At 51.0% G+C, this 286,114-nt stretch overlaps 3 protein-coding genes and 4 non-coding genes across 7 annotated transcripts; 4 read left to right on the top strand and 3 right to left on the bottom strand.

Moving 5' to 3' along the window:
* Positions 1-109,584: 109,584 nt before the first annotated feature.
* Positions 109,585-109,722, bottom strand: LOC114810451. The gene has a single exon (XR_003758150.1). It is a non-coding gene; the product is annotated as a small nucleolar RNA SNORA7 (small nucleolar RNA).
* Positions 109,723-116,895: 7,173 nt separating this feature from the next.
* On the top strand, positions 116,896-252,221 carry DENND2B (DENN domain containing 2B). Its single transcript, XM_039911378.1, is given in 23 exon segments — positions 116,896-116,976; positions 154,383-154,487; positions 180,010-181,218; positions 184,515-184,651; positions 207,446-207,594; positions 210,564-210,779; positions 214,348-214,444; positions 214,993-215,037; positions 221,391-221,575; positions 224,125-224,234; positions 225,176-225,245; positions 231,429-231,506; positions 232,958-233,098; positions 235,443-235,475; positions 235,477-235,509; positions 235,511-235,570; positions 235,573-235,595; positions 242,573-242,750; positions 243,208-243,249; positions 244,567-244,678; positions 246,587-246,826; positions 248,202-248,288; positions 251,601-252,221. Coding segments are annotated over 22 exon segments (3,360 nt in total). The 5' UTR covers positions 116,896-116,976; positions 154,383-154,407; the 3' UTR covers positions 251,636-252,221.
* Positions 252,222-268,275: 16,054 nt separating this feature from the next.
* On the top strand, positions 268,276-272,653 carry RPL27A (ribosomal protein L27a). The gene is made up of 5 exons (XM_029059042.1): positions 268,276-268,380; positions 268,521-268,584; positions 270,021-270,096; positions 271,893-272,067; positions 272,479-272,653. Exons 1-5 carry the CDS (start codon positions 268,378-268,380, stop codon positions 272,605-272,607), a joined length of 447 nt encoding a protein of 148 aa, XP_028914875.1. The 5' UTR covers positions 268,276-268,377; the 3' UTR covers positions 272,608-272,653.
* On the top strand, positions 271,163-271,295 carry LOC114810541. Its single transcript, XR_003758237.1, has one exon. It is a non-coding gene; the product is annotated as a small nucleolar RNA SNORA3/SNORA45 family (small nucleolar RNA).
* Positions 272,151-272,285, top strand: LOC114810540. Its single transcript, XR_003758236.1, has one exon. It is a non-coding gene; the product is annotated as a small nucleolar RNA SNORA3/SNORA45 family (small nucleolar RNA).
* An 8,383-nt stretch (positions 272,654-281,036) lies between the features above and the next one.
* On the bottom strand, positions 281,037-281,900 carry LOC100089589 (60S ribosomal protein L27a). Its single transcript, XM_007661168.2, has 2 exons — positions 281,703-281,900; positions 281,037-281,192 (listed from the first exon to the last, which is right to left on the bottom strand). The coding sequence occupies exons 1-2, from the start codon at positions 281,880-281,882 to the stop codon at positions 281,037-281,039; spliced, it is 336 nt and encodes a 111-aa protein (XP_007659358.2). The 5' UTR covers positions 281,883-281,900.
* LOC114810542 lies at positions 281,512-281,624 on the bottom strand. Its single transcript, XR_003758238.1, has one exon. It is a non-coding gene; the product is annotated as a small nucleolar RNA SNORA3/SNORA45 family (small nucleolar RNA).
* Positions 281,901-286,114: the final 4,214 nt, after the last annotated feature.

The raw sequence follows: 286,114 nt of genomic DNA, 5'->3' as shown, positions 1-286,114 counted from the left end.
TGTGTTCTGCATGTTAAGGAAAAGACTCACAGGCTTGTTTGTGTAATTAGATGACTCAAACCTGGTTTATTTTAAATTTATAAGGTTATGTATCTGTAGGTGTCTCTGAAGTATGTGCCCTTCCCAAGTCTAGAAAAATAGAGTTGAAAAAAAAAAGGATCTGAGGTAGAAAATTTACTGCTGCCCAGGTGCGTCGGTTGATTTTTCTCTCACTTTTTCTCAGTCGGAGGACTTGGTTTGATGTTCACACAATCAATCAATCTCTCTTATTTATTGAGTGCATACTCTGTGCAGAGCACTGTACTAAGCACTTGGGAGAGCACAATACAATAGAATTAGCAGGTATGTTCCCTGCCCACATCAAGCTTATGGTCTAGAAAGGGAGTCAGTCAAATGCCCTCTGTCCTTTTTACCTTTAACTCAGTAGCACACTTTGCATTTATTTGAACATGCAGCACTAAGGTGAGTGATATGGATATTTGTGTTTTTCTGAATGTCTGTGTTTCATAGCATCACTTAAAGATGCAGTATTTCACAGGTCCCTTTTTTTTTTAAGAAACTTGGAAAAATTGTGTTTACACCCCTTAAAGCTTGAGCCCTCTTAGTTCTGAAAGTCAGGAAATACAGATGATAGTTTCCCCAGCAACCACTGTACAAGCTACACTAGACTCCATGTATCTGACTGGTAAGGCTATTGCCACTTATGTCGAATAATTCATATTTGTATGGGAGCTCAAAATTCAGGAAATTCAAAGTGATGGCTCCCCAGCAACTGTAACTTGGCCTTTTTGAATTCCTGAGCACCTTAGCCCTTCAAGTCTGGATTAATCAAAAGTGGATTGGTGAATGCTTGGGGCTGGGGGGCTGGGGGTGGGGGGCGGGGAGAGTCGAGACATGAACGCTCTCCTAGTTAGGCCAGGGAAAAAAAGGAAAATAAAGACAGATGTGAGCACTGGAAGGGCCTGCCAGGTTCTGGAGAAGGGGTTTACTTGCCTCTCTGCCCCTTTATGCTAATCTTTCTATTTAATAATAATAATGATAATAATTGTGGTATCTGTTAAGTACTTACTATGTGCCAGGCACTGTATTAAGTGCAGGGGGTTGGAGGGAGAAAGGAGGAATACAAGTAAATTGGGTTGGACATAGTCCCTGTCCCACATGGGGCTTTTAGTCTTAATCCCCATTTTACAGATGAGATAACTAAGGCACAGAGAAGTGAAGTGACTTGCCTAACATCACACAGCAGATAAGTGGCAGAGCCAGGATTAGAACCCATGACCTTCTGACTCCCAGGCCTGTGTTCTACCTGCTACACCATGCTGTACTTCCACTAGATTGTAAGGTCCTTGATGGAGGGGATCACATCTACCAACTCTATTGTCTTGTCCTCTCCCAAGCACTTAATACTGTAATCTGCACACGGTAAATGCTCAGTAAATGCCACTGACTGATTATTACCGCTACTACAAATAATAATGATGGTATTTCTTAAGCACTTACTATATCCCAGACACTTTCCTGAGCATTGGAGAGGATACAAGCAAATGAATTTGGACAGAGTCCCTGGCCCCTGTGGGGCTCACAGTCTCAAGCCCCATTTTACAGATGAGGTAACTGAAGCACAGAGAAGAGAAGTGACTTGCCCAAGGTCACAGCAGAGAAGAGGCCAGAACCAGCATTTGAACCCATGACCTTCTGACTCCCAGGCCCGGGCTCTATCTGCTACGCCACGTTGTTTCTCCGATTAGTCCCCGATGGTTCTCCCCAACTGTCTTCAACTCCACAGCATGGGAGTTGAGCGTCAAGGAAGTTCTACTTTACTGTAGACTAGTGTACTTACCCATAACTTGTGTATTTATATTCATTTTTTAATCCTTTGCTAGAATGTAGGCCCGTTGTGGGCAGGGAACATGTCTACCAACTCTGTGTTACTGTACTCTTCCAAGTGCTTAGCACAGTGATGATTGTATTTGTTAAGTGCTTACTTTATGCCAGGCACTGTATTAAGGGCTGGCAGGTGGGGAATACAAGTAAATCGGGTTGGACACAGTCCCTATCCCACACTGGGCTAACAGTCTTAATCCCCATTTTACAGATGAAGTAATTGAGGCACAGAGAAGTGAAGTGACTTCCCCTGGGAAACAGCATGGCATAGTGGAGACAGCACGGCCCCGGAAGTCAAAAGTTCATGGGTTCTAATCTTAGCTCCACCTCTTGTCTGCTGTGTGACTTTGGGCAAGTCATTTCACTTCTCTGGGCCTCAGTTCCCTCATCTGTAAAATGGGGATTGAGACTGTAAGCCCACGTGGGACAGGGATGGATTCCGACCCGATTTGCTTGTATACACCCCAGCGCTTAGTACAGAGCCTGGCATGTAGTAAGCACTTAACAAATGCCATAACTATTATTATTACTTTCCTAAAGTCACACAGCAGTGATTGTGGTGGAGCTGAGATTAGAACCCAGGTCCTTCTGACGCCCAGGCGTGTGGTCTAGCCACTAGAACATGCTGCTTCCCCACACGGCTCTGCACAACAGTAACTGCTCAAAATACATTTGATTGATTGTTTAATGGAAAAGGAGACTAGGCTTTGAAAAGCTTTGTCTTGACGGTTTTTATGGTCAACAAGGTAATCTTGTCATGATCCCCTGCCTCAGAAGAAAGCCTTTAGAATGGTCTCATTTAATCTCGATGGGAATAACTTCCTTTCTGATCATCTGTTTATTTGATAAGATATACCAAATATTTCAGCCTGAGAGCTTGAACACTACAAATGGACATTTATTGTTAATCTATCCCAAATAAATCATTCATTCATTCATTCAGTGGTACTTATTAAGCATTTACTGTGTGCAGGACACTGTACTAAGCGCTTGGGAAAGTACAGTATAGCAATAAAGAGTGACAATCCCTGCCCATAATGAGCTCAAGGTCTAGAGTGTGTTAGGAGTTAGGAGATTTTGAATTCTCAGAATATAGCTGATGGGATTTTTGTAAGTTTTCAGTAATTCTCACTCCAGCAGCAGCAGTTTATTTTGTAAAACCAAACAGATTCTTTGGTTAAAAAGCTGGAGGAGAGTGAGCACCTCTAGTTCATGTTCTGATTGGTCCCCTCTGCCTGATTATATAGTTCATTAGACATCCACTTGTGGAGGCGAAATTAGGCTTTCCCACTCCATAAAAAGTATACGCTATGGGGTAAACGATCCTGTATAATACACATTTATAGATCCAATAAATGGTTTTTATTGGACTGATAAAGGATTGATGTAATGCCTTATTAGTGAAGTAACCAGATGTCCCCGGTTAGGCAGGAGAGTTAGAGAATTCCCTCCCTGACCCACATGGTAAGGTGTCAGGAACACATTCCATAATGCACATTTTGTCTTAGACTCCCAAAGGGCTTCGATCCAGTCTCCAAGATCTACTGAGAGGTGAGAATCCAAGGCCTCCGGCGGTTTTTGGGAAGAATGCAGTCATTACAAGAGCCTGCACTGAAGTGAGACCTTCTCCTTACCCTCTGGAGAGAGCATCTTGGGGGGCTGGATTGGGACAGCTGAACGAGTTTGAGGACAGAACAAGAGAGCCTCATAATAATAATGATAATAATGATGGTATTTGTTAAGCGCTTACTATGTGCCAATCACTGTTCTAAGCGCTGGGGTAGATAAAAGGTAAGCAGGCTTTCCCACATGGGGCTCACAGTCTTAATCCCCATTTTACCGATGAGGTAAGTGAGGCCCAGAGAAGTTAAGTGGCTTGCCCAAGGTCACACAGCAGACAAGTGGCAGGGCCGGGATTAGAACCCACAACCTCTGACTCCCAAACCTGGGCTCTTTCCACTAATAATAACAATGTTGCTATTTGTTAAGTGCTTACTATGTGCAGAGCTGGGGTAGATACAGGGTAATCAGGTTGTCCCACGTGAGGCTCACAGTTAATCCCCATTTTACAGATGAGGTAACTGAGGCACAGTTACCCACAGTTGCCCACAGTCAAACGGCTGACAAGTGGCAGAGCCGGCATTCGAACCCATGACCTCATGTCTCACAAAGGGATCACAGTCTTCTCCCCTTCTAGACCATAAGCTCATTGTGTGCAGAGGACGTGTTTACCAACACCATTATATTGTACTCTCTCAAGCACTTAGAAGAGTGCTCTGCACATACTAAGTGCTCAACAAATACCATTTTACAGATGAGGTAACTCAAGCACAGAGAAGTTAAGTGACTTGCCCACAGTCACACAGCTGACAAGTGGCAGAGCCGGAAGTCGAACCCATGACCTCTGACTCCGAAGTTCAGGCTCCTTCCACTGAGCCACGCTGCTTCCCGTAAGCCACGCTGTGCAGCAGGGTCAGAGGCTGGGATGTTCTGAACACTGATCTTGCTGGAAAAAGATGGAATTGAGAAGCAGTGTGGTCTAATGGATAGAACATGGGCCTGAGATAATAATAACTGTGGTATTTGTTAAGCGCTTCCTGTGTGCCACACATTGTAGCACCGTGGGAGAACGGAAGCAAATCAGGTTGGACACAGTCCCTATCCCACATGGGGCTCACAGACTTAATCTCCATTTCATAGACAGGGTAACTGAGACACAGAGAAGTGACTGGGAGACAGAAGGTCCTGGGTTTTAATCCCGGCTCTGCCGTTTGTTCGTGTGTGACCTTGGGCAAGTCACTTCACTTCTCTGTGCTTGAGTTACCTCATCTGTAAAATGGTATTTGTTGAGCCCTTAGTATGTGCAGAGCACTCTTCTAAGTGCTTGAGAGAGTACAATATAATGGTGTTGGTAAACACGTCCTCTGCACACAATGAGCTTATGGTCTAGAGGGGGAGAAGACTGTGATCCCTTTGTGAGACATGAGGTCATGGGTTCGAATGCCGGCTCTGCCACTTGTCAGCCATTTGACTGTGGGCAAGTCACTTAACTTTTCTGTGCCTCAGTTACCTCATCTGTAAAATGGGGATTAAGGCATCACGTGAGACAACCTGACCCTGTATCTACCCCAGCGCTTAGAATAGTGTTCTGCTCATGGTAAGCGCTTAACAAATACCAACATTATTATTATTAGCTTGCATCTACCCCAGCACGTAGTACAGTGTCTTGCACATAGTAAATCTGACACATAGTAAGAGCTTAACAAATATAAAATTAAATGGGAGCTGGAAAAGGGACCAGTCTCCTAACTACTACTGATGGTATGGATGGAGGCATTTAGGTGGGGTTTTTTTTGTCATAATAACGATGGTATTTATTAAAACACAGGTGCTAAACAGTGAGTTAAGGGCTGGGGTAGATACAAGATGACCAGATCAGCCCCTTGTCCCACTCTGGGCTCGCAGTCTAAGGGGTAATTTATTGTCATTTTACAGATAAGAAAACTGAGGCCCAGAAAGATTTAGTGACTTGCCTAAGGACTCACAGCAGGCCTTTTGGCATAGCTGAGATTAAAACCTGGGTGTACTGACTCTCAAACCCGAGTTTGCTGCATTAGACTATGATGCCTATTCAATTATCACTCTCTCATGATCTAGTGTTAAAATTCTTAGTCTTCTGGCTAAGGGAAACAGGGTGGTTTCCCTGAGGTAGATGGGAGTTAGAAGACATGGGTTTTATCTCCAGATCTGCCAGTTGCCTGCTGTATGACCACTGGAAGTGTGGAACTGGGATTAGAATTCAGGGCCTCTGACTCCCAGGCCCATGGTTTATCCACTAGCTCAGGCTGCTGTAGTCACAGGGTGGCCCTGAAGAAGGAGTACAAAAAGGCTTTTGGCTAGGAGCAATGTTTCCACTTTTTTTTTTTTACCTTGACAGTTTCAGAATTAAGCAATATCTGATGGGGAAAAAATTTTGAAAAAAACATTTGTTCTTAATTTATCAATCTAAAAGACATTCATTTCTTTTCTGGAGGCAGATTTTTTTCAGTTCTCTATAAATATTGTTCCTCTCTCCTTGCACCCCGCAAAAAAAAACCAACAAACCTCTTTTAATTAAAAAAAGAGAATAAAGATTATCGAGAGGGACTCGAACTAGTCAAAAGCAGTAAACGAGTAAGGGGTCATTCATCATGAGCCCCTTGTGCGACAGGGACTGCATCCAACCTGATTACCTTGTATCTACCCCAGTGCTAGAGGTGGGTGCCTAGGGCAATGAAACAGTAATTAATTAATGAGTGTATTTGTTAAGTTTTTACTGTGTGTCAAGCACCCTTCTAAGTGCTGGGATAGATACAAGTTAATCAGGTTGGGCGCAGTCTCTGTTCTACAAGGGGCTCACAGTCTTAAGTAATAGTGAAAATGGGTATCAAACCTCCATTTTGCAGTTAAGGAAACAGGCACAGAGAAATTAAGCGACTTGCCCAAGAGCACACAGCAGACAATAATATTAATTATGGTATTTGTTAAGCGCTGATTATCAAGCACTGTTCTAAGCGCTGAGGTAGATACAGGGTAATCAGCTTGTCCCATGTGGGGCTCACAGTTTAAATCCCCATTTTACAGATGAGGTAACTGAGGCACAGAGAAGTGAAGTGGCTTGCCCAAGGTCACACAGCAGACAAGTGGCAGAGGCGGGATTAGAACCCACTTGTGTATATTTGTACATATTTATTACTCTATTTTATCAATGATGTGTATATATCTATAATTCTATTTATCCATTTTTGATGCTATTGATGCCTGTCTACTTGTTTTGTTTTCTGTCTCCCCCTTCTAGACTGTGAGCCCGTTGTTGGGCAGGGATTGTCTCTATCTGTTGCCGAATTGTACTTTCCAAATGCTTAGTACAGGGCTCTGCACACAGTAAGCACTCAATAAATATGATTGAATGAATGAATGAATGAATGAATAGTGCTTGGCACATAGTAAGCGCTTAACAAATACCATTATCATTATCATCATCGCCATCATTCATTTCTTCAGGATCCTCGGGGACACAAAGCACTAGATGGCAGTTGAGGAAAGTGCAATGAAAGCCAGTAGAAGGGAGATTACAATCTAAAGAGAGCTCAGAGAGGGAGGAGCAATAATGCCCGCAAACAAAATTTCCCTCAGAAGGAGGGACAAAACTTAAAGGGATACAGTTACGACAAGGGAAGAAAATTCCAAACAATCTTCCCCGGCCAAGTGGCAGCGCTTCAGAATTAACCTGTTTCTTTACAACATTTGAAGGTGGTGTGAAGGAGGGTCTTTTTCCTAAGAACTTTGGCTGTGGGGCCTTGGTCATCATTCATCCAGTAGTATTTATTGAGCGCTTACTGTGTGCAGGGCACTGTACTAAGCGCTTGGAAAGTACAATTCAGCAACAGATAGAGACAATCCCTACCCAACAACAGGCTCACAGTCTAGAAGGGGAAAACAGACAACAAAACAAAACAAAACAAAACACTCCTCAGATGGTGATGAGAGGGAGAACAGAGCCCTAGCCAGGACACTTCATAATAATGATGGCATTTTATTATTGTTATTTTGTACCAAAGGCTGGACTAGATACAAAATAAATGATTCATGTTGTATATGGGGCTCAGAGTCTAAGAGGGAGGTAGAACACATATTTGAATCTCATTTTACAGATGGGGAAACTGAGTCACAGAAAAGGTAAGTGAATTGCCTGAGATCATAGAGCAGGAAAGTGGCGAAGCCAGGATTAGAACCTGGATGCCCTCAATCCCCATCCCTGAAGCAGCGTGGCTTAGTGGAAAAAGCACGGGCCTGTGAGTCAGAGGTCGTGGGTTCGAATCTAGCTCTGCCTCTTATCAGTTCTGTGACTTTGGGCAAGTCACTTAACTTCTCTGGGCTTCAGTTACCTCATTTTTAAAATGGGGATTAAGACTGTGAGCCCCACGTGGGACAACCTGATAACCTTGTATCTACCCCAGCGCTTAAAACAGTGCTTGGCACATAGTAAGCCCTTAACAAATACCATCATTATTATTATTATTATTTGATTTCCACCAGGCCAAGCTACCACTTCTACTACAGCCCAAATGATGAAGCATCCCCAGGCTGCAGGGTGTAGTTTTCTTCACTCCCTCCTAGAACTTCTCAAGTCACTGTTTTGGAAATCAGGAACTTTAATTAGACCAAAGGAAGATAAAGCGGGGAGGAAGCAGCTGGGGGACTATGAGAAAGAGAGCGAAATAAACAGAATCTAAACTAACTCAAACCTACTCAAGTTGTTTATTTTCTTGAGTTCTGTTTTGGATCTGCAACGTTGAGGGTACAGAAATGAAGGAGAAGGAGGAAAAAAAAATTGTATTCCTCAATTTGACACAATTCAATTTGTGCTCAATCCATATAGAGTCCAGTGCTGAAAGTATTTGTATTCTAGCTATCTGTGATAATAATAATAATAGTATTTGTTAAGATTCCCCTCTCAGGGTCACTCTTGGAGACTTTCCAGTACTCTACCAGTCTCAACTACTGGAGGGAGAGTCAAGCAGAGACCTACCCATTCCAATCCTAGCTTGGGCAGCGGCTAGCCAGTGGAAGGCAATCTGCTGTAAATCAAAACTCCCCCATTTTTGGGGGGCAGCGGCACGGGAGAGAGTCAAGGGCGGAGACTCAAGTTTACTGCACAGAAGGAGGCAATAGTAAACCACTTCTGGATTTTTACCCAGAAAACTCTAAAGACCCACTACCAGAACGACTGTAGATGGAGATATGGAGATGGGGTATTCTGGGAGAGATGTGCCTGTGGCGTCGCTATGGGTCAGAGATGACTCCATAGCATAAGGTGAGACAATTTGTTAAGCGCTTACTCTGTGCCAGGCACTGTACTAAGCGCTGGGGTGGATACAAAGAAGCAGCGTGGCTCAGTGGAAAGAGCACGGGCTTTGGAGTCAGGGCTCATGAGTTTGAATCCCAGCTCTGCCACTTGTCGGCTGTGTGACTGTGGGCAAGTCACTTAACTTCTCTGTGCCTCAGTTCCCTCATCTGTAAAATGGGGATTAAGACTGTGAGCCCCACGTGGGACAACCTGATTCCGCTATGTCTACCCCAGCGCTTAGAACAGTGCTCGGCTTAACAAATACCAACATTATTATTACAAGCAAATCAGGTTGGACACAACCTCATCCCAAATAGGGCTCACAGTCTCAATCCCTCCTTTACAGATGAGGTAATTGAGGCACAGAGAAGTAAAGTGACTTGCCCAAGGTCCCATGGCAGACAAGTGGTGGAGCCAAGATTAGTACCCATGACCTTCTGACTCCCAGGCCAGTGCTCTATCCACTAGGACATGGAAGAAGGGGAGAAGGGAGCGGTGGGGAGGAGGAAGGTCATGCGCTTAGTCAAGTGCTTAGTACAGTGCTCTGCACATAGTAAGCGCTCAATAAATACGATTGAATGCATGAATGAATGTGGAAATGTGGGCCTACTCCTGGCCAAAGCCACATCCAGCTCTTTATGGCATTTAATCCATCGTATTTATTGAGCGCTTACTGTGTGCAGAGCATCAGTCTATCCTCTATTTTACCTTTTTCAGTCCCTCTATCTCTCTCTACCTAACGACACACCCCACTCTCATCCCACAGTACATATCTACAGATTATTTATTTATATTAATGTGTCTCCCCTCTAGACTGTAAGCTCATTGTGAGCAGGGACCGCTTCTGCCAACTCTGTTGTACTCTTCCCAAGCGTTTAGTACAGTGCTCTGCACGGAGTAATCACACAATAAATGCAATTGATTGATTGATTAGTCTGAGATTCTTAAAATGTTTGATTCATAACGATCTTGCCAAACCTCAAAAAAGGCCTCTGTTTCTTCACCTTCTATTATTCCTGGGCTCTTACAATTCCCTCAGTGACTGTTAAAGTTGAATCAGCAGCGGGAGATTAAAACAATCAGTGGTAAGCCTTTCTAGGTGTGGGGTGCCTGGGTTCAGGAAGGAGACGGCTGTAACGCAGTAATAGAACAGGCTTGATTTGGGGAGTGGGAGTCTCGGGGAGGGGTTGTCTGGGATTGCAGGTGAGTCATTTATTCATTCAGTCGTAGTTAATGAGCACCTATCGTGTGCAGAGCACTGTACTAAGTGCTTGGGAGAGTGCAGTACAACAGTAAACAGACACATTCCCTGCCCACAGTGAGAGGGCTGTGAGGTTCCATGTTTGGGTTCAGAGAAGTGTCTTATGCTCCAGGTTTTCCATTTTGATGTGGGCCAGAATCATAATTTTGAGAGCGGACAGGGTTTATTCAAACCTTAGGGCAGGTTCAAGGAAAGTTCACCCAAAACTTGGCCCGGGTCCCCTGAAGGGTTCATGCACTTCAGTGAAATGTTAGCTGGAACCGGGTCTTGAGATTTTAGTATGGAGTAATATTCAAGCTGGTCCAAGTTAGCCTGGTTTCAAATTGTTTCCAAAGTTTTGATAGTTTCTTGGGTCATCCTTGTTTTCTTAGAAACTGAACTAAGGCATTAGAGGCTGGATCTTCATTAGCCAGTCATCTAGACACTTAAACATTTAAAATATGCCCTGTTCTCAATCACCCAGATATTTCAAACCAAAAAGAGATCCCTTCACCTAATAATAACTGGGATACTTGTTAAGCTCTTACTGTGTGCCAAGCACTGTACCAAGCACTGGGGCAGACACAAACGTAATCAGGTCGGACATAGTCGTCCCATAGGCTCACGGGGAGGGAGAATAGGGATCGAATCCCTATGTGACAGATGGGGAAACTGCGGCACAGAGAAGTCAAAGACTTGCCCAAGGTCAGGCAGCTGGCAAGTTGCAGATGCAGGATTAGAATCTAGGTCCTCTGACTCTGAGATCCACGCTTTTCCCACTAAGCCACACTGCTTCCCTAGAGTACTGCTTCTTTAAACTGCTTCTTCCCTAAAGATTGGGCTAAAAATGGTCAGAGAGTATTTTTAACCTTAAATGATCTGGGTGGTTTGCTTGCATCATATCTTCCTCGAAAGACCTTCTGCTTCAAGGGGCAGAGTAGTACATGGTTTAAGATAAGAGGTAAATGCTAAAAATATTTCTCCAATGTTCTCTATTTGGTAAGGGAAAAGATTAAATCAGCTTTTCCTGCCACTATTCATATTTGATCACGAGTTAGTTAAATGATTTCCAGTATAATGTAGCTTAACCTCATCATTTTTGCCCCTTGCTCTGCAGCTGAATAAATACTTCTTCAGGAAATCTGACAATTGAATTGGCTTTGCTCTTTGAAACTCATCCTGGCCTCAGATCCTGCGAATGTTCATTCCCTCTATATTTGTTTCTCGAAATGAAGCTAAATTTGTGAAGTTTGACCATGCTCATTAGAACATAGAAGCTTTGTGTGCAAGCTTTATTAGCAACGACCTGGGGGGATGGGGTGGGGGTGGGGGTGGCGAAGAGCAGCCTGTCTTCTTGGCCCAGAACGTACCACCCAGGGAATGTTTATCACTTCGTTTTTGTTGGTTTGCATTATCACTTGCCAACTGTGTCATAATACCCCGTCCAACGCGGCTTCCAACAGAATTCCAACAATAAATCACAGGCTAACTCTGCGGACTCCCGGTTCTGCATTGTGGATTTGGAAAATAAAACGGTTTCTTAGGGCCTGGTTTGGAGAAATCGTGGAAGAATAAGATAAAACTCAAAGTACCCTCCGGCCATTCGGGATAAGTCAGGGGTCACCGCTGGGTCCCTGCAACCCGGCTAGGCCTGGCAGCTCTCGTGTGCTTTCTGAACCATCTGCCAACCCAGAATATTTATTGCCATCTCTCCCGCCCCTTTCCCTTTCCCTGGACAGGGCTGGCGTCGTCCCTCGGACAGTGGCCACCTTTTGAAGGGAAGAAGGTGTTTGGGATGCAGGGTGTTTGGAAGGCAGAGAGGGGTTGCCCGGCCAGCTTTGCCCCGCCTGTGGGCTCTGGCTTTTCATGCATCCCAGCAGGGCTGCTTTTTCCCTCCAGTGATTGAAAACATCTGGACCGCATGGGGGTCACGTGCGCGTGCTTGTATGTGTGTGTGTGTATGTGTGTATGTATGTATGTATGTATGTAAACGACATAAAGTTTCAATTCCTCACCTTCCCTCCCGTTTCCAAGCCCACACCGACCTGGCTCTGGCCTCTCTGGGGTGAGGAAGGGAAGGGATGGGATGGGACAGGTGAAAAAGAAAAGAAAGGAAGGGAAGGAAAGGGAAGGAAAGGAAAAGGAGAAAAAAAGGACGGGGAGAAAAAAAGGAGGGGAAGGAAAAAGAAGGGAAAAATAAAGGAAGGGAAGGAAAAGAAAGAGAAGGAAAGAAAAGGAAGGGAAGAGAAAGAAAAGGAAGGGAAGGAAAAGAAAGGAAGGGAAGAGAAAGAAAAGGAAGGGAAGGAAAAGAAAGGAAGGGAAGAGAAAGAAGAGGGAAGGAAAAGAAAGGAAGGGAAGGAAAAGAAAGGAAGGGAAGAGAAAAAAAGGAGGGAAAGAGAAGAAAAGGAAGGGAAGGGAAAGAAAAGGAGGGAAGGAAAAGAGGAAGGGAAGGGAACGGAAGGGAAGAGAAGGAAAGGGTCGGTCAAGAGTCAGCAAGGGAAGGGAAGGGAAGGAAAGGCTCGGTCCAGCGTCGGAAGGGGAAGGGCAGGGAAGGAAAAGGAGGGGAAAAAAGGAAGGTGAGGTAAGGAAAAGGAGGAGGAAAAAAGGAAGGGGGGGAAATAGGAAGGGAAAAAATAAAGGAAGAGAAGAAAAGGAAACAAAGGGAAGGAAAGGAAAGAAAAGGAAGGAAAGGAAAAGAGGGGGAAGGAAAGGAAACGAAAGAAGGGGAAGGAAAGGAAAAGAGGGGGAAGGAAAGGAAACGAAAGAAGGGGAAGGAAAGATAAGGAAGGAAAAGAAAGAAAGGGAAGGAAAGAAAAGGAAGGAGGGAAGGAAAAGAAAGAAAAGGAGGGAAGGGAAGGGTCGGTCCAGAGTTGGCAAGGGAAGGCAAGGTAAAGGAGGGGGTAAAAAGGAAGGAAGAAAAAAGAGAGAAAGGGAAGAAAAGGAAGGGAAGGGAAGAAAAGGAGGGGAGGGAAGGAAAAGAAAGGGAAGGAGGGAAGGGAAGGAAAAGAAGGGAAAGGGGGTGGGCCCAGACTGAGCCCACCCACCCGCCTCTCTCTCCGCGTCTCGGCCCGCCCGCTGCCCGCTGCCCGCTGCCCAACGCCCGCCGGCTGATGCCTCCGGGACCCCCGCCACCCCGCCACCCCCAGGACCTTCCTTCCTTCCTTCCCGCCCGGTGCCGGGGCCGGTGCTGGGGCCAGAGGTAAAGGTTGGCGGGTGGGGTCGGGGGTCTCCGCCGGGCCCCTCGGGCTGCTCGGGCTGCCCGCCCCCCTCCTCCCCTCCCCGCCCCCCGGGCCCGCAGCGGTTAGTGCAGGGGGCTCCCCCGGCCACCTCGGCCTGCAGCCCCGGACCTCCGCCCCCCGGGGTGGCCCTGTCCCTGCCCCTGCCCCTGTCCTTGTTCCTGCCCCGTCCCTATTCCTGCCCCTGCCCCTGCCCCGTCCCTGTTCCTGCCCCATCCCCTGCTCCTGCCCCTGCCCCGTCCTTGTTCCTGCCCCGTCCCTATTCCTGCCCCTGTCCCCGCCCCTGTTCCTGCCCCATCCCCTGCCCCTGTTCCTGCCCCATCCCCTGCCCCTGTTCCTGCCCCGTCCCTGCTCCCGTCCCCGTCCCTGCTCCCGTCTCTGTTCCTGTCCCGTCCCTGTTCCTGCCCCATCCCCTGCCCCATCCCCTGCCCCATCCCCTGTTCCTGCCCCTGTTCCTGCCCCTGCCCCGGTTCCTGCCCCTGTCCATGCCCCTGCCACTGCCTCTCCCTCGTCTCTGCCCCTGCTCCTGCTTCGTGCCGGGTATGGGGCCGGACCCCTGCCGGGGTCCCAGTCGGCCTCACCATCCTCCCACCCTAGGCCGAGGAGGAGGAAGAGGAGGTTGAGAATTTATTCAATAGTATTTTATAGTATTTATTGAGCGCTGACTATGTGCAGAGCACTGCACTGAGCGCTTGGAATGTACTATTCGGCAACGGAGAGAGATCATCCCTGCCCAGTGACGGGCTCACAGTCTAAACGAATGATGATGAAGCTCTCTGTAAGCGCTTACTATGTGTCCAGCACTGTTCTCAGAGCTGGGGCAAAGGAGGAGGAGGTGGCTGGGGTACCAGGCTTCCCATCCACTCAGTCCACTACCCTAGTCCAGGCTACCCATCCTGGAGAAACAGTGTGGCTCAGTGACAAAAGCCTGGGCTTGGGAGTCAGAGGTTGTGGGTTCTAATCCCGGCTCCACCACTTGTCTGCTGGGTGACCTTGGGCAAGTCATTTCCCTTCCCTGGGCCTCAGTGACCTCATCTATAAAATGGGGATGAAGACTGTGAGTCCCACGTGGGACAACCTGATGACCTTGTGTCTCCCCCAGCGCTTAGAACAGTGCTTGGCACATAGTAAGCATTTAACAAATGCCAACATTATTATTATTAGTGATGGGAGAATTCTCAAGTCACTCCCCCCCCCCCCCCTTTTTTTTTTTCAAACGAATAGCTCTCTCCCCTTCTAGACTGTGAGCCCATTGTTGGGTAGGGATTGTCTCTATTTGTTGCCCAATTTTTTTTTTAAGTGCCTAACAAATACCATAAAAAAACAAGGGTAGGGAGTGACTTGAGAATTCTCCCAATTAGTAAGGTGTCGGGGTGGATACAGTCCGTGACCCACATGGGGCTCACGGTATTAATCCCCATTCATCGGATGTGGTACCTGAGGCCCAGAGAAGTTAAGTGACTTGCCCAGGGTCACGCAGCAGCCAAGCGGCCGAGCCGGGGGTAGATCCCGTGTCCTTCCGACTCCCGGGCCAGCGCCGGGCTGCTTCTCGACACCGTTGCAAGTATAGACACAGCTGCCCCGGACTTTGGCAGGACCTCTTGGGTTAGGAACGCTCATCTCTAAGAGATCATCTTTTCGATCCATTTCCACTGACGATGCTGTCCTCCAAAAGTGCAGGAGCCGAGGGGGATTGCTGCAGAGGGTATAGCAGTAGTCCTCTAGACTATAAGATCACCGTGGGCAGGAAATGTGTCTACCGACTCGGTTGTATTGTCATATCGTAATAATAATAATTATGGCATTTGTTAAGCGCTTACGATGTGCCAGACACTGTACTAAGTGATGGAGAGCAAGCTCCGCACACAGTATGCCCTCACTACATATGTATTCTTCAATACATAAATATAATAGATAAAGTATTCATTAATCAATCAGTGGTATTTAATGAGCGCTTACTATGTGCAGAGAACTGTACATTAAGTATTTACTCTGTGTGGAACACTGTACTAACAAAACCTCCTCACCCTTGGCTTCAAAGCTCTCCATCCCCTTGCCCCCTCCTACCTCTCCTCCCTTCTCTCTTTCTATCGCCCACCCCGCACGCTCCGCTCCTCTGCCGCTCACCTCCTCACCGACCCCTGTTCTCTCCTGACCCTCCGTCGACCCCTGGCCCACGTCCTCCCGCTGTCCTGGAATGCCCTCCCTCCTCACCTCCGCCAAACTAACTCTCTTCTCCTCTTCAAAGCCCTATTGAGAGCTCACCTCCTCCAGGAGGCCTTCCCAGACTGAACCCCCCTTTCCCTCTGCTCCTCCTCCCCTCCCCAACCCCCCCCACCCTCTGCTCTTCCCCCTTCCCCTCTCCTCAGCACTGTGCACATTTGTATATATTATTTATTACCCTATTTATTTTGTTAATGATGTGTATATCTCCATGATTCTATTTATCTTGATGTTGTTTTGTTTTGTTCTGTTTTGCTTTGCTTTCTGTCTCCCCCGTTTAGGCCGTGAGCCCGTCACTGGGGGCAGGGGGAGATTGTCTCTATCTGTTGCCGAATTGTACATTCCAAGCGCTTAGTACAGTGCTCTGCACATAGTAAGTGCTCAATAAATACTATTGAATGCATGAACAATAAATATTCATTAATCAATCAATCAATGGTATTTATTGAGCGCTTACAATGTGCAGAACACTGTATGTCATGCATTTACTGTGTGTGGAATACTGTACTAAGCGCCTGGAAAGAATAAACACATAGGAATTTAGATAGGGTTCCTATACCTCTGGAGTGGGGGAGGTTGGGGAGGGAGGGTACAGAATCTAAATCAGGAAACCCAGTGGCGGCTTACTTTTCATTCATTCAATAGTATTTATTGAGCGCTTACTATGTGCAGAGCACTGTACTAAGCGATTGGAATGTACAATTCGGCAACAGATAGAGACAATCCCTGCCCATTGACGGGCTTGCAGTTTTCATGGTTCTGAGAAATCCTCCCGGGAGGGTTAATTAATCTGAAATTAATCTGAAAGGCAGTCAGTCAGTAGTACCCTCAATCTGTGCAGACCACCGTACTAACCGTTTGGAAGCGTAGAATAGAATTGGTAGATGCCGTCCTTGCCCTCACGTGACCTCCTCTGTGGCTGGGAAATTTTTAGCAGTGGAGGATGTTACTCCTGGGATTTGGAACTCTGGAAACGTGTAGGGGAAACGGTGCCTATTTTAGAGCTCAAGCATGGGAAGAGTCGTTCAATCGTATTTATTGAACGTTGACTGTGGGCAGAGCACTGTACTGGGCGTTTGGAAAAGTACAATACGGCAATAAACAGTGACATTCCCTGCCCACGACGAGCTCTCAGTCTAGAGAGCAGTAACTGTTTTTTGAACAGTGTCCAGTGTGCTGAGGACTGCATTTTGCAGCAGCCACGTGGAGTTTCTTCTGTCATGCAAAACTAAAGTCTTTCAGTCAAAACTTCATTCCCAGTTTGAGGTTTTCTCGACGTGAGATGAGGCAGATAATTTCCAATGCTGTCAATCGTCACGGTTACTGAAAACTCAAGTGGTGATTCCTGAAAATCCTTTCCGACAAATTATTGCCAGTTTAATTCCAAATGGCTGAGAGAACCACCAAAATTCTTTTAAAGAAACACCACCACACAATTCAAAAACCTAAATTAAATTGTAAACATAGTCGATCTCGGACCAAACACATCATCATCTTTGGTTTTAGGAGGAGGACTGAGTCTGGGCCTGGGACTTAGGGTTGGTTTACGATTCCGGAAGTAGCGTGAGTGATTCTCGGCATGTCAGTTATTTAACTTTCTGTGGTTTGATGAGTCCATCCTTGACTGTTCAGTGTGTGATTTTATTTTCTTTCTCAATGTGTTGTCCTCCTGGCTGAACATTTACCTTTTTAAATGATAGGCACTGTACCAAGATCGGAGGTAGATACGAGCTAGTCAGGTTGGACATAGCCCATAATCACACAAGGGGTTCACAGTCTTAATCTCCGTTTTACAGATGATGTAACTGAGGCACAAAGAAGCGAAGTGACTTCCCCGAGGTCACACAGCAGACAAGTGGTGGAGCCGGGATTAGAACCCATGACCTTCCAACTCCCAGGCCCGTGCTTTATCCGCTAGGCTCTGATGCTTCTCCACATTCCACGGTAAAGATGTGCATTTAGGAATGTTAAATGGTAGCCAAAAAACTAGGTACTAGAAACGAAATGAGTTTCCAATAGAAATGCGTCTAGTTCCTGTTCAAACATTTAGGATTATGCCATTCAGTTTTGGAATTTTACATATAATTACAGTCTACAGATGAATAGTACTCCCCCCCTTCTAGACTGCGAGTCCTTTGTTGGGTAGGGATTGTCTCTACTTGTTGCCGAAATGTTCTTTCCAAGAGCTTAGCACAGTGCTCTGCACACAGTAAGTGCTCAATAAATACGATTGAATGAATGAATAGTATGCGAGGTGTGTTCAGTAACTTTTAACAGTTCAGTAACTTGGCAAGCATCAGAGGCTCCAGAGATAAAATAATAACTGTGTGTTCGTTGAGCGCTTACTATGTGCCAGGCCCTGTTCTAAGCACTAGGGTAGCTACAAGATAATCAGGTTGGACATAGTCCCACAGAGGGCTCACAGTCTTAAATCCCCATTTTACAGGTGAGGGAACTGAGGCCCAGAGAAGCCAAGTCCCTTGCCCAAGGTCACACAGCAGACAAGAGGCAGAGTCGGGATTAGAACCCAGGTCCTTCTGACTCCCAGGCCCAAGCTCTACCCACTAGACCACGCTGCACCTCTTCAAGCTTTTTTAGAATCCCACTGGTTTTTTAGCCCAGTCTCTGAGCAAGAGTTGGTGATGCTGACCAGGAAATGGGGACCTGGATTTGGCCAGGTGAGGCCTGAAGTGGAGCATATGCATTGGAATTGTACTTTCCAAGCACTTAGAACAGTGCTCTGCACACAGTAAGCGCTCAATAAATCCGATTGAATGACTATGCATTCATTCATTGTTGAGTGCTTACTGTGTGCAAAACACTGAACTAAGTGCTTGGGAGAGTACAATATCACAACAAACAGACACATTCCCTGCCCATGACCATCTCACAGTCTAGAGGGGGAGAGAGACATTAATATAAATAAATAAATCACAGACCTATACAGATCTTTCCATATGTGCTGTGGGGTTGGGAGGAAGGATGAATGAAGGAGTAAGAGCGGCAAAGAAGGGAGTGGGAAGAAGTGGAGAGGAGGGCTTAGTCAGGGAAGGCTTCTTGGAAGAGGTGTGCCTTCAGTAAGCCTTTGAAGTCGGGGAGAGCCGTATGCAGGGACAAGCGTCGGGCAAATCGATATTTACAGTAGATGGTGGCAGAAGGTTCCACCGTCATCTCAATCAGTGGTATTTATTGAGCACTTACTATGTGCACAGCACTGTGTTAAGCGCTTGGGCGAGTACACTATAGCAGAGTTTGTAGACTTGTTCCCTGCCCACAGTGAGCTTAGAGCCTAGAAGGGGGATGCAGACATTAATATAAATAATTTACAGCCACGCCAATCTAGCTGCTTGGGTGAGCTTGGAACGTTGGGACTTATTTATTTTATAAATAAATAAATTTATTTTATTGACAGAAAAGTTTAGCTGCAGAGTGGTGTTCAAAACTGATAAGGGCTGAGTTGAAAACTTGGCCTTTTCACTTGGAAGATAATAATAATACTGGTATTTAAGCATTTACTACACGCCAAGCACTAAGGGCTAAGGTAGGTAAGGGATAATCACGATGGGGCTCACAGCCTCAATCCCCATTTTCCAGGTGAGGTAACTGAGCCCCAGAGAAGTGAAATGATTCGCCCAAGGTCACACAGCAGACATGTGGCGGAGCCGGATTTAGAATCCATGACCTTCTGACTCCCAGGCCAGTGCTCTATCCACTACGCCATGCTGCTTCTCAGAACAGGGATCGAGTCTCCATTTTACAGATGAGGAAACTTGAGGCCCAGAGAAGTGAAGGGACTCGTCGAAGGTCCCTCAGCAGGCAAGTGGCGGAGCCGGGATTAGGATTTCGGACTTCCAGGCCCATCATCTTTTCACTAGGCAAATGCTGCTTCTCCACTCTGTTTGTGAATGCTTTGGCAGGTGTATGCAAAAAGATCTGCTATAAAAAAAGACGAGATGTCTTTGTCGAGATTAACTATTGTAAGCAAGAAACTATACGAGATGGGTAGTGACTTAAATATTGATTTCTAAGATTATATTTCTGATTATATAATATTTATACATTATATGGATGTCTCCCCCTCTAGACTGTAATCTCGCTGTGGGCAGGGAACATGTCTACCAACTCTGTTGTATTTTACCCTTCCCGAGTGCTTAGCACAGTGCCCTGCATACAGTAGACACTCAGTAAATGCCATTGATGATGAAACATGGGAGAGAGCTGGTCTACATCAACACTGCTGATATCGGGTATTAGCAATCTATATCGTATCTACCAGTCTGTTGTAATGGACTTTCCCAAGCACTTAATTCAGAGACCCTGCCCATAGTAGTAATAATGGTATTTGTTAAGTGCTTACTATGTGCCAAGCACTGTTCTAAACACTGGGGTAGATACAAGGTCATCAGGTTGTCCCAAGTGGGGCTTACAGTCTTAATCCCCATTTTACAGATGAGGTAACTGAGATGCAGAGAAGTGAAGTCGCACAGCTGAGAAGTGGTGGAGTCGAGATTGGAACCCACGACCTCTGACTCCCCAGCCTGGGCTCCTTCCACTAAGCCACGCTGCTTCTTAAATAAATACCAATAAATGCCTTAAGTAAATAAGTACTCGGTAAATGCCATTGATTGATTACTAGCAGCTCTATATCCCATTCTTTTGTGATATGTTTTCATTCCCTAATTTGTATATAACATGATGGAAAAATCAGGGAACATTATTCCTATAGCGTGCATCGGTTCTGGTATAGCGCGGTCCACCAGCGAGTAGAATGCACGGGGCACTGATAAAGGAGCCTTGTTGCTGCACCACCCACCTTCCCCCGCTGCCTTAGTGTCCCCAGCGGTGCAGAGTGCTTTGTGTCCTTTGTGTTTTTGCAACTTTACAGTGAGTGGAAAGGGTGAAAATACAGCATGGCCTAATGGAGAAATCGCAGGCCTGGGAGTCAGAAGGACCTGAGTTCTAGTCCCAGCTCTGCCAATTGCTTGCCGTGTGACCTTGGGCAAATGGCTTAACCTCTTTGTGCCTCAGTTTCTTCAACTGTAAAGTGGGATACTTGTTCTCCCTCCTGCTTAGACTTGTGAGCCCCATGTGGGACCGGGACTGTGCCTGACCTGATTAACTTGTAATAATAATGTTGGTATTTGTTAAGCACTTACTATGTGCAGAGCACTGTTCTAAGTGATGGGGTAGATGCAGGTTCATCAGGTTGTCCCATGTGAGGCTCACAGTCTTAATCCCCATTTTACAGATGAGGTAACTGAGGCACAGAGAAGTTAAGTGACTTGCCCACAGTCACACAGCTGACAAGTGGCAGAACCGGTATTTGAACCCATGACCTCTGATTCCCAAGTCTGTGCTCTTTCCACTGAGCCACGCTGCTTCTCTAACCTACCCCAGGGCTTAAAACAGTGTCTAACATATAGTAAGTACTTAACAAATACAGTCTTTTTTTTAAAAAAAGGTGTAAAGCTTTTGGGGGTAAAAGCTAGTAGTATTAGGAGTGCTCCAGTGGGTCATGGGGCAAACGGTGTGCCAGCTGCGGAATCGGAGTGCCCTAGTGGATAGAGCACAGGCCTGGGAGTCAGAAGGATCTGGGTTCTAATCCTGGCTCCCCCACGGGTCTGCTGCGTGACCTTGAGCAAGTCACTTAACTTCCCTGTGCCTCAGTTACCTCATCTGTAAAATGGGGATAAAGATTGGGAGCCCCATGTGAAACAAAAACTGTGTCCAACTTGATATGCTCGTATCCACTCCGGTGCTTAGAACAGCGCTGAACATAATATCGTAATTATTAATACCAACAAAGGAGAGCACCGAGCCGGCTGCCGAATATCCGGGACAGACTATTTGATCGTCTCTGGTGGAACTGGTGTGGTCCCTTCAGTAATGCCCCATTTCCCAAGCTGGTCAGCGATCACAGTGACCATAACTATAACCAAGGCCTCTGTATAGGAAAAATGTGAAGAGTGGTGGTATTTTCAACCAATCTTGCCTCTAACTCATTATAATTCCCCATGAATCGGTGACTCTTTCATTTGGGAAAATCATAACGTTGACGTTCTTTGGGAACACGACCCCCAAGTTGCAGGAGACCTCCTCACGCCCGGTCTTCTCTGAAGTTTGGGAGTCACTGTAATTCTCTTTCTCCCCATGTCCCCTTTCTGCCTGTGTTTATCTCACAATGTTTCTTCTCCGTCTGTCTTTCTGGCTGGGGGTTGCTTCTTCACACTCTCTGCCTCTTGTGTAGATGGGTGGGGGGGATGCAGAGATCGATATATAATAGTAATAATAATGTTGGTATTTGTTAAGCGCTTACTATGTGCAGAGCACTGTTCTAAGCGCTGGGGTAGATACAGGGTCATCAGATTGTCCCACGTGAGGCTCACGGTTAATCCCCATTTTACGGATGAGGTAACTGAGGCACAGAGAAGTGAAGTGACTTGCCCACAGTCATACAGCTGACAAGTGGCAGAGTCGGGAGTCGAACTCATGACCTCTGACTCCGAAGCCCAGGCTCTTTCCACTGAGCCACGCTGCTTCCCCATATGTGTGTGGAGATGTGGCGATATATGTAATAGTGATAGTATTAAATGTATACTACATGCCAAGCACTGGGGTAGGTAATCTGTCGTATTTGTTGAGCACCTACTGTGTACAGAGCACTGAACTAAGCGCTTTGGAGAATACAACAATAAGCAGACACACTCCCTGCCCACTAGTTGACAGCCTAGAGGAAGAGTCAGACATGGGGATGAAGACTGTGAGCCTCACGTGGGACAACCTGATTGCCCTGTATCTACCCCAGTGCTTAGAACAGTGCTCTGCACGTAGTAAGCGCTTAACAAATACCAACATTATTATTAATATAAACAAATTACAAAATACTCAGATTCTCTACCGCCTGTCTCCCTGGTAGAGCTCACACTAGAAGGAACCAAGAGCAGGTATTTTTCTCCAATTCGCAGATGAGGAAATTGAACTTAGAACCGGGGCTGGAGCCCGAGTCTTCTGTCTCAGTCGAGAGAGAGTGTGCATGTGTTTCACACTTACGTGAGTGGATTTGGATATTTAGCAATGGTATTTATTGAGCACTTATTATATGCAGAGCACTGTACTAAGCGCCTGAGAGAGTCCAATACAACAGAATTAGTGGACGCAATCTTTCCCTTGTATATGGAGGTGTGTGCCATCCATATGCGATAAATGAGGTGACAAATCGGGGGCATTAAGCGGTGCGAGTGAAGAGTCCTTGTAAGTGTGAGATATTTATTCTACCACTTGTCTGCTGTGTGACCTTGGGCAAGCCACTTCACTTCTCTCTGTTACCTCATCTGTAAAATGGGGATGGAGACTGTGAACCCCACCTGGGACAGGGACTGTGTCCAACCCAATTTGCTTGTAACAATAAGAATTATGGCATTTAAGGGCTTACAACATAAGTTCCAGAGTGGATGCAATATAATCAGGTTGTCCCATGTGGAGCTCACAGTCTTAATCCCATTTTACAGACGAGGTCACTGAGGCGCAGAAAAGTTAAAAGACTTGTCCAAGGCCACACAGCAGACAGGCGGCAGAGCCGGGATTAGAGCCCACGTCCTCTGACTCCCAAGTCCGTGCTCTTGCCACTAGGCCATGCTGCTTGTCTCCAATCCAGTGCTCAGTACAGTGCCTGGCACATAGTAAGCGCTTAACAAATACCACAATTATCATTATCTGTGTATGAAAGATATGAGTAGGAATAAGTATGTATTTCATTCATTCAATAGTATTTATTGAGCGCTTACTATGTGCAGAGCACTGTACTAAACGCTTGGAATGTACAAATCGGCAACAGATAGAGACAGTCCCTGCCCTTTGACAGGCTCACAGTCTAATCGGGGGAGACAGGCAAACAAGAACAATGGCAATAAATAGAGTCAAGGGGAAGAACATCTCATAAAAATAATGGCAACTAAATAGAATCGGGGTGATGTACATCTCATTGAACAAAATAAAATAAATAGGGTGATAAAGATATATACAGTCGAGCGGACGAGTACAGTGCTGAGGGGGTGGGACGGGAGAGGGGAGGAGCAGAGGGAAAGGGGGGAGAAGAGGGTTTAGCTGTGGAGAGGTGAAGGGGGGGTAGAGGGAGCAGAGGGAAAAAGGGGGGAGCTCAGTCTGGGAAGGCCTCTTGGAGGAGGTGAACTTTAAGTAGGGATTTGAAGAGGGGAAGAGAATTAGATTGTCGGAGGTGAGGAGGGAGGGTGTTCCAGGACCGTGGCCCAGGAGTCGACGGCGGGATAGGCGAGACCGAGGGACGGTGAGGAGGTGGGCGGCAGAGGAGCGGAGCGTGCGGGGTGGGCGGTGGAAAGAGAGAAGGGAGGAGAGGTAGGAAGGGGCAAGGTGATGGAGAGCCTCGAAGCCTAGAGTGAGGAGTTTTTGTTTGGAGCGGAGGTCGATAGGCAACCACTGGAGGTGTTTAAGAAGGGGAGTGACAGGCCCAGATCGTTTCTGCAGGAAGATGAGCCGGGCAGCGGAGTGAAGAATAGAGTGAGCCAATGCGGTGGTGGTTAGGGTGTTGGGCGCCTTTACATGCGGGAGGGAGTTGGGGGACGTGGTAGACTGCTTGTTTGTTTATTTGTGGGCATTTTCTTTGGGGCGGGATTTTTTTGAGGAGGTGAGGAGGGTTTTGTGCGGCGAAGGAGGGAATGGATGAGTGAGCTCCTTTCTGGCTTTGTTTGGCGGGGTAAGGGGAGGTATGATTGTATGTGTCTGTGCGTGCAGATATGTTTGCGAGGTTGGGGAGAGAAGGACTAGTTGTGTGGCCGTTTGGGGAAGTAGGGAAAAGTAGTAGGAATGGAATTTGTTGCACTGAGTGCAAAGTACTGTCCTATATGCTTGGGAAATAGTATAGAAGCAGAAGGCTAGTTCTCTGCCCACAAGGAGCCTACAGTCTAATGAGGCTCAGATAATCACAAACAGAATACAAGAATGGAATACACTTATGTATACAAGTGTGAGGATGTTATAGGTAAATACGAAACAGCATGGTTTAGTGGAAAGAGGACAGCCTTGGGATTCAGAGGACCGGATTCTTATTCTGGTTCGACCGATTGCTCGCTGCAGAGAAGCAGCGTGGCTCAGTGGCAAGAGCCCGGGCTTGGGAGTCAGAGGTCATGGGTTCGAATCCCAGCTCCACCGCTTGTCAGCTGTGTGACTGTGGGCAAGTTACTTCATTTCTCTGTGCCTCAGTTATCTCATCTATAAAATGAGGATGAAGACTGTAAGCCTCATGTGGGGCAACCTGATGACCCTGTATCTACCCCAGCGCTTAGTGCTGTGCACATAGTAAGAGCTTAACAAATATCAACATTATTATTATTAACCCCTCTGTGCCTCAGTTTCCTGAACTATAAAATGGGGATTAAGAACCGTTCTCCCTCCTGCTTCCACTGTGAGCCTCACATGGGAGAGGGACTGTATCCAACCTGATTAACTTGCATTCAGTCATATTTACTGAGCACTTACTGTGTGCAGAGCGCTGTACTAAGCTCTCGGAAAGTACAATTCGGCAACAGATAGAGACAATCCCTACCCAACAACGGGCTCACAGTCTAGAAGACTTGTCTCTACCCCAGCCCTTCACATAGAGCAGTGTTTGACACAGTAAGTACTTAACAAATATGATAATATAATAATAATAATAATGATGATGATGATGATGTAAGTGCTAGAGGTGGCCATTGGGTTGCTGTGACTTGGGGTTTGGGAAATTAATCCGGGAAGGCATGTCGGAAGAACCAGTTGGGATTGAGGGGGAGGTTGCGGTCTAGTGGATTTGGGGGAAGATGGAGTTCTGAGCTGGGGAGCGGTGTGAGCGAAGAGCGGTGTGGAGATTAGCTGGGGAGGAACAAAGACAACGAGAAGGGGAGTAGCCGGCGAAAGAGTGGATGTGTCGAGTGGGATGAGTCGGCGGAGAGCCTCGAAGAGGACGGGCGAGTGTTTGCTTCACGCGGAGAGGCGCAGGAAGCCAGTGGAGGGTACTGAGGAGCCGAGAAAAAGGAGGGCAGTGTTTCGGGAAGGCGATCCGCGCGGCAGGGTGGTGTGTGGAATGGAGTGGGGAGAGGCTGGAGGCAGGGAGGCCGACGAGGAGGCCAATATAGTAGTCTAGGGGTGGCCAAGCTCCAGGGCCCAAGCCACTGTGGCTCTTCTCTGCCCAGGTGGCTTGCAGTGCGCGCAGGCTTTAGGTGGTTGTGTTGGACACGAGTGCTTTGGGTTGTTGCCTTGGTCACGTGTGCTTTAGGTTGTTGTGTCAGTGTGACAGCGGGCTGCAGTGTGCCTTTGTTTCAGGTCTTTTGGACGTGGTGGAAGCAAATTCTCCGGCCTCCCCAATCTCCCACCCCAGCTGTCTCTTGTTCACTCCATCCCCCCACCCCACCCCAAGAATGAGAAGCGGTGTGGTCTAGTGGAAAGAACCGGGCCTGGGAGCCAGAGGACCTGGGTTCTGATCCCGCCTCCGCCACTTGTCTGTTTTGTGATCTAGGGCAAACCACTTAACTTCTCTGTGCCTCATCTTGAAAACGGGGATTAAGACTGTGAGCCCTACGTGGGATGATCTGCTTACCTTGTATCTACCCCAGCGCTTAGAACAGTGCTTGGCATGTGGTAAGTGCTTAAGAAATACCATCATTATTATTATTATTACCTGCCTGCTATAGGACCTTAGGCAAGCCACTTCGACTCCCGGCTCTGCCACTTGTCAGCTGTGTGACTGTGGGCAAGTCACTTAACTTCTCTGTGCCTCAGTTACCTCATCTGTAAAAATGGGGATTAACTGTGAGCCTCACGTGGGACGACCTGATTACCCTGTATCTCCCCCAGCGCTTAGAACAGTGCTTTGCACTTAGTAAGTGCTTAACAAAAAGCAACATTATTATTATTATAGCTTCTCTGTGCCTCAGTGTCGTCATCTGTGCAAAGGGACTTTATTCTTTGTTCAGTCGGTGGTGTTTATTGAGCTCTTACTGTGTGCAGAGGATCGTACTAAGCGCTTGGGAGAGTCCAGTATAACAGAGTTAGTAGACACGGTGCTTGCCCACAAACAGCTTACAGTCTAGTTCTCCCTTTTACTTAGACTGTTAGCTGTACATGGGTTCCAAACACTGTCCTAAGCACTGGGGTAGATACATGATAGTCCCTGTCCCACAGGGGGCTCTCAGTCAGTCAGTTGTATTTATTGAGCACCTACAGTGTGCGGAGCACTGTATTAAGTGCTTGGGAGAGTACAGTACAACAGTAAGCAGACAGCCGAAGGTGGAGGGAGAATGTTTTCTGCAGGTGAGGAAGCCGAAGTGGTCTACGTGGGACAGAGACTGTGCCGCACCGAGTTAGCTTGGATCCACCCCAGTGCTTGGTACAGTGCTTGGCACATAGTAAGCGCTCAACAAATCCCACCATTTGTTATTAGGAATGCCTGTTCTCTGCTGCGCACTGCTGCCCTTCCCCCTCTTCCCTCCCACCAGGAGCGCCTGTGAGCCTCTCTGGTTAAAGGAATGTTCTTTGATGTGTCGCTCTGAGCCTTATTATGTTTTTCATTTGCCGCTCTTTGGTTCGTGAGGCTTGGCCACCCCAACAATCGTCTGACCGCACTATGACGAGCATATGGTTGTGAGGGTGGTTAGGGGGTCTTGCCGGCAGAGACTGGCGCAGAAATATGGCTGTGATATTTCCGTCTTTTTTTTTTATGGTCTTCATTAAGCACTTTCTATGTGCCATTCATTCATTCAATAGTATTTACTGAGCGCTTGCTTTGTGCAGAGCACTGTACTAAGTGCTTGGAATGGAAATTCGGCAACAGAGACAATCCCTGCCCAGTGATGGGCTCACAATCTAATCAGGCACTGTAATACACAGTAGGGTAGGTACAAGCTAATCAAGTTGGATACGGCCCCTGCCCCGCATGGGGCTCACAGTCTTAATCCTCATTTTACAGATGAGGGAACCAAGGCACAGAGAAATGAAGGGACTTGCACAAGGTGACACAGCAGACAAATGGCAGAGCCAGAATTAGAACTCAGGTCCTTCTGACTCCCAGGCCCGGTTTCTATCCACTAGGCCACGCTCCAGTCTGGGTCTTGCCTTATGCCGTCGAGTCGTTCCCGACCCATAGCGACCTATGAGTTTCCCCTTTTCCCTCTGCTCCCTCTGCTCCCCCTCCGCCCTCTGTTCCCTTCCCCCCTTCACCACCCCTCAGCTAAGGCCCCTTTCCCTCTGCTTCTCCCCCCTCTCTTCCCCTCCCCTCAGCACTGTGCTCATTTGTATATACTTTTATGACCCTATTTATTTTGTTAATGAGGTGTACATCCCCTTGATTCTATTTATCGTGATTATGTTGTCTTGTTTTTGTCCGTCTGTCTCCCCCGATTAGACTGTGAGCCCGTCTTTGGGCAGGGATGGTCTCTGTTGCCGAATTGTACATTCCAAGAGCTTAGTACAGTGCTGTGCACATAGTAAGCTCTCAATAAATACTGTTGAATGAATAAATGAATAACGACACCACGGACACATCTCTCCCAGAAGGCCCCGCTCTCCATCTGCGATCGTTCCGATAGTGGATCCAGAGAGTTTTCTTGGTCAAAATCCAGAACTGGTTGACCATTGCCTCCTTCCACGCGGTAAACTCGAGTCTCTGCCCTCGACTCTCTCCCGTGCCGCTGCTGCCCAGCACGGGTGAGTTTGGCCTTGTAACAGATGGCCTTCTACTCACTAGCCACTGGCCAAGCTAGGAAGGGAATGGACAGGCCTCTGCTTGACTCTCCCTGCCCTAGTTGAGACTGGTAGAGGACTGGAAACTCTCCGGGTGTCACCCCGAGAGGCAGCAGTCTGGGTAGCACCTGCCAATTCCTCCCCCTGTTCCCTGTGGTGGATGCCGGTGGTGGTAGCCAAAACTACCTGCCATCTCAGCGGTCGTGAGTTTGGTCGCCAGGCCTCCGGGAGGGGAGGGGAAGAGTCAGTCAGATAGTTGTATTGGTTGAGAGCTTATTGTATGCCGAGCACTGTACAGCGTGGCTCAGTGGAAAGAGCACGGGCTTGGGAGTCAGAGGTCATGGGTTCGACTCCCGGCTCTGCCACTTGTCAGCCGTGTGACTGTGGGCAAGTCACTTAACTTCTCTGGGCCTCAGTGACCTAATCTGTAAAATGGGGATTAACTGTGAGCCTCACGTGGAACAACCTGATTACGCTGTATCTACCCTAGCGCTTAGAACAGTGCTCTGCACATAGTAAGCGCTTAACAAATACCAACATTATTATTATCACTAAGCGCTTGAGAGAGAACACTATAATGGACACGTACAGTCAAGAGGGGGGAACAGCTCCTCCTGCTCCTGCCCTCGGGACCCCAGCCGTTACCACTCAGCGTCAGAGCATTGTGCCACCCTGGGCTTTTTCGAGGGCAGAGAGGGCACGTGGGCAACTCGGGCTGGCTCGGCACCGGGGGTCCGGGCCGGTTGGTGTGGGCTGGGTCTATCCGGCGCTGTTCTCACCCCCGAGCTCTTCCCGTCTGGTAGCGAACGTGTCTCTTATATTGTTATATTGTATTCTCCCAAGCGCTTAGTACAATGCTCTGCACACAGGGAAGCAGCGTGGCCTGATTAGACCGTAAGCCCGTCAAAGGGCAGGGACTGTCTCGATCTGTTACCCATTTGTACGTTCCAAGCGCTTAGTACAGTGCTCTGCACATAGTAAGCGCTCAATAAATACTATTGAATGAATAGCGGGTAGAGCACAGACCTGGGAGTCAGATGGAGTTGGGTTCTAATCCCAGCTCTGCCCCTTATCTTCCGTGTGACCTTGGGAAAGTCTTTTCACTTCTGTGCTTCGGTTCCCTCTTCTGTAAAATGGGGATTAAGACCGTGAGCCCACAGGGACTGTTTCCAACTTGAATGTCTTGTATCTGCCCCAGCGCTTAGTACAGTGCCTGGCACATAGTAAGTGCTTAACAAATACCACAATTATTATTAATCAATACGATTGACTAGGGGGAGGGGATAGAAGGCGGGAGAGAGGTCACCTTGTTCGTGGGACCAGTGTCCATTCTCAGAGCGTGACCCGCAGCGGACTGCATGCACACCTACCGTTTAATCAATCAATAGTATTTATTGAGCGCTTACTGTATGGGCAGAGCTCAGAAGAGTACAATACAACAGAATTAGCAGACAAGTTCCAGCCAATACGAGGCCAGGGACCAGCATGGGAGTCTTACCAACCAGTCATTCATTCATTCAATCGTATTTATTGAGTGCTCATTGTATGCAGAGCACTGTGCTAAGAGCTTGGAAAGTACAATTCAGCAGTAAAGAAGGACAGTCCCTGCCCACAACGGGCTTACAGTTGGGAGATAGGAGTCCACAACCCAGATAATAATAATAATAGTAATAATGATGGTATTTGCTAAGCGCTTACTATGTGCCAAGCACTGTTCTAAGCAATGGGGTAGATACAAGGTAACTAGGTTGTCCCACGTAGGGCTCACAGCCTTAATCCTCATTTGACAGATGAGGTAACTGAGGCACAGAAAAGTTAAGTGACTTGCCCAAAGTCACACAGCTAAGTGGCGGAAGCAGAATTAGAACCCATGACCTCTGACTCCCAAGCCTGTGCTCTTTCCACTAAGCCACACTGCTTCTCCTGGATGGGTTTAATATTATAGATAATAGTAATAATGTTGGTATTTGTTAAATGCTTACTATGTGCAGAGCACTGTTCTAAACACTGGGAGGATACAAGGTAATCAGGTTGTCCCACGTGAGGCTCACAGTCTTCATCCCCATTTTATAGATGAGGTGACTGAGGCACAGAGAAGTTAAGTGACTTGCCCACAGTAACACAGCTGACAAGCGGTGGAGCCGGGATTCGAACCCATGACCTCTGACGCCAAAGCCCGTGCTCTTTCACTGAGCCACACTGCGTGCCAGGATTTCAGTCACCTATTAGTTCGGAGTGTGGCGTGTACGGATCTGGGAGTCAGAAGGTCATGGGTTCTCATCCCGACTCCGCCGCTTCTCTGCTGTGTGACCTTGAGCAAGTCACTTCACTTCCCTGGGCCTCAGGTACATCATCTGTAAAATGGAGACTGAGACAGTGAGCCCCACCTGGCTCAGGGACTGTGTCAACCTGATTTGCTTCTGTCCACCTCAGCGCTTAGTATAGTGCCTGCCACAATAGTAAGTGCTCAACAAATACTATAATTTATTATTATTATTATTATTAGTGAGGGTATTTGAATTTCCCACCCTAGAAGAAGCTCCCCACCTTCTCTCCTGCCTTCCCGTTCCAGGTCCCGGGATAAGGGTGGGAGTGGGGTGGGAGGGACAGCTGACAGCTGCTCAGAAGGATCGCTGTGATCCGGGACACGCTTCCCCTCAGACAAAGTCCCCGGCTCTTCCTTTCGCGGCCAAACAGCAACCTCTCTCTGCACTGGCAGTGTGGTCTAATGGAAAGAGCCCAGGATTGTGACTCAGGAGGCCTGGCTTCACCTCCTTCCCGCCGAGTGACTGTAGCAAGTCACTGAACGTCGCCACGTGCCTCAGTTTCCATATCTGTAAAATGAGGATTAAAGACCTTTTCTGTTTCTCGCCCTTAGAGTGCAAACCCCATGTAGGGCAGGAACTCTATCGGATCGGATTGTATCGTCTCTATCCCGTCGCTAGGCACACAGTGAGTACTTATCAAATGCCACAATTTTCATTATTAGTATTATTGATCAGCCTCCTGGGGGATCCCCAGGGCTCTAGAGGGTGGGGGAGATGGGGTGCCTATGGTGAGACCCCTGGCTGTCCTTCATTCATACAGTCGTATTTATTGAGCGCTCCCTGTGTCCTTTCTTTGTGACTGTGGGAAGAGGAGCGACTTAAAGACAGTTTGGGTTTCCTTTTTGGTTTTCTACACGTCCTCCCTCACAGAACGCAGTTTCTGCCCCTCCGACCAGACTAACCCGAGACCGAGCGTCGGCCGTGGGTCCGTGGGTGGGGAGGGGGCTGGCTTGGCTTTTCCTTTAAGAGCCTCCGTCCAAGCAAGCGGGAAGTCTGGGCCGCTCCATCTCGGGCCCCGATCGGACTTGTCCCGGGGCGAGGGGGGCTGGGGCAGCCGCTGGATGGGCCTGGGTGGCCGCCAACAACGCCGCTTCCGGCCAGGGATGGCCCGTGGCCCGGGGAGCTGGCCCCTGACCTCTGGAACTGCTGAGGGCCGGGCATCGGTATGTAGCGTCGGCTCTGGAGCCGCGCCTTGCTGCTCCTGAGAGAGAGGCCGTCTGAGGAGGCCCCACAGTGGCCTCTGGTCCTCCCGCCCGCGGGAAACCGCTCGGATTGCTTCCGGGAGCTGGTGACCAACGCCGGGCCGGTCTGGGGAAGGCCGACAGGCCGTTGGAAAGCGGCGAGGTCCAGTGGAGAGGGCCTGATAGTCAGGGGACTTTGGGTTCTAATGCAGGCTCTGCCTCTTGCCTGCTGTGTGACTTTGGGCAAGTCATTTCACTCTGATATAATAATAATAGCATTTCATTCATTCAATCGTATTTGAGCGCTTACTGTGTGCAGAGCACTGTACTAAGCACTTGGAAGGTACAATTCAGCAAAAGAGACAATCCCTGCCCACAACAAACTCACAGTCTAGAAAGGGGGAGACGGGCGTCAAAACAAGTAAACACACTTACTAAATGCCAAGTGCCGGAGTAGCGTGGCTCAGTGGAAAGAGCACGGGCTTTGGAGTCAGAGGTCATGAGTTTGAATCCCAGCTCTGCCACTTGTCAGCTGTGTGACTGTGGGCAAGTCACTTAACTTCTCTGTGCCTGTTACCTCATCTGTAAAATGGGGATTAAGACTGTGAGCCCCACGTGGGACATCCTGATTCCCCTGTGTCTACCCCAGCGCTTAGAATAGTGCTCAGCACAATAGTAAGCGCTTAACAAATACCAACATTATTATTATTAGATACAAGGTAATCATGTTGTCCCACGTGGGGCTCACAATCTTAATCCCCATTTTTCAGATCAGGCAACTGAGGCACAGAGAAGTTAAATGGCTTGCCCAAGGTCACACAGGAGACAAGAGGATTCGATACCTCATTTCCCTTCTACATAAATTGTGGGACAGAGGTTGTCTGACCTGGTTATCTACTATCTACTCTGGATTGTAAGCTCTTTGTGGGTAGGGAACGTGTCTACCGACTCAGTTGTATTGTGCTCTCCCAAGCTCTTAGTATAGTGCTCTGCACACAGTAAGCACTCAATAAATACCATCCATCGACTGACCCTCCTCCTGCCTCGTCTCAGCCATCAGTCTGTATCGAGAACCCGATGAAGTAGACTCTAAAACCGTAAGCTCACTGTGGACAGGGAATGTATCTACTGACTCTGTTAAGTTGTGCTCTTCCAAGGGCTTAGTACAGTGCTCTGCACACAGTAAGTGCTCAGTAAATACCATCGATTGATTGTACCCCAGTGTTTAGTAAAGTTGGGCACATAGTAAGCGCTTAATACATGTCAAGTGAGGGTCAAGTCATCCCCTGCAAGACTGCGCTGCATTTTTCAGTGAGACCCCAGACCCCTAATCAAAAGTGTTGCCAGAAATGTTTGGTTGGGGTTTTTTCTTTTTTTCTCCCTGCTGCTTACCCACAGTTTATGTATTCGACTTTCTTGAAGATTCGTCACTTGTGTACTCTTTAGAGGGACGACTTTGATATATTTTTCTAAAATGTCTCCTGTTGGAGAGAAATAGAACCAGAAGGGACCATTAGCGGCTCCCTGCCGCAATGGGGGAGAGTGGGGAGGCAAACCAATTCCGAAGCACCTTCTCTGAGGACGGTCCAGTCCTTTTTTAAAAATGGTATTTGTTAAGCGCTTACTAGGTGCCGGGCGCTGTACTAAGCACTGGAGTAGATGCAAGCTAATCAGGTTGGACACAGCCCCTATCTCCCATAGGGCTCACAGTCTTAATCTCCATTTTACAGATGAGGTCAATGGGGTCCGGAGGAAAAAAAAAGGTGGTATTTAAGCGTTTACTTTGTGCAAAGCACTGTTCTAAGCGCTGGTGGATACAAGGTGATCAGATTGTCCCACGTGGGACTCACAGTGTGAATCCCATTTTACAGATGAGGTAACTGAGGCACAGAGAAGTTAAGTGACTTGCCCCAAGTCACACAGCTGGCAAGCATCAGAGCAGGGATTAGAAGTAAAGAGACTAGCCCAAGGTCACATAGCAGACAAGTGACAGAGCCAGGATTTGAACGCTGGTCCTCTGACTCCCAGGCCAGTGATCTTTCCACTAGGTCATGCTGCCTCTGGGCTTTTCTGACTAAGTCTTGGTGCCACCTTTTTCCTCTCAGGGACCAGTGAGCATAAAAGCATAATTAATAATGATGGCATTTGTTAAGCCCTTACCATGTGCCAAACACTGTTCTAAGCGCTGGGGTAGGTACAAGGAAGTCAGGTTGTCCCACGTGGGGCTCACAGTCTTAATCCTCATTTTACAGAGGAAGTAACTGAGACCCAGAGATGTGAAGTGATGAAGTGACTTGCTCAAAGTCACACAGCAGACGAGTGGCAGAGCCGGGATTAGACCCACGACCTCTGACTCCCAAGCCCGGGCTCTTTTCCCCCCTTCCTCCCAAAGCCTCTTTTACAAATGTGTAAACTGTCTCCCACCCTCCCCCTCCCATAATAAGCTTGGCTTTTCCAGTTTCTTTTCCTGGGTCATGCTTCCAAGACCTCTGATTATTCCTGTTGCTCTGTGTTTATGTTTTATGCAGGAAGTTAGATATGCTGGCAATTAATTTTAGGAATGAAGGGGGCATTTTGGAATGAAATGAGTTTTGTTTTTTTAAAATGCAAGTAATAGAGGAATACGTCATACCGCGGTTCGGGGGGTTTTCGACTTTGCCACCAAACAGGCTTTGCAATTTAGATGCCCATGACTTTTAGGACATTAAAAAAAGACTCCAACTTGCCTGAACTTGAGTTTTGAAAGGAAAAGCCAGTCCAGTCAAACTGTAAGTTGAGCTCCCTTAGAGACTCTAGACCAGAAAGTTAGGAATTGGTATTTTCTTTTTTTGGGTAGTTTCCCCACATTTTGTTCCAGTTGCTACTTGTGAGTTTTTGAGTTGGAAAGTTAAAATTGTTTTACTTTGGTTTGATACTGGGATTTATATTGGCAGTTCAGGGGCTCGGATCTTGAAAGTAATTCATTTAGTGAGCCCTGGAGATTGACCTCTCCCAGGCCTCCACTCCCCTGCCGCCCCCCACCCCACCCCATCCCTGCCCCCTTATTGCTTTCCTCTCGAGTTGGAAATAATAATATGATAAATGTGGTATTTGTTAAATGCTTACTATGTACCGGGCACTGTACTAAGCGCTGGAGTGGATACAAGCAAATCAGTTTGGACAGAGTCCCTGTCCCACATGGGGCTCACAGTCTTAATCCCCATTTTACATTTGAGGAAACTGAATAGTGGGAGAAGTGGAAAGGAGGACTTAAACGGGGAAGACCTCTTGGAGGAGATGGGCCTTCGATAAGGTTTTGAAGGGGAGGAGAGTAATTGCCTGCCGGATACGAAGAGCTCCCATCGCACCCCACTCTCTGATTCCTTGGGAACGTGGTCTTCCTGGGGGCTAGTGAGGAAATGGCCTTCCTACTGGGTCCTGGCCCAAGAGGGTGGGCAACTTCCCCTGCTCCGGCTCTGACCCTTCATCTACTTGCTGCTGGCCAAACCCCCAGGGAAGCCTGGGCTCCCTGGGTCAGTCAATTGGCCAATCAATCGGTGTTATGTATTAAGTGTGTTGCCTTGACTTGCTTCCTTTATTCATCCCCCCATCCCAGCCCCACAGCACTTATGTACATATTTGTATTTTTATATATATATATATATATATACACACATATATATGTACATGTCTGTCTCTCCCTCTAGACTGTAAGCTCATTGTGAGGCCGGGAATTTGTCTGTTGATTATTATATTGTACTCTCCCAAGCGCTCAGTACAGTGTTCTGCACACTGTAAGTGCTCAATAAATACGTTGACTGAGTACTTGGGAAAGAAAGATACGTTCCCTTCTTACATCAATAGTAATAACTGTGGTGTTTGTAAAGCACTTACTGTGTGCCAGGCACTGTACTGAACACTGGGGTGGATACAAACAAATGAGGTTGGACAAAGTTCGTGTCCCATGTGGAGTTCACCGTCTCAATCCCCATTTTACAGATGAGGTGACTGAGGCCCAGAGAAGTGAAGTGACTTGCCCAAGGCCACACAACAGATGAGTGGAGGAGCCAGGATTAGAATCCATAACCTTCTGACTCCCAGACCCGTGCTCTATCCACTGCACCATACTGTTTCCCAAGAAACTGCCAGTGTAGAGGTCACTGCTGCAAAAAATGGAAGTTGACAGGGTCCGTCATGCTGAAATTGGTGGGAAGGGGAGGCCAGACGGTTCTGGGAGCTGGATTCAGATCCAGCCAACAGACCTAGGAGCTACAAGTGCTGTTCTCATTCATTCAGTCTTATTGAGTGCTTACTGTGTGCAGAGCGATGTACTAAGTGCTTGGAAGAGTACAAAGTAAGGGTTGGTAGACATGTTTCCTGCCCACAAAGAGATTACAATCTACAGCTCCCAATTCTCACAGGAGCTGGCTTCAGTGGAGGGGAATGAGGTCAGCGTCCTCCTGGGCGGACTGGCAACGCTGAAGGAAGTAACTTGGTGGAAGGGACCCGATGGGAGATGGGGGTCTCCCCCTCCTGCCCCCCCCAGCTCCGGGCTGACCAGACCGAAAGCGATTTTTCTAATACTCTTCTGGAGAACTGCAACCAGGGTCGGAGCTCTCTATTGTCCTCTCGCAAACTCTTGGTCGAGTGCTCTGCACCCATTGAGCCCTCAATAAATACGATTGACTGACCCTGGTGGAGGAAAGTGGAGCTTGAGGGAGAGTGATATTTTCTGGGTCATAATGAAGAGGGTTGGGTCCCTTCAAAAGCTGGCAAACAGCATGGCCTAGTGGAATGAGCACGGGTCTGGGAGTCAGAAAGACCTGAGTTCTAATCCCGGCTCTGCCACTTGTCAGCTGTGTGATCTTGAGCAAGTCACTTTGCTTCTCTGGGCCTCAGTTCCCTCATCTGGAAAATGGGGATTAAGACTGTGAGCCCCACGTGGGATAGGGACTGTGTCCAGCTTGATTAGCTTTTATCTTCCCTAGGGCTTAGTACAGTGCCTGGCACATAGAAGCACTTAACAAATACCATTAAAAAAAAACGCTGAGATATCGAGAAGCCTGATGTGTGAATATCCAATGTTGGGGAGGGTGAGCAGAATTAACTCAGGAAACCGGGGCTAAATAGGACCATTTAGCAAGATTCCTTAACTCCCATGTTATCCAAAGGGAGGGTCACAGTGCTATGTTTCACGTTCGTGTTTTGACAGGGTCACTGCTCCGAATTGGAAGTGGGCGTTTAAGACAAAAATGTTGTTTGCATCGAGCATTTCAAAGTCGTGGGAGACAGATGGAGGCCTTGCTGTATCTTATTAGCTCTTTCCTGTTCTGTCTGGACCGTCCTTGAATTCCCCTGCAATAGCTCATTGGTCAGAGGCCTGCAGTGAGAAGCAGAGCCTGATTAAAAGTACACCCAGTTCTCCTAGAACGTGGGCATTGTGATCTTGCAGAACCCCACGTTAAGAAAAACTTGCCCCATTTAATCCCATGTCCACTGAGCCCACGTGGGCAACCACTTCTTCTGATACGGTGTCGAGCCACATCCAGACAGACAGCGGCACGGCTTAGTGGAAAGAGCACGAGACTAGGAGTCAGAGGACCTGGGTTCCAGTCCCGGCTTTGCCGCTTGCCTGCTGTGAGACCTCGGGCAAGTCACTTCACTTCCCTACACCTCAGCTTCCTCATCTGTTAAATGGGGATTCGATACCTGTTCTTCCTCCTACTCAGACTGTGAGCACCATGTGGAACATGCTTATCTTATATCCTCCCCAGGGTTTAGCACAGTGCTTGGCACATCACTTAATGCTACAATTGTTATTATTAGACACGCACATGCAAAAGAACGGCCCCTCACGTTGTATCCCAAAACGTGTAGAATTGAGTGTCCTGGTGGAACATTGTCTTTGCCTGGCACTGGGCCGGTCTCGTGAAAGGAGCTGGAACCGGTTGTCTCTGCTCTTTTGCACCTGGAGAGGAGAGGGGGAGAGGGAAGGAGAGAGAGAGAGAGAGAGAGTCTCTCAGAGTTCAGACTTGTATGCTATGTAAATTCAGGAAGTCACAGCTGGGATTAGCTGCCAAAATTCCCCGCGTCCGTCTGGGAGATGGAAAACTGCACCCAGAGGAGAGGACGGATGCGGTGTTGGGACTCGGTTGATGCTGGATAAGCAGTTGTCCCTCCCTGTTTTGAGATCACCATTGCTTTTTGGCTTTTTTTTTAATAGTGTTAAGAGCTTACTGTGTGCCTGGCAAGATATAAGATAGATACAAGGTTGCATGAGGTTCAAAGTTTTTTTTTAATGGTATTTGTTAAGTACCTCTATTTGACAGACACTATAATAATAAATAATGATGGTATTTGTTAAGCGCTTACTATGTGCAAAGTGCTGTTCTAAGTGCTGGAGGGCTACAAGGTGATCAGATTGTCCCACATGGGGCTCACAGTCTTAATCCCCCTTTTACAGATGAGGTAACTGAGGCACGGAGAAGTGAAGTGACCTGCCCAAAGTCACACAGCTGACGGGTGGCAGAGCCGGGATTCGAACCCATGACCTCTGACTCCCAAGCCCGGGCTCTTTCCACTGAGCCATGCTGCTTCTCTACTAAGCACTGGGGTAGATACAAGACAATCAGGCTGGACACAATATCCATCCCACGAGGGGCGTCACAGTCTTAATCCACATTTTATAGACGAGGGAACTGAGGCCAAGAGAAATGAAGTGACCTGCCCAGTATCACACAGAAAACAAGGGGAAGAACCGGGATTAGAATCGAGGTCCTTCTGACTCCCAGGCCTGTGCTCTTTCCACTCGGCCACAACCCCCATTTAACAGATGAGGTAACTGAGGCCCAGATATGTGAAGTGCCCTGCCCAAGGTCACGCAGCAGACACGTGGAGCAACCGGGATTAGAACCCATGACCTTCCGACTCCCAGGCCCGAGCTCTATCCACTAGGCCACGCTGCTTCTCCATGGGAGCCCAGCGTAAGCTTTTTCAGAGGACGAGCCGTTCCTCGGAGCTACGGCAGAGAGGATGAAAAGGGGTCAGATTTTTTTCCCTTTGGCTCGAACCTTTGTTCTGGCGGAAACTCTTATCGCCCAAGGTCACTTTATAAATACCCGGAGTGGCCAGCCCCCGGCAATGTGACTTGTCCCCTCGGAGCCGGGAAGAACGCCCAACCGGCTGCTCGGGGCATTCGCCTCCCGGTTGCGCGTCTCAACGTTCCCAGCGAACCGTCGCCTCCCGTTGGCTTCCCCCGTCACCGGGATGGCGCCGTGCCCGTGACCTGCCGGCCCTCGCTGATGGCAGAGGCCTGGCCTAGCGCGGTGACCGCCCCTGCTTGACTCGCTTGGGTCCCGACTCCTTCAGGAGACGGGAGGTTTGCGGTATTCCAGCGGGAAGAAAGTTGGGCTTCTGGTCACCTAAGAAGGAAGAAAAGGTAGGCACAAAGAGAAAAAGTTATGGCGTGCACGGAGGACTTGATCCTCGTCTCGGAGGGCCGGCGGAGAAGCCACAGGAGCTTCGAGCGTTTCTGAAACTCCGTGTCCCGTTGCTGGGATGTTATTTATTATAATGCAAAATTTCAAAATAATTCTATAATGGCATGTTGAATATAATATGTAATTCTTACAGTACATTCTAAGCTACTTATTTGTATTAATGCCTGTCTTCCCTCTGGACTGTAAACTCGTCATGGACAGGGAATGGGTCTGCTCATTCTGTTATACTCTCCCAAGCGTTTAGAACAGTGGTCTGCACTCAGTAACTGCTCAGTAAATACCACTGTTTGCTGGTTCACAGCTTCTGCTTGCGGTGCATGGGAATCTCTCCAGAAGCAAGATTTATGTGCACATTCTTATAGAGAGAAGCGTGGTGGCCTAGTGCATAGAGTACAGGCCTGGGAGTCAGAGGACTTGGGTTCTAATTCCCGCTCCACCACCTATCTGCAGTGTGACCTTAGGCAAGTCACTTCACTTCTCCGGGCCTCAGTCATCTCATCTGAAAATGGGAATTGAGACTGTAAGCCTCATGGGGGACAGCATGGCGTAGTGGATAGAGCACGGGCCTGGGAGTCAGAAGGTCATGCTTTCTAATCCCGGCTCCGCCACTTGTCTGCTGTGAGGCCTTGGGGAAGTCATTTAACTTCTCTGTGCCTCACTTACCTCATCTTAGACTGTGAGCCCGTTGTGGGCAGAGATTGTCTCTATTATTGCTGAATCGTACTTTCCAAGCGCTTCGTACAGTGCTCTGCACACAGCAAGCGCTCAATAAATAACTGAATGAATGACAGGGACTGCGTTCAACCCGATTGTATTAAACCCCAGCTTAGTAGAGTGTCCGGCACATAGTAAGAGCTTAACAAATACCATAATTATTATTAAGATTATTTTTCTTTAATGAGAGAACACAGGTCATTTGCCTTTTCTTCTGATCTGCCGAGATGAAATTTACAGGGAGAGAATAATTTTGGCTGGAGGAGGTGGAGAGTTACTAGCCAGCGGTGGCTCTGGTTTTGGAACCTCTGTTACTGTAGCTTGGAAAAGAGGGGGGGAAACAATCTACCCCCAAACTGGAAGGCTGCAGCTCTGACTCATAGGTCCAGTGGTTTCTGTACTGGGAAGACTGGGTAATGTCATGGGGAGAGGGAACGTCGGCCTGGGAGTCAGGAGTCTGGTCTGACACTCCGACAATGACTCGTTCACTCTGTGTGTGTGTGTGTGTGTGTGTCTGTGCTTGGGGGGGGCCGGGGAATGTTTGCTTTTGAACGAATAACTGACAATTATTGAGCACTTACTGTGTGCAGAGCACTATATGTTTTCTCTTTTTCATAATAATAATAATTACGATAGGGAAGCAGCATGGCTTAATGGAAAGAGCCCGGGTTTGGAAGTCAGAGGTCGTAGGTTCTAATCCCGGCTCCGCCGCTTATCAGCTGTGTGACTTTGGGCAAGTCACTTCACTTCTCTGGGCCTCAGTTACCTCATCTGGAAAATGGGGATTAAGACTGTGAGCCCCACATGGGACAACCTGATTACCTTTTATCTACCCCAGGGTTTAGAACAGTGCTTGACATATAGTAAGCGCTTAACGGATACCATCATCATTATTAGAGAAGCAGTGTGGCTCAGTGGAAAAAGCAAGGACTTGGGAGTCAGAGGTCATGGGTTCTAATTCCGCCTCCACCACTTGTCAACTATGTGACTTTGGGTGAGTCACTTAACTTCTCTGTGCCTCAGTTACCTCATCTGTAAAGTGAGGATTAAGACTGGGAGCCCACGTGGGACAATCTGATCACCTTGTATCCCCCCCCAGCACTTAGAACAGTGCTTTGCACAAAGCAAGTGCTTAACAAATACCACTATTATTATTATTGTTATTATTTGTTAAGTGCTTACTATGTGCCAAGCACTGCACTGAGCCCTGAAAGACATACAAGGTAATCAGATTGTCCCATGTGGGGCTCACAGTCTTAATCTCCATTTTTACAGATGAGGTAACTGAGGCACAGAGAAGTGGCTTGGTCAAGGTTACGGTATTTGTTAAGCACCTACCACGTGTCAAACACTGAGGTAGGTGCAAGTTGAGTAGGTCCGACACAGTCCCTGTCCCAGATGAAGCCACAGTCTAAATAGGAAGTAGACCAGGTTTCCTCATTTTTCAGTTGAGGAAACTGAGGCACAGAGAATAATAATAATTATGGTACTTTTAAGCACTTACTATATGTCAAGCAATGTTCTAAGCTCTGGGTTAGATACAAGGTAGTCAGGTCGGACACAGTCCCTGCCCAATAGAGGGCTCATGCTCTTAATCCCCATTTTACAGATGAAGTAACCGAGGCCCAGAGAAGTAAAGTGACTTCCCCAAAGTCACACAGCAAACAATTGGTGGAGCTGGCATTAGAACCCAGGTCCTTCTGACTCCCGGGCCCTTGCTCCTTCCAGTAGGCCATGCTGCTTCTTCAGTATTAAGTGCTTGAGAGGGCTCAGAGTTAGAAGATATAACCTCTGCCTTCAGGGAATTTACAGTCTAACAGGGGAGACTGACATTAAATTAAATTACCCTCGGGAGAAGCGGTGGAGGGTAAAGATATGTACCTCAGGGCAGTTGGGGTGGGTAGCAAAGAATATAATAATAATAATAATTATGGCATTTTTTAAGTACTTACTATGTCCCAAGCACTGTTCTAGGCACTGGGGTAGATTCAAGGTAAACAGGTTGCCCCCCCCCATAGGGCTCACAGTCTTAATCCCCATTTTACAGATGAGGTCACTGAGGCCCAGAGAAGTGAAGTGACTTGCCCAAGATCACACAGCTGACAAGTGGCAGAGCAGGGATTAGAACCCAGGACCTCTGACTCCCAATCTGGGCCCTTTCCACTAAGCCATGATGGTGAAGTTCACCAGTGAGCGCATGAAAAAGATACTGCGGATATATGGTGCACACAAAAAGGTTCCGACTTATTTGATGTTTGATGTTTGCAGCGCCTGGTACAGTGCTCTGCACACAGTAAGCGCTCAATAAATATGATTAAGTGAATGAATGGTACTGTTGTCTCCTTGTCTCTCATCCCTTAATAATGATGGTATTTGTTAAGCGCTTACTAAGTGTCAAGCGCTGTTTTAGGCACTGGGGTAGATAGAAGCTAATCAGGTTGGACACTGTCCCTGTCCAGCATGGGGCTCACAGTCTTAATCCTCATTTGGATGAGGTAACTGGGGTACAGAGAAGTGACTTGCCCAGAGGATTAGTGGCGGAGCCGGGATTAGAACCCAGGTCCTTCTGACTCCTAGGCCCGTGCTCTATCCACTAGGCCATGCTGCTGCTTTCGCTCACAAAGAGCCCCTCTTGAACTTCTTGGGTGACCTTGGGCAGTCACTTATGATTATGGTATTTGTTAAGCTCTTATTAAGTGACAAGTCCTGCTGTAAGAGTTCCAAGATCCCTGCCTCAGTTTCCCCCCACTTGGCGGCAGCCTCACCTGACCTCAGTAGCCGAGGGGTTAAATCTGTGTGTGCTGAGGACTTTAGAGGCTGTGCAGGGCTGCTGGAAGGGGCCAGCCTTTCCCAGGATAGCTCCTGACCTTGATCTGCTTTCTAGTTGGGAATTCTAATAATAATAATAATAATAATAATAATGTTGGTATTTGTTAAGCGCTTACTATGTGCAGAGCACTGTTCTAAGCGCTGGAGTAGATACAGGGTAATCAGGTTGTCCCACGCGGGGCTCACAGTCTTCATCCCCATTTGACAGATGAGGTAACTGAGGCCCAGAGAAGTGAAGCGACTTACCTAAGGTGACAGAGCTGACAAGTGGTGGAGCCGGAATTAGAACCCACAACCTCTGCCTGCCAAGCCCGGGGTCTTTCCACTAAGCCACAGATTCTAGTTGAGAAGCAGTGGGATCTAGTGGATAGAGCACGGATCTGGGAGACAGAAAGACTTGGGTGCTAATCCCAGCTCTGCCACTTGTCTGCTACTGTGTTACCTGGGGCAAGTCACCTAACTTCTCTGTGCCTCAGTTCCCTCATTTGTAAAATGGGGATTGAGACTGTGAGCTCCATGTGGGACATGGACTGTGTCCAACCTAATTGTCTTGAGTCTACCCCAGTCCTTAGTTCAGTGCCTGGCACTTAGTAAGTGCTTAACAAATGTGATTTAAAAAAACAAAGCAAAACAAAGCACAATGAAGAACTTGATGGAGAATCAGGAGAGTCAGAGGACCTGGGTTCTAATCCATTCTGCCACCTGTCTTCTATATAATCTTGGGTAAGTGACCTAACTTCTCTGTGCCTCAGTTACCTCATCGATAACATGACGATTAAGACTGTGAGCCCCACATGGGACATCGACTGCATCCAACTTGATTAACTTGGGTCTACCTCGTCGCTTAGTACAGTGTGCGGCACATAGTCAGTGCATAACAAATACCATTAAAAAAAATGGCGGAGGAAATATTGGGTTTTTAGGTGGGTGCTGGAGAGGATGTGTCCAGAAAAGCTGGGCTTTAGGGAGTGGCTGGATCATATCTGATGGTGTTGTATTGTACTCTCCCAAGTGCTTAGTACAGCGCTCTGCGTACAGAAAGCGCTCAGTAAATACAGTTGACTGACTGATTTTCTTTAGCTGACTGACCAACACCAAAGTCAGAAGCACCCTCCGGGGGTGCTGAGGGATATGGGATATTGGGGGAGACCCTCAGGCAAACAAAAAGTTTACATCTTGCCTTAAAGAAATCTAATCAGATTGCTGCTGGCAGAATGTAGCGTGGCTTACTGGAAAGATCTCGGAGCTGAGTTCTAATTCTTGCTCTGGCGTTTGCCTGCTGTGTGACCTTGGGCAAGTCATTTAACACCTCTGTGCCTCAATTTCCTCATCTGACTGTAAGATGCATCTGGGACAGGACTGAGTCAGACTTGATTATCTCATATTTACCCCAGGGCTTAGTATAGTGCTTGACACATAGTGAGCACTTAGCACATCATTCAATCGGTGATATTTATTGAGTGCTTACTGTGTGTAGAGCACTGTACTAAACGCTTGGGAGAGTTCAGAGTTGGTAGACGCGTTCACTTCCCACAAGTAGCTTACAATCACAGCACATATGTATATATCTGTATATATCTATTAATTTATATTATTGTATGTGTCCCCCTCTAGACTGTGTGAGATTGTTGCCGGCAGAGATGTTTCTATTTGTTGCTTATACTGTACTCTCCCAAGTGCTTAGTACAGTGTTTTGCACACACTAAGCATTCAATAAATACGATTGAATGAATGAATCTATTTGTGGAACTGTTATTATCAAGAGGAGAAATAATAATAGTAATAGTATTAAGCGCTTTCTATGTGCCACGCACTGTTCTGAGCGCTGAGGTAGATACAGTGTGGTTTAGTGGAAAGATCCCGGGCTTGGGAGTCAGATGTCGTGGGTTCTAATCCTGATTCAACTACTCGTCAGCAGTGTGACCTTGGGCAAGTCACTTCACCTCTCTGGGCGTCAGTTACCTCATCTGTAAAATGAGGATCAAGACTGTGAGCCCCATGTGGGACAACCTGATTACCTTGTGTCTATCCCAGCGCTTAGAACAGTGCTTGGCACATAATAAGTGCTTAACCAATACCATCATTATTATAGAAGGTAATCAGGTTGTCTCACATGGGACTCACAGTCTTAATCCCCATTTTAAGATGAGGTAACTGAGGCACAGAGAAGTGAAGTGACTTGCCCAAGGTCACACAGCAGACAAGTGGCGGAAGCAGGATTAGAATCCACGTCCTCTGGCTCCCAAGCCCGTGCTCTTGCCAGTAGGCCACGCTGCGGGGCTGTTGAGGGTAGAGTAGGCTGGTGCAGGTTCTAGGGGGGCCCAGAAGGCCAAAGGGGCTACCAGAAGACGTATTCATGCAGACATGCCTCTCTACCTTCTGCCCTGCCCTACCCTTTTAAGTCATTTTCAAAGAGGGCAGGCCGTATGGTCGGTGGTAGCCGTGCTGATGGATCGGAGCCAAAGTCCCACCGAGGGCCCCTAAGTCCCACCAAGGGCCCCTGAGTCCCTTGCCCCGGTAAGTCTGGGCAAAAGCTCCCTTTCCCCAGTGGGTGAAGCGGTTCCGGGAGGAGGGGAGAGACGGTGAGGGGGACGGGGACCCAGGTGCGAGTGTCCGGAGAGAGGCGGGGAGATGGTTCTCCAGTTGCATTTTGAAGGCAACCCTGCACCGAGCCAGGGCAGCATCCCCCTGGGCTTCAGGGGCTTGGCCCTCTCCGGAGGGAATCTCTTTCCACTGCCCAGCCCGCACGCTCCGCTCCTCTGCCGCCCACCTCCTCACCGTCCCCCGTTTTCGCCTATCCCGCCGTCGACCCCCGGGCCACGTCCTCCCGCGGTCCTGGAATCCCCTCCCTCCTCACCTCCGCCAAACTCATTCTCTTCCCCTCTTCAAAACCCTACTTAAAACTCACCTCCTCCAAGAGGCCTTCCCACACTGAGCTCCCCTTTTCCCTCTGCTCTCTCTACCCCTCCCTTCACCTCTCCTCAGCTAAGCCCTCTTTTCCCCTCCTTCCCTCTGCTCCTCCCCTTCTCCTTTCCCATCCCGTCAGCACTGTACTCGTCCGCTCAACTGTATATACTTTCATTACCCTGTTTATTTTGTTAATGAGATGTACATCACCTTGATTCTATTTATTTGCTATTGTTTTAATGAGATGTTCATCCCCTCGATCCTATTTATTGCTATTGTTCTTGTCTGTCTCCCCCGATTAGACTGTAAGCCCATCAAAGGGCAGGGACTTTCTCTATCTGTTACCAATTTGTACATTCTAAGCGCTTAGTTCAGTGCTCTGCACATAGTAAGCACTCAGTAAATACTATTGAATGAATGAATGAATCTTGTGGGGAGCAGACTGCCCTTTCTGGAGGAACTGGGTCCCGAGCCGGGCCGAGGGCGCTTTTCAAGGGCGGGGTGCCAGGCTAAGGATGGGCTGTGCCACTATGAGCAATGGGATTGGAAATTAACACTGAGTCAGGAACTGGAGCCAAGCGGATGGGTTCTGCCCAGCCCCCCGCCAGCTGACGGAGTGCCGGGAAATGGGGGACAAAGGGGAGCCGAAAGGCACACCCCGTTGCTCGCAATGATGGCTAAACTTTTGGAATACAAAATGTTATTTTTTGGGTGGGGGCTTTGGTATTTAGGTGCTTACTATGCGCCAGACACTGTACTAAGCGTTGGGGTAGATACAAGCTTATCAAATTGGACAGTCTCTGTCCCACATGTGGCTCACCATCTTAATCCCCATTTTATAGATGAGATAATTTTTTGATCTGCCCAAGCTCACACAACAGATGAATAGCAGAGGCGGAATTAGAACCCAGGACCTCTGGCTGCCAGGCCCGTGCTTTTTCCACTGGACCACACTGCTTCTCCAGTGCGTTTTTTTTCCTTTTTTTCCCTTAAATGCATTTGTTTAGCACTTACTATGTGCCAAGCGCTATACTAAACCCTGGGATAGATATAAGTTTATCAGATTGGACACCGTCCAAGTCCCACATGGGGCTAAAATCCCCATTTTAGAGGTGAGGTAACTGAGGCACAGAGAAGTGAAGTGGCCTTGTCACAACAGACAGAGCCAGGATTAGAACCCAAGTCCTTCTGACTCCCAGGCCCCTGCTCTGTCCACTAGGCCAAGCTGCTTCTGATCTTTGTTAAGAATTTGTTAAGCATTTACTATGAACCAAGTACCCGGCTCTGCCACTTGTCTGCTGTGTGACCTTGGGCAAATCACTTCGCTTCTCTGTGCCTCAGTTACCTCATCTGTAAAACGGGGATTGAGACTGTGAACTCCACATGGGACGGGGACTGTGACCAACCCAATTGGCTTGTATCCACCTCAGTGCTTAGAACAATGCCTGGAACGTAGTAAGCGCTTAACAAATACCAAATACAAATACCATCATTATTATTATTATCACTGCTGTAAGCACTGGGGTACACAGTCTCTGTCCCACACGGGACTCAAAGTCTAGGATGGAGAACAGGCACTGAATCTGCATTTTATAGGTGAGGAAATTGAGGCACAGAGAAGTTAAATAACTTGTCCAAGGCCACACAGGCAAGTGGTAGACTCAGGATTAGAACTCTTTGGATCTGCTGATTCCCAGGCCTGGGCTGTTCACATTGCTTCCAGTTGAGCTCGCTGTGGGCAAGGAATGTGTCAGTTTCTTGTCAGTTTCTCCCAAACACTTAATACAGTGCTCTGCGCACAGTAAGTGCTCAATAAATACGAATGAATTGAATGAAATGCCTGTGAGTTTGGCCCCCCATTCCACTGCTGGATATTTCTGTTCCTGCTAAGGAGCTCTTCTATTGAGTCTATTGTACTCTTCTCAGGTGCGAACTCCAGCGCTCTGCATGCAATAAGTGCTCAATAAGCACTGTTATATTGATAGATTGATCATTGATCATAGTCACATGAGAGAAAACTGTTAAAGGACCAGATAGAATAATGTTCATTCTTTGTTGCCATTTCGTCAGAGGTCGTGGGTTCTAATTCTGGTTCTGCCACTATCAGCTGTGTAAATTGGGGCAAGTCACTTCACTTCTCTGTGCCGCAGATCGCTCATCTGTAAAATGGGGTTTAAGACTGCGAGCCCCACGTGGGACAACCTGATTACCTTGTATCTACCCCAGTGCTTAGAACAGTGCTTGGCACATAGTAAGTGCTTAACAAGTACCATCATTATTATTTCTTTGTGGGGGGGGTATTTTTTTTTCTGTATTTGTTAAGCGCTAAGTACTAAGAACGTAGCATTAGGGCAGATATAGGCTAATCAGTTTGGACACAGTCCATGACCCACATTGGGCTCACAATCTAGTTATCCATTTTACAGACAAGGTAACCGAGGCCCAGAGAAGTGACATGATTTGCTCAAGGTCACAAAGCAGACAAGCGGCAGAGTAAAGATTAGAACCCAGATCCTTCTGACTCCCAGGCCTGTGCTCTAATCACTAAGCTGCGCTGCTTTGCAAGGGAGGCGCTAACTCGGCCCTGATTCCATTTGGAAAGCGAAGCGTGGGCTTTTTTTGGAGCATTCGGACAGTCGGTCCTCCCGCTCTGAAAACGGAGTGTTCTGTGGTTTGGGTCGGTAGCAGTCAGAGACACGCGATGCTGGGGTGAGCGTTTTTTCCCCATTTTCAATACTTTCCAGGATGCGGTGCCAAACTGAAAATCTTCTCTTTCCCAGAGCATCGAGCCCAACCGTCTGTCCTCTGCCGGAGCTGAACTGTGCGGCGTGGGGGTGTTGGGGCGGATGGTGTGAATGGATGTGAGGCGGTGGTAGTCTGGGGAAACAGCCTCAGGAGCGCGGATGGATGTGAGGTGATGGTGGTCTGGAGAAACAGCCTCAGGAGCGTGGAGGGATGTAAAGTGGTAGTGGTGGTCTGGGGAAATAGCCTCAAGAGTGTGGATGGATGCGAGACTGTTGTGGTGGTGGTCCAGGGAAACAGCTTCAGGAGCGTGAATGGATGTAAGGTGGTGGTGGTCTGGAGAAACAACCTCAGGAGTGTGGATGGATGCGAAACTTGTGGTGGTGGTTGAGGGAAACAGCTTCAAGAGCGTGGATGGATGTAAAGTGATAGTGGTGGTCAGGGGAAACAGCCTCAGGAGCGCGGATGGATGTAAGGTGGCGGTGGTCTGGAGAAACAGCCTCAGGAGTGTGGATGGATGTGAGACTGTTGTGGTGGTGGTTGAGGGAAACAGCTTCAGGAGCTTGGATGGATGTAAGGTGGTGGTGGTCCGGAGAAACAGCCTCAGGAGTGCGGACGGATGTGAGGTGGTGGTGGTCCGGGGAAACAGCCTCTGAAGCACGGAAAGATGTAAGGTGGTGGTGGTCTGGGGAAGCAGCCTCAGGAGTGTGGATGGATGTAAAGTGGAAGTGGTGGTCAGGGGAGACAGCCTCAGGAGTGCAGATGGATGCAAGGCTGTCGTGGTGGTGGTCAAGGAAAACAGCTTCAGGAGTGTGGATGGATGTAAGGTGGTGGTGGTCAGGGGAAACAGCCTCAGGAGCGTGGATGGATGTAAAGCGGTAGCGGTGGTCAGGGGAAACAGCCTCAGGAGCGTGGATGGATGTAAGGTGGTGGTGGTCAAGGAAAACAGCTTCAGGAGCGGGGATGGATGTAAGGTGGTGGTGGTCCGGGGAAACAGTCTCAGGAGCGTGGATGGATGTAAGGTGGTGGTGGTCCGGGGAAACAGCCTCAGGAGTGTGGATGGATGTAAGGTGGTGGTGGTCTGGGGAAACAGCCTCAGTGTGGATGGATGTGAGGCTGTTGTGGTGGTGGTCCAGGGAAACAGCTTCAGAAGTGTGAATGGATGTGAAGTGGTGGTGGTCTGAGGAAACAGCCTCAGGAGCGTGGATAGATGTGAGGTGGTGGTGGTGGTCCGGGGAAACGGCGTCAGGGGCACGGATGGATGCTAGGCTGTTGTGGTGGTGGTCCAGGTAAATAGCCTCAGGAGTAGATCCACTTCAGTCAATCGGTAGTATTCATTAAGCGCCTATTGAGTACAGAATGCTGTACTAAGCTTACTATGGAAACAGTATGGCCTAGTGGATAGGGCACGGGCCTGGGAGTGAGAAGGACCTGGGTTCTGATTCCAACTCTGCCACTTGTCTGTTGTGAGACCTTGGGCAAGTCACTTAACTTCTCTGGGCCTCAGTTACCTCATCTGTAAAATGGGAATTAAGACTGTGAGCCCCATGTGGGACAGGGAGGGTGGCCAACCTAATTTGCTTGTATTCACTGTAGCACTTAGTACGGTGCCTGGCACAAAGTTAGCACGTAAAAATTGCCAGAGTTATTATCGTTACTAAGTGCTTGGGGGAACACAGTGGAATTAACAGAAGCAGCATGGCCTAGTGGAAAGAGCAGAGGTATGGGAGTCAGAGAACCTGTATTCTAATGCCAGCTCTGCCAGATGCTTGTAGTATGACCCTGGACAAGTAACAAGTCGTCTGTGCCTCAGTTCTCCTTTTTTCTCTCCTACCTAGATTGCGAGCCACATGTGGAACAGGGACTGCGACCAACGTAATAACTTGAATCTACCCCAGAGTTTAGAACAGTGCTAGACGCATAATAAACATTAAACAAATACCATAAAAAAGTTAACTGTGGTATTTAAGCGCTTACTATGTGCTAGGCTCTGTACTAAACACTGGGGTGGATACAAGGTAATCAGGTTGGGCACAGTCCCTGTCCCACATAGGGCTCATGGTCTTAATCCCCATTTCACAGATGAGTAAATTAGTAGAGATGATCTCCGATCTTAAGACGTTTCCAATCTAGTGTGGGGGTCAGATGCTGTTATACTATACTTTCCCAAGTGCTTAGTGCAGTGCGATGCACGCAGTAAGCACTCAGTAAATAACGATATGGAGGCGAGTGAGTGCTTAAGTAATAAGGAATGTGGATGGAAGTGAGGTGGTGGTCATCTGGGGAAAATAAGTAATAAGGAACAGAAATTGACGTGTACAGAAGTGCAGCAACAGAGCAACTAACTTGCTCCGTCTGTCTCTTGCTCCGTTTCTCTCTCCGTCTGTCTCTTGCTCCGTCTCTCGCTCTGTCTCTTGCTCCATCTGTCTCTTGCTCCATCTATTTCACTCCCTCTGTCTCTCGCTCTCTCTGTCTGTCTTCATCTGTCCAAAGAAACAGGGCACATATCAGACTGGCCCACAGTGCGCCTTATGCTTCCCTTTGGTTTGGCTAAACCTCTGTCACCTATTTTCCTAAAACTCCCAAAGGCCAGAGAACATATGCTATGCTTCTGGAACCCTGGATGAATATTCAGGGAAGCAGCGTGGCTTTGTGATAAGAGCATGGGCTTGGGACTCAGAGGCTGTGGATTCTAATTCCGCCTCCACCACTTGTCTGTTGTGTGACCATGGGCAAGCCATTTCACTCTCTGGGCCTCAGTTACCTCATCTGTCAAATGGGGGTTAAGACTGTGAGCCCCATGTGGGTCAATTTGTTTACCTTTTATCTTCCCAAGCGCTTAGAACAGTGCTTGGCACATAGTAAGTGTTTAACAAATACCTTCATCATCATCACCATCATCGTCATCTTAGGCTGGGTTGGATTGGCAATGAATGGGGTCTGTTGGTTCTTGAGTCTGTCCAAAGACAAGGAGCTGGAATTTCTTCCCTCTTGACTGGAAGCTCCTGGGCAGGGAACGTATCTGCTAATTCTGTCGTACTCTCCCAGGTGCTTAGTACAGTGCTCTGCACACAGTAAGTGCTCAATAAATATCAATGATGGATTGATTCTTCAAGGTTTCCTGGGAGGGTGCACAGAGGGAGACGGGAGATCCATGTCATTGGCCAGCTCCCTAGGTTTTAACTAAATGGGGCTCAAGAGTGGGGTTGCGAGCAACCTCAACAGTACTGAGGAGTAACCAGGTGCCTTGCATTTCCCCTCCCTCAGCCCTGGGCAGACAATTCATTCATTCATTCAATAGTATTTATTGAGCACTTACTAGGTGCAGAGCACTGTACTAAGCGCTTGGAATATACAGTTCTGCAGCAGAGACACAATGAGAAGCAGCATTGCCTAGTGGTTAGAGCACGGGCCTGGGAGCCTGAGAACCTGGGGTCTTAGCCTGGTTAGGCCAATTGCTTGCTGTGTGGCTTTGGGCAAGACACTTCACTTGTCTGTGCCTCAGTTCTCCTGTTCTCCCCTCTACTTAGACTGTGAGTCCCATGCAGGACAGGGACTATGTCTAATCTAACTAACTTGAATCTACCCCAGCGCTTAGAAAAGTGTCATGTGTAAGTGCTCAACAAATGCCATAAGAATGCATAGAACTCCACTTTAAAATATTTTTAAGATATTTTCAGGACCTTTCTGTCAATAGATTCATCTTAGATGAGGGGCTTGTGCCCTGAATGTTCCAGAACATTAGAGATCCTCAAAATCCACCAGTGACTACTAGAGAAGCAGTGTGGCTCAGTGGAAAGAGCCTGGGCTTGGGAGTCAGAGGTCATTGGTTTGAATCCCGGTTCTATCCTTGTCAGCTGTGTGCCTGTGGGCAAGTCACTTCACTTCCCTGTGCCTCAGTTCCCTCATTTGTAAAATGGGGATTAAGACTGTGAGCCTCAGGTGGGACAACCTGATTACCCTGTACCTACCCCAGCGCTTAGAACAGTGCTCTGCACATAGTAAGCACTTAACAAATACCAACATTTATTATTATTATTACCTATTTCTCTCTGCAAACAAATCTGACCATTGGCTTCAAGGTGTTTTCTCTCTCTGTCACGCATGCACACACGCTTTCTCTCTTTCTCTCTCCCCTTTTTTTTAATGCTATTTAAGCACTTACTATGTGCCAGGCTCTATACTAAGCACTGGAGTGAATACAAGGTTGGACACAGTCCATGTCCCACATGGGGCTCACAGTCTTAAATCCCCATTTTACAGAGAAGATGGCTTCTCAATACTCCAGGCACTTTTTCTTGTCCTTTCCCCATTCCGGTGAATAAACCTGGGCCTTGGAGGGCTTGTAAGTTATGTCTGAGTAGTACAGAGGAATGTTCTCGTCATCTCATCGAGGAACAGGGGACATCAATTTGGAAACAGCCAAGAAAGTCCTGGGAACACTGATGCGTATGTGTCTGTGTGTGTGTGTATATATGTATTGTGGTGTGGAAAGCCTCTGAAGGTTTGTTCCTGCTTCCAGGGGAAGTTCAGCCCTTCGTGTCTTCAGGCTAGTAGTAACTTTTTCTTTCTGGGTATAAATTCTTGCTCCCCCGATCACCATCTTTCTCAGTGGTATTTATGGAGCACCTACTAAGTGCAAAGCACTGTACTAAGGGCTTGGGAAAGTGAAACAGAAGGAAGACACGTTATCACCGCTCTCCAGGAGCCTCGTGGCTCAGTGGAAAGAGCATGGGCTTGCGAGTCAGAGGTCATGGGTTCGAATTCCGGCTCGGCCACTCGTCAGCTGTGTGACTTTGGGCAAGTCACTTGACTTCTCGGTGCCTCAGTTACCTCATCTGTAAAATGGGGATTAAGACTGTGAGCCCCACGTGGGACAACTTGATTACCCTGTGTCTACCCCAGCGCTTAGAACAGTGCTCGGCACATAGTAAGCGCTTAAGAAATACCAACATTATTATTATTATTATTAAAACCCCCCGAGGTTGTCAGGCAGACACAACTTAATGACCAGTAGCAGGAGCAGGAAGAAGAAAAGGGAGATAACTGGAAGTGGAACAAATGTGCAAGGGTGAAATAGCTAAATAAATAAATGTACAAACAAAAATACACAGAGGTATATTTTTTCATATCTGTATTTACTTGTAATCAGTTCTCCTATCTGTAAGCTATTTAAATCTCTCCCCATACTATAAATTCCTTGAGGGCAGGGATCATGTCATATCACTCGACTCAGTCGTACTTTCCAAAGTGCTTAGTACAGTGCTCTGCATGCAGTAAGGGTTTTTTTAAAGTGGTATTTAAATGCTTACTATGTACCAGACACTGTGCTAAGAGCTGAGATAGATATAAATAAGGTAATCAGGTTGGGCAGAGTACCTGTCCAACATAGCGCTCACAGTCTTAATCCCCCTTTTATGGATGAGATAACTGAGGCCCAGAGAAGTAAATTGACTTGCCCAAGGTCATACAGCAGGCAAGTGGTGGAGCCAGGATTGGAACCCAGGGTCCTCTGATTCCCAGGCCTGTGCTCTTTTCACAGGGCCACACTGCTTCTCAGTAAGTGTGATTGATGAATACATATCTGCTTAGATTAGGAAAGAAAAAGCTAAGTGCTTAGGTCGGGGTGGGTTGATGTGTTGGGAATGTTTGGGATCGATTAGGGAAGATTTCCCTGTCTATAGATATTTTGTCTGTGGAATGAACATCAGTTTCCAGAAGGGAGAAGCACTCTCCCAACTTTCTGCTCTTAAGGTCCTGGTCTGCCCAACCATCCTTATAAATCTCATTTTCCCTGGGGGCTCATGGCATCATCATTCAGGTATTTATTGAGCACTTTCTGTGGTCTTTGGAAGGCCAAATACCTAAACTTAGATTAGCAAATTTTGGACACGTAATCAGGAGAACTAATTCTCTGGAGAAGACACTAACGCTAGGAAAAGTCCAGGGAAAACATGGAAGAGGGAGACCGGCAGCTAGATGGATAGAGACCATAACAATAAGGGAAGAACCGTTAGAAAGGTTGCGGATTATGGCCGAGGACAGGATGTTCTGCAGCAAGTATATCCATAGAGTCACTGTGAATCGGAAATGGCTTGACGGCACTTAATAGAAATAATAATAATAATGCTGTGTGGAGAGCACTGTAATAATAATAGTAACAATAATGTTGGTATTCGTTAAGCACTTACTATGTGCAGAGCACTGTTCTAAGGGCTGGGGTAGATACAGGGTCATCAGGTTGTCCCATGTGAGGCTCACAGTTGATCCCCATTTTACAGATGAGGTAACTGAGGCACAGAGAAGTGAAGTGACTTGCCCACAGTCACCCATCTGACAAGTGGCAGAGCCGGGAGTCGAACCCATCACCTCTGACTCCGAAGCCCGGGCTCTTTCCACTGAGCCACGCTGCACTAAACTGTACTGTACTGTACTAAACGCTTTGGAGAGTACAGTAGAAAAGAATCAGTAGACACGTTCCCTGCCCACAAGGAGTTTACAGTTTTCTTTGTTTTTTTCTTTTTTTCCCCCCTTCATCTGCTGGATCAGGTTGCTGGTGCTCTCACAGAAACTGCATGACCTAGTGGGAAGAACACAGACCTGGGAGTCAGGAGATGTAGGTCCTAATCCCAATCAATCAATCCATCAATTAATCAGTGGTATTTAGTGAGCACTTACTATGTGTAGAGCTAAGCGCTTGGGAGAGTACAACAGAATTAGTGGACATATTCCCTGCCCATAACGAGTTTACAGTCTACAGGGGGAGAAAAGATGTTAATATAAAAATATAATTTAAAGATATGTACATCCCAGCTCTGCCACCGCCTTGCTGTAACTTGTATAGCCTCTTCGAGCCTCGCTTTCCTCATCTATGAAATGGGGTTAAAATATCTGTTTTCCCTCATGAACATACTGTGAGAGAGAGGGAATGAGACCAATCTGATGATCTTTTATCGACCACCAGTTCTTAGCCCGGTGCTTTTCCCACAAAGAAAGTGCTTAGTAAACACCCCCGTTATTCTAAATTGGCTTGGAAAATTCAGCTCCCAGGGTGTATTCCTGAACAATAATGAGCTGTGGGCTGTGGGCTGGAGCTGTGTGGGGCCTGGCCTGGCCTCTGACTTGGTGTTGAGGGCATCTGACCGTTACTGCGTAGCTGACATTTGTTTCTTGGTCCTCTCCTTCCGTGTTTCTTCTCTAATGCCCCTGTTGGCTCTCTTTCTCCTTCTCTCTCTTTCTCTCTTTGTTCTTTCTTTCTCTCTCTCTCTTTTTCTCTCTTTCTTTCTCTCTTTCTCTCTCCCTCTCGCTTTTTCCCTCCTTTCCCTCTCTCTCCCTCTCACTCTTTCTTTCCCTCTTGCTCTTTCTCTCTCACTCTTCTACACTCCCACCCAGCACTAACCCATCATCTCACCAGCAGTAGAAATGAGAGATGTCACCAATGGTTGCCCACCCTCTGGCTTGTGTTTTGTATTCTTTAATTATTTTTTTTTACAGTTGAGGAAAGAGAAACAGGGAAGCAGCATGGCCTTGTGGAAAGAGCAAAGGCTTGGAAATAAGAAGCCCTAAATTCTAATCCCGGCTCTACCACTTGTCTGCTGCGTGATCTTGCCCAAGTCACTTTGCTTCTCTGGGCCTCAGGTCCCTAAACTGCAGAATGGGGACTCAATACCTGTTCTCCGTCCTACATACTGTGAGCCCCATGTGGGACCTGGTTTTCTGTGTCTTCTCCAGCACTTAGTACAGTTCTCGGCACACAGTAAGAACTTAATGAATACAATAATTATTATTATTATTATTAGAGGGAGGCTGTGTGTTTGGAGTGTCTTGGCTCTTTCTCTGCTTCTGCCCTGAAGACTGTCTCAATTAGTAGCATTTAATGAGTGCTTACTGTGTACAGAGCACTGTTCCAAGTGCTTGATAGAGCACGATTCAACAGAATTCTTGGACATGTTCCCTGCCCATAATGAGCTTACAGTCTTGAGATGAGCATATAGTCTTGAGACGAGCTTACAGTCTCGAGATGACCTTACAGTCCGCCTCAGTTGGTTTTTCATCCAAATGTTCAATTTGGCCCTACAGGCCCGTTGAGATTTGCTTCGTGGAGGGTGCTCCTCTTCTTGCTTCCCAAGGCATTTTTGTCTTTGGCGATTAGCTCAGCTCTATTATTTTTCAAACTCTGTGGTTCGGGGTGGTGTGCGCCAACAGATTATTATTTTTATTATTTTTAATTTTTTTTAATTTTTGTTCTCCTCTCATCCCCGTCTCTTCCCAGAGTGTTTCCAAACCTCACTGAGATTTGCTGAGCCTTAGTATCGTCTCTGTCTGTATCTCTTGGGTTCTTTCCATGCTTCCTTTGTGTTGTTCTTTGTTAGTGTTTCTCTTTCTCCATCCCACCCACACTTTCCCCTCACTCTCCTATCTTCCCGCCCTAGTTCTTAGTGGACTTTCCCCTATAAAGCTGTTCCCCGCAGCTTATGTTTCTCGAAGTTCTTCTCGACGGCTCTTTATAGGTTGATATTTAACCTCTGGCCCTTAGGATGGACTTTCAAACCGTGCTTTCATTCAGACCTTGGTTCGGGTATGTGCCCTTGCTTTCTTCATTGTTTTTGCTCGTGTTGTACCCAGATGTCCCAGGACTGCCGCTCCCGGGACTCCCTCCTCCTCTTTCTCCCCGACCGCTACCTCCGCCACCTTCCTCTTGCTCTGAGACTTTAGCTTGACTTCCTCTCTTATCTCCACGACCTTCCTTTTATTCTCTCTCCTCCTCCCCAGCCTGGCAGTATCTCCTCTGCTGATGAAGATTTGTTTCTCCCCGAGCTCCTCTCCACCCATCTGCCGACTATATGCATCGATCGGTTTCCCTTGCCTCCTTTTTTTTTTTTTTGATTTCCCTCTGTACTATGCCTCCGCCTCTCCTCCCTGCTCCTTTATGGGTCACGGGAAATATTTCAGTTGTCTCGGCCAAATGTTTTGGCGTTTTTTGTTTTTGAAAGAGGCAGAGTGTGCACTCTCGTGCAAGCCCTCACTTGTGGATTGTCGTGCGCTCACACAAACTCTTTCAATTCTTTCATCTCTGATTAGGAAAAAGCACCCCCCTACACACTAGGCTCATAATAATTATTATGGTACTTATTAAGCATTTTCAATGTACCAAGCACAGTTCTAAGCGATCGAGTAGATACAAGTTAATCAGGTTGGATACAGTCCCCATTACTCCATGGGGCTCACAGTCTAAATCCCCATTGTACAGATGAAGCAGCATGGCGTAGTGGAAAGAGCATGGGCTTCGGAGTCATAGGTCATGGGTTCTAATCCCAGCTCCGCCACTTAGCTGTGTGCCTTTGGGCAAGTCACTTAACTTCTCTGTGCCTCAGTTACCTCATCTGTGAAATGGGGATTAAGATTGTGAGCCACATGGGGCAATGTGACAACCTTGTATCTACCCAGTGCTTAGAACAGTGCTTATTATTATGAGGTAACTGAGGCTTAGGGAAGTGAAGTGGCTTGCCCAAATTCACACAGAAGACACGTGACGGAGCCGGGATTAGAACCCAGATTCTTCTGTCTTCCAGGTCTGTGCTCTATCCACTAAGCTACTTCTCATCACAGATGCCATGGCTCTGAAGCCAGTTGACTCCCCCCGTTTTTTTTTTTTATTATGACGACTATCACGAATGCTTCAGTTGGATCTTTGGTTCACACCTGTTCTCAGCTCCAGGCCTCAGGGGGATGGAGGCTGGGTCCTGAGGAGTAGAATTCCAGCATTCTTTCTTCCTATTAAAGTAGAAGGAAGTGAAATCAGCCCAAAGCCTTCCTCAGTCAGATGGCCGCAGTGAATTGGAATCTTTTTTTTAATGGTATTTAAGTGCGTATTTATATGCCAGGCACTGTGCTAAATGCTGGAGTAGACACAAGCAAATCAAGTTCAACACAGTCCATGTCCCACGTGGCACTCACAGTCTTAATCCCCATTTTTCAGATGGATGAGGTAACTGAGTCCCAGAGAAGTGAAATGACTCGCCCAAGCTCACACAGCAGATGAGTGGTGGGCCAGGATTAGAATAATAATAATAATAGTGATATTTGTTAAGCGCTTATTATATGCCAGGCCCCATACTAAGTGCTGGGGTAGATACAAGTAGATTGAGTTGGACATAGTCCCTGTCCCACATGGGGCTCCCAGTCTCAATCCCCCTTTTACAGATGAGGCAACTGAGGCCCAGAGAAGTGCAGTGACTCACCCAAGGTCACACAATAGACAAGTGGCAGAGTCGGGATTAGAACCCACGACCTTCTGACTCCCAGGCCTGTGCTCTATCCATTACACCATGCTGCTTCTCAGTCTTCTTCTTTGAGAAGCTCTGCTGTTGGGACCAGTGGAAAGACCATGCTCTGGGAATCAGGAGACCTGGGTTCCAGTTCCTGTTGTTTGCTAAAATGAGGAAAGACCATAAGTGCAAGTCTCAGCATGCTGCCCCCCTCATTCATTCATTCGATCATATTTATTAAGCGCTTCCTGTGTGGAGAGTACTGTTCTAAGTTCTTGGGAAAGAACAATAAAACAATAAACAGTGACAAACCCTGCCCACAACGAGCTCAGAGTCTAGAGGCGAGGGAATAATAATAATTATGGTATTTGTTAAGCATTTACCATGTGCCAGTCACTGTACTAAGTGCCGGGGTGGATGCACACACAGCGGGTTTGACGCAGTCCCTGTCCCGCATGGGGCTCACAGTCTTAATCCCCATTTTACAGATAAGGGAACTGAGGCCCAGAGAAGTGAAGTGTCTTGCACAAGGCCACACAGCAGACAAGTGGCAGAGCTGGGTTTGGAGAACCATGACTTTCTGACTCCCAGATCTGTGCTCTATCTACTATGCCATGCTGCTTTTGTCAGTTGTTGCACTCGGGGTCCTAGCGGGAATACAAACGGCAGCAACGAGAGCAGCCATTAGGGGAATTCTTCCATATAGGTTGTCAGTATGGAAGTCTCGGAGCTGAGGCCCATCTGGGGTTCCTGATAGGAGACGCTCACCCACTTCTCGGTTCCTCATCTCACAAGACTGGAAGTAAAAAGAATGAGGCGGGAGTTGGCGGCTCCCCTCGGGGACAGAGTATTTGTTGCTTCTTAGACTTCTTGTTCTAATAGTGATTTGAGATGCACTCTCAGAAGGGAGGGTGAAAATGAGCCTCCTTTCTCTTTGTGTTTTCACCCAACCCTTTGAGAACACTTCAGCACGACCTTGGACAAGTCACTTAATCATAATTATGGAATTTGTTAAGCACTTACTTTGTGTCAAACACCATTCTGAGCACTGGGGTAGATATGGGGTAATCAGGTTGTCCCACATGGGGCTCACAATTTGAATCCCCATTTTACAGATGAGGTAACTGAGGTACACAGACTTACCCAAGGTCACACAGCAGACAAGTAGCAGATCCAGGATAGAACCCACATCCTCTGACTCCCAAGCCCATGCTCTTTCCACTAAGCCATGCTACTTCTCATATCACTTCACTCATATCCTGTCACATCACTTCAGCACCTCATTTTCCACATCTACAGAAAATTTTCTTCCTCCTTCTTAGACTATGTCTGTTTATTGTTGTATTGTGCTCTCCCAAGTGCTTAGTACAGTGCTCTGTTCACTGTAAACGCTCAATAAATACGATTGACTGAATACAATTGACTATGAACCCCCCAGAGGGACAGGGATTATCATATATCTACCCCAGCGTTTAGTACAGTGTTTGAAACATAGAAGCACTTAAAACTCCCCCCAAATTATTAGTATGGTTAACCCATTTCCCAGCCTTTCTCTCTGTGCTGTCCAAAGTAATCCCGACAGCCACTGATATCCCTCCTGATAGACTCCAGGAATGGGGAAATACATTTTTCTCTTCTTTTCTCTTTTTTCCTTTTTCCTTTCCTATTTCCTTTTTTCTTTTTTTCTTTTCTCTCAACTTTTTTCATTTCTTTTTTTTTCCCTCTTTTCCTTGTCCTCCCATCACCTTGCCCCTTATTTGACTCAGTAAGAGGAAGCAGACATTTTCAGGTTTCTAGGAACTAATCACACCAGGAGTCAGCGGAGTTTTGAAAAGCAGGGACTGTGAGCCAGTGAGCCTGTGACCCAGTGGCAAACCAGGAAGCTTGGGGCGAGGGAGGATTGGTGTGGTGTGAATGTTCACAGCCTGTGGACCCCTGCAGATGCTTCCCTGGCAGAGCCCTGGTGGGTTTGGTTTGGCTTGGCTGGAACCTCAAATGAAGAAATAAATCATTTGGATTTTCCTCAGGCCCCAGGGTTGTGATAAAGGGCAGAATTTGGTGTGGCAGGCATCTGTGTGTTTTACTGTCTATCCTTGGTACTTGAAGAAAACATTACAGATGGTTAAATTCACCTGCAGCCAGATTATCTCCCCCCGGCCTTCCCATCTTCAAACCTTCTCAAAAAAATCTCAGTTCCTCGAGGAATCATGCCCTGATTAATTCATAACCGCTTAGTCACAACCACCCAACACCCGCCCTTATAATTTAGATAAATTATTTTTATTTTTCGGGACTTTAGCTCACATGCCTATTTTTGTTTATGGGTATATTAGAATACTGAAACTTTTATCCTGAGATGTCTGTACTACTTTCTGCTGTGTCCTTGTTCCCCACCCCACTTCCAGTGTTTGTAAAATGTTTCTCCCCCCCTCCCCTTTTATATCGTAAAGTCTCTGAGGACAGGGAATTTGTAATGTATTTGCTGAGCACTTACTATGTGTCAAGCACTGTTATAGATGCATGCCAATCAGGTTGGAGACAGTCGCTGTCTCACATGGGGCTCACAGCCTTAATCCTCATTTTACAGATGAGATCACTTGGGCACAGAGAAGTGCAGTGATTTGTCCAAGGTCACACAGCAGACAAGTGGTGGGGCCGGGATTAGAGCTGTGAGATATCTCAGGATTCCAGTCTTAATCCCCATTTTCAGATGAGGTCAAAGAGGCCTGGGGAAGTGAAGTGACTTGCCCAAGATCCCACAACATAAAAGTGGCAGAGCCAGAGATTAGAACTCAGGTCCTTCTGACCTCCAGGCCCGGGTTCTATCCATTAGGCTACACTGCTTCTGTTGTTCCTTTACTTCCCCTTGATTGACCATAGCTCCTACTTCCCCAGCCTGAAATAGATTTGCGCTCCGAGGGTGGAATGAATATTATGTTAGAACCCCGGCTTTCCGACGTTCAGCTCAGTATTCCGTTTCGTTGTCACGAACGGGGACCACTTTTAAGGAATGATTTTTGGAGCCCGATTAGCTTAAAACATAGAGCGGGTTTATTTTTACTGAAACCACCATCCCGTCACCAAGGCCTTGCATTCTTTGTGCCTGTTGTTTAATTGAATTACCTTCCTCCCTCTTCTGAGTAGGAAATAATAAATTCTTGTTGTGATAGAGTATCGGGGCCGAAATAGAAAGCTTCACGTCTGAAGCCTAGTGCATTTCCCGTAGGGGACATCTGCTGTTGATTTATGCAGAATTTAGATGTTTCCTAGCTCTCTGGCTGAGCTGCACCATTCCTTAAAGGAATGAAACCTCCTGGGAAATGTGGCCCCCTGGGCTCCCCCAAAGGGAGTCGCTAGCCGGGACTCAGCTTTTGTGTAAAATACACAATTAATACAATACATAGTTAATACACATAGTTGGAAACCCCATTTCTCTCCTTGCTGTTTTTTTGAAATTGGCATTTAAGTGCTTAAGTGTGCCAGACACTGTACTAAGCGCTGGAGTAGATACAAATTAAGCAGGTTGGACCCAGTCTGTGTCCCCTGAGGGGCTCCCAGTCTTAATCCTCATTTCAGGGATGAGTGAACTGAGGCATAGAGAAGTGAAGTGACTTATGCAAGGTCACACAGCAGACAAATGGTGGAACTGGGATTAGAATCCAGGTCCTTCTGACTCCCATGCTCTATCTACTAGGCCACGCTACTTTTTCCAAAATTTGTTTCTTCCTTTTGAAATTTCCCTGTTTAGACTCCCATCTGCAAGGGGAACATTTCATCCTCTATACCGATTGACATTATTTATTGAGCACCTCTGTGTGCAGGGCAGTGTACTAAGTGCTACGGAGAGCAGAGTAGGGTTAGAAGATATGATCCCTGCCCTCTAGGACTTATGAATTTTTTAGGGGAGGCAAACAGAAAAGATTTTACAGATAGGGAGAAGAAGAGAATGGAAAGATGGATAGTTGAATGAGTGAGTGTTGTATTGTCCTCTCCCAAGAGCTTAGTCCAGTGCTCTGCACCCACTAAGCACTCATTAAATACCTTTGATTGAGGGATTGAACAGTAGAGTTTGTGGGAATGGCTTGGAGGAGACAGGGGAAGCTGATATGGAATCAGTCAATCGTATTAATTAATAATAATAATAATGTTGGTATTTGTTAAGCATTTACTATGTGCAGAGCGCTGTTCTAAGCACTGGGGTAGATACAGGGTAATCAGGTTGTCCCACGTGAGGCTCACAGTTAATCCCCATTTTACAGATGAGGTAACCTGAGGCACAGAGAAGTTAAGTGACTTGCCCACAGTCACACAGCTGACATGTGGCAGAGCTGGGATTCGAACCCATGACCTCTGACTGCCACGCCCGGACTCTTTCCACTGAGCCATGCTGCTTCTCTGAGCACTTATTGAGACCACTGTACTAAGTGCTTGGGAAGTACAATATAACAGACCCATTCCCTGCTTCCAGTGAGTTTACAGTCTAGCGGGGGAGACTGACATTAATATAAATAAATTAGGGAAGTGCCGTGGGGCTCGGAGCGGGATGATTAAAGGGAGCAAGTCAGGGCGATACAGAAGGGAGTGGGAGTAAAGGAAAAGAGGGCTTAGTCAGGGAAGGCCTCTTGGAGGAGATGTGCCTTCGGTAAGACTTTGAAGCGGGGGAAGAGTAATTGTGTGTCGGATATGAGGAAGGAAGGTGGTCCAGACCAGAGGCAGGATGTGGGTGAGGGGTTGGCAGCGAGATAGATGAGATGGAGGGACGGTGAGAAGGTTGGCATTAGAGGAGCAAAGTGTGAGGGCTGGGTTGTAGTAGGAAGTTCAGGAGGTGATGTAGGAGAGGACAAGGCGAATGAGTGCTTGAAGGCCACTGGTGAGGAGTTTCTGTTTGTTGCAGAGGTAGATGGCCACCCTGAACCAGCCCAGCCCAGCAGTCAGCCCTGTTTGTGCCGGGTTTCCTCCTGCTCTGCCTTCGGAGCCCACATCGGGCCCAGGCCTGCAGCTGCCGGCTTGACTCGTTGCCGTATTGGCTGTTCATCTCTTGAGCCCCTTCTGTCACGGTGTAGACTATGTGGATTCAAATCCCGGCTCTGCTATGTGCCTGCTCTGTGACCTTGGGCAAATCACTGGACTTCCCTGGGCCTCAGTTACTTCATCTGTAAAATGGGGACTAAATCCTACTCCCTCCTCCTTCAACGGTGAGCCCCATATGGGACAGGGACTGTGTCCAACCTGATTATCTTGGATCTTCCCCAGTGCTGGGTATATAGTAAAACCTTAACAATAATAATAATAATAATGATAATGTTGGTATTTGTTAAGCACTGACTACGTGCAGAGCACTGTTCTAGGTGCTGGGGTAGATAAAGGGGAATGAGGTTGTCCTACGTGAGGCTCACAGTCTTCATCCCTATTTTACAGATGAGGGAACTGAGGCACAGAGAAGTGAAGTGACTTGCCCACAGTCACAAAGCTGACAAGGGGCAGAGTCGGAATTCGAACCCATGACCTCTGACTCCCAAGCCCGGGCTCTTTCCTTGTTATCTGTGTCCTTTGGGCACTTGGTATTCACCCCACCCGGTGCCCTCAATATAAACGTATGTATCCATAACCTATGTATTGTCTATCTCCCCCTCTAGACTGTAAGCTCCCTGTGGACAGGGAACATGTCTACCAAATCTGTTTTACTTTCAAGTGCTTAGTACAGAGAAGCAGTGTGGCTCGGTGGAAAGACCCTGGGCTTGGGAGTCAGAGGTCATGGGTTCGAATCCCAGCTCTGCCACATGTCAGCTATGTGACTGTGGGCAAGTCATTTAACTTTGCTGTGCCTCAGTTACCTCATCTGCAAAATGGGGATGAAGACTGTGAGCCTCATGTGGGACAACTTGATGACTTTGTATCTACCCCAGGGCTTATAACAGTGCTCTGCACATAGCAAGTGCTTAACGAATACATTATTATTATTATTATTACAGTGCTCTGCACACAATAGTCATTTAATAAGTATGATTGATTGGAACTGAAGAGGATGGGAAGAAGACAAAGGGATGGGGAACAGGAGAGGCAAAAGATAAATCTGGAGGGTGATCAGAGTGGGGGAAAAATTTTCCTCTTTGCCCCCACAGGGGCAGTGGAGGGTGAGGCAAATGTAATAATTGATAATAATTGTATCTGTTAATGCTAAGCATCATTCATGAATGATGAATGTATATGTTCTGGGTTGGTTTCATGGGTTTTAATTGTCAGGGTACAAAAATGTTCTAGGTTACGGTAACCTGGGGCTTTAGTGGCTAGTGGTCATATGTTTTGGCTTTGTGCATCCAAGCATCTCCATTTTTTACACCCTCACTCTCTCACCCTCTCCCATTTAAGTCTCCCCTCTCCCTTCCCCCCTTTCTTTGTCTCTCCCCCCCTTTTGGTCTCTCTTTCCCTTCCTCCCCACCCATCTGCCTTTTCCCCCTTTCTTTCATCCTCCTTCTCCTGCTCCCTCTCCCTCAATAAGATCCTGGATTTTCTGATCTTGGCATACTTCCTCCATCTCAAAGGTGCAGCGTGGCTCAGTGGAAAGAGCACGGGCTTGGGAGTCAGAGGTCATGGGTTCGAATCCCAGCTCCGCCACTTGTCAGCTGTGTGACTGTGGGCAAGTCACTTAACTTCTCGGTGCCTCAGTTACCTCACCTGTAAAATGGGGATTAAGTCTGTGAGCCTCATGTGGGACAACCTGATTACCCTGTGTCTACCCCAGCGCTTAGAATAGTGCTCTGCACATAGTAAGCGCTTAACAAATACCAACATTATCATTATTATTATTAAATGGCAAGGCCTTCTGCAAGTGAGCCACAGAGAGTTATTCCAGGTCTGGCTCCCAATTACAGTGGGATAGAGCCAACTAGAGTCACCCCAGTGATTTATGTTTAAAAAAAAAAGAAAAGCACTCAATTCCATGAACTCTCCCCTTGCCCAATCCCAGGGAAATATCCTGCCCTCCCCACAATAAGTGGTTGGATCCCATGTGAAGAAGGAAAAGGGGGTGCAGGGTGTTCTTCAGTGAGACTTCGGAAAGGTAAGCAGGTCGCAAATGCAGCATCATGTAGTGGCTAGAGCTCGGGCCTGGGAGTCAGATGGTCATGGTTTCTAATCCTGCCTCCACCACATGTCTGCTGTGTGACCTTGGGCAAGTCACTTCATTTCTCTGGGCCTCAGCTACCTCATCTGGAAAAGGGGGATCGATACTGTGAACCCCACATGGGTCAGGAACCGTGTCCAAGCTGATTTGCTTGTATCCACTCCATTGCTTAGTACACGTCCTGGCACACAGGAAGTGCTTAACAAGTACCACAATTATTTTTATTTTTAAAGATAACTCGGTGTCCTCTTGGGAGACCCAAGATCGATCTGATTTTATCACATCTTCCCCATCGCTTAGGTTGGGGGTTGGCACATAGCAAGCACTCAGCAAATACCATTCATATTTATTGAGCGTTTTCTGTGTGCAGAACACTAAACTAAGTGCTTGATGCCACAGCTGTTATTAGGACATCTCTCCCAGTATAGGGGCAAAAACATATAATAATAACAAGGTTGGTATTTGTTAAGCGGTTACAATGTGCAGAGCACTGTTCTAAGCGCTGGGGGAGACACAGGGGAATCAAGTTGTCCCACGTGGGGCTCACAGTCTTAATCCCCATTTTACAGATGAGGTAACTGAGGCACAGAGAAGTTAAGTGATTTGCCCACAGTCACACGGCTGACACGTGGCGGAGCCGGGATTCGAACCCACGACCTCTGACTCCAAAGCCCGTGCTCTTTCCACTGTCCCACGCTGCTTCTCCATGAGAAGCATATCTTCCTTCCCTCCATGAGAAGAGTCACAGCTGGGACTCAGAGCCCCATTAACAGGTGGACTCTGCTGCCCAGATCCACCCCCATCGGAGTTGAGGCATTGGTTCCGCTTTGAGGAAGCTTGTGGAGACAACTTTATTAATGCGCTTTTAAAAACGGAATTAAACACTCCCACCCCAAGGCACCACCGACTTCTAAAGGACCACCTTTTCCCCCACCTAGATCCCCACACTTTCCCCACAAATTTGCAACTTTGTTGGCGGAGGGCGGTTGTTAATGGGTAGGATCCCCTAGTCTCTTCATTCGGAGAGAAATCCTCGGAGCCCACGACTTCGAACGGAAACAGATGATTTAATAAGCGGCTGTAAATCTCACGGGAGTGTACAGACACAGTCCAGCCTTCCCTGCCTGCCAAATTTTTCTCTGACTAGACTTCCAGCTGATGATTCAGAGCCTGGCCTGATCCAGGCCCTACCTCTCCCGGCAGAGGTGCTTGGGTTTCCCCATTTGCAGATGTTGTCACCCTCGAAGATGAGGGAACTAGTTCTTTCATCCCCAAGGTCGTTTTCTGGGTGTTGACTTTCCCTATCTGAGTGTGAGGGTGAGAGAGAGTGTGTTCGTGTGTGTATCTTGGGCCCTGTCTGGGGTTCTGTAGCCTAGAATGAAATGCCAATTATGACTGGGTCTATACTAGGGAACCCCTCTCAGAGTCGCACCTGGAGAGTTTCCAGTAGTCTGCCAGTCTCGGCTATGGGAGGGAGAGCCTAGCTTGGCCAGTGGCTGGTGAGTGGAAGGCAATCTGCTACAAATCAAAACTCTCCCTTGCTGGGCAGCAGAGGCATGGGAGAGAGTCGAGAGTGGAGACTCGAGTTTACTGCATGGAAGGGGGTGATGGTAAACCACTTCTGGATTTTTACCAAGAAAACTCTCTGGATCCACTACCAGGACGATTGCAGATGGAGAGTGGGACCTTCTGGGAGAGATGTGTCTACCCCAGTGCTTAGAACAATGCTCTGCATATAGTAAGTGCTTAACAAATTCCAACATTATTATTATTATTATTGCACAGAGTAAGCACTCAATAAGCAGTGTGGTCTAATGGGTAGAGCCCAGCCCTAGGAGTCAGAAGGTCATGGGTTCTAATCCCGCCTCCGCCATTTGTCGGCTGTGTGACCATGGGCATGTGGCTTCACTTCTCTGGGCCCCAGTTCCTCACCTGTCAAATGGGGATGAAGACTGTGAGCCCCATGTGAGACAGGGACTGCGTTCAACCAAATTACCTTGAATCTTCCCCAGCGGTTAGAACAGTGCTTGGCACATAGTAAGCACTAAACAGATGCAATTATTAGGGAGCGCTCGGTAAATACCATTCATGGATTTGCATTGGCATTTGACTGATGGGCTGGGCAGCCAGCCTCGCCCCTTCTCCATGAGGTTCTGGGATGGGAGAGTGGCCTTAGAGGTGGCTTGGGGCCTGGGCAGGCAGCGTGGGAGGGCTCCATCCTGGGTTCCTGCCCACCCGCTACCTGGGTGGCCCCGGGTAGCACTGAACTCCACCCTGGGACCCGCTTATCTCCTCTGCCAAGTGGGGATGAGGACAGGATTTCCCCAGCTCTGGGGATTAGCTCATTAATGATGGTGAAGAGAGTTGAATGTCGTAACAGGCGGTAAACCCTGGGATGATGAGGTAGTGCGGGGGGATCGCCGACATCCTGGTGGGCTTTTAAAAAAATGATATTTTTTATGTGCTTATTATGTGCCAGGCACTGTACTAAGCGCTGGAGTAGTTGCAGTGTGGTGTAGTGGATACAGGACGGGCCTGGGAGGCAGAAGTTCATGGGTTCTAATCCCAGAACTGCCACTTTGCTGTGTGACCTTGGGCAAGTCACATAACTTCCCTGAGCCTCAGTTACCTCAACTGTAAAATGGGGATTGAGACTGTGAGTCCCACCTGGGAGAGGGACTGGGTCCAACCTGATTTGCTTGTATCCACCCCAGTGCTTAGAGCAGCGCCTGGCACATAGTAAGCACATAACAAATATTTTTTAAAAAGCCCACCAGGATGTCGGCAATTCCCCCGCACTACCTCATTAACAGATACCATCATTATCATAACTGAGGTAACTGAGGCACAGCTGGGAGATCCCTGTCTTCCAGTCGAGATAACTGAAGCGCAGAGGAGGTGAAATGACTTGCTCAAGGTCACACAGCAAGCAGTTGGCAGAGCAGGGACTAGAACCCAGGTCCTTCTGATTCCCAGGCCCTTATTCTCTCCATTAGGCCAAGTTATCTTGCAAGATCGTAATTCTCTTCTTGTTCGAGTCAGACAAAACCACCTGGGAGACCATCACCTCTGATTCTCTTCCCCGCCTCCCACCCCATCCCCCCGGCTCCACCCCCGTCCCACCCCCCATCTCTCTCCCCATGAGCCTAAAGCTGCAAACCTGCGGAACAGCATGACCTTGTGGAACAAATATGGGCCGGGGAGTCAGAAGGCCCTGGGTTCTAATGTCAGCGAGGCCACTTGCCTGCTGTGTGACCTTGGGCAAGTCACTTCACCTCTGTGTCCCTCATTTACCTCATCTGAAAAATGAGGATTAAGACTGTGAGACCCATGTGGGACAGGGACTGTGTCCAATCTGATTAGCTTGTATCTACCCCAGCACTTAGTGCTGTTCCTGGTGCACAGCAAGTGCTTTATAGATACCATTTAAAAAAAAAATTCCCATACTCCCTCCTACTTAGAATGTGAGCCCCGTCTAGGACCTGATTTCGTTGTATCTATCCCGGCGCTTAGTACGGTGCTTGAGTAAGTGCTTAATACTATTATCATTATAACAATAATAATAAAGTCCTATGGTCTCGCTGTGCTTGGAGACCGGAGGCAGGGAGTATGTTTGAGCAGGAGCTGGAGGTCGTCCCTCTGGTAGCCTCTGGGACGGAGTTGGTCCGTCTCCCAGGAGTCACGGTTGATGGGATTTAGGCTTCACTTTCCAAAGGTGCAGTGGGTTCAGTGATCAGGCCCATAGTGATCAGGTTCACAATGGGACCTCCCCCAGGGGCAGCGGCTTCGGGGCACCATGCTGTCATGATCCAAACTCCTAGGCAGTGACGGAGACCAGAGACACTTGGATCATAGTGGTGTTTCAGGGCTCCGCGGTTTCTTTCTTCCCACCTGAACGAGAGATCTCGGGCAGAGGAGCCACCAGGCCGCCGTCCGAGGGGGCCGGCGAGCGGAGGGGAGAGATCAGTGGAGCATCAGATGTGCTGTGGGGAATGAGGCCCTGGACATCGAACTGGAGACCGCAATCCGAGCTCAAGTTCCCACCACCTCCCAGCTGGGCAACTCTATCAGCCTCTTTATCGTTCTCCAAGCCTCCAGCCTCTCTCTTCTTTGGTCTGTCTCCTGTGCACCGCACCTATCGTTTTGCAGAAACTAATCTGAGTGCTCAACCCCCTGTCCCGTCGCAGAGATCACTAAGATCCCCTCTTCTCCCTCCAATGCTTCGTGCAAACAACCAATTCCTAACCAGCAGCTTCTAAAGGTCTCCATCATCTAGCTGCTTCTTTCTTCTCTACTCTGTTCTTTTTTGTCTGTTTTTATTTTATGGTATTTCTTAAGTGCATACTGTGTTCCAGGCCCTGTACTAAGCCCTGGGGTAGATAGAAGCTAATCCGGTTGGACACAGTACATGTCCCACATGGGGCTCACAGTCTTCATCCCCATTTTATAGATGAGAGAATCGAGTCACGGAAAAGTGAAGTTACTTGCCTAAGATCACACAAGAGATGAAAGGTGGAGCCAGGATTAGAGCCAGATCCTTCTGACACCCAAACTCGGCTCATTCATTCATTCATTCATTCATTCATTCATTCATTCATTCATTCAAAAGTATTTGTTGAGTGCTTACTATGTGCAGAGTACCGTACTAAGCCCTTGGAATGTACAGTTCGGCAACAGAGACGATCCCTGCCCAGTGACAGGCTTACAGTCTAATTGGGGGAGACAGACAAAAACAAGACAACATAATCATGATAAATAGAATCAACTTTCCACTAAGTCACAGTGCTTCTCATTCTCCCAGCTCATGTTCTTCATCACTCCCGAGCACACCTTCTAACTGAGCTTGTTCCCAACTCCTAGCCCTACCTATTGCCCTGGGGCAAATACCTTTCCTCTTCTGAGACCTCATGGAAAGCATTGAGTGTAATCCCTGTGGTTCGGCAGGCCTGGGGCCACCGTCACTCTCAGCACCGTCTTGAAGATCAGAAGTGGGTTCCTCTGGGGATTTAGCCTTGTGGCTTGCGATTCCCATTAACGGTCATAATTGTGGTCTTTCTTAAGCACTTTCTATTTGTGAAGTGCTGTACTGAGCAGTGGGGTAAATGCCAAATAATCAGGTCAGACACAGTCCTATTGGAAGGGCTGTTGAGAGGTCAACTAGTCCAACCCCCTTACTTCAGGCGTGATTATCCTTAAACCATTCCAGATGGATGAGAATCTAGTTTGGCTGAGAAGATCTCCCAGCCTCCTTCAGGGCCCCAAGTCAGTGTCTCAGTAATAATAATAATAACAATAATAGTAAAAATAATAAGCAACATGGCCTTCTGGTTAGATCATGGACCTGGGAGTCAAAAAGACCTGGGTTCTAATCCTGACCCAGCCACTTACTTGTCTTCTGTGTGACCTTGGGCAAATCATGTCAATAATAATAATAATAATAATGTTGGTATTTGTTAAGCGCTTACTATGTGCAGAGCACTGTTCTAAGCGCAGGGGTAGATACAGGGTGATCAGATTGTCCCATGTGAGGCTCACAGTTAATCCCCATTTTACAGATGAGGGAACTGAGTCACAAAGAAGTTAAGTGACTTGCCCACAGTCACACAGCTGAAAAGTGGCAGAGCTGGGATTCGAACTTATGACCTCTGACTCCAAAGCCCGTGTTCTTTCCACTGAGCCATGTTGCTTCACTTCTCTGTGCCTCTGTTCTGTCATCTGTAAAATGGGGATTAAGACTGTGAGCCCCAAGTGGGACATGAACCTTATCCAACCAGATGAACTTGTGTCAACCTCAGTGCTTAGAGCAGTGCCTGGCACATAGTATGCACTTAACAAATATCATCATAATTGTAATATTTGTTTTACACTTACTCTGTATCTCGGGCTGGGGTAGATACAAGATCGTCAGATCCCACACGGGGCTCACAGTTTAGGAGGGAGCACAGCTAATGAATCCCCATTTTGATGATGAGGTAACTGAGGCACAGAGAAGTGAAGTGACTTGTCCAAGATCACACAGAAAGTAAGTGGCAGAGCTGGGAATAATAATAATAATAGTAATAATGATGATGGTATTTGTTAAGTGCTTACTATAAGCCAAGCACTGTTCTAAGCACTGGGGGAGAAGCATAGTAATCAGGTCGTCCCTTGTGGGGCTCACAGTCTTAATCCCCATTTTACAGATGAGGTAACTGAGGCACTGAGAATTTAAGTGATGTGCCCAAAATCACAGAGCTGACAAGTGGCAGAGCAGGGATTAGAACCCATGACCTCTGACTCCCAAGCCCATGCTCTTTCCACGGAGCCACGCTGCTTCTTTCAGCCAACATAGGCAGGAAGTTTTCTGTTAGAGCTAACTGATTCATTCATGCTGCAGCTTAAGCCGGTTTCTTCTCATCTGCTGTCTTCTGGGCAAGTTGTGGGTCTCATTTCCCTGAGAAAGCCTTAGTCTTTCAGAAGCTTGGATGCTCTGTTTAGATGGACTCTCTGCTTTCTTTTCTTCAGATTGAATAGAAAAGATGGGTCATGATCACACCCATTTCATCTACAAACTCAGCTACTTTGGTCAGGATTATTGATTTTTGAAATCAGGATGTGATTGATCAGTAGTATTTAAGTGTTTACTCTGCGGAGAGCACTGTACTAAGCACTTGAGAGAGTTCAACAGTGTTAATAAACATGATCCCTATGCTGAAGGAGCTTACAGTTCATTTTTTCAAATGTTTTTATTAAGCTCTTACTATGTGCAGAACACTGAACTAGACGCTTGGGAAAGTGAAGTACAACAATAAACAGTGACATTCCCTGCCCACGACAAGCTCATAGCCCAGAGGCGGGGAGACAGACGTCAGTACAAATAAATAAAATGAATATACACGTAAGTGCTGTGGGGCTGGGAAGGAGGGAACGAGCGAAAGGAGCGAGTCAGGGTGACGCAGAAGGAAGTGGGAGATGAGGAAAAGTGGGCTTTAGTCTGGGAAGGCCTCTTGGAGGAGGTGTGCCTTTAATAAGGCTTTGAGGGGAGGAGAGTAATTGTCGGATTTGAAGAGGGAGGGCATTTGAGGCCAGAGGCAGGACGAGGGCCAGGGGTCGGCTGCTAGACAGGCGAGATCGAGGAGCAGTGGGAAAGTTAGCACTCGAGGAGCTAAGTATGTGGGCTAGGTTGGAGAAGGAGAGAAGGTGAGGTAGGAGGGGCCAAGGTGGTGGACTGCTTTAAAGCCAATGGCGAGGAGTTTTTGTTTGATACAGAGGTGGTTGGGCAACCCCTGGAGATTTCTGAGGAGGTGGATGACGTGTCCTGAACGTTTCTGAAGATGATCTGGGTATCAATCTAGCGGCAGAGTTAGACAGTAAAATAAATTAAAGCTAGGGGATTCACTGTCAATGAATGACATTTAGTAAGCTCTTACTATGTGCAGAACACTGTATTAAGCATTTGGGAGAGTACAATAGGATAGGAACAAACAATCCCTGCCCTTGAGAAACTGACAATCTAGTAGGGGAGACGGACTTTAAAATAAATTTCAGGGAGGGAAGAAACAGAGTTCAAAGATGCATAGGTGCTGTGAGGCTAAGCTCGTTGTGGGCGGGGAACTTATCTACCAGTTCTCTTATAGGGTACTCTCCCAAGCGCTTAGTACAGTACTCTGCTTTCAGTGGGTGCTCAATAAATACGACTGATCGAGTGGGATGTGTGCCGTAGTGCTTAGTGGACAAGGACTCAAATGAGTAGGTGACAGACTGGGGTCGAAGTGGCACTAGCGGGAGTGACGGGGAGGGTGTTTAGGGAGATGAGAGATTAACTAGGGAAGGCCTCCTGGAGAAGATGTGATTTTGGAAGGGTCTTAAAGTTGGGGAGACCAGTGGTCAGTCGGATAGGAATGGGGAGGGATTTGCAGCAGGAGGGTATGAGCAGGAGGTCATGATGGGAGACAACAAGATCATAGACACCTTGAAAGGGATGTTCCAACTCTCAGATTCACTATTTCCCATCCAGGAAATAACAGCCTTAAATTGGGCATCCATCAAATTTTCCTCACCACAATTCTGAAATGGTTCTTAACCTGTCTCTGAGCCCGTTTCTAGACCATGAGCCCATTGTTGGGTAAGGATTGTCTCTATTTGTTGACGAATTGCACTTTCCAAGCGCTTAGTACAGTGCTCTGCACACAGTAAGTGCTCAATAAATAGGATTGAATGTCTGAATGAGATGAAGGAGAAGATCTTATGCAGGTTGAAGGGCCCCAAGATAACCCTGTTTTTAATATTCTTCTTGCCATATCTGATTTTTAGCTTTTAATTTCTTGGGACAAAGGGCTCATGCTCCTTTGCTGTCAGAAGCTGCCAAGTTCTCTCTCTCCAACCCCTCCACCCCCCAGCAATCAGGCTGCTAATAAGTATAGGGCAGTTTTACAATTAGCGCTGTAATGATGCCACATCATCAAAAGGCATCGTAGCCTATTAATTGTATTTTTTTAGCTCTTATTCTGTGCAGGGCACTGTACTTAGCTCTTGAGAGAGTACATCACAACAATATAACAGACACATTCTCTGTCCACAACGAGCTTACATTTTATAGGATGAGCTTACAGTCTACATAGTCTAAAACCTAGTGCAAAGAACACAGAATTGGGATTGAAGAGACCCAAATTTTAGCACCTATTCTGCCACTTGCCTCAATTTTCTGATCTGTAAAATGAGAATTTTTAAAGATGTGAAAGAGGGAGGAGGGCCAAAGCCCCGGCCTTTGAGTTTAGGAGCTGTGGTTGATGCTTAACCCGTGCAAGGACCTCAACATTGAGGAAAGCACAGGTGGCCATCTTCGTTGTTTTTTTTTAAATGGTATTTGTAACGTGCTTGTAACGTGCCAGGCACTGTAGTAGATACAAGCTGATCGGCTTGGACCAAGCATGTCCCACATGGGGCTTATAGTCTTAATCCCCATTTTACAGATGAGGGACCTGAGGCACAGGAGAAGTGAAGTGGCTTGCCCAAGGTCACACAGCAGACAGATGGCGGAGCCAGGATTGGAATGCAAGTCCTCTGACTCCCAGGCCCGTGCCCTTCCCACTAGGTCATGCTGCTTTCCACTAGACCTTGCTGCTTTGCTTCTGAGGCGGTACTGCCCAGAGACAGGGGAATGGGTTAGATGGCCTCTCTCGACCCGAAAGATCATTCATTCCATCATTCAGTCGTATTTATTGAGCGCTTACTGTGTGAAGAGCACTGTACTAATCTTGGAAAGTACACATGGCTTAGTGGAACGAGCACGGGCTTGGGAGTCAGAGGTTGTGGGTTCTAATCCTGCCTCCACCACTTCATTCATTCAATAGTATTTATTGAGCGCTTACTATGTGCACAGCACTGTACTAAGCACTAGTCTGTTGTGCCTCAGTGACCTCATCTGTAAAATAGGGATTGGGCCTGTGAGGGACAGGGACAACCTGATTATCTTGTAGATACGCCAGCGCTTAGAACAGTGCTTGGCACATAGTAAGCTTTTAACAAATACCCTAATTATTATTACTGTTATTAATTCAGCCATAAAAAGAGGTCGTCCCTGGCCACACCGGGTTTACAGTCGAGATCGATGTCACTGCACAGGTCCAGGTTTCTCAGTTTTCTGGGAAAGCCGTCCAGATGGCCATGCGGTACCCTACTACCCCGCTAGAGGGAGTATGAACTACGTTCTGCCTGTCAGGCTGGAAGAATTTTTTTTAATGGCAATAATAATAATGTTGGTATTTGTTAAGGGCTTACTATGTGCAGGGCACTGTTCTAAGCGCTGGAGTAGATACAGGGTCATCAGGTCGTTTTACAGATGAGGTAACTGAGGCACAGAGAAGTGAAGTGACTTGCCCACAGTCACCCAGCTGACAAGCGGCAGAGCCGGGAGTCGAACCCGTGACCTCGGACTCCGAAGCCTGGGCTCTTTCCACTGAGCCACGCTAATTAATAATGTTGGTATTTGTTAAGCGCTTACTATGTGCAGAGGACTGTTCTAAGCGCTGGGGGAGATACAGGGTAATCAGGTTGTCCCATATAGGGGCTCACAGTTAATCCCCATTTTACAGATGAGGTAACTGGGGCCCAGAGAAGTGAAGTGATTTGCCCACAGTCACACAGCTGACAAATGGCAGAGCTGGGATTTGAACCCATGACCTCTGACTCCTAAGCCTGGGCTCTTACCACTGAGCCACGTTGCTTCTCTGGTAATGGTAATTAAGTGCTTACTATGTGCCAGACACTGTACTAAACCCTCGGGCAGATACAAGATCATCAGGTTGAACAGGGTCCCTGCCCCATGTGGGGCTCACAGTCTTAATCCCCATTTTACAGGTGAGGTAACTGAGGCACAGAGAATGATAATGATAATTACGGTATTCATTCAACGCTTACTAAGGCCTTACTGTGTGCTTACTAGTACTTTCATAGTACTGTGAACTATGCGCTTACTAAGCGCTGGGGTGGATACAAGCAAATTAGGTAGGGCCCAGTCCCTGTCCCACGTGAGGCTCACAGTCTCGCTCCCCATTTTATAGATGAGGTAACTGAGGCACAGAGCAGGGAAGTGACTTGCCCAGGATCACACAGCCTATAAATGACAGAGCCAGTATTAGAACCTAGGTCCTTCTGACTCCTAGGCCTGTGGTCTATCCAGTAGGGCATGGAGTTTCTTTAACAATTTGGTTGAGTTTGTTACACTTTGGAGTTGGGTTCACCCCCAGAGCCTATAGAAAAAACCTTCCTCTCCCCTCCTTGCCTTGTTAGTTCCAGGGAGGACGTTTAATCCAGGATCGTGTGGTCTAGTGGAAAGAGCACGAGCTTGGGAGTCACAGGGCCTGGGTTCTAATTCCATCTCTGCCACTTGCCTGCAGTGTGACCTTTGGCAACTCCCTTAACTTCTCTGTGCCTCAGTTCCCTCATTGTCAAAATGGGGATTCGATACCCGTGTTCTCTCCTTCTTGGGCACTACAACTGTTTATTGTTGTAGTGTACTGTCCCAGGCACTTAGTACGATGTTCTACGCACAGTAAGCACTCAGTAAATGTGATTTGAATGAATGAATACTTAGACTCTGAGCTCAGTGTGGGATCTGTTGATTTTGTACCTAGCCAAGAGCTTAGTACAGTGCTTGGCATGTAATAAGTGCTTAACAAAAACCTCAATTATTATAATCGTATTAAATCCGGGTGTGAGTGGGAGATTGGATTTAAGATGCTGGGAGGTGGTGGCTTTGGCTAGGTCACTGATCACCAGCGGGTTTTCAAAAAGCTTTAGTGAGAATTAAAATTTGGTTTGACCCCTTTGATGGCATAAGGGAGTAGTACAAATGGAATTTAAGTGCTTACTGTACGCAAGACACTGTACTAAGCACTGGGAGAGAATACACGGAGGGAATTAGGTATGGTACCTGTCCCTTGAGGGGGTTAGGAGAGGTATTTTTGGGGGTATTAAGCGCTTACTATGTGCCAGGCACTATACTGAGTGCCACGTTTGATTCAAGCAAATCAGGTTGGACACAATCCCCATCCCACATGGGGCTCACAGCGTTAATCCCCATTTTACAGATGGGGGAACTAAGGCGGAGAAAAGTTAAGTGACCGGCCCTCGGTCACACAGCAGGCAGGTGGCGGAGCAGGGATTAGAACCCGGGCCCTTCTGACTCCCAGGCCCCTGCTCTATTCCCTAAACTTCTACCCTGCCACGGCAAAAAGAAGAAATGCACTGTAGTCTGCTTTTCGTGCTTGAGACTGATGATTTTGTGTGTGGGTAATCCAGACCCCTCCCTCCTCCCTCCTCCCTCCTCCTCCTTCCTTCTTTTGAACATTTTGCTGTTTCCCCGGTCATTAGCCCCTCTCCCATTGGACGAAAGTCTGATCAGACCACTTCGCGTCTCTAAACTGATTTTTTTTGTGGGGGGTTGGGGTAAAAAGAAGTGTACATTTTTGACTAATACAATGCTTTGGGATGGTTTCTACACTTCTTGCTACAGATCATCTAGAGCAGGCTTGAATGTCAGGTGGACACAGCCAGGTTAAGAACCATTTCAGAACTGTGGGGAGGGAAATTTGATGGATGCCCAATTTAAGGCTATTTCCTAGATGGGAAATAGTGAATCTGGGGGGAGGAACATCCCTTGCAAGGTGTTCATAATCTTGTGACCAATTAGCTCATCCCTCCCAGATAACTGGGCATCTGGTTCTGGATCCCTGGACTACTTGCCTTGGTCTCTCAGGGACTCCCATGTGATGGTACAGTGCTCTGCACACAGTAAGAGCGCAATAAAAGATAGAATGAATGTAGTCTCTCTCCCCTATTTAGGGATCGAACTGAATTCCTACCACATGGGAGGCTCCGTCTCGCCTCACCTTCCGCTCTCCTCTTTAAGACCCCGAGCTGTATGAAAGCAATCGTAGCTCCATCGTGAAATAATAATAATGATTAGTATTTATGGTATTTGTTAAGCGCTTACTATATGCCAGGCACTGTGCTAAGCGCTGTGGTGGATACAAGCAAATCGGGTTGGACATAGTCCCTGCCCCATGTGGGGCTCACAGTCTCAAACTCCATTTCACAGATGAGGTAACTGAGCATGAGGAATGAAGGGACTTGTCCAAGGTCACAGAGCCGGCAAGTGGCAGAGCTGGAATTAGAACCCATGACCTTCTGCCGAAGCAGCGTGGCTCAGGGGAAAGAGCCTGGGCTTCGGAGTCAGAGGTCATGGGTTCGACTCCTGGCTCTGCCACTTGTCAGCTGTGTGACTGTGGGCAAGTCACTTCACTTCTCTATGCCTCAGTTACCTCATCTGTAAAATGGGGATTAACTGTGAGCCCCTACATGGGACAACCTGATTACCCTGTATCTCCCCCAGCACTTAGAACAGTGCTCTGCACATAGTAAGCGCTTAACAAATACCAACATTATTATTATTATTACTATGCCATGACGGGACATTTTCAAGGGCTGGTTTCACTGTCTCCTTTAGGTCTAGGTCACGGACCCGGATCTGCTAGGTTGTAGGCTCCTTGAAGGTAGGAAATCATGTCTGCTGAATCCGTTCTACTCTCCCAAGTGCTTAGTACAGTGCTTGGTGCAAAGAGGCTCTCAGTAAACACTATTTATTGATAGTCCCACATCCAATACCCTGCCTCTGGTCATGACTGCCTTCCAGACAGAGGCTCCAAGCCATCCGATAAGCCATTCGTGTGTCTCTTATCTGGAGAGGAAGGAGAAGCAGCGTGGCCTAGTGGATAGAGCACGGGCCTGGGAGTCAGAAGGAGCCGGGTTCTAACCTCGGCTCTGGCACTTGTCTGGTGTGTGGCCTTGGGCAAGTCACTTGATGTCTCTGAGCCTCAGTGACCTCATCTGTAAAATGAAGATTAAGACTGTGAGCCCCACGTGGGACAACCTGATTACCCCAGCGCTTAGAATAGTGCTTGACACATAGTAAGCACTTAACAAATACCATCATTATTATTATTTTTACTCTCTGAGCAGGGAACGTGTCTACGAACTCTGTTTTACTGTAATCTCCCAAGTGCTTAGTACAGTGTCCTGTACATAGTAAGTGCCCATTAAAAACTATCGATTGACTGAGTGAAGTTCTTCCTTATGGGGTTGGGGCTGATTTTGTCACTTCAAGCTCAGTGGTTGGCAGCGCGTTCATGAGACTGGAAAGGAGAAAGAAGAACAAGAAAAAACCATCTGGGAGTGAAGGCTCTCGTGGAGTGTGGGCCCCCGATTGAGACGATGGTTCTGACGGAAGGATTTTTCTTCTTCATCACAGGACGATGAGAGAATCTCGGAAATCCCTGTCCACCGCTATGAATTCCCAGGCTAACTGAAGCTGTCGACGCGGGCCTGGATACAAAGCAAGGTGAGTGCAGAAGCTGGGGCAGATAGGTAATTAATTGTAGCCTGAGCCTTGGCTCAGGTTCGACACATCCAGAACTCAAGGAAAAGCAAGTCCACCAGGCTGTAAGCTCCTTGGAGCACATCTTCCAACTCCTTAGTATTGTTCTCTCCCAAGTGCTTAGATACAGTGCTCTGTTCACAGTAAGCTCTCTATAAATACCGTCGATCGCTTGATTGATTGAAGACATCTTCTCCTCCCTGTGTGATTCAGAAGGCAAGTCTGGCTTTTGCATCTTTACAAAACAGCTCCTCCTCCCCACCACCTCCAAATTGGAAAAAAAAATGAGACTGTGGGGAAACGAAATAGCCTAATGGAAAGAGCTCGGGTCTGGCAATCAGATGACTTGGGTTCCAATCCCAGCTCTTCCACTCGTCTGTTACGTGACCTTGGGAGAGTTGCTTCACTGTTCTGTGCCTCAGTTACCTCATCTGGAAAATGGGGTTTAAATCCTACTCCCTCCCACTTGAGTGGTGAGCCCCAAGTGGAACAGGAAACTGTGTCCAAGCTATTTTGCATCTACCCCAGCGGTCAGTACAGTGCTCGACGCATCTTAAGCGCTTAACAAATACCAAAAAATAAAAAAAACGAGAAATTGGAGGGGAGGGAACAATCTCCCTCTTGCTGAAAGCTATTAGATTAATCTCCCAGGAACAGAACAGCCCAAGTCCCCTTTTTTGTCTGGAAGGGGAGTTGGAGGGGGGTGGAATGTATGGAAAGCTTAGTGGATGAAAAGACAGCGTCTCCCGGCTGCCTCCCAGAATTGAGACTGTTTCCGCCTCTCTCTCTGTGTGTGTGTGTGTGTGTGTGTGAGAGAAAATTGTTGGGGGGAGGGAGTTGGGGTAATAGAGCGAGAATGAGAACAGGAGAGCGAGAACAGGGTCTCCATGACAACCGGCCTGGCCAGCCCGGGCGCTGTGCGATCATTTGAGCTGGAAGGAGCGCAGAGAGAGGTCAGAGGCAGGAGTCGTGTGTGCGGTCCCCTCACCCCTCCCCAACCCTGCGCCCCCACCCCATCCCCACCCCCGGCGGGCATCGCACCCCCAAATCGGCCGGCCGGCTGACCGGCCGGACGCCCTTCGGTCTGGGAATTACCGAGCTGAGCATGGAGTGGGAAGGACGGCCTTGGGAGTTGCAGGTAAAGTCATCCTTCCCCCAACTCTTCCCCATTCCCCCAGCCCGATTTGCTCCATGGGGTCGGTTCTCTTCCCACCCCCCACTCCGGCCTTCCTTCTCTCCTGGCGAGTTTGCGGTGCTGTTTACTTGTCGGCGAGCGTCTGAGCTCTCCGGTCGGGGTTTCGGGCTCTGGGGAGTGATGTCATAGGCTCCAACAGTTGGATTCTATTAGGCGAAGAGAGAGGAGGAAACAGCAAACTTTGGGGGACTTGCAGATCTGTTGGATCTTTCTGAATCTGCTTCTTTTTGTCAGGCCCGGGGCATCTGGCTTAACAGGGATCCTCCTTTCCATCGCCGTAACGAGTTCGGGGCAAGGCTGAAGGCATGGGAAGTGGTCTTTCGGTACGAAGTTTCTTTATGTTCAAGAAGAAACCATTACCCCTCCCCCATCCGGAGCTGGGGATTCTTGTTTTAAAAAAAAAAAATCCAGTCCCTCTGTCCATAGTGAAATAAGGCTCGTGCTTGCTGACTGCATTCCTCCTGTCTCTGGCGCGCTGCTTTTCCGGGCATGTAATTAAAAAATGAAAGCTAATTAAGCTCAATGAGAAGGCAGCCCCGGATTCCACTCCCCTTTGTAGTAGTTCTGAGAGCGGGGAATGGGCTGGGATCGTCTCTGAGATCGCCTTTTTTTTCCCTAGGGTCCCCCCTGCCTGGCACCCTGACCTAGGGATTCCAAGGTGGGCAGGGTTTCATTCATTCAGTCGTATTTATTGAGCGCTTCCTGTGTGCAGAACACTGTACTAAGCACTTCCTCCAAGTGCCTCCAACCTTTTAAAAACCCAAACTGATTAGAGGGCTTCAACAGAGGCTTTATTTCCCCGCACCCTGTGCCCTTCGTAGAGGGAACTGGGAGGGGTGGTTGCCAAGGGGCAGAGAGCTTGACTAGGCATGAATGACTTTTGTTTGAACGAGTGGATTTCTGGTGTTACTATATTCAGCCGAGTATCTTATGCAGTGCTTCAGCGGGCAGGGAGCAAAGAGAGTCCCCGCCGGCCTCCTATACTCTGGCTACCTGGTACCAATAATAAATAATAATAGTAATAATGTGAGCCAGTCATTGGGCAGGGATTGTCTCTATCTGTTGCCGAATTGTACATTCCAAGCGCTTAGTACAGTGGTCTGCACATAGTAAGCGCTCAATAAATACTATTGAATGAGTAATAATAATAATAATAAGTGGTTATAAGACTTGCTGTGTGCCAGGCACTGTACTAAGCGCTGGGTTGGATACAAGCAAATTGGGTGGGACACAGTCCCTGTGCAGCATGGGGCTCCCAGCCTCAATCCCCATTTTATAGATGAGGTAACTGAGGCCCAGAGAAGCGAAGTGACCTGTCCAAGATTACACGGCAGACAAGTGGTGGAGCCTGGTGTTTTGAGAAAACCAGCTCTGGCCCAAGACAGACTCTGCGTATAATACCGTCTCTGCCGCTTTGACCTCTCAAGGCTAGAGACAGACGTTTGGCCAACTCAGAACAATAATAATGATCATATTTATTAAAGACTTACTGTGTGTCAAGCACTGTTCTATGCACTGGGGTAGATTCAAGGTAATCAGATTGGACACAGTCCCTGTCCCACCTGGGGCTCATAGTCTTAATCCCCATTTTACAGGTGAGGTAACTGAGGCCCAGAGAAGCGTAGTGACTTGCCCGAGGTCACACAGAAGAAAGATGGCTTGTGTGAGGGGGAGAAGAATGATAGTTATTCATCTCATCACATCCATCCCTGCTCACATAGTGACCCCAGAGCGGCCAGCTGCTTTGGAGGACGCCCGCAGGCCGACAGGGCTGCAGGCCGTGGAATTGTGGCCGGCGAAGCCTCTTCGACTTCCTCTTGGAAGATGGTCGGGTTTCTCGGGCCCGCTCCCTCTGGGGCCAGCCCCCCACCCGCCCCGCCAACTTGCCCTGGCTCTTGAGTTCTCCTTCTTGAACTTTCCGAACAGAGCGGCTTTTGTGTTCTGTCAAACAATGAGAGAGGCTCCCGATTGGCTTAGGGTCAGGCTGCCAGCGCCAGCCACCGGCTGTGCTGCCCATTTCCGCTTACTATTTTGTGGATCCTGGATAGGAGGGGGTGCGTGTGTATGTGTATGTGAGCATGCACACGCAGACAAATTCACTCATCCTCAGGGAGCAGCCGGCTCGGGCCGGACGGGTGTGTGCGCGGAATTAATTGAACTTGGACTCTGATGCCTTCGATTCCTGAAGCCACTGCTCCAGCTGCGACTCTTCTCCAATCCCTCCCGGGCTTTACCGTCTGCTTCAGGAAAGGGAGGCTGCGGGGCCGGCCGGCCCGCTCGGAGAGAGTCGGGAGCGAGGACTAGCGTGCGGTATAGAGCAGTAGTGGAAAGAGCCCGGGTTTGGGAGTCAGAGGTCGTGGGTTCTAATCCCGGTTCCGCCACTTATCAGCTGTGTGGCTTTAGGCAAGTCATTTCACTTCTCTGTGCCTCAGTTACCTCATCTGCAAAATGGGGATTAAAACTGTGAGCCCCACGTGGGGCAACCTGATTACCCCGTGCCTACCCCAGTGCTTAGAACAGTGCTTGGCACAGAGTATTATTATTATTGTTATTATATTGCAGTGAGGAAGCGTGACTGGGCATGTGCAGGAACTGGATGTGTCCTTCCCTGTGCCACAGTGAAGGGGACCGGACATCTTGGGCCTCTTCCTGTAAGCTTTGTGGCCTGGCCTGCAGGCCCGATTGGGGTCACCTGGGACCGCATAGGGCCCTCAGAAGCAATGTGGCCTAGTGGATAGAGGCAGAAGGACTGAGCTCTAATCCCGGCTCCACCGCCTGTCTGCGGTGTGACCTTGGGCAAGTCACTTCACTTCTCTGGGCCTCAGTTACCTTATCTGTAGAATAGGGACTAAGAGAATGTGAGCCCCATGTGGGACAGGAAGGGACTGTGTCTAACCTGATTAACGTGTCCAGTGCTTAGAACAGTGCCCAGCACTTAGAACAGTGCTTGGCACATAGGAAGCGCTTAGCAAATACCATCATCATTATTATTATTATTTTGTGTTTGCCCCACTGCTTAGAACAGTGCTTGGCACATAGTTAGGACTTAATAATAATAACGTTGGTATGTAAGCGCTTACTATGTGCCGGGTACTGTTCTAAGCGCTGGGGTAGATACGGGGTAATCAGGTTGTCCCACGTGAGGCTCACAGTTAATCCCCATTTTACAGATGATAATAATAATAATGTTGGTATTTGTTAAGCGCTTACTATGTGCCGAGCACTGTTCTAAGCGCTGGGGTAGACATAGGGGAATCAGGTTGTCCCACGTGGGGCTCACAGTCTTAATCCCCATTTTACAGATGAGGGAACTGAGGCACAAAGAAGTTAAGTGACTTGCCCACAGTCACACAGCCGACAAGTGGCAGAGCTGGGATTCGAACTCATGAGCCCTGACTCCAAAGCCCGTGCTCTTTCCACTGAGCCACGCTGCTTCAGATGAGGTAACTGAGGCCCAGAGAAGTGAAGTGACTTGCCCACAGTCACACAGCTGACTAGTGGCAGAGCCGGGAGTCGAACCCATGACCTCTGACTCCGAAGCCCAGGCTCTTTCCACTGAGTCACGCTGCTTCTACTCTTAACAAGTATCTTATTTATTATTAGGTTGCCTCTGGCTTACTATGGGAACTTGGGCAAATCAGTTAACTCTCTGAATTGCACTGTGCTTGGTTCTGCATCTGAACAACGGGCATCATTTTCTCCTCCTCCTCCTCTCCTGCCCCTCACCCCAACCCACCGTGAGGATGAATGGAAAAATGCTTTTAAGATGTTAGAGAAAAAGGTATCTTGGAAATACAAGTTGTTCTTGTATGGTGTGGAAGTAGAACAAGAATCAACGGTCACATCGTGCTCGATTGCTTCCTGGATGTTCTCGTGAGTGACGCTTTCACTGTGCCAGTCTGAATCCTGACCTTTGTGGTCCCTTCAGTTCTGAAAAGCGAGATGAGGATTCAGAAGTTCAGAGAGGATGAACTATTTGTTGCTGACTTGTACTTTCCAAGAGGTTGGTAGGGTGCTCTGCACACAGTAAGCACTCAATAAATACGATTGAATGAATGAAATGAGGCACTGAGGTCACACGGCCTAGCAGTCTCAGATCCCCAGATGATCAGGTATTACGGGAGCTAAGTGGAGGGCGTGGGCCCCTCTCTTTCCATGTCCATCCAAGAAGGAAGATTGGAGTGGTCTCACTCATCACCCCCTTCTGTGATTTCCTTAGGGGTGCTGCCCCTTTCTACTGGAGAATGGCTAGTCCCCCACAGAGAGTTTGGGGATTCAAAGTTTCCTCTGTAGGGCTTGGAACAACTGTAGCTTTTGAAAGAAACAAGTTGGCTGTATCAGAGGAGGGACACTGGAGAGGCACTGGCACGTGGCGCAGAAACATCAAGATGGTCCGAGGAGATGGGCAGCGAGATGCCCTGGTGGAGCAGAAGGAGAACCATCAACATCCTGATCATTTTCTTCCTCAAGCGTAGGGGTCTGGGGCATTCAGAACCAGGGCAGATAGAACAGGCGAGGAGGCATGCAGCTTTCCCTTATTTCGGAACAACCTGCCCCACCATGCACCAGGACGGCACCCAGACCAATAAAACCAAGCCCTTTGCCCAAGTTGGCTTGGCACCCGACTTTTCCTACAATCTGTAGACAGGAAGGGGAATTTGTCCCCAGCTTGGGGGACACTGCAGGGATTCCCAGCTCAGCCCTTCAGATGAGGATGTCATAAATCAAGTGAAGGGGTTGGTGGCTCTCCCTTCCTCAGCAGGCCCCCGCCCCTGCCGCCCAACCCCCACCGTTGGAATTGGTGCCCAAGAGAAGAGTTCCCAAATGGGGAAATGCCCCTCTTCCCCCTTGAGGCTGGAAACAGGAAGAACCTCTGGCTCCGTGCCCCTGACCTACAGTCTTCCCCCCCTCGAGGAGAAAGCCCGTTGCTATCCCCCAAGAGGAAGAAGTGGCCGATAAGCTCCTTACCCTTGGCTTTAAAGCACTCGGTCAGCTCCCCGCTCCAGTATGGAATGTGTCTGTTTATTATTACATTGTACTCTCCCAAGTGCTTAGTACAGTGCTCTACACACAGTAAGCCCTCAATAAATACGATTGAATGAATGAAGACTGGGGGCCCCCCCTTCTAGACTGTGAGCCCTTTGTGGGCAGGGATTGCCTCTGTTGCTGAATTGTACTTCTCAAGCTTTAAGTACAGTCATCTGCACACAGTAAGCGCTCAACAGATACGATTGAATGAATGAACCGTTTTCCTACCACAACCATCCTGTCCACGTTTCTCCTCCCTACCAACTTACTCATGATCCCTCCATCTCGTCTATCTCACTGCCAACCACTTGCCTGTAATTTTCCCTCTGGTCTGGAACTCCCTCTCCCTCTATAAACCACAGGCCACCACTTTTCTCACCTACAAAGCCTTATTAAAGTCTCATCCCCTCCAAGAGGCCTTCCCAGATTAAGCCCTCCTTTTCCTTACCCCCTATCCCTTCTGCATAATCTGTACACTTGGATCTGTACCCTTTTAGGCAATTTGATATTCACCCCACCCTCAGCCCCACAGCACTGAAGTATATATACATATTTGATTTATTATATTAATCTCTGCCCACCCTCCACTGTAAGCTCCTTGAGGACAGGGATTGTGTGTACCAAATCTGTTGTATTGTACTCTTCCAAGTCCTTAGGATAATGCTCTGCGCACAGTAAGCGCTTAAAAAATATTACAGATTGTTGATAAGTGGGCCAGAGTAGGAGGGTATTTTTCTTGGGCCGGACGTCGTGACTCAACCAAGAGGGACCCTGGCCCTGCATCACAGCTCTCCCTTTGGGGAGCCCTTGGTGAGATCCAGCGCTTAGAACAGTGCTCGGCACATAGTAAGCGCTTAACAGATGCCATGGTCGTCATCAAAGGCAGGCCCAGGCTGAGGTATCTGGTCTGGAAAGTGACCGGTGACCTGAATCCCCTATGGTCCTCTGAAGCTGTCTCCCCACTGCCTCTCGTTGGAAGGCCGGGGGTGACCTCTGGGAAAGAGCTTGGGGAGGGAGAAGGGGGAATGTTTTGCTTCGGTTTGTTGTCGCCTTTCCCTGACATCTGAATTGGCAGTCCATCAATCATATTTATTGAGCACTTACTGTGTGCAGAGCACTGTAATAAGCACTTCAGAGAGTACAATATAACATTCATTCATTCATTCAATAGTATTTATTGAGCGCTTCCTATGTGCAGAGCACTGTACTAAGCGCTGGGAATGTACAATTTGGCAACAGAGAGAGACAAACCCTGCCCAGTGTCGGGCTCATAGTCTAATCGGGGGAGACGGATGGAAAAAAACAAGACAACATAATCATGATAAATAGAATCAAGGGGATGTACACCTCATTAACAAAATAAATAGGGTAATAAAAAATATATACAAATGAGCACAGTGCTGAGGGGAAGGGGAAGAGGAAGGGGGAGGAGCAGAGGGAAAGGGGGCTTAACTGAGGGGAGGTGAAGGGGGGAAAGGGTGGAAGGGGAGTAGAGAGGAAGCAGAGTTGGTAGATATGTTCCCTGCCCACAGTGAACTTCTAGTCTAGAGGGGAAGACAAACATTAATAGAGCATGGGCCTGGGAATCAGAAGACATGGGTTCTAATCCTGCTTTGCCACTTGTCTGCTGTTTGACCACAGGCAAGTCATTTTACTTCTTTGGGCCTCAGTTTCCTCATCTGTCAAATGGGCATTGAGACTGTGAGCCCCACTTGGGACAGGGACTGTGACCAACTTGATTTGCTTGTATCCACCCCGACACTTAGTACAGTGCCTGGCATATAGTAAGTACTTAATAAATACCAGAGTTGTTTTATTAATTATTATACATAAATTATGGATATGTACATAAATGCAGTGGGGCTGAGGGAGGGGACAAATAAAAGGAGCAAAGGGCGTTGCAGAAAGGAGTGGGAGAAGAGAAAATGAGGGCTGAGTCAGAGAAGGCTTCTTGGAGGAGATGTGCCTTCAACAAGGCTTTAAAGATGGGGAGAGTCATTGTCTGGCAGATATGAAGAGGGAGGGCTTTCCTGCAGACTCCCGATTCCTGCTTTTGAGCGAAAGAGAGACTGTTTTCACAAAGCTGGGCAAAGCCAATTAGGACTAGCTCAGGATATAAGGGGAGTGGGGCATCGGACGCAACCGAAGCCAGGCAGAATACCGTAAGACAGTGGAAACAGTTCTGCCCTTCCACTGCAGCTGTCTGGGTTTGATATTTCCCAGGGCTCCGTCTCGGGGTGGTGGTAGGTCGGGGGGAACGGATGGACAGACTGTATTTGCTGCAGGCTGAGGTTTTGATTCTGGGCGACGAGAAGGAGGGGAGACGGTACCTAAGAACGTGGCAGGAAGGGGCACGGGGAACGGTGGGTTTGGCCAGTGTGGATCTTTATTATGATATTCGATTATGGTATTTATAAAGTGCTTACTGTGTGCCAGGCACTGTTCTAAGCTCTAGGTAGATACAAGTTAATCGGGTCAGAAACAGTCCCTGTCCCACGTGGGGCTCACACTGTTAGTAGGAGGGAGGACAGGTATCGAAACCCCATTTTACAGTTGAGGAAACTGAGGCACAGAGAAGTGAAGTGACTTGCTCCGGGCCTCACAGCACAGCAAGCAAATGGCAGAGTCGGGTTTAGAACCCAGGTCCTCTGATTTCCAGGCCCGTGCTTGGCCACGCTGCTTCCCAATGGCCAGTTGTTCCAATTTTGTGAAGTGTGTGTGTGTATGTATGTGTGTTTGTATTTTTTAACCCTTGGCTCAGTGGAAAGAGCATGGGCTTGGGACTCAGAGGTCATGGGTTCGAATCCCAGCTCTGCCGCTTGTCAGCTGTGTGACTGTGGGCAAGTCACTTAACTTCTCTGGGCCTCAGTTCCCTCATCTGTAAAATGGGGATTAAGACTGTGAGACTCATGTGGGACAACCCGATTACCCTGTATCTACCCCAGCGCTTAGAACAGTGCTCTGCCCATAGTAAGCGCTTAACAAATACCAACATTATTATTAATACCGTCCCTCTGATTGGTGCTTGGATCTAATTCTGGAGAATGCAGGTGAGGGGAACCCTGGGCCTTGCATGTCGGTGAAATGGAGGAGAAGAGTGACCGGCTCGGGTCTGGAGGAGAGTCCTCGGCCTCTGGAGCCTGAAGCCCTGCGCCTCCGGGAAAGAAAACGGCCGTTGGGAGACCCTGAGGGATGGCCTTGATTTCAGGCCGGTCCACTCCCCCTTCGCCTTCCCCTCCCGCCCCCGGCCCCAGCTGCTATGATATCACCAGGAGCTGCTGCTGCCCAAGAGCCCGGCTTTTCCCATTGAAAAGTCTAGAAAGACTCGGGCCTAGGCCCCTTGCTGAAATCTCTTGCTTCCTGAACTGCGGACACATCGTTATGCACAGTACGTTATATACAGGTAACATAATATTATAACACAATATCTTACAGCCCATTCTGCACATGCTGGGAATTAGTGTGGCCTAGTGGATGAAGCACCGACCCGGGCCTCAGAGGACTTGGATTCTCATTCCGCCTCTGCCACTTGCCTGCTGTGTGACCTTGGGCAAGTCTCTTCCCTTCTCTAGGCCTCAGTGCCTTCATCTGCCAAATGGGGATTCAGTACCTGCCCATTCATTCAGTCGTATTTATTGAGTGCTTACTGTGCGCAGAGCGCCGTTCTAATTGCTTGAGCAAGTACAATCCAAAAATAGTGACATTCCCTGCCCACAACGAGCTCACAATACCGGTCCTCCCGCCTCTTTGGACTGTGAAACCCGTGAGGGACATGATGATCTTGGAGCTCCCTCAGTGCTTAGTACAGAGAAGCAGCGTGGATCAACGGAAAGAGCCCGGGTTTGGGAGTCAGAGATCGTGGGTTCTAATTCCGCCTCCGCCACTGAGCAGCTCTGTGATTTTGGGCAAGTCTCTTGTCTTCTCTGCGCCTCAGTTACCTCATCTGTAAAATGGGGATTAAGACTGTGAGCCCCACTTGGAACAATCTAATTGCCTTGTGTCTACCCCAGCGCTAAGAACAGTGCTTGGCACATAGTAAGTGCTTAACAGATACCGTCATTATTATTATTATTATAGTGCTTGGTTCATAGGAAAGGCTTAACATATACCACTATTATTATCGTTAATGCTATTAATAATAATGAAAGTCCCCATGTGACAGCAGAGTGGCCTCTTTTACAGAGAACCTGTTGGCGGCTGCCTCTTAGCAGCCTCCCCTGTGGGCTCACCTGACTCTTTACACCGATGTTTTAACAGCAGTCTCCCTCGAGGGCCTGAAGGAATCCCCGGCCGGACACTTTGCTGCTTTGAAAAGCCAACTTCTCAGCTGAGGATTGCCCCGGCCTGAGAATATAGGTCTATGTTTGTGTGTGTATATATATATATATATATATTTATAGACGTGAAAGCAGCATGGCTGAGTGGAAAGAGCCTGGGCTTTGGAGTCAGAGGTCATGGGTTCGACTCCCAGCTCTGCCACTTGTCAGCTGTGTGACTGTGGGCAAATCACTTCACTTCTCTGTGCCTCAGTTACCTCATTTGTAATATGGGGATTAACTGTGAGCCTCACACGGGACAACCTAATTTCCCTGTATCTACCCCAGTGCTTAGAACAGTGCTCTGCACATAGTAAGTGCTTAACAAATACCAACATTATTATCATTATTATTATATATATTTTAATGGTATTTGTTAAGTGCTTACTCTGTGCCAGGCACTGTACTAAACAATGGGGTAGATACAGGATGAAGCCTGCCTGGGACAAAAACAGCCAAGGAGGGAAAGTTCTGGCAAGGGGACATGTCTACTGACTCTGTTTTATTGTACTCTCCCAAGAGAGTACAGTGAGAAACAGGATGGCCTAGTGAATAGAGCACAGGCCTGGGAGTCCAAAGGACCTGGGTTTGAATTCTGACTCCTCCACCTGTGTGCTTTGTGACCGTGGGCAAGTCATTTCTTTGGGCCAAGTTTCTTCATCTGTAAAATGGGGATTAAGATTGTGAGCTCCATGTGGGACAGGGACTGTGTTCGACCTGATTAGCTTTTATCTACCTCAGCGCTTAGTACAGTCTTTGGCCCATGGTAAGTACTTAACAAATACCCCAATTATTACTATTGTTAGTGTATTATTAGAACCTAAGTCTTTCTGACTTCCAGGCCATGTTCTATCCACTAGGCAATGCTGCTTCTCTCTTTACAGGCAGGGAACACAAGAAGCAGCTTGGCCTAGTGGCAAGAGCCCGGGCTCGGGAGTCATAGGACGTGGGTTCTAATTCTGGCTCTGCCACTTGTCTGCTGTGTGTCCTTGGGCAAGTCACTTAACTTCTCTGAGCCTGTTACCTCATCTGTAAAATGGGGATTAAAACTGTGAGTCCCACGTGGGACAGGGATTGCATCCAATCTGATCAACCTGTCACTACCCCAGCACTTAATACAGTGCCTGGAACATAGTGAGCGCTTAACAAATACCTTAAAACCCCCCACAAAGTTTACAGTCTAGATAGAACCCCTGGGTTTGTACTTATGAGGCAGGGTGTGTGAGAAAAGGAGTTACAGATGATGAAAGGGGAGACATGTGGCCGCGTGATCCCTCTGCCGTGGTTTGGATGGCTCCTGACAGATCCAAAAAATAATTCTTTTTATTGGAGCATCAAGTAGGCCGTTCCCAGGAGGGAGGGGATGGTGGCGGTGAGTGCTGGCGGAAAGCCTGAAGATCTCGGGGGCAGAGGCAGGGCTGGGCACTGTACCGCTCCCTGTATGAGGACTTCACCCCCAGCAAGGGTGAAATAGTGCATAGGAAAGTATCTAATAATAATAATAATAATAATAATGATAATTGTGGTATTTGTTGAGAGCTTACAGTGTGCCAGGCGCTGTTCTAAGCGGTGGGATGGATAGAGAAGCAGCGTGGCTCAGTGGAAAGAGCACGGGCTTTGGAGTCAGAGGTCATGAGTTCGAATCCCAGCTCTGCCACTTGTCAGCTGTGTGACTGTGGGCAATCACTTCACTTCTCTGTGCCTCAGTTACCTCATCTGGAAAATGGGGATTGACTGTGAGCCCCACGTGGGACATCCTGATTCCCCTGTGTCTACCCCAGCGCTTAGAACAGTGCTCGGCACATAGTAAGTGCTTAACAAATACCAAAATTATTATTATTATTACCGGCAAATCAGGTTGGACACAGTCCCTGCCCCGTATGGGGCTCACGGTCTCAATCCCATTGTACAGATAAGGTAACTGAGGCCCAGACAGTAATAATAATTGTGGTATTTGTTAAGCACTTACTATGTGCCAGGCACTGCACTAAGCACTGGGGTGGGTACAAGCAAATCCGGTTGGACACAGTCCCCGTCCCACCTGGGGCTAACAGTCTCAGTCCCCATTTTACAGATGAGGTAACTGAGGCCCAGAGAAGTGAAGTGACTTACCCAAGGCCACACAGCAGACAAGTGGCAGAGCCGGGATTAGAATCCAGGCATGTGCTCTATCCACTACATCTCGCTGCTTCCGTGTCGTGGTGATCCAGCTGCATAGCAAGGGAAGCAGCGTGGCCTAATGGATCGAGCACGGGCCTGGGTTCTAATCTTGGTTCCATCACTTGTCTGCTCTGTGATCTTGAGCCAGTCACATCTTCTCTGTGCCACAGTTACCTCGTCTGTAAAATGGACATTAAGACTGTGAGCCTCACATGGGACAGGGACTGTGTCCAACTTGAATAACTTTGTATCTACTCCAATGCTTAGTACAGTGCCTGATACATAGTAGGCTCTTAACAAATGCCATTTAAAAATGAAGGTGGAGGGGAGGAGGGGGAGAAGATCCACCGTTTGACCACCCCTGCTCTGGGAATACAGGTAACAGTGCTGTTTGATTTGAGAGAGACAAGATCAGTTCATGTATCCCTCTAAAGAACTTTGGGTCTTTATTCCTCCTACAGCGAGGGGATTTGGCTTCTGCCTTGCCTCTTCTGATGACTTTGAGCATGTTTGTTTGTTTTTAATGGAATTTTTTTAAGTGCACATTCTGTGTCAAACACTCTTCTAAGCCCTGGGATAGGTACAAGTTAAGTATTCATTCATTTAGCTGTATTTACTGAATGTGGTTTGGACACAGTTCCTGTCCCACATGGGGCTCACAGTCTAAATAGGAGGGAGAACAGGGATTGAATCCCCATTTTACTGTTGAGAAAACTGAGGCACAGAGAAGTGAAATGACTTGCTCAAGTTCACTGCAAGCAATTAGATGGAATCCAGGTCCTCTGACTCCCAGGCCCATACTCTTTCCACTAGGCCATACTGCTTCTCGCTTGGCTGGTTTTCCACATGAAGTATGTTTAAGAGACTGTTTTCAAATGGCTTTCATGGCTGTGAGCCCAGCCCAGTTGAGAAATTCCCCATTTTCCCAACGAGTGGCTTGTGAACAGCAGGAGAAGTCAAGTGTGCATTGGTCTTTCTGGTTTCCTCAGTGGGGAATGTCAGGCTTTTTTTTCAGTCTGGATAGAGCCACAGCCCTGTACCCCAAGAGGGTGGAAATTGTGGGTCTAGCTACTCAGGCCAGATTCTGGAGCTGCTCATTGATGATATGGATAATAATAGGCTATTTTATTTTTCCAGGCTGCTCTCCCAACTATTTTCTCATGATATTCTCCCCACACCGCAGCGAGATAAGGAGAAGCAGGCATTATAGACCCCATTTCATAGTTAAGAAAACTAAGCCCCTAAGTAGCTAAGTGACTTGTGTCAAGTGACGATTGCCAAATTATACTTTCCAAGCGCTCAGTACCGTGCTCTGCACATAGTAAGCGCTCAATAAATATGATTGAATGAATGAATGAATGAAAAGTGACATAGGATTGTGTCTAATCCAGGGATTAGTACCTGGATCTCTCAGACCTGCACATTTTTTGACTAGACAGTGCTGCCCACTGTTGTTGGATTTTTTTTTGTGTGTGTGTGTGTGTATGTGTATGTGTGTTTGTTAAGCACCTACTATGTGCCAGGCAACTGTACTAACCCCTGGGATAGATACAAGCTAATCAGGCTGGGCACAATCCATGTTCCACATGGGGTGTAGCGTCTTAATCCCTATTTTACAGATGATCTAACTGAGGCCCAAAGAAGTGAAGTGAATCACCCAAGATCACACAGCAGACACGTGGCACAGCTGCAATTAGAACTCAAGTCTTTCTGACTCCCAGGCCTGTGCTCTATCTGCTAAGCAACCCTGCCTCTCTGTTGATCAGTTGAGTTGGTCCAGAGCAAGAACCAAGAACCCATCCAGACCCCACACAACTGAATCAGATAAAAAGACCCTAGACATGCCTGAATCCATCCTCTGCCTCAATTATGGGAAATATTAATCTAATAATAATACTTGTGGTATTTGTTAAGTGCTTACTGAATGCTAAGCGCTGGGGTGGATACAAGCAAATCAGGTTGGACACAGTCCCTGTCCCACTTGGGACTCACAGTCTCAATCCCCATTTTACAAATGAGGTAACTGAGGCACAGAGAAGTGAAGTTACTTGCCCAGGGTCACGCAGCATACACGTAGTGGAGCCGAGATTAGAACCGAGGTCCTTCGGACTCTCAGGCCTGTTCTCTAACCACTAAGCCACGCTGCTTCCTAGGGCGATCTGGAGCTGGAACTCCTGGCTTTAGGGCAATAGCCCCCTGGGGAACCAAGCCCCTGCCGGTAGGAAGTAAGGCAGGGAGGAACAGACAGCCTCCCCATGGCTCTGCTGAAGGAGGAGGTGACAGTGCCCATCCCAAGTGACTCACTGGCTCACCGAGAGCAAGTTGGGTCATGTGGAAAGAGGTCCTGAGAAGCACAGCTGAGGTCTATCTGGGGTCAGGAAATTCCTGGGAGGAAGGTGTGTAATGGGGAGGTGACAACTCGACGGAGACAGTGGATCCATGAATCTCTGAGCCTCCAGCTGAAAAGTTGAGCCTTTTGGCATGGGACTCCCAGCCTCCCTACCAGCCAGTCCTTCAACTGTATTTATTGAGCGCTTGTTGTATGCAGCAGGGCGTAGTGGATAGGGGTCTAGGTGTCAGAAGGTCATGGGTTCTCCTCCTGGTTCTGCCACTTGTCTGCTGGGGGACCTTGTGCAAATCACTTCACTTCTCTGTGCCTCAATTACCTCATCCGTAAAATGGGGATCGAGATGGTGAGCCCCAAGTGGGACAATCTGATTACCTTGTATCTCCCCGAGTGGCACATAGTGAGCGCTTAACAAATACCACAGTTATTATTAGCACTGTAGTAAGTGCTGGGGAGAGTACTATTTAACGGAGTCCCCGGTGGTAGGTCTGGGTCCCCTTGGGGTTGTTGGTTGGGGGTGCTGGGGATCGAGCTGGATAATCTCCCTCCCCACCTCAAACTTGGACGGCTTTCTCTGAGCTTTGTTGTGGGCTGACTGGATCTGTGGCATAAACCTGTCTGGGCTAGGCCACCCTGAGGTGTTCCCTAACTTGCTTCTCAGAAAACTGAAGAAAGTATGAGAGAGAGAGAGTGAGTGTGTGTATGTGTATTTAATGGTATTTGTTAAGCACTTACTATATGCCAGGCAAAATGATAATAATAACTGTCATACTTGTTGAGCACTTACTATGTGCCTCCAAGAGGCCTTCCCCTAAGTGCTGGCTACCTACAAGATAATCAGGTCGGACACAACCCCTGTCCCTCAGGGGGCTCACAGTCTTAATCCCCATTTTACAGATGGGGGAACTGAGGCCCAGTGCAGTGAAGTGACTTACCCAGGTCACTCAGCAGACAAGTGGCAGAATTGGGATTAGAAGCCAGGTCCTTCTGACTCCCGGGCCTGCGCTCTAACCACTAGGCATCGCTGCTCTTGCACACTGCACAGTGACTTCCCCCTCTGGACTGTAAGCTCACCGGCAGGGAAAGTGTCTACCCAGTCTATCATATTGGACTCTCCCACGTGCCTGATACGGTGCACTGCATACAGTCAGCACTCAGTAAATTCCCTGGAATGGCGACAGCAGCGAGGAGCGTCGTTCCAACAGCAAATGTGCAGCTAGCATTTTCTGCAAACGAGGAAAAAGGAAACAAAATGCTGAGCCTAGCCCGGAACCAAATAGCCATTTGGGCTTCCACTGGGGGATGACGGGGAGGATGTACACCCAGGGTCAGTGTACAATAGTCACGTCTGACCGAAGATGGTCAGATGAAGACGGGAAGATGGAATAGGGGAGAAAGTGTAAAGAGGAAGCACAGGTGAAGCAGTTGAAGCCCTCTTGGAGGAGGTGAGCTCTCAGTAAGGCTTTGAAGAGGGGAAGAGAGTTAGTTTGGCGGATGTGAGGAGGCGGGCATTCCAGGTCAGCTGTAGGACGTGGGCCCCAGGTCGACGGCGGGATAGGCGTGAATGGGGGACAGTGAGGACGTGAGCGGCAGAGGAGTGGAGTTATGCGCTCTTAATATCCCGGCTAGATTATTATGTCAGCCTTCTCTCTGATCTCCCTTCCTCCTGTCTCTCCCCGCTCCAGTCTATTCTTCATTCCGCTGCCCAGATCATCTTCCTACAGAAATGGTCTGGGCATGTCACTCCCCTTCTCAAAAACCTCCAGTGGTTGCCTATCAACCTTCGCACAGAACAAAAACTCCTCACTCTTGGCTTCAAGGCTCTCCATCGCCTTGCCCCCTTCTACCTCTTCTCCTTTCTCTCTTTCTACCGCCCACCCACTCCACTCCACTCCTCTGCCGCTCACCTCCTCACTGTCCCCCTTTCACGCCTATCCCGCCTATCCTGCCGTTGACCTCTGGCCCACGTCCTTCCGCTGTCCTGGAATGCCCTCCCTCCTCACCTCTGCCAAACTAACTCTCTTCCCCTCTTCAAAGCCCTACTGAGAGCTCACCTCCTCCAGGAGGCCTTCCCAGACTGAGCTACCCCCTTTTCCCTCTGCTCCCCCTCCTCCCTCTGTTCCTCCCCCTTCCCCCTTCACCTCCCCTCAGGTGAGCCCCCTTTCCCTTTGCTCCTCCCTCCTCCCTTTTCCCCTCCCCTCAGCACTGTGCTCATTTGTATATATTTTTTATTACCCTATTTATTTTGTTAATGAGGTGTACATCCCCTTGATTCTATTTATCGTGATAATGTTGTCTTGTTTTTGTTTCGTTCTGTTTTGCTCTGTCGTCCATCTCCCCCAATTAGACTGTGAGCCCGTCATTGGGGAGGGATTGTCTCTGTTGTCGAATTGTATATTCCAAGCGCTTAGTACAATGCTCTGCACATAGTAAGCGCTCAATAAATACGAATGAATGAATGAATGAATGAATGAATGAATGAAGCAGGTGAGGTGAGTGACTGACATTGCCCTTGGAACTTACCGATGCTGATGGCACATCCTTCCTCAAAAGGAAACTTCTAGAAACTCATTTTGCTTTAAAGAGTGACTTCGAAAGGACTGGTTTTGATGTAGAATGCCTGGAGGTAGGGGACTAACCCTTCTGACCACCCCAAGGGGTCCCCCAGCAGGAAGGGGGTGTGAACCGGGAGCATGAGCCTTTTGGGGTTCCCTATAAACCAGAGGAAGCGGGCTGAAGAGAAGCTTTCTAGAGAGAAGGGCTTGGGTTCTTCCCGACCCCGAGTATAATTATCAAGTTATTTCTTTTTCCAGGCACGGGAAGCAAGAACTCTTACTGCCAAATTCAGCAATTCATTTCAAGCCATTAAAATCTCTTTCGAGTGGTTCCTAAGCCCTCTCAACCACTGCTGTTATCTCTAGTTGAAACACAGCCGGGAAACTTTGTCTTATCAGCAGAGCCATTGGAGTCTTTGATAGCGACGGCAGAGGCCCTCTGCCTTTCCTCCCTGCGGGGCCTGGTGGAGAGGGCAAGGGCCTGGGAGTCAGAGGATGAGGGTTCTAACCCCCCGGCTTCACCACGTATCTGCTACGTGATCATGGGCAAGTTGCTTAACTTCTCCGTGCCTCAGTTCCCTTATCCGGAAAATGCAGATTAAGACCGTGTGCCCCATGTGGAACAGGGATTATGCCCAACCCGATTATTTAGAGTAGTAGTGTGGCCTAGAGGATAGAGCATGGACCTCAGAGTTAGAAGGACCTGGGTTCTAATTTCGCTCCACCGCTAGTCTGCTGTGTGACCTTGGGTAAGTCACTTCACTTCTCTGGGCCTCAGTTACTTCGTCTATAAAATGGAGATTAAGACTGTGTGCCCCATGTGGGACAGAGATTGTGTCCAATCTGATTAGTTTGTGTCTATCCCAGCACTTAAAACAGTGCCTGCCTCATATTAAGCACTTAAATGATAATAATAATTATTTTTATTATTCTTCCATGTTTTCACCACCACTCCGGAGCAGAAAACCTCCCGAGCATTTCAGGTTAGGCTTCGAATGGGAGCTCTTCCAGAAGTACCTGATTTTGTTTTATTGTGTTTGGTTTTTTTGGACTTCTACCTAGCTGAGCCGGTCTCTTGAACCCCATCAGGCACCGTTCTAGGTGCTGGGGTAGATACAGGTTAATGGGGTCAGACACAGTCCCTGTCATACCCGGGGCTCACAGTCTAAGTAGGAGGGAGATGAGGTATTGAATCCCCATTTTGCAGTCGAAGAACTGGGGTTCACAGACGTGAGGTGGCTTGCCCAAGCGTCCCACAGCAGGCAAGTGGCGAAACGGGCATTGGAACCCAGGTCCTCTGACTCCCAGGGCCAGGCTCTTTCCATTAGGCTCTGGCTCCCCCGCAGCACCAGGGTCAGGGTGCAGTGTTTCCTGTTTCTCGTATAGTCACGCTGAGAAGCAGCATGGCATAGTGGGTAGAGCCCAGGTTTGGGAGTCAGAAGGACATGGGTTCTAATCTCGGCTCCACCACTTGTCTGCTGTGTGACTTTGGGCAAGTCGCTTCATCCAACAACCCTTGGTAGCTGCTCTTTGAGGGTAATACAGTGCTGTGCACAAAGTAAATGCTCAATAAATACCTTTGATTGTCAGTAATTGTGATAATAATTAAGCACTTACCATGTGTCAAGCACTGTTTCAAGTGCTGGGAAAGATTCAAGATAATCAGATCAGTTAGTCTGTATCCCACACAAGGCTCATAATCTGAGAAGGAAAGAGAACAGGTACTGAATAACCGTTTTATAGATGTGGAAAGTAACGTCCAGAGAATAATAATAATTATGGCATTTGTTAAGCGCTTACTATGTGCAAGACACTGTACTAATGCTGATGTGAATACAAGCAAATTGGGTTGGACACAATCCCTGTCCCCTATGAGGCTCACAATCCTAATCCCCATTTTACAGTTAAGGTAACTGAGAGAAGTTATCTGACTTGCCCAGGGTCGCATATCAAACAAGTGGTGAAGCCAGGATTAGAAGCCAGGCGTTCTGACTCCCTGACCTGTGCTTTTTCCACTAGACCGTGCTGCTCCTGGCGTACATTTCGAATACTGGGGAACGGTGCAGCGTTGTAGAAAGCAAAGTGGCAAATGAGTGAGGATAAGAAGGCAGATAGTCATTCTTGGCTGTCAGGCTCAGGGCAGTAGAGATGTGTGATGCAGATGTTGGAGAGGAAGAGGTCTGTGGGGAATGGAAGAGCTTTGAAATCCATCAGCGAGGTGGGACTACGGGCTTTGGTTAGAGTCTAACAGCCACTGGGTTCTGGCTTTTGAGGCTGCAGAATATGGAAAGGAAAAGGGAAAACACAGGTATTCATCATCGCATCTATTTCCTTCCAACTGCTCCCTCCTTCTGTCCTTCCCATTACCCCACTCTGGCCCTCCCCATTCCTCTACGTCAAGCAGAAACTCCTTACCATCAGCTTTCAAGCTTTCAGTCACCTTGGCCCCTCCTGCCCTACCTCACCTCTTTCCTGTTACAACCCAACCCATACATTGCGCTCTTCTAATGCCAACCTACTCATTCTGCCTCGATCTCTTCTATCTCGCCGCTGATCTCTCGGGCACATCCTATCTGATCTCTGTCCTCCCTCTTCATATCTGACAGGCGATCACTCTCCCCACCTTCAAAGCCTTACTGAAGGCACACCTCCTCTTCGAGGCCTTCCCCGTCTAGGCCCCCATTTCCTCTTCTCCCTTCCGCTTGCCCCCTTGCACTTGGATTTCCATCCTTTATTCATTCCTCCTTCAGCCCCACAGCACATATCCATAATGTATTTATAGTAATGTCTGTCTCCTCCTCTAGACTGTAAGCTCGTCGTGGGCAGGGAACCGTGTCTAACAATGCTGTTGTGTTCTCCGAAGCGCTTAATACGATGCTCTGCACCGGGTATGTGCTCCAATGAATACGAATAATTGATTACTGATAATGCAAGTGGAGAAGTTGGCCCTTAAATGGACCAGTTAAAGATGGTGGGCCCAGGTAGGAGAAGCAGCAAGGAGTGGTGGATAGCGCACGGGCCTGGGAGTCAGAAGGTCATAGTTTCTAATCCCGGCTCCACACGTGTCCGCCGTATGACCTTGGGCAAGTCACTTTACTTCTCTGGGCCAGTTCCCTCATCTGTAAAATGGGGATTGAGACTGTGAACTCCACATGGAACAAAGACTATGTCCAACTTGATTTGCTTGTATCCACCCCAGGGCTTAATACAATGCCTGGCGCATTTAGTAAGCGCTTAACAAATACCATCATTGTCATTATTATCATTAGTATGCTCTGTCCTCATCTGTCTGTCTGCATAGGTCAGTTCAGAGTTGTGTATAGGCCTGGTTTGAGTTACAACCAACCATCTGTACAGTTGCTGGGTGGCATGTTTTAGCGGCAGCCACCCCCTCTGGGTTTTATTAACGTAGCCCTGAGCCAGAGCCTCGAGTGAAGTGGCAAGGATTTGATTATAAGGGAAATGGCGAGGAGGAACAAGTGGACATTTTTGTTTGGCTCAAACCTCATTAAAGAGGAATGGGCAAACTGTTTCTTGTTTTTTTTTCTCTGAAAAGGAAATCACACGATTTAAAAAAAAAAATGGCTCCACCATTTCAAGTTGGCAAGAGGAGAGGGGCAGTCCAGGTCGGGCAATTAAGTGGCGGCATGCCCAACAGACTCACCTGTCCCGCAGGGTCTCTGTTCACTCCAACACGGGGAACAGGCCACTGAATTTGGTTGTACTTGGGCTTGGTCAAGCAATTAATGATATTAGTTGAGTGCTTACTGTGTCCAGAGCACTGTTCTAAGTGCTTGGGAGAGTACAACTGAATTAGCAGGTACATCCCCTGCACATCATGTGCTTACAGTCTAGAGGGGGAGACAGACATTAATAGGAATAAATAATTTATATAAAGAATTTAAAGACGCAAACATAAGTGCTGTGGTCAGGAGTCAGACATGCTCAGGGAGTCTTTGGTGCTACTCTGAGGAAAATTCCCCGCTTTTCTGAATGGATGGAGGTGCCGGGCATGCCCTTGGGTGCTTCCCAAGCTGCTTTCCTCAGTGCTCCCAACAGTGCTCATCACTGGGCACGTCCAGGGCTGGGACCTGGCCGCCAGACGACATTCTGGCCCAACCTGCAGAGCTCTGGAGAGGCTCTACAGGAGGAACGAGGAAGCCACACCTGGGAGATAAGCCACTGGTTCATGTTGGAGCCTTTGAAATTCCGCTACCAAAGAAATTGTTTCAAGTGAAGTTTCATATGGTGAAAGAATGAATCTTTATGAGTAACCAGGTCTTTAATTTTTTTTCCTTGAGGGAAATGCAGAGGAAAGGTGTGGCTTCACCTTCTTAAAATGCTTCTGCTCAACTGATGGTGGTCGATAGTAGGACTTGGGCCAGCGGCTGCTTTTTTTATGGTATTTGTTAAGTGCTTATTACGTGTCAGACGTGTTCTAAGTGCTGGGGTAGGTATATCTTAATTAGGTTAGACATAGTCCCTGTCCCGCATGGGGCTCACAGTCTAAGTAGGAGAGAGAAGAGTTATTCAATCCCCGTTTTTCAGTTGAGGAAACTGAGGTGCTGAGAAGTTAAGTGGCTTTCCCGAAATCACGCAGCAAGTAATTGGCAGAAATGGGATTAGAACCGAGCTCCTCTGATGCCCAGACCTCGGCTCTTTTCACTAGGCCATGCTGTTCCTCTGCCCCAGTGAGATGAAGCTGAGGAAGGGGGCCTTCCCCCACCCCTACCTCACGTTGCCTGGCCCCAGCAGTGGTGACCCCAGGCTCCCCCTCCCACTTACTGCCCCCTCACATAGGAAGTTGCAGGATGGCCAAGTGGATAGAGTACAGGCCTGGGAGTCAGAAGGTCATGGGTTTTAATCCTGGCTCCACCACTTGTGTTCTGTATTGCCTTTGGCTAGTCACTTCACTTCTCTGGGGCTCAGTTACTTCATCTGTAAAATGGGAATTGAGACTGTGAGCCCCACATGGGACAAGGGACTGTTTCTTACCCAATTTGCTTCTATCGACCCCAGTGCTTAAGTACAGTGCCTGGAACACAGTAAGCGCTTAACAAATACCACAGTTATTATTATTATTATTAAATGGAAAGGGCTGAATCAACCAAGGATTTGCTGAATCAACCAAGGATTTCAGACACCAGATTGGCTCAGAGTCCACCGCTTCTTTCAGATGGTGATGGAGAGGCTTCAAAGGCTTATGCAGATCTTTGCATATGGAAATCTTTCATTCAGTCATATTTATTGAGTGCTTTCTCTGGGCAGAGCACTGTACTAAGCGCTTGGAAAGTACATTACAGCAAGAAAGAGAGACAATCCCTGCCTGCGACGGGCTCGCAGTCTTTCCTCACTGGACTCTGGCCTGCTCACCTCCCCCGTTTCTCTGCCAGAGCTCAAGGGACGTATCTACCAATTCCATTATATTGTACGCTCCCAAGGGCTTAGTATGATGTTCTGCACACAGTAAGCACTCAATCAGTATGACTGATTATTTCCAGAGGTCTTTGGGCACAGTAGGCTATCTCGTCGGGGCCAATGGGAGTGGGAGCAGGGCCCATCTTTGCTGGGGGAGAGGATAGCACCAAGGGCTGCTGGGAGAAACCAGGGAGAAGCTTATGCGCGATCCCATCCTCCTTCCCCTGCTTTCACCCTGTCCGAGATCGGACGGTGGGAGGGGCAGTGAGGCGGTGGGAGGGGAAGAGGAGGGTGCAGCTCCAGCTCTTCCTGTGCAGTTCTGGGAACCTGGGAGCCCCAGCTCATCCACCCCAGGAGAAAAACAGGAGATGACAATAGGGAAACAGAACCAAACGGAAGAAGAGACGGGGCGACAGGAAATCCACGGGAGAACAGGATACGAGGGAAAGGATGGGACACCAGTCCAATGAACGGATAAAAGAGGGCGAAAATCGGTGGCCCCTCGGAGGAGAGAAATATGAGGTGAGAAGATTGAGGTTTTGGAGAGAGTGTGAGAATAGGTTGGAAGGGGGAAATCCAAAGGCAGGTATCATGGACTAAGTGGGGGACACTGAGGTGATTGCCAGGATTGGAGAGTGGAAGAGCAAATAGGCAGGTTTTTCTGAATTGTAGAATAAATGATTCAGCCTTAGAATATGGTATTTGGGATTTGTGCCATCCCTGTTTTGAGACCTTGCTGTCCTGGAAGTCCCACCCAGAAACCTGTCTTAATGAGAGAGCCCAGACCCTACTTTTCTTCTTTAGAAAAGTGTAATTATCTGTTTCTTTTCTCTGCTCTCCCAAGAACCCAAATTGCTTCCCCAGACCCAGAATCAGAGCTTTGAAGGGGTTCTTGAGGGACAATCTGAGCCACTCTTCTGCTTCTGACAGGAAAAGAGATGATGGGTAATCCCTCTCTCTCTTCCTCTCCCTCTCCGTATTTTCCTCTCCCTCTCCGTTTCCTGACCAGTGAGTAAAGGAGACAGAAGGATGCGGATAGGATTCCCCTTTTCCACTTGGAGAGACAGAGACTGGGAGTTAGGGTGCAGGCAACCGCTTCAGCTCAGGGCTCTGGCCAGGAAAGCCTTATGTCTGCTTCTTCCTGTTTAGAAGAGGAGGCTTGGGAAAGGGCCTTCAGGGGAGGCTTCTTACCCATTTGTTTGTAAGTGACTGAACTTCATTTTATTCTCCCGGGACAGGGGAATTAGCAAAATTTCAGTTCCCCTTTCTTACATCCCCTCAATTCCTAAAGTCAGATATTAGGGGTTCACTTTCGAATTAAGATCTTTGCCATTTTAATCAATGTGATCTGGTTGGACAGGAGTCTAATATCTTAGGAGAAACAGCTTATAAATAAAATGTTAATAATAATAATAATAATAATAAACTTATAAATAAGCTTCTTGTGAGCAGGAAATGTGTCTACTGACTCTGATATATTGTAATAATAATAATTATGGTATTTGTTAAAGTGCTTATCTATGTGCCAGGCATTGTACTAAGCGCTGGGGTGGACGCAAGTAAATCGGGTTGGACAAAGGTTGTCCCCTATGCGACTCGCAATCTCAATCCCCATTTTACAGTTGAGGTAACTGAGGCCCCAGAAAAGAGAAGTCACCTGCCCAAGGCCACACAGCAAAGAAGTGGTAGATCCGGGATTAGAATCCATGACCTTCTGACTCCCAGGCCTATGCTCTATCCGCACTGCCATGCTGCTTCTCCCAAACTGCTTCTCCCAAACGCTTAGTAAGGTGCTGGGTACACTGTAAGCGCTCAGGAAATACCATTGACTGATTTTTTTTTTAGATGGTATTTGATAAGTGCTTACACTATGCCAGGCACTGTACTAAGCACTTGGGCAGATAGAAGATAATCAGGTTGGACACAGTCCATGTCCCACATGGGGCTCGTAATCTTAATCCCCATGATCCAGATGAGGTAACTGAGGCCCAGAGAAGTGAAATGACTTGCCCAAGGTTACACAGCAGACAAGGGGCAGAGGTGGTATTAGAATCCAGGCCCTACTGACTCCCAGGTCCGTGCTCCATCCACTAGGCTGTGATTGACTGATTGTAAATGGCAGCAGAAGCCTGAGATTTCATTTCAGACTTTGCACGGTCTTTGGGATTGGGTTATTTGCTGTCTACATATACAGAAGGATTTCTTTTGTAAATAGAGAGTTACTTTCTCCCCGCAACCCCTCTCTCCCTCCCTCCCTCCCTCTTTCCCCACTTTCCTGCCTGCTGTTTAAATAGAAAATCTGTTGAAGGGAGAGGATTCACTAACTGCTGGAGGGAAGCAAGCAACAGAAACATTGGTGTTGACAAGGTTGATGGTACTGCATGTCTCCAAGAAAGGAGAGTTTGGTCTAGAGAACTATGCTCAGGTCCTTGAAGGTCAATCGTTGGTATTTATTGAGCGCTTACTGTGTACAGAGCAGTATACTAAGCATTTGGGAGAGTACAATATAATAGAGTTGGTAGACACCTTCCCTACCCACAACGAGCTTACAATCTAGAGGGTGTTTGGTTTATTGGTGGGATGAGGAAAGAGATGTTTCAAAAAGGCTCAGGGAGGATGGATTTGGATTAGAATGTGGGGGAAAATAGGAAGTGCACCCTTTTCTGACCTGCAAATCTTACCACTTTCCTTAGCAGCAGGGATGTATCTATCAATCGATCGACTGTATTTATTGAGCACTTACTGTGTGCAGAACACTGTACTAAGCCCCTGGAAAATTACAATATAACAGAGTTGGTAGACGCGTTCCCTGCTCACAAAGAGTTTACCGTCTACTTTGGAGTGAGGTAGGAGCTGGCGCCTTCAGCTCCCCGTCGTTTGATGCCTCTCCCGTAGCTTGCCTGTGCTAAAACTCCTACCGACAGAAAAGTAAGTCCTCCTGACATTTTTTTATGGTATTTGTCAAGGCTTACTATGTGCCAGGCATTCTACTAAGCGCTGGGGTAGAGTCAAGCTAATCATTTTGGACACAGTCCATGCCCCACATGGGGTTCAGAGTCTTAATCCCCATTTTACAGATGAGATGACTGAGGCACAAAGAAGTAAAGTGACTTACCCAAGGTCACATAGCAGCTGAAAAGTGGTGGAGCCGGAATTAGAACCCAGGTCCTTCTGACTCTAGGGCCCGTGCCCTATTTACTAGGCCACGCTGCTTCTCCCCTCTGCTGCCTTTGCTTCTCCAAATGCTTTCTCAAATGGTAGGAACCCTTAACTCAGGCCCCTTCAGCCCGTTTCCAGGGGTGGCACCCCATCCTCCTCCCCTCCTCCCCCGCCCCCCATCAGCAGGATTTCCCTTTGCGATTGGCTTATTGGTGGCCGTGGCCCCGGGATTTCAATCCACCGAGACCAGAGTGGATGGACGACTTGGGTTTGGGCTGGGAAAACCCTCTTCATCCATCCCCGGGCGGCAGGAGAATGAAGATCTTAATCCCCCAAAGCTTCAGGCTGCCTTGCCTGGCATCGCTGTTTATAAGACAGTCTGTGTGGCAGCATTGGGTGGTGGTGTATTTATGTAGCCAAATTGACACAGGCCTGGCAGGGAGGTTATCTCCCTTGCCTGGGGATTGGATTTCAAGGGCAAAGTCCTCTGGCAACAGATATGCCGAGAACACCCTGTTAGAAGGATTGTAGCCAACTCCCATCCTACTTAGATTCCAACTCCCCCGTGGAGAGGTTTGGGTCTGGGTTTCCTCTGTGGGCCGACCACTGGGCTTGCCCCCGTTGAATATCATGGCTGCGGAAAAGTTGTCGGAGGGGCCCCTCTGTGCCGAAGGATTTCAGGTGAGACCAGTGAACTCTAGTTTTAGCTGTTAGGGTCAGCGCTGCTCTGTGTGTCCCTCCCTGCCCTTCTCTCTCCTTCTCCATCCCTCTCCTTCCCTTCCTTCCTTCTTCCCTCTCCCTCCCTCCCAGCCCCATTCCTCTCCCTCCCCGCCCCTCTGTCCCTCTCCTTCCCTCTTTCTCCAAAATAATAATAATAATAATAATAATGTTGGTATTTGTTAAGCACTTACTATGTGCCAAGCACTGTTCTAAGCCCTGGGGGAGATACAAGGTAATCAGGTTGTCCCATGTAGGACTCACAGTCTTCATCCCCATTTTGCAAATGAGGGAACTGAGGCCCAGAGAAGTGAAGTGACTTGCCCAAAGCCACCCAGCTGACAAGCAGCGGAGCTGGGATTAGAACCCATGACCTTTGACTCCCAAGCCTGGGCTCTTTCCACTGAGCCACGCTGCTTCTCTAAAAAGCTTCATTTCCCCGCCTTCATTCCCACCAGTTCGACTCCTTTAGCAGTAGGAGGGGACACAGGAGGTTCTTCTGTTTCCACTTTGCCCCAGTTGCTCACTGGCCGCATCTCTATGAATTTAGGAGTGTTGGGATGATGTGAAGCATTGTTGGCTCTGTCAGGACAGGGAGGGTGTGTATTGGGCTACAACAAGATGACTTGACCGGCCTTCTGAGACACAAATCTCGTCAGTGCTTGTTTCCGTGGCTTTGGGTGTTTGACTCACTTTTCTGTGGTATTTGTTAAGCCCTTACTGTGTGCCAGGCACTCTACCAAGTGCTGGGGGAGAGACAAGCTAATCAGTTCATTTCCACAGCCTTACTTCCCATTTTCTAGTTGAGATAACAGCCATAGAGAAGTAAAGTGACTTGCCCTAGATCACACCGCGGACAAGTGGCAGAGCCGGGGTTAGAACCCAGTTCCTTCCGACTCGCAGGCTCGTGCTCTATCCACTGGCCACGCTGATTCTCTTGTCTGCTCTGTGACCTTGATTAAGTCACTTAATTTCTCTGGGTCACCTTGCCTCTGGCCTGGACCCCCCTTTTCCTTTATATCTGACAGCCGATCACCCTCCCCATCTTCAAAACCTTATTGAAGGCCCCGTCTCCTCCCAAGAGGCCTTCCCTGACTAAGCCTTTAAGTCTCCCACTTCTTCTCCCACTCCCTTCTACATGCTCTTGAATTTGTACCCTTTATTCCTCCCTCCCTCAGCCCCACAGGGCAGCACAGCACAGCACATATCCCTAATTTATTTATGTTAATGCCTGTCTCCCCCATCTAGGCTGCATGCTCATTTTGGGCAGGGAACGCTTCTACCAACTCTTGTTATATTGTACTCTGCCAAGCACTTAGTACAGTGCTCTGCAGGCAGTAAGAGCTCAAAAAATACGATTGATGGATTGACTGGTTAACGCTACTGTGTTCCCCAGCTATAAGACAGCAGGAGGGTTTTGGAGTCCCAGAGAACCCCTATTCCAGACAGAACCTGCATCTGGTCTCCAGCAGTGACTGCCTGAATCAGAGCTTCTAGTAATCTTCCTCACGCTGTGAGCCCCATGTGACTGGCTGCAACCTGACTATCCTGGCTCTACCCCAGCATTTAGGAGGATGCTTGGTACATAGTAAGTACCTCTGGAAAAAAACATTACAGTATTTAAGCACTTACTGTGTACCAGGCACTGTAGTAAGTGCTGGGAGTAGATAGAAACTAATCAGGTTGGACCCAATCGATGTCTTACTTGGGTTCACAGTCTTAATCCCCATTATACAGTTGAGGCACTTGGGGCACAGAGAAGTGAAGTGACTTGCCTAAGGCCACACAACAGATAAATGGCAGAGTCAGGATTAGAGCCCAGATCCTCTGACTCACAAGCCTGTGCTCTACCCACTAGACCACACTGCTCCGTTCACTTGCTAAATAGCACTATTATTAATTATTATAATTATCAATAATAACACCTCTCGCTAGTAGTAACAGTAATATTAGTGACACCTCCCTGGACTCTGGCCAGGCTGCTTTGTATCTCCAACACGGGAAACCCGTGGGGCCGAGGACACGATGACAGGTCGACCCCCCCCCCCACTACAAAGGAAACAGTATGGCCTAGTGGATAGAGTACAGACCTGAGAGTCAGAAGGACTTGGATTCTAATCCCACATCCACTGCTCATCTGCTACTGTGTGACCTTGGGCAAGTCACTTCACTTTTCTGTGCCTCAGTTACTTCATCAATAAAATGGGGATTAAGATTCTGAGCCCTATATGGGACATGGACTGTGTCCAACCCAATTAGCTCGTATCTATCTCGGCACTTTGAAGAATGCCTGGCATATAGTAAGCATTAACAAAAACCATAAAAAAAAAAAAGAAGGCGATGACTGAAACTCAGCCTGGGTTACTGTGTGATTGAACTGTCAGGGAGAGAAGCTTGTGGAGATCTCCAGTTAGGCAGGATGGAGACTGGAAAAAGACCCATGAATACATACTGCAGAGTTGATGGGTTTGGGGGTGGTGGGCTCTCTGAAAGCAGTAGGGTTGAAGAAGTTTGAATAAAAGAGCAACAGTGAGGCTACAGCATGTTCTGTCTGCTGTTAAAGGGGAACGTAGTGAACGATGACTCAGAAAGAAAACGCTTACTTTGACTGGAGTACAAACCGGGTCTAGGCTAATGGGAATCGGGAAGAGGGAGGGTGCTTCCTCATGACAATTATAATAATAATAATGGTGATGAGCATGATAATCATGGTACTGGTTAAGCATTTGCTATGTACCAAGCATTGCGGGGGTCTTATCTTGTCTCATGCTGTCGAGTCGTCTCCGATCCATAGCGACTCCATTGGACACCTCTCTCCCTGAGAGCACTGCACTCTCCATCTGCAATCGTTCTGGTAGCGTCACCATAGAGTTTTCTTGGTAAAAATACAGAAGTGGTTTACCATTGCCTTCTTCCATACAGTAAACTTGAGTCTCCACCCTTGATTCTCTCCCATGCCACCGGTGCCCAACGCAGGTGAGTTTTGACTTGTAGCAGATTGCCTTTTGCTTGCTAGCCATTGGCCAAGCTAGAAATGGAATGGGTAGGCCTCTGCTTCATTCTCCATCCCGGAGCCGAGACTGGTAGAGTACTGGACACTCTCCAGATGCTATCCTGAGAGGTGAATCACTGGGAGTAGACACAAGATAATCAGGTCACACCCAGTCCCTGTCCCACATGGGGTTCAAGTCTAAGTAAGAGGGAGATCAGGTATCCCCATTTTACACATGAAGAAACGGAGGCTCAGAGAAGTGAAGTGTTAGTTTGTTGCGGGCTAGGACTGTGTCTATTATTGTATTGTACTCTCTCAAGCGCTTAGTGTGGTGCCCTGCACACATTAAGTGCTCAATAAATACGATTGATTGATTGACTGACTTGCCCGAGGTCACACAGCTGGCCAGTGGCAGAGCCGGGATTAGGCCCCACGTCCTCCGATTCCCAGGTCCGTACTCGGTCCATGAGGCTGCACTGTTCACGGCCAAGTTACGTTGTCAAGCATGGGCGAGGAAGCCCAGTGCTCCGGGATTCGGCCGGACCGGGCCGCTTCCCCGGGCTTCGGCCCTGACTAGAGGTAGAGTCACTGGACGTGGCCAACATGCTCCATCTCGTCTGAGCCGGGCACACCCCTTTTTCTCCTCTGCATCCCCCCCCCCCCCCCTTTTCCCTCAGCTCTCCTAATGTAAACATCAAGCTAAGCAGAGCCATTTACGTTTTCTGTTTAGCTGCGCTTCTCTCCTGGAAATAGCTCTGTAATCATTCACAGATAACATAAGCACTGGGCACTTGTTGAGGCCCTAGTGATAGGAGAGTAACAGAGAACCGGAGGAGTACAGGGAAGTAGCCAGTAACTTTTACGGTAGCCGAAATTTGGACAGAACAGACCCCTAAAGTGTTTAGTGCCGTGCTCTGCTCACATTAAACACTCAATACAACCGTTGGATTGATTTGATTCCCGGGAGACCTCGCAGGCTAAGTACCACCTAGTCTCAGCGGCTAAATGTCACTCGATTAGGTCAAGCAGCTGAAGGAGCCGGGGAATCCATGAAACCATCAGTGGTATTTATTGAGTGTTTCTGTACTGAGCGCTTGGGAGAGTACAGTCCAACAGAGTTGGAAGCCATGTTCCCTGCCCACAAGGAGCTTACGGTCTAGAGGGGGAGACCGACATTAATATGTCCTTCTTAGTGCTTAGTACAGTTCCTGTCATGTAGTAAGCACTTAACAAGTACTATTAAAACAAAACAAAAAACTAACACTCAGTGGATGCAGAGTAAATGCAACCATTCGAAGGAAAACAGACAGGAGACGCATTGGGATGAATCAGTCGATGGTATTTATAGAGCGCTTACTGTGTGCAGAGCATTGTACTAAGCTCTTGGGAGAATACAGTATGTCAATATAACAGAGTTGGCAGACACACTCTCCGCCCACAACGAGCTTACAGTCTAGGGGGAGGACGAGCATCAATATAAATAAATTCCGGATATGGACATGAGTGCAGTTGGGTTAATAATAATGACTGTGGTAACTGTTAAGCACTTACTATGGGCCAAGCAAAAGGCTTCCCGCCCTGTTGGGGGCATTCCGAACTTTCCTGGCCCAGGAGCTAGGCTGCCTGTGTACAGAGTTCCAGATGGTTTGCCGGCAGTGGGCAGAAGCAGCGTGGCCTAGTGGATAGAGAATGGACCTGAGAGTCCGAAGAACCTGAATTCTATTCCCAGCTCTGCCTCTTGTCTGATGGGTCACCTTGGGCTAGTCACCTAACTCCTCTGGGCCTCAGTTACCTCATCTGGAAAATGGGGATTAAGACTGTGTGAGCCCTACATGGGACAGAGATGTGTCCAATCTAATTACCTTGTATCTACCCTAGTGCTCAGTACAGTGTCTGGCACATAGTAAGTGCTTAACAAATACCACTGTTATTATTATTTGGAGTGAAAAGGTGAGGGCGTGGCTGTTCCTTCTGGCTCGAACAAGGCTGAGGGCCCTCCTAGAACAGTGGCAAGGCCGGCCCCCTCCCTGACCCTCACAGCGCTGATGACCATCAAGATGGAAGGCCAGCACAGAGCTGATGCACGGACAGGCTGTGATTGCTCTTCAGGTTTGGTCCGGACCCTTCGTTTGACCTAACCCAGCCTGACAGGGGGGTTCCTGCCTCTGAACTTCCCTAGGAACAGTATGTCCTAGTGGAAAGAGCGTGACCCTGGAAGTCAGAGGCCCTGGGTTCTAATTCTGGCTTTGCCGTTTGCTTGCTGGGTGACCTTGGGAAAGACCATTCACTTCTCTGTGCCTCAGTTTCCTCAATAGGGATTAAATACCTGTTCTTTCTCCTGCTTAGACCGTGAGCTCCATATGGAGCAGTGACAGTGTCTAATCTGATAAACTTGAATCTACCCCAACATTTGACATGTGCTATTCTTAAAAATGACGATGATGTTAATGATGATGATAATACTAATTTTCTAAAAAAATTAGGGCCAGGGTAAGACTGGTCATTTTGGGAAAAATTTCCCCTTAGTAAGTATTTGACATATAGTAAGCACTTAACAAATGTGGGGATTGTCTCTATCTTGCCAAATTGGACTTTCCAAGTCCTTAGTACAGTGCTTGCTTAGTACAGTGCTCTGCACACAGTAAGCACTCAATAAATACAATTGAGTGAACAAATTTATTAATATGAAGAAGCAGCAAGGCATAGCGGATAGACAATGGGCCTGGAAGTCAGAAGCACTGGGTTCTAATTCCAGATCCTCCACAAGTCTGCTATGTTACGTTGGGTGATTTGTTTCACTTCTCTGTGCCTCAGTTACCTCATCTGTAAAATGGGGATTAAGACTGTGAGCCTCATGTGTGACAGGGACCATGTCCAATCCAATTAGCTTATATCAATCCCAGCGCTTAGTATAGAGCCTGGTACATAGTAAGCACTTAATTTCCATTAAAAAAAAAATTGTCCTTGTCTCAGCCAACTAGAAATGCTCCTTCAAAATGAGGTAAACCAACTCAAGCCTCAAGCCCAACAGAATCAATCCAGTCTCCTCAGCAAGTTTCCTCTCACTCCCCCGCCCGCAATTTTTATCCGCTTTCAAAAAGATTTCTCTCCCCACGTCCGCCACCCCAAGCGCTTGCAGTCTGAAGATGTAAAGTAGCAGCCATATGGGGGTCTTTTCCATTTCAGTTCCGAATTCTTATTCACTCACAAACTGATGTCTCTGAAGCCAAAACTGCTTTCTGTCAGGCTTTGGGTCTGGGGGCTGCCGCTAATTTTCCGGCCTCGCCGCTTCCGGAGGCTCGCCGCTTTCTGCCTGGAACAGATCTTCCTGTCCCTGCGTCGAGACTGCGGGGGGATGGGGGCAAATAATGTATCATCTCGTCGGCCCGAACCCCGTCTCCTGACCCTTTTTTGGACATTCTGCTCAGCCCGAGCAGCGAGCCAAGCAAAGTCTGGCTGGGTGACCTTTAGAGAATCGGCAGACTGTTGGAGAGCACCGCTCCATCGTCAGCGAGCCCCACCAGCGGACAGAAAAGGAGATGTTTATGGAACGGCTTCCAGCCGGGGGCATGTGCTCATTGAGGCCGCTCGCCCTCGGGCAGCCCTGAACTCATCCCCGCCACCGCCACCGTAGGCCCCTCCCCGCCGGGCCGCCGATTTGATTCCTCGTAGAAACTAGAGGGACGCCTGAGATGGAGGCCCAGGGGGTGGCCTGAAAAAGAGAAAAGACCAGGCCCATAATGACCCATCCCATAGGGAGACCCTGGACTCTGGAGGAAAATGGCAGATGGGAAACACCCCTGAAATCCCAGCTCTGCCACTTGTCCGCTGTGTGACCCTGGGCAAGTCGCTTAACATTTCTTTTTTTTTATGGTATTTGTTAAGTGCTTACTATGTTCAAAGCTTCTATGTGCCTCAGGTCCCCCCTCGGTAAAATGAGCGATTAAGACTGTGAGCCCCATGTGGGACGGGGACTCTCTCCAACCAGATTAGCTTGCATGTACCCTGGTGCTTAGTACAGTGCTTGCACATAGTAAGCTCTTAATAAATGCCATTATAAAAAGTAAATTACAGTGTGTGTGTGTCCGTCTGTCCATCCTGGCATAATGGACACAGTGTCGCATGTGTCCAGGATCCATAACCTGAGAGGGGTCACCACCCTAGAGAAAGAGAGATGGAGAAAGTGATTTTTTTCCCCACCTCAGGGCAGCCAAATGTGTAAAGCTGGTCTGTTCAGGAGCCTGACTGGACTGGTGAAAGTGAAGCAGCATGGGCCTGGGAGTCAGAAAGACCTGAGTTCTAATCCCTGCTCCGCCACTTGTGTGCTGGGTGACCTTGGGCAAGTCACCTCACTTCTCTGTGCCTCAGTGCCCTCATCTGTAAAATGGGGATTAAGACTGTGAGCCCCATGTGGGACAGGAATTGGGTCCAACCTGATTAGTTTGTATCTACCCCAGCGGTAGAGTGCCTGGCACATAGTAAGCAGCGTGAGAAGCAGCGTGGCTCAGTGGAAAGAGCACGGGCTTTGGAGTCAGATGTCAAGGGTTCGAATCCCGGTCCACCACTTGTCAGCTGTGTGACTTTGGGCAAGTCACTTAACTTCTTGGTGCCTCAGTAACCTCATCTGTAAAATGGGGTTTAGGAATGTGAGCCCCACGTGGGACAACCTGATTCCCTTGTGTCTACCCCAGCGCTTAGAACAGTGCTCGGCACATAGTAAGCGCTTAACAAATACCAACATTATCATTATTATTATTATTATAGTAAGCATCGTCTCTGTTTTTGACTAATCCAGGCCTTGTTCCTCTTCCTTCAACCCAGAGGACCAAACCTCGACTATATTTGGGGGGAAAAAAAGAAAGCCTTACTGGGTCAACTCTAGGCTGGGACTCTCTAGGCTAAGACTCTGGGCGACATTAATGGGAAAACAGTAAAGAAGAAGGGATGCCCTAGTGAAGTTTTGCTCTCTGATGATGATTCTGAAGCTGGATAATTGCCAGGATTTTTTTTGAAATGTATTCATTTAGAGCATAGAATTGCTTGGCACATAGTAAGCACTTAACAAATACCACAGTTCCTGACCCATATGGGAGAAGAGGGAGGGCACATTTCGATTCCCCATTTTACAGATGAGAAAACTGAGCCCCAGAGAAGTAAAGCGATTTGCCCAAACTCACCCAGCAGACACGACGCAGAGCCAGAATTAGATCTCAGTCACCACCAACTTCCAGGCCTGTGCTCTGTTCACCTCGCCAGGATACTCGAGTTTTGGTTTTTTTTTAATGTTGTTTCACGCTTTCTATGTGCCAGGAACTATCTAAGCTCTGGGGTAGATCCAGGCTAATCAGTTTGGACACAATCTATGTCCCATATGGGATTCACAGTCATAATCCCCATTTTACAGATGAGGACAGTAAGGCACAGAGAAGTGAAGTGATTTGCCCAAGATCACACAGCAGCAGACAAATGGCTGGGAACTCTATCCACTAGGCCATGCTGCTTCCCAGGGTGCTCTGTGAGGCAAGAACCGGGAAGCAGCAAAGGATAAAAGCCAATAGCAAAGAGTCGGGGAAGAGGTGGGGGTATTTTGAACATCTCTTCTTCCTCCCCCGCCCACCCTCTCAACTCCTGGTAGACTGAGAAACAAAATGGGGGAAGAGCGAGCAGCTTGGCAAATTCCTGTCCTCTGCCTTTGGGGACTTGGTTTCTGTTGCTAACAACAGAGCCTGGTCATGTAAATAAACTGCAGACACACACACATCACACATCACACGCACACTAGTCGGAGGGCTGGAACAGGAGGGAAGGAGGTGGAGGGCAACTGGTTCTACGGAAAAGATACATCCGTCAGAGGTATTTATTGAGCGCCGATCGTGAGCAGAGCACCGTACTAAGCACTTGGGAGAGTACAAAACAAGAGAGTTGGTAGACACGTTCCCAAGACGAAGCTTGGGAGAGTTTTAAGGCCTCTTCCTTCCCTGCTCTGCTGTAGAGAAGCAGCATGGCACAGTGGATAAAGCTCGGGCCTGGGAGTCAGAAGGTCCTGGATTCTACTCCTGGCTCCACCACTTGTCTGCTGTGTGACTTCTCTGGGCCTCAGTTCCCTCATCTGCAAAATGGAGATTGAGACTGTGAGCCCCACGTGGGACAGGGACTGTGCCCTACCCAATTTCCTTTTATAATTATGGTATTTGTTAAGCGCTTACTATGTGCAGAGCACTGTTCTAAGCACTGGAGTAGATACAGGGTAATCAGATTGTCCCACGTGGGGCTCATATTTTTTTTTTAATCCCCATTTTTACAGTGAGGTAACTGAGGCATAGAGAAGTTAAGTGACTTGCCCAAGGTCACACAGCAGACAAGTGCCGGAGTCAGGATTAGAACCCACGTCCTCTGATTCCCAAGTCCATGCTCTTTCCACTGAGCCACGCTGCTTCTCCACTGAGCCACGCTGCTCCCCAACACTTAGTACAGTGCCTGGCACATAGTAAGCACTTAACAAATATCATTATTATTATTATTAGCAGCAGCCCCGGTCTTTGAGTCCTTTGAAGAGAACCTGGCAGGGTCTCGTTCAGTGAATCAGCAAGGAGGGGATGCTGCAGGGATTATGGGAACCTTTAGAGCCAAAGAGTGAACAACAAGCCAAAGAGTGAACAACACTCAAACCTGATCTACACTCTTGCGTGTTTGAGAAGCGTGGCCTACTGGAAAGAGCATGGGCCTTTGGAGTCAGAAGAACTTGGGCTCTAGTGCTGCCTCCGCCGCTTGTCTGCTGCCGCCTGATCTTGGGCAAGTCACTTCAGTTCTCTGGGCCTCAGTTACCTCATCTGTAAAATGGGGATGACGACTGTGAGCCCCACGTGGAACAGGGACTGATTGGCTTGTATCTACTTTAGAGCTCAGTACAGTGCCTGGTACCTAGTACCGTAAAAGAAACCCAAACAACAACAACAAACAACCATTTCCCGGCTAGACAGCCCAGAGGTGGAGGAAGGAGAAGCCTTGATTTTTGAGAAATGGGGTCGATGATGCAGCAATTCGCATGTCCCTTCTCGATGGCTTGGGCTCCCAGCAGCTTGTCCCAGCACACTGGTCAAGTTCTCATCCTGGTGCCTAGCCTGTTCAGAGCAGATCTGGCTCAGAGTTGATTTCTCTCCCTCCCCCACACTCCCACTCTCTCAGAAGTGGTTTAAAAATAGAACTTCCTCCCTCCTCCTTTCCATTTCTCTCCCCCTTCCACCCTCCCTTTCCCTGACGCCCTTCTTATAAGACATCTTGTGGAAGGTGGACGGTTGGACCAAGGCTGAATCTCAGCACTTCTGGTCAGCTCTGACCTGTTCCCGATTCCATGAAATGGATCCCTCGTGGCGAGATCGATTGCAGGTGCGTTGCAAGACGCAGAGACAGAGGAGAGTTTGGACTGTTTCTGGAACGTGATTGGGCCATTTTTGACCTTTCCTGGGTGGGGGAATGTTGTAAACTTTTCACTGGGATTCACTCTTTTCAACTAGATTTCTACTAGTCCAGCTATTTCTGGGGGGGCCTTCAAAGTGATTTGGTTGACCTTGATGTCTAGACACTCAAGCAAATCATGAACCAGTATGAGAAACTAAAAACGGTGGAGCAAAACTAATCCAAAATAAGGTGGAGGGAGACTTGAAGGAAGAGTGGAGGAGGGGCAGCTGGACGCCTGTGGTTTAGTGGAAAGTGTTTGGGGCTGGATGTCAGGAGCACAGGGTTCAAGTCCTGACTTGGTCCTGCCCTGCTTTGTGACCTTGAGCAAGTCACTCAACTTTGCATTGCCTCGGGCCCCTCAGGTGTAAAACGGGGGTGATAAGAGCCTGTTGGGAGGATAAAGTGGGATAATAATAATACTAACAATCATAATTGTGATATATGTTAAGCTCTCACTATGTTCCAGGCACCTTACTAAGTGCCAGGGTAGATACAAGATCATAGGATTGGACAAAAGTCCCTGTCCCACATGGGGCTCACAGTCTTAATCCCCAATTTGTCTTGTCTTATGCTGTCAAGTCATCTCCTACCCATAGCGACGCCATGGACACATCTCTCCCAGAACGCCCAACCTCCATCTGCAATCCTTCTGGTAGTGAATCCATAGGGCTTTCTTGGTAAAAATGTGGAAATGGTTTACCACTGCCTCCTTCTGTGCAGTAAACTTGAGTCTCCACCCTGGAATCTCTCCCATCCCGCAGCTGACCAGCACAGGTGAGTTTTGGCTTGTAACAGATTGCCTTCTGCTCACTAGCCACTGCCCACACTAGGAATGGAATAGGTATGCCTCTGCTTGACTCTCCGTCCCATAGTTGAGACTGGTAGGGTACTGGAAACTCTCCAGGTGCCATCCTGAGAGGGGAAATACCCATTTTACAGATAAAAAAGCTAGGCATAGAGAAATGAAGTGACTTCCCCAAGGTCACACAGCCAGCAAGTGGCAGAGCAGGGATTAGAACCCAGGTCCTCTAGCTCCCAGGCCCGTGCTCTTTCCACTAGGTCATGCTGCTTCTCATTGATCATCGATGAGAAAGCACTTTGGAAAAACAAAAAAAGTTATCCAAAAGCCAAGGTAGCACTATATTTATTACCATTTTGTGCTGACCAAGCCAGGGGGGGCTGAAGTTGGCAGCAGAAGCAACGTGAGCCTTGGCGGGGGAGAGAGGGTCGTCTCTGTACCAGGGAGGGACCTGGCTCAGCAGGAAGGGCACCTGGTTATCATTGGCATCCCGATTGGCACAGCCTGGGGCTGAGGTCTGGTGGCTTGACCACATAATTGGCCAGGTGGTGTGAAGGGTAAACCCCATGCGGGATAGGGACTGCGACAGTGCTTAGAACAGTGCTTGACAAAAGCTTAACAAATACCAAAAAAGAAAAAAAAAGCCCTTAAATACCGTAATTTTAAAAAAAGGGTGGGGTTCCATAGGGTTTTGTGTCAGAAATGGGCAAATCCTAGAGACCCTCTAGGAAGAGGGCTGATAAACACTATGGATCAATCAATGGGATTGACTGAGTGCTTGCTGGGTGTAGATCATTGCACTAAGTGCTTGGGAAAGTTCAGTACAATGGAGCTGATAGACATGATCCCTTCCCAAAAGATACTTATAGTCTACAGGAAGAGGCAGACATTCCTGTAGTTACAGGTGGAGGTACACTGGGATATGATTTCCCTCTCTCTCACACCCCTCCCCTTACACTTTTTTCTTTCCCTCTTTCTCTCCCTCCCTCCCTCCCTCTCCAGTCTGTTGGCTTGAATGGGAAGGAAGGAGATAGAGGTGGGATTGGAGAAGCAGCATGGTCTAATGGCCTAATGACCCCTTCCCCTCCCCATCGTCCCGAATGCTCTCTTTGCTCTAACCCCCTTCCCGCCTCACAGCACTTGTGAGTATACGTGCATATTACTAATTAGAATTCAATTTATTTTTATTAGTAATGTGTATATATCTATAATTCTATTTATTTATAATGATGCTACTGATGCCTGTTCACTTGTTTCAATGTCTGTCTCCCCCCTTATAAACTGTGAGCCCGTTGTGGGCAGGGATTGTCTCTATTTGTCGCTGAATTTTACTTCCCAAACACTTAATACAGTGCTCTCACACAGGAAGCATTCAGTAAATATGATTGAATGAATGAATGATTGAATAATGGAGAGGGCACGGGCCTGGGAGTCAGAAAGTCCTGGGTTCTGCCACTTATCTGCTTTGTGACCTTGGATGAGTCACTTAACTTCTCTGGGCCTTAGTTTCCTCATCTGTAAAATGGGGATTGAGACCGTGAGCCCTATGTGGGACAGGGACTGTGTCCAACCCGTTTATCTCGTATCCACCCCAATGCTTAGAACAGTGCCTGACACATAGTAAGCACTTAACAAATACCACAGTTATAATTATTATTATTATTATCATTCCACTGGTAGGAGTTTGGAATTTACTCAGCCTCATCCCCGTTCGATCAAGGAAGGAATTCCAAGCCCAGCACAGCATGTCCTGGGGGCCCGTTGACCACCTGCTCATGACCTCATTTGGGGGAGTAGAAGTCCAAGAGACAGCCACCTTGAAATCAGAGCTGCCCTCCATCCTCACTGTAGTTATCCATTTCAGTAGATTCTCTCATGAAAAGCATTTGGCAAAACTGCTTGCTCCCCAGGACGCAAAACATTTATGCTTCCCTTCCTCTCAGCCCCTGTCAGTTATACTGAGGAGCAGTGAGTAGTTAATGGAGAAGAAGACTGGAAGCCAGGTGGGGAAGAAAATCCAAGAGGTTGAGGTCACCCATCACCGCGATTATCACCCTCTCATCCCTCAGCAGAATCAGGAATTGACTGTACTTGGGACTGTTAACCAGACCAGGAGTTGAGAAGTTAGCTGACCAAGTGGGATAGATTAGTGCGATCCATCACTCAATCAATCAGTCATATTCATTGAGCACTTACTGTTTGCAGAGGACTGTACTAAGTGCTCGGGAGGGCACGATGTAACAGAGTTGGCACATACGTTTCCTGCCCATAACGAGCTTACAGTCTAGAGGGGGAGAGACGTTAATATAAGTAAATGATGGATATGTGTACTTTGGGTTGAGGGAGGGGTGAATGAAATGTGCAAATCCAAGAGCCAGGGTGATGCAGAAGGGAGGGGGAGAAGAGGAAATGAGAGCTTAGTAGGGGAAGGCCTCTTGGAGATGTGCCTTCAATAAAGCTCTGAAGGTTGGGAAAGCGATCGTCTGTCCGATATGAAGAGGGCAAGGTGTCCCAGCATCAGTCAGTCGATCCATTGATAGTATTTATTGAGTGCCTACTGTAGAGGGGGCTCTGTAGTAAGTGCTTGGGAGAGTACGGTAGGATGAATAGATGGGATCCTTGCCCCCTAGGAGCTTCCGGTCTAATAGGGAGACAGACCCAGTCAATCGATCGTATTTGCTGAGCGCTGAGTGCGAGCAGAGCACTGCAGATAGAATTTGCAGGCATTATTTCCCGGAATATCTATCTGATAAGTCCCTTTTCTGTTTCTTTGAGTTCCGAAGCTAAGCAGGAGTCAGATCTGGGCTCTCCCACACCGACCTATTCTTGCCCTTGAAACGGTAGCCGGCGGTGCTGAGACCGCGGTGCTACTATAACAGTTCTCTGGCTGTAAGCTCATTATGTGGAGGGAATGTTTCTGTTTACAGTTCTGTTGTACTCTCCCAAGCGCTTAGTACAGTGCTCTGCACATGGTAAGAGTTCAGTAAATACAATTGAATGGATGAATTGATCGATGTAAGGGCTCTCCCCTGGGTTCTCCATCAGGAGGAGGGTTTAGGCTTCTGTTGACCCCCTGCTGCCTCAATCTTTCTGTGTTTTTTACTGAGTGCCTCCCTTTTGCAGAGCACTGTACTAAGCCCCCTGCCTTAGAGGGCACTGGATCATCCCCGACTGTGTCTGTGAGACCGAGACTGAGAGAATAATGATAATAATAATAATAATTGTGGCACTTGTTAAGCACTTTCTACCTTTCAAACACGGCTGTAAGCACTGGAGAAGGTACAAGATTTGGCAGACCAAATCCCTCTTCCATATGGGGCTCACGGTCTAAGTAGGAGGGAGAACAGGTATTGATCAGGTATTGAATCCCCATTTTACAGATGAGGAAACTGAAGCACAGAGAAGTGACTTGCCCAAGATCACACAGCAGGCATAGGTCTTCCCAGACTAAGCCCCCCTTTTCCTCTGCTCCTCCTCCCCTCCCCATTGCCCAGACTCCCTCCCTCTGCTCTACCCCCATCCCTGCCCCACAGCATTTGTGTATAATATTTATTATTCTATTTATTTTATTAATGATGTGTTATATCTATAATTTTTTTATATTGATGCTATTGATGCCTGTTTACTTGTTTTGATGTCTGTCTCCCCCTTTCAGACTGTGAGCCCGTTGTTGGGTAGGGATTGTCTCTATGTATTGCTGAATAGTACTTTGCAAGAGCTTAGTACAGTGCTCTGCACACAATAAACACTCAAGAAATACAATTGAATGTGGCAGAGCCGAGATTTGAACCCAGGTCCTCCGACTTCCGGGCCTGTGCTCTTTCCACTAGGCTATGCTGCCCGTCCTGGGTGTCATAGAAAACACCTGAAATTTCAGAGGTCTGGGGACATTCATCCCCCTTGCTCCAGGCTTCTGGTCAGATCTACCAGCCTATGTGGCCACCACAAAACAAGTTCCTTTATTTGAAAAACTGTCCCTTTCTTTCCCCATTTTGGGTTGAGCAGATGGATGTGGCTGCCTCTGGCATTCTCTTCATTTAGTACGGGCTGCTTGGCGACTCTGCCGAGGAGGACACAGTCCTCTCGTAAGAACAGTTCAGACTCTTAGAAACACAGAAGCTTGTGTTGGCCCTTGGCTTCTTTCCCAGTAGGCCCCGAGGGCGTCTGGGCTGCCGAAGGAAACTGCGGAAACAGAATCGAAGAGGTTCAGTTGGATTGAGGGATGATGTACCTGGGAAGCAGGGAGGGAAAGAGGAAGAGGAAATCTCATTCTGGCCCAGGAATCCTTTTCCAGCGGGGTCACTCTGCTTCCTGGAGGGAGTCACGAAGGTGCCGGAGCCTGCCTGATATGCGGCCAGGGGATATTAATAATAATAATGCTTCTTAAGCACTTGTAGTCATTCAGTCATTCGGTTGTATTTATTGAGAGCTTTCTGAGTAGAGCACTGCACTAACCGCTTGGGAGACTACAATACTATGATAAACAGAAGCATGCCCTGACCACAGTGAGCTTACAGTCTAGAGTTGGGGAGACAGTTATTAATATAAATAAATAAATGGCAGATATATACATAAATGCCATGGGGCTGGGAGGGGAGGAACAAAGCAAGTCAGGCCGACGCAAAAGAGAGTGGGAGAAGAGGAAAGGGGGATTTAATCAGGAAAGGCCTCCCGGAGGAGATGTGTCAAGCACTTACTATGTGCCAAGCATTGTTCGAAGCCCTGGGGTATCTACAAGTTAATCGGGTCGGACAGAGTCCCTGTTCCACATGGGGCTCACACTTTTAATCCCCATTTTTCAGATGAGGTAACTGAGGCCCAGAGAAGTGACGTGACTTGCTCACACAGCAGACAAGTGACAGAGTCGGGATTAGACCCCAGGTCCTTCTGACTCGCAGGCCCGCGCTCTATCTACTAGGCCACGCTGCTTTCATCAGGGCCTCCCTGGGGCAGGATGGTGAGGGAGCCTGGGGTCTGAGCGGAAGCAGAAGATGCTTCCTTCTCCAGCCGCTGTGGATGCCAAGGTGAGCCGTGAGACCCCGCATTCGGGGGGGAAGGACGTTGCAGACCAGGGCCGGGAAGCAGAGATCAGTCTATTGATCAGTCAGTCAATCAGTGGTATTTACCGTACTAAGTGCTCGGGAGAGCCCAGTTTAACAGAGTTGGTAGACTTATTTTCTGCCCACAACCACCTTACAGTCTAAAGGGGGAGAAAGGTGTTAATATAAATAAATTTTCACTGTAGACATAAGGGCTGTGGGCTGAGGAAGAGGGGATGAAGGGTACAAATCAATCAGTCATTCAGTAGAGAAGCAGCATGGCCTAGAGGCTAGAGCACAGGCCTGGGAGTCAGAAGATCATGGGTTCTAATGCCGATTCCCCCCCGTCGGCTGGGTGACCTTGGGCAAGTCACTTCACTTCTCTGGGCCTCAGTTACCTCATCTGTAAAATGGAGATGGAGACTGTGAGTCCCCTGTGGGACAGGGATTGTATCCAACCCGATTTGCTTGTATTCACCCCGGCGCTTAGAACAGTGCCTGGAATAAAGTAAGCGATTATCAAATAGAATGATGATGATGATGATTGGCAGAAGACTGTGCTGAGAACTTGGGAGAGCACAATACAACAGAACTGTACAAACAAATCTGTGCTAGGGGCGGCACAGAAGGGAGTGGGAGAAGAGGAAATGGGGGCTTAGTTGGAGAGGCTTCTTGGAGGAGATGTGCTTTTAATAAGGCTTTGAGGGTGGGGAGGGTGAGGGGGAAGACATTCCAGGCCAGAGGCAGGATGTGGGCGAGGGGTCGGCGGTGAGATAAACGAGATCGAACTATGTTTGGTAGGTAGGCAGAAGAGTGAAATGTATGAGCTGGATCGTAGTAGGAAATCAGGGAGGTAAGGTAGGAGTGGGCAAGGTGATTGAGTGCTTTGAGGCCAATGGTGAGGAGTTTCTGTTTGATGCAGAGGTGGGTGGGCAACCACTAGAGGTTCTCAAGGAGTAGGGAAACATGAACTGAACGTTTTTGTAGAAAAATAGTGGTATCAGTTGAGAAACAAGTTAGCCTAATGGATAGAGCACGATCTTGGTAGTCAGAAGTACCTGGGTTCTAATTCTGGCACTGCCACTTGTCTGCTGTGTGACCTTGGGCAAGTCATTTCACTTACCTGGGCGTCAGTTATCGCAACCGTAAAATGGGGATTAAGACTGTGAGCCCCACGCAGGACGGGGACTATTTCCAACCTGTTTACCGCTGTCGTCTAGACTGCAGTGTGGCCTAGTGGAGAGAACACGGGCCTGGGAGTCAGGGGACCTGGGCTCTAATGCTAGCTCCACCACATGTCTGCTGTGTGACCTTGGACAAGTCACTTCACTGGGCCTCAGTCACCTCATCTGTAAAATGGGGATAAAGACTTTGAGCTCCACTTGGGACAGGGACTGAGTCCGACCTAGTTACCTCGTATCTACCCCAGTGCCTAGAACAGTGCGTTTCACACAATAAGCACTTAAGGAATACCACAGTTATTATTATTAAGGGAAGGCTGCTAACCACGGACTGACAAGGTGCCATTTGGACAGGGTGTGAGGAGGGACACTTTTCAGTGACTAACCGTCCCCCACGTGGAAGAGAATCCAGAAAGAGATCCCGGGAGCCGATGTCCCAGGATTCCAGCTCTCTCAGAGGCCGAGTGTCCGGAGTCTTGGTTTGGGGGACGGCGGCGGTGGGAGGAAGGGATGCTGGAATCCAAAAGCTGATGAGAACCACCCCAGGCCGGATGCAGGTCTGCACTCAAACTTTTCGACATTTTCTCCTGAACGTCGGAGATTTGGAGCGATAAAGGCACACGTGGGCTGGAATCATTTGCACCCAGGCTTTGGAAGAAGGGATATGGATATTTCCCTTCCAGCGGCAGAGGGGCATCATACCAGGTTTGCCCCCCTGCTGTTGGAATACTCCCTCAGAAAACACTTTCCATTTAAGGGAAATCTGAAATCTTCTCTACTCGGAGTGTTAATGGGCTGTATGGAGGTTGGCCCCTTGGCCTTTACTGGGTATGCTTTTTCAATGAGATCATTCCAGAATCACATTCCTATTAAATTATATTTTACTCGGGACTTAAAGCTGGATTCGAGAGCAATGGCGCAGAAAGTCCGAACTAAACACAGACTGAGACGCGGTGTAGCAAAAATGAGACTGGGGGAGTAAACAATCAAAAAAAAGGGGGGGGGGAGAAAAACTGGCTCGGCGATTTTACTTTTAAAAGTGTAGAACCATAGGCATTGCCCATGGGTCAGGAAAGAAATCCAGACATCAGGAAATCTCTCAAGAATGGTCAGGTCGCGAGAACAGGCCCTGGGGTAGAGTCGAGAAGCAGCGTGGCCTAGTGGAAAGAATAGGGCCCTGAGAGCCAGAGGACCTGGGTTCTAATTCCACTCTGCCACTTCATTCAGTCATGTTCCTTGAGTGCTTACTGCCCGTGATGTCACATGTGTTGGCACACGTCGTAATGCGATGACCACATATGTGCCGTTCTGCAGATATGCAAGGCCTCAGCCCTCACTTTCCCAGCTCAGAGGGGTTAGAGTTAATACACCGGGGCACAGGGGGAAGCTGATCGGGGCCCGCTAGGCCACCAGGAATCGCTGGGGCAGATTCTACCTGCAGCCTCAGGTTGAGAGGAACGACACACACTGCACCTGCCCGGATTGGGCCCGGCCTAGGGTGGTGCTGCTCTTAGGCCGGCAGCAGCTTTTGTTTGTTTGTTTTTTAATGGCATTTGTCGAATGCTTACTATGTGTCAAGCACCATTCTAAGGGCTGGGGAAGATACAAGTGAATTAGGGTGGACACGGTCCCTGTCCCACACGGGACTCACAGTCTAAATAAGAGGGAGAGGAGTTGGAGGTCAGGTAGCCCTTTCTTCAGGCTCTGCAGTGGGACCCGATTTCCTGCAAAGGAATGATGTTGTCATTGAAATTGTCTTGTGCTCCGTAAAGTAGCTTCTAGGGAAGTTATATTAACCCTGGACTGGAGCCTGCCTGGGTTCCTTTCAGGCTGAGAGGGAGGACGGGCTGAGATCTTTGGCTCTGGCTGCTTGGGGAATAAGCACATACTCACATGATGGGCTTTAGCTCTTAGGTGCTTCATTCATTCATTCAATTGTATTTATTAAGCGCTTACTGTGGGCAGAGCAGTGTAGTAAGCGCTTGGGAAAGTACAATGCAACAATAAATAGTGACATTCTCTCTCCACAATGAGCTTACAGTCTAGGAGGGGGAGGCAGACATAAATACAAATAAATAAAATGACAGATATGTACATGAGTGCTGTGGGGCGGGGAAGAGAGAAAGAGTAAAGGGAGAAAGTCAGGGTGATGCACAAGGGAGTGGGAAATAAAGGAAAAGTGGAGCTTGGTCTGGGAAGGCCTCTTGGTGCTTGTTTTAAAGCTTGTTTAAGGGTGTTTGTTTAAAGCTTGTTGTAGGCAGGGAATATGTCTGTTATATTGTTATGTTGTACTTAATCAAGCATTCTGCACACAGTAAATGCTCAGTAAATACGATTGATTGATTCACCCATTCCTTATGGGTCCTCCAGACTCTGCAGATAAAGCAAAAAATAATAATTATGGTATTCATTAAGCGCTTACTATGTGCCAGGCATTGTTCTAAGTGCTGGGGTAGACGGAAGATATTTGGGTTGGACACAATCCCTGTCACACAGAGGGCTCACAGAGGGAACTGAGGCACGGAGAAGTGTAGTGCCCAAGGTCACACAGCAGACAAGTGGTAGAGCTGGGATTATTAGAACCCATGACTCTGACGCCGGGCCTATGATCTATCCACTAGGCTGCATTGAAATACTTAATACGGTGCTCTACAGACAAGTGAATACTCAATAAATACGATCGATTGATCAACGCTGAGGGAGTCGAGGTCTACCCTGTCAGAGGTGGGAGGCAGGCTTTTGGTCAGAGCCTGGTCAGAAGAGGCCCGCCTGCTCCTAAGCCCAACTGCCCGGGCTGACGGTTCCTCCTTTTAATTGAAACCGGGGGAATGGCATGGGAGCCGTGACTGGTGGAAGTCTCTGGGCCTGGAAATCTTGACCTTTTCTTTCCATATGATTTTCCCCCATGTTCCTGGGGGATTGGACGAGGTTGTTTTCCTTCGGCGTTGCCCCAGTAACCGAGACCCGGCTAACGTAAGCGAGTAGCCGATCCTCGGCGCTTCGATATTTCCGACGGGTTGCTGCTGCTCCCGGCCGTCGGTCTGCTTGGTAAGTGGAGTTGGAACGGCAATCACCTCCGTTCTGAAATCCTCTTTCAGAGCTTGGGGCTCAGTTGGTCACGCGGAGACGCCGTGGGTCACAGGGCTTGTGGGTCCACTCGAGTGTTCTTGCTTGATTCCCACCAACTTGAGAAACTCTGCGAGGACTTAATGCTTTACACATGTACTTTTCTTGGGGAGAGGTTGTGAAATGATAATAATAATGTTGGTATTTGTTAAGCGCTTACTACGTGCAGAGCACTGTTCTAAGCGCTGGGGGTAGATACAGGGGAATGAGGTTGTCCCATGTGAGGCTCACAGTCTTCATCCCCATTTTACAGATGAGGGAACTGAGGCACAGAGAAGTGAAGTAACTTGTCCACAGTCACACAGCTGACAAGTGGCGGAGCCGGGATTTGAACCCATGACCTCTGACTCCCAGGCCCAGGCTCTTTCCCTTGAGCCACGCTGCTTCTCTAATGTGTCATAGTCATCACAACCTCTTGCATTTGTAGAGCAGCTTGGTGGAGTGGATGGAGCATAGGGTCTGGGAGTCAGAAGGTTGTGGGTTCTAATCCTGGCTCCACCACTTGTCTACTCTGTGGCCTTGGGCAAGTCACTTCGCTTCTCTGTGCCTCAGTTACCTCATCTGAAATGGGGATGGAGACTGTGAACTCCACATGGGACAGGAACTGGGTCCAACCCGATTACCTTGTATCCACCCCAGCGCTTAGTACAGTGCCTGACACCTAGTAAGCACTTAAAAAGTACCACAATTATTATTATTACTTTGATTTTTCCAAAGCACTTTTTATCAGACATCTCATTCTGTCCTCACACCATCCCTGTGAGTTGGCCTTGGCCCATGGAGGCTGCCATATTTCCTTCTCTTCTCTCCCCATGCTGGCCTCCCTCCCTGTCCGGAACTCCCTTAATAATAATAATAATAATGATAATAATAATAAGAATTGTGGTATTTGCAATCACTTTGTTCCAGGCACTGTATTAAGGGCTAGGGGCACTGTATTAAGGGCTAGGGTGGCCGCAAGCAAATTGGGTTAGATACAGTCCCTGTCCCACATGGGATTCTCACTCTTAGTCCCCATTTTACAGATGAGGAAACTGAAGCACAGAGAAATGAAGTGACTTGCCCAAGGTCACACAGCCAACAAGTGGTGGAGCTGGGATTAGAGCCCACATCCTCTGTCTCCCAAGCCCATGCTCTTGCCACGAGGCCATGCTGCTTTCCTAAATAGCATTGATCGATTGATTCCACTGGATCACACCGCTCATTTGGCTAGGAGCCTTCCCGACTTCCCAGCATGACAGCTCTCTAGACTGTGGACTTGTGAGGCTCGATTTTCTGTCATCACCGGGGACCTTGATTTCGGCGTCATTTCCCATTTGTCCCAGTGCAACTGGGAGCCCTGTCAGGTGGTGGTGCCGGACCCTATTTCAACAGCGAGAATAATTCTCTCTGTCCTCCTTCAGAGCCCTTCTCCAATCCTCTTGCCAGGGTGTTTTAGCTAGTAATAATAATAACAATAATAATCATGGTATTTGTTAAGTGCTTACTATGTGCCAGGCACTGTACTAAGCATTGGGGTGGATACAAGTAAATCGGGTTGGACACAGTCCCTGTTCCACACAGGGCCCCCAGTTTCAATCCCCATTTTACAGATGAGGGAACTGAATAATAATAATAATAGTAATAATGCTATTATGATTATTATTCTCCCTCTCCCTCTTGCCTAGCTCTCCCTAAGATGGCCGCGGCAAGTCCACTGAAAAAGAGATGAGAACAATGACAGGGAAAGTAAGCTCCACCTAGACTGTAAGCTCCTTTTTTCTTACCATATTTGTTAAGCGCTTGTTTACTATGTGGCAGGCACTGTCCTAAGCGCTGGGGTAGATACCCTCTGCTCTACCCCCACATCCCCGCACCATAGCACTTGTTTATATATGTTCGTATTTATTATTCTATTTATTTTATTAATGATGTGTATATATCTATCATTCTATTTATTCATATTGATGCTAATGATGCCTGTTTACTTGTTTTCATTCATTCATTCAAACATATTTATTGAACGCTTACTGTGTGCAGATCATTGTACTGAGCACTTGGAATGTACAATTCGGCAACAGAGACAATCCCTACCCAACAACGGGCTTGCAGTCTGAAACGGGGAGATGTTTTGATGTCTGTCTCCCCTGTTCTAGACTGTGAGCCCATTGTAGGGCAGGGATTATCTCTATCTGTTGCTGAATTGTACTTTCCAAGTGCTTAGTACAGCGCTCTGCACACAGTAAGTTCTCAGTAAATACGATTGAGTGAATGAATGGATACAAGCTAATCAGGCCGAACACAGTCCGTGTCCCACATGGGCTTCACAGCCTTAAGCCACTTTTTACAGATGAGGTAACTGAGACACAGAGAAATTAAGTGACTTGCCCAAGGTCACACAGTCAAGTGGAGGAGCCAGAATGAGAACCCAGGTCCTTCTGACTCCCGGGCCCATGCTCTATCCTCAAGGCCACTCTGCTTCTCCCCGTGGCTAGGGAACTTGTCTTCCAATTCCTTTGTATTGTACTCTTCCAAAGAGTAATAATAATGTTGGTATTTGTTAAGCGCTTACTATGTGCAGAGCACTGTTCTAAGCGCTGGGGGAGATACAGGGCCCCATTTTACAGATGAGGGAACTGAGGCACAGAGAAGTGAAGTGACTTGCCCACGGTCACACAGCTGGTGTGGCGGAGCCGGGATTCGAACCCTTGACCTCTGACTCCCTAGCTCGGGCTCTTTCCACCGAACCACACTGCTAGTGCCATGAGTACAGTGCTGTGCACACAGTAAGCACTCACAAAATACTATGGGTTGATTGATTGGGTGAAAGACAGAGAACACCCAAACCTACTTGACTACACAGTAAGAGTTCAGAAAATACCATTGGTTGATTAACTGAGTGAAAGACAGAGAATACCCAAACCACTTGACTACTGCATCTGCCTCCTTGCTGACCTCCCTGCCTCCTGTCCATACGTCACTCCAGTCCATACTTCACTCTGCTACACGGATCTTTTTTTTGAAAAAAAAATTCAGTCCATGTCTTTCTACTCCCCAAGAACCTCCATTGGTTGCCCATCCACTTTCACATCAAACAGAAACTCCTCACCATTGGCTTGAAAGGACTCAATCACTTTCCCCCTCCTACTTTACCTCACTGATTTCCTACTACAGCCCAGCCTGCGTACTTTGCTCCTCCAGTGCCAACTTACTCAATGTGCCCCGATCTCGCCTGTCTCGCCGCTGACCCCTTCTCCACATCTTCCACTTGTCTGCTTTGTGACCTAGGGTAAGTCACTTCACTTCTCTGGGCCTCAGTTCCCTCATCTGTAAAATGGGGATTGAGACTGGGGGCCCTACGTGGAACAGGGACTCTGTCCAACCCGATTTACTTGTATCCCCCCCCAGTGCTTAGGACAATGCCTGGCACATAGTAAGCACTTAATACCGTGATTATCATTATTATTATTATATTATTATTATTATTATCCTCCCTCTGGCCTAGAACAACTTCCCCCTCCACGCGCACCAGACCACTGTTCTGTCGCACCTTCAAGATCTTGTTGGAGTCATCTCCTCCAGGAGGCCTTCCTGATTAAGCCTTATTTTCCTCGGCTCCCCCTCCCTTCTACGTCGTCTACACACTTGGATCCGTGTCCTCTGGGCAGTTGATATTCGCCCCACCATCAACCCCACTGCACTTATGTACAAATCTATAAATTGAATTATAAATTATTTATGTATATTAATGTCTGCCTCCTGCTGTAGACCGAAAGCTTGGACTGTGAGCTTGTTCCGGGCGGGGAACGTGTCTACCATCTCTGTTATATTAGACTCTCCCAAGCACAGAGCAGCACGGCCTAGTGGATAGAACACAGACCTGGGAATCAGAAAGACCTAGATTTTGATCTCAGCTCTGCCCCTTGTCTGCTGTATGACCTGGGGTAAGTCACTGGACTTCTCTGTGCCTCAGTTCCCTCATCTGCAAAATGGGGATTAAGACTATGAGTCCCATGTGGGACATAGGCCGTAACCAACCTGATTCATCTACCCCAGCACTTTGAACAGTTTAGTAAGGGTTTAACAAGTACCATTAAAAAAAAATACCTGTGCTCCCATCTACTTAAACTGTGAACCCTGTGTGGGACAGGAACTGTGTCTGACCTGATTATCTTGTGTCTTCCCCAGTTCTTAGAGCAGTGCTTAACACATAGTAAGTGCTTAACAATGTCACGGTTATTGTTTTCATTGTTATAGTAATTGCTATTCTCCTTCTCCTCCTCCTCCTTCTCCTTCTCCTTCTTTTCCTCCTTCTTCATCTTCTTCGTACGTTAGTCCCCGCGGGCCTGGTTGGAAGGGCCCATCCAAGCCCAGTCCTCCCTACATAGCAGTTCCTCAGGGTGACGATGCCTCGGCTGTTGATCTGAGTCTGGAAGGAGTTGGAGGGGGGCTCTTGCTTCCCCCCCCGCCATGGCGCGTCCAATCTCCTCATCATCTCAGATGAGCCAGTCCGGTGCCTCTGTGGAGAAGCCCGGTGCAGAGAGCCCCGGCCAGCCAGCGCCGGCTTCTGATGAATAATTACAGGTCCCTGAGCAAAGCCGATAGTCTGCTAAGTCCCTTCTTGGTTTCGTACATCCCTCAAAAATGCCTAATTGTAGGCTAGAAATATGAAAATATACAGGGGCTTAGATCCATGGCATGCCTCATTACTTAGAGCAATAGCATGAGTCAGATGAAGTGCGATCTGAACTTGGGTGGCTTTTGGTGCGTGCAAAGCCACTTGGCGGCAGGGAGTTGGGTAGGGGGGCAGGAGTGTCACCTGAGTCGGGACAGAACTCAAGGGGAATGGGGAGCAGGACACCCCCCCCACACACCTACTCTAGGGTCCCGTGGAGATGGGTTTGCTAACTGTAAAGTCAGGGAAACATACAAGGCGGCCTATTGGAAAGGGCACTGACCTAGGAGTCAGAGGATCTGGGTTCTAAACCCAGCTCTGCCATGTTCCTGCTTGGGCAAGTCACTTCACTTCTCTGAGCCTCAGTTCCCCCATCTGCAAAATGGGGACTCAATACCTGTCCTTCCTCCTACTTAGACTATCAGTCAGTCAACTGTATTTATTGAGTGCTTACTGTGTGCAGGGCATTGTACTACGCACTGGAGAGAGTGCAATGTAGCAATATCCATACACATTCCCCGCCCACAACGAGCTTAGAGTCCAGAGACTGTAAGCCGCATGTAGGCCCTCACTATCTACCCCAGCGCTTAGTACAGGGCTTGGCACATAGTATGCACTTAACTAATACCCCAGGTACTATTATACTCTCCGTCTCTGAGGAGACCAGACTCCAGGTGGAGACACAGCCCTCATCCAGCCTGAGGAAGGGCTGAGAAATCCAAGTTTCTCTGATAGCGATTACTGAAGATGGTGGGACAACCAGGGCGTCGATCAATCGAGCATTCAATGGTAGTTATGAGTTGCGTCCTGTGTTCCTGGGAGACTACTATATAATCAAATTGGCAGACACATTCCCTTCCCACAATGTGTGAACCGAAGGGATTGATTAGATGGTGTTGGGACAAGTGGTTGACACCCCAGGGACCCTCCCTTCGACCAAGAGAGTGATTAATAATAATAATAATAATGTTGGTATTTGTTAAGCGCTTACTATGTGCCGAGCACTGTTCTAAGCACTGGGGGAGATACAGGGTAATCAGGTTGTCCCACGTGAGGCTCACAATCTTCAGCCACATTTTACAGATGAGGTAACTGAAGCACTGAGAAGTTAAGTGACTTGTCCAAAGTCACACAGCTGACAGGTGGTGGAGCCAGGATTAGAACCCATGACCTCTGACTCCTAAGCCCGTGGTCTTTCCACTGAGCCACGCTGCTTCTCAACGAGTGGTCCAGTTTCCCATCCTTGAGGCGCAGAGGGATGCGGGTCAGTGGATAGAACACGGGTCTGGGAACAAGAAGGGTCTGGGTTCTAATCCCGGCTCTGCCACGTCCGCTGTTTGATCTCGGGCAAGTCACTTAACGGCTCTGTGCCTTAGTTATCTCTTCTGTAAAATGCTGATAAGTGTGAGAGCCCCATGTGGGACAGGGATTGTCTCCAACCTGATTAACTTGTATCTACCCCAGTGCTTGGCACACAGTAAGCGCTTAGCAAGTACCATAATTAATAAGTGGCCATGAGCTGGGCAGTCAGGAGTGGGGGATGCCCCGAGGGGGGTCTCCTGGGGACCCCGGGCCAAGAGGAACCCCTTACACGGCTCCTGCTCAGAAGGGGCCTGGCTCAAACTGATGCGGCTTCATAATTGGGGTGCTGTGGGAAGCTTGAGTCGGGTCCGGGAAGCTAGTCGCAGGTCAGAGGGTCCTCTCCTCAGGATCCATTGTGGGATCTATTCCTTCTGAGTCCCTTTGGACTTTTAGGCTAATTCAGATTGTTTTTCCAGCTCCTTAATGGAAGAGAGAATGCCCTAGCTTGGGTAGGACCAGGAACAATTTTGTGTGTGTTTAATGGGAGAGCCGACTCCCGCCCCCTTCTCTTTCCTCCTCTGAGAGCGTCTAGCCAAGGAGTTCTTTCACCCATCTTCTGTAACTGCCATCCCTCATGGTTTCTAAATCATCTCAGTGCTTAGAACAATGCGTGGCACATAGTAAGCGCTTAACAAATGCCATCGTTATTATCTTCCATCCTGGGTGGGAAGATTTTCACAAAAAACAAAATTCCCATCCCCTTGTTCTCTCTGCTCCTGTTCCTTATCCCCGCAGCACCTGAAGTCACAAACGATGGTCTCGTGACATCTAGACTCAACTCTCATTTCCTCTTCTCCCACTCCCCCATGTGTTGCTCTTGCACCCCTAATCACCCCTCCCTCAGTCCACAGCACTTATGTACATATCGGTACTTGATCTATTTATAGTCATATCTGTCTCCTCCTTTAGCCTGCAATTTCTTGTGGGCAGAGAACGTGTCTACCAAATGCCATGTTGTAAAAATAAATGATAATAATAATGATGGCATTTGTTAAGCGCTTACTGTGTGCCGAGCACTGTTCTAAGTGCTGGGGTACATACAAGGTCATCAGGTTGTCCCATGTGGGGCTCACAGTCATAATCCCCATTTTACAGATGAGGTAACTGAGGCACGGAGAAGTTAAGTGACTTGCCCAAGGTCACCCAGCAGACAAGTGGCGGAGCTAGGGTTAGAACCCACGTCCACTGATTCCCAAGCCCGTGCTCTTTCCACTAAACCCCGCTGCTTCTCTGTACTCTCCCAAGCACTGAATACAGGGCTCTGCACACAGTAAGCGCTCAGGAAATACAATTGCTGGATTGATTGATCACAAACAAGTGGCCATTGAGCAAATGGCTGTGATGTCACTAGCAGAGGGTGATGATTCTGTGAGGAGAGGAAGAACCAGTGGGAACGGATTCTGTTTTCATGCAGATCTCTCCTGCCCGTTAGAAAACAGAGAGACTGTGGAAATTGTGTTGCCTTTTGTGATGTTCCTCCTCAACAGAGGGTTTCTCAGAGCCTCCCAAACCAGTGGCTGCCACTCACTCTTCAGAGTGACGAATCGCGGCTTGCAGATGTTGCCCCAGGCCAAGCAAGCGCCCGTCAGCTCGGTTTCCCCATTACCCAGCCTGCTCCAGGACTTGCCTTTGGTTTTCCTTCACGAGGTCGGAGCTGAATGGAGCTTTGGAACGAAGGTCAGAGGTGAAGCTGGGAGTTGTGGGTTCCCTCAGATGACGGTGCCGGCACAGATGTGAGCTGGCCTCGGGGACTGAGGGACGCGGCGGGGGGCCGACTCCGTCGGCGGCCGGCCGGGTCCCTCCGGGAGGCCGCTTCGTTGGTGAAGGCCTCTCGGAGGAGAAGTGATTTCCATTAGGTTTAAAGGTGGGGAGAGTGGCGGTCTGACGGATGTGATGGAGGGGAGGGAGTCGCGGGCCAGAGGCAAGTTATGGGTGAAGGGGTGGCCGGAAGGTAGACGAGAAGGCACAGCATGTGGGTTGGCGTTAGAGGAGCCAAGAGTGCGCACTCGGTTGTATCCCTGGGGACAGAGTCCCCAGATTTTGCCCCTGGATAAATTTGCACCAGGTGCCCTGTTTATGGTTCTGGATAAAACTCAGAGAAAACCACCTATGGGCTAGGAGCCCACGGGCTAACTTTTATTTTTCCCATGGTATTGGTTAAAAGCTTACTATGTGCCAGGCACTGTTCTAAACGCTGGGGTAGATACAAGAAAATCAGGTTAGACACAGTCCCTGACCCACATGGGGCTCTCGGTCTCAATCGCCATTTTATAGATGTGGGAACTGAGGCACAGAGAAGTGAAGTAACTTGCCCAAGGTCAGACAGAGACAAGTGGTGGAGCCGGGACTGGAACCCAGGTCCTTCTGACTTTCAGGCCCGTGCTCTATCCACTAGACCATGCCAACTTCTCCTCCGGCTGTCGGGAGAGCTAGGATCTTGTCATTTGGCCGTTTCCTCGTCATACAATCCCGGGCTCCGGAAAGGGCTACACGGTCTGGGCCCAAAGCAAAGTCTCCTTGTCCGAGGAAGACGGGCTGTGGTATGGCTTTGTTCACTTTTGGCCTTCTGATTTCTCCAAATAGGTGGAGTCGGACGGGACAGCGGAGCGCGTCTCTAGGGGCTGTGAGCGCCGTTCTTTGGGGAGTTGGTAGTCTGGCCCGGGCTTGGGGGAAACAATGAGCCGTCGCCCATACATGTGCCTAAGTGGCGCTTCTCTGCTGGGCCGATAATAACCGTGGCTTATCTCTCTGGGAGCGAGCGGCTCACCACCGGCTCACCGCCATCTCTTGGGGGCCGTCCAGGTGATGTCATCGGAAGCTTATCGCGGGCCGGCCCGGGAGGGCGGGCAGCCGTGAGTCAGCGGCCTCCATGGCGGCGGCGGCCCAGATTTACGCGAGGGGGAATTTAAGAGCTTCGCTGCAAATCCGCCCGAGCCGCCGGGAGGATTTAGATCACCCGGAGGACCGGGCTGGCCGTTTACAAGCAAACGGATGCTCTCGTTTTACAAAACTAAGTCCGTGAGCCCTCCCAAATCCGAGGGTTCTGCCCTCATCTCTCCCAAGGAGCCAGCCCGGTGATGGCAGGAGGGGACGGGGCGGGAGGTCGGGGTGGAAGCTTGGGGCTTTGGGTACGGCCAAGGGCCCTTTGCAGCAACGCAAGCGGCTTGGCTTTTTTGCTCTTTTATAGTATTTATCAAGAGCTTATTTTGTGCCAGGCACTGTACTAAGCGCTAGAGTCTTGTATTATGCCGTCAAGTCATCTTCGACCCATAGCGACACCATGGACACGTCTCTCTCGGAACACCCCACCTCCATCTGCGTTGTTCTGGTAGTGGATCCATAGAGTTTTCTTGTACCCACCCCAGTGCCTAGATTCCCCACATGGGAATCACAGTCTAAAAAGAAGGGAGAACAGGCATTGAATCCCCATTTTACCGGTGAGGAAACTGAGGCCCAGAGAAGTGAAGTGACTGGTCCAAGCTCACACAGTAGCCAATAGAATCCAGATCCTCTGATTCCCAGGCTTGTGCTTCTTCCACTGGGCCACACTGTTACATTAATCTCTTGAGTAATAACAATAATAATTATGGTACTTTTAAAGTGTTTACTATGTTCCAAACACTCTCCTAAGTGCTGAGGTAGATACAAGTTAATCAAGTTGAATACAGTCCCTATCCCACATGGGGCTCACAGTCTTAATCCCCATTTTACAGATGAGGTCACTGAGGCCCAGAGAAGTGAAGTGACTTGCTCGAGGTCACACAGCAGATGTATAATGGAGGCAGGATTAGAACCCAGGTCCTTCTGACTCCCAGCTCACACTCTAGTCACTAAACCACGCTGCTTCCCCCCCAGGGTGGGAGGGGGTAAGGCAGAGAGATGGAACAGGACAGAGCCGAGGGGTGGGGAGTCAAGTTGGGGGAGGAGGTGGAGGGGCCACACAGGGCAGGGGAGGATTATTACTTGGTTTGAACACTTTCCTTGTGTGAAGCACTGGGGAAAGGAACAAGGATGAATCTACAGAGCAGGCCCACAGGGGATTCTCATTGTAAAAGTGTGAGGGAGGAGGCATAATTAATTAAAAACAATGAATTAACTACACCAGCCACCACAAAAACAGTAGGAGCTGCAGCATCGTGGCCTGGTGGAAAGAGCCTGGGCCTGGGAATCAGAGGCCCTGGGTTCTAGTCCCGGCTCCACCACTTACCTGTTGCATGACCTTGGACAAGTCACTTCACTTCTCTCTGCCTCAGTTCCCTCATTTGCAAAATGGGGATTCAATACCTGTTCTCCCTCCTACTTACTCTTTAAGCCCCTTGTAGGACCCGATTATCGTAGATCTACTCCCGACTCTGCCCCTTGTCAGCTGTGTGACTGTGGGCAAGTCACTTCACTTCTCTGTGCCTCAGTTCCCTCATCTGTAAAATGGGGATGAAGACTGTGAGCCTCACGTGGGACAGCCTCATTCCCCTGTATATACCCCCAGCGCTTAGAATAGTGCTCTGCACGTAGTAAGCACTTAACAAATACCAACATTATTATTATTATTATCATTGTTACTCCGGGTCGTAGTGCAGTGCTTGGCATAGAGTAAGTGCTTAATAAATACCGCAGTTGTTACATTGCTTCTACTAGAAGTTTTCAGGTTGCTCAGAAGTTACGGTCTTCCCCATGGTCTATCATCTGCAGAACCATCTGGAAAGCAGTATGGCTTGGTGGATAGAGCAAGGGCCTAGGAGTCAGAAGATCATGGGTTCTAATCCCGGTTCTGCCATTTGTCTGCTGTGTGATGTTGGGCAAGTCATTTCACTTCTCTGGGTCTCAGTGACCTCATCTGTCAAAATGGGGCTTGAGACTGTGAGCCCCATGTGGGTCAGGGACTGAGTCCAACCGGATTTGCTTGTATCCATCCCAGCGCTTAGTACCGTGCGTGACACATAGTAAGCGCTGAACAAATGCCGTAGTTATTAATAATAAAAACTACTTTCCGCTCCCCCAAATCCTGGAGAACAGACTTTCTTCCCAGTGGTGGTGGGCGGGGAAGACAATTAATCATTCAGTCAATATGGTATTTATTGAGTACCTACTGTATACTGAACACTGGAATTTGGGAGAGTAGAGTACAGTAGAGTTGGTAGACGTGATATCCGCCCACGAGGAACTTAACGTCCCCGGGGGGAGACGGACATTCAAACAGATTAAGGATAAGGGAGATAGTAGAGTATAAAAATATTGCCCTAAGTGAAAAGTAACATAGCCTAGTGGAAAGAGTACGTGCCTGGGAGTCAGAGGCCCTGGGTTCTGTTCCACGCTCCGCCACCTGTCTGCTGTGTGACCTTGGGCAAGTTACTTAACTTTGTGCCTCAGTTACCTCATCCGTGAAGTTGGGATTTAGTCTGTGAGCCCTATATGAGACAGGGATGGTGTCCAACCTGATTGTCTTGTATCTACCTCATACTTAGTACAGTGCCTGGCACATTGTAAGTGTTTAACACAAGTCATTTAAAAAAATAGTACTGGGGGTTTAGGGTGAGTATTCAAGTGCACAGTTGACCCAGGGGGAGGGCAGATAGGGGAAATGGGGGCTTAGTCTGTCACTCTGTGTGGGGGAGGAGAAGAAGCTGAAAGCCAGGTGATTCTGGCTTCTCCCTCTAGACTGTAAGCTCACTGTGGGTGGGGAATGTGACTGTTAGATTGTTGTATCGTACTCTCCCAAGTGCTTAGTATAGCCCCCTGCATGCAGTAAGTGCTCAAAAAATACGATTGACTGACTGACTGACTCCCTCCAATTCAGCTGAGAGCTCCATGTGGGACAGGGACTGTGTCCCACCTGATGAATTTGTGTCTATCCCAACGCTTAGAACAGTGCTTGACACAGAGTAAGTGCTTAACAAAAACCATTTTAAAAAAAAAGAGGTGGCTACAACTCCATGGATTCAGTCATATTTATTGAGCGCTTATTGTGTGCAGAGCCCTGGACTAAGTGCTTGGAAAATACAATTTGGCCACAAATAGAGACAACTCCTATCCAATAACAGGCCTGGCACCTGTCCTCCTTCCTTGGGCTCATCCATTCATTCATTTAATCCTATTTATTGAGCGTTTACTGTGTGCAGAGCACTTTACTAAGCGCTTGGAAAGTACATTTCGGCAACAGATAGAGACATTCCCTACCCAACAACGGGCTCACAGTCTAGAAGGGGGGAGGGGGTTCACTTCACCGACGGGAAGAAGCCAGGGGTCATTCTCCACATATTACAGCGGGCAAGTCCGAGGGCTGGAGACGGATCCAGCATTGCCCAGTGAGGTGATGAGTGGCAGAGTTGACTGCTCTGCCCTCTGAACCACTCCCAGTGCTTAGTAGAGTGTTCGGCACCGAGTACGCACTTAACAGATATCACAGTCATCCTCCTCATCATTCGGGCATCTGTGCCGGCTTCTCGGTTCTATATTTAGTGGTGTGAAAAGTACTGACCTCCTGGGTTCTTGAAAGCTCGATGTGGGCAGGGAATGTGCCTACCAACTCTGTTGTATTGTACTCTCCCAAGTGCTTAGTACAGTGCTCTGCACACAGTAAGTTATTCATTATATTAATGTCTATCTCCCTTTTTTAGACTGTGAGTGTGTGGTGGGCAGGGAATGTGTCTACCAACTGTTGTATTGCACTCTCCCAAGCTCTTAGTACAGGGCTCTGCACACAGTAGGTTTTTTATTTATATTAATTTGTCTCCCTCTCTAGATTGAGCTTGTTGTGGGTAGGGAATGTGACTACCAACTCTGTTGTATTGTACTCTCCCAAGCGCTCTGCACACAGTGCTCTGCGCACAGTAAGCTCTCAATAAAAACCATGGATGGATCGATCGACTGGATTTATCAAGCCCCTCGAGTGCATTCTGTCTGTTAACTGTAAATGGAGGGAACACAAAGGCTCAGAAAATGTAGGCCCAAAGGAGTCAGAATTCTTTGGCTTGTGTTGGGACACAAGGGTGATTCTACTGTGCGGTTGACTCAGAGGGAGTGAGAGAGTTCATCGTGGTCAAAATCGTCCACCGAAGGACTCTAGCTTCAGGGGAAATGGGGTCCGGGGACGATTTAAGTCAAGAAGGACCATCTGGTAGGGAGAAAGGCTAAAGAGCTTAGGCAGGAAGGGTTTGAAGTAAATAATATTTAAAGGAGGGAGAAGAAGACGTGGAAGAATCCGGGAACCCGGGGGAGTGAGGGGAATAGAGCGGCAGAACTTTTGAAAGAGATCTTGAATGCTAAAAGCTTTTCAGTGGAAAACTCGGGGTCTTTAGGGAGAGTAAGGCCTTAGCCCCACCAAGGCCAGAGGAAACTTTCTTCATCGTGCCCTAACTCACCCTGGCCTCCCCCATTCGATGCCTGCATTAGGAAGCCCACAGATGGGGAGTAGCCCAAAATCTCAAAGGTCCCACCCCCAGACCCAGATTCCCAGGAAAATCAGACCCAGAGGTCACTAGGGCCTGGGAAAGGAGAGATTCAAAGATAAGATAAAGGGGAAGGTTTGTTTCAAAGCCGGACACTTCCATATGGAGGGAAGGAGAGAAGGAGGCTGAAGTGTGGGGGAAGAAGCCAAGAAGAGAAGCACATTTATTGTGTCATCCTTGCCCACCGCAGGTCCTCTAATGGTTGATTTGCCCCAGGATTCCTGGACTTCAGGAATTTTGGCTATTCTGATGGTATTCATTCTTCTCCATCTTCCCTGGGGTGGAGTAAAAATAGTACTCCCCCCCCGCCCCACACACCAAGACAGGATCAGGGAGGGTGGGTGGACTGAACTTTAGGGTGAGAAGACTGCCTGACCGCTGCCCCAGGGCCCTTGGAGCCTAAAATCTGGCCCTAGGCCTAATGCCCATTTTTTTTTTCATGTAGTTACAGCCTGATTTATTTTGAGGTCTTGCCTTCAGGAATATGGGTTAACTCTGCCAAAATGCAGGTCAGCCCTACCACTGTCTTACCGGGTGACCTTGGGCCAGTCATCTAACTTTTCTGGGCCTCAGTTTCCTCATCTGTAAAATGGGGATTCGATCCCTCCCCCCCCCCCACCCCGATAGACTGTCAATCTCATGTGGGACAGGGACAGAATTGGTCCTGGATTATTTTGCCTCAACCCTGGAGCCTGGTTACAGTCATCGGCACATGATAAGCACTTAACAAAGGCCACAGTTATTATTATGACTTTTTTTACACTCCGGAATAGCCCCCTCTGCCCCCAAAATATATATATGTTTAGTAGATAGAGCACAGGCCTGGGAGTCAGAAGGATCTCTGTTCTAATCCCGAGTCTGCTGAGTCTGTCTGCTGTGTGACTTGGGGCAAGTCACTTCATTCATTCAGTCATACTTTTTGAGCACTTACTGTGTGCAGAGCACTGTACTAAGCACTTGGGAGAGTACAATACAGCAATAAAGAGGCACAATCCCTACCCACAGTGAGCTTAGAGTTTAGAGATGGGGAGACAGACGTCAATACAAATAAAGAAATGACAGATATGTACATAGGTGCTGTGGGGCTGGGAGAGGGGAAGAACAAAGGGAGCAAGTCAGGATGATGCAGAAGGCAGTGGGAGAAGAGGAAGGTGTCTTGGAGGAGACGTCCTTCAATAAGAGTGTGAAGCAAGGGAGGGTAATTGCCTGTCGGATTTGAGAAAGGAGGTTGTTCCAGGCCAGAGGCAGGATGTAGCCAAGGGGTTGGCTGTGAGGTAGACGAAATCGAGGCGATTGATTATCTCGCATTTACCCCAGCACTTGGTATACCGTACAGTATAGTACTGTGTGCTCTGCACACAGTAAGCTTTCATTAAATGCGATTGATTGCTCACAGTGCTTGGCAAGGAGCAAATATTTCCCAAATACCCACTATTACTGTTATTATTAATAAGCCAGTCAGGGATGAGGAGAAGAGAGGCATCGCAGACTGCCCGACTGTCTCTCTCCCCATGTGTGAGAGCTGAGCTTGAGCAGAAGTAGCCGCCGTTTGCCAGCGACTGCTACCTCAGTGACCGCACAGCCTGGGAGAGGAATCCAGCGATGGATTAGAAGCCGCATGGCCTAGTGGATAGAGCACAGGCCTGAGAGTCAGAGTACCTGGCTTCTCATCCCAGCTCTGCCACTTGTCTGCTGCGTGACCTTGGGTAAGTCACGTCACTTCTCTGGGCCTCGGTGCCCTCATCCGTAAAATGGGGATGAAGACCGTGAGCCCCATGTGGGAGAGGGACTGTGTCCAACCCGACGATTTTGTATCTACTCCAGCACTTAGTACAGGTTCTGGTACAAAGTAAGCATTTAACACATACTACAAATATTATTATTATTAGGGAGAGGCTGGAGATTTGCAGGGTGCTGGAGCTAGTCTGGTAGGGTAGACCGGCTTCCACCCAGCGGGCACGAGCCCCTCCCAGTGGGCAGTTTGGCCAGGAGAGCCCACCTCGGGGGCAGCCAGGGTGAAGTGGAGACTCGGAGGAGAAACCGACGTGGGAGGTGGAGGAAGGGAGAAGAGGGGGAGGCAGGCTTTGTGGTTTGGGTCCAAACCCAGATCGAGGAGAGTGAAGAGGGCAGAGCCACCCTTGAAATAAGCCAGATATCTGACCTCATCTCTCCTGAGCCGCCCTTATCTGACGGGCCTGCATGGGTCAGTGAGAGGAGGCAGACATTTTTCTTTTTCTGTATAATTCGAAGTGTTTACTGGGTTGTTTGTATTAGCCAGGCCGCGTTGTGAAGCTCTCAAAACAGAGCAAGCAATATCTCTCTTGGTAATCTTCTGCCTGACAGTGTCGTCGTGTCAAATGCCCCAGCCCTCTCCCCATCCCGTACTACCTCACTGCTGGCCTTCTCCCTCAAGCTCCCCCCTCAACTTCCAAGTTGTTCCCGACAGCTATTACTTCCACATGAACAGATTTCGTAGGAAGTTGATGGAATGTATTTCTCAGCAACAATTCTCTCATGTGGTTTAGAACTTTCCTTTAGTGTGTGTGTTTGTTTGTTTGTGTACGTGTGTGTGTGTGTGTGTTTGTGTCTGTTTTCTAAACCGCCGACTTCTTTGCCAGGCAGTTTAGCAATAGCGGAAGCACACCATTTGCTAATGTTATGCCTTATCTGGCGATTTTTAAAAGCAAGAAGAAGAAGGAGGATTCCATGGAGCCGCAGCAACATCAACTCCTTGACTCTATTTATTGCCATTGTTCTCGTCTGTCCGTTTCCCCCGATTAGACCGTAAGCCCGTCAAACGGCAGGGACTGTCTCTATCTGTTGCCGACTTGTTCATTCCAAGCGCTTAGTACAGTGCTCTGCACATAGTAAGCGCTCAATAAATGCTATTGAATGAACGAATGAATGAACTCCTGCATCCACTTTCCTCTGAGTCTGGACTACAGACAGAATGCACTTTTCCCAGAAGTTCATGGCTCTCAAGTCCGGATTTGGGTCTGCACTTAGAAAGTACCAGTAGAAGCATTTTGAAAATAGAGTCAGGACTCGGCAACCACTTGGAGAAACGGTTTATGAGGCACCCAGAGGCTCCGCATTGAGCGAGACCTAATAATAATAATCGGAATTGGGTTTTTCGTTAAGCACTTACTGTGTGCCAGGCACTGTATTAAGAGCTGGGATAGACACAAGATAATCGGATCAGACACAGTCTCTATCCCACATAAGGCCCACGGTCTTCATCCCTATTTTACAGATGAAGTAACTGAGACTCTAGACTGTAAGCTCACTGTGGGCAGGGAATACATCCGTTATATTGTTATATCGTACTCTCCCAAGCGCTTAGTAAAGGGCTCTGCACTAAGTCCTAAATAAATACGATCGACTGACTGACTGAGGCATAGAAAAGTTAAGTGACTAGTAGAAAGAGCTCGGGCCTGGGGGGTCAGGAGACCTGGATTCTAATTCCAGCTCTGCCACTTGCCTGTTGTGTGACCTTGGATGAGGCACTTTTTATATTTGTTAAGTGCTTACTGTGTGCCAGGCACCGTTGTAAGCACTGGGGTAGATACTAAGTAATCAGGTGGGACAGAGTCCCTGTCCCCGGTGAGGCTCATGGTCTTACCCCCCACTTTACAGATCCATCCCATTTCACTTGCTGTGCCTTATTTTCCTCATCTTTAAAGTGGGACTACTTAGATTGCAAGCCCATGTGGGACAGGGACCTGCTTAAATTGAATAACGATAATAATTGTGGTGGTGTTAAACTTTTATATCAAGCACTACACTAAGTCCCGGGATAGATACAGGATAATAAGCTCAGACACGGTCTCTGACCCCATAAGGGGCTCACGGTAGGACCGGAGAACATGGATCCAATTCCCATTTGACAGCCGAGAAAACTGAGACACAGAGAAGTGAAGTGTCTGGCCCAAAGTCACACAGCAGGCAAGCAGCGAAGCCAGGATTAGAACCCAGGTCCTCTGACCCCCAGGCCTACGCTCTTTCTGGGCAGGGAATCTGTTCTGCTTCTCTTGTAGCAGGGAAGCAGTGTGGCTTAGTGGAAAGACCCCAGGCTTGGGAGTCAGAGGTCATGGGTTCGAATCCCGGCTCTGCCACTTGACAGCTGTGTGACTGTGGGCAAGTCCCTTAACTTCTCTGTGCCTCAGTTCCCTCATCTGTAAAATGGGGATTAAGACTGTGAGCCTCACGTGAGGCAAACTGATTACCCTGTATCTACCCCAGCGCTTAGAACAGTGCTCTGCACATAGTAAGCGCTTAACAAATACCAACATTATTACTATTATTGTAACTGCTGAGTACTTAATACACTTAAGGGATTGAGTAGAGAAGCAGCGTGGCTCAGTGGAAAGAGCATGGGCTTTGGAGTCAGAGATCATGAGTTCAAATCCCGGCTCTGCCACTTGTCAGCTGTGTGACTGTGGGCAAGTCACTTAACTTCTCTGTGCCTCAGTTACCTCATCTGTAAAAATGGGGATTAAGACTGTGAGCCCCACGTGGGACAACCTGATTCCCTTGTGTCTACCCCAGCACTTAGAGCAGTGCTCTGCACGTAGTAAGCGCTTAACAAATACCAACATTATTATTATTATTATTGAGTACTCAGTAAGTACTCAGTAAGCATCAGTCAATCAGTGGTATTTATTGAGCCCTTACTGTGTGCAGAGCACTGTTACTAAGAGCTTGGGAAAGTCTCGTACAACAGAATTTGCGGGCACGTTCCTGCCCATAACGAGCTTACCATCGTTACTCTTACTGCCGCTCCTACAGCAGAAGCAGCGTGGCGTACTGGCTACGACACAGGCTTGGGAGTGAGAAGATCATGGGTTCTAATCCCGGCTCCGCCACTTGTCTGCTGTGTGATCTGGGACAAGTCACTTCACTTCTCTGTGCCTCAGTTCCCTCATCTGGAAAATGGGGATTAAGACTGTGAGCCCAATGCGGGACCACCTGATTACCTTCTATCTACCCCAGCACTTAGAACAGTGCTTGACACACAGTAATCGCTTAAGAAATACCACTATTATTATTATTATAGTGACTTACTACAGGGACTCAGAAGTAAGGAATCAGCGGGGGATTGTTTCTCAGCAACCTACTTTCCAATCCAAAGAGGAGGAAAGTCTGCAATAAAGTAGGGAAGCAGTATGGCCTAGTGGAAAAATCATGGGTCTGGGAGTCAGAGGATGTGGGTTCTAATTCCTGCTCTGCACTTGCCTGCTGTGTGACCTTGGGCAAGTCACTTCACTTCTCTGGGCCTCCATTTCCTCTACTGTAAAATGGGGATTCAGTACCTGTTCTCTGCCCTACTTAGACTGTGAGCCCCATGTGGGACAGAGATTGGGACCAACCTGATTAACCAGTATCTACCCCAGTGCTTGACTCATAGTAATAATAATAATTGTGGTATTTGTTAAGTACTTTCTCTGTGCCAGGCACTGCTCTAAGCACTAGGGTAGATACAGGGTAGTCAGGTTGGACACAATCCCTGTCCCACACGAGGCTCACAGTCTTAATCCCCATTTTACAGACGAGGTAAATAAGACCCAGAGAAGTGAAGTGACTTGTCCAAGGTCACCCACAAGACAAGAGGCAGAGGTGGGACTAAAGCGCCGATCCTTCTGACTCCCAGGCCTGTGCTGTATTCACCAGGTCATGCTGCTTCTGTAGTAAATGCTTAGCAAATACTATAGTTATAATAATTACAATAATAATTTTTGAAAAACCGATGGGGCCAGTGTAAGTCCGGTCACTTTGGGAACAATTGATCCTGGCTCAGCCTGCCTCCCTCCACCCCCCAAAAGCCCCCTTTTTCTCTTTCTCTAACGACAGATCAGTTGATCAGTCAGTAGTATCCGTCAAGCACCTTTGGTGCACAGAGCACTGTACAAAGGAGTTGTGAGCAGCGTACAGTAGAGTTAGAAGACATAATGTCTGTCCTCAGGGAGCCCACAGCCAAAGCTTCAGCTGCCTGGGGTTTCCTTCCTTCCAGAAATGGCCAGGAGGCTCACCTCCCCTCTCCCTACTCCATCCCTCTGGACTGGAAGCTTGTTGTGGGCAGGGAATGTGTCTGTTTATTGTGCTACTGTACTCTCCCAAGCACTTAGTACAGGGCTCTGCACACCGTGCCGGGTGACAAAAACAGATGAATAAATGGCAAGTTCTGCCTTTGGCAGTGGTTAGAGGAAGCTTTGGGAGGAATCTCGAGATGTTCATCCTCCTTGTCATCCATCCTAAATCATTCAGTCATATTTATTGAGCACTTACTGTGTGTCGAGCACCATACTAAACGTTTGGAAAGTACAATTCAGCCATAAAGAGAGACAATCCCTGTCCACACCGGGCTTAACGGTCTAGAAATGATACCAATGTGCCATCTTCCCTCCCTTTTTCCTCCACATGCCTCGCTCTCTGTATGGTGACTTGTAACAGTGGGAAATCCAGAATGCAAAGTGTTTCAGACTGGGAAATCTTGTCCCCAATACTCCACCCTCTGCCAGACCCAAGCCAAAGTCTTTGTCCCTTTCTTCCAGAATGGGGAGTTGGGGGGGGGGGGGGGGGGGGGGGGAGGGCGGAAGGGGAGGAGGGGTCACTCTGATTCTGTACTCTGATCCGTGGGCTCCGGGATCTTCCGGAAATTTTTGGACCGTCACACCCAAAGTGGACACGTCCGCACAATAAGTTGCTGAGTCTGAGGCTGTCTGCATTGTTTCTTCCCGGTTCATCTGTCATTAGTAGATACTGTAACTGGAGTAGTAGCAGAGAAGCAACATGGCATAATCGATAGAGTCTGGGAGTCAGAAGGTCGTGGGTTCTAATTCCGGCTCCTCCACTTGTCGGCCGTGTGATCTTGGGCAAGTCACTTTACTTCTCTGGACCTCACTCACCTCATCTGTAAAATGGGGATTAACTGTGAGCCTCACGTGGGACAACTTGATTACCCTGTATCTACCTCAGCGCTTAGAACAGTGCTCTGCACATAGTAAGCGCTTAACAAATACCAGCATTATTAGTAGTAGTAGTAGATACTGTAATTGGAGTAGTAGCAGAGAAGCAACTTGGCATAATGGAAAGAGTCTGGGAGTCAGAAGGTCGTGGGTTCTAATCCCGGCTCCTCCACTTGTCGGCCGTGTCATCTTGGTCAAGTCACTTTACTTCTCTGGACCTCAGTCACCTCATCTGTAAAATGGAGATTGAGACTGTGAGTCCCACATGGGACAGGGACTGTGTCCAACTCGATTTGCTTGAATCCATCCCGGCGCTTAGTACAGTGCCTGGCACATAGCGCTTAACAAATACCATCCTTATTATTAGTAGTAAGTGTAGTAAGGGCTGGGTGCAGAGCACTGTTCTAAGTGCTGGGATGGAACATGCAGGTGGGAATTAGCTACCAGCCTTATCCCTCGTGGGATCCACAATCTAAGAGTTTAAAGGGGAGTTTGTTGTGGGCAGAGAACGTGTCTGCTGATTTTGTTGTGTTGTACTCTTCCAAGGGCTTAGTACAGTGCTCTGCACTGAGGAAGGGCTCAATAAATACCACTGATTGATTGATTGATCGATTGGAAGAAGGGATTGGAGACAGACACATCAGGAAGGAGGGTGGTCTAATGGTTAGAGCACGGGCCTGGGCGTCAGAAGGACTTGGTTCTAATCCCAACTCTGCCACTTGACTGCTGTGTGACCTTGGGCAAGTCACTTCACTTCCCTGTGCCTCAGTTACCTCATCTGTAAAATGGGGATTGAGTCGATGAGACCCAGGTGGGACAGAGACTGTGTCCAACCCGATTTGCTTGCGTCCACCCCAGCGCTTACTACGGTGCCTGGCACAGCGTAAGTGCTTAACAGATGCCACAGTTATTATTATTATTAGAGTTAGTCCCTCTCTATTGCCCAAGTGATGCTGAAGAGACAGTTGGATTATGGATCAGCCTGGGAGAAGGGATGGCCGAGCCAAGCTCTACCCTTCAGGTTTTGGTACCAAACTCCATTTCCTAACTGCAGTGAGAGCACTGTCAGAAGAAAGGCAGCAGCAACCTCTCCGCTCGGATGGATTGTGGTCGGGGGAGCATGGACTCGGCCCCTCGGAGTCTTTCCTCTTTCCCCGTGAGAGGGAAGTGACCCGTGATATTGATGATGTCTCGAACAGCAGTGTGGCCTCATGGGTAGAGCACGGACCTGTGTGTCAGAAGGACGTGGATTCTAATCCTGGCTCCGCCACCTGCCTGCTGCGTGACCTTGGGTGAGTCTCTTCACTTCTCTGAGCCTCAGTTCCCTCACCTGGAAAATGGGGATTAAGACTGTGACCCCCATGTGGGTCACGGACCAGTTCCAGCTTGATCAGCTTATATCTACCCCAGTGCTTATACGGTGCCTGGAACATAATAAAGGCTTCACAAATACCATTAAAAAAGGTCTCCTTTCCTCCTTCCATCCTCCCCTTCCTCCCTCCCTTCCTGTTTCCTTTGTTGAAGTGGACCTGGGATGCATCCGCTCCTGGCCTGCTGGGGATAATTAAGTACCGATTGTGTTATTTGTTAAGTGCTTACTATGTGCCAGCACTGTACTAAGTGCTGAGATAATTACAAGATAAGCAGGTTGGACACGGTCTCAGTCTCACATGAGGCTTGCAGTTGAAATAGGAGGGAGAACAGACATTGCCTCCCCATTTTGCAGACGAGGAAACCGAGTCCCAATTAGGTGAGGCGACTTACCCAAGATCCCAAAGCAGGCAAGTGGCGGTGTCGGGATTAGAACCCAGGTCCCTTGATTCCCAGGCTCGTGCTTTTTCCACTGGGCCATGCTACTTCACAGTCCCCAAGTTCCACTACCGCCAGCCAAGGCTTCCGCTGCCTGGGGTTTCCTTCCTCCCAGAAATGGCCAGGAGGTTCATCACCCCCCTCCCTACTCCATCCCTCTAGACTGGAAGCTCGTTGTGTCTGTTTATCGTTCTGTTGTAGTCTCCCTAACGCTTAGTACAGTGCTCTGCACACGGTAAGTGCTCAATAAATACGATTGAAAGAATGAATAAATACCTACGTACTCGGTCCCTCTTCTGACCCATCGCTCCTCGGACCTCCCAAGCGTCAAGCAGAATCAGCTGGTGATTTCTCGCTCGCTCTGACACACAAACACACACTCCTCCTTTCTCACACACTGCCGCACCAAAGGCTTTCAGAGAAGTCTGCTTTTCTTTTGTTGGGAATTCTAGAGAAAGAGAGGTCAATATGTTTCTCATCATGATTTGTTAATTTATAGCTGCTCCTGCATTCCCCGCCCCCCAGCCCTGCCTTCTTCTCCCTGCATCCTCCAGCCCTGTCTGCTCCTCCCGTCTCCTCCACCACAGCGCCTGCCTAGCCCGGGGCTGCTAGGAAATAACCGAGTGTTGCTTTGACGATGCTGATGATTATTGTGACTGTTGCTATCACCGTCACTGACACAGTGAGAACTTTTTGCGAGTTTGTTCTGCGGGGCTGTTCTTCTCAGGAACCCGGAGCGTGGGGCTGTTGTTGCCGGTCACTAGGCTTGAGGAGTTCCAAATGGCTGGGCCGTTACACTCTGAGCCCCATGAGGGACAGGGACCGTGTCTGACCTGATTATCTTCTATCTACCCCAGTGTCTGGCACTATTCTTAGCACATTTTTTAACAATAATAATAATGTTGGTATTTGATAAGCACTTCCTATGTGCGGAGCACTGTTCTAAGCACTGGGGGAGATACAGGGTCATCAGGTCGTCCCACGTGAGGCTCACAGTCAATCCCCATTTTACAGATGAGGTAACTGAGGCACAGAGAAGTTAAGTGACTTGCCCACAGTCACACAGCTGACAAGTGGCAGAGCCGGGAGTCGAACCCATGACCTCTGACTCCGAAGCCCGGGCTCTTTCCACTGAGCCACGCTGGTATTTGTTAAACGTTTACTATGTGCCAGGCACTGTACTAAGCACTGGAGTAGATAAAAGCTAATCATGTTGGACACAGTCCATGTCTCACACGGGGCTCACAGTCTTAGCCCCCATTTTATAGATGAGGGAACTGAGGCACAGTGAAGTGACTTCCCCAAGGTCACGTAATAAAAATTATGGTATTTGTTAAGCACTTACTAAGTGCCAGGCACTGTACTAAGCACTGGGATGGATACAGGCAAATTATGTTGGAGCCAGACCCTGTCCCAGGTGGGGCTCACAGTCTCAATCCCCATTTTTACAGATGAGGTCACTGAGGCCCGGAGGAGTGAAGTGACTTGCTTAAGATCACATAGCAGACAAGTGGCAGTGTTGGGGTTAGAATCCAGATCCTTCTTCCTTCCAGGGCCATGGTCTATCCATTAGGCCATCCTGCTTCTCTGCAAGCCCTTAACAAATATCACTGTTATTATGAGTGTTGTTATTATTTGACCCAAGCATTCCAGGCTCAGTCTTCCTTCTCCTCCTCCTTCTCCTCCTCCTCCTCCTCCTCCTCTTCTCTGCATTCACAACGGCCATCATCCAGAACCAATCAAGCACATTCAGGCCCCAGAAATGAGTCTTTGGCCATGTCCTCGGGTAAAAATGAAAATAACTGCGGCATTTGTTAAGCACTTACTATCTGCCAGGCGCTGTGCTAAGCACTGGATAGATATAAGTTAATCAGGTCGGACAGAGTCCATGTCCCACATGGGGCTCCCAGTCTTAATCCCCATTTTACAGATGAGGGAACTGAGGCCCAGAGAATTGACTTGCCCAAGGTCACAGCAGTAGACAAGTGGCTGAGTTGGGATTAGCACCCAGATCCTTTTGACTCCCAGGTCCGGGCTTTTTCCACTAGGCAACGTTGCTTTTCCTGGTAGGAAAAGGGGAGAGGGAGGAATCCATGCCAGGCCGGGATGTGAGACGCCCCAGTCAGTCATTGCCCCTCCCCTGCTAGTGGATTGGTGGGGTGGGTTGCCGAGGTAGACTCTTCCAGTCATTTCCAAGCTGAGGGACTGTTCCCCCAGGTCACCTGTGTGGTGTGCAGGGAAACGGTATAGTGGGTCCCAGTCTGGCTTGGCCCATGGTCACGTACCACAGTTATTTTCATTCATACCTGAGGACGTGGCCAAACTGTGGCCAAGCCTGACTGTGCTTGACTGGTTCTGGACGATGGCCATTATGAGCCTCCCATGGTCCATGGTCACCTTGAAAACATCCCGAATTGCAGAGAATCATGTTGGCCCCCTTTCTTCCCCTCCATAGGCTCCTTTTTAAGAGTTATTAGTCAATCAGGGTATTTATTGAGCACTTACTACTACTAATAATAATCACTGTCGTATTTGTTAAGCACTTGTGTGCCAGGCAGCGTACTAAGCTGTGGGGTGATTACAAGCAAATCGGGTTGGACACAGTCCCTTGATCCGCATGGGGCTCACAGTCTCAATACCCGTTTTCCAGATGAGGTAACTGAGGGACAGAGAAGTGAAGTGACTTGCCCAAGCAGACACGTGGCAGAGACGGGATTAGAACCCAGTTCCTCCTGATTCCCGGGCCCGGACTCTATCCACTAAGCCACCCTGGCTGTAGGGTCTCTCCTGGCAAGGAATCAGCAGGGAGGCGTAGTGGGTAGAGCACGGGTCTGGGAGTCAGAAGGTCATGGGCTCTAATCCCAACACCTCCACTTGTCTGCCGTGTGACCTTAGGCAAGTCACTTCACTTCTCTGTGCCTCAGTGACCTCACCTGTAAAATGGGGATCGGTACCGTGAGCCCCACGGGTGGGACAGGCGCTACGTCTGACCCGATTTGCTCGTTTCCACCTCAGCACTCAGTATGGTGCCTGACACATAGTAAGCATTTAACAAAAACTATAATAAAAATTATTATTATTTGGATGCCATAGACTGTAAGCTCCTCAATTCTATTGTATTGCATTCTCCCAAGCAATTAATATAGTGCTGTGCTCACAGTAAGTACCCAATAAATACCACTGATCAATTGTCAGATTGAGTCGTATGCTTCTCTGGGGGCGAGGACCGTGTCTGTTTCACTATATTTGGACTGTGCCCAGCACAGAACCGGGACCCGTTTATGTCCACTAAGCACTCATTGGTGCTGACGATGATGTACGCATCCGTGTTCCCGGCTGCATGTCCACCCGCCCACCAGAGATTTTCACAACGTTGACATTCCAAAACTAGGAAAGAAATACTTGGCTACTTCCTCTGCCTTCTCGCCGACCTCCCTGCCTCCTGTCTCACCCCGCTCCAGTGTACTTCACTGTGCTGCCCGGATTGTTTTTCTACAAAATAAAAAACCCAGTCCGTGTTTCCCCGCTCCTCAAGAACCTTGCAGTGGTTGCCCATGCACCTCCGCATCAAGCAGAAACTCCTTACCATTGGCTTCAGAGCACTAAATCAGCTTGACCCCTCCGTGTTACCTCACCCATCTACTACAACCCGACCACACACATCACTCCTCTAGCACCAGTTTGTTGACTGTGCCCCGATGTCGTCTATCTTGCCGCCGACCCTTTTCCCACATCTTCCCCTAGTCTGGAACTCCCTCCCGCTTCATGTACGCCACACCTCCACTCTTCCCACCTTCAGAGTCTTCTTAAGGTTACATCTCCTCCAAGAGGCCTTCCCCGATTAAGCCTTCTTTCCCCTATGTCTTCTATGCAGTTGAATCTGTGACCTCTGGGCTTTGGTCATTCACCCCACTCTCAGCCCCACAACACGACACGTGCCTATCTGCGACTCATTTCCTTATATTAATGTCTGTCTCCCCCTCTAGACTATAAGCTTGTTGTGAGTAGAGAACATGTCCACCAACTCTGTTGTACTTTACTCTCCCAAGTGCTTAGAACAGTGCTCTGGGTACAGTAAGTGCTCAATAATTGATTGATTGATTGATAGAAAGGCACACGTCCAGTTCCTAGAAACCTAAATATGCAATTTAGAAAAGAAACAGTTGCAGCATGAGCTCAGGTGATGATCTGCTTTTAATGCCTAGGCCTCATCAACATTCATAGCAGCCTGGCTCAGTGGAAAGAGCGCGGGCTTGGGAATCAGAGGTCACGGGTTCTAATCCCGCCTCTGCCGCTAGTCAGCTGGGTGACCTTGGGCAAGTCGCTTCACTTCTCTGAGCCTCAGTTACCTCATCTGTCAAATGGGGATTAAAACTGTGAGCCCCACGTGGGACAACCTGATCACCTTGTATCCCCCAGCGCTTAGAACAGTGCTTTGCACATAGTAAGCGCATAACAAATACCACAATTTTTTTTTAAGTGCTTGCTAATGCATCACGCCCTGTTCTAAGCGCCGGGGTAGATACAAGTAATCAGGTTAGACACAGTCCCTGTCCCACGTGGGGCTCACAGTCTTAATCCCTGTTTTCCAGATGAGGTAACTGAGGCACAGAGAAGTGAAATGACTTGCCTAAGGTCACACAGCAAGCAATTGGCAGAACCAGGATTAGAACCCAGGTCCTTCTGAGTCCCAGGCCCGTACTCTATCGACTAGGTCACGTTGCAGGCCAATCCCTTCGGAATAGCCTTTGGACGTCATCAGTGGAAGTCAACAAATAACAATGGACACACACATAGGAAGGTTGGGTGTTTGGGGGTTTTATTTCTTGGTTGTTTATTGGTTTTTTTTAAGAAGCCCTCTTGGAAAGTTTTGGCGGGCCCTCTGGAAAAATCTCTGAAGTGCCAGCTGGCCCCTGAGCCTCAACTCAGCTGACTTGCCCTCTCTCCTCCACAGGGACCCGGGTTCATAGATAGCAGAAATGACCATGACCGCCAACAAGAATGCCAGCATCACCCACGGAGCCGGAGGGTCTAAGGCGCCCCGGGAGACGCTGGGACGGTAAGTGAGGAGCCGCTGTCTCGAGGGAGCACTTTGGGCCAGCGGAGGGGATAGGGGAGGGGTAGGGTTGGGTTGGGAGGGCCAGAGGGAGGGGGAAAAGGAGATCTAGATTCCAGGGGGGTACCACAGGACTAGCATCCAATGCTGAGGAGATCTAAAACCAGGCAGGAGCTCTCACTGTGCTAATAATAATAACTGTGGGATTCATTAAATGCTGAGGTAGGTACAAGGTACTTGGGTTGGATCCAGTCCCTGTCCCACATAGGTCTCACTGTCTAAATTCCCATCTTACGGATGACGGAACTGAGGCACAGAGAAGTGAAGTGACTTGCCCAAGGTCACCCAGCAAACAAGTGGCAGAGCCAGAATTAGAACCCAAGTCCTTCTGACTCCCAGGCCCGTGCCCCATCCACTTGGCCATGCTGCTCAAAGACAGGTGGACAGGTAGCTGGGTGGTGGTCTTTGGTTAGCACTTACTCTGTGTCAAGCACTGTGTTCAGCCCTAGGATAGGTATAATCAGCTCGGACACAGTCCCTGCCCCACACGGGGCTCACAGCCCAAGAGGGAGGGAGAACGGATATTGAATACCTGCTTTACAGAGGAAGAAACAGAGGCAAAAAGAAGTAGTGGGTCTTGCCCAGAATCACCCAACAGGCAAGCAATAGGGAAGCAGCGTGGCTCAGTGGAAAGAGCACGGGCTTGGGAGTCAGAGGTCATGGGTTCGAATCCCCGCTCTGCCACTTGTCAGCTGTGTGACTGTGGGCAAGTCACTTCACTTCTCTGTGCCTCGTCTGTAAAATGGGGATGAAGACTGTGAGCCTCATGTGGGACAACCTGATTACCCTGTATACCCCGGCACTTAGAACAGTGCTCTGCACATAGTAAGTGCTTAACAAATATCGACATCATTTTTATTATTATTGTTATTATTAAGTGGCAGAGGTGAGATTAGAACACAGGCCTCCTGACTCGGCCTGGTTTGAGATGGATCACTCCACTCTGGAAGTAGATTGACCCTCCTGACCCCTGGGCCTGGTGAGACTGTGCTGTCCAAGGTGGGCAGGATGGTCCAGGGACTTTAAAGCCAACGACGAGGAAAAGAAAATGGGAGTCAGCATTTCCCTTTTTCACAAAATGGGCAAAGCCAGATGACACTCCACGGATAAGGCTTAGCCACTGCAAGGGAGGGGGAACTCCTGAGATAGTGGAGACTCGATGTGTGGTTAAACTGGCCATGTGCAAACTGGCCCAGCAGGTCTGAGACTGAAAAGAGGCAAGCCTGGGCACCAAATAAATCACACTTCCAGACTGAAAGCGGGCAGCCTACTTGGCTGGTGTTGGCCTTTTTTTCCCATTTTTTAAAAATGGTATTTGCTAAGTGCTCACTATGCGCCAGGCACTGTTCTAAGCACCGGGAAGATACAAGGTCATCAGGTTGGACACAATCCCTGTCCCCCATGGGGCTCACAGTCTTAATCTCCATTTTACAGATGAAGGAACTGAGGCCCAGAGAAGTAAAGTGACTTGACCAAGGTCACACAGCGGGCAAGTGGTGGAGCCGGAATTAGAACCCGGGTCCTTCTGACTCCCGGGCCTGCGCTCTACCCATTAGGTCACACCGCTTCGTCTTCAGGCCCGTTGCTCTCTTCTGGCCACCGCACTATCTCTGCAATGTTGAGGAGTGTTTCAGGTGGGTTGTAGACTAAGCTCTTCACGGGCAGGGATCGCATCTACCAAGTCTGTTGTAGTGTACTTTCCCGAGCGCTTAATATAGTGCTCTGCGACTGTAAGTGCTCAATAAATACCAGTGATTGATTGGGCTGGGTCTAAAGCCCGCTGCATTGAGCGGTGCCAGAAAGCTAGCTCTCTGCAGAGCAGCCCAAAGCCTTAGCCATTCCTCACTTCTAACTGGTCGGCGGTGACCTCTGAGGCTCACAGAGCATTTTGACTCACATCCAGGCGGCTTCCCAGCGCCCTCTTCCCGGGCCTGCAGCCAAGTGACTTCTCCGGGCGGGAAACCTGGGCCCTGAGAGGGATCAGATGATTCTTACGGGACAGAGAGTGAATCCAGCAAGAGAAACTGAGATCTCTCAGCTCCCTGGTTGTCTCTCTGACCCCCCAAGATAATAATAAGAAGAGTGGTATTCGTTAAGCATTTGTCAGCTGTGTGACTGTGGGCAAGTCATTTAACTTCTCTGTGCCTCAGTTACCTCATCTGTAAAATGGGGATTAACTGTGAGCCTCACGTGGGACAACCTGATGACCCCGTATCTCCCCCAGCGCTTAGAACAGTGCTCGGCACATAGTAAGCACTTAACAAATACCAACATTATTAAACAAGAAGCAGCGTGGCGCAGTGGAAAGAGCACGGGCTTTGGAGTCAGGGCTCATGAGTTCGAATCCCAGCTCTGCCACTCGTCAGCTGTGTGACTGTGGGCAAGTCACTTAACTTCTCTGTGCCTCAGTTCCCTCATCTGTAAAATGGGGATTAAGACTGTGAGCCCCACGTGGGACGACCTGATTCCCCTGTGTCTACCCCAGCGCTTAGAACAGTGCTCTGCACATAGTAAGCGCTTAACAAATACCAACATTATTATTATTATTATTATTAAACACTGTTCTAAGGGCTGGGGTAGATGCAAGGTAATCAGGCCGTCCCACGTGGGGCTCAGAGTCTTAATCTCCATTTTACAGATAACTGAGGCCCAGAGAAGTTAAGTGACTTGCCCAAGGTCACATCACACAGTTGATAAGTGGTGGATCCGGGATTAGAACCCAAGACCTCTGACTCTCAAGCCCGGGCTCTTTCCACTAAGCCACGCTGCTTCGCTAAAAGACCTCTGCCCCAAAACACCAATCCCAACCCCAGAAGTTTCACTGCTCTGATCCTTTGGGTGCGTTTGGCAGGGTGGAGGCTTATTGGTAAATTGATTGAGGTCAATTGGGATTTGACGTTAGTGGTAGAGGCTGTGGGTTCAGGTGCCTGCCTAGGTTCCCTAAGTTTGAGCATAATAATAATAATGATCATAATAATGATCATTATTATTGTTGTTGTATTTGTTAAGTACATACTGTGCCAAACACCATTCTACGTGCTAGGGTAGATACAAGATCATCAGGTTGGACACAATCCCTGTCCCACATGGGACTCACAATCTAAGTAGGAAGAAGAAGGATTGGATCCCCATTCTGTAGCTGACGGAAACTGAGGCACAGAGAAGTTAAGTGCATGCCCAAGGTCGCACAGCAGACACAAGGCAGAGACGGGATTAGAACCCAGGTCATCTGACTCCCAAGCCCGTGCTCTTTCCATTAGGCCACGCTGCTTCTCGAATTATTCTTCATTATTTGAGGAAGAGCAAATGGTTAGAGTGTTGGCTCCCCGGGCTAGGGATTGAATGACTTCCTTGCATTTTCTCCCAAGAACCTAAGTTTCCTGCTTTCCGCTCAATAAGTACCATCGATGAGGATGTTGATGATGGTGACGATTATGGCTGCCTAACCTCGGGACCCACGACCATTCCCTTAACCATTTTTGATTTTCCACCTCGGCTCCTCGGGAAAGTGTCTCTGTGTCTGCGGAAAGCTGCGGCGCAGAATGGGTTTGGGTGCCAGAAGCCCTGATCTCTTTTCAGAGCTCATGCCTCAATTTTTCCAGTCCTTCTCAAGAAATTTCCCTCTCCCCTTTAGCCTCCTGCCCTGTTTGGCGTGGTGACATGCTGGGTGAGTGTGCGTGTGACTAATTGGGCCTTTGATCTGACTCAATTGCCTCTTTTCCTCCCTCCCTCATGCCTCCTCCCCTTCCTTCCTCCCTCTCTCCCTTCTTTCCTCCCTCTTTGCTGCCCACTCTCAGGGCCCCTGTGCAGTGGAGCCCCCAGGTCCCTAGCAGTGGCCGGGCGATATGGGCCAGGGTTAGGCGTCCCTGTGTAGCCACCCTGGCCGGGAGACCCCTCCCCACCAGGTCCTTCAGCTACTTCTGGCTTCCTCCTAGCCACCTTGGCAAAGTTGGCCTCCTTTCTGGTGTTAGTGAATTGGAGGAGAAGCAGCCAAGAAACTTGGGCTTAAGCGGTCTTTTGATCTTTGATTTCCAGGGCCCAGAGCCGAGGCAGCCGGCTCCTACCCAGCCCGGGATCTGAGGGTAAAGGTGGGGTTCTAGGGGTGACCGCTCACCCCGGGGCAGTAGGGCAGGCCGATTCCAGACCAGAGCTCCCTGGCCCAACCCAGTTCTGCCATCGCGTGTGTTTTGGATATCCATTATCGATCGTACGTGAGCGGGGAATTCAGAAACGCCCTTCCAGCAGCGCCATCTTATCTGGGCTCGGCGTGCTCTGTTCTCAGAGACACCGGCTGGGCACGAGCCTCTGCCGTCCAAACAAGTCAGCGGGTTCTCTTAAATGTGCCCTGTTATAGGAAACCCTCACGTTAGACGAGAACTGGATGTGTTCTCCTCGATCTCCTATCGCTGACCTCTTGTATGTCCTGTGCCAGGGACCCCCCGCCCCGGGGGGCTCTAAAAGGTTCTAGGAGGTGGGAGGCCGGGGGGCCCGTAGCCCAGGGGTCCGACCTTCATCGGAAGCAGCGTGGTAGAGTCGATAGAGCGGGGGCCTGGGAGCCAGGAGGTCATGGGTTCTAATCCTGGCTCAGCCACTTGTTTGCTGTGGGACCTTGGGCAAGTCACTTGACTTCTCTGCCTCAGTTACCTCATTTTAAAATGGGGATTGAGACTCTGAGCCCCAGATGGGACAGGCACTGTGTCCAACCCGATTTGCTTGCATCCACCCCAGGGCTTAGTACAGTGCCTTGCACATAATAAGTGCTTAGCAAATACCATAATAATAATAATAATTATTATTATTCTCTGGGCCTCAGTGACCTCTTCTGTAAAATGGGGATTAAGACTGTGAGCCCCACGGGACAAGGGACCAGGTCCAGCCTGATTTGCTTGTATCCGCCGCAGTGCTTAGTACAGTGCCTTGCACAGGGTAAGTGCTTAACAAATACCGTAATTATTAGTATTATTATTCTCCGGGCCTCAGTGACTTCATCTCACCTGTGGTGAAGCAGCGTGGCTTAGTAGCCAGAACGCATTCTTGGGAGTCAGAGGCCATAGGTTCTAATCCCGGCTCCGCCACTTATCTGCTGTGTGACCTTGGACGAGCCGCTTAACTTCTCTGTGCCTCAGTGACCTCATCTGTAAAATGGGGATTAAGACTGTGAGCCCCATGTGGGACAACGTGATTACCTCGTATCTATGCCAGCACTTAGAAGAGTGTTTGGCACATAGTAAGCTCTTAACGGGTACCATTGTTATTAATATTATTATTGAAATGGGGATTAAGACTGTGAGCCCCACGTGGGATAAGGACTGTGTCCAACCCGATTTGCTTGTATCCACCCAGCGCCTAGTACAGAACCTGGCACACGGTAAGCACTTAACAAATACCGCAATTATTATTATTGGCACTGCCCCCCACTCCTGTTGGCAGGAAGAAGAACCGGTTAAGCCTCGTTCCTCATTTATCCAGGTCTCCTGGCATTGGATTCCCCTCTCACTTTGGGCAAGAGCCCTACCCTCTCTCCCCTGCATATTCCCTCCCTTTCCTCACTCCCCATGCTGAGGAAGATTGAGTCCTGGGTCACTCAGTCGATCGACGGCATTCATCGAGCGCTTACCGTGTGCAGAGCACTGGACTAAGGTCTTGGGAAGGTAGAGTTGGTAGATACGAGCCCGGCCCACAAAGAGCTACCGTCGTAAGGTTGCGGGTTTGTGCTCAATAAGCCACGGTCGGAATGGAGAGCCCTCTGAGGGCAAAGGACAGTTACAAGGAACCGTGGAACCATCCTTGGCTTCTGCCCTGAGGAATTTTGGCTACATCTGGGGAGACGGCACCGACGCAGACAGAGCAGAAGAGATCAATCGGTGGGATTTATCGAGCGCTGCCTTTGTGCAGACCACTGCATTAAGAGTTTAGGAGGGTTCAGTACAACAGACCGGGTAGATGCATTCCCTGCCCACGGCAAACGTACAGTCTAGAGGGATAAAGATGTGGAAAGGACAGAGAAATGTAAACAGGAAACTAAATAACTTAACAGAGACATGCGTAAGTACAAAAGGGTGAGGGCATGAGGGGGAGGGAGTGGACCAGAGCCATATGGGATTAATCCGGAATTACTTCATGGAAGCGGTGGGCTTTTAGTAATTTTGAGAGGGACGTAGATGGTCTGGTGAAGAGAAGAGGGGAGGGCCTTCCAGCTCGGAAGAATATCGCGTGTAGTGTAGAGAAGCAGCGTGGCTTGGTGGATAAAGCACGGGCCTGGGAGTCAGGAGGTCGGGGGTTCTAATCCCGGCTCCGCCACTTCTCTGCTGTGTGACCTAGGGCAAGTCATTTCACTTCTCTGGGCCTCTGTTACCTCATCTGAAAAATGGGGATTGAGACTGTGAGCCCCTTTGTGGGACAGGGACTGTGTCCAACCTGATTACCTTGTATCTACCCCAGCACTTAGAACAGTGCTTGGCACATAGTAAGTGCTTAACAAATAGCAGAATTATTATTATCCTTATTATTATCCATTTTACAGATGAGGTAACTGAGGCCCAGAGAAGTTAAGTGACTTACCCAAAGTCACACAGCTGATACATGGCAGAGCTGGGATCAGAACCCAGGACCTCTGACTCCCAAGCCTGGGCTCTTTCCACTGAGCCATGCTCCTTCTCTTAAATGATGGTATTTGTTCATTCATTCATTCGATCATTCAATCATCTTTATTGAGCGCTTACTCTGTGCAGAGCACTGTACTAAGGGCTTGGCAAGTATAATTTGGCAACAAGTAGAGACAATCCATGCCCAACAACAGACTCACAGTCTAGAAGGAGGGAGACAGACAATAAAACAAAACAAAGCAAGTAAACAGGCATCAGTAGCATCAATATAAATAAATAGAAATATAGATATATACACATCACTAATAAAACAGTAATAAATATGTACATATATCCACAAGCACTATGGGGCCGGGGGGGTAGAGCAGAGGGAGGGAGTCGGGGCGATGGGGAGGGGAGAGGAGCAGAGGAAAAAGGGGCTCAGTCTGGGAAGGCCTCCTGGAGGAGGGGGGCTCCAGGAGGGGTTTGAAGGGGGGAAGTGTGCTAGTTTGGCGGATGTGAGGAAGGAGGGCATTCCAGGTCAGAGGTAGGACGTGGGCCAAGTGTGGATGGCGGGACAGGGCAAGAACGAGGCACAGTAAGGTTAGTGGCAGAGTAGTGGAGTGTGTGGGCTGGGCTGTAGGGGAAGAGAAGGGAGGTGAGGTGATGGAGAGCTTTGAAGCCAAGAGTGAGGAGTTTTTGCTTGATATGAAGGTTGATAGGCAACCCCTGGAGATTTTTGAGGAGGGGAGTGCCATGCCCAGAGCGTTTCTGTAGAAAGATAATCTGGGCAGCAGAGTGAAGTGTAGACTGAAACAGGGAGAGACAGGAGGATGGGAGATTAGAAAAGAGAATGATGAAGTAATCCAGTCGGGATATGATGAGAGACTGTACTATCAAAGTATCGGTTTGGATAAAGGGGAAAGGGCAGATCTTGGTGATGTCGTGAAGGTGAGACCGGCAGATTTTGATGACGTATTGGATTTATGGGGTGAATGAGAGCGGAGTCCAGGATGACACCAAGTTTGCGGGCTTGTGAAACGGGAAGGATGGTAGTGCCCTCCCCAGTGACGGGAAAGGCAGGTAGAGGACAGGGTTTGGGAGGGAAGTTAAGGAGCTCAGTCTTGGATTTGTTAAGTTTTAGGTGGTGGGAGGACATTCAGGTGGAGATGTCCTGAAAGCAGGAGGAAATGCTGGCCTGGAGGGAGGGAGAGAGAACCGGGGAGGAATTGTAGATTTGGATATCATCCTCCTATATGTTAAGGTGTTAAGCACTAACTATGTGCCCACATGGGACTACCCCAGTGCCTAGAACAGTGCTTGGCACATAGTAAGTGCTTAACAAATGCCATCATTATTATTATTTTTATGATTACTACTGTGGCAGAGGAGAAGTGGGGGTGGGATCACAAAGCAGGTTTGACCCGAGAGCCCAAGAAGAGATGAAGCCTGGGAAGAGGTCGTTGGAAAAGGGGAGGGAGACTTGGTGGGCAGGTCGTGGAGAGCCTGGGAAATGAGTTTCCATTTGTTGCAGGAGAACTGGACGCCACGGTAAGCTACCCAGAAGGAAACCGACAGCTCGCTGTGGGCAGGGAACATATCTACCAACTCTCCCAGGCGCTTAGTTCAGTAATCTGCACGCAGTTAAGTGTTCAGTAAAAACCAGTGATTGATGGATTGATTGAGATAATGATTGATTTCTTGCTGCTGTGCTAGTCCCCCATCCACCCCTCCCCTCCCCAGCACATTGGCACAATGTCACGGGGCAGCTGCTGGTCCCCTCCCACCTGAGCCCATGCCCCATGCCATATTCCAGAATTCAAGCCCTACTGAATCCCCGAGAACCCAAGTAGCCTAGTGGGAAGAGCTTGTATCCACCCCAGCGCTTAGTACAGTGACTCACACATAGTAAGCACTTAACAAATACCATAATTATTATTATCATTAGCACGGGCCTGACGGTCAGAGATCCCCAGGGTTCTGATCCTGAATTTGTCACTGGCCTGCCGTGGGAACTTGGGCCAATCACTTCACTCCTTTGGACCTCGGTTTCTTCATCTGTAAAATGGGGATTCGGTTCTCCCTCTTACTTACACAGTGAGCACCTTAGGGACCTGCTTATCTTGTTTGTAGCCCACTGTTTAGAACAATGCTTGGCACTTAATAAGCAGTGAACAAATACCATAATTCTTCTTATTATTATTGGTATCATTAAGTACTAAGCGTTTTGGAGAGTACCATATAACAAAGTGTGTAGATATCCTCGCTGCCCACAACAAGCTCACAGTCTAGAAGGATAGAAATGTGGAAAGAACATAGAAAAATCATCAGGAAACTAAATAAACTGTACAGGGACATGCGTAATAGTAATAATGATAGGGATGGCATTTGTTAAGTGCTTACTATGTTCCAGGCACTGTTCTAAGCGTGGGGTTGATACGAGGTAATCAGGTTGCCCCACGTGGGGTTTCAGTCTTAACCCCCATTTTACAGATGAGGTAACTGAGGCATAGAGAAGTAAAGTGACTTGCCCAAAGTCACACAGCAGACAAGTGGTGGAACGGGGATTAGAACCCATGACCCCACCCCGTGCTCTTTCCACTAAGCCACACTGCTTCTCATCACTCTGCTTCTTAGTGCATAAGCACTAAGGGGCGAGGGGATGAGGGGGAGGAAATGGAGGACCAGAGCCATATATTAATCCAGATTATTTCATGGAGAAGTTGGACTTTTAGTAGATTTGAAAGAAAGGACAGACTAGATCGTAAGCTGGTTGTGAGCAGAGAACGTGTCTCGTTGTGGGCAGAGAACGTGTCTACCAACCCAGTTATTATTGTGCTCTCTCAAGCACTTAGTACAGTGCCCGGAACACAGTACGCGCTCAGTAAATACGACTGATTGATTGATCATTAAACTGATAGTTCTGTCCCGACGCCCAGGATGGCATAAGCCTCCCCATTGCTTTGCAGTAGCGTAATTGTATCATGCACAGGCCTGGGAGTCAGAAGGACCTGGGTTCTGGTTCCATTTCTGCCACTTGTCCACTGTGTGACATTGGACAATTCACCCAAATGCTCAAGACAGTGCTCTGCATACAGTAAGCGCTCAGTAAATACCACTGATCGATTGAGTGATACTCTTTTGTCAGCTGTGAACTAGTCTTGGACTAGAAGTAATTAGTAATCCATTCCCCCTGAATCGGTACATTGATTCTTTCAAGGTGGAAAAGAGACTCCATCCCTTTAGATACAAAAGGGAAGCAGCGTGGCCTAGTGGATAGAACATGGGCCTGGGAGTCAGAAGGACCTGGGTTCTAATTTCGGCTCCGCCACTTCTCTGCTGGGTGGCCTGGAGCAAGTCACTTCACTTTTCTGGGCCTCGGTTGCCTCGTGTTAAATGGGGATAAGAGTATGAGTCCCATGTGGGACAGGGTCTGTGTTCAACCTGATCAACTTGTGTTTTAGAATATTGCTTGGCACAGAGTAAGTGCTTAACAAGTACCATAATAATGATAATAGTAATTATTATTATTATTCCAGGGCTTAGCATTCCTCTCCCTTCATATCTGACAGGCCACCACACTCGCCACCTTCAAAGCCTTATTAAAATCGCATCTAGACTGTTGAGCCCATTGTTGGGCGGGAATTGTCTCTCTGTTGCCGAATTGTACTTTCCAAGCGCTTAGTCTAGTGCTCTGCACACAGTGAATGCTCAATAAATACGATTGAATGAATGAATGAATGAATCTCCTCCAAGAGGCCTTCCCCAACAAATCCCTCATTTCCTCTACTCCCTCTCCTTTCTGCATTGTGCTTGCACTTAGATTTGCTCCCTTTATTCACCCCACCCTCAGCCCCACAGCACTTATGTACATATCCAGAATTTATTTTACTATCCATCTTCCCTCAAGACTGCAAGCTCTTTGTGGGCCAGGGAACGTGTCTCCTGACTCTGATATATTGTAATCTCCCGAGGGCTTAATGTGGTGCTCTGAACACAATAAGTGCTCAATTAACACCATTAATCGATTGATTGATCAAAAGCAGTTGTAGAAGCTTTTAGAGGGTAAGGGAAAAGCCAGATTGGCTTGTCTTGTGAAAGACCACCATGGCCTCCACTGCCTGCTTTTTAGGTTCCAAGTGTGAAAAGTCAGCATCAATAATCAGGTAGAACCACACTCCTGCTGAGATGTGGACCATTTTAAGACTTTTATCAATTAATAATAATAATTATTATTATTATGGTATTTGTTAAGTGCTTACTCTGTGCTGGGCACTGTTCTAAGAGCTGGAGAAGTTACTAGCTAATCAGGTTGGACACAGTCCCTGTCCCATGTGGGGTTCACAGTCTCAATCCCCATTTTACAGATGAGGGAACTGAGGCACAGAGAAGTGAACTGATTTGTCCAAGGTCACACAGCAGACAAGTGGCGGAGCCGGGATTAGGACTCGTGACCTTCTGACTCCCGGGCCCGGGCTCTATCCACTAGGCCACGCTGCTTCTCATATTGTAAGATCTGCATCCAAACTCGAGCGGGGGAGAGGTGATCTGGTTTCTGATGACCAAAGGACAAAGCAGAGGTCATCTTCCCCTGGGCGATGGAGCAAGAGCTCTCAGGGAACATGTGCTTTCCAGCTGGGGTGCCTGCGTCTGCTGCTCTCAGGCCATCCATCAGACTCCCCCGTCCCCCACCGCTTCCTTCCCTCCTCTGCCTCCGATTGAATCTGCTGGGAGCCAGAGGAGCTCCCCTTTTGTCCCAGGTGTGATTTCTGCCCATACCACCCAGCCACCTCTCCTCCCTCCGGGCCTTCCTGAGGAATCGGGTGACTGCGGAGCCCAGGCAAGAAGGGAGGAGGGTGCGGGGTGTGTGTGTGTGTGTGTGTGTTTTGCTGAGGAATTATCCTTCATCTGTTCTGGTTTTCAATCATTCATTAGATCATATTTATTGAGCGCTTACTGTGTGCAGAGCACTGTACTAAGCGCTTGGAAAGTACAGTACAGCAATAAAGAAAGACGATCCCTGCCCACAATGGCCTTACAGTCCGGGGGGGTGCGGGGGACACAGACATCGGTACAAATCAACAGGCATCAATATGCTCATTGTATGTATTTTTTATTACCCTATTTATTTTGTTAATGAGATGTACATCACCGTGATTCTATTTATTGCTATTGTACTCGTCTGTCCGTCTCCCCCGATTAGACTGTAAGCCCGTCAGTGGGCAGGGACTGTCTCTATCTGTTGCCGATTTGTACATTCCAAGCGCTTAGTACAGTGCTCTGCACATAGTAAGCGCTCAGTAAATACTATCAAATGAATGAATAAATACTTAGAATTATAGACTTAGACAAATATACATAAGTGCTGTGGGGTGGGGAGAGGGGGGAAGAGCAAAGGGAGGGACTCGTGGTGAGGCAGAAAGGAGGGGGAGCTGAGTTTTCCATTTTCACCCATCTTCAGCAGTGCCCGCCGGGCAGCGGGCCCTCCCGCCACCGGCCGTGGGCTGTGCCCGGCTCCCCTCCCGGGGCGGCCCCGTCTTGAGGGCGGACAGGCCGGTAGGCTTCAGGAGCAGGGCGCCGACCGCCCGGCATTTCCACGGTTAATTCCAGAGGGAGGCAGCGCCGTCCGGCTCACCCCTGTCACTCAGTATCTGCCGCCAGGAATTTACTAGATGTTGCAATTAGCAGAGGACCCGTGTCGCTGGGTTCCTCTCCGCTCCGCAAGCGTGTGTATCTGGGGGCTTGGCCCGAGCTGGGCCCTGTGTGGGAAGCTGCCCGTGGGCTTGATTTTTGGACTCACTTCGCCCGGGCCTCGACTCTCCGGGCACTTGTAGTACCCGGTGACTCGGCCCCGCTGCCTCCTTGGGCGGCGTGGGCCAGTGAGGGAAAGGCGGGGGGCGGCAGGCCGGAGGCGTCAGGGGTGGTTCGTCCGGTTTTGCTCGGTCTCTCCGAGAAGATCCTGGCCGGGGCCTTCCCGGCGGGGGCAGGAGGGTGGGAGGGAGGAGCTGGCTGGCTGCTTCGGCTCGTTCTATCCCGATCTATCTATGAGAGCTGAGGGAAGCGGGCCCGGCCCAGAGGACTAGGCCCGGTGGGAGAGCACCACCTGATGGGAAGGTAAGCGGAGCGGGGAAGTGGGTAAATTCCCTGTGGAGACTGTCCACTTGGCTCCCAGGTGAGGAAGCTGGCAGGTGGACCTCCCGGACGGCCTGTCCGGGGACAAGAGACAGCTGGACGGGGTGGAAAGGGACAGGACCATAGCCCCGAGGGATGGAGCGAGACGGTGTGTTGGGGGGTGTGTATGTGTGTGTGTGTATGGAGCGGGGTGGTTGTGTTGGGGGGGGTGTGTGGTTGGAGAGGGGTGGGAGTGAATGTGGGTGGATGAAGCAGGGTGTGTGTGATTTGTGTGTTAATGGAGTGGAGAGGGTGTGTTGTATGTATGTGGATGGAGCAGAGTGGGTGTGTTTGGTGTGTATGTATATAATTATAATAATAATAATGATGATCATATTTGTTAAGCACTTACTATGTGCCAAGCACTGTTCTGAGCACTGGGGTGGATACAGAGTAATCAGGTTGTCCCACATGGGGCTCACAGTCTTGATCCCCATTTTACAGATGAGGTAACTGAGGCCCAGTGAGGTGAAGTGACTTGCCCGAGTTCACACAGCAAAGTGGCGGAGCCGGGATTAGAACCCCCGTGCTCGGACTCCCAAGCCCGGGTATATCTGTGTGTGGATGGAGCGAGATGGGTTTGTTGGATGTGTGTGTCTGTGTGTATGTATGTGGATGGAGCAGGGTGGATATGTTAGGTGTGTGTGTGTGTGTGTGTGTACATGGAGATGGAGTGGGATGGGTGTGTTTTGTGTGTGTGTGTGTGGGGATGGAGTGGGGTGGGTGTGTTGAGGGTGTGTGTGTGTTGGAGTGGAGTGTGTGAGTGTGTGAACGGAGCGGGGTGGGTGAGTTGAGGGAGTGTGCGAGTGGATGGAGTGGTTTGTGTGTGGATGCAGCGGAGTGGGTGTGTTGGATGCGCATGTGTGTGTTTGTGTGTTTGTGTGTGGGTGGTGGGGGGAAATGCTACTTTCTGCTCCAGGGACAACCTCTTCCCTAGGAGTGTTTCTGGGGAGCCCAGCTTTCCCCATGAGAGATCGGAAGGTCCTGTCAGAGCCGGGGAGAGAGGAGCCGGGCATCCGACCCAGGGATGCACCTGGATTAGGTGAGCTCCTGCCCGGGCCGGGAGTTTGCCGATGGAGCCGAGCCCCCGGGCTCGGTGGCCTGCGTGATTGCGCCGTCCGGTGGGCTGCTCGAGTGGCCGGCACAGTCCAGGTCTGGCCTGACCCGCTGTGGGCTCGAGTCGGCTCCGAGCCGGAGCCGGCCCACCGTGGGGCAGGTGTGGGGGGGTAGGGATGGGGGCAGCCCCAGGGGGTGCTGGGGGTGGGAGAGGAACAGGACTCGGTGCCTCGTGAAATGTTCTTGCTCGTGGCTTTGAAAGCCCAAAGTGGCCGAGCTGGTTCTTGTGGGCTGAGGTTCCTGCCGTCAGGGGTTTGTCCAGCATTTCTGTGGCTCCTTGCCCCTGGCAAGGCGCTTTAGGGCCAGGGGTAGATCGGGGGTCGGGGGGGCGCCGATCACTGCTCCTTCCTTCCTTCCTTCCTTCCTTCCTTCCTTCCTTCCTTCCTTCCTTCCGTCCTTCCGTCCTTCCGTCCTTCCGTCCTTCCGTCCTTCCGTCCGTCCTTCCGTCCTTCCGTCCTTCCGTCCGTCCTTCCGTCCTTCCGTCCTTCCGTCCTTCCGTCCTTCCGTCCTTCCTTCCTTCCTTCCTTCCTTCCTTCCTTCCTTCCTTCCTTCCTTCCTTCCTTCCTTCCGTCCTTCCGTCCTTCCGTCCTTCCGTCCTTCCGTCCTTCCGTCCTTCCGTCCTTCCTTCCGTCCTTCCTTCCTGTCCCTCCCTGTCCCACCCACCCTTCTTCCCTCCCTCCCTCCCTGCCCCTCCCTCCCTGCCCCTTCCTCCCTCTCCTTCCCTCCCTCCCTCCCTGCCCCTCCCTCCCTGTCCCTCCCTCCCTGCCCCTCCCTCCTTGTCCCTCCCTTCCTTCTTCCCTTCCTTCCTTCCTCCCTCCTCCCATCCCTCTCTTCCTTCCTCCTTCCCTCCCTCCCTCTCCCTCCCTTCTCCCCTCCCTCCATCTCTCCCTCCCTCCTTCCTTCCATGTTTCCCTCCCACCCCTCCTCCCTTTCTTCCTTCCTTCTTTCCTTTCTTCCCTGCCGAGCTCTCCGAAGGCTAGTTCGGTCCTGGGGAGCCCAGGACAGCCTTCATGGTTCACCTGGAGAAATGTCTGGGAACCACTTGCCCGCTCTGGGTTGAGAAGAGGTGGCTGACTCCTCCCCGAGGCCAGCCCGCTGCCTTGGCAGGAGGGTCTTTGGCCGAAGAGGGATCTACAAAAGGCAATCCTCATTCTGACCGTCCCCCGGATGGGTTGGCCCAGGGGCACCCCGAATCTGCCCACAGGCCCGCCGTCTTTCCCCGACCCGAGATTCGATTACGTAGGATCCGAAAACTCACTGGGAGGATGGTCTGGATCCTTTCGACTTGTCTACTCTCAGTTCCTGCTGCTCCCTTTCTGGGCATTTCCCTACTCGGCGGGTGAATTGGGAATGAGATGGAAACAGGGAGGGGGAACGTAAATAAACCATCATTGCCGTCTGCTCTAGTAGGAGGGACGGACGCAGAGGGACCCGCATCTGTTATTTGGGGTCATTTGTGGATTTTACTTCCCCGGGCCGTCCCTCTCCGTTTGCTTGCATAGGTAAATACCGATTGAACTCTCGAGATGGAGAGTATAAACCGGGAGGCCTCGAGGGTCATTAGATTGTGAGCAGAAATTGAGGATGGGGGTTGTGTTTTTACCTCTGGCATTGGCCACCAAGCATTCAGCACGGTGTTCTGCACCCAGGAGGTGCTCGGTAAAAACCCGTGATGGATCGACTGTTCGGTTTGCCGAGCTTGGGAGTCGAGGACTTGTAACAGGGCTCCGGTTTGTAATTGGGAGTTTGGTCTCTGGCATCATCATGAAGCTGAATCAGTTTGGAAACTACCTAACACCCCCTCCCCGCCTCCCCACCCCACCAGAGACTGGCTGAAGGGGTGGAGAAATATCAAGCAGCTGCTGCTCAACCAGGACCACCTCTGCAACTGGGGCTAGCCGTCTCCTAGGGAAGTGACATCCTGCCAATCCAAGGAGTCGTGCGGCAGCTCTCACTCCCTAAGCAACGAGTTGGGCTTTTTGTTTTTGTTTTTTTATGGTACTTGTCGAGCGCTTACTCTGTCAAACACTATCCTAAGCGCTGAGGCAGGTACAAGTCAATTAGTGAGTCACTGGGCTCACAGTCTGAAGTAGGAGGGAGAACAGGTTTTGAATCCCCATTTTACAGCTGTGGAAACTGAGGCCCAGAGAGGTGAAGCGACTTGTCCAAGGTCACACAGCAAGCGATTGGCAGAGCTGAGTTTAGAACCCAGGTCCTCTGACTCCCAGGCCCGTGCTCTTTCCACTAGGCCAGGCTGTTTTACTAGGCTGGGCTGCGAGTGTCTTTCCTGGCAGTAAGTGGGTCACCCGCCATTCGATAGCAATGAGGACCAGACAGAGTGAGTTATTGGCCTGAGGCAGGTGTAGACCGGGTCTTCGGGTCAATGAGGGGGCAGGCTGGGAGCAAAGATAGGCGCTCTGAGCCGCTCCGGGCTTCCAAGCCCTCGTCCTCTTAGCTTAGACATCTCCCGGCCGCTGGTGGCATGCGTCACGTCTTTGGCCCTGAAGGAATCCATTCATTCGTTGAGCACTTACCGTGTGCAGAGCCCTGTTCTAAGCGCTTGGGAGAGTACGGTGCAACAATAAGCAGACACATTCCCTGCCCACAACGAGCTTAGAGTCTAAAATGGGGGAGATGTGAAAAAGGGAGAGCCTCAGGGGCACCCCAAGCACCCCCATCCTCCTCGCCGGGGTCCTGGCACGGTGCCACGAGTGCAGCCATCGTGGAGTGAGCTGGCGGTCTTTCATCGGGGCCGAATTCCCCAGATGGAGTTTGGACCAGTCCCCAGGTGGGTGTAGAATTCTTTCCGCCGCCTCCTTGTTGGCTTTCTCCGCCACCCTGAAGCTGGCCCGGCCACATGTCCCGGAGGCCTGGGGCGGTGGGGATTTCCGGAGGCTTCAGGAGTCACTTGACTTGAGGAGAGCAGCGGGGTGGGTCTGAACTGCTGGTGGTTTCACGACTCCGCCGGCCTGGTCTCTGGGGGCGGATCCTCGCCCCGAGATGCTCCCCTTACCTGGAATTGATTTTAACTTCCGTCTCCCCCGTTGCTCCGTAAGCTCCCGGAAGGTCTACTGACTCTCTTGTACTTTTCCAATCGTCTGATACAGTGCTCGGTACAAAAGGAGCGTTCAGTAAATACCATCAATTGTTAGCTCGATTTGGGCTTGGAATGTGTCCGTTATATGGTTGTGCCCTACTCTCCCACGCATTTCGTGCGGTACTCTGCTCTCAGTAAGCGTTCAATAAATATGTTCTGTTAGCGATTTGTACATTCCAAGTGCTTAGTACAGTGCGCTGCACCTAGTAAGCACTCAATAAATACTATTGAATGAATGAATGATGGAGTGATTGATAGCTAGTTTCTCCATTGTACTTTTCCAAGCCCTCAGTAAGGTGTTCCGGAAAAAGCTTTAAATAAATGCCATTGATTGATCGATACCTATGTACTCCATCGTACTCTCCCAAGCACTCAGAACAGTGCTCTACACCCAGTAGATAATAATAATAATAATAGAGATGGTATCTGTAAATGCTTACTATGTGCCAAGCACTGTTTTAAGCGCTAGAGGAGATACAAGGTTATCAGATTGTCCCAGGTGAGGCTCACAGTCTTAATCCCCATTTTACAGATAATAATGATGGGATTTGTTAAGCGTGTACTATGTACCAAGCAGTATTCTAAGCACCGAGGTAGATATGAGGTAATCAGGTTGTCCCACGTGGGGCTCACAGCCTTAATCCCCGTTTTACAGATGAGGTTCTGAGGCCCAGAGAAGTGAAGCGACTTGCCCAAAATCACACAGCTGACAAGAGCCGGGATGAGAACCCACGACCTCTGACTCCCAAACCCGCGCTCTTGCCACCATAAAGTTGAGGGTGGATATTCATTCATTCAATCGTATTTATTGAGCGCTTACTGTGAGCAGAGCCCTGTACTAAGCCCTTGGAATGTACAGTTTGGCAAAAGATAATAATGTTGGTATTTGTTAAGCGCTTACTATGTGCAGAGCACTGTTCTAAGCGCTGGGGTAGATACAAGGTAATCAGGTCGTCCCACGTGAGACTCACAGTCAATCCCCATTTTACAGATGAGGTAACTGAGGCACAGAGAAGTTAAGTGACTTGCCCACAGTCACACAGCTGAGAAGTGGCAGAGCTGGGATTCTATGGCTCTATCAACATTATTAAAATGGGGATTAAGTCCGTGAGCCCCATGTGGGACATGGACTGTGTCCAACCCGATTAGCTTGTGTCTACTCCAGCTATTAGTCCAGGGCTTGGCACGCAGTAAATCCTTAACAAATACCATAAAATAATGAAAGAATCATTTAAAAAAACCGGCGATGGGCTCAGGGGAAAAGCCAGACCAGCAGCAGACCCAAGACGGTCTTCTCAGTCCCGCCTACGCCGGAAAGAACCAACACGAGGAAAGGAAAGTTTCGTTTGATTATTCTCCCAGATGGAGCTCTGGAGGACGAAAGTTAGAGCCACCTGGAAAATCCCTGGCTGTAAGAGCCAATAAAAGGCAGGTTCCCTGTTGAGAAGATGTCTGTGGTTCCACGGGTGGTAGGGATCAACCAACCAGAGGCTGGTCAGTCAACCCGTCGCTCCGTCAGTCCACTTAGAGCAGCAGCGTGGCCTGGTGGAACGGGCCTGGGAGTCAGAGGACCGGGGTTCTAATCCTGACGCTGCCGCTTGCCCACCGTATGATCTTGAGCGACTCATTTCACGTCTCTATCCCTCTGTAACAGGGCGATAAAGACTTTGAGCCCCATGTGCGATAGGGACCGTGTCCAACCTGAGGAGCAGCGTGGCCTAATGGCAAGAGCATGGGCTTGGGAGTCAGAGGTTGTGGGTTCTAATCCCGGCTCCGCCACTTGTCTGCTGTGTGACCTTGGGCAAGTCACTTAACTTTTCTTTTCTTTGGTTACCTCTTCTGTAAGATGGGGATTGAGACTGTGAGCCCCATTTGGGACAACTTGATTACCTTGTATTGACCCCAGCGCTTAGAACAGTGCTTGGCACATGGTAAGTGCTAAACAAACGCCATAATTACTATTATAATTATCTTGGTACAGTGCCTGGCTCAGAGTAAGTGCTTAGCAAATGCCATAAAGAAACTAGAGCACTGAACAGAGGACTTGGGGAGTGGACAGTGGGCAGGGAATATGTCTGTTACTTTGTTGTATTCTCCCAGATGCTTAGTACAGTGCTCAGCACATAGTGAGCACTCAGGAAATGCCATTGATTAGTTTGACAATACAATAGAGTTGAGGGACATGATCCCTGCTCTCTGAGGGCTCAGTGGAAAGAGCGAGGGCTTGAGAGTCAGAGATGGTGGTTTCTAATCCCGGCTCCGCCATTTGTCTTCTGTGTGACTTTGGGCAAGTCATTTAACTTCTCTGTGCCTCAGTTACCTCTGGAAAATGGGGATTAAGACTGAGCCCCACGTGGGACGACCCCATTACCCTTACCATCTCCCCAGCACTTAGAATAGTGCTTGGCACGTAGTAAGCGCTTAACAAATGCCATTAACATTATTATTATTAATATCATTAGTGAGAATTTATAATCTTGTGGGCATTTTCAGAGGAACAAATACTCCTGAGGGTGCTTTCCACTATTTGTTCTCATATCATCCTTCCCTCTCTTCTCCCTCGCCTTTCCTTCTTCCCACGTTTTCTTTCTCTCATCCTCTCTACTTCTGTCCCTCTCTCCCCGCTTCCTGCCATGACCGCAAGGGCTCGTTGACATCTGTGAAAAGCACAAATAGAAACCAAATATCAACTATTCCTGGACACTCTTCCTCAAATAAACCACTTCACCCGAAGCTCCCAAACCCAGCCGCCGGAGAGCCTGGTAAGGCTGTTGGCTAATGGACATCTGGGCAGGCAGGAAGCCCGAGAAGTCTCTCCTGTCGGGGTCGGGGGAGGAGGAGAGAGAGGGGAGGGCCCGGGCTGTCACCACTCCTAGCCAGATCCAGGATGTTATTTAATACCTGTTTGCTTCCAAGAGCTACAGTTTAGTTCCTTCTTTCTTAGGAGTTGAGATGTTTTTCTTGGCAAAATGTTTACAGCTGCATCTTCTGTAAACAGGCAAATGTCAAGCCCCACCCCAAGGACCCCTCCCCTGCCCTCTTCCCCCTCCCCGAAACACCACAGACTAATAAACACGGAGCGCCCGGCTTCCCGAGGCCATGGAAAACTGGGCTGCGGGAGCCTCCGGGTGGACTGGATAAGATCTGAGGGGAAGGGCTCGGAAAGGGCTCCTGCGGGAAGGGAGGTCCGAGAACTGATGCTGTAAGATTCCCGCGGTGAAGGACCCACATTTAAAACCCGGGCCCGAGGTGATATAACGTTGAAAATGGCCACCCTGTAGTCGGTGGCTGGGGACAGTAGTGAACTGGGTTTCTGTCGGCCTTCGGAGTCAGTTGATCGTTCGGTGGTGTTGCCTGAGCTCCTTCTGTGCGCCGGCGCCGCGCTAAGCGCTTGGGGAGAGTACAGTAGAGTTAGTAGGCCAGTAGAGGAGTAGCGCGGCCTAGGGGAAAGAATCTGGCCCGGGAATCGGAGGACCCGGGTTCTAATCCCAGCTCTGCCAAGCGCTTGCTGTGTGACCTTGGGTAAGTCACTTCACTTTTCTGGGTCTCAGTTCCCTCAACTGTAAAATGGGGATTAAATACCCATTCTCCCTCCTACTTAGACTGTGAGCCCCATGCAGGACGGGAACTGTGTCTGACCCAACTAACTTGTACCTACCCCAGCACTTAGAACAGTGTTGGATACATAATAAGTGCTTAATAAATACCATTTAAAAAAAAATTACCTGCCCTCAAGGAGCCCTTTTCTCCAAGATAATCCCGAACCAAGGAGAGCAGAGGACTCCAGTGGACTGGGCGGTGACAGAAAGGATGGGAGGTCTAGATTCTAGTAGAAGACTGAAGACTGTGGGGCAACCTGATAACATTGTATTTAACCCAGCGCTTAGAACAGTGCTTGGCAAATAGCGCTTAACAAATACCATTATTATTATTATTATTATTAATAGTGCACTAGGAGGGACTTGAGCAATTCACAGGGAAGCAACATGGCCTAGGGAATAGAGCATGGGCCTGGGAGTCAGAGGACCTAGGCTCTAATCCCACCTCTGCCAATGGCTCTGCCGATTGTTAGCTGTGTGACCTTGGGCTAGTCACCTAATTTCTCTGTATCTTGGTTTCCTCAGCTGTAAAATAGGGATTAATTACCTGTTCTCCCTCCCACTTCAGACTGCGAGCCCCATGCGGGACAGGGACTGTGTCCAACCTAATTGACTTGTACCTACCCCAGTGCTTAGAACAGAGTTTGACACATAGTAAGTGCTTAACAAGTACCGTAAACCAAATAAACAAACAAATCCAGGATTTGGGGCCAGTCCCCGGCGTCTCTCTGCCTCAGTTTTATCATCTGTAAAACAGGGAGGGGGGAAAAAAGAAATCTCTACTCCTCCTAGCCTCACAAAAACATTCTGAGGACTAATAATAGATGGGAAAGTGCTTTGAGCTCTTCCAAAGAAAGAAATTCCATACAGACCAGGTTGCATTTATTAGAAGTATGATGCATAGTCAGAGCGCTGTAACAAGCATTACCCCGAAATTGGGGAGAATGTCTGTCTAGGCTTGGGGGACCGGGTTTGGGCACGTCCTGAGAAAAACCAGGAAGAGCTATTTTCTTCATCGGATAAGTGTCTTGGGCCTCACCCCACAGGGTGCCCTCGGCCCCCTTGAGCGTTAAGGGGATCCGTTAGTGATTCGGGGGGGGCAGACCTGAGACTCCCCACCACCCGGCCGATGTGTCCGTGCTTCCGGCGGTCAAAGCCGCGTGCCAGCCGGGGAGCGGTTGCCGCCAGCTTTCGTCCCGGCAGCGGTGATTCATCCTTCCGCGTAACCGGGGGATTCTTCCAGTGGATACTGCAATCCGGAGGGGGTGTCAGGTCTGGAGCCACGAAAGCCACCAGGTGTTTTCTGTAACCTCCCCTTCCCTCTTACTTTCTCCACCTCTTCCTCCTCCCCGGGGCTGCCCCAGGGCCGCCGGGCCTGGGCTGGAACAAATGGGAAAGCCCCACTGATGTGGGCCAAGAGTTTGGGCTAAGCGACACCTGGGCAGAGAGGCCCCCGGCTCCAAACGCCCGACTCTGGGGGAACTGACCCCCCTCTGGCTTCCGGTGACCATCAGAACAGCCTTGAAAGAGGACCTGGAGAGGTCTAGGTCTGGTGCTGCCTCCCTGCCATTCTGGCCTTTAAAAGACAGGACCTCCCAGACCCCTTTGGCCCCGGATGGGGAAGCAGATGGGGAGTTTGTTTGCTGTTTTGCTCAGGGGTTGGGATGACTGCAGGGCAGGGAAGGGCTTTCTCTGAGGGAGTAGGACTTTGGTCTTGGCTGAGAGATTGCTTTATGTACACACAACGCGAACACATTTTCAGGTTCACGTGTGTACGGACCCACTTTCCTCCCTTTCTCCCTCTCCCCCTTCCTTCTCTCCTCTTCCCCCTTTCTCCCTTCCCCCCCTTTCCCTCCCTCTCTTCTCTCAATCCCTCCTTTTCTCTCATTCTGCACCCGCTCATCTTCTCTTCTCTTCATCTCCCCTTCATTCTTTTCTCTGGCGCTGGCAGCGGTGGGGCCCGAGGGTGGGCAGAAAGACCAGGCACATTGAAGTCTCAGGAAGCCCATCCTCTCCTTCTGTAAACTTCCCTGGAGTTCTGTTTGTCTCTAGTTGAGCAAATAAAAGCCCCTCCGGGCTGGACCTGGGCCTCGGCCCCTTTGTTCTCTTCCAGGCCAGGTTGGTGTCATCAGTCCGTAGATACCGGTCATCATCTAGGTTACCAAATCCTCCCCCGACTCGGAGCAGTTGGGAAGGGGTCAGGCGAAGCCCGTGAAAAGGAATCTGAGCGCCGACGGTGTGCCGATTCCCCCTCGCCCCCACTCCCGACCCCCTCTCCCTGCTTCCGTGTATTGGACGGGCAGAGGACACAGAATGTGCAGTGCCTGAGAAGCCAGAGTCAGGGCGAATCATCGTTTGAGCTCAGAGAAGAACGGCATCTTCTTTCTCTTCCCTTCTTTATGGTATTTGTTAAGTGCTTACTATGTGTCAAACGCTGTTCTAAAGCATTTGGGGTAGGTACCAGTTAATTAGGTGGGCACAGACCCTGTCCCACATGGGGCTCGCAGTCTAAGCAGGAGGGAGAACAGGTATCGAATCCCCGTTTTATAGTTGAGGAAACTGAGGCACAGAGAAGCTGAGTGACCCGCCCGAGGTCACACGGCAAGCAACCGGCAGAGGCAGGGGTCCCGAGAGCCACTCTGCAAAATCTGTTTCTTCAATCAGTGGCATTTATTGAGCACTTACTGTGTACAGAGCAATCAGTCTGTATTTACTGAGTGCTTACTGTGTGCAGAGCACTGAATGAAGCGCTTGGGAGAGGACCATACAAGGGAGTTGGTAGACAGGCTCCCTGTCCACAACGAAGAGCGCTGTACTAAACTCTCGGGAGAGGACAGTTCAACAGAGTCTCTAGGCATGTTCCCTGCCCACAATGAGCTTCATGCTCCTGACTTCACAGCTAACAAGGCACCTTCCCTCCCTCCTTCTTGAAATTCCCTCCCAGGTCTCGTTCTTTCTCGGGTGCTGGTTCTGGGGTGATGGGCGAAGCAAAGGGACGGGTCGAGCCTTCTCTCCCCTTGCCCCATTAGCAAATCCGACTGCAGCAGAACAGAAAAAATGTCATCGAGGTGCAGCTGGAATCATAATAATAATGGTATTTGTTAAGCGCTTACTATGTGCAAAGCACCGTTCTAAGCGCTGGGGTTGATGCGGGGTAAGCAGGTTGTCCCATGTGGGGCTCACATCTTAATCCCCATTTTACAGATGAGGTAACTGAGACACAGAGAAGTGAAGTGACTTGCCCAAAGTCTCACAGCTGACAAGTGGCAGAGCTGGAATTAGAACCCACGACCTCTGACTCCCAAGCCCGGGCTCTTTCCACTAAGCCACGCTGCTTGGCAGACTCTGAGCTAATAATTGGCCAACTTGCCTCCTGAGCAGCCCAGTGGTGGGTTTCTGGAACCCTGCAGGAGCGTATGGCCTGGGAGTCAGAGAACCTGGGTTCTAATTCCAGCTCCGCCGCTTGCCTGTTGTGTGACCTTGGGCAAGTCGGTCGATCCTATTTATTGAGCACTTACTGTGTGCAGAGCACCGTGCTAAGCGCTTGGGAGAGTACAGTAGAACAGAGTTGGTAGACCCGTACCCTACCCACAACGAGTTTACAGTGTAGAGGCAAGTCGCTTCACTTCTCTGGGCCTCAGTTACCTCATCTGTGAAATGGGGATTAAGACCGTGAAACCCCCGTGGCCAACCTGATTACTTTGTATCTACTCTGGTGCTTAGAACAGTGCTTGGCATATAAGCACTTAGCAAATACTGTCATTATTGTTATTATCATTATTTCCCTTGCTGTGGGTTTTGTCTGGGAGCATCAGAAGGCTCCAGCCCAAAGAGAGGAAGGCCCAGCCAGCGGTCTTGTGGTTCAGCCAGGGTGCCTCGTCAGTCAGTCGGCCAGTCGGTCTTCTGAGCGTGACCAGCGATGGCCGGCTTGTTCAGCGGGCAGGTCTCTGGGAGGTGGGGGGGCCGGCGGGCCCTGAATGTGGTGGCTGGCTCAGGTTGACCAAGGGGAACGGTCAGCAGGGTCCCTCGGGGGGCAAGGGGGACCAGGCGGGGCAGAGTTCGCAACTCAGGAAGAACCGAGGCCTGGCCTTGGCTGTCCCCTGAGACTATATAGGAGAAGTAGTGAACGGAATAACAACCTTGGCCCCTTTCTCACGAGACCTCCCCTCAGCACCCACGCATACACCCCCACACACCCACCCACACGCACTCGCACACTCACACTCTTTGTTCAGGTATCGCGGGCTATTCCCAGTAACTTCCAAGGGGCGGAGGACTCTCCCTTTTCATCTGCCTTTATGTGGCTTTGGGCTCATTTAGGTATTAAAAGGTAACCTGACTCATGCCTGCTTGTAAGGGTTTGGGTTCAAGCTTCAGTGCTGCTGATTCAATCCTCCCTGCTTCCCGGAATAGCTTGTTCCCAGACTTGATCCTTCTCCTGAGCTGGGCTGTCCCCCAGCTGGAGGGCCCTCCCCCTCCTCCTCCTCCTTCTCCTCTTCCTTCTCCCCCCTCCACCCCTTTCTCCCGTGTAAAAACAAGCCGTGTCTTGTGATGGCGGCTTCCAGGGAGCTGGGCCTCCCCCTGGAATCATCCCGCAAATACACACACAAACACACACACAAACCCAGAGTGAGTAGACCCTGGGTAAGATCTGGGCAAAAGGGGAATCTGTTTCCTGTCTGACCGATGCTTTGTGAGCTGCCGTTTTGCTCCGCACAATTCTTCCCAGACGGGGAAGTATCTCAGCTCTCTTGCCAACGGATGATTTTCCAGCCTGAGAAACCTGCAGGAAGAAGTCACCGCGTGCGTTTACCAAAAAAAAAAAAAAAGACCAAGAGGTCGCCAACCAGGAGTCTGGGATGAGCGAGTGGCTCACTGTCGTGTCTCTCTGTTCCTAGGTCTCAGTCGGTCTCTCCGCCCCCGGTCCTTTCCCCGCCGAGGAGCCCGGCCTACCCGCTCAGTGACGGCGAAGCCTCGGCCGGCCGATTCTCCCACGTCCCCAGCTCCCGGCTGCTCCTCAAGGATTGGAGTCCCCGGAGGACCCCGTCGAGTGGCCCGCTCTCGCCCCCCTCGGATCTCGCCCCCACCGGCCGCCCCCTCAAGACCACCGGCGTCGGCCGCCCGGACAAGAGACTGTCGGCCTCCGGAGGGGAGGAACAGAAGGAGAACCTCCAGGGGGCGGCCCAGGCCGGGGAGGCGGTAGCCGGCCGCCCCCTCGCTCAGAGCCCGCTCCCCCCGGGCCCGGGCCCAAATCCGAGGAGCCTCTCCCTGGGCCGCCCCGGTGCCCGCGCCCAGACCCTGGGCGTCCGGCAGAAGATCTCAGCATGGGAAGGCCGCCGAGAGGCCCCGCCCCGGACCGGTCTGTGTGCGGACAGGCGGGAGGGCCCCAGGGGCGAGCGGTCCGGCAGTGAGAGCTGCCCCAGCGTGCTGCCCTCCCCCTGCGGCTCGGACAAGGCCTTCGACTTCAAGGGCTTCCGCAGGATGAGCAGGACGTTCTCCGAATGCTCCTACCCCGAGACGGAGGAGGAGGAGCCGCCCCCGCCCCTCACCCCTGCCCGGGACCCCGGCCCTCGGCTGGAGAAGAGGCCTAGCCGGCCGGAGCCCGCCAACACCTTCCTCAAGGGCCACGCCCGCAAGGAGAGCTCTGCGGTGCTGAACCGCATCCAGAAGATTGAGCAGGCCCTGAAGGAGCAGCCGGGCCGCGGCCTGCCCCAGCTGCCCAGCAGCTGCTACAGCGTGGACCGCGGGAGAAGGCGGACCCTGCCCGCCGGGGAGGACCGGGCTCGGGGCGCCAGCGGCGGCCGGGGCGGGGGCCCCGCCGACTCCCCCCCCGAACCCGAGGGGAGCGGATCCGGCCAGCCGGGGTCCCCCGCGGGATGCCCCGACCTGCCGCCGGACGGCCCGCCCGACCCGGCCGTCAACCCCGTCCCCAAGCCCAAACGCACCTTCGAGTACGAGGCCGACAAGAACCACAAGAGTAAGCCGAGCAACGGTCTACCTCCTTCCCCCACGCCTGCTGCTCCCCCGCCTCTCCCCTCCACCCCGGCCCCTCCGGTCACCAGAAGACAGAAGAAAGACCCGCGCTTTCATCGCAAGTCCCAAAATAGGTAATGAAAAGATAAGAAAGGACCTGCCCGCCCCGTCCCTCCAAAACTCCGGTCACCACGAACGCTTTTCCTGTGAACATCTTCTCTTTGGGAGGCAGTTGGTGGGGGTGGAGGAAGAGAGGAAATGCGAGCAGGGGGTGTCTGGGGTTGCCTGGATCCCTCTCTTTCTCCACTGGAGATTCTCTTCTGGGTTGGGTGGGTAGAGCCAGGCCCCACTGCCACGCAGGATGGTGTGCGGGGCCTCGTCGACCTCGGATCGCCTCCGTGGTGCTTGGTGCAGATCTCTGGACGCCCACTTGAATCGTGCAACGCTAACGTTGGCTTCCCAGCGGGCCTCCCCTCCCCCCCGCCACCCTGGCCCAAGGCAGGGAATCGGGGACCCGAGGGAAGCTAGGAAAACCTAGAGCACTTTCCACCCACCTGGCTCCTCTCCCAACTCCAGGCAAGCTCTGAGCTGGGAGAGGTCAGCTGCCTTGTGAAGAGCCATCCTACCGCTCTCCCTCCCTCCTCCAGAACATACCGCGCCCTGGATGGTCAAGATAATGCATCACTTCTCTGGGGCGTGGGCCCAGCCTCTGTGCTCTACTTCAATACCATCCGATAACTCCCAAGCCTGATCCTTCGAGAAGAACTGGGAGAATCTCCCGCCGGCCCTTGTTGAGGTCAAACGCGGCGAGTCCCAGAGCCTCGTGCAGACCCAGAAATCCAGTGGGCTGGAACTCAGGATGTATAAAGAGCGTGGGGTTCAGCGGGGAGTTAGCAACCTCCTTCCATCCGTCTATCTGCCCAGGCCCGTGGGCCCGGGAACTCCCGCTTGGGCTTTACGCCTTCTCGTTTGTGACGACCTGCCACCCCAAGTGTCTTCGCTTTGTTCTCCTGCCTGCAAACACCTTTGTTTCCAAAGTAGCAGGCTCCTCCGGGAGGGATTGTGAAGCTGGTTTAGTCACCGGGGAGATGGGAACTAGCCCAGCCGCTCAGCTAGCTAGGGCACTGGGAATACTGGGATTAGGATGTACGCTTTGTGTCAGCCAGTCGATCGTATTTATTGAGCGCTTACTATGTGCAGAGCACTGTACTGAGTGCTTCGGAGAGTACAGTATAGCAATATAGCAGGCACATTCCCTGCCCACAACGAGCTTACGGTCTAGAGTGCTGTGGAGCAAGCGCTGTGGGGATGGGAAGACGAAGCAGTCTCCGCCTCCTCTCTCCCGCCCTCCACCCCCAACTCCTTTCCGGAGAGGATTCCCCCCCGCAGCCTTGGGGGAGGTCCTTTGTGGAAACCTAGAGATCTGTGCTCCCATGGGTTCGAAGATCTCGCTGAGATGATCACGCGTCGAGGAGGTGGGGAGTTGGAAGGTCTGGTCGCCGCGGCGCTCACCTTCGAGCTAGGGCTTGAGGTCTTCGAAGCACACGGTTTTTCCTTTAGGAAGCAGAGGGTTCCTTCTAAGGTGCCCATTGATGGGATTAAATAATCCCAGATGCCCCTTTGCCCTCCCTGTATCCTTACTTAGGTTTCGCAAAATAATAGTTGGTGTTCCACCAGTGAGGGTGACACGAGGGCATAGACGAAGAGGTTCTTTGCGGGAATCCGTGGAACTTAGGAAGTGACCAGGCGGGTCGCCGGGGGGTCCCCGGCCCCCTTTCCCTTCCTCCAGGGCCATTGCATTCCCCTTCCACATTCCCATAAGTGCTGGTGCTGCTGCTGAGCCTTGGAGCTTGGAGGTAGGTGCTGAATTGGAGGGAGGATGGGCATTTAAAAATGAAAATACAGGGGCCGCCAGACAGTGGACTGGCCACCGAAAACCAGGTTGTCTGGTTAAAAACCGGACAAAGTGCTACTCCCCCTCTCCAGGCCTGTTTCCAGAGACCCCCATCCTGTGATTTTTGTTAGCCTTCTCTCTCTTTCAGTTAGATTTTCCAACTGCCTCTTCCCCCTCCCACTAAGGCACGAGCCCAACTGGAGTACAGACTTGTGATCACTTGCTTGTGTCGAGTCTCTGCTGGCTTGGTCTTCTCCAGGGCCATGACAGCAAGGGGGTCCTGTGGCTGGGAAAGAGACAGTAGGGAAGGACTATTTCATGAGCTGTGGCCATGGTGATATGGCCTCGAGGCGGGCAGCGCCTTTTGCTTCAGGGGGATGCTTGAGGGGAAGCCGGTAGGTTTCTTTCATTCATTCAATAGTATTTATTGAGCGCTTACTATATGCAGAGCACTGTACTAAGCACTTGGAATGAACAAGTCGGCAACAGATAGAGACGGTCCCTGCCGTTTGACGGGCTTACGGTCTAATCGGGGGAGACGGACAGACGAGAACGATGGCGATAAATAGAGTCGACGGGAAGAACGTCTCGTAAAAACAATGGCGACTAAATAGAATCGAGGCGATGTACATTTCATTAACAAAATAAATAGGGTAATGGAAATATATACAGTTTCTGGGAGAGAGCAACTGGTTCTCATATCTGCCAGAGGGGAGTAAAGCCTCCGGCGGAAAAGACGGAGCCATCGAGACTCAGGTCCTTAACCCAAGTAGTCCGGAAGGCTTAAGAGCGGGTGGCTGCAGGGTGGAGAGCATCCGTCTTCACAGACTTGCTGCTCTCATCCCCGCCCGCTTCCCAAGGTGGAACGTCTACAGACAGCCGGACACCGGGCCCGGGACAGAACAAAGCCCCGGTGTATTCCATGAGCTGTTGAGAAGCCCGGACCGCATCCGCTTTGGAGTCAGGGCTCATGAGTTCGAATCCCAGCTCTGCCACTTGTCAGCTGTGTGACTGTGGGCGAGTCACTTAACTTCTCTGTGCCTCAGTTCCCTCATCTGTAAAATGGGGATGAAAGACTGTGAGCCCCACGTGGGACAACCTGATTCCCCTGTGTCTACCCCAGCGCTTAGAACAGTGCTCTGCACATAGTAAGCGCTTAACAAATACCAACATTATTATCTGTTTCAATCGCCTCATTCGGCGGCCAGTGCAGTGCCAGCTACGGGCGGGAGCTTTGTGGATGATACTCGATGCCGCTAACGATCCCGCTCTCAAAGACAGAGACTGGGCGGTCAGGTCTGGCCGGTTCCCTTTTTAGAGTTACCCTCGGGGTTTAGATTTGGCTGTTTTTGAGCCTTGGGCTTTGCAGGTTGTCAAGTTGCAGTGGGCTCCGGTTGGAGTTGTGGCTCTCCCCCATCGAGCCCCGCTCCAAGAAGCGGCAAGCGGCCCCGTCACCTGAGGGGGCGGGGGGAGAGGGGGCAGGGCAGGGTGCCAGCTAGGCCGGTCCTGAATTGCTCTCGTTCTTTTAAACCACAGAAAGTCCTTTGAGTTTGAGGATGCCTCCAGCCTTCAGTCCCTCTATCCCTTAACCCCTACCGAGAATGGTACCGAGAGCCAGCACAAGTTTGGATCCAAGAGCACTTTAGAAGAGAACGCCTACGAGGACATCGTGGGTAAGCCTCCCGCTTCCCCTCTATCCCGGGTCGGGAAAGGGAAGGCGGTGTGACGGTGGGCCGTGGAGATGCTGGGAGGAGGAAGGGATGATGCTTTGCTGGGGCACGTGGGCTTCTGACTGGAAGTCACCGAAGGGTCACGTGTCCTCACGGTACCATTATTTCCAGGTTCGGGGTGGGGGCCGGGGGGGATCGCTTGAAATCGCTGAACCCGGCCTCCGAGGGGGCTGGTTGGACGGGGAACTTTCGGTCTGGCTTTGGGTAGGCCTCCAGACTCGTCCCAAGCACGTTGGGGCCCACCAGCCTTCTCAAATAGGGTCAGGGGGTTCCCTCAGAGGGCGGAAGGGGTGTGGTGTTTAAAAGCGTTTTGAAAATCGGTTATAAGAAAACCATTTTCCTTTACCCTTTAAAGGGTAAAATCAGAATAACTTTAAATATATTTAGTTGTCCTTCGTATTTGAAGAAGACACCGTGAGGCTCACTGATGAGCGTGTGTGGGGTTGAAAAGGCCAGTGGCAGGAGCACAGTCCTAGCTGCGTTGGGCACACAAAATGGTGGTTCCTGAAATAACATATACGATCCTCCCCTCCCTGGAGAAATGTCAGGAAAACCATGTACAAATATACCTAGCCTAGAATAATGCAGCGTGACATAGTAAAAATAAAGGGCTTCAGGGAACTTTCCTAATACTAAAGTCAGCCACAGGAGGAAGGAGAGAAGAAGTGGTTTTTGTAGATCTTCTGGCTCAAAATCATAATAATAGTGTCATTTATTCAACATGATAATAATGGGAAAATTTATTCAGTGCTTACTATGTCAGATTCAAGATAATCGGATCAGACGCATTCTCTGTACCACGTGGGGCTCACCGTCTGAGCGAGTATTTTATCCCCATTTTACAAAAGGAAGAAACTGAGGCACCGAGAGTTTAAGCGGTTTGCCTGAGGACACGCAGGAGGCAACCGACGCGGCCCGGACTAGAAACCGGGCCTCCTGACGCCTAGTCCCTTGCTCTTTGCAGTAGGGCACACAAACTAAAAGGAGATTCATTCATACATTCATTCAATAGTATTTATTGAGCGCTTACTACGTGCAGAGCACTGTACTAAGCGCTTGGACTGATCAGGTCGGCAACAGATAGAGACAGTCCCTGCCCACTGACAGGCTTACAGTCCAAGATGATTCCTGGCTAAAGGATTGTAAACTCCTTCAGGGGATGGGGTCCTGTCTAGTCACCCTGTGGTGCTCTCCCAAGCTCTCAATAACTCGGTGCTCTCAGTGACGGTGCTCGGCACTCTCAATGCTACGGAGATTGTGGCCTGGGTTTTGGTAATACGTTTCCTTACAGTAGAGTAAGAGGAATGCAGTGCGTATATGGAAAAGGCGCGCAGCGTGGCTCAGTGGAAAGCGCCGGGCTTGGGAGTCAGAGGTCATGGGTTCGAATCCCAGCTCTGCCACTTGTCAGCTGTGTGACTGTGGGCAAGTCACTTCACTTCTCTGGGCCTCAGTGACCACATCTGTAAAATGGGGATGAAGACCGTGAGCCCCACGTGGGACAACCTGATGACCTTGTATCTACCCTAGCGCTTAGAACAGTGCTCGGCACATAGTAAGCGCTTAACAAATACCGTGATTATTATTATTATTAAAATCCAGTGGGGTGCAGTGAAAATGCATTATTCAAGCATTTGTCAAGGGACAAATGAATGGCTGGATTAGCACTTATGTACATATCTGTAATTTATTTGTATTGATGTCTCCCCCACCACCCACCCAGACTGTAAGCTTGTTGTGGGCAGCGAATGTGCCTGTTTATTGTTGTACTGTTCTCTTCCAGGTTTAGTGCAGTGCTTTGCCCACAATAAGTGCTAAATACAGTTGAATGAATAAATGAGTGGGGCTGAGCCTGAGAATGCAAGGGTTCAACCCCATTCAGTCCATCAGTCAATCGATCAGTCGCGTGGCTCAGTGGAAAGAGCCCGGGCTTTGGGGTCAGAGGTCATGGGTTCGAATCCCAGCTCTGCCACCTGTCAGCTGTGTGACTGTGGGCAAGTCACTTCACTTCTCTGTGCCTCAGTTACCTCATCTGTAAAATGGGGATGAAGACCATGAGCCCCACGTGGGACAACCTGATTCCCCTGTGTCTACCCCAGCGCTTAGAACAGTGCTCGGCACATAGTAAGCCCTTAACAAATACCAACATTATTATTATTATTATTTATGGAGCACTTACTAGGCTAACCGCTTGGGAGAGTATGCTATAACAATATAACAGACACATTCCCTGCCCACAAAGAGTTTACAGTCCAAAAAAACAGTCTAAATTGGTTCCCTTCCTACTTCTGAAATGCCCAGCACAGTTATACTCCAAAAACCACAGCTCAAGACAACAGAGTGGGAAGCAGCGTAGCCTAGTGGAGAGCGCACGGGCCCGGTAGTCAGAGGACCTGGATTCTAATCCCGGCTCCACTGCCAAAAAACAGGGTCTTCCTGCATTTAGTGGGGTGGGGGGAGGTCTTCCATAGGACCAGAGTACGCACTCGTTCTTCCCCTCCCCCTTTTGGATCCTCTGACTCAGAGGATCCGAAAGACTGTATAATGTAAGCTCCTTGTGGGCAGGGATTGCATCCTGGAGGAAATGGAGCTTTCTTCTGGGAGACGTGGCTCCAGTCTGCGGGTGGCTTCTTCTCACCCACTCACGATAATCGTCACCATTGTGATATATGTTTAGCGCTTATTATGTACAAGAAGCAGCATGGCTTAGTGGAAAGAGTCCGGGCTTGGGAGTCAGAGGTCATGGGTTCTAATCCCGGCTCTGCAACTTGTCCACTGTGTGACTTTGGGCAAGTCACTTCACTTCTCTGTGCCTCAGTTACCTCATCTTGAAAATGGGGATTAAGACTGTGAGCCCCACTTGGGACAGCCTGATTACCTTGTATCTACCTCAGCGCTTAGAACAGTGCTCGGCACATTGTAATCGCTTAACAAATGCCATCATCATCATCACTAAGCACCGTACTAAGCACTGGGGTAGATACAAGATAATAAGATCCCACATGGGGCTCACAATCTGAGTAGGAAGGAGAACAGAGGAAATGAATCCTCATTTTGCAGTTGAGGGAACTAAGGCTCAGAAATTGAAGTGACTCGCCCAGGGTCACACAACAGGTAAGTGGTGGAGCCAGGATTAGAATCCAGGTCCTGGGACTACCAGGCTCATGCGCTCTATACTAAGCTAAGGATGTTACCCACTCTGTTGTCTTGAGATGTGGTTTTTGGAGTGTACCTGGGCTGGGCATTTCAAGGGCATGAAGGGAACCAGTTTGGGCCTCCCTGTCCTGAGTTGAGCCCTCACAGGGGAGGATCTATAATAATAATAATAACGTTGGTATTTGTTAAGCGCTTACTGTGTGCCGAGCACTGTTCTAAGCGCTGGGGAAGACACGGGGGAATCAGGTTGTTCCACGTGGGGCTCACGGTCTTAATCCCCATTTTACAGATGAGGTAACAGAGGCACCGAGAAGTTAAGTAACTTTCCCAAAGTCACATAGCTGACAAGTGGCCGAGCCGGGATTCGAACCCATGACCTCTGACTCCCAAGCCCGGGCTCTTTCCACTGAGCCACGCTGCTTCTCTCTGAAGATCTGAAGATAGTTCAGCCCTGCCAAGGTGGGGCGGTGAGGGGGCAGGTGGGTGAAAGCTTGAGGAAGAGCAGACGGTCATCTTGGATGGGATCTTAATTGGTAACCTGGACGAGGTGCGCCATTTGAGATGGGAGAATTATTTTTTGTTTGCCTTTAAGTGTATTTGTTAAGCACTTTCTTCTTTGTTTTTTATGGAATTTGTTAAGCATTTACTATATGCCGAGCACTGTACTAAGTTCTGGGGTAGTTACGGAATAATCAGATTGAACCAAGTCCTTGTCCCACATGGGGCTCACAGTCTTAATCCTCATTTCGCAGATGAGGTAACTGAGACCCAGGGAAGTGAAGTGACTCATCCAAGATCACCCAGCAGACAAGTGACAGAGTGGAGATTAGAACCCAGGTCCTTCTGGTTACCAGGCCCGTGCTCTGTCCACTAGGCCAAGCTGCTTTTCAGTAGAATAAAGGAGATTCAGGCCGTCTCCTTGGGGGATGACCTCCTGACCCTGGGCCAGGGAATTCAGTTCATCCAGTTTGTTCATTCCTACATTAGTTCATTCAGTTGTATTTATTGAGCACTTACTGTGTGCAGAGCACTGTACTAAGTGCTTGGGAGAGTACAATGCAACAGTAAACAGACATGTTCTCTGCCCACAACAAACTTACAGTCTAGAGTCGGGGAGACAGACAATAATATAAAAAATAAATAACAGATATGTACGTAAGTGCTGTGGGGCTGGGATGGGGGAAGAACAGAGGGAGCAAGTCAGGGCAATGCGGAAGCGAGTGGGAGAAGAGGAAAGGGGGGCCTTAATCAGGGAAGGCCTCCTGGAAGAGATGTGCCTTCACTGAGGCTTTGAAGAGTGGGAGAGTAACTGTCGGAGGGCGTTCCAGACTAGAGTCAGGACGTGAGCGAGGGGTCGGTGGCAAGATCGAGGCACAGTGAGAAGATCGGCATTAGAGGAGTGAAGTGAAAGAGTCGTAGTAGTTCATTCATTCAGTCGTATTTATTGAGCACTTTCTGGGTGCCGAGCATTGTACTAAACGCTTGGGAAAGTATGATACAGCAATAAAGAGAGACAATCCCTGCCCATAACGAGCTCACAGTCTAGAGGGAGGGAGAGAGACATCAGTACAAATAAACGGACATCAATATAAATAAATAAAATGACAGATATAGACATAAGTGCTGTGGGGCGGGGGGCGGGGGGAAGAGCAAAAGGAGCAAGTCAGGGTGACTCAGAAGGGAGTGGGAGATGAGGAAAAGTAGGGCTTAGTCTGGGTTCAGAGGCAAGCCAGAGGGCCGGGACCCCAGCCCCTTCACCAGCTGAACCTGGAGGCGGGGAGGAGTTCTGGACAGGTCTGGGAGCGCAGAGTCCAGCAAGGAAGACCTAGGACATCGGGCAGGAGCTCGAGGGGGCACCGGAGGGGCGGTGGGGGGGGGGGGCGGGGATGGGACATTTTGGGTGGAGTCGACCTCCTAGTGCAGCCAGTGGTCGAGAGCGAGCCTTTAATCAGAGCCACATTGCTGTGGCTTTGCAGATGCAGCCCAGAGACCCAACACGGTGATCACGGTTTCACCGAACCCACCGCTGACCGCGGGAGGTTAGAAAGCCGGACCCTCCGCCGTCGGTAACAGAGACGGTTCCGCTCGCTGGTTCGCAGGTTTTCCTCCCTCTCCCCGTCCTCCTTTTTGTCCAAGCCGGTTGGCCTGCCACGATCCTGGAACTCTAAAGCCAGCTCTGAGCCCTGAGGGGCCCACTGGGAGCCGGGTCTCTGCTGGTCCTTCTCGAAACTCCTGTCAGAAGAGGAGCGGGGAGAGAGGGAGTCGAACAGCAGAACGTGCCTCCGTCATCTTGATTTTTATCCATGAACGTGGGCCTCAGGGTTCTCAACAGTGAAAAAGGGAGTGAGAGAGGGTGGTTATGGCTGGAAAAGGAGGGAGAGTCACAGCAGGATGGAAATTGAACTCAACAGTCTACCATCCCTGGAGTTTGGGGGCTGGACCAATTCTAATCATAACTATGGTATTTATTAAGCACTTACTATGTGCCAGGCACTGTTCTAAGCGCCGGGGTAGATACAAGATAATCGGGTCGGACACAGTCCCTGTCCCACAAAGGGCTCACATTCTTAAACAGATGAGGGAGCCTGAGGCCCAGAAAAGTGAAGTGACTTGCCCAGACAAGTGGTGGAGCTGGAATTAGAATCCATGACCTTCTGACTCCCAGACCCGCGCTCTAGCCATTAGGCCATGCTGCTTCTTGGGGTTCAGGTTGGCTCTATGTCGGATGGGGCTCTCTTCCAACTCTGTTATAGTGTACCCTCCAAAGTGCTTAGTATAATGCTCTGCTTAATAAATACGATCAATCGATCGATTGTCTGGAACCCCCCCCCCCCAGGAGGACCTCGGGTTCAAAGGGCAGTGACTTAACCCCTCCCCTCTCCATCCCTTGGTCCCTGGAGTCCTCCCCCGGCACCGTACCGGTCCATCCACCGTGGCCTAGAACTTCCCTAGTCTCTCCAGGGTTCTCCGGTCCAACCGTAACCCAGACCTGTGGGATTCAAAGGCCTGTTTGGGTTCCTGGGAAAGGCAGGGGCTGGGCAGAGGTCAGCTCACTGTTTTGCTGATTCTGGTTTCTGGTCAGGAGCCTGAGGAGGGTGGGCTGGGAGAAAAGTGAGTGGGGAGAGAGTGTCAGCGTTCCAGTTTCGCTGTTCTTTCTGCCGCTGTTCTTTCTTTCGTCCGGCCTCTTGGCCAGAGCCGGAGTACCGTGGGCCAGCCTGGCGCTTTGGTTCCCTCAGGAATTGTTTTTCCAGCCACCATAGGAGCTCGATCGGGCTTGGTCGAGGTTCAGGATTTCATTGATCGCTTCCGGAAAGCCCTCGAGGCGGGTGATCTAACGCGCCCTCGGTTCCGTCCACTCAGGCCGCAGTTTGAGAGTTTAAACCCTCGTCGGTCCGGCCCGGGGCAGTAGAGGCCAGTTGAAATTAGAGGGTTCGCTTACACCACCGGCTGCCCTCAACCACACAGGCAGCCCCCGGGAGCCTCCCGCGAAGCCCTTCTCTGCCTCGCTTCCCGGAGGAAGGAAGGATAACCGTTAGCCATAACCATTGCCTAATTGAATGGTAATAGGAAAACAGGCCGGTGACTAATAGCTTAGGCCTTCCCCGCCAGCCGGCGGCGGAGTCAGCGTAAACCCAAAGTTGTTTCTGGCCGGATCTCGACATCCTGGCATTTCCCTCCTCTTGTCGTCTGCGGGGATGGACACAGAGGGGAATGCGGTGGCTGTTCCGGAGGGTTTTGCTGGTCTTTTTTTTATATAGTCTTGGTTAAGCGCTTACTGTGTTCCAGGCACTGTTCTAAGTACTGGAGGAGATACAGAATTAACCAGCTGGACACAGTCTATGTCCCGTAGGGGGCTCATAGTTTTAATCCCCATTTTTCAGATGAGGGAACCAAGGCTCTGAGAAGTGTCCCCACTTCAAAACCTTATAGAAGGCATATCTCCTCCAAGAAGCCTTCCCTGACTAAGCCCTCCTCTCCTTTTCTCCCACTCCCTTCTGTGCTGCTCTCATTTACTCCTTCATTCATCCTCCCCATCCCCACAGCACATATGTACACATAGAGAGAAGGCGCGTGGCTCCGAGAAGCAGCGTGGCTCAGTGGAAAGAGCACGGGCTTTGGAGTCAGAGGTCATGGGTTCGACTCCCGGCTATGCCACTTGTCAGCTGGGTGACTGCGGGCAAGTCACTTAACTTCTCGGTGCCTCAGTTACCTCATCTGTAAAATGGGCATTAACTGTGAGCCTCACGTGGGACAACCTGATTACCTTGTATCTGCCCCCGCACTTAGAACAGTGCTCTGCACATAGTAAGCGCTTAACAAATACCGACATTATTATTATTATTATTATTCCTGTAATTTATTTATTTATACTGATGTCTGCCTCCCCCTCTAAACTGTGAGTTTGTTGTGGGCAGGAATGTGTCTGTTGTTATTTTGTACTCTCCCAAGCGCTTAGTACAGTGCTTTGCATACAGTAAGTGCTCAATAAATACGATTGAGTGAATGGAAGTGATTTGCCCAAGTCACACAGCAGGCAAGTCGGGGGGTGGGATTAGAACCCAGGTCCTTCTGACTCCCAGGCCTGTGTTCTATCCACTAGGCCTCGCTGCTTCTCTTTCGTATCGGGTGGCTTGTGATCGAGTGAGGATCGAGCACTGCAGCTGTAACAGGACTATCGCTCCTCCCCACTCACGGGGTTGCCCGCGCTTAGGGCTCTGGGGGCACGGTGGAGGGGTGTTGCGGCTCACTTGGTGCGGATTGGGACTCAATGGATCTGGGAACCGGGACACTATTCCACAGGGAATCCCCGAGGGGGAAATCCCTCGAGGTCAGGGCTGGTCTTACTGCTGTCCCCCTCTAGAATCAGTCAGTCCATCATATTTATTGAGTGCTTACTCTGTTCAGACAACTGTACTAAGCTCTTGGGAGACTACAGTACAGCAATGCAACTGACGCATTCCTTGCCCACAATGAGCTTAAGGTCTACAGGGGGAGACAGACATTAGTAGAAGTAAATAAATGACAGATATGGACATCAGCGCTGAGGGGCAGAGAGTGAGAATGAAGAAAGGGAGCGAGTTAGGGTGTCGCAGAAAGGAGTGGGAGAAGAGGAAAGGAGGGCTTAGGCAGGGAAGGCCTCTCGGAGGAGATGGCCCTTCAATAAGGCTTTGAAGGAGGGGAGAGTCATTGTCTGTCGGAGAGAGAGCATCTTGGAGGCTGTGGCTGCCGCAGGTGATCCAGACTGGACGCAGCGCTCCCCGAACTAACTTGGGTCCTTTGTTGGACCACGCGGGATGGAGGCTTCAGGTCTTACAGAGAGGCCTGCACCCAGGCGCCCGCTCCTCGGGGGGCCACGATCCCCACAGCCTTTGGTGCCGGACTACCATCCCACGCTCATCTCAGGTCGGTGATCTTTGACCCCAGAGATTCCAATCGGGGACACAAAGCGCCAAAATGGTGGCTTTCCCCCTCCCTCTTAAAATCCCGACTCCCTTTTTCACCCCTCTCCCACTGGTCCTGCAGGGTTGGCCCCCTCCCCCAGCATCGAAAGGTGGCCTTCCCGGCTGACCTCCTGATGGCTTCGACTCCGTTATTTAGGTACTTATTTATATTTATGTTAGCGTCTATCTCCCCCTCTAGACTGTAAGCTCGTTGTGGGTAGGGAATGGGTCTGTTCCGTCGTACACTCCCAAGTGCTTAGTACTTAGCACACAGTAAGGGCTCGAGGCCGACTGACTGTGCCTGAGGGGAAAGCGGCCCTTCAGAACACGATGTCAAGCGACTGACCTGAGAGCCAGCTCGACATTCCTCCGAAGATGTTCTCAACACAGGCAGAACTCTTCCCGGAATCCGGGAGAGGGCTCCAGATGGGGGCTGCTTGGCCCGCTCTCCTGGCTTCCAGTAAGAGCCTTTGGGCGGCTTCCACGTTCTCACACATTGTGGGGAGAGCCTTGGGGCGGGAGGCGAGTGCCGGGGAGCCGTGGGCCGGGAGCCTGGCACTGGTAGGTGCAGGGGAAATCTGGATTGCTTTCTAGGCCTTGGAACTAGTTAGGCTGCCCAGAGGAAGCCTCTTACCTGGGCTTTATTTTGCCCCGGATCAGTGAGTTGCCTCCCAGGGAAGAAAGGGTCTCAGGACTAGAGCTGGCTGGAACTGCAAGGGGGCTGGACCAAGACTGAGCTTCTGGGGAGCATCCACATAGACTTGGGGGTCTCCTGGTTATACTTATCTCCTTTTCCTTCTTTATTATTATTATTATTATAATTAATCGTACTTATCGAGCGCTTTCTGTGTGCAAAGCACTTTTTTTTTTCAATAGTATTTATTGAGCGCTTACTATGTGCAGAGCACTGTACTAAGCGCTTGGGATGAACAAGTCGGCAACAGATAGAGACAGTCCCTGCCGTTTGACGGGCTTACGGTCTAATCGGGGGAGACGGACAGACGAGAACGATGGCACTAAACAGCGTCAAGGGGAAGAACATCTCGTAGAAACAATGGCAACTAAATAGAATCGAGGCGATGTACAATTCATTAACAAAATAAATAGGGTAACGAAAATATATACAGTTGAGCGGACGAGTACAGTGCTGTGGGGAGGGGAAGGGAGAGGTGGAGGAGCAGAGGGAAAAGGGGAAAATGAGGCTTTAGCTGCGGAGAGGTAAAGGGGGGATGGCAGAGGGAGTAGAGGGGGAAGAGGAGCTCAGTCTGGGAACGCCTCTTGGAGGAGGTGATTTTTAAGTAAGGTTTTGAAGAGGGAAAGAGAATCAGTTTGGCGGAGGTGAGGAGGGAGGGCGTTCCAGGACCGCGGGAGGACGTGACCCAGGGGTCGACGGCGGGATGTACTGAGTTCTTGAGAGAATACACCACCAAACACATTCCCTGCCCACAACTAGCTCACAGTCTAGCGGGAGCTCACATTATAATAATAATCATAATCATGATAGCATTTGCTAAGCGTTTACTATGTGTCAGGCACAATACTAAGCACTGAGGTAGATACAACCAAATTGGGCTGGACACCGTCCCTATCCCACGTGGGGCTCACAGTCTCGATCCCCGTTTTACAGATGAGGTAACTGAGGCCCGGAGAAATTAAGTGACTTGGCCGAGGTCATTCATTCAGTTGAATTTATTAAGTGCTTACTGTGTGCAGAGTGCTGTACTAAGCGCTTGGGAAAGTGCAATACAACAGAAAACAGTGACAGTCCCCGGCCACAGTGTGCTCACAGTCTACAGGATGTCACAGAGCAGGTAAGTGGCGGAGCCGGGATTAGAACCCATAACCTTCTGACTCCAAGGCCTGTGCTCTACCCACTAGGTCATGCTGCTTCTATCAATCAGTGGTGTTTATTGAATATTTACTATATGCAGGGCACTTTACTAAGCGCCTGGGTGAGTACAATACAATAGAGTTGGTAGACATGATCCCTGCCCTCAAAGAGCTTACAATTTAAAGCTCCCGTTATTATTCTTTTATTGTTATATTTGTGAAGAGCTTACCATGTACCAAGCACTGTTTTAAGCGCTGTGGTAGTTACAAGTTAGGTCGGACACGGTTCCTGTCCCACATGGGGCTAACAGGCTCCCATCTGTAATTGATTCCAGAGTCTGTCTCCCTGTCTAGGATCTTGTCTTCCGTAGCTACTGTACTTCCCCAAGTGCTTAATATAGTGCTCTGCACACAGCAGGCGCTCAATAAAGACTGGAAATTCCCTCTAGACTGTAAACTCATCCCTCTAGACTGTAATCTCGTGGTGTACGGGGAATGTGTCTTTCATATTATTATATTGTGCTCTCCCAAGTGCTTACTTAGTTCAGGGCTCTCCACACAGTAAGTGCTCAATAAATACGATTGACCGATTGATTGGACCCCCCCATCACGATTGCTGGCTAGTCAGAACGGTGCCGGTGGCTCGTTCTGCTAGCCACACCTTCCACCTTCCTTACCCACCTTTCCAGGTTCAGGGCCCGAGCCTCAAGGCTCAGTTCCTCTTCATACTGCATTGGGCTCCCCCCAGCAACCCAATTTGCAAAATGGGTTTCTGCTGCTATTTGTGGAGGAGCAGTAGCTTGCAACAAGAAGAATGGCCCTGGGGGCTGGGGACCCCCCCCCCCCCCCGAGGCCACCACGGTCAGAATGGCCCTCGGGGCTGGGGCCAGCGGCCGCCCGGTTAGTGGGTTTCTCTGACAGGGAGAGTGGGACGAGCCCGAGCGCTGACCATCACCCCCTCCCCATCGCCGAGAAAGTGCAAAGCGGAAATTCCCGGAGATGCCCTTTCTCCTTATCTTAACTGCAAAGCTGGGAAAGGTTGAGACCTCGGCCTTCCCAGAGTCCAGCTGGGGGGGAATCAAGTGGCTTTGGGCCAGGCCTCTTGGGAGCTGGAATTTGGAGCGCTCGAGAGGCGCTCCGTCCGCGGGAAGCCGAGGGCCGGGTCGTGGGCCGGGTTGGCGGCTCCGGAGCCTCCGTCCTCTATTCTCCCGAGGAAGCGGGCAGGACGGAAATGGAGGTGAAAGTCTTCTGGGCGGTTTTGCCACTTCCACATGGCACCCCCTCTCGCCGCCAAGGCCAGATTCCTGGCCCAGACCCCGGTGTGTCCCGGCGGGACAGATGCTACCTCTTCCCCTCCGTCCCGGGCCCTGGGCTGATGCTCTCCTCCGATCGGAACCACCGAGATCCGCCCCCTGCCCAGCCTCCCCATCTCTGCCAACCCCACCCTGGCTCCCCTTGGCTGTCTGCGGGAAGCCAGCTCCTCCCCCTTGGCTCAGAAGCCCCCTGCTAGTTTTCCCTTGGCTCGTTCGGCCCGTCTCTCCACCTCGTGCTCCCTCTCCAATCTGCCGGGACAGAGCTAACCCGGCCAGAGAGCGAAAAGGGCCAAAGACGTAAATGCTCTAAAACGACCAAGAAGGAGGTGGTGACAGCGGCCGCAATACCTTCCCGTGTGTTTAGAGGAAGAGCCTGGAGGAGGAGAACAGGAGCAGGGCCTGGAAGGGTGGAGCTAGTACCAGCCCTGTGGAGAATCTTCTTAGGTTGCAGCCCCAGGAGGGAAAGGGACTCTGGCCTACCTGTAGATCTTCTGTCTACCCCAGAGCTTAGTACAGTGCTTGGCACATAGTAGCCACTCAGCGAATACCACTGTTATTGTTATGGTCATGTTCAGGAAGGATTTGGGGTGGTGGGGGGCAGGAGAGGCCAAGGTGGTGCCATTCTGAGCGCAGGGCTCCAGGGTCTGGGCCTGGGTTCAGCCATTATTTATTATCGTTAGATTAGATTAGACTAGATTAGACTGTAAACCCGTCAAAGGGCAGGGACTGTCTCTATCTGTTACCGATTTGTACATTCCAAGCGCTTAGTACAGTGCTCTGCACATAGTATTGCCACTGTTCTTGTCTGTCCGTCTCCCCCGATTAGACCGTAAGCCCGTCACACGGCAGGGACTGTCTCTATCGGTTGCCGACTTGTTCATTCCAAGCGCTTAGTACAGTGCTCTGCACATAGTAAGCGCTCAAAAAATACTATTGAATGAATAGTAAGCGCTCAATAAATACTATTGAATGAATGAATTAATTATTTGTAGTATCTACTGTCCTCTCGCAAACGCTTAGTACAGTCCTCCGTGCACAGGAAGCGCTCAATAAATACCACTAATTGACTGAGAGCACGGGCCTGGAAGTCAGAAGGTCGTGGGTTCTAATCACTGCACCCACAACCTGTCTGCTGTGTGACCTTGGGCAAGCCACTTCACTCCTCTGTTCCTCAGTTACCTCCTCTGTAAAATAGGGATTAAAACCGTGAGCCTGATGTGGGGCAAGGACTATGTCCAACCTGATTTGCTTGTATTTCCCCCAGCACTTTGTACAGTGTCTGGAACACAGTAAGCGCTTAACAAATACCATAATTATTAGTAGCAGTAGAAGTAGTAATAATACTAGTAATAATAATAGTATATGTTAAGGGCTTACTATGTGCCAAGACTGTACTAAGCACTGGGGTAAGTACAAGATTACTTCCGGCCCTCCATGGGGCTCACATTGTAAGCAGAGGTAGAGAAGAGGTATGGCTCAGTGGAAAGAGCCCGGGCTTGGGAGTCAGAGGTCATGGGTTCGATTCCCGGCTCTGCCACTTGTCAGCTGTGTGAGTGTGGGCAAGTCATTTCACTTCTCTGGGCCTCAGTCGCCTCATCAGTAAAATGGGGATTAACTGTGAGCCTCACGTGGGACAACCCGATGACCCTTTATCTACCCCAGCGCTTAGAACAGTGCTCTGCACACAGTAAGCGCTTAATAAATACCAACATTATTATTATTATGAATCCCTATTTTACAGAGGAGGGAACTGGGGCACAGAGAAGTTGAGTGGCTTATCCAAAGTCACACAGCAGATAAGACGGAGATTAGAACCCAGGTCCTCTGTCTCCCAGGCCTGAGCACCTTCCAGCAGATCATGCTGCTTCCATGCTGCTTCATCCAACCGGGGACACCACCCCAAGAGTTTGGGGGAAATGGGTGTCCCCCCATTTCCACAGTCTCGCCACCGGCTCCCTGCTCGGGACAAAAGAGGAGCAGCGTGCCTGTGGGTAGAGCGTGATCCTGGGAGTCAGAAGGATCTGGCTTCTAATCCCGTCTCCACCGCTCGTCTGCTGGGTGACTTGCCCAAGGTCACTTAACTTCTCTGTGCCTTAGTTATGTCATCTCTAAAATGGGGATTAAGACCGTGAGCCCTAGGTGGGACGGGGACTGTGTCCAACCTGATCAACTCTATGCCAACCCTGCCTGGCATACAGTAAAACACTTAACAGATACCATTAAAAAAAAAAAGGGTGCAGGCGTCTGCCGGGTGCTCAGCTAGGGGTGTATAAGGGGGCTTCCCCCCCCCCCCCCCCCCGGCTTCTGGCAGGGTTGGCTGGGGGAAACATGCTGTAGGCTGCTAGGTCCATAATAATTATTTGCAAGACCGAACAGCTGGGTTCCGCCCTGCTCAAGCCTCTGGATCCAAGGCAAGTCATTGGAATAACATTCGGCTTGTTATTGGAAAGCCAACGCTCAACTTCTGTATTCTGTGCATGGGTGTTTGGGAATCGTTTAATCCAAGCTGAAATCCTTTCTTGACCCCTACTTGACTCACTGGTTTACAGATGCTTTTATTGCTCCAACTGCAATCTAATTAGGGGAATTAGCTAGGACTCAAATTCTTGTGTTTTTTTTTTTCTTTCCTTCTTCTCTAGAAGGCATTTCCTAACTTCATTATGCTTTTTAAGTAGCGATAGCAGTAAGGAGATTCCGAGGTTTGGGGACTCTCTACTCTAGAAACTGTGAAACCTGGGTGGGCTGGTTTCCTTTTCCTCATAATAACAATGATGGTATTTGTTAGGTGCTTACTATGTGTCAGGCACTGTAATAATGATAATAATGTTGGTATTTGTTAAGCGTTTGCTATGTGCAGAGCACTGTTCTAAATGCTGGGGTAGATACAGGGTAATCAGGTTGTCCCTCGGGAGGCTCACAGTCTTCATTCCCATTTTACAGATGAGGTAACTGAGGCACAGAGAAGTGAAGTGACTTGCCCACAGTCACACAGCTGACAAGTGGCAGAGCCGGGATTCGAACCCACAACCTCTGACTCTCAAGTCCGTGCTCTTTCCACTGAGGCACGCTGCTTCTCTGTACTAAGCGCTGGGGTGGTTACAAGCAAATCGAGTTGGACACAGTCCCTGTCCCAGGTGGGGCTCACAGTCTTGATCTCCATTTTACAGATGAGGTTACAGTGGCTCATAGAAGTGAAGTGACTTGCCCAAGGTCACAGAGCAGACAAGTGGTGGAGCCGGGATTAGGACCCGTGACCCTCTGGCTCCCAGACCCGTGCTCTATCAACTAAGCCATGCTGCTTCTTAGGTAACTGAGGTCCACAGAATTGAAGTCACTTGCCCAAGGTGATCCAGCAGACAACTGGCGGGTTCAGGATTAGAACCCAAGACCTTCTGATTCCCGGGCCTGTGCTCTATCCGCTTAGGCTGCTTCTCGTAGACACTCTCTGTTCTGCAGATGCCCCGGTATCAGTCGGTCGGGCAATCAGCGGTTTTTATTGAGCAGCCGCCGAGCACTGGTACTAAGTCACCGATGCCCCATTTGGTGTCCATACCCCACCCACCTTCTTTCAGATGCTCTCAACTCCAGCCTCTCCAATGAACTCAACTCCCTCCAACCCCCGTCCATCTGTCAATCTCATACCACCGACCCAAAGCCCTGGATCACTTCCCCACTACGCTTCCTTCTAGTCTTGTGCCCAAGCTGTGGAGCGCTAGAGAGTCAGAGGTCATGGGTTCTAATCCCGACTCTGCCGTTCGTCTGCAGAGTGACCTTAGGCAAGTCATTTAACTTTTCTATGCCTCAGTTATCTCATCTGTAAAATGGAAATGGAGACTGTGAGCCCTACATGGGACAGTCTGATTAACGGTCTGTGTAACTTCGGGCAAGTCACTTCATTTCTCTGTGCCTCAGTTCCCTCATCTGTAAAAGGGGGATGAAGACTGTGAGCCCCACGTGGGACAACCTGATTACTTTGTATCTACCCCAGTGCTTAGAACAGCGCTTGGTACATAGTAAGCGCTTAACAAATACCAACATCATCATTATTATTATTACTGGGGGAAATGCAGACATCAAGCCGAACTCATCCATTTTAAACTCATCCTCACCTGTCCTCACCTGCTACTACTCTGTCCTCTCTTCTGCCGGCAACAATACTTCTCCATCCTAATCGACTCCTCTGCTAGCTGTTTCAGACTTTTAACTCCCTCCTAAAATCCCTTGCCCTCCTGCCTTTCCCATCCGTTGCCACGTGTTCCATCAAAAAAAAAAATGGAGACCGTCGTGTACAATCTCCTTAAAATCTCCCTCGGCCCTCTCCGTCCCCACCTTCTTCCCGTCCGCCCTTGAACTCTTCCCCTACTTCCCAGGAATATCTCAAGGGGACATCTCCCTTCTCCTTTCAAAATTTGCCACCTCCACCTCCACTTTAGATCCCATCCCTTGGCCCCTCATTAAAGCACTTGTTTTCTCCCTTCTTCATTCATTCATTCAATAGTATTTATTGAGCGCTTACTATGTGCAGAGCAGTGTACTAAGCGCCTGGAATGTACAAATCGGTAACGGATAGAGACAGTCCCTGCCCTTTGGCGGGCTTACAGTCTAATCGGGGGAGACGGACAGATAAGAACAATAGCAATTCTTCCCTGTCTGACCGTCATCTTCAACTGTTCAGTGAATCAATCATATTTATTGAGTGCTTACTGTGTGCGGAGCACTGTGCCAAGCACTTGGAGAGTACAGTATAAAAGAATCGGTGGACACGTTCCCCGCCCACAACGAGCTTACAGTCTAAAGGTCTCCAATGGCATCTTCCCCACTGCTCTGTAACATTTCCCCATCTTAAAAAAATCCCTCCCTTGACCCCTCTGTACCGTCTAGTTATCACCCCATCTCCCTAGTTACCGCTCCATCTTCCTCCTACCATTCCTTTGCAGACTCTTGTTCCGTAAGAGTTCCAGAGTCGGGGGAAGATTTGGGCAAGAGGCCGGTGGCTGGAGAGACGAGTAGGCTGGCATTAGAGGAGTGAAGGGTGCGGGAAGCAGTGTGGCTCAGCGGGAGGAGCCCGGGCTTCGGAGGCAGAGGTCATGGGTTCGTCTCCCGGCTCTGCCACTCGTCAGCTGTGTGACTGTGGGCAAGTCAACTTCTCTGGGCCTCAGTTACCTCATCTGTAAAATGGGGATTAACTGTGAGCCTCACGTGGGACGACCTGATTACCCTGTATCTCCCCCAGCGCTTAGAACAGTGCTCTGCACCTAGTAAGCGCTTAACAAATACCAACATTATTATTAGTAGGATACCGGAAAGATAAGGTAGGAGTGGGGATCTGATTGAGAGACTGTTGTTCTCGGTCTGGGCAGGACCCTGTGTGATTTCGGCTCTGGGACTAGAGGTCGGCCTAGCCTATAAAATCCAGACGTTCCCCTTCCCCTCCCCAGCACCTGCATGGATTTGGGCCTTTACAGGCCTCGCAGCGCACCGGAACGGTGCTGAGCGCTGACGGATACGCGCGCACACGCCACCGTGATGCAGCCTTCCTGTCCACTCCCGCCACACCAATTCTGTCGTGGCACCGGAGCCCCTCTCCTCGATGGCCATGGCTCAGGGGCAGCCAAGTGGCATGGACTCTGCTGTTGTGGACTCGCTGTTGTGTTGTGCTGTTGTGTTGTGGACGCTGCGAGTGGTGGACTCGCGGGACCCCAAATCCCAGCAGCCCCGGTGGTGGTCAGGCCCCCCGGGAAGTGAGGTTGGGCTCCCTTCAGCCCTTGTCGAGTGTCGGCCCAGGAGTCCGGGACTGGAGTTAGAGCCCGGCTCTGGGACTCAGAGGACCGGGCTTCTAATCCTTTGCTATGTTACTTGTCTGCCGTGTGACCCTGGGCAAGTCACTTCACTTCTCTGTGCCTTAGGTACCTCATCTGGAAAATGGGGATTAAGACGGTGAGCCCCATATGGGACAGGGAATGTGTCCAACTGATTAGTTTGTATCTGCCCCAGCACTTAAATTTCCAGTGCCTGGCACATAGTAAGCACTTAACAAAAACTGAAATTATAATTATTATTGTTATTTTTATTAATAATCCCTGCTCTGCTGCTCGTGTGCTACATGACCTTGGACAAGCTCCTTAACTTCTCTGTATCTCACTTACCTCACCTGCAAAATGGGGATGAAATCCTACTTCCTTCTACTTAGACGTAAGCCCCATGGGGGACAGGGACTGTGCCCAACCTGATGATCCTGTATCTACCCCAGCTCCTAATACAGTGCTTGGCAAATAGTTAGTGCCTAATGAGCACCATTAAAAAAATAATAAAGGTCTGGGTTTCCCATATCCCAGTGACCACAGCAGTCGAGTCAAAGAATAGCATCGATATGGTATTTATTAAACACTTACTATGGGCCACACGTGGCTAAATACTAGAGTAGATCAATAGATCAGTGATTTTTATTGAGCATATATTGTATACAGAGCACTGTACTATGTGCTTGGGAGAGTCCAGTTCAACAGAGTTGATAGATATAATAATAATAATAATGTTGGTATTTGAGTGTTTACTATGTGCCAAACACTGTTCTAAGTGCTGGCAAAGATACAGCCAGGTGGGGCTCACAGTCTTCATCTCCATTTGACAGATGAGGTAACTGAGGGACAGAGAAGAAGAATAATAATAATAATAATGATGTTGGTATTTCTTAAGTGCTTACTATGTGCCAAGCACTGTTCTAAGCACTGGGGTAGATACTAGGTACTCAGGTTGTCCCACGTAGGGCTCACGGTCTTCATCCCCATTTGACAGATGAGGTAACTGAGGCACAGAGAAGTGAAGTGACTTGTCCAAGGTCACACAGTTGACAAGTGGCGGATCTGGGATTCGAATCCACCACCTCTGACTCCCAAGCCCGTGCTCTTTCCACTAAGTCACGCTGCTTCTCTACGGCGCCCATAAGCTCCCACTAGGAGCTTACAATCTAGAGGGGAGACAGACATTATAATCAGTTACAGGTATGGACATTAAGTGCTATGGGGCCGAGGGTGAAGTGATTATCAAGGGAACAGATCCAGGGACAGAGACGATGCAGAAGGGAAATGAAGAGTTAGTCGGGGAAGGCCTCTCGGAGGAGACGTAGTTTTAATATAGCTTCGAAGGTGGGGAGAGTGGTGGTTTGTTTCCAAACTAGACGGGAGACACGGGCAAGGGGTCAGCCGTGAGATGGATGAGATTACAGTGCAGTGAGTAGGTTGATGTTAGAGGATCTGAAGCTCGCGGGCTGAGTTGTGGTAGGAAATCAGTGAAGTTCGGAGGGGGAGAGGTGACTAAGTGCTTTCAAGCTGAAAGTAAGGAGTTTCCGTAAGATGCGGAGGTGGATGAGCAACCACTGGAGGCTCTTGATGAGTGGGAAGACGTGGACTGAGCATCTTTTTGAGAAAAACGAGCCGGGCGGCAGAATGAAGTATGGACTGGAGCGGGGGAGAGATGGGAGTCAGGGAGGTCAACGAGGAGGCAGATACAGTAGTCAAGTCGGGATATGATGATTGCTCGGATCAGGGTAGAAGCAGTTTGGATGGAGAGGGAAGGGGGGATTTTTAGTGACGTTGTGAAGGTAGAACCGACGGGATTTGGTGACGGATTGAATATATGAGATGAATGAGAGAGACGAGTCGGGGATGATGCCAAGCTTATAGGCTTGGGAGGCAGGGAGGATAGTGGACAATATGGGAAAGTCTCAGGGAGGACGAGGTTTAAGTAGGAGTAGCTCGTTGTGGGCAGGAATGTGTCTATTTGTTGTCATATTGTACTCTCCCAAGCGCTTAGTACAGTGCTTTGCGCACAGTAAACGCTCAATAAATACGATTGAATGAATACGAGTTCGTTTTGGACACGTTAAGTTTGAGGTGTTGGCAGAACATCCAAGTAGAGATGTCCTGAAGGCCTGAAGGCGGGAGGAAAGGCAAGACCGCAGAGAAGGAGAGGTGTCAAGGCTGGAGAAGTAGATTTGGGAATCATCTGCATAAAGGTGGGAGTCAAAGCCATGGGAGCGATTGAGTTCTCCGAGGGAGTGGGTGTAGACGGAGAATAAAGCGCCGAGCCTTGAGGGACGCCCACGGTTAATGGGTGGGAGGCAGAGGAGGAGCCCGCGAAAGAGACTGAGAATGAGCGGTCAGAGGGCTAGAAGGAGAACCAGGAGAGGACAGTGTCGGTGAAGCCAATGTTAGATAACGTTTCCAGGATAAGGGGGTGGTCCCCAGTGTCGAAGGCAGCTGAGAGGTTTAGGGAGGATTAGGATACAAGGTAATCAACGTAGATCCCCTTTCCCTCCCACTGCTGGGCCTGCCCAGGGCAGGGAATGGATTAAATAGGGACCCAAATCAGAAACTCCCACCCACCTGGGCCCTTGGCCTCCACAGGTGCACTCCCTACTTTTTTTTTTTTATGGTATTTGCTAAATGCTTACCAAGTGCCAGGCACTGTTGTAAGCGCTAGGGTAGATATAAGCTAATCAGGTTGGACACAGTCCCTGCCCCACATAGGGCTCACAGTCTTAAACCCCATTTTACAGATCAGATAACTGCGCGCAGAGAAGTGAAGTGACTTGCCCTAGGTCCGTAGCCAACACCTGCTGGAGCCGGTTGTACTTTCCAAGCTCTTAGAACGGTGCTCTGCACGCAGTAAGCGCTCAATAAATACGAATGAGAGAATGAATGACCCCATGACCGTCGGACTCCAAGGCCTGTGCTTTATCTAATAGGCGCATTTTGATTTCCCTGGGGGTTCTAGTGGGGACAGGCTCTTCAGTGGGACTGGCTCGATCTTGGGGATCTGCCCCCAGAACCCCAGCAGTGGGCTTTCAGTTTTCCCAGCCAGGTTTCCCTGCTGCCACCTGACCGTCTGTCTTTCAGTCCTTCGGCTTCCCTTCTCCATGGTCTCCTCCTATTGCCCAACCATCTCTGTCTCTCAGCGGCTCCGCTCCTTCAGCGTCCCTCCTTCGGGGTCTCCTCCTTGAGAGGTGGGGAGAGTTTGTGCCGTTGGGGCTGAGATATGGGGGCAAACTGTGGGGGAGGGGTGGGGCGGGGGAAAGGTATGCTGGAGCAGCGATGGGGATCAGTTTTCTAGGATCCCGCTGAGCGTCCAGTAACTTCGGCCCGTTGGTATTGAATGGGGTCCAAGGTCCTGTTTTGGGGTGATTGTCCAGGCCTGGAGTCCAGCTCTTGCCCGGTGAGAGTTCCCACGGCAAGTGGGTCGGTCGGTTGTATTTATTGAGCGCTTACTGGGTGCTGAGTGCCGAGCATTGAGGGCTTGGGAGAGTACAATGTAACAATAGCTGGGCTGGACCTGGTAGCCCCCACCCATAGCGTATCACCCCGATGCATCCGCAAAGGGCTGATCTGGTCTCCTTCCACACCCCTGGGCTCAGAGATGGACTTTCTGAGGGCACCGAACGTGTCTACCAGCTCTATTATATTGGACTCTCCCAAGCACTTAGTACAGTGCTCTGCACACAGTAAGTGCCAGTAAATACCATTGATTGATTGATAACTATGCTATTTGTTAAGCACTTACTATATGCCAGGCCCTATACTAGGCGCTGGATTCCGTGCTGAAGCCCTGAGGGACTAATAGAAGAGAGGATGGTCTGGCTGGTCTTCCTCTCCATTAAGAGAATAAATAAGAAGAATTGTGATATTTGTTAAGTGCTTACTATCTGCTACACAAGAAGCAGCCTGCCTTTGTAGTTAGAGAACAGGACTGGGAGTCAGAAGGACCTGGGTTCTAATCCCAACTTGCCACTCATCTGCTGTGTGAACTTGGGCAAGGCACTTCACTTCTCTGTGCCTCAGTTTCATCATCTGGAAAATAGGGATTAAGGCTGTGAACCCTCTGAGGGACAGGGACTGTGATCAACCCAATTACCTTTTATCCACCCCAGCACTTAGTATGGGGCCCGGCACATAGTAAGTGCTTAACAAATACTAAGCGCTGGGGTCGATGAAGGATAATCGGGTCCCATATGGGGCTTACAATCTAAGTAGGAAGGAGAACGAGAACTAGAGGGAAGGAGTTGAAATTGCAGTAAGAGAGATTTAGGCTAGACAGAAGGAAGAACTTTTTGACCGTGAGGGATACAGAGGACTGAGGCGTCGCACGTCCCAGACGGCCCGTCGATGAATGGTATTTTTGGAGGGCTTAATAATTGTGGTTTTCATTAAGCGCTTACTGGGTGCCAGGCTTCAGGCTCACTGTATACAGAGCACTGGTCTAAGTACTTGAGAGTATCTAATACGGTAGAATTGGGAGACACGATCCCTGCCCATCTGACCGTCTCCCAAGAGGGAGAGGAATGGAGGGCCTTTTTTCCATCCTAAGGATCCTGACCTGATCCCTAGAGCTTTGAAGCTGTTGGGGGCAGAGCAGGAGCGGTTTGTTGCTGCTCTCGTGGAGATTTGGGGAAAAGAAAGAATTCCCCGCCCCCTCCCCGCTTTCCCGCACCCCACAGAGGGCGGTTAAAGGATTTCTACCCAGGCTGGAGCCGGGGCTGTTTGAGCCCAGCTGAGGGTGCCTCATACAATCCGTCCATTTATGAAAGGAGATGGCCGGGCGGTGGCGGGGAGGGAGGGAGGGAGGGAGGGAGGGAGGAGGAAGGAGAGATGGGGAGAGGGAGAATGCAGCTCCTGGACATCCCGGCCAAGCTCTGCTCCCAAGCCTTCCAGCTGCAGACAGAGGCCTGCCTCACGTGGTCCTCGCGGGGCCAGAGGGGGAGGGCACTCTGCTGGGTTTTCGGGAATTTTTTTTCCATTTGTCTGTGTGTGTGTGTCTGTGTGTGTCTGTGTGTGTGTCTGTGTGTGTCTGTGTGTGTGTTTGTGTGGGTGTGGGTGTGTTTTTATGTGTGTGGGTGTGTGTCCGGGTGTATGGGTGTGTCTGGGGTGTGGGGTTTTTTTTTCCTTCTCCTTCTCCCCCGTCTTCCCCCACCCCAAAACCGACCCTCCCCCTGTCCCCGACTGCAGGAGATCAGCCCAAGGAGAATCCCTATGAAGATGTGGACTTGAAGGGCCGACCCACGGGGCGAAAATCCCAGCCGTTGTCCGAGAACTCCCTAGACTCTTTGCACAGGATGTGGACTCCCCAGGAGAGGAAGTACACCAACCCACCCCAGGTAACGGACCCCCGCCCAACTCCCGCCGCCCCCAGCCCCCGGAGCCCGGAGTGGGCAACCCCCGCTCCTCCTCGGGCTGGCCCTCTCCCCAAGAGCTCCGGGAGCCCCTGACAGGGAGGAGCAGTTGGGCCGGGCTGGTCGTTCCCAGAAATCCAGGCCAACCCCGGGGCCCGGCCGACCCCTCGAAAGGCTGGGGGGCCGCCGCTCTTTTTCTTAACTCTTCCTCCGCTGGGAAGGAGACCGCCTGCCTCGGCCTTTCTAGGCCCATTCTGCTCTCTGAGAGAGGCTCCTTCCTGCCTTTCCGTTTCCCTCCTTGCTGCTTTCTTCTGTTTTTAACCCTGTGCCTGGTCCCCAAGGGAGGCCTCCCCTCTCGCCCGCCCCCTCCCCCAAAATGCCAGGGTTCTGGCGCTGACATAACAAAGCTGTGAACATCTTCATTCTTCCGGCCTCAAGTCACTCTCCCCGCCGCCGCCTCGCCACCGCCGCTGTCGCTACTGTCACCTCTGCCGCCTCTGCCGAGCAGCGCACCCCGGCAGGGCCTTGGCCCCGGGTCAGAACACTGGGCTTGGCAGCTTTTCCAGGAATGAACTAAGCCCTGTCCGCGGGGGGCCGGGAGAGGAGGGGCTTGAGGCAGAGTTGAGGAGCAGCTGGGGGATGGGGCAGTCTGGGAGACCTGTCCAGGAGCTGACCGGGGCAGAGGGAGAGAATGCGGGGTGGGGGACAAGAGGAAGAAAGCACCTCTGGCCCACGAGTCCACCGGCTCAAGGGCATCTCTCACCCGTCTTTGTTTCTCTTCATGACAAAAAGCTCCCTCACACCAGAGATTTTTTTTTAATCTTTTTTTTAAGCACTTACTACGTTCCAGGCACTGTACTAAGCGCTGGGGTAGATACGAGCTCATCAGGTTGGACACAGTCCATGTCCCACTTGGGACTCCCAGTCTTAATTCCCATTTGACAGATGAGTTACCTGAGCCCCAGAGAAGACCTGGGGCAGAGCCGGGATTAAAACCCAGGTCCTTCCCACTCCCAGGTGCACGCTCTTATCTACTAGGCCACGCTGGTTCTCTGTGTTTCGATGGACTCCAGGCGGCCACAGGTAGCACGTGGAGAGGCTTGGGATCTCTCTCCCTAAGGAGGCACCACTGGGGAGCTCAGCCAAGGGTTTGGAACTTTAGCAGGAAGCGAATTGTCTCTCCTAGAACCTTGTCCAGACTGGTGGAAGTCAGGGGGGAGTGGCCCAGCCAGGGCCACAAAGCAGAGCCCGCCCCGTTGCCCTCTAAGGTCACCTCTAGAGTGTAAGCTCGTTGTGAGCAAGGAATGTGCCTGTTATATTGTACTCTCCCGAGCCCTTAGCACGGTGCTCTGCACATAGTAAGCGCTCAGTAAACACGACTGACTGACTTGTAGTCTTACTGAGAGGAACGGAGGAGCCAGCTGGGGCCTTGTGTAGGCCCCCGAGGGAAGGAGGGTCCATATTGTTGCCTGATCCCCGTAGAACGGCTTCTGAAGAGCAAGTACCGGAGATGGGCCCCGAGCTGAGCTGTACTCTGGACAGAACGCCGGGCGCCCCCCAGCCCAGGTCTCTGGGACCCCGTTCTCCTAGAACCCAGGGGCTACTCTCTTACTCGCGCTGGAGTCCTCCTCCCGGCCCATACAAACCTGCCTCTTCCAACTCTTCCAACTTCACCTCACACTGTATCCAAAACAGGCTCATCTGGACTGAGAAACCTCCCCTGATTCCCTAACGGCAATCGGGGCCAAAAGCATGGTGAATACATGTGTTGGGCAGAACTGAATGTAACTCTGACCACTTCCTTGAATGTGTCTTTTTCCCTCTTCTAAAGACCTCTCGAGGGTCAGTCAGTCAGTCGTATTTACTGAGCGCTTACTGTGTGCAGAGCAGTATACTAAGGTCTTGGGAGAGTACGATATAACAATATAACCGACATTCCCTGCCCACAACGAGCTTACAGTCTTGAAGCAGTGTGGCTCACTGGAAAGAGCATGGGCTTGGGAGTCAGAGATCACGGGTTCTAATCCCACCTAAGCTTGTCAGCTGTGTGACTTTGGGCAACTCACTTAACTTCTCTGTGCCTCAGTGACCTCATCTGTAAAATGGGGATTAAGACCATGAGTCCCACGTGGGACAACCTGATCACCTTGTATCCGCCCCCCATCTCTTAGAACAGTGCTTTGCATATAGTAAGCGCTTAACAAATGCCATTATCATCATCGTCATCTTGAGGACCCCTTCTTGGGGACAGGCCCCACCTCTATAGGCTCTTGAATTTAGGGGTTCTGAAAGCAGCAGAGATCACCACTTTTGGGCCCAAGGATTAGACCTGAGGATAGGCCTCCCGGCTAGTTTAGTGACAGGCTTCCCCAAGGGGAAGAGCCCAAGGCGAACTCCTGCGGATGGTCCCTCAGGGCCTGGTGGGCCGACCTGCCCGCTCCTGCTCTCCTTTAGTTCAGGTCTGACCGGGTCGGGGCGGGCAGAGCACAGGTGTTCCTCTGGGAGTCAGTCAGTCAGTTGTGTTTATTGAACACTTACTGTATGCTGAGCACTGTACTGGAGCACTGTAGAGAAGCAGCGTGGCTTAGTGGAAAGAGCACGGGCTTGGGAGTCAGAGGTCATGGATTCTGATCCCGGCTCCGCCACTTGTCAGCTGCGTGACTTTGGGCAAGTCACTTAACTTCTGTGCGCCTCAGTTCCCTCATCTAGAAAATGGGGATTAAGACTGTGAGCCCCACCTGGGACAACCTGATAACTTTGTATCTCCGCCAGTGCTTAGAACAGTGTTTGACACATAGTAAGCACTTAACAAATACCATCATTTTTATTATTACTAAACTCTTGGGAGAGTACAGAAGAACAATGGGACAGACACATTGCCCGCCCACATGACGGTCTAGAGGGCCACTGCCGTTACCGGGTCGGTGGCTCAGCGTGTGGCCTTCCCCCTCCAGCTGACCCTGAAGTCCGGCAGCCACTCCCTGCGCGTCGGGAACTGGTCGGAGAGGAAGAGCCAGCGGGTGCCGCGGTTACCCAAACGGCACAGCCACGACGACATGTTGCTGTTGGCCCAGCTGAGCCTGCCCTCCTCCCCGTCCAGCCTCAACGAGGACAGCCTCAGCACCGCCAGCGAGCTGCTCTCCAGCCGACGGGCCCGCCGCATCCCCAAGGTAGTCCCCTCTCCTCCCTCCTCGGCTCAGGGCCTTGGCCCGGTTCTACCCCCGAGGTGTCCTGCCCCACCTACCTCGCCACCGGGAGACGTGGCCTGACCTCTTTCCCTCAGGCATGCTCGATTTGTCCCCTACCACTTCACCTTCTCCTGCATCTTGTTATCGTCACCTATCAAACCGCCAATCGATCAATCAGTGGTATTTATTGAGTGCTTACTGTGCGGAGCACTGGATTGAGCTCTTGAGAGAAGTCTAAGCAGCGTGACCTAGTGGATAGAGCACGTGCCTGGAAGTCAGAGGACCTGGGTTCTAATCCCAGCTCTGCAACTTGTCTGCTGCATCACCTTAGGCAAGTCACTTAACTTCTCTGTACCTCAGTTCCCTCATCTGTGAAGTGGGGAGCGAGACTCTGAGCCCCACATGGGACGTGGACTACGTCCAACCTGATTAGCCTGTTTAGCTGGTATCCCAGCGCTTTGTACAATGCCTGGCACATAGTGAGCACTTAGCAAATACCAGATAAAAGGACCATTCGATAGAGTTGGGAGACCTGATCTCTGCCCTGAAGGAGCTTTCAGTCTAATGGGACATATTAAAATAAATGACTAATAGGAGAAATGGCAGAGTGTAAGGAGATGTGCATAAGTACGTTAGGCTGGGTTGGGGAGGGAATTACAAAAGTACTTGAGAGTGCATAAGTGACACAGTAGGGTGGGGAAATGAGGGGGTTAGTCAAGGAAGGTCTCTAGGAGGAGGTGTGATCATTTTGCTAATTTTAGCATTGCTATTTGCCCGCTCCCTGGACTGTGAGCCCGCAATCCCTGGCTACAGGGGGTTATGGAGTGAGGAAAGAGACAGTACAGACCTTGCCCACAAGCTATCGACACTCCAGAAGGGGAAGTTAGACCATCTTTGGACTGTAAACTCCCTTCTAGACTGTAAGCTCATTATGGGCAGGGAACGTGTCTGCTAACTCTGATGTATTGGCCTCTCCCAAGGGCTTAGTACAGTGCTCTGCACCCAGAAAGTGCTCAATAAAAACCATGGATTGATTAGTTGATTGATAAACAGATACACAAGGTAGTATTGTCCAAGTGCCCAGGTTTGCATCAGGCGGTCAATAGCGTTACCATGTGGTTCAGTACTAAAGACATGGAAGAGTCCAAAAGAATTTGTAGACATTCCTGCCCTTAATAATAATAATAATAATGTTGGTATTTGTTAAGTGTTTACTATGTGCCGAGCACTGTTCTAAGCGCAGGGGTAGACACAGGGGAATCAGGTTGTCCCACGTGGGGCTCACAGTCTTAATCCCCATTTTACCGATGAGGTAAGTGAGGCACAGAGAAGTGAAGTGACTTGCCCACAGTCACACGGCTGACAAGTGGCAGAGCCGGGATTCGAACTCATGACCTCTGACTCCAAAGCCCTTGCCCTTTCCACTGAGCCACGCTGCTTCTCTTAAGGACCTTACAGTCCGGTGGGGGTGATGACACTAAAAGAAATTATAGATTTGAGGAAGTAATAGAGTATAAAGATACGTAAGTGTGGTAGGGGGTGGTGAGTGCTTCGTTCTCACCCACACACACATATGAGCAGGAGGTTCTGGGGTGCCTGTCGTCTCCCCCTTGATTCCGTCAAGGCACACATATAACACAAAGCAGTCTCCAGCCTTCCCGAGGGTCTCCAGGAAGGCTCCGAACCCCCAGGCCGAGGCAGGACGTAGCCGGTTAAAAATACCCGGCGAACAATGCTCGGGTGTATTGGAAATGGAGCTCCTTCCTGTTCATCCCCAAATAGGGCCAGAACAGGAGACCAGATGATTCCCTGTTCCTGCCATTGTGCTTGGAAGGCAATCCAGGCAATTTCAGGGGGTCCGAGGGGTCATACGGGGCATCTTATCTCTCACCCAGTTGGGGGAACTGCTCTCCCTGCTCTTCTCTCCTGCTCTGTCCCTGCTTCAGGGCCTAGATGTCGCTTCGCCTCTCACTCTCCGGCCCTACTCCATTCACTTCCCTATTCCCTCTCCCTTCTGCTTCTCCTACACAGCTGGATCTGAACCCTTTAAGTACTTTTTTTATGGTATTTGTTAAGCGCTTGCCGAGCACCGTACTGAGCACTGGAGTAGATACAAGACGATCGGATTGGGCGTAGTCTTTGTCCCACGTAAGGCTTCCAGGCTTAATCTCCATTATACAGATGAGGTAACTGAAGCACGGAGAAGTGAAGTGACTTGTCCGAGGTCATAGAGAAGCAGCATGGCTAGTGGAAAGAGCAAGGGCTTGGGAGTCAGATGTCGTGGTTCTAATCCCGCTCCACCACTTGTCAACTCTGTGACTTTGGGCAAGTCACTTGACTTCTCTGTGCCTCAGTTACCTCATCTGTAAAATGGAGATTAAGACAGTGAACCCACGTGGGACAACCTGATTACCTTGTATCCACCCCAGCACTTAGAACAGTGTTTGGCCAATAGTAAACGCTTAACCAATGCCATTATTATTATTATTATTATACAGCAAACAGGTGGCAGAGCCGGGATTAGAACCCAGGTCCTCTGACTCCCAGACCTGTGCTCTTTTCACTAAGCAGCACTGTTTCTCATAAGTGCTTGATATTCACCCCACGCTCAGCCTCCCAGCGATTCTTTTCATATTCATTCAATCAGATTTACTGAGCCCTTAATGAACAGAGCACTTACTAAGCACTTGGGAGAGTACAGCATAACAACAGAAGCATCCCTTGCCCACATCAAATTTAAGGTTTAGAGGACGAGCGGGCCATATTATATTTTAATACCTATCTTGCTTTAGACTTCAAGCCCTTGGTGGCAGGGAACGTGTCTCCCAACTCCGCTGTACTCTCTCAAGCGCTCAGTAAGCTCTGAATAAATATGATTGATCGATTGATTATGCAGTCCTTCTTGGCAAGAGGGTGGTAAAGGACCAAAGGACCGGAGGTTTGAAAAGAGAGAGATCTGTAAATGCAGGGCCCCGAAAGTCGGCGAGACCCAGGGAGTTCTTTACTCAGGATGGCTCCCTTCTCCCAGCCCCGAGCGATCCTCAGCAGCCCTTTGGGATCAGGGCAGTGAGGTCGGCCATCAGACCCTCTGGAGCCAGCCTGTGTTTGATGCGGCATTGAGTGTCGCTGGGGGAGGGGCCGTTTCCTGTCATGGGTTCATTCATTCAATCGTATTTCCTGAGTGCTTACTGTGTGCAGAGCACTGCACTAAGCGCTTGGAACGTACAGTTCAACAACAAATGGAGACAATCCCCGCCCACAACGGGCTCACAGTCTAACCAGCCCCTTCCTGTGGTCTTTGGGGTGGGAGAACCGGCTGTCTGTGAACCCTAAGGCCTGGCTTTGGCGAGGAGCTGGAATGCAGATGAGCCCCAAGAAATGAGAGTAGGCCAGGCTGGATCACGAGAGAGGAGCCGAGACCCGGGTAGAGCCAGGTTCCCCGAACGTGACCTTGGCCGAGAGGGTCGATGTCAGCGTTGGAGGGGCGGGGGCCTCTCTCTGGTGGTGCCGGAGTCGCCCAACGCTCCCCCGCCTCGCTCCTCTCTTCCAGCTGGTGCAGAGGATCAACGCCATCTACAGTGCCAAAAGGGGGAAGAAGAGGTTAAAGAAGCTGTCCATGTCCAGCATCGAGACGACCTCCCTGAGAGGTAGGCCGGGGAGCCCCACGTGCGAAAGTTAGCTGCCGGGCAGAGCCTGAGACCTCACTGAGCGGCGGCCAGTTTGAGATCGGGAGGAGGGGCCCCACCGACCCTCGCCCTCCCGGCTGGACCTCCTCCAGACCCAGGAGAGGGACCCCCGGATCGTGCCCCGAAAACACGGCTCCGCCTCGTGTGGGGGGTGAACGGGCAGGGGTGAGGTCACCACCTTGGGTCATAGCGATGGATTTGTACTTCCCGCCTGCCGGCGGGGAGGGGCCTACAAGAATTCAGACCGGCCCATTACCTGGCACGGCGGAAGGGCCAGTCGAGCCCCAGGGCAGGCAGAGGGCGGGAGAGGAGCCCATTCTCACGTTCCCCGTCGGGGCTCTTGTCCGGTCTGGCAGAGACGGGGTTTTACCAACTCGATCCAGGGCAGGGAAGGAGACAGACTCGGCTTCGCCAGGTCCTACCGCCTCTGACCTGCGAATCCCTCGGTGACCCTTGGCACTGGATTCGGAGTCCGGGCATTGACCCGACTCTCTCTGTTTCTCTTGCAGATGAGAATAGCGAGAGTGAGAGTGACTCAGATGACCGGTTTAAAGGTGAGGGAAGGCCCCCCCCGTGGCAGCTGCGGCTTCCTATCCAGTGACCCTCGCCCCCCACCCCGATACCCTATCGTCCCCAGGTTCTCTTGGAAATTCTCTCCCAGCGGGGACCCCTCTGACTCAGGTGGGGAGAGGGGTGAGTGGAATTTCTGGGAAATTGGCCTCGTTTTATCTCCCAGGGTTACGCCAGCCGTTGCCCACATGGCTCCTTATCGGGAATCCCTGGCATCCAGGAACATCCATCCCAACGGGGCAGGGGAAGACCAGTCTAGGGCGCAGGACCCCAAAGCCTCGCCAGCGCTTCCAGCCAACAGTGGGGGTCGGGAGAGGGAGCGGTTCAGGGGAATGGGCAAGCAGGCTCTGGCTTTGACCCCTGGAACGATTCCACTCCCCAACCACGGGAGTCCTGAGGAGATACCCAGTTCCGGGCTGAAACCCGGTGTGAACTCGCTGCCACCCTGCCAGCTCCTCGGTCTTTAATGCGGGGCTATTTCCCGACTGCCTACCCTGGGCAGAGCACTGGGAGACGACTACAGAGGGACAGTAGATGGTCAAGGAGAGGGGGGGAATCTCGCTGGGCTCTCCCTTCCTCAGTCAATCACTCAATCAGTGATATTTATTGAGTGCTTACTATGTGCAGAGCGCTGTACTGAGTGCTTGGGAGAGGACGGTACAACAGTTTGGCAGGCTCATTTCCTGCCAAATATAAGTTTAAAGTCTAAAGGGGACAGACATTAATAGAAATAAATAATATATAGTGAATAATTTTAAGTTCCTCATCAGGCCCAGAGGAACTCAGGGGAACCCAGGTATTGGGAAGGGAGCTTGGGTAGCTCCACAACATTGCACCCATCCCCTTTTGCTCTCTGTCCTCCCGCTGGGTTGACCTATTTAACCAGACCCTACTGTGTGCTAAGCACTAGGGTAGATAGAAGGCTGTGCGGGCTCCTGGTTTTTCTGGACATCCGTTCTGAAAAGCTAAGACTCTGTCAAGTGCCCCGCTGTTATTATTATGGTACCGGTTAAGCGCTTACTATGTGCCAAACACCCTACTAATCGCTGGGTTAGATACGAGTTAATCAGGTCGGACCTAATCTCTGTCCCACGTGGAGCTCACAGTCTAAGTAGGAGGGAGAACGGATATTTAATCCCCATTTTGACATTAGTAGTAATGGTAGGTACTGAGCGCTGTGCACTGTACTAAGCACTGGGGAGACACCCTCTCCCCCACCCTGTCCTCCCTTGTTACTGAACTCGGCAATGGGAGTCGTAGAGAGTGAGAATCAGAGCTCGTGGTGAGCCGGGAACATGGCTACCAACTCTGGTGTTTTGAGCTCTTCCAAGCGCTCAGTGCAGTGAGAAGCAGCGTGGCTCAGTGGAAAGAGCCCGGGCTTGGGAGTCAGAGGTCATGGGTTCGAATCCCGGCTCTGCCACTTGTCAGCTGTGTGACTGGGGGCAAGTCACTTCACTTCTCTGTGCCTCAGTTACCTCATCTGTAAAATGGGGATTAAGACTGTTGAGCCTCACGTGGGACAACCTGATTACCCTGTATCTCCCCCAGAACTCAGAACAGTGCTCTGCACAAAGTAAGCGCTTAACAAACAAATACCAACATTACAGGGCTCTGCACACAGTCAGTGCTCAAAAAATATGAGTGATTGATTGAGGAGTTGGCATTTCCTGCCTGGGATGCCGCCTCCATGGCAAAACCCCAGAGAGAAAGCCGTCGCCGAGGCCCTTCCTGCGGGCTGAGCCACACCGAGGGAGGAGGGAGGCTGAGGAGATGGGAAGGGCTGGCTTCACACGTGCCCAACATGCCCAGTTGTCCCTCAGAACCCCAAAGTCCACCATGCCCCTCCTTTTCATTCATTCATTCATATTTATTGAGCACTTAGTGTGTGCAGAGCACTGTACTAAGCGCTTGGGAGAGTACAATACAATAAGCAGTCACAGTCCCCGCCCACAGTGAGCTTACATTCTAGAGACTGGCCTTTTCAGGGCAAAAGGAGGGCCAGTGAGAAGTAGTATGTCTCTGTTGCCGAATTGTACATCCCAAGCGCTTAGTACAGTGCTCTGCATATAGTAAGCGCTCAATAGATACTATTGAATGAATGAATAGTACGGCCTAATGGAGAGAACACAGACCCGGGAATCAGAAGGACCTGGGTTCTAATTCCAGCTCCGCCACTTGAATGGCTTGTGGCCTCGGGCAAGTTACTACCCTTCTCTGTGCCACCTCATGTGGAAAATGGGGATTAAGAATACGAGCCCCATGTGGGACAGGAACTGTGTCTGACTGTCTGCCTGGCACACAGTAAGTGCTTAACGAATACTATTAAAAAAAAGAATAACTGTCCATCCCCTGAGGGCCCCGTTATTAAAGAGAAACAGGGTGCCCGGGCCAGGGGGTGGGGGCGCGTGGGCTGAGGCGGGAGAGCTGTTTGGGCTGCTTCAGCCTGCACAATGGCTGAGAGAGAGCTGAAGGGGTGGGAAAAAAGGAAGAAGCTGAAATTCCAGATGTTGGTCACGTGAGGCCAGTGCACTATGGGCAAAACCAGATGTTTCCCTCTGCCCATATTTAATTTCAGAGCAAAAATGTGAACTTATCCTAACCCTGCCCACATGCCCCCAGATTCCCGCCTACTTGCATGGAAGCCAGCTCTGCCTGGGAAACCGTGCAGAGAGACCGAAGGCAGAGGCAGGACTCGGGAACCCGGCTGGGGCCGAGGGCAAATCTCGGGTCAGAGAAGACGGGGAAGATCAGCCTCACACTGGCGAGGTGGCAGGTATCAGGAGAGCTCCTCTGGGCATCTTCCCGCCACCGGGCAGGATGGCCGATTTCCCCGCCCGGCAGAGAGATGCCTTGGTGACAGTCTGGGGTTATCATCAGCTCCCCAAACCACCGGGCCGCTACCTGTTTGTTGTAGTGTACTCTCCCAAGCGTTTAGTACAGTGCTCTGCACACAGTAAGCCCTCAATAAATATGATTGAATGACTGACTGGCCCCCTTCCAGGAAACTCCTCCGGTCAGGGCAGAATGCTGGCAGTGCCCTTCCGTAGAGAAGCAGAGTAGCCAGTGGATAGAGCCTGGGTCTGGGAGTCACAAGGACCTACATCGCAAAGTGGATAGAGCACAGGCCTGGGAGTCAGAAGGTCACGGGTTCTGATCCTGACTCTGCCACTTGTCTGCTGTGTAACTATGGACAAATCACTTCTCTGTGTCTCAGTCACCTCATCTATAAAATGAGGTTTGAGGCTGTGAGCCCCACATGGGGCAGGGACCGAGTCCAACCTGATTTGCTTGTTCCCGCCCTGGCGCTTAGTACAGTACCCGTCACCCAGTAAGTGCTTAACAAATACCGTTATCACTATTATTATTGCCTGAGTTCTAATCCCGGTTCCGCCAATTGTCTGCTGTGTGACCTTGGGCAAGTCACTTCACTTCTCTGGGCCTGAGTTACCTCATCTGTAAAATGGAAATTTGAGACTGTGAGCCCCACATGGGACAGGAACTTTATCCAACCTGATTTGCTTGTATCCAACCCAGCGCTTAGTACAGTATGTGGCACATAGTAAGCGTTTAACAAAATAGCATAATTAGTAGTAGTAGTAGTAAAATGGGGATTAAGACTTTGAGCCCCACGTGGGACAGGGACTGTGTCCAACCTGATTTGCTTGATTCTACCCCAGCACTTAGTACAGTGTCTGGCACATAGTAAGTGTTTCACAAATACCACAGTTTTATTATTATTATTATTACTATTATTATTGGACAGCAGTGGCTCAGCTCATGAGAAAGGTGGGATTTCACGGTGGCAACCGGGAAAACTGGGGATTCGTTCAGCTGTATTTATTGAGCGCTTACTGTGCGCAGAACACTGCACTAATTGCTTGGAAAGTACAGTTGGGCAACAGATAGAGACAATCCCTACCCAACAACGGGCTCACAGTCTAGAAGGGGAAGACAGACAACAAAACAAAACAAGTAGACAGGCATCAATAACATCAAATGCTTTAACAATATTGGACAGCTGGAGGGGAGGACAGCTGCAATCTATCAGTAGTATTCATTGAGCACCCACTGTGTGCAGAGCACTGTTCTAAGCGCTTTGGAGAGGATAGTACGACAGAGTTGGGAGACACAATCCTTGCTGTCAAGGAGTTTACAATTTAGCTGCAGAGAGAAACAGACAGACAGAGACAGCTTGTTGTGGGCAGGGAACGTGTCTGCCAACTCTTTTGCATTTTATTCTCCCCAGCACTCAGTACAGTGTTCTGCACACCGTAAGCACTCAATAAATATGGCGATTGATTGATGGGTGGTGCATCTCTGAATCCCCAGCTAGGAATCTCGGGGGATTTTCTTAGGAGCCAGCCGGGGCAGCGATGTAACGTCGTCCGTTGCGAAGTAGCGTGGCCTAGTGGCAAGTGCACAAATCTTGGTGTCAGAGAATCCGGGTTCTAATCCTGCCACTTGCCTCCTGAGTGACCTTGGGTGAGTCACTTAACTTCTCTCTACCTCAGTTTTTTCATCTGCCAAAATCCTACTCCCTCCTACTTAGGTTGGGAGCCCTATGTGGGACAGGGATCGGGTCTGACCCGGTTATCTTGTATCTACCCCAGGACTTAGTGCAGTTCTCGGCACATAGTAAGCACTTAACAGATATCACAGTTATTGTAATCGGAGCCAACGCTGGTTTGAACTTGAAGGTGAGCAACCAGATTATCCTTCCCCCTCCCCTCGTCCCTTCCAGGGGTCAGTCTGAGGGAAGTAGAGGCTGGGTCTGCTCCGAAGTGACCCCGAACAGCCCCGAGGGGCGGGTCCTGGGGGCGCCCTGAGATTCAAAACCGGACGGGACTCGGAGTCCTCTGTTCAGGGGGACTGTGAACCCAAGACCAGGCTGAAACTAAGACCCAATCAGTCATTCAGTCATATCTATTAAGTGATTACTGTGTGCAGAACACTGTACTAAGCACTTGGGAAAAAACAGTAATAATAATAATAATAATGGTACTTGTTAAGCGCTTACTCTGTGCCAGGCACTGTTCTAAGTGCTGGGGTAATCAGATAGATACAAGGTCATCAGTTTATCCCACGTGGGGCTCACAGTCTTAGTCCCCATTTTACAGATGAGGTAACTGAGGCACAGAGAAGTCAAGTGACTTGCCCAAAGTCACACAGCTGACAAGTGGCAGAGTCATTCACTCATTCATTCATTCAGTTGTATTTATTGAGCACTTGCTGTGTGCAGAGTACTGTACTCAGCTCTTGGAATGTGCAATTCGGCAACAGACGGACAATCCCTGCCCAACAGAGGCAGGATTCGAACCCACGATCTCTGACTCCCACGCCCGGGCTCTTTCCACCGAGCCACGTTGCTTAGAGAAGCAGCGTGGCTCGGTGGAAAGAGCCCGGGCTTGGGAGTCAAGAGGTCATGGGTTTGAATCCCGGCTCTGCCACTTGTCAGCTGTGTGACTGTGGGCAAGTCACTTCACTTCTCTGTGCCTGTTACCTCATCTGTAAAATGGGGATTAACGTGAGCCCCACATGGGACAACCTGATGACCCTGTATCTACCCCAGCGCTCAGAACAGTGCTCTGCACATAGTAAGCGCTTAACAAATACCAGCATCATTATTATTATTATTATTATTCTCAGTACAATAAGCAGCGACAATCCCTGCCCACAAGGAGCTCACAGTCTAGAGGAGGGAGACGGACAAAAATGCAGATAAACAGACATCAACACAAATAAATAAAATCACAGATATATACGTAAGTGTTATGGGGCTGGGGGCGGGCGGCAGAGAGCAAAGAGCGCGAGTCGGGAAAAGTGGGACTTCGTCTGGGAAGGTGTCCTGGAGGAGATGTGCTTTCAATAAGGCTGAGAAGAAGAGGAGAATGATCGGAGCATTGGAGGAGGGAGGGCGTTCCAGGCCAGAGGCAGGACGCGGGTCAGGGGTCGACGGCGAGAAAGGAGAGATGGAGGCCCAGAGAGAAGGTTAGCGTTAGCACCGGAGGAGCCAAGTGTGCGGGCTGGGCTGTAGGAGAGAGGCCAGGTGAGGTTGGAGGGGGCAAGATGTCGGAGAGCCTTAAAGCCAACGGTGAGGAGTTTTTTGTTGGATCCGGAGGTGAAAGACCCAGTGATGGAGTTCCTGTCGTGATATCCTGAAGCTGGCGTGGGCCTGGGCAAGGCCTGTGGTGAGGAGAGCCGGCTGCCCCGCTTCCTCCCGTCCCCCCGCCGAGCCGGCCGGGCCGGGCGGGCCGCTCGGGCTTGGGGGCCGCTCGGGCTGGGGTCCGGCGGCCCCCCGGACGGCCCCCGGCTGAAGGCCCGCTCCTTTCCTCGGCAGCTCACACGCAGCGTCTGGTCCACATCCAGTCCATGCTGAAGAGAGCCCCCAGCTACCGGACCCTAGAGCTGGAGCTGATCGAGTGGCAGGAGCGGGAACTGTTCGAGTACTTCGTGGTGGTGTCTCTCAAGAAGAAGCCTTCCAAAAACACCTACCTCCCCGAGGTCTCCTACCAGTTCCCCAAGGTAAAGGGCCCGCAGCGGGCTCGCTCGGTCCGGCGGGGAGACGTGCGGATACCAAGCGGCTTCGTGGCTAGAGCACGGCCTTGGGAGTCAGAAGGATCTGGATTCTATTCCCGGCTCCGCCGCTTGTCTGCGGTGTGACCTTGGGCCAGTCACTTCTCTGGGGCTCAGTTACCTCATCTGTAAAATGGGGGCGAAGACTGTGAGCCTCACGTGAGACAGGGACTGTGTCCAACCTGATTAACTTGTGTTTATCCCAAGGTTTAGAACAGTGCTTGGGACATAGTAAGCACTTAACAAGTACCATAATTTTATTCATTCAGTTGGATTGATTGAGTGCTTACTGTGCTTAATTTTTTGCATGCGAAGCACTGTACTAAGCACTAAATATTATTATTGTTTTATTATTATTATTATAAACCTGGCCCTGGGCCAGCGTTGCCTAGGATTTTGTAAAAGCACAGCTCTGGTAGTTAGGGTCAATTAGACAGTCAGTCGGTCGGATCTATTGTGTGCAGAACACTTTACTAAGCGCTTGGGAGAGTACAATAACAATAATAATAATGATGATGGCATTTGTTAAGCGCTTACTATGTGCAAAGCACTGTTCTAAGCGCTGGGGAGGATACGAGGCCATCAGGTTGTCCCATGTGGGGCTCACAGTCTTCATCCCATTCTACAGTTGAGGGAACTGAGGCCCAGAGAAGTGAAGTGACTTGCCCAGAGTCACACAGCTGACAAGCGGCGGAGCCGGGATTTGAACCCATGACCTCCGAGCCCCCAGCCCGTGCTCTTTCCACTGAGCCGCGTTGCTATAACAGATACATTCCCCGCCTACAATGAGCTTACAGTCTAGAGGGGTACTGTGTTCTCACCCTGACTCTGCCACTTCTCTGCTGGGTGACCTTGGTCAAGTCACTTCACTCCTCTGTGCCTCCCATCTCGTCGGCAAACTGGGGATTCAGTCTGTGTTCTCCCTCCTACTTAGACTGTGAGCCCATGCGGGACCTGACGACCTCATGTCTACCCCAGCCCTGAGTACGGTGCTTGGCACATAGCGCTGAATAAGCGCCAAAATTATCATCAGTATTGTCTCCGGCCAGGCGGAGAACTTCCGGTTCGCGGCTAGTTGCCGGAGGGAGGGAGGGCCTCGGCCCGGGAAGTTGGGTCCTTGCAGAGGACCGTGGTCCTGGGGGGTTTAGCCCCGGGTGGTGTCGGTCTGGGTCTCCTTCTGGGTCAGCTCATATTTCCTCCGTCCATCACCGGGACTGTTATGGCACAGACCCTCCTGGAGGATCCCGCCAGGGTCCACACTCAAGGCCCAAACCCAAGGTGGAGACAGTCCGGGTGCTACGTTGCTCAAGTGGGGCTCCCCCAACGATAATAATGATATTGTTGGTATTTGTTAAGCACTTACCGTGTGCCAAGCGCTGTTCTAAGCACTGGGGTAGATACGGGGTCATCAGGTTGCCCCATGTAATAATAATAATAATGTTGGTATTTGTTAAGCACTTACTGTCTGCCAAGCGCTGTTCTAAGCACTGGGGTAGATACGGGGTCATCAGGTTACCCCATGTAATAATAATAATAATAATGTTGGTATTTGTTAAGCGCTTACTATGTGCAGAGCACTGTTCTAAGCGCCGGGGTAGATACGGTGTAATCAGGTTGTCCCACGTGAGGCTCACAGTAAATCCCCATTTTACAGATGAGGTCACTGAGGCACTGAGAAGTTAAGTGACTTGCCTGCAGTCACACAGCTGCCAAGTGGCAGAGCCGGGATTCGAACCCATGGCCTCTGACTCCCAAGCCCGGGCTCTTTCCAGGGAGCCCCGCTGCTTCCCGAAGGGCTCACGGCCTCTATCCCCATTTTACAGATGAGGTAACTGAGGCACGGAGAAGTTAAGTGACTTGCCCAAGGTCACACAGCTGAGAAGCGGCGGAGCAGGGATTAGAACCCATGACCTCTGACTCCCAAGTCCCGGCTCTTTCCACCGAGCCACGCTGCTTCTCAAGATGACTCAAGCTACGGACGGGGGCCGGAGCTGGGGTGGTCGGATCCGGTTTCAGTTGGATATGAAGCGAGCGGCGGGCAGATGATGGGCAAATGAAATCCAGCCAAGGACGGTTATTTTGGAGCGGAGTGTAATTGGCTGGGCCTGGGAGTCAGGAGGACCTGAGTTCTAATCCCAGCTCCGCCCCTTGTCTGCCGTGGGACCTTGGGCGAGTCACTTACTTCACCCGTCAGATGGGGATTAAGACCGTGAGCCCCACGAGGGACAGAGACCGTGGCCGACCCGATTTGCTCGTATCCACCCCGGCGTTGAACGGAAACCAAAATTATTATTATTACAATTATTATTGTTATTACCGTCATCAGGAAGCTTGTTCGCGGATGGTCCTGGCTTACTGGGGGATGACGGGGAGGGGAGAGGGTTTCCGGGAGACGAAGCATTGGGCCCCTCAGGCCGGCTGGGAGACGGGCCCCGCGTTGGGCCGGGCTACGGGTTCGACCGGGGACGCTGGCAACGCTCCTTCTCTTCCCCCCTCAGCTGGAAAGACCCACGAAGCAGGTGCGAGAAGCCGAGGAGCGGCTCAAAGCTATCCCTCAGTTCTGCTTTCCCGACGCTAAGGACTGGCTCCCCGTGTCCGAATACAGCAGGTGAGCCCGGGCCCCAGCCCTGGGAAGCTTCAGTCGATCAATCGGTCCGTCGTATTTATTGAGCGCCGTGCACTGTGCTAAGCGCGTGGGAGAATACAGTATAACAGAGTTGGCTGGCCTACGACGAGCTTCCAGGCTAGAGCTCCCGTCCTCGTGGCCGGACTTGTGACTCTTGGCTTCAGAGAGAGAAGCCGTTTGGATAGAGCGCGGGCCTCGGAGTCGGGAGGTCATGGGTTCTAATCCCGGCTCCGTCACTTGCCTCGTGTGTGATCTCGGGCCTTTCACCTCACTTCTCTGTGTCTCAGTCACCTCATCTATAAAATGAGGTTTGAGGCTGTGAGCCCCACATGGGGCAGGGACCGAGTCCAACCTGATTTGCTTGTAAAATAAATAAAAAATAAACTGTGCTATTTGTTAAGCGCTTACTATGTGCCAAGCACTGTTCTAAGCGCTGGGGGATACCGGTGATCAGGTTGTCCCACGTGGGGCTCCCAGTTTTAATCCCCATTTTACAGAGGAGGTAACAGGCACAGAGAAGTGAAGTGACTCGCCCACAGTCACACAGCTGACAAGCGGCAGAGCCGGGATTTGAACCCATGACCTCCGACTCCTAAGCCCGGGCTCTTTCCACTGAGCCTTGCTGCTTCTCTGCACCCCGGCGCTTAGTACAGTGCCCAGATCATAGTAAGCACTCAACAAATACCACCATCATTATTATCATCACCCCCTCTGGAAGCCTTGGCCCGACTCTCCCTGAAGTGAACTCCCGTCCGAGCCCAGGCCGGGCGCAGCACAGACCCGGTGAGGGTCAAAGGGATGCGAGGAAAATCCAGAGCGAGCGGGCGGCACGTTGGACCTGGGGGAAAGTAGAAAGCTGCCCCGTTCGGAAGCGCTCAGTCAGCGACGCCAGTAAACTCTGGGCCTTTCTCTCTCTGTTGCAGCGAAACCTTCTCGTTCATGCTCACTGGTGAAGACGGCAGCCGGAGATTTGGCTACTGCAGGCGGCTGCTGGTGAGTCCAGCCCGGCTGCGTTCACTACCCGGGGCTTTGGTGATAGGGCCCGGGGGGCGCTCGGAGGGTCCTCCCCTTTAGCGCTCTGTGGCAAGGCTGCCCAGAAGCCCAAGAGTTTGCGTGGGCTGGATCTCGGGGGCTTGCTTGGTGAGTTACCGGCTCTTCTTGTTCCAAAAATACCAATGTCGTTGCCCGTCGGGGAGCAGCGTGGCCTAGTAGAAAGAGCACAGGCCTGGGTGGTAGAAGCCCTGGGTTCTAATCCCAGCTCCGCCATTTGCCTGCTGTGTGGCTTCGGGCAAGTCACTTAACTTCTCTGGTCCTCGGTTTCCTCATCTGGAGAATGGAGAGCCAATTCCTCTTCATTTAGACTGTGAACCCCATGCGGAACAGGAACTGTGTCCCATCTGATTATCTTGTATCTACCCCCGCGTTTAACATAGGGTTCAGTGACCCCTTAACAAGTACCCCTTCCCTCAGCCTCCCCACTCGTGGAACAGTAGCTGGTTGTGCTCAAGGGTCAGCGCACCTGGGTTGTGGAAGTCGGGGATGAGGGGGTGGGGACCCGGGGGGGAGACAATATGCCTTTTGCGTAGGACTGTCCAAAACCCTTTTCCTCCCTGACCCAGCGTGGCCTAGTGGTTAGAACAGGGGCCTAGAAGTCAGAAGGACCTTGGTTCTAATCCTGGCTCTATCACGTGTCTGCTGTGTGACCTCGGACGAGTCATCTAACTCCTCTGGGCCTCAGTTCCCTCTTCTGTAAAATAGGGACTAAGACTGTGAACCCCAAGTGGGACGGGGACCGTCTCCAACCCCATCTGCTCGTATCCACCCCGGCACTTGGTACGGTGCCTGGCACATAGTAGGTGCTTAACAAATACCATTATCGTTCATTCATTCTGTCGTATTTATTGAGCACTTGCTGTGTGGAAAGCACTGTACTAAACGCTTGGGAGAGTACGATATAACATTCCTGGCCACAGCTAGCATACAGCCTCGAGGGGGGAGGCATGATTTTCATCACTGTTATTATTCCGATTACCGCTACTACTCCTGCTCTGTGGGGAAGCCCCACCCTAAAAACCGTCCCTGGGGGGTGAAGGAGAAGGGGAGGGCACATTTGGCACTGTCCCTAGGCATGACTCGGGGCACTTGGGGACCCAGTGAGTCCTGAAACCCAGGCCCTGCTGGGTCAGGACCCGACTCCCCTAGGCCCGGAACCCGACTCTGGTCCCGGAGATATCCGCCTGTCCAGAGGAGGGGTCAGTGGCCTCACGGCCCCTGAACCTGAATGGAACGGCCCCCTGACAGGTGCTGAACCAGCCTGGATTTCTGGGGCCGGGCATCTCACTGGGGGGCTCCGTCCACCGGGACCTCCGGACGGTTTCCGTCTCCTCTCGGGCCAGAGCCGGGCGCCCACCAGAGGAGGCTCCTCTTTGTCCGGGCCACCCCGCAGTCCGGCGCCCTTGGAGGGAGACGCAGGAAGAGCCCGGGGCCCGGGTGTCCGCCCCCCGCTCCCCCGGAACTGGGCCGACGGTGGGATGGGGGGAGGTTTGGAGAGCAGAGACGCCCCGTCCCCGCTGAGACTTGCCGGGGTTCCGCTAGGGCAGTCCCGGCAACGGGCCCATCTGGGCCATGTCCCCTCCTGGAGCTCACAGGGCCCAAACTGCTGCTCCAAACCCCTGGGTCAGGGCTTCTCCGCTCCCCTCCGCTCCACACCTCTGCTCGGCCCCTGTCCCGGTTCCGGTCCTGGGGTTGGAAGAGAGCTAAGTTCCAGCCGGGGGCTTTAGCCTCCTCCGTAGCCGGAGACCAGCTGGCTCCCTCCCTCCCTCCGTCTCTTCCTCCGTCCCTCCGTCCGTCCCCTCCACCCCCCGCTCCCCGCTCCGAGCCTGTGCCAGCTGCAGAGTCCTGCCTCAGACTCAGCAGCCCCGAGCCACTGGGGGAAGCGGCTGGTTCGGAGCCAGACTGGAAAGCTCTGAAGAATGCACTGAGTAATAGTCCCCGCCACTTTCCTGGGCCCGGCCAAGGCCCGGATCCTCCCCGCTGGGGGCCAGCACGGCTATTTTTGTGCGTTTCTGGCTTTTGGGGGTCTTCGGGTTGTTTGTTTTGAACCGTCCCTTTCTGTTCCCAAGTCTCTTCCCGGGAATATCGTCTTGCTTGTGAACACGGGATCCGGACCGGCTCCCTTGCGCTGCCCAAGTTTCCTCCTTTTCCCCGCCTGGAGGAGACGGAGGAGGGGGAGGGAGAGAAGGGACAGGCCGGGAAGGCCTGACCCATCCCCCTGGAGGGGATGGGGGATGGGGCAGGGTGGGGGGTGGAGGGAGTCATAACCGGTCCTTGTCCGGAGTGGGCATCTGCCGCTCCGTGTGTTTATGTGGATGAGAGGGTGCGGTGGAGTCTCAGCGGGGCTCGGGTTCCCATAGTGAGAAAGGGCCAGCCTGGCGCACAGCCCCTTGTCACCTGATCGGTCAGCCGTCCGTCCGTCCCTGGTCGGCAGAGAACGATGCCACGGGTCTGCCAACGGGGGCAACCACCCCAGGAGCCCGGCTAGTCGGGCTTATCTCGCCCAGTTTGACCCAGGGGCAATGCGCTCCGCTCCCCGGTGCTCCCTGGGGTGGCTGGGGATGTTGGCCAGAGAGCCACGGGAACAGAGTCTCTCACGGCAGAGAGGCCGCTGACCCCTGGGCCGGCCGGGCTCACTGGGGCCCCGGGGCAAGAGCCCAGCGAGGTCTCAGGGGCAGGGTCCTGGGAGGCCCCCGCAGAGGGGCTGAGCCCACTTGCTTGGGGAAAAGCCCTCTTCCCTCCGGTGCTGGCGGCGGCCGTTCTGTGACTTGGAAGTGCCGTCTGTCTGGAGGTTACCATCGAGCTGTGACCCCTGGTCTTTCCCCCCTGTTCCCACCGTCCTCTCCCTCACCACTGTCACGCCAAGGGCCGGGGAGAGATTGCAGAAAAAGCACGGGGGAGCCAGGGCCGGTGCCTCGGGGGGCGAAGGCTGAGGCTGTAGGGGGACAGGGCTGGCACTGCGGGGGGCTGGGCCGTCAGGGGCTAGGGATTGATTGGAAGCGAAGGCCACGGGCAGCCCCCCCCGCCCCCAGTTGCAGGCCCTTTGCCGGCGATGCCGGGAACCGTGTTGAGGCCACGGGACTCGGAGTCGGAAGGGCCCCCGGCCAGGCCACTAGAGCCGAGATTTGGCTTAGTGTCATTTACAGCCACGGGGCGGAGAGTGCGGAGATGCCCTCCGCGATGCCACTCTGGGAGCCGGCCCGCTTGGGGCCTTTGCGGCCAAGGAGGCCCTTGGCTCCGGCCCCCGGGACGCCACGGGGGTTTGGTGCGGGCACGCGGCAAGGGGCGGCCTAGCCGGGCGCAGCCCCCGCTACCTGGAGGGGGGCACCGCGGGAGGGCGACTGCCCGGGCCCCGGGCCCCACGTCTCGGCCGGTGACGGCTGGGCGAGGGGTTCCCGGGGCCGTCTTCCCGTCGGAGCCTCCCAGCGGTTATTGTCTCCGGTCGTCCGGATGACCCGGGAACGCAGTGTTTTTACTGGCGTGCGGAGAGACGGCCCCGGGCTGGGAGCGGGCCAGGGGGGCTGGCACCGGCTCGGCATTCCAGCAGATTTGACACAATGATTTTAACCAAAATCCCACATACTTGATTTAATCACTCGGGGCTTTGAGGAGAAAGAGCGCAAGAAAGAGAGGGCTAGAAAGGGAGTCCGTTTCATGCCTAATATGGACAAAAAAAAGGGATTCTGCCTTCTTTTCGGAGCGGTGACGTGTGGCCGGCAGGTTTGGATCCAGAAATAGGCCCATCTGCGTTCGCTTAGGGGCCGGCGACATCGCGGGCCGCCCGGAGCAGCGGTCTGCACCTGCTGAGCCCCCTGGTCTGCCCCGCTTCGGAGCAGCCGAGAGGCAGAGCGGACGGCCGCTGCCTGGAGGGGCGGGGGAGGCAGACGCCCCCTTGCCCCCGACCCCCGAGAACCCCTTCCCCCTTGCTCCGTGGCCCCTTGGCCGAGAGACGAATGAGAGAGACGAATCCCCCTGTTATCCCTTGGCCGGAAAAGGTAATGGGGATGGGGGAGCCCACCCTCCCCTCGATCCTGGCCTGGTTCTGGACTTGGGCTCTGGAGAGGGAGAGTCAGTCAGTCGTATTTACCGAGCGCTTACTCTGTGCGGAGTTTGGGAGAGTACAATGTAACAGACACATTCCCCGCCCACAACAAGCTTACAGTCTAGAGGAGGAGGCTGCAGCCCCGAGCCTCCAGGGCAGGGCCGAGCAGGGAAAGGGGAAGGGAAACTGAGCCCTGGGACAACGGAGGGGCTCCATTTCCCTCGGTCGGTCGTGTTCCTTGAGCGCTTACCGTGTACTCTCACCCTCCGCGGCTCCACAGGGACCGTCCGACCCCGGCTGCCCCGGCACAATGTTCCCCGCGGGTGGTGACCTTTATCTGACCTTTGTCCCTGGAGGGACCCCGCCATCGGTGTTCAAGCCCCGACACTCAGGCTGAACCTTCTCTCCCTCCTGCCTCCCGTTTCTTCTTCTCCCTTCTCGGTCTCCTCCCGTCGACTCTTCCCCTTCCCCTCCGCCCTGCGCCTTCTCCATCTCTCGCTGTTATTAAGCACTTGCGTGCCAAACACCGTGATCGGCGCTGGAGTAGATCCGAGATGATCAGATCTTGGACGGTCCTCATCCCAGAAAAGACACGCAGTCTAAGAGGGAGGGAGAGCGGGTATTTCATCCCCATTTCACTCATGAGGAAACTGAGGCACAGAGTCGTTACCTGACTTGCCCAGAGTCACACAACAGGTCGGTTGCAGAGCTGGAATTGAAGTCCAGGTCGTCCGACTCCAGGCCCGGGATCTAGCCACCCTGGGCTCCCATCTTGCCCCGTCTCCCGGTGTTATTTACTTATCTAATAATTTATGAGAAGCAGCATGGCCTAGTGGCGAGAGCACGTGCTTGGGAGTCAGAGGACGTGGGTTCTAATCCCGGCTCTGCCACTTGTCTGCTGTGTGACTTTGGGCAAGTCACTCAACTTCTCTGTACCTCACTTACCTCAACTGTAAAATGGGGATTGAAGACTGTGAGCCCCACGTGGGACAACCTGATTACCTTGCATCTACCCCAGTGTTTAGAACAGTGCTTGGCACTTAGTAAGCGCTTAACAAATACCATAATTATTATTACTGTTATTATTTATCTATCTATTTATATTATTGTCTGTCTCCCCCTCTAGCGGGTGAGCTAGCTGTGGGCGGGAATGTGTCTGATGTTATACTGTACTCTTCCAAGCAGTTAGTACAGTGTTTTGCACAGAGTAAGCACTCAATAAATACAATTGAATGAATGCGTTCATTCAATCATAGGGAAGGAGGGTAGGGATGGAGTCGGGTGAAACGGTTTCTTTCTCCTGAGCTGCCCAACCTGCCACCTTCTTTCTTTCTTTTTTTCAAGTGGTATCCGTTAAGCGCTTACTTTGTGCCAGGCACTGTTCTAAGCTCTGAGGTAGATACAAGGTAATGAGATTGGGACCCAGTCCCTGTCCCACGTGGGGCTCACAATCTCAATCCCCATTTTACAGACGAGGTAACTGAAGGCCAGAGAAGTGAAGTGACTTGCCCAAGATCACACAGCAGACAGGTGGCAGGGTCGGGATTAGAACCCAGGTCCTCCTGACTCCCGGGCCCACGCTCTAACCACTGGGACATGCTGCTTTGAGCCGGGCAAGAGAAGGACACCCCCAGCCACCGCCTCTCCCTCCTCTCTTTGGCCCAGTGGTGGTGGCTTCTAGGGCTGTTCTGGACCCCGGGCCACCCTGGGGGACCCAAGGTGGCGTGGGCTGAGATTTAAAGAGAAGCGGGAGAGGAGGGGGTTGCCCGGGGCCCCCGGGGGTCTGTGTTCCTGCCCGCAGGGGGAGGCCTGTCTGGTCTGGAAGCTGTGAAATGCCGGGACCACCCCCACACCTACAGACCCTTGGCCCCCAGCCCGGAGCCGCAGTCCCAGCGAGCTCAGAAGAGTGAGCTGCTTCGGGTGGGGGAGGGCGCGGGGGTCGGGGTGGGGGTGTTTACCAGGACAGAGGCCAAGTCCACACGGGAGCCCACCCCCCCGCCGCCCCCCACCCCGGCCTGGCTGGGCGGAATGAGCCCCGACGGTAATCAGCACCTCTCCGCCTCCCTTTCTCTGTTCCCCAGCCCAGCGGGAAGGGGCCCCGGCTCCCCGAGGTGTATTGTGTCATCAGTCGGCTGGGCTGCTTTGGCTTGTTCTCCAAGGTAAGAAGACCCTGACCCTGGGAGCTGGAGGGGAGGAGTCCCAGGGGGCCAGGGGACAGGGACGGCGGGGGGGAGGCGGCGGGGCATCCCTCCCACCGGGAGGGTCGGCGGGCTGCCCCGGAGGGCCGCCGGGGCCCGTGCCTGCAGCCCAGGACGATGCAGAAACCATCTGTGTGTCTGTCTGAGTCGGCTGCCTGTTCGGTTCCCCACCTCCCCACCCCCAGCCTCCCGCCCCGCCATTGTTCCCCAAGCGCCGGCCCTCCGAACTTTCTGAACGGTCATTCCTGGCATTCTTGTTCCTGTCAATGCCGGGCTTTGTCACAGGCCTCTGACCCCGCTGGTGATGGGGAGACCGTCCCCTGGGACGGTCCGGGTGGGGAAGAGACTCCGGTTCGGGATAATCCCGGGCCAAGCCTGGCAGGGGCACCATCCGGCTTTAGTTGTTCTGACCTGGAGCCGGCCGGCCAGCCTCCCTGTAGGAGAGCGAGGCGGTGGGGTGGGGGGGACGGGCACACTGGGATTTTGGGGGACAGCGCGGGAATGGCCTTCGGAGAAAGTGTCCAGGAGACGGGGAGCTTGAGGCAGAGAAGCTCCCGCAACTGGGGCAGCTCCTCCGGTCTCTCTCTCCCCTGGGAAGGGGAGCTGATGCGGGGACGGATTTGCTCCAAGCGGGTCTCCCGCCATTTCCGGTCTATCGCAGGCAGAGAGTGCCTAGGCGGGGCTGGGGCGGGCTGGAAGAGGGCACAGAAAACAGAGTTGGGTGGGTAGGGGCCCTAAAGGCAGATTTCTGGGACTCCAGTTCCCCTGGCCTCTTCACCCTCTCCCTCTTCACCCTTGGGGAAAGTCAAGTCGTCAATCAATCCGTCACCAGCATTTATTGAGCACTTACTGCGTGCAGAGCACCGTACTGACCGCTTGGCAGAGTGCAACATAACAATATAACAGAGTTGGCAGACGCATTCCCTGCCCACAGCGAGCCTACAGACGGAGACAGACGTGAATATAAATAAAAGTAAACTATGGATATGGACGTATGTGCCGTGGGGCCGAGGGAGGGATGAATGAAGGGAGCAGATCCAAATGCAAGGGGGACATAGAAGGGAGCGGGAGCCCCGAGAAGCGAGGGCTTGCTCGGCTCGGCCTGGGAGAGGGCATCTCTCAGATCCGCGAGGAGTCCACTTGCTGCCTACCCAGGCTGTCTGGCGGCCTGTCCTCTGGGGAAGTGCAGACTGGGGGACCCGGCCAGTCTACGACCCTGACCCCGGGACAGGCCCTACCCGGCTGGGTGGAGCTCCTGACTCAGTTGGTTCAAAACCAAGCCGGAGGGGAATGACCAGTCCCGCCTGCCTGTGGGGTGGCAAGACGCCCCGGTCCGGGGGGTGGCCGCCAAAGGATCCGATCCCCAACATGCCCTCACCGTTGTCTCTCCCCGATCTGGCCGTGGCGGACAGATCCTCGATGAGGTGGAGCGGCGGCGAGGGATTTCGGCAGCCTTGGTGTATCCGTTCATGAGGAGCCTCATGGAGTCCCCGTTCCCCGCCCCGGGGAAGACCATCAAAGTCAAGACATTCCTGCCGGGTGCTGGGAATGAGGTAGGAGATGAGTCCCGGGCCCCTTCCATGTCTTCCTGGGACCGTGGAGATCGGGAACAGTTCGGACACAGCCTTGCAGAGAGCCACGAGCCCCCGCCGATAGTAATTGTATGCAGTTTTACCGGGTGGGGATTTTATCGGCCGGAAGGTTTACAGGCTGAGTGAGCTTGAGCGTGGGGAGGAATAGAGACATAGATATTCTCTGCCAGGCTGCCCCTGTTTCCCAGACAGATTGGAAGGACCCTCAGCATCCTCACTAGGAGCCCGCCCCATCTTGTGCCAACCCTCTCTACTCTGCCATCAGCCTCTTCTCTGTCTCTCCCCCTCCCTGGTTCCCAGCCAGCCCCAGCCGGCCTTTCCGTGTTTCTGTACCCCTGAGGGCCGAGGACTACCGTTTGCCTTGAGGCACATGGTGGAACTGGGCCCTGGGACACAGTGGTTGGCAACGGTCCCGGAGAGGGCCGGAGAGTTTTCCGTGGCAGGGGTGGGAGTGGTCACTGGGCTGGGTTGGGGGGCTGCAGTTCCTGCGGGGGGGGCTCTTGCCCCGAATTGCAGTCCGGGAGCTTCTGGACCGACTCCCGGCTTCCATCTCCCTGGGGGAGGGATTGCCCGATGTTCTCCTTCGCTCCCCGGGTCCTCGGGGAAGGCCGAGCGGAGAGGCCTCCGTCCTCTTGGCAGCGCTCGGCCGCTTTGGATTTTGGCTCGTTGGGGGCCGAGTCTCCCCTCCGCTTCCCACGGCTAACCGCGAGCCAGGCTCGGCCTCTCCAAGACTCGCCTCTCCCGGCCGGGCTCTTCCCCACCGCCCCACGCCTGCCGAGGAGTCGGCTCCCTGGGGGGTTGGGGCCCTGACCTCAGGGAGAAATCTCGTGAGAAATTTCTGAGAACACAAGGCGGCTAATACCAAGCCGAGACCGTGCCCTTCCCGGCTGCCCCGGGCCACGGCCCCGCAACAATACCCCGGCTCAAAGAGCGGAGGTCGGGGCCAGAGCCCGAGGACGCTGGGAAAGAGCGGGAGGGCAGCCCCTCTCATCCCGGTCTGTAATTTTGCCCTCCCCCGGCGCTGGGACTGGTCTCCCCAACGTTGGCCTCCTTCCTGTAGCCGCAGGGCGGGTCGCTGAGGGCCGAGACCGCGGGAGGCCCGGAAGTTAGACATAAGGAGGAACTTTCTGCCAGTTGGGTGACACTGCAATAGGAGATGGAGGGAGGTGAAGGGAAGCTGAGTAGCCGTCTCCTGGAGAGTTTTAAGGACATGAGAGAGCCCCTCCGTTCTGAGCTGGTTAGGCTACCTAGAGACAGAGGATTGGAAATGATCTCCGGAGGCTCCCGCTAGCAGGACACAGTAGGATCTGGGGACAAAATCTCGCCCGGGGCTGGAGGTTGGAACTGGCGGCCCGAAGCAGCTGCTGGGAAATATGCCATCTGGAGCCCTTCTGTGCTGTCATCACCCGAGAGCCAGCACGCTGCGCTGCCAAGTCCACCCGGAAGAGAGGCCCAGACCCTCCTGTTGCCCCCCTTTCCTGCCACCGACTGTCTTTTTTATCCCTAAGGAAATTCAGCTGCCTGGCTGCTGCTTCTCCCTCAGCCCTGCACTCCTCTTTCTTCCTTTTCCTGGGCCTCCTTTCCACCTTCCTCCGTTCTCCTCTCCCCGTCAGCTGTGGCCAGAGCCACTCCTGGCCGAGGCTAAGACCGGAGGTAGCTGCCGGGAAGGGAGGGAAGCTTTCCCCGGCAGGCGTTCCCCGTGATCCTGGACACACCTGTAGCCGGAGAGGGGAGGGAGGAGGGACCAACAGGAAGCAGCAGATGTGGGCTGCTGGAGGAGCCTTTCCTGATCTTGCCTTCTTGCAGAGAGGCCAGCGGTGGTGCCGACCCTCTGAGCCGGGAGTCGGGGGCTTTTCCGAGGGGCCTGGGCCAGGGTAACGATAATAATAATGATGGTATTTGTTTAAGTGCTCACTAAGCGCCAAGCACTGTTCTAAGCGCTGGAGTAGATCCAACGTGATCGGGTTGTCCCACATGGGGCTCACAGTCTTAATTCCCATTTTACAGATGAGGTGAGTGAGGCCCAGAGAAGTTAAGCGACTTGCCCAGAGTCCCACAGCTGACAAGCGGCAGAGGTGGGATTAGACCTCACGACCTCCGCCTCCCAAGCCCGTGATCTTTCCACTAAGGCCTCGCTGCTTCTCCAGGCCGCTTCTCCGGTGTGTCCATCCTGGAGGAACGGGGTCCGGAGCAGCAGCAGTAGGGCCTTTGCGGGATCGGTTCTTTTGGACCGTGGACTAGTGGCCGCAGGGAGCTGGGGAGGGGCGGGGAGCCGAGCGGAAGCTGACGCGTGGTCGCCGTGCAGGTGCTGGAGCTGCGGCGGCCCATGGATTCGCTTCCTGGAGCACGTGGACTTCGAGTGCCTCTTCACCTTGCCTCAGCGTGCGCCAGCTCATCCGCATCTTCGCCTCCCTCCTGCTGGAGCGGCGGATTCCATCTTCGTCGCCGACAAGCTCAGGTAGGCCCGCGGCGGGGCGGGCGGTCTCTGGGGGAGGGCGACCTTGGGCCCATCCTGCGATGCCCAGAGAAGAGCCGGGATGAACCTGATGTGGATCCACCCCAAGCGGCGTGGCCCAGCGGAGAGAGTCCGGCTGGGAGGCAGCAAGGTGCGGGTTCTAATTCCGGCTCTGCCACTTGCCGCCGTGTGACCTCGGGCGAGTCACTTCGCTTCTCCGACCCTCAGTTCCCTCAACTGGAAAATGGGGATTGAGACGGTGAGCCCCCGTGCGGGACGGGACTGTGTCCAATCTGATTAGCTTGTATCTGCCTAGAACAGTGTCTGGCAAATAGTAATTATGGTATTTATTAAGCGCTTACTATGTGGCCAAGCACTATTCCAAACACTCAACAAATAACATAAAAACTGGAGGGTAACTTAGAGAAACAAGCACGAGGCCTGGCCAAGCTGTGGGCGGGGAAATCGCAGCGGGCCTCCCCTCGGCCGATGGTGAGGGCGGCCTGTGGTCTGGTTTTCAGCTGGCCTGTCCCCGGTCCAGGACGGATTTGGCCCGGGGTGCCTGTGTGGCCGAGATTTTTCTTTTCTGCGTGCAGCCTCCTGCCTCCGAGTCCCATGGCTTGGAAGCAGCCCCTTCCACCTCCCGTCGGGGACACGACAGGGAATCTCAAAGGCGCTGGAGCGGGGCCGAGGGTCAGGTCCCACCTTAGGGTCTCCTCTTCCTCGGGGGAGCCCAGAGCCAGCAGCCCCAGAGGGCGAGGTGCTTCTAGCCTCTCAGGTGATCACCAGTTGTATTTACTGAGCGCTTACTGTGTGCAGGCCACTGTATTAAACTCTTGACACATTCTCTGCTCACAGCGAGCTGGAAGATCAGGAGGAGGGGGAGGAGAAGAGGGCCAGGGGCTGGACCAACCAGCCAGGCAGACGTGGCTCACAGGAGAACCCGGGGGGCCGGGCTCCGCTGGAATGGGGACTTTGACTCCCCGCTCTGTTGGTTCCCACCGACCCCGCCCTGGAGAGATGGGAGACCGGAGTCCTCTGCTGATATAGGCCAACGAGCCGGGGTGAGGAGGGTCCGGCTCTGAGACCCCCTGAACCCACTGCCGTAGCCCACTCTGCCCAGCCCTCCAGTCTGCCCTGTTGGTAATAATAATCATAGTATAATAATTATGGTATTTGTTAAATGCTACTATGTGCCCAGCACTGTTCTAAGAGCCGGGATAGATACAAGGTAAGCTGGTTGTCCCACTTGAGGCTCACAACCGAAATCCCCATTTTACAGATGAGGTAACTGGCCCAGAGAACGAAGTGATTTGCCCGAGGACAAATGGCGGAGCCGGGATTAGAAGCCACGACCTCTGACTCCCAAGCCCATGCTCTTTTCACTAAGCCACACTACTTCTCTGGTGGAAGATCACCGTGGGCAGGGAATGTGTCCACTAATTCTGTCGTACTGTACTCACCCAAGCGTTAGTACAGTGCTCTGCACACAGTAAGCACTCAGTAAGTAATAATAATAATAATAATGTTGGTATTTGTTAAGCACTTACTGTGTGCAGAACACTGTTCTAAGCGCGGGGGTAGATACAGGGCTAATCAAGTTGTCCCACGTTGAGGCTCACAATCTTACGGTTCAGAAGCCGTCGCCCAGGGCCAACCCGAGGAGGCCGACTGTCTGTGCGGCCGTGTCTCCCTGCCCGGGCCCCCTCCAGATGGCAGATCCGGGCCGCCCGCCCCGTGCTGTGCCGCCCGACCGCTTTCGCACCCTCTCGGGGTCGCAGCGGGCCCTGGGCTCCCCGCCCCCACGGTCAGAGGTCCGGCCCGGCCCGGCCCGGCCCTCCCCTTCCCCGCTAATCTCCGCATCAGATGTTGGGAAGGCGAATGCCCCAGTTGTTCCGTGGGGCTGGGCTGCGGGCGTGAGCACATTCCAACCCCGCCGGTGCTCTGTCACGGGCCGCGGCTGTTCCGGGAGCCCGGCTCCCCATCGCCGTGGAGAGGTTCCCCCCGGGCCGGCCCGTAACCCCACCCGGAGTCCCTGGCGAGGAGACCGACCATCCTCGCCCCAACCCCGGCCCCCTAGCGTGGCGGGCGGCGGCGGCAGAGACCACCCTCTCCTCCCGGGCCCCGGGCGCGCCGCGTGTGGGAGTCACCTGCCTCCCGACTCATTCAGCCAGGAGCACTGTGGCCGGGGCTCCGGGAGCACAGTGGCTCCCGGAGCGCCGTGGCCTCAGACCTCAGAGGGGAATTGGGAGGAATCCAGAAACCCCCAGGCAGCCGAGGCTGAGCACCGTTCTCTTAACACCCTGCCAGTCCTTTCCCCGGGGGCTTTGAGGAGAGGAGAGGTCCCATCTGCCCGGCCTGGAGACCGGGGCTGGACCCTATGACCTCTGAAGGCCCTGGCGGTCCACGCCAGGGCTGCTTTCATTCAATCATATTGGAAAGAGCCCGGGTTCGGCGGTCAGAGGTCAAGGGTTCGAATCCTGACTCCGCCCCTTGCCAGCTGAGTGACTTTGGGCAAGTCATTTAACTTCTCTGTGCCTCAGTTCCCTCACCTGTGAGATGGGGATGAAGGCTGTGAGCCCCATGAGGGACAACCTGATTTCCTTGTATCTCCCCCACTGCTTAGAACAGTACTTGGCACATAATAAGTGCTTAACAAATACCATCGTTATTATTATTATTATTATTGAGCGCTTACTGTGTGCAAAGCACTGTACTAAGCGCTAAACTGTCATCATTCATTCATTCAATAGTATTTATTGAGCGCTTACTATATGTGCAGAGCACTGTACTAAGCGCTTGGAATGTACAAATCGGCAACAGATAGAGACGGTCCATGCCCTCTGACGGGCTTACGGTCTAATCGGGGGAGACGGGCAGACGAGAACAATGGCAATAAATAGAGTCGAGGGAAGAACATCTCATAAAACAATGGCAAATAAATAGAATCAGGGTGATGTACCTCTCATTAAACAAAATAAATAGGGTGATGAAGAATATATACGGTAAGATATATAGAGTATCGTTTCCTGTGGTTCGTCCTAGGCCCTGGCAAAGGCAAAACTTGCCAAGGAAGACTGGCCCGGGTGTGCCGGCCTCAGAACCCCCCACCGCCCCCGTCTCACCGTAGGAGAGATCCGCTTCTCGGCCTGGATAGAAAGGCTTGAGCCCCACACTCGGTCACTCATTCGTTCATTCGTTCAACAGTATTTATTGAGCGCTTACCGTGTGCAGAGCACTGTACTAAGTGCTTGGGCAAGGACAACAATAAACAGTGACATTCCCTGCCCACAGTGAGCATACAGTCTAGCGATGGGTCTACGGTGGGTACCGGTGCAGCGCGGAGCCTCCAGAGGCCCGATTAGGGCATTATACGGGTCCAGTGCCCTCCTCCTCCTCCTCCTCCGATCCCCCCGTGGGAACGCTGGGAACAACAGAGTTTTCCACCCTCCTGCCGCCGCACCAGCCCGCAGTCAGCCGGGTTGCGGGGAGAGCGAGTAAGCGGTGTGACCGGCCGGAGGGCGCGGCCGACTGCTGGCATTGGTGACCGGGGGCATCGGTCCTGTGCTGCCTGTGCCGCAGGGGAACCGCGTGCGCCTGGCCTCCGCAGACACCTTACCTTGCCCTCCGGAGCCCTCCCTCCGGGCCAGGAGCCGCCAGGGCGGACTGGGGAGGGAGCAGGACCCTGGGCCGTCGAGGAAAAGCCCAGCCCGGACAGGGGGCGGGGGGCAAAGCACCCGTGGGGTCTCCGGGCTGCAAAGGGAGGGAGATGGGTGGGCTCCGCGGGCCGGCCCTGCCCGGCCCCGTCCAGCCCTTCCCGGCCCAGTCCCGTCTGCCCGGGTTCCAGGTGGGGCCCGCCTTCGGCCCGGGACATACGGCGGGCTGGTCGGGCGGGCCCGGGCCGAGGGGGAAATGCTGCCAGCGGGTGGTGGACGGGGCAGTGGGTGTGGGGGCGGGGGGACGCTGGGGGGCGCAGGGGGGAGCGGGGGGCGAAGGAAGACGGAGAGGAGGGCCGGTGGAGCCAGCATTTGATCAGGCTGGGAGCCCCCACCCCTCCCCCGGCCCCGCACCGGCCTGGGATGGAAGACGACCCCGGTCCAACCTTAGCGGGGGTGGGGTCGGGGGTCAGGGGTGGCCGGTCGGCCCAGGGAGTCATTCATTCATTCGTTCGTTCATTCGGCCGCATTTATTGAGGACTTAATGTGTGTAGAACACTGTACTAAGCGCTTGCAAAGTACAATTCAGCAGCAAATAGAGGCAATCCCTGCCCAACAACAGGCTCGCTGTCTAGACGCGGGGAGACAGACATCAAAACAAGAAAGCAGGCATCAGTGGCAACAATATATAACGATGGGATCTGTTAAGCGCGTACTATGTACCAAGCACTACTCTAAGCACCGAGGTGGATACGAGGTGATCGGGTTGTCCCACGTGGAGCTCACAGCCTTAATCCCCGTTTTACAGATGAGGTACCGAGGCCCAGAGAAGTGAAGTGACTTGCCCAAAGTCACACAGCTGATAAGTGGCGGAGCCGGGATTAGAACCCACGCCCTCTGACTCCCAAGCCCGGGCTCTTTCCACCGAGCCACGCCGAGACCAGAGGCAGGCAGCCGGGGGAAAGACGGAAGCACCGCCCAGGCCCAGGACCTGCCCCCTGCCCGTCCACTGCCCTGGCTCCCTGCCCTGGCTCCCTGCCCAGCCCCTGCCGGCCCCCTACTTGCCCCCTGCCCACCCTCTGCTTGCCCCTGCCTATCTTGGGTCAGGCCTGGGCCTGGCCCGGGTGCGGCCCGGGTCCAGGCCCACGTCCCGCCATCCGGGTCTGCGTAGAGGTCTGCGAGAAGCAGCAGGGCTCAGTGGAGAGACCCTGGGCTTTGGAGTCAGAGGTCCTGGGTTCGACTCCAGGCTCTGCCACTCGTCAGCTGGGTGACTGTGGGCGAGTCACTTCACTTCTCTGGGCCTCAGTTACCTCATCTGTAAAACGGGGATTAACTGTGAGCCTCACGTGGGACGACCTGATGACCCCGTATCTCCCCCAGCGCTTAGAACAGTGCTCTGCACATAGTAAGCGCTTAACAAATACCAATTATTATTATTATTATTATTGTTATAGAGATCCGGCGCCTCCTCCTGGCAGTGGAGACACCACCCTCGGGCTCGCCTCCCCTCAATCGATCGATCATATCGATCGAGCCCTTACCGTGTGCAGAGCACTGTGCTAAGCGCTGGGGAGAGTGTCGTACGGCAAATTCGATAGACACTCTCCCTGCCCACCAAGAGCTTACAGTCTAGAAGGGGAGACAGACATGATTGTAAATAAATAAATCGATAAATTGCAGATAGGGAACTAAAAGTGGGAATGTCTCTGCTTAGTCTTTTGTATTGTGCTCTCCCAAACGCTTAGTACAGTGCTCTGCGAGTAGAAAGCGCTCAGTAAAAGTCATTGACTGAGATGCAGCGTGGTGGAGTGGATTGAGCTCGGGCTGATAACGTTGGTATTTGTTAAAGCGCTTACTATGTGCAGAGCACCGTTCTAAGCGCTGGGGTAGATACAAGGTAACCAGGTTGTCCCACGTGAGGCTCACGGTCTTCATCCCCATTTTACAGATGAGGCAGCTGAGGCCCAGAGAAGTGAAGTGACTTGCCCACAGTCCCACAGCTGACAAGTGACAGAGCCGGGATTCGAACCCATGACCTCTGACTCCCGAGCCCGGCCTCTTTCCACTGAGCCACGCTGCTTCTCTTGTGCTCTCCCAAGCGCTTAGTACAGTGCTCCGTGAGTAGAAAGCGCTCAGTAAAAGCCATTGATTGACTGAGAAGCAGCATGGTGGAGTGGATAGAGCTCGGGCCTGGGAGTCGGAAGGTTATGGGTTCTGAGCCCGGCTCCTCCACCTGCCTGCTGTGTGGCCTTGGGCAAGTCACTTCACTTCTCTGGGCCTCAGTTACCTCATCTGTAAAGTGGGGATTGAGACTGTGAGCCCCATGTGGGACAGGGACCGCGTCCAACCCGATCAGCTTGTATCCATCCCAGCGCTTAGTACAGTGCTTGGCACACGATAAGTGCTTAACAAATACCACCATCATCATCATTAATAATGTTGGTATTTGTTAAGCGCTTACTACGCGCAGAGCACTGTTCTAAGCGCTGGGATAGATACAGGGTCACCGGGTTGTCCCCCGTGAGGCTCGCAGTCTTCATCCCCATTTTACAGATGAGGTAACCGAGGCACAGAGAAGTGAAGCGACTTGCCCACCGTCACACAGCTGACAGGCGGCAGAGCCGGGATTCAAACCCAGGACCTCTGACTCCCGAGCCCGTGCTCTTTCCACTGAGCCACGCTGCTTCCCAATCATTGATTGATTTGCTCTGAGTCTGAGGAAGAGAGAAAGGGAGAAAATCCAGGAGCGAGCGAGCTCCAGCTGAGTTCACCAGGAGCCCGGGCCAACTGGTGCCCAGCGCCCAGCCCAAATTGGGCCTTTCGCCGGCGCTGAGCCGAAAGTAGGGTGACCGGAGTTGATGGGAGAGACTGCCCTGAGCTCAGCCGGAATCAGTCCCTTCCCCAGCGGGATTAGAACCCAAGTCCTTCTGACTCCCAGGCCCTGCTCTTTCCACTAGGCCACGCTGCTTCTCTACAGGCCCTCCGAGGCCTTGGGCCACCCCTCTTTTGCAAGGAGACGTGACCGCCGGGCCATAGAGAGGTTGCTGTGTGCCCCTGGGCCTCGGTGACCTCATCCGTAAAATGGGGACTGAGACTGTGAGCCCCTTTGGGAGAGGGATTGTGTCCAACCTGATTGGCCCGTACCTACCCCAGCGCTTAGTACGGGGCTCGGCACATAGGAAGCGCTTAAAATACCATCGCAGTTAAGCGACTGGCCTCTGTTGGTTGGCCGGAGTTTGGAGAGCCCTCTCCCGCGGGCCTTGTCCGTTCCTGGCCGGATGGATCGTGCCCGGGTTTAAGGGCCGCCGCCTTCTGCCTCCCCAGCACCCTGTCCAGCTGCTCGCACGCTGTGGTGGCCCTGCTGTACCCCTTCTCCTGGCAGCACACCTTCATCCCCGTCCTCCCGGCCTCCATGATCGACATCGTCTGCTGCCCCACCCCGTTCCTGGTCGGCCTGCTGTCCGGCTCCCTGCCCAAGCTGAAGGAGCTGCCCGTGGAAGAGGTGGGCTCCGTCTGTGTGTGTGTCTGTCCGCGTGTCTGTCCGATGTGTGAGAGAGAGAGACGGACAGAGAAAGACAAAAATGGATGAAGAGAAGCAAAGCTTGGTTCCCCCCACCCGCCCCATGGTCTGGTCTCGAGGTTCTGCCCGAGTTCAACTTCCCTCCTCCCCCCTTCCCGCCCCACCCTGCCCCGCGGGGAATCTCCCCCATCTCGCTGTGCCCGGGGGTTCCAGACTGCTCATTCATTCATTCAATAGTATTTATTGAGCGCTTACTATGTGCAGAGCACTGTACTGAGCGCTCGGAGCGAACGAGTCGGCAACAGATAGAGACGGTCCCTGCCGTTTGACGGGCTTACGGTCTGATCGGGGGAGACGGACAGACGAGAACAGATAAGTGAGTTGGGTGGGTTCCCCCCCGGAGACGTTGGCTAATTCCCGATGTGCTCCCATTTCTCAGGCTCTCATGGTAAACCTGGGATCTGACCGGTTCATCCGACAGGTAAGAGGGGCCCTGGGAGGGAGAATAGTAATAATAATGATAACAATAATTAATGAGGTTAATTATTTAAGCCCTTACTGTGACCTAAGCGCTAGTGGAAAGAGCCAGGCTTGGGAGTCACAGTCCGTGGGTTCTGATCCCGGCTCTGCCACTTATCGCTTTATCACTTATCAAGTCATTTCGCTTCTCTGCGCCCCAGTTCCCTCATCTGTAAAATGGGGATTAAGACTGTGAGCCCCACGTGGGACAACCTGGCTACGTTGTATCTACTCCAGTGCTTAGAACAGCGCTTGGCACACGGTAAGCGCTTAACAAATACCGTCGTCACCGTCAGTACAGTACAACAATAAACAGACACATTCCCTTCCCACATTGAGCTTACTGTGTGTCACGCACTGTTCTAAATGCTGAAGTGGATCCAAGCAAATCAGGTTGGTCACAGTCCCTGTCCCACGTGGGACTCACAGTCTCAATCCCCAATTTCCAGATGAGGTAACTGAGGCCCAGAGAAGTAAAGCGACTTGCCCAAGGTCACACAGCAGCAGACAAGTGGCAGAGCTGGGATTAGAACCCAGGTCTTTCTGACTCCCAGGCCCGGGCTCTATCCACTAGGCCAGGACGCGGGCGCCCTGTTTGCCGGGAGGCCCGGGCGGGCCCTGAACCCATACTTGGGCCGTGGTGGAATTAGAGATGAGAGGAGGGAAGGAAGGAGGAGAGGAAGGAGCAGGAAAAAGCCTGGGTTTGGGTTTGATTTTTCTGTCCCATCTGGAGGGGAAGCAGCCACTCGGAAGAGTGGTGGGGATGGGGAGCCTATGGGATGGAGCCAGGCTTTTCAGGATAGCTCACCAGTCCGGCCATGAACCGATCATTCGACCAATCAGTAGCATTTATCAGTCACCTGCTATAATAATAATAACGATGGTATTTGCTTAAGCGCTTACTGTGTGCCAAGCACCGTTCTAAGCGCTGGGATAGATACGAGGTAATCAGGTTGTCCCACGTGGGGCTCACCGCCTTAATCCCCATTTTACAAATGAGGTGACTGAGACACAGAGAAGTTCAGAAGTGGCTTGCCCGAAGTCACACGGCTGATAAGTGGCGGAGCCGGGATTAGAACCCACAACCTCTGACTCCTAAATCCGTGCTCTTTCAACTAAGATACGCAGAGCACTGTACTGAGCTCCTGCGGGCGGACAGTGCGGCAGAATTAGCGGCCACGTCCCCCACCCGCGTCGGGTATACAGTGTAGAGAAAGCTTGAAGCCGGAGGCCCCGGCTGCCCGGTGACCCTGTCCCCTCCCCTGCCCCGCCCCTGCAGATGGACGACGAAGACACGCTCTTGCCCCGGAAGTTACAGTCGGCTCTGGAGCAGGCTCTGGAGAGGAAAAACGAGCTGATCCACCAGGACTCGGACAGCGATTCCGACGAGGGTGAGGCGGCCTGAGCCGGGAGGGACCGGTCCACCTGGGAGATGTTGGAGCAGCCGGGGACGGGCGGCTCTGGGGGCCTCGCGGCCCGGACCCGCTTCCTCCCGGGCCCACCCCGGCCCGGCCGAGGGAGCGTCCGAGGAGGGTCGAGACCGTGAGCCCGTCACTGGGCAGGGATTGTCTCTCTCTGTTGCCCGATTGTACATTCCAAGCGCTCAGTACAATGCTCCGCACGCAGTACGTGCTCAATAAATACTACTGATTGAATGAATGAATGAGATCCCGGGGCCTGGACGGGAGAGATCCTGCTGATGATAACGATGGTGCTCTCTAAGCGCTTACTAGGTCCCCGGCATTGTACTAAGCGCTGGGGTAGATATATTGACGCCAGACTAGTTGTTTTGTTTTGCCGTCTCCCCCGTTTAGACTTGGAGCCCGTTGTTGGGCGGGGATTGTCTCTATCTGTTGCCGAATTGTATATTCCAAGCACTTAGTAGTAATAATAATAATAATGGTATTTGTTCAGCGCTTACTGTGTGCAGAGCACTGTTCTAAGCGCCGGGGTAGATACGGGGTCATCAGATTGTCCCACGTGGGGCTCACATTTTTAATCCCCCGTTTTTACAGAAGTATAAGAGAAGTTAAGTGACTTGTCCGAGGTCACACGGCAGACAAGTGGCGGAGTCGAGATTAGAACCCTCGACCTCTGACTCCCAAGCCCGCGCTCTTTCCAGTAAGCCACGGTGCTACAGCGCTGTGCACATAGTAAGCGCTCAATAAATAGGATTGATTGAACGAATAAATAAAGAATCATCAGGTTGGACCCAGTCCCCACTCCCTTCGCCAGTCTAAGGTGGAGGGAGGGATGGAATCCCCGTTTTACAGAGGAGGAAACTGAGGCCCAGAGAAGTCAGGTGACCTGTCTAAGGTCACTCCGGTGGTGAGCGGCAGAGCCGGGATCAGAACCCGGGGCTTCTGACTCCCAGGCCTGTACCCTTTCCACTGGGCCAGGCTATTTCTCCAAGTATTGCACGGTACTGTAGAGTGCTGTAGAGAAATCCGATTTACAGTCCCCATGGAGGGAAGGGAGGAGGAGGGAGAGCCCAGGAGGCCATAGTGGACCGTGCTGAGCTGTATCCGTCGGTCAATCAATCAATCAATCGTATTTGCTGAGCACTTACTAGGTGCAGAGCACCGTTCTGAGCGCCTGGGAGAGTACGATACAACAGAATGAGCAGGCACCTTCCCTGCCCATAACGAGTTTACAGTCTAGAAGGGGAGACAGACGTCAATACGAATAAACACCTGTAGTCATCAGGATGTGATGGGATAGAGAAAGAGGATCCTGGCCAAGACTCCTTCGAGCTAAGGGGAGGGAGTCTTTTTTTTCCTTAATGGTATTTTGTTAAGTGTTGGTATTTGTTAAGTGCTTACCACGTGCAGAGCACTGCTGGCAAGCACTGGGGGAGATACAGGGGAATCGGGTTGTCCGCGTGAGGCTCACGGTCTTCATCCCATTTGCAGATGAGGAACTGAGCCCAGAGAAGTGAAGTGACTTGCCCGCAAGTCACATCAGGCTGACCAGTGGCAGAGCGGGAGTCGAACCCGTGACCTCTGACTCCCAAGCCCGGGCTCTTTCCCCCGATCCACGCTGCTTACTAGGTGACAGGCACCGTACTAAGCACTGGGGTAGATACAAGCTGATCAGGTTGTCCCCGGAGGGTCTCGCCGTCTTAATCCCCATCTGACAGATGAGGTAGCCGAGGCCCGGAGAAGCGAAGCCAAGGTCACCCGGCAGCGGGCCAGTAGCGGAGCGGGGATTCGAACCCAGGTCCCCCGACTCCCTGGCCCGTGCCCCTTCCGCTAGGCGGAGCCGCTTCCCCCGGGTGCTGACTTTGCCTCTCCTTCCAGAGTGTAACACGCTGAACGGGCTGGTGTCGGAGGTGTTTATCCGGTTCTTCGTGGAGACCGTCGGCCACTATTCCCTCTTCCTGACCCAGAGCGAGAAGGGCGAGCGGGCTTTCCAGCGAGAGGCCTTCCGCAAGTCCGTGGCCTCCAAGAGCATCCGCCGCTTCCTGGAGGTCTTCATGGAGTCCCAGATGTTTGCCGGCTTCATCCAGGACAGAGAGCTGAGGAAATGCCGAGCCAAGGGTGCGTGGGGGTGACGCGGGGTTTGGTCGGGGGGCGACCGGCGCACGGGGTCGGGGGGGGCTCGACCACGGAGGAAGGAAGTGGTCCGGGACCCCCCGTTTGTCTCTTGGGGCCGGGGGGTCCCGGGGGCTCGGGTTCTGGAGCCGTGGGGTTTCAGCTGCCCGGGTCCCCAGCGTTCATTCGTTCAGGCGAATTTATTGAGCCGTGTGCAGAGCACTGTACTAAGCACTCGGGAGAGTACGACAGAACAGGAAATGGACATATTCCCTGCCGCGTTCCAGACTAGGGAGGGAGCTCCAGCCTTCAGGACTCTCCCTGCCTCCTATTTCCCCACCCCAGTCTAATGCTGATGATAAGCCTTATGAAGCAGCGTGGCTCAGTGGAAAGAGCCCGGGCTTGGGAGTCAGAGGTCGTGGGTTCATATGAAATAACGGGGTGGGGCACAGCCCCCGCCCCACATCGGGGCTCACGGCTCCTCTCCTCCCCCTCAGAGCCTTATCGAAGGCCCATCTCCTCCCGGAGGCCGTCCCTGACTAAGCCCTCTTTTCCCCTCTCCGACTCCCTCCTGCATCACCCGACTTGCTCCCTCTATTCATCCCCCATCTCGGCCCCTCGGCCCCGCTGTGCATCTCTGTCCTTTATTTCTGTCCGTTCCCCCCTTTAGACTGTAAGCCCACTGCGGTCAGGGAACGTGCCCGTTGTATCGTACTCCCCCCGACTTAGCCCTCTTGTCCTTTTCTTCCGCCCCCTTCTGCGTCGCCCTGACTTCCTCTATTCACCCCCCCCCCCCCCGACCCATCCCCGCAGCACTTACGTACTTAACCTGTCATTCATTTCTTTATAGTACGGTCTGGTCTCCCCCTCTGTATCTCCATATCTCATATATCTCAGATACCCTGTATCTCCCCCAGTGCTTAGAACAGCGCTCTGCACATAGTAAGGCGCTTAACAAATGCCAACGTATTATTATTAAGCTCGTTGAGCGTTATATTGTGCTCTCCCAAGTGCCCGGTACAGTGCTCTGCACACGGTAAGCGCTCAATGAATACGACTGACTGGTTGACTGACTCTCTGCTGTCTCCTGCCCCCCCCCCCCCCCGTCTCCTCCCCGCCGAAACATCCTCTCCGCCCCTGCGCCTCCCGCCCCGCCTGCCTTCCTCTCTCCCATCGGGTCGCCTCCCCCAGTCCCCCCTCTGCCCCCCGAGGCACCCAGCTCCCCGGGCCTAAACAATCTGGGGTGACGCATTTCTTCATCTTGAAAGAAATCAGACCTCCGGGCCTCCCCGCCTGCCTTTCCTCCTCCCTCCCCGACCCCGCCGCGATCCATCCCTTCCATCCGCGGAGTGACAGCCGGTCCCTTCTGCCTCCCCCCCAGGCCTGTTTGAGCAGCGAGTGGAACAGTATTTGGAAGAACTTCCAGACACGGAGCAGAGCGGCGTGAACAAGTTTCTCCGAGGCCTGGGTGAGCGAGCGGCGGCAGCCCCCGGACGGAAGAGCCTGGGGCTGGATCCCCGTCCCGGGGGACGGAGGGAGAAAATTGCCGAGTTGTAGTTTCCGAACGCTTAGTACAGTGCTCTGCACACAGTAAGCGCTCAGTAAATACGACTGAATGAATGAAAAGGAAGAAGGGAGGGAGGGAGCCGGGTGGCCCGGGAGCCCCCATCAATCAGTCGGGGATATTGACTGAGCACTTACTGAGTGCAGAGCACTATTCTAAGCACCTGGGAGCATATAATTCAGTAGAACGAACAGGAGCCCACAAGGAGAAGCAGCTCGGCCTAGTGGAAAGAGCACAGGCCTGGGCCTCAGAGGACCTGAATTCTAATTCTGCCTTCACCTCGTACCGGCTGTGTGACCTTGGCCAATTCACCTAACTTCCCCTCGCCACGGTTCCCACGTCTTGAAAACGGGGATTCAGTCCCTGTTCTCCCTCCTAGTAATAATAATGTTGGTATTCGTTAAGCGCTTACTAGGTGCAGAACACTGTTCTAAGCGCTGGGGGAGATACAGGGTCATCAGGTTGTCCCACGTGAGGCTCACGGTCTTCATCCCCATTTTACAGATGAGGGAACTGAGGCCCAGAGAAGTGAAGTGACTCGCCCACAGTCACCCAGCTGCCAAGTGGCAGAGCTGGGATTCGAACCCATGACCTCTGACTCCCAAGCCCGGCCTCTTTCCACTGAGCCACGCTGCTCCTACTGAGACCGTGAGCCCCACGTGAGACCGGATTATCTCGTATCTACCCCAGCGCTTAGTACAGCGCTTGACACGTCGTAAGCGCTGAACAAAAACCTCAGTTATTATTACCGTTATAATAATGATCTTACAGACTAGGGGAGGGTAGTCCGGGCTGTCACCTCAGCCTCCCTCCCTCTCCCCGGCCCCAGCGGAAACGAGGAGAGGGCTCCAGGGAGGGACCGGGAAGGGGAAGGTCCGGAGGAGGGGAGACTCAAGGGCTGGGACAAGGGAGGGGAGGGACACGGAGCCGAGTAACAGCCTTCGAGTGCTCGGAGGAAGAGGTCCTTTGGAACAGAGTGACCAGCCATTTCCATCTCCGCGCTGAAGGCACGGATTTAGTCTGCAGCAGAAAGGATTGAGGCTAGACGGCCAGAAGAAAATCTTGGCAGAGTTGTTCTGCCCTGAAAAGGGAGGCCCTGCGGCTTCTACTTCGGGTCTTTTGGTTGGTTGTTGTTTTTTTGAGGGGGTGGGGGCTTGGTATTTACTAAGCTCTAACTATGTACCAGGCGCTGTATTAAGCGGTGGAGTAGATACAAGCTAATCCGGTTAGACACAGTCCCTGTCCCTTATGGAGCTCAAAGTCTTAATCCCCATTTTAGATAGAGTAACTGAGGCATAGAGAAGTAGAGAGCAGCATGGCTCAGCGGAAAGAGCGCGGGCTTGGGAGTCAGAGGTCAGGGGTTCTAATCCCGGCTCCGCCACTTGCCAGCCGTGTGACTTGGGGCAGGTCACTTCACTTCTCCGTGCCTCAGTTCCCTCATCTGTAAAATGGGGATTAAAACTTTGAGCCCCACGTGGGACAACCTGATCACCTTGTATCATCCCAGCGCTTAGAGCAGTGCTTGGCACACAGTAAGTGCTTAACAAATACCACTATTATTATTATTATATATATCTAAAGTTTATTTATTTCTGTATAATAACGGTGGTATTTGTTAAGCGCTTACTATGTGCCAAGCACCGTTCTAAGCGCTGTGGGGGGGATACAAGGTGATCAGGTCGTCCCACGTGGGGCTCACAGTTTGAATCCCCATTTTACAGATGAGGTAACTGAGGCACGGAGAAGTGAAGTGACCTGCCCGAAGTCACACGGCTGACAGGCGGAGGATCCGGGATTCGAACCCACGACCTCCGACTCCCAAGCCCGGGCTCTTTCCGCTGAGCCACGCTGCGTTGATTTCTGTATATTAATGTCTGTCTCCCCCAACTAGACCATGAGCTTGTTGTGGGCAGAGAATGTGTCTGTTTATCGTTACGTCGTAATAATGATAAAAGTGATGGTATTTGTTAAGCGCTTACTGTGTGCCAAGCGCTGCTCTAAGCGCTGGGACAGATACAAGGTGATCAGGTTGTCCCACGTGGGGCTCACGGTCTTAGTCCCCGTTTTACGGATAAGGCAACTGGGGCACAGAGAAGTTAAGTGACTTGCCCAAAGTCACACGGCTGACACGTGGCAGAGCCGGGATTCCAACCCACGACCTCTGACTCCCAAACCCGTGCTCTTTCCACCGAGCCACGCCGTTTCTCCTAGCCACACTGTGCTTCGCACACAGTAAACGCCCAGTAAATCCGATGGAACGAATGAATGAAAGTGAAGTGACTTGGCCGAGGTCACCCGGCAGAAAAGTCGGGGAGCCGGGATTAGAACCCAGGTCCTACCGACCGTCGGGCCCGGGCTCTATCCGCTAGGCCACGCTGCTCCTCTGGGCTCTCTGGGAACAGGACGGACGGACGGACAGACGGGAGGTCCTCTTCCCCGGCCTGATCTGGAGGCAACGTGAGCCTCCTCGGGGAGGAGCTTTCTGCTTGAGGTCACCCCGACGCCCGCAGAAAGCTCCGAATTGGGGCTGCCTGAGAGGTCGGCGGGAAGCTCTGCGGGGTGTAGGGGGGGACGGCGGGGCCAGTCCATTGCCAGACGGTGCCCTCAGGGAGCCCCTCGGAGGCCAGCGATTTTCAGGGATTTTCAGGGGATTTTCTAGGATTTTTCAGGTAATAATAATAAATGTTGGTATTGGTTAAGCGCTCACTATGTGCCAGCACTGTTCTAAGCGCTGGGGAGGATGCGAGGTGATCAGGTTGTCCCTCGTGGCGCCTCGCAGTCTTCATCCCCATTTTCCAGATGAGGGGGCTGAGGGCCAGAGAAGTCAAGTGACTCGCCCAAAGTCACACAGCTGACAAGTGGCGGAGCCGGCATTCGAACCCGGGATCTCTGACTCCCCAGCCCGTGCTCTTTCTACTGAGCCACGCGGCTTCTCAGGTCCCCTGAGGGAGAGTCCCGTGTCTTCCCGAGCAGGGCAAATAATACTAATAATGCTATTTGTTAAGCGCTTACTACGCGCTAAGCACCCTTCTGAGCGCTGGGGTAGATCCAAGGTGATCAGGTGGGGCTCAACGTCTTACTCCCCATTTTCCAGGTGAGGGAACTGAGGCCCGGAGAAGTGAAGTGGCCTGCCCACGGTCACCTTACCCCAGGGTCACTCCCACCCCTAACATATTCCTCTCTCTCTCTCTCTCTCTCTCTCTCATTCGGCTGCAGGGAACAAAATGAAGTTTCTTCACAAGAAGAATTAATCCCTTCCCTCCCCGGCCCCAGCAGGGCCACCGCCGGGAGACTATTTATGAGACGTTCGGGGCCTCCGGACCCCCGCTGGCTCCCCGGAACGTTCCGGGGCCGGGGGCGGGGGGCGGACGGGGGGCCCCGCCGACGCGCCCCCGCCTTTCCAGCCCCCCGGCCGTCACCCCCGCCCCAGAAGCCGCCACTGACCCCGCCGACCACAGCCAAAGAGCCCCTGCCTCCGATCCCCTCGGCTCGGTGTTTGTACATAATCTGCTGTAAACTCTCTTCGCCGGTTCGGTCACCAGCAAGGAGGACCGCGGGGGCGCCGGGTGTATATTCCCCCGAGGACTGGGCACCGTCTGGCCGGAGAAGGGACCGACCGAGCCGCCCTCGGGGCCGGGGGCCGGCCCGGCCCGCCCGGGGCCTCGTGGGGCCGGTGGGCCGAGGGGACGGCCCAGGTGGCCTCCGCGCCGAGTTTCTCTTTTTCTCCGGTTTCCTTCCCGGAAGGTGAGGGCCGCCGAGGCGAGGTCCGGGCCCCCGGCCGGCCCGGGCGGGACGGGACAGTTGGCGTCGGGCGGCCGGCGGCGGCGCCCCGACGCCCCCGCGGCCGTGTCCCGGCCCCCCGCCCCTCAGCCCTGCGCCACGCCGGGCCGGCCCAGCGCGAGCCTCGTCGCTCCCCGGCTCCGGGGCGAGGATTCGGTACAGCGCGCGTCATTACTTGTGTCCGGTCGTGTACGGTTCCTAATAAACGGTGTACGGACGTCCGGGCCTGGGGCTCTTGCCGGTTTCCGCCGGGGTCCCGGTGGGGCCGGGGAGCCGGGCCGCCCGCCCCGGGACCCCCGGTTCCCCCGGCCGGGCCGCCCGACCCTTGCTCGGGCCCTCCGACGACGACGCTGGTGGTTGAGCCCCCGCTGCGGGTCGAGCGCTGTCCTGAGCCCTGGGGTAGATCCAGGCTAACCAGTCGGACGATAGTAATTCGTTCGATCGTATTTATTGAGCGCTTACCGTGTACAGAGCACTGTACTGAGCACTTGGGAAGTACAGTTGGGCAACAAATGGAGACGATCCCTGTCCACCGTAATAACGATAGTGGCATTTGTTAAGCGCTTACCATGTGCCCAAGCACTGTTCTAAGCGCTAGGGTAGATGCGAGGTTATCAGGTTGCCCCGCGTGGGGCTCACCGTCTTAATCCCCATTTTACAGACGTGGTAACTGAGGCACGAAGAGGAGTTCGAGTGACTTGCCCTAGGTCGCACAGACAAGCGGCAGGGCCGGGATTGGAACCCAGGTCCTCTGACTCCCAGACTCTCTCCACTGCTTGCTGTGTGCAAAACGCTGGATTAAGCGCTCGGGAGAGTACAGCGTAACAGAGTCGGGAGACAGGTTCCCTGCCCACAAGGAGTTTACAGTCCGGAGGGGGATGCGGACATTATGTACCTGGCTTTGTCTGTTGCCTGCCTTTATCTGGAATTTATTTTCATGTCCATCTCCCCCTCAGTAAACGCCCTGAGGGTAGGGATGGTGTCTCCTAACTCAGTCCCACTCTCTCCCGCGCTTAGAATAGCGTTCCGCCCACAGTAAGCACTCGGGCAGCGTGGCCCAGTGGGAAGAGCGTGGGCCTGGGAGTCGGAGGCCCTGGATTCTAATCCCGGCTGCCAAGAGCTCAGCCTTGATGTCTGTTTGCCTCAGTTTCCTCAACTGTCCTCCCTCCCACTTAGGACGGTGAGCGTCCCCATGGGACCGGGACCGCGTCCGACCCAACGGACTCGTATCTGCCCCAGTGCCGCTCCGTTTCCCCGGCGGCCAACCGATCTCGGGGCCGAATTAGGTTACCCGTTACTTCTTGGAATCTTTAACGTCAGGAAGAGGTCCTGAGTCTGGCTAAGGCCACTTAGGTGTGAAGGCAGGAGGAGGGACTGGATGACAATAATAATAATAATCATGGTATTTGTTAAGCGCTTACTATGTGCCGAGCACCGTTCTAAGCGCTGGGGTAGATACAGGGTAATCATGTTGTCCCACATAGGGCTCACAGTCTTCATCCCCATTTTACAGATGAGGTAACAGGCACAGAGAAGTGAAGTGACTCGTCCAGAGTCACCCAGCTGACAGGTGGTAGAGTCGGGATTGGAACCCACGACCTCCGACTCCCAAGCCACAGAGCGGATGACCTCTGCGGGGTAGCCGCCCTCCCTCCCTGCCCCCTCCAGATTAGGGGGCGTTCTGATTCTGTGGCGTGGAATGAGCGTTCCGTGGCACGGACGCTAGCATGGCGTAGAGCAACGGGCCTGGGACTCAGAAGGTCATGGGTTCTAATCCTGGTTCCGCCACTTGTGTGACTGTGGGCAAGTCACTTCACTTCTCTGGGCCTCAGTTCCCTCATCTGGAAAATGGGGAGTAAGACTGTGAGCCCAACGTGGGACCGCTCGATTGCCTCGGATCTACCCCGGGGCTTAGAACGGCGCTCGGCACGTAGTAAGCGCTTAACAAATACCATCGTCATTATTATTGTTATTATTATTATTATTTGCCCCAGACCCCCTCAGGCAGACATGGGACTCTCCCTCAGGGGACCTGAAAATCCCAGAATCCATCCGTCTCCATCCCGGAGCGGGAAAGCAGAGCCGAGGGACCGGACCCGGGCTCTTCCCTGCCGATCCCGGCCCTGCCCTCCCCCCGAGGCCTTCAGGCTTCCTCGCGCCTGGGATGGCCGGCACTTGGAGGAATGTCTGGGAGACTGGATCTCCCTGTGGGAGCCCCGGAAGCTACAAGGCCGCATCCCCTGCCCCCCGGCCCTCCCAGAGACTCCGGGATAGGGTGGAGTTGGAACGTTTCTCTCCGGGGGACAAGGATCCATCCTCATCCAGACCTGTCACTGCGTCAGGGAGAAGCAAATCGATGGAATTCCCTCGTCGGTCGGTCAGTCGACGGTATTTACTGGGTGCACCGTACTGAGCGCTTGGGAGAGTCCGATACAACAGCGTTTTATTCATTCACTCATTCATTACATTTATTGAGCGCTTACTGGGTGCCGAGCACCGTACTGAGCGCTTGGAAAGTAGAGTTGGGCATTGGTGGGCGCGATCACCGCCCACAAGGAACTTCCAGGCTCCGGGCCCCAGGAGCCGAGCTGGCTCCTTCTCGGGGGACTGATCGGCCCCCGTCCCCTCGGCCCCCGGCGGGGGCTGCGGACCGGGCCGGGCCTCGCCTCCCTTCTTCTTGGTGGAAATGGGGTCTCGCGTCAGCCTGTCCCCGGCCCCCAGACCCTCCCAGAGAGGGAGAGCAGCGTGGCTCGATGGAAAGAGCCCGGGCTTGGGGGTCAGAGGTCGTGGGTTCTAATCCCGCCTCTGCCGCTTGGCAGCTGTGTGACTGTGGGCAAGTCACTTCTCTGTGCCTCAGTTACCTCATCTGTCAAATGGGGATTAACTGTGAGCCTCACGTGGGACGACCTGATGCCCCTGTATCTACCCCGGCGCTTAGAACAGTGAGCTCTTAACAAATACCAACATCGTTATTATTATCTCACCTCACGGGGGGGGGGGGTCTCGGTGTTGTCCGTTTGCCCCGCCCCGGCCCCCTTCCACCCCCCGCTGCCCTTGAGGCCCGCGCAGGGCCCAACCTGCCAGTGGTTCGGGCTTGCTCTCTGCCTCATAGAACAAAGAGAGAGGGTCCGTCCGCGGGAGGACGGAGTCATTTTCCTCCCGGGAACCTCTTCCTACACGGATGGCCGGCGTCTTTCCCAGTGGGAGGGGCTGGCCGGGGGGGGGGGGGCCTGGAGAGGGCGGGGGCTCCGACGGGTCAGCGGGGGAAGAAAACCGTGCCGGACGGGAAGCGTGAGCAGAAGATCCTGGGCTGGGGACCATCACCTGGGTCCCTCCAACGGGGCAGCCGGTTTTTCTCTCTTTCTTTCTTTATGGTACCTGTTAAATGCTTACTGTGTGGCAAACACCGTCCTAAGCACTGGGATAGGTGCAAGTTCATTAGACCGGACGCAGTCCCCGGCCGTCTAGACTGCGAGCTCGCTGTGGGCAGGGAACGGGTCTACCAACTCCCTTGCGTCGTACTCTCCCAAGCGCTTTGTACGGTGCTCTGCACACGGTAAGCTCTCAATACGTACCACTGATCGATACTCATTGATAATGCTGGCATTTGTTAAGCGCTTACTCTGTGCAGAGCACTGTTCTAAGCGCTGGGGTAGACATAGGGGAATCAGGTTGTCCCACGTGGGGCTCACGGTCTTAATCCCCATTTTCCAGATGAGGTCACTGAGGCCCAGAGAAGTGACAGTGACTTGCCCCCAGTCACACAGCTGACGAGTGGCAGAGCTGGGATTCGAACGCGTGACCTCTGAGTCCGAGGCCCGTGCCGCCCTTTCCACCGAGCCACGCTGCTTCTCAAGATCGGTCGACCGAGAGATCGGCCGACCCGCGTGGGGCTCACGGTCTAAGGAGAGGGATAACGGATATGTGATCCTTATTCTACAGTCGAGAAAGCTAAAGCGCCGTCAGGCTAAACGGTGACTTGCCCAAAGTCACGCAACAGGTAAACGACAGGGTCGGGATTAAAACCCAGGTCCTTTTTTTTAATGGTATTTGCTAATTGCTTACCCTAAGCCCTGGTGGAGATAGAAAATCATCAGGTAGGACACGGGTCATGTTCCAGATGGGGCTCACGGTCTTAATCCCCGTTTTAAAGATGAATTAACGGAGGCCTGGAGAGGCGAAGTGACGGGCCCAAGGTCACACAGCAGACGGGTGGTGGAGGCGGGATTAGGACCCGGCTCCTTCTGATTCCCAGCCCCTTGCTCTATCCTCTAGGTCACGCCGCTCTTCAGTCTGTCTATCAGTGGTATTGACTGAGAGCTTCCTGGGTGCAGAGCGCCCACCCGACCACTTCAGTCGTCTTTATTGAGCGCTTACTGTGTGCCAAGCACTGTACCAAGCGCTCGGGAGAGTGCAGCGTAGCAACGAACAGACACGTTCCTGCCCACCTCCAGCTCACGGCCAAGAGCACGTGGCGGAGAACAGTACAGTGGAGGGGCTTACAGTCTAGAGGGACGTGAATAGAAATGAATTAAGGATACGGACGTAAGCGCCGTGGGGCTGAGGGAGAGAAGGTCTGGCTGAAGGAGGGCCTCAGGTCTGGGCCGGGGGACTGGACTTCAGGGGCTTTCGGGGCCTGGGTCCATCAGAGTCAGAGTTGGGGTGGCAAGTTCCTGGAAGGGCTTGAAACCAGTCTGGAAATAATAATGTTGGTATTTGTTAAGCGCTTACTACGTGCAGAGCACCGTTCTAAGAGCCGGGGTAGATACGGGGTCATCGGGTCGTCCCACGTGAGGCTCACGGTTAATCCCCATTTTGCAGATGAGGGAACTGAGGCCCAGAGAAGTGAAGTGACCTGCCCACAGTCACACAGCTGACAAGCGGCAGAGGTGGGAGTCGAACCCGTGACCTCTGGCTCCGAAACCCAGGCTCTTTCCACTGAGCCACGCTGCTTCCCGAATAACGTGGGTATTTGTTAAGCGCTTACTATGTGCCCAGCACTGTTCTAAGCGCTGGGGGAGATACAGGGTGATCAGGTTGTCCCACGTGAGGCTCACCGTTAATCCCCATTTTACAGATGAGGGAACTGAGGCGGAGAGCAGTGAAGTGACTCGCCCACAGTCACAGAGCTGAGAAGCGGCAGAGCCGAGATTCGAACCCATGACCTCCCAAGCCCGGGCTCTTTCCACTGAGCCACGCTGGAACATCAAGCGGTCCCGGCTCTGCCGCTTGGGTGACTTTGGGCCAGTCTCTCAACTTCTCTGGGCCTCAGTTTCCTCATCTGTAAAATGGCGATTGAGATACTTGTTTCGTTTTGTCGTCGGTCTCCCCCCGTTTCGACTGTGAGCCCGTTGTTGGGCAGGGAGTGGCTCTACCTGTGGCCGAATTGTACACTCCAAGCCCTTAGTACAGTGCTCTGCACGTAGTAATAATAATAATGTTGGTATTTGTTAAGCGCTTACTATGTGCGAAGCACTGGGGGGATACAAGGTAATCAGGTTGTCCCACATTCATTCAATCGTACTTATCGAGCGCTTACTATGTGCAGAGCACTGTACTGAGCTCTCGGGAGAGTATAATCTAGCAGAGCCGGCCGACACATTCCCTGCCCGGGCTGGAGGGAGAACAATAATAATAATAATAATAATAATAATGATAACTATGGCATTTGTTAAGTGCTTACTATGTGCGAAGCACTGTTTGAAGTGCTGGGGGGGAATACAAGGTAATCAGGTTGTCCCATGTTCATTCATTCATTCATTCATTCAATAGTATTTATTGAGCACTTACTATGGGTTCGAATCCCGGCTCTGCCCCTCGTCAGCTGTGTGACTGTGGGCAAGTCACTTCACTTCTCTGTGCCTCAGTTCCCTCACCTGTAAAATGGGGATTAACTGTGAGTCTCACGTGGGACGACCCGATGACCCTGTGTCTACCCCAGCGCATAGAACAGTGCCTGGCACATAATAATGGTGGTATTTGTTAAGCGCTTACTGTGTGCCAAGCACTGTTCTGAGCGCTGGGGGTAGATTCAGGGTCATCAGGTTGTCCCACGTGGGGCTCACGGCCTCAATCCTCATTTTACAGATGAGGTCAATGAGGCAACAAGGAGTGAAGCGACTTGCCCAAAGTCACACAGCTGACACGTGGTGAGCCGGGAGTAGTGGCTCAGTGGAAAGGGCCCGGGCTTGGGAGTCAGTGGTCGTGGGTTCGAATCTCGGCTCTGCCCCTCATCAGCTGTGTGACTGTGGGCGAGTCACTTCCCTTCTCTGTGCCTCAGTTCCCTCATCTGTAAAATGGGGATGAAGACCGTGAGCCTCATGTGGGACAACCTGATTCCCCTGTGTCTCCCCCAGTGCTTGGAACAGTGCTCTGCATAGTAAGCACTTAACAAATACCAACATTATTATCATTATTATTATTATTTTTAGGACCCATGACCTCTGACTCCCAAGCCCGGGCTCTTTCCACTAAGCCACGCTGCTTCTCCTTTGGGATGCCTCCACTGAATTCAAGCTTCCTGACCATTTCACACAAAATTTTGGTGGAAATGGAAAAAACAATCTGGAAAAAAATAATAATGGCGATGGCACTCGTCAAGCACTTACTATGTGCCAAGCACCGTTGGAAGCGCTGGGGTAGATACAGGGTCATCAGGGCTGCCAGTCTTCACCCTCATTTTACAGATGAGGGAAGTGAGGCCCAGAGAAGTGAAGTGACTTGCCCACAGTCACCCAGCTGACAAGCGGCGGAGCCGGGATTAGAACCCGTGCCCTCTGGCTCCGAGGCCCGGGCTCTTTCCACTGAGTCACGGACACGAGAGAGGTCAGGCACAGTCCCCGTCCCAGCTGGAGCTCACAGTCTTAATCCCCATTCTACAGATGAGGGAACTGAAGCCCGGCGAAGTGAAGCCACTTGCCCAAGGTCACGCAGCAGACCGGTGGCGGAGGCTGGATTAGAACCCAGGTCCTTCTGACTCCCAGGCCCCTGCTCTAACCACTAGGCCACGGAGCTTCTCCACGGCCCCACCTTTCGCCCTCAGAGGGCCAGTCTCTAGACCGTGAGCTCACTGTGGGCAGGGAATGTGTCCGCTTATTGTTGCATTGTACTCTCCCAAGCGCTCAGTACGGTGCTCTGCACATGAGAAGCAGCGTGGCTCAGTGGAAAGAGCCCGGGCTTGGGAGTCGGAGGTCATGAGTTCGAATCCCGGCTCTGCCCCTTGTCAGCTGTGTGACTTCGGGCGAGTCGCTTCACTTCTCTGGGCCTCAGTCCCCTCATCTGTCAAATGAGGATTAACTGTGAGCCTCACGTGGGACGACCCGATGACCCCGTATCTCCCCCGGCGCTTAGAACGGCGCCCTGCACATAGTAAGCGCTTAACAAATACCAACATTATTATTAGTAAGCGCTCGATAAATACGATTGAATGAATGAAAAGGAGGGGCGTGGTGGACTTTGGGGTTCGGAGGGACAACTGGGCGAGTGCGAGTGTGAAACCGGCCCTTCCGTCTCCTCAGCCTCCCCCCTCCCTCGGCGTGGCTCAGCCCGCGGGTCGGGCCTCGGCGACGGCTTTCTCTCCGGGGTTTTGCCGTGGAGGCGGCGTCCCGGGCAGGAAGAGCAAACGAGGAATCAGTCACTCGTATTTATTCATTCAGTAGTTCAATCGTATTTATTGAGCGCTTCCTATGTGCACCGTACTAAGCGCTCGGAACGGACAATTGGGCGACAGGTAGAGACGATCCCCGCCCAACGACGGGCTCGCGTCTGGGTCCGTGTGTCTAGGGATAGTCCAGGTGATGGGGAGGATGAGGGAATGTGCGTTACATTGTTATAATAATGATAATAATGCTGGTATTTGTTAAGCGCTTACCATGTGCAGAGCGCCGGGGTAGATACAGGGTAATCGGGTTGGTTGTCCCTCGTGAGGCTCACCGTTAATCCCCATTTTACAGATGAGGGAACTGAGGCCCAGAGAAGTGAAGGGACTCGCCCACGGTCCCACAGCTGACAAGCGGCAGAGCCGGGAGTCGAACCCGTGACCTCAGACTCTGAAGCCCGGGCTCTTTCCACCGAGCCACGTTGTTATACCGTCCTCTCGCACGCGGTGCTCTGAGCGGCACTGACACCGAGCACCGACTGGGTGCAGAACACTGTACTGAGCGCTTGGGAGAGCCCACTGCAACAGAGTTGGTAGCCGTGTTCCCGGCCCACCACGAGCTCTGAGCCTCACTCTCTGCGACTCCCGTTGCCAAATTGGGTGAGAGGGGAGGACAGGGTGGGGCTGGGGGTGTCTCCCCAGTGCTCAGCACACTGCACAGTGCTCAGTACATACCATTACTACTAATACAATAGTATTTATTGAGCGCTTACCGTGCGCAGAGCACCGTACTAAGCGCTTGGAATGAACAAGTCGGCAACAGATAGAGACCGTCCCGGCCCAACGACGGGCTCACGGTCTAATCGGGGGAGACGGACGGACGAGAACGACGGCAATAAATAGAGTCAAGGGGAAGAACGTCTCGGAAAAATAATGGCGACTAAATAGAATCGGGGTGATGTACGTCTCATTAAACAAAAGAAACAAAATAAATAGGGTGATAAAGATATATACAGTCGAGCGGACGAGCACAGTGCTGAGGGGGTGGGACGGGAGAGGGAAAGCGGGGAGAAAGAGGGTTTAGTCGCGGAGAGGTGAAGCGGGGGTAGAGGGAGCAGAGGGAAAAAGGCGGGGAGCTCGGTCTGGGAAGGCCTCTAATGTCAAAATGGAGATTAACTATCTGTTCTCCCTCCTACTTAGACTGTGAGGTCGGTGTGGGACGGGGATTAGCGCTTAGTACAGGACTCTGTAGACGTGTGGGAGACAGCACGGCCTAGTGGCTAGAGCTCGGGCCCGGGAGTCAGAAGGACCTGAGTTCTAATCCCAGATCCCCGCCTTGTCTGCTGTGTGGCCAGTCACGCCACTCCGCTCAGTGGAAAGAGCAGGGGCTCAGGAGTCAGAGGTCATGGGTTCTGATCCCGGCTCTGCCGCTTGTCAGCTGGGTGACTGTGGGCGAGTCACTTCCCTTCTCTGGGCCTCAGTTCCCTCATCTGTAAAATGGGGATTAACTGTGAGCCTCACGTGGGACAACTTGATCACCCTGTATCAACCCCAGCGCTCAGAACAGTGCTCGGCACATAGTAAGCGCTTAACAAATACCAACAGTACCAACGTTTTTATTAATCTCGGCTCCGCCACCTGTCGGCTCTGTGACTTCGGGCAAGTCACCTCACTTCTCTGTGCCTCAGTTCCCTCATCTGTAAGATGGGGATGAAGACCGTGAGCCTCACGTGGGACAACCTGATGACCCTGTATCTCCCCCCGCGCTCAGAACAGTGCTCGGCACACGGTAAGCGCGTAACGGATACCAACATTCTCATTACATTGCTATTCTCTGGGCCTCAGTTACCTCACCTGTAAAATGGGTATTCAGACTGAGAGCTCCACGCGGGACAGGGACCGTGTCCAACCTGATTAACGTGCACCCACCCCAGCACTTAGTACGGTGCCTGCCACATGGTGAGCGCTTAACAAATGCCATTAAAAAAATAAACAGCTCACTAAATGGCACTGCTGGATGAAGACGACTCTCAGCGGCAGGGAAGGGGGTGGTCTTTGCAGAACCTGCATCCCAGCGTGGACGCGTCGGCGAAGAGCAGGACCGGTGGAGTTCGGCGGTCCCTGGAGCCGGGAGCCACCGGTTTTCCAGGAACCAGCAGGTCCCGCCCGGGACTCCGGGAAGCTCGTAGGGGTTTGGGATGTGACCGGCGTCGGGCTTCGGGGCTGTGAAATGCTCCCGGAGACGGAACGTCGCCTGAAAACTGTGGGGTTTGCGACCTGCTTCTCTCCTCCCTGCAAAATCATTTATCTTGCCGACGGCCTTGGGCCGGCCATTACCTTTCTCTTCATATAGAGAAGCGGCGTGGCTCAGTGGAAAGAGCCGGCTTGGGAGTCGGAGGTTGTGAGTTCTAATCCCGGCTCCTCCCTTGTCAGCTGGGTGACTTTAGGCAAGTCACTTCACTTCTCTGTGCCTCAGTTCCCTCATCTGTAAAAATGGGGATGAAGACTGTGAGCCCCACGGGGGCCAACCTGACGGCCTTGTATCCCCCGAATGCTTAGAACAGTGCTTTGCACATAGTAAGCGCTTAACAAATGTCATCGTCATTACTGTTATTACTCTCGGCGCCTCAGTTCCTCATCTGTAAAATGGGGATGAAGACTGTAAGCCCCACGTGGGACAACCTGATCACCCTTTATCTGCCACAGTGCTTAGGACAGTGCTTGGCACACAGTAGGCGCTTAACAAATACCATCATCATTATTATTTATGCTCTGTCGGGCATCTCGGGCCAGCTTGGCGGTTGGAGATTCATAAATACGTTTTTTTAAAGCGACAGTGTGAAGGTCACTGAAAAAGCACAGAGCCCCTTGCCAGCGGGTTGGAAAGGAGACCGTGAACTCGCTGCGGGCAGGGAACTTGTCTGCCAACTCTGTTGTACTCTCTCGAGCACTTAGTACACTGCTCTGCACATAGTAAGTGCTCAGTAAATACCATCGACGACGATTCTGGGCCCCTGTCTCTCTGCAGGGAAAACCGGGTTGTTCCTTAATGACAAGGATCTGTGTTGAGCTCTACCAGAGAGGAGCAGAGACTAAATCCTCCTCCTGATGCCAAACTCCCTGACTTGTCTTATACCGTCGAGTCGTCTCTGACCCATAATAATAATAATTATGGTACTTGTTAAGCGCTTACTATGGGCAGAGCACTGTTCTAAGCACTGGGGTAGATACAGGGTAATCAGGTTGTCCCACGTGAGACTCACAGTCTTCATCCCCATTTTCCAGATGAGGGAACTGAGGCCCAGAGCAGTGAAGTGACTCGCCCACAGTCGCCCAGCTGACAAGTGGCAGAGCCGGGATTCGAACCCGTGACCTCTGACTCCCAAGCCCGAGCTCGTTCCACCGAGCCACTCTGCTTCTCGCAAGCTAATATCTGCTAGTTCTGTTGTAGCGTACTCTCCCAAACGCTTAGGACAGTGCTGGGCACATAGTAAGCTCTCAATAAATACCATTCATTGAGCGATAGTATTCAGGGCAGTGCCCCGGACCCAGAAGGTGATCAATAAATACTACTGATTGATTGCAGAAACATAGAGGTCGGGGCCTCCTCAGGAAAGTGGAAAATGAACGCAAGTGTTTGACTCTTCAATTGGCCTTTTGCTGTAAGGGCAAGAGACTGTAGAAGATGAGCTGTCCTGGCCAGATCGCTTTTCTGGGGAAGCAGCGTGGCTCAGTGGAAAGAGCCTGGGCTTCGGAGTCAGAGGTCACGAGTTCGACTCCCGGCTCTGCCACTCGTCAGCTGGGTGACTGTGGGCGAGTCACTTCACTTCTCTGGGCCTCAGTTCCCTCATCTGTAAAAATGGGGATTAACTGTGAGCCTCACGTGGGACGACCCGATTACCTCGTATCTACTCCAGCGCTTAGAACGGTGCTCTGCACATAGTAAGCGCTTAATAAATATCAACATTATTAAAATATCAACATTATTATTCTAAAACATCATCCCGCGCACTTCTCCCCGCTTCTCATCAAAACCTTCAAAGATGATCCATTTAATTAATTTCTGCTGTGCAAAGCACTCAGCTCAATCCTCTGGAGATTTCAATAGTATTCATTCATTCATTCATTCATTCAATAGTATTTATTGAACGCTTACTATGTGCAGAGCACTGTACTAAGCGCTTGGAATGAACAAGTCGGCAACAGATAGAGACGGTCCCTGCCGTTTGACGGGCTCACGGTCTGATCGGGGGAGACGGACAGACGAGAACGATGGCGATAAATAGAGTCGAGGGGAAGAACATCTCGTAAAAACCGATGGCGACTAAATAGAATCGAGGCAATGTACAGGGACCCTGCCCTCGAGGAACTTACATTCTAGCAAGGAGTGAGGGATATGAAGTTGAGGGTGGATATTCATTCATTCAATCGTACTTATTGAGCGCTTACTGTGTGCAGAGCACTGTACTAAGCGCTTGGAATGTACAGTTTGGCAAAAGATAATAATGTTGGTATTTGTTAAGCCCTTACTATGTGCAGAGCGCTGTTCTAAGCGCTGGGGTAGATACAGGATCATCAGGTTGTCCCATGTGAGGCTCACCGTTAATCCCCATTTTACAGATGAGGGAACTGAGGCCCAGAGAAGTGAAGTGACTCACCCACGGTCACACAGCTGACAACTGGCAGAGCCGGGAGTCGAACCCGTGACCTCTGACTCCGAAGCCCAGGCTCTTTCCACTGAGCCCCGCGAGACCATCCCTCCCCCAACGACGGGCTCGTGGTCTAGAAGAGGGGAGACACACAGTGAAACAAGTAGACATCAACAGCACCGATATAAATAAATCGAATTATAAATAGATACGTCATGAATAAAATAAATAGAATGATAAATATGTACATGTATATATAAGTGCTGTGAGGTGGGGAAGGGGGGTAGAGCAGAGGGAGGGAGTCGGGGCGATGGGGAGGGGAGGAGGAGCGGAGGAAAAGGGGGGCTCAGTCTGGGAAGGCCTCCTGGAGGAGGTGAGCTCTCAGTAGGATCACAAGGATACAAGGACAGACATTAAAATAAAAGGCGGAAGGAGTAAAAGGGACCGTGCACGTGTGTTATTGCTTGAACAATTAGGCGCTTAAGACATGTGAATGAGTGCTAAGGGAAGTTGTACTAGGCTTTCCCAGATTAAGCTCCAACTTTTCCTCATTTCCCACTCCCTTCTCCGTCATCCCGACTTGCTCCCTTTCTTCTTTACCCCCCCTTCCCCACCCCACCACACTCATATATAGATCTGTCATTTATTTATTTCTAGTAATATTCATTCAATAGTATTTACTGAGCGCTTACTATGTGCAGAGCACTCTACTAAGCGCTTGGAATGGACAAATGGGTAACAGATAGACAGTCCCTGCCCACTGACGGGCTCACAGTCTAATCGGGGGAGACGGACGGACAAAAACAATAGCAATAAATAGAATCGAGGGGATGAACATCTCATTAAAACAATAGCAGATAAATAGAATCAAGGTGATGTACATCTCATTAACAAAATAAATAGGGTAATGAAGATGTATACAGTTGAGCGGACGAGTACAGTGCCCCCCTCTAGACAGTAAGCTTGTTGTGGGCAGGGAATGTCGCAGTTTATTGTTGTATTATACTTTCCCAAGCGCTTAGTACAGTGTTCTGCACAAAGGCTCAATGGGTATGAATAAATAACTACATCAATTCACATGTGTTTCAAGTGGCAGTTGGAGAGCATATAACTTGGGGAGATGAGAAATTAATTGGGCAAGGCCTCCTGGAGGTAATTAGAGAAGCAGCGTGCCTCAGTGGAAAGAGTACGGACTTGGGAGTCAGAGGTCCCGGGTTCGAATCCCCCTCTGCCGCATCAGCTGCGTGACTATGGGCAAGTCACTTCATTTCTCTGTGCCTCCGTTACCTCATCTGTAAAATGGGGATGAAGACTGTCTCGCGAGGGACAACCTGATGACCCTGTATCTCCCCCAGCGCTTAGAACAGTGCTCTGCACATAGTAAACGCTTAACAAATACCAACATTATTGTTATTACAGGTGAGTTTTGAAGAGGGGGAAAGTGATGGTAAATCAGGTAAACTAGGCAGGGGTAAGGTGTGGCTTAGCGGAAGCAGCAGAGAAGCACCGTGCCTCAGTGGAAAGAGTACGGGCTTGGGAGTCAGAGTTCGTGGGTTCTAATCCCGACTCTGCCACTCGTCTGCTGTGTGACCTTGGGCAAGTCACTTCACTTCTCTGGGCCTCAGTTACCTCATCTGTATAAATGGGGATTAAAAAAATGTGAGCCCCACGGGGGACAATCTGATAACGCTCTAACTACACCAGCGCTTAGAACAGTGCTCTGCACATAGTAAGCGCTTAACAAATACCATCATTATTACTAAGGCCTTGGGCAAGAGGTAAAAACACACCTCCTCCAGGAGGCCTTCCCCTCGGAGCCCTCATTTCCTCTTCTCCCGCTCCCTTCTCCGTCGCCCCGGCACTTGGATTTGAACCCTTTAGTCGCCCCCTCCTCAGCCCCGCAGCACTCAGGTCCATAAATTGAATCTAGAATTCGATTTATTTATATTAATGCCTGTTTATACTTGTTTTGATGTATATATACCTAAAATTCTATTTACTTTTATTGATGCCTGTTTACTTGTTTTGCTGTCCACCTTCCTCCTTCTAGACCGTCAGCCCGGTGTGGGCAGGGATTGTCTCTCTTTATTGCTGAATTGTACTTTCCAAGGGCTCTGCACATAGTCAGCGTCCAATAAATCTGATTGAGCGAAGGAATATCGTAATTTTTTTCTACTAATGTATGCCTCCCCATCCAGACTGGAAGCTCACTGTGGACAGGGGACGTTTCAAATGACTCCGTTATAGTGTAGTCTCCCTAGCACGTGCTACAGTGGTCTGCTCACAGTAAGAGCTCAATAAATAAGAGAAGCTGTGTGGCTTAGGGGAAGGAGCCTGGGCTTGGGAGACAGAGGTTGTGGGTTCTAATCTCGCCTCCACCACTTGTCTGCTGTAGGACCTTAGGCAAGCCACTTCACTTCTCTTATGAGAAGCAGCGTGGCATGAGAAGCAGCGTGGCTATGAGAAGCAGCGTGGCTCAGTGGAAAGAGCACGGGCTTTGGAGTCAGGGCTCATGAGTTCGAATCCCAGCTCTGCCACTTGGCTGTGTGACTGTGGGCGAGTCACTTAACTTCTCTGTGCCTCAGTTCCCTCATCTGTAAAATGGGGATTAAGACTGTGAGCCCCACGTGGGACCACCTGATTCCCCTATGTCTACCCCAGCGCTTAGAACAGTGCTCGGCACATAGTAAGCGCTGAACAAATACCAACATTATTATTCTCTGTGCCTCATTTTCCTCATCTGTAAAATGGGGATGAAGACTGTGAGCCTCACATGGGACAACCTGATTACCCTGTATCTACCCCAGCGCTTAGAACAGTGTTCGGCACATAGTAAGCGCTTAACAAATACCGACATTATTACTATTGATTAGACTGTAAGCCAGTCAAGGGGGCAGGGACTGTCTCTATCTGTTACTGATTTGTCCATTCCAAGCGCTTAGTCCAGTGCTCTGCACATAGTAAGTGCTCAATAAATACTATTGAATGAATGAATGAACGAAAGAGTGAAGGAATGAACAAATGGATGAAGGAACGAATCAATGGATGAATGAGGGAATGAATGAATGAACGAATGAAGGAAGGAATGGATGAATGAAGAACGAAGGAATGAATGGATGGATGAATGAGGGAACGAAGGAAGGAAGGAAGGAATGGATGAATGAGGGAATGAATGAATGAACGAATGAAGGAAGGAATGGATGAATGAAGAACGAAGGAATGAATGGATGGATGAATGAGGGAACGAATGAAGGAAGGAAGGAATGGATGAATGAGGGAACGAAGGAAGGAAGGAAGGAAGGAATGGATGAATGGATGAATGGATGAAGGAACGAATGAATGAAGGAAGGAATGGATGCATGAGGGAAGGAAGGAAGGAAGGAAGGAAGGAAGGAAGGAAGGAAGGAAGGAAGGAAGGAAGGAAGGAATGGATGGATGAACGAATGAGGGAACGAATGAAGGAATGGATGGATGGATGAAGGAACGAATGAATGAATGAAGAAAGGAAGGAATGGGTGGATGGATGAAGGAACGAATGAATGAATGAAGAAAGGAAGGAATGGATGAATGAAGGGATGGATGGATGGATGAAGGAACGAATGAAGGAAGGAAGGAAGGAAGGAATGGATGAATGAAAAATGAATGAATGAACGAGCGGATGAATGAAGGAACGAATGAATGAAGCGGAGCGGCCATTTCCGGTGAGGGCTGTGAGGGGCCCCTCCCCCCCGGGAAGTGGCTTCGGCCGGGGCCCGCGCACGCGCCCTCCCTCCCTCGGCCCCGCCCTCCCGCGCACGCGCCCTCCCCCGGCCCCGGCCTCCCGCGCACGCGCCCTCCCTCGCGCCCTCCCCCCGCCCCGCCCCGCCCCTCCGCCCCTGGCGCGCGCGCGGCCTGTTCTCGCGAGAGCGGGCGCCTCCTCCTCCTCCTCCTTCTCCTTCTCCTTCTTTGTGCCGCGGCGGCCGGCGACATGGTGAGCGGGGCGGGAGGCGGCCATTGCCCCCCCCCCCCTCCCCCGGGCATAACCAACCGTCCTCAACCTCCCGTGACGGGGCCCCCCTCCCCTCCTTCTCCCTCTTAATCTGTGTGTGTGTGTCTCCCTCCCCCCCGCAGCCCTCCAGACTACGGAAGACGAGGAAGCTGCGCGGACACGTCAGCCACGGGCACGGCCGCATCGGTGAGGGGGACGGGGGGGACGGGCGGGGCGGGGGGAGGAGGACGACACACCACCGTGCGACCCACCGTGGCGCCGGGGCCCGCCTGCGCCTCCGCCGTCCTCCCCGTCGCGGGCCCGAGGGCACCGGGGCGCAGAGAAGGGAAGGGGCCCGCCCGGGGCAGACAGCGGACCGGCAGCACGGACGGGATTAGAACCCACGCCCTCCGACCCGCCAGCCCGAGCCCTGTGCAGCAGGCCCGGGGGGCCCAGCGCTGCCCTAAGCGCTGCCCTAAGCGCTGCCCTAAGCGCTGCGGTGGGTGCCAGGCCACGAGGCGGCCCACGTGCACCTCAGCCTTCACCCCCATTGTATAGATGACGTCACCCAGGCCCCGAGAAGCCCGGGGCTTGCCCAAGGCCCCACGGGTGGCGGGATTAGAACCCACGTCTTCCCACTCGCAGGCCCGGGCTCTCAACCCTAGGACCCCGTGGCTTTTCATCATAAGGATTGTCTCGATGAAGCGCTCACTGCTAATGAGAATGTCGGTAGCTGTCAAGCGCTTACGGTGGGCCGAGCCCTGTCCTAAGCGCCGGGGGAGATCCGGGGTCGTCGGGTTGTCCCGCGTGGGGCTCACAGGCTTCATCCCCATCTTCCAGATGAGGGAACCGAGGCCCCCGAGAAGTGAAGTGACTTGCCCACAGTCACACGGCTGACAAGGGGCAGAGCCGGGATTCGAACTCATGACCACTGACTCCCAAGCCCGGGCGCTTTCTGTGGGCCAAGGACTGCGCTAAGCGCCGTGGGAGATCCAAGGTGACCACTTTGGCCCACGTGGGGCTCACCACCTTAATCCCCATTTTACAGATGAGGGAACCGAGGCCCAGAGAAGCAAAGGGGCCTGCCCAAGGCCACACTGCAGACAAGTGTCGGACCCAGGATTAGAACCCACGTCCTCTGACTCCCCAGCCCGGGCTCTTGCCACTGAGCCACGCGGCTTCTCATAATAATTGTGGTGTTTGCAAAGCAATTAGTATGTGCCAAACTCTGTTCTAAGCACAAGGGTAGACGCTTGGTGATCAGGTTGTCCCACGTGGAGCTCACAGTCTTAACCTCCATTTTGCCAATGAGGTCACCGAAGCCCAGGGAGGTGAAGTGACCTGCCCGGGGTCACATGGCAGACAGGTGGAGGGGTCGGGATTAGAACCCACCTCCTCTCGGGCTCTTTCCACTGAGCCACGGGCTTCTCTGGGTGGACGAGGGAGCCCGAGGCCATCGTGGCCTAGCCGGGAGCATCTCCTCCCGCGTCGGGTCCCCGAAGGAGGCAGAGTAGATCGAAAGTGAGCGATCGGAGTCGGAAGGATCCGTTGCAGCCCAATTGAAAAGCGACCTAGGGGTGGGGGCTTAATTGAGTTCATTAAAGCACCTCTTTTCTCCAAGCACCCGGTTCTGGTTTTCCTAGGCAAACACAGGAAGCATCCCGGAGGTCGTGGGAATGCCGGGGGGTTGCACCACCACCGAATCAACTTCGACAAATAGTAAGTCCTTGATGTTGGAGGTTCTCTAGAGTGTGTTTCTTGCCCACGAGGCAGTCTACCAAATGGGTGGCATTCTGTGTCACTGAGGGTGTTTGGGCTGCCACTAGCGACTCTTTTATTTTGGTCCTTGGTAAAGCCCTTGGATTTGTGTGTGCCAAGCACTGGGGTAGATCAAAGATGATCAGGTGCCACCTGGGGCTCACAGACTCACGTAGGAGGGAGAACAGGGATTGGTTCTCCAGTTTTGTCGGTGAGGGACTCTGAGGCACAGAGAAGTTAAGTGACTAACCCAAACTCGAATTAACAATACTAATAATAATGTTGGTATTTAAGCGCTTACTATGTGCAGAGCGCTGGGGGAGATACAGGGTGATCGGGTTGTCCCACGAGGGGCTCACAGTCGTAATCCCCGTTTGACAGATGAGGTCAGTGAGGCACAGAGAAGTTAAGTGACTTGCCCACAGTCACACAGCTGACAAGTGGCAGAGCAGAGATTCAAACCCATGACCTCTGGCTCCCGAGCCCGGGCTCTTTCCACCGAGCCATGCTGCAGTAGTATTTATTGAGTGCTTACTGTGTGCAGAGCACTGTACTAAGCGCTTGGGATGTACAGTTGGGCAGCAGATAGAGATCATCCTTGCCCACTGACGGGCTCTCAGTCTAAACGAGGGAGACAGCAAAACAAGACAACATCAGGCTAAGTAGAATCAAGGAGCTATACAGCACATTAACAAAATTAATGGGGTAATAAATAATATAGACAAATGAAAAAATATATGGAACGCGTAGCAAGCGAATGGCAGAAGGCAGAATTAGAACCCAGCTCCCCTAGTTCACTTCGGTTCTCAGGGTGAAAGGTAACGAGAAAGTTCCTTTCTTAGAGTTAGTTGCCCTGCCACCCCCTTGGGAATGAATGGCTTGCTCCTGGGGTTCTGGAAGATTCCAGAACCATCTCTAGGTTTTGCAGGGTCGGAGAGATTGCCGATGTGTAAATGTATCCGGTGACTTTAGGCGCTCCAGAAAAGTGGTCGCGACAACAAAAAGTTTTGTGTGATTGGGGCTGAAACTCGAGACTTAGAGTCACATCTGGATTACTTCCCGTTGCCGTGGTGTGCTAAAGTCCTCGAAGAGTAACTGCTCTCTCTATTCACTGGCTGTTCGATCTCGTGGTGCAGTCAGTCACCGGGTTAGTAACATCGGCTTACCTGGGAGGGCATTTTGTGGGAATTGAGTCATGCGCGTGTCTTTGTAGCCGCTGACTGCGTGGTGGCTTCGGTGGAGCTGTGTCAACAAGGCGATAATTTTCGCTACTTTGTGTTGCGCTTCGCAATGTTGTGACAGTGAATCAGAGCCGGCTCTGGGTTCATTCAGTCGTATTTATTGAGCGCTTACTATGTGCAGAGCACTGTACTGAGCGCTTGGAACGTACAATTCGGCAACAGATAGTCAATCCCTGCCCAGTGACGGGCTCACCGTCTAATCGACCGTAGGCCTTCTGGATTGTGCCTTCAGTCTTGGAGTGAATTTTGATCCAGACCCTCCGCCCTACTGGCTTCATCTGCTTTAGGGGATCATCACTATCATCCTGTGGTTTGCTGGGCAGCGTGGGTCCTGCCGGAAAAAATGGCTTCCACACAGTGCTAGTCTGGAATTATTCATTCAAATATTTCTTTTTAACTTTATTTTCCATTCCATTAGGCGGTTTGGGCTGCATTTCCATCGGGAAGGCCTAAACTGCCCGACCCGTTGGCCAACACTGACCGTTGCCGGTTTTTCTCCCCCCTTCCCTCCCCCAGCCACCCCGGTTACTTCGGGAAAGTTGGCATGAGGCATTACCACCTGAAGAAGAACCAGAGCTACTGTCCCACGGTCAACCTCGATAAGCTGTGGACCCTGGTGAGCGAGCAGACGAGAGTCAGCGCCGCCAAGAAGAAGCCGGGCGTCGCCCCCATCATCGACGTCGTGCGCTCGGTGAGCCGGAGGGGCTGGGTTTTCCGCAACCCTTCCTTCCCGGGTCCGGGCGGGAGGCGGTCAACCTGGAAATCGGTCTTCCCACCGAGACTAGAGTCACATCCTGACACCGTTGGTTGTCTTGGCGTGCTAGAGTCCTCGCAGAGAATCCCCCTGCTCTTTATTCACCGGCCGAGGGCCGTCCCGTGCCTCGGCCGGTCACCGGATCGGGAACATCGATTTGGATTTCTGGTGGATGATGGTGTTAATTGAAAAATGGATTTCGAAATCAAATCACACTAACGCTTAACCAGTGGGTGCTAGTTAGTGAGTGCCTAGTGTGCGTAGAGCACTACATTAAGCACCCGGGAGAGAACAGTAGAAGGCAGGTGGATTAAAGGCGTGTCATTCGTTTTCCCTGCTGTCTTCCAGGGTTATTACAAAGTCCTGGGTAAGGGAAAGCTTCCCAAGCAGCCCGTCATCGTGAAAGCCAAGTTCTTCAGCAGGAGAGCCGAGGAGAAGATCAAAGGCGTCGGCGGTGCCTGTGTCCTGGTGGCCTAGTTGTTTTTGACCGGGAAATAAATGTTCTTTATTACGAGTCCAGAGATTCTGATGTCCTTCGTATTTTACTGGAAGACTTTCTGAATATTGCCCGGTGGAAGTGTGGGACAAGGCGGGGTGGGGGGAGGTGTTCTGAACTAGCTGTCGGCCACTGGGTTAAAAGCCCAGTGATGGTTTTTAGGGTCACACTTCCTCACATGGGGTCAGGTTCTAATATTAGTGGGAGCTAGGTGGACTTGTTCTTTGTGGAATCCGCCCGATTTTTCAGCAGTAAAATGGGACCGTAAGTACAGTAGTCTAGCACCGTAGTTTCATTTTTGAGCAACTGTGTATTGAGGCTCTGGGGGGTGGGTTTTTGTTCCACACTGGTTTCCAAAAAGCTGAGAGAGGGGAGCGCTTCAGGCCACCTGGCAGTTCTGTCCTTCACAACCGACCTATTTACTTCACCCCAGGATTCATTCATTCAGTTGGATTTATTGAGGCCTTACCGTACTTGGAAAGTACAATAAAGCTACAAAGAGAGACAATCCCTGCCTACAATGGGCTCACAATCTACGGGCCTGAGGGAGGGGGGATGATCCCCATCCCCACCAGCCAAGGACAGATAATTTTTTAGTTAGCTCTTCAATACTTGTTCTTAAATGTGATATTCCTCCTCTTCAGCTTTCTATTTTCCCTTCCCTTAAGACTCGACGCTTGAAGACTACTCGATAAGAGCTTCGCTCACATCAAAGTCCCGGTTCTAAATGTGGCACGCCGTCAGTCGTGTCACTGCGGAGTGTTCACGTCTTATGCTATAAAGGGCCAGATGGGAGCTCGTCACAAGCCGTTGGTGTCCGTCGTAATGTTTTGGCAAGTGATTTAGGGTATCGGACTGGAGCGATAATCCATAGTTTATCTGAATCTCGGTACGGCGGTAAGGATTCTGGAGTTGGAAGGGGCATCACTTCGGATGCCTGAACTCCCTGGGAGAGTCTGGCTTCTCAAAATGGAGAGGGATCTTGGAGAAGACTTGGAAAAGGGATCAAGTTAGATCGGCCGACTTGCAGTGACGGCGCAGAATGTCGGCCAAGTTTTCTCTAGGAAAGTCATGTGGCAATAACTGCCGTGGATTGGGTAGTCCAAGCGGGCGACTGGGAAAAGTGGAACACGCGATGCCTTCCGGGTGTGGAGAGCGTCTCACGGGCACCATGGGGCAAAGGATCGGACTTGGGGCCTGTGGGACCGGGCCGCCGTGGGCTGGCCAGCACCGGACCACGCAAACGCAAGTGCTGAATCCTGCAGTAACAATAATACTAATAACGATGGTTTTCTTTAAGTGCTTGCTATGTGCCAAGCACTTTTCTAAGCGCTGGAGTAGATACAAGGTAAGTAGGTTGTCCCACGTGGAGCTCACAGTCTTCATCCCCAGTTTGCAGATGAAGTAACTGAGGCACAAAAGGTAACTATTTTGCCCAAGGTCACATCAGACGAGTGGCGGAGGTGGGATTAGAACCCAGGTGCTCACATCATAATCATAATAATCGAGGTATTTGTTAACCACCTACTATGTGGTTAAGCAGATAAGCAGCCTGGCTCAGTGGAAAGAGCCCGGGCTTGGGAGTCAGGTCACGGATTCGATTGCCGGCTCTGCCACTTGTCAGCTGTGTGACTGTGGGCAAGTCACTTGGCTTCTCTGTGCCTCAGTTACCTCATCTGTAAAATGGGGATTAAGACTGTAAGCCTCATGTGGGACAACCTGATTACCCTCTATCTCCATCTCCCCCAGCGTTTAGACCAGTGCTCTGCACATAGTAAGCACTTAACAAATACCAACATTATTATGTTATTATGCTATCATTATTATTATGTGCCAAGCGCTGTTCTAAGCGGTGGCGTGGTTACAAGGTAATCAGGTTGGACCCAGTCCACGTCCCTCATGAGGCTCACAATCTTGATCCCCATTTTACAGGTGAGGTAACTGAGGCACAGAGAAGAGAAGTGACTTGCCCAAGGTCACACAGCAGACAGCAGAGCTGAATCCCAGACCGGGGCCCTTTCCACTTCTCCATCAGATTTCCTTTTCCAGTGCCCACGTCTTTGGAAGAGTGTTCCGGGGAACCAATGTGACCCCGTGGAAGGCGCCCCGACCGGAGAGAGGATCAGAGAGGTTCGGATCCTGCCTTTGCCTGTAGTGTGTGACCTTGGGCAAGTCAGTCTGCCGTATTTATTGAGAACTTACTGTGTGCAGAGCACTGTACTAAGCGTTTGGGAGAGGACAACTGAGAGGCAATTAATTGCCTGTCTACTTGTTTCGTTGTCCGTCTACCCCCGTCTGGACTGTGAGCCCGTTGTTGGGTAGGGATCGTCTCCATCTGTTGCCGAACTGTACTTTCCGAGCGCGTAGTACAGCGCTCTGCACACAGTGAGCGCTCAATAAATACGGTTGAATGAATGACCAGATAATAAACACACATTCCCTGCTCACAGGGTTAAGCCTGTCAAAGGGGGGTAATTCCCCATCCAACCTAATGCCAAGGGCAGTCTTGATCAGCGTTGACAGGATTTTAGTAGGTATGTAGCAACCTACTTGTCTTAAGTAGAGAAGTAGAGAAGCAGCGTGGCTCAGTGGAAAGAGTCAGAGGTCATGGGTTCGAATCCCGCCTCTGCCACTGGTCAGCTGTGTGACTGTGGGCAAGTCACTTCACTTCTCTGTGCCTCAGTTCCCTCATCTGTCAAATGGGGATTAACTGTGAGCCTCACATGGGACATCCTGATGACCCTGTATCTACCCCAGCGCTTAAAACAGTGCTGGGCACATAGTAAGTGCTTAACAAATATCAATATTATTATTATTATTATTAATAAGTGAAGTTGTGACTCAGTGGACAGAATCGATCAGTGAGTCCTTTCTAGGCGCAGAGCACTGTACCAGACACTTGGGAGAGTACAACCCGGCGGAGTTAGTAGACGACAAAGTTGCAGTCTTAGAGATGTGGTGGATTGCCAGTAAGTTTGAGATAAGGACTTCCTTCACGACCCCTCCTGCAACCCATTTGCAGTCCTAGAAATCAGTAGTTCAGGTAGAGGGAAGAAAATAGTAACGCTCAATCATCACCAGTGGGACTGAAGCAGCGTGGCTCAGTGGAAAGAGGCCGGGCTTGGGAGTCAGAGGTCATGGGTTAGACTCCCGGCTCTGCCACTTGTCAGCTGGGTGACTGTGGGCGAGTCACTTCACTTCTCTGGGCCTCAGTTACCTCATCTGCAAAATGGGCATTAACTGTGAGCCTCACGTGGGACGACCCGATGATCCTGTATCTCCCCCAGCGCTTAGAACAGTGCCCTGCACATAGTAAGCGCTTAACAAATACCAACATTATTATTAGTAGTATTATTGAGCGCTTACCGTGCGTAGAGCACTCTACTAAGCTCGGGATAGACACAAGATAATCAGGTTCCACATGGGGCGCTCAGTTTTAGTAGGAGGAAGAACAGGATTCATTCATTCTGTGTCAGCCTTCTCTCTGACCTCCCTTCCTCCTCTCTCGCCCCGCTCCGGTCTATTCTTCACTCCGCCGCCCGGCTCATCTTCCCGCAGAAACGATCTGGGCATGTCACTCCCCTTCTTAAACACCTCCAGTGGTTGCCTATCGACCTCCGCTCCAAACAAAAACTCCTCACTCTAGGCTTCGAGGCTCTACATCACCTCGCCCCTTCCTACCTCTCCTCCCTTCCCTCTTTCCACCGCCCACCCCGCACGCTCCGCTCCTCCGCCGCCCGCCTCCTCACCGTCCCTCGGTCTCGCCCGTCCCGCCGTCGACCCCCGGGCCGCGTCGTCCCGCGGTCCCGCAACGCCCTCCCTCCTCACCTCCGCCAAACTGATTCTCTTCCCCTCTTCAAAACCCTACTTAAAGCTCACCTCCTCCGAGAGGCCTTCCCAGACTGAGCTCCCCTTCTCCCTCTACTCCCTCTACCACCCCCCCTTCACCTCTCCGCAGCTCAACCCTCTTAATGGGGATTAAGACTGTGAGCCCCACGTGGGACAACCTGATTCCCCTATGTCTACCCCAGCGCTTAGAACAGTGCTCGGCACATAGTAAGCGCTTAACAAATACCAACATTATTATTATTATTATTTTCCCCCCATCTCCCTCTGCTCCTCCCCCTCTCCCTTCCCATCGCCTCGGCACCGTACTCGTCCGCTCAATTGTATATATTTTCATTACCCTATTTATTTTGTTAATGAAATGTACGTCGCCTCGATTCTATTTAGTCGCCATTGTCTTTACGAGACGTTCTTCCCCTCGACTCTATTTATCGCCATCGTTCTCGTCTGTCCGTCTCCCCCGATTAGACCGTAAGCCCGTCAGACGGCAGGGACCGTCTCTATCTGTTGCCGACTTGTTCATTCCAAGCGCTTCATTCATTCAATAGTATTTATTGAGCGCTTACTATGTGCAGAGCACTGTTTGAATCCTCATTTTGCCGATGAAGGGACTGAGGCCCAGCGAAATGACTGGCCCAAGGCCGCACAGCGGGCAAGTGGCCGAGCTAGAACCCAGGTCCTCTGATCCCCAGGCTCTTTCCACTAGGCCAGGCTCCTTGTTAGACAAGGTCCCTGCCCATAGTGAGTTTACAGTCTACTCACGGATTTCGGAGGAGTCGCTGAGGGGCAGGACAGAAGCCAGTTCAGAGGCTTCAGTGAAGAGGGTCGCTGTGGAGGAAAGCGTCGGTTCACTGCGAAGCTTAGAAAACACCGCAGACCCAGGACAGATCATGTGCCGTTCGTTCCGTGCTTCTTTTATTTAGGCGGATGTTTCTTGAGACTGCAATCATTTAAAAGTTATTTATCTCTTTAAGGATCCTGGAGAAGAGAGCTTCACGGAACCATTTCCGAGGATCGTCCCTGTGACTTGACACCATTCCGTCGAGATCACGTCACTCTCGAAGGATTTTTCTACTTGTCGGGGATGGCGGAATGACAGGAAGGAGGCAAAAGGCCCAGGGCGCCTGAAGAGCATGGTGAGCATAAAGGTGATCATTCAATAGTATTTATTAAGCGCTTACCATGTGCAGAGCACTGTACTAAGCACTTGGAATGGACAATTCGGCAACAGATAGAGACAATCCCTGCCCACTGACGGGCTCACAGTCTAATCGGGGGAGACGGACGGACAAAAACAAGACAACTTCATCACGATAAATAGAATCAAGGGGATGGGCACCTCATTAACAAAATAAATAGGGTCATAATATATACAAATGAGCACAGTGCTGAGGGGAGGGGAAGGGAGAGGGGGAGGAGCAGAGGGAAAGGGGGGGAAAGGGAGCTTAGCTGAGGGGAGGTGAAGGGGGAGCAGAGAGGGAACAGAGGGAGCAGAGGGAAAAGGGGAAGCTCAGTCTGGGAAGGCCTCCTGGAGGAAGTGAGCTCTCAGGGCTTTGAAGAGAGTGGCAGAGGAGCGGAGCGTGCGGGGTGGGCAGTAGAAAGAGAGAAGGGAGGAGAGGTAGGAGGGGGCAAGGGGATGGAGAACCTTGAACCCCAGAGTGAGAAGTTTTTGTTTCGTGCGGAGGTCGATAGGCAACCACTGGAGGTTTTTAAGGAGGGGAGTGACGTGCCCAGCGCGTTTCTACAGGAAGATGATCCGGGCAGTGGAATGAAGAATAGACTGGAGCGGGGCGAGAGAGGAGGAAGGGAGATCAGAGAGGAAGGCTGACACGATAATCCAGCCTGGATATTATGAGAGCCCGTACCGGTAAGATAGCCGTTCGGGTGGAGAGGAAAGGGCGGATCTTGGCGATATTGTAAAGGTGAGATCGGCAGGCCTCGGTGACAGATCGGATGTGTGGGGTGAATGAGAGAACCGAGTCAAGGATGACACCGAGGTTGCGGGCTTGAGAGATGGGAAGGATGGTCGTACCGTCCACGGTGATAGGGAAGTCAGGAAGAGGACAGGGCTTGGGAGGGAAGATGAGGAGCTCGGTTTTGGCCATGTTGAGTTTTAGGTGGCGGGCAGACATCCAGGTAGAGACGTCTTGGAGGCAGGAGGAGATACGAGCCTGAAGGGAGGGGGAGAGGACAGGGGCAGAGGTGTAGATCTGTGTGTCATCTGCATAGAGATGATAGTTGAAGCCGTGAGAGTTCGCCGAAGGAGTGAGTGTAGATGGAGAACAGAAGAGGGCCAAGAACTGACCATTGAGGACCCCCTACAGTTAGAGGATGGGAGGGGGAAGAGGGGCCTGCGAAGGAGACCGAGAATGAACGGCCAGAGAGATAAGAGGACAACCAAGAGAGGACGGAGTCCGTGAAGCCAAGGTGAGATACGGTGTGGAGGAGAAGGGGATGGTTGACAATGTCAAAGGCAGCTAAGAGGTCGAGGAGGATTAGGATAGAGTAGGAACCGTTGGATTTGGCAAGAAGGTCATGGGTGACCTTTGAGAGCGCAGTCTTGGTAGAGTGGATCCTTAGCAGAGGCCAACTCATAACCGTTTTCAAAACACCAACTCATGGGATCATCTGTAAATCATTCGTTTCTTTCTGCAAAGATTCACGAGCGTCTAATCGGGGTAGCAAACGACGTTTCTGATGACAAAATCTTGAAGACGCGAAGGACGGACGATCTTGAGGAAGTGTCCTCAATAGTCTGAATCGGATTGATTGACATTCGCTTGTTACCTTGGCATTTATGATGAACTTTAGCTTGAGAGACCGTGCCGAATTCTTACCGCAGAGTGAACCGGGGCAGATGATGGTCAGATTTTCTCTTCGCTCAAGAAGATTCTAAGAATCTGACTCTAAAGAGAGAGGGATGTGGCTGGCTGGAACCTCCCTCCAGTCCTTAACCACTTCAGAGGGCGAGCTCCGTGTGGGACAGGGACAATGTTCTGTCTGACCCCTTGTTTTTACCATGTATAGTAAGTACTTTGGAATATTTTGAAGTTATCTCCCATCCCCGTGTCCTCTAAGGATACCTGATGGTATTTCAGGCTTTAAGCATAAAATCTAATTAAGCTGGCTTTTTTCGGGGGCAGGGGGGAGTGTAGACAAATGACTCATTAGTGTCTGGAGGTGCAGTCGCAGCGGTAGGATATTTTATCACAAATAAAATGTGTTCATTATGTGTCAAGCACTGGGGCGCTATAACATTAAAAGCACATCAGATGTACTCCCTACCCCATATAAGGCTCACAGATTAGTAGAGGAAGAACAGATCTTAATAGTAATAACAATGATGATATATGCTAAGCGCTTACTATGTGCCAAGCACCGTTCTAAGCGCTGGGGCTGATACAAGGTAATCAGGTTGTCCCACGTAGGGCTCACAGTCTCCGTCCCCAGTGTAGGTTATTCTAATCAGAGACGGAGAGAGAATATTTTCAAGACTCTCTGCCCCCAAAGAAGAGATCCTGGCTCTGAATTTCTGTGTGATCTTGCACTGTTTAAGGCCCGTCTGAGGTGTGTTTTATTTTTAGTTGAATTTCTCTCCTGATTATATGTGTTGGTCACAGGTGTTAATAATGTTGGTATTTGTTAAGCGCTTACTATGTGCCGAGCACTGTTCTAAGCGCTGGGATAGACACGGGAATCAGGCTGTCCCACATGGGGCTCACAGTCTTAATCCCCATTTTACAGATGAGGGAACTGAGGCACCGAGAAGTGAAGCGACTTGCCCAAAGTCACACAGCTGACAAGTGGCTGAGCCGGCATTCGAACCCATGACATCTGACTCCAAAGCCCGGGCTCTTTCCACGGAGCCACGCTGCTTCTCTGTTGAAGGTGTTGCCGTTGACGGGTTGGAATTTTTCTGGGGGAGAACAAGGGCAGTGCCAGGGAGGTCACCGAGAAGCGAAGTGACTTTCCAAAGTCACACAGCTGACAAGTGGCGGATCCGGGATTAGAACCCATGACCTCTGACTCCTAACCCCGTGCTCTTTCCACTAAAGGACGTGGCCCGGGGGTCGACGGTGTGATAGGCGAGAACGGGGGACGGTGAGGAGGTGGGTGGCGGAGGAGCGGAGCGTGCGGGGTGGGCAGTGGAAAGAGAGAAGGGAGGAGAGGTAGGAAGGGGCAAGGTGATGGAGAGCCTCGAAGCCTAGAGTGAGGAGTTTTTGTTTCGTGCGGAGGTTGATAGGCAACTACTGGAGGTTTTTAAGAAGGGGAGTGACAGGCCCAGAGCTTTTTTACATTCTTATGGCTTCAAGATTTTGTGATCACAAAAGTGCAATTACTCAATAGGACTGGAGGGCCACGGCCGGCCCGAAGAGGCAGTGCTTGGGAGGTAGGGTCCCCCACTTCCTTCCCCCCGCCCCAGCTCCGAGGGAGAATGTTCAACCCTAATCACGTGCCCACGAACAACTCGCGACCCAATCCGCACAAAGGGCACAAAACGAGAGCCCAAGGAGCCAGGCACCGACAGAATGATTATTGTTCCTGGCAGGAATGTTAAACTCCTCTAGGCCACCAGGACACAGGCTCCTCCGACACCTTTGATCTTCTCCTCCGCTCTCCTGCTGAAGAATTTTGCTTTCACGATGACAGGCTGCTTGGGCAACTTTCCTTTACCCATTTCTTGGGTAAATAACAAGGTTATTAGGACCTTGTAATAACCCTAAGGAAAAGAAACTGAGAGGTGGTGAGGCCAAAGACGCCAGTCTTCTCCCAACCTGCTAACCATAATCTAACCCAACCCCTGGAACGAAATCAGGATCTGAAATAATCTCCCAGATACCATTTTCTTCCGGAGGTTTCTCCTGACATGCATCTTTACTGCCCATCAGCTATGAACCCCAGGTCCTCTTGGCTTCTGGTCACCGTCAGACCCGCATCGTGGCCGTAAGTGTATATCATTATGTAAATTTTACGTTCCTCCTACAACAGGAGCTCTTGAACAAGCGGGCTGGCTAGACAACAAATTCCTTCTGGAATGATGACGTTCCCGATCCGGTGACCTCAGCCGGTGAATAAAGAGCCGGGGATTCTCTGCGAGGACGCTTGCACACCGGGACAACCAACGGTGTCAGGATGTGACTCTGGTCTCGGTGGGAAGACCGATTTCCAGGGTGACCGCCTCCCGCCCGGACCCGGGAAGTGTGGCGGAAACCCAGCCCCTCCGGCTTACGGAGCGCACGACGTCGATGATGGGGGCGACGCCCGGCTTCTTCTTGGCGGCGCTGACCCTCGTCTGCTCGCTCACCAGGGTCCACAGCTTACCGAGGTTGACCGTGGGACAGTAGCTCTGGTTCTTCAGGTGGAAATGTCTCATGCCAACTTTCCCGAAGTAACCGGGGTGGATTGCCATTGTTCTTGTCTGTCTCCCCTGATTAGACTGTGCGCCCGTCAAACGGCAGGGACTGTCTCTATCTGTTGCCGACTTGTTCATTCCAAGCACTTAGTACAGTGCTCTGCACATAGTAAGCGCTCAATAAATACTATTGAATGAAAGGGAGGGAGGTGGAACCGCCAGGTCAATCAGCTTCACTCTAGCGGACCTTACCCTTCTCGCCCATGAAGCGGCGTGTCCCAGTGGAAAGCGCTCAGGCCTGGGGGCGGCGGAGGACCCGAGATCTAATCCTGGCTCCGCCACCTGCCCGCTGTGTGACCTTGGGCAACTCACTTCACCGGACTCAGTTCCCTCATCTGCAAAATGGGGATTCAATACCCGTTCGCCCTCCTATGTAGACTGTGCGCCCCACGTGGGACTTGATTATCTTCTAGCTACCCCCCGCGCAGGGTTACTATAGTGCTTGGCACATAGTATGCCCTTGAATAATAATAATGTTGGTATTCGTTAAGCGCTTACTATGTGCAGAGCACTGTTCTAAGCGCTGGGGTAGATACAGGGTAATCAATTTGTCCCACGTGAGGCTCCCGGTTAATCCCCATTTTACAGATGAGGTCACTGAGGCACAGAGAAGTGAAGTGACTTGCCCACAGTCACACAGCTGACAAGTGGCAGAGCCGGGATTCGAACCCATGATCTCTGACTCGCAAGCCTGGCTCCCATTTAACTCCACACCCTGCAGAAACACGAGTGGCGTGGGCAACAGAGGAAGCTAGCCAGTCGTTATAATCGGCTTTTCTGGTCAGGCTCTTGGTCCCCAAAGTCTCGGGCCCCAGGTGCACCCCCCCGAAGGGAGACCCCATCACCAGAAGTCGTATACGGCCATTATTTCTGTCACCGTCCCAGGGACCGGTCCCCAAGATGAAAGAGACGGGTTTTACTCTCCGAGGACTCTCACGCCGTGACTTCAGGCTGTGTCCAGATGTGACTCTAAGCCTCGAGACCGATCCCTCCCCGCTCATTCCCATCGTTTCTAAAGAACTGATTCTAATCGTGTGACTGTCACAACTTCCATTCCCCTGCACTTTTAGAACATGCGTAGAATTCATTCATTCAATAGTATTTATTGAGCGCTTACGATGTGCAGAGCACTGTATTAAGCGCTTGGAATGTGCAAATCGGCAACAGATAGAGACAGTCCCTGCCCTTTGACGGGCTTACGGTCTGATCGGGGAGGGGGGGGACGGACAGACAAGAACGATAGCAGTAAATAGAATCGAGGGGAAGAACATCTCGTAAAAACAATGGCGACTAAATAGAATCGAGGCGATGTACATTTCATTAACAAAATAAATAGGGTAATGAAAATATATACAGTTGAGCGGACGAGTACAGTGCTGAGGGGAAGGGAGAGGGGGGAAAGGAGGGTTTAGCCCAGAATACAAGAAGCAGCAAGGCCTGGTGGAAAGAGCGCCCGGGGGTGGGAATCAGAGGGCTAGGGCTCTAATCCCGCCTCCGCCACTTGTCTGCTGCGTGACCTTGGGCAAGTCACTTCACTTCTCTGGGCCCCAACTACCTCATCTGCAAAATGAGGCACAGAACCCTATGTGTCCAACCTGATTATCTTCTATCTAGCCCAGTGCTTAGTACAGTGCGCGGCACAAAGTAAACACTTAACGAGGTTACAAGTCTGCTGTGTAACTTGGGACAAGTCACAGCTTCTCTGTGCCTCAGCTTCCTCATCTGGAAAAACTCTAAAAAGGAAACTATTCTTCCTCCTCCTTTAGACCCATCGGGGATAGGGACTGTGTCTGGCCCGATTATCTTCTATTTCCCGCTTCGCCTAATACAGTGCTTGGGCAGCAAAGTTACGATTGAGTCACTTGACTTGTCTGTGCCTTGGTTTCCTCATTTGTAAAATGGGGATTCAATAGCCACGTGGCTCAGCGGAAAGAACATGGGCTTGGGACTCGGAGGTCACGGGTTCTAATCCCGGCTCCGCCACTTGTCAGCTGTGTGACCCTGGGCAAGTCGCTTCACTTCTCTGTGCCTCAGTTATCTCATCGGGAAAATGGGGATGAAGACTGGGAGCCCCGTGTGGGACAACCTGATTGCCTTGTATCTACCCCAGTGCTTAGAACAGTGCTTGGCACACAGTAAGTGCTTAACAAATACCAACATTATTTCACCTTGTATCCTCCCCAGCGCTTAGAACTGTGCTCTGCACAGAGTAAGTGCTTAAAAAAAGCGATTAGTTTAGACTGCACGCCCCAGGGTTTAGTGCCCGTTAAATACTTAACAAATACAATTATTATTAATTCTTCACTACCCCCTTTTTTCCAACCCACAGCTCTTGAGTTGGGCCCCCTACCCAGAGGACCACGACGGGATGTTCTGTGACAAGGTGGCCGAGTGGTTAAGGCGACGGACGGCTAATCCACTGTGCTCTGCATATACGTGGGTTCGAATCCCATCCTCTTCGTCGACGTTTTGAGGAGCACGGTACAGTGGGTAGAGCCCGGGCCTGGCAGTCAGAAGGTCGTAGGTTCTAATCCCCGCTCTGCCATTTGTCTGCTGCCCTGGGGAAGTCACTTCACTCTCTGGGCCTCAGTTACCTCACCTGGAAAATGGGGAGGAAGACTGTGAGCTCCACCTGGGACACCCTGATTACTTAGAACAGTGCTTGGCCCATAGTAAGCGCTTAACAAATGCCATCATTACTGTATCTGCCCTAGTGCTTAAAGAGCTTTGCACATAGTAAGCACTTAACAAATGCCATTATTATTATAATATTATTAACATTTAGACAGCGGACCCATTGTCGGGCAGGGATTGCCTCAACCTGTTGCAGAATTGTACATTCCAAGCTCTTAGTTCAGTGCTCTGCACTCAGTAAGTGCTCAATAAATTCGACTGAATGAATGAATGACAATACAGCAATCAAGAATGACAATCCCCGCCCACAAGGAACTCAGAGTCTGTTGGGAAGGAGGTGGGGGGGAAAAATAGCAATACAAATAATAATGTTGGTATTTGTTAAGCGCTTACTATGGGCCAAGCACTGTTCTCAGCGCTGGAAGGGATACAAGGTCATCAGGCTGTCCCCCAGGGGACTCACAGTCTCAATCCCCATTTTACAGATGAGGGAACCGAGGCACAGAGAAGTGACTTGCACAAAGTCACACAGCTGAGCAGTGGCAGAGTTGGGATAAGAACCTACGACCTCTGACTCCCAAGCCTGGGCTCTTTCATTCAGTAGCATTTATTGAGCGCTGTGTGCAAAGCACTGTACTAAGCGCTTGGAATGTACAATTTGGCAACAGATAGAGGCATCCCTGCCCAACAGTCTCACAGTCCACTGAACCCTGCTACTTCCCAAATAAATAATAATAATAATAATGGCATTTGTTAAGCACTTATTTCTCTGTGCCTCAGTTTCCTCATCTGTAAAATGGGGATGAAGACTGTGAGCCCCCCATGGGACAACCTGATTTCCTTGTATCTCCCCCAGCGCTTAGCACAGTGCTCTGCACATAGTAAGCACTTACCAAATACCAACATTATTATTATTACTATGTGCTCAGCACTGGGAGGGCTACAAGGTCATCAGGTCGTCCCCCGTGGGGCTCCCAGTCTCCACCCCCATTTTCCAGATGAGGTGACTGGGGCCCAGAGAAGTGACTGGCCCAAAGTCACCAAGTTGAGAGGTGGCAGAGGTGGGATTAGAACCCATGACCTCTGACCCCCCCCAAGCCCGGGCTCTTGCCACTGAACCTTGCTGCAGTGTGTGATAGCAATAGAAATAAATAATTTGAGTCAACAGATCTTCTGGCTCAGTGGAAAGAGCCCGGACTTGGGAGTCAGAGGTCATGGGTTCGAATCCCAGCTCCGCCACTTGTCAGTTGGGTGACTGTGGGCAAGTCACTTCACTTCTCTGGGCCTCAGTTACCTCATCTGTAAAATGGGGATGAAGACTGTGAGCCCCATGAGAGACAACCTGATGACCTTGTATCCTCCCAGTGCTTAGAAGAGTGCTTGGCACATAGTGAGTGTTTAACAAATACTAATATTATTATTATTATTATTACTGTGGGCAAGTCACTTCTCTGTGCCTCAGTTCCCTCATCTGTAAAATGGGGATGAAGACTGTGAGCCCCACATGGGACAACCTGATGACTCTGTATCTAGAGAAGCAGCATGGCTCAGTGGAAAGCGCCCGGGCTTGGGAGTCAGAGGTCATGGGTTTGAAT

Source organism: Ornithorhynchus anatinus, chromosome 3 (genome assembly GCF_004115215.2).
Source record: "Ornithorhynchus anatinus isolate Pmale09 chromosome 3, mOrnAna1.pri.v4, whole genome shotgun sequence".
Taxonomy (NCBI): domain Eukaryota; kingdom Metazoa; phylum Chordata; class Mammalia; order Monotremata; family Ornithorhynchidae; genus Ornithorhynchus; species Ornithorhynchus anatinus.
The sequence above is the reverse complement of the archived record's forward strand: the minus strand, read 5'-3'. Positions and strand labels throughout refer to the sequence as shown.

Excerpts from the sequence above, each read along its gene's own strand:
- RPL27A (XM_029059042.1), top strand. Across the intron at positions 268,585-270,020 it reads CCACGGGCACGGCCGCATCG|GCAAACACAGGAAGCATCCC; the intron begins GTGAGGGGGACG and ends TGGTTTTCCTAG. Across the intron at positions 272,068-272,478 it reads TCATCGACGTCGTGCGCTCG|GGTTATTACAAAGTCCTGGG; the intron begins GTGAGCCGGAGG and ends GCTGTCTTCCAG.
- LOC100089589 (XM_007661168.2), bottom strand. The coding sequence starts at position 281,882 with ATGGCAATCCACCCCGGTTACTTCGGGAAAGTTGGCATGAGACATTTC. Across the intron at positions 281,193-281,702 it reads TCATCGACGTCGTGCGCTCC|GGTTATTACAAGGTCCTAAT; the intron begins GTAAGCCGGAGG and ends TCTTTTCCTTAG.